This window comes from Haliotis rufescens, unplaced genomic scaffold (assembly GCF_023055435.1).
Source record: "Haliotis rufescens isolate VD_foot unplaced genomic scaffold, xgHalRufe1.0.p SCAF_2, whole genome shotgun sequence".
Classification (NCBI taxonomy): domain Eukaryota; kingdom Metazoa; phylum Mollusca; class Gastropoda; order Lepetellida; family Haliotidae; genus Haliotis; species Haliotis rufescens.
In genome coordinates, this window is record NW_025963890.1 from 72,963,998 (window position 1) to 73,223,420 (window position 259,423).

General features: G+C 42.4%; 9 protein-coding genes across 11 annotated transcripts; 7 read left to right on the forward strand and 2 right to left on the reverse strand.

Annotated features, from left to right (window-relative positions):
* Positions 1-2,500: 2,500 nt before the first annotated feature.
* On the forward strand, positions 2,501-16,852 carry LOC124133214 (PHD finger protein 24-like). Its single transcript, XM_046497514.2, has 7 exons — positions 2,501-2,911; positions 9,420-9,602; positions 11,424-11,502; positions 12,491-12,690; positions 13,196-13,350; positions 14,853-14,942; positions 15,780-16,852. The coding sequence occupies exons 1-7, from the start codon at positions 2,612-2,614 to the stop codon at positions 15,859-15,861; spliced, it is 1,089 nt and encodes a 362-aa protein (XP_046353470.1). The 5' UTR covers positions 2,501-2,611; the 3' UTR covers positions 15,862-16,852.
* A 4,891-nt stretch (positions 16,853-21,743) lies between these two features.
* LOC125382138 lies at positions 21,744-24,145 on the reverse strand. Its single transcript, XM_048400520.1, has 2 exons — positions 23,716-24,145; positions 21,744-23,655 (listed from the first exon to the last, which is right to left on the reverse strand). Exons 1-2 carry the CDS (start codon positions 24,031-24,033, stop codon positions 22,225-22,227), a joined length of 1,749 nt encoding a protein of 582 aa, XP_048256477.1. The 5' UTR covers positions 24,034-24,145; the 3' UTR covers positions 21,744-22,224.
* A 1,399-nt stretch (positions 24,146-25,544) lies between these two features.
* LOC125371558 lies at positions 25,545-30,533 on the forward strand. Its single transcript, XM_046497516.2, has 2 exons — positions 25,545-25,700; positions 28,827-30,533. The coding sequence occupies exon 2, from the start codon at positions 29,090-29,092 to the stop codon at positions 30,170-30,172; it is 1,083 nt and encodes a 360-aa protein (XP_046353472.2). The 5' UTR covers positions 25,545-25,700; positions 28,827-29,089; the 3' UTR covers positions 30,173-30,533.
* Positions 30,534-34,827: 4,294 nt separating this feature from the next.
* On the forward strand, positions 34,828-38,872 carry LOC124133215. The gene is made up of 2 exons (XM_046497515.2): positions 34,828-34,981; positions 35,950-38,872. The coding sequence occupies exon 2, from the start codon at positions 36,384-36,386 to the stop codon at positions 37,257-37,259; it is 876 nt and encodes a 291-aa protein (XP_046353471.2). The 5' UTR covers positions 34,828-34,981; positions 35,950-36,383; the 3' UTR covers positions 37,260-38,872.
* A 3,312-nt stretch (positions 38,873-42,184) lies between these two features.
* On the forward strand, positions 42,185-94,514 carry LOC124133217. The gene is made up of 31 exons (XM_046497518.2): positions 42,185-42,262; positions 45,425-45,536; positions 48,797-48,997; positions 49,233-49,363; positions 49,718-49,826; positions 50,491-50,654; positions 51,541-51,663; positions 53,515-53,626; positions 58,333-58,511; positions 60,413-60,520; positions 64,306-64,389; positions 65,453-65,588; positions 65,866-66,036; positions 68,143-68,370; positions 69,685-69,800; positions 74,025-74,064; positions 75,040-75,137; positions 76,155-76,266; positions 76,787-76,971; positions 78,175-78,285; positions 79,724-79,804; positions 81,649-81,772; positions 82,250-82,423; positions 83,115-83,351; positions 84,675-84,784; positions 85,279-85,348; positions 86,068-86,304; positions 88,674-88,916; positions 90,291-90,527; positions 91,301-91,384; positions 92,618-94,514. The coding sequence occupies exons 1-31, from the start codon at positions 42,227-42,229 to the stop codon at positions 92,755-92,757; spliced, it is 4,293 nt and encodes a 1,430-aa protein (XP_046353474.2). The 5' UTR covers positions 42,185-42,226; the 3' UTR covers positions 92,758-94,514.
* Positions 94,515-94,788: 274 nt separating this feature from the next.
* Positions 94,789-130,262, reverse strand: LOC124133218 (receptor-type tyrosine-protein phosphatase alpha-like). Of its 2 annotated transcripts, none has more exons than XM_048400522.1 (28): positions 130,158-130,262; positions 126,043-126,201; positions 123,160-123,342; positions 122,655-122,846; positions 118,595-118,822; positions 118,021-118,224; positions 117,480-117,617; positions 116,104-116,235; positions 115,614-115,748; positions 115,047-115,187; positions 114,435-114,528; positions 111,283-111,452; positions 110,808-110,956; positions 109,836-109,929; positions 109,113-109,189; positions 108,219-108,255; positions 107,884-107,981; positions 106,643-106,762; positions 105,201-105,355; positions 104,572-104,707; positions 103,897-104,019; positions 102,998-103,088; positions 102,050-102,126; positions 100,992-101,108; positions 100,455-100,577; positions 98,711-98,856; positions 97,942-98,077; positions 94,789-97,315 (listed from the first exon to the last, which is right to left on the reverse strand). In XM_048400522.1, the coding sequence occupies exons 1-28, from the start codon at positions 130,204-130,206 to the stop codon at positions 97,232-97,234; spliced, it is 3,588 nt and encodes a 1,195-aa protein (XP_048256479.1). In that variant the 5' UTR covers positions 130,207-130,262; the 3' UTR covers positions 94,789-97,231. The 2 variants fall into 2 exon arrangements, with proteins under 2 accessions (XP_048256479.1, XP_048256478.1); XM_048400521.1 differs by having other exon boundaries at positions 110,808-111,019.
* A 5,036-nt stretch (positions 130,263-135,298) lies between these two features.
* Positions 135,299-152,690, forward strand: LOC124133220. Of its 2 annotated transcripts, XM_048400523.1 has the most exons (12): positions 135,299-135,376; positions 139,104-139,262; positions 142,382-142,552; positions 142,863-143,054; positions 145,091-145,297; positions 146,198-146,401; positions 147,001-147,138; positions 147,523-147,654; positions 148,030-148,167; positions 148,589-148,720; positions 150,316-150,442; positions 151,802-152,690. In XM_048400523.1, exons 1-12 carry the CDS (start codon positions 135,319-135,321, stop codon positions 152,139-152,141), a joined length of 1,998 nt encoding a protein of 665 aa, XP_048256480.1. In that variant the 5' UTR covers positions 135,299-135,318; the 3' UTR covers positions 152,142-152,690. The 2 variants fall into 2 exon arrangements, with proteins under 2 accessions (XP_048256480.1, XP_048256481.1); XM_048400524.1 differs by lacking the exons at positions 147,523-147,654; positions 148,030-148,167.
* Positions 152,691-156,856: 4,166 nt separating this feature from the next.
* On the forward strand, positions 156,857-167,600 carry LOC124133221. The gene is made up of 6 exons (XM_046497524.2): positions 156,857-156,973; positions 158,641-158,823; positions 159,140-159,331; positions 164,946-165,107; positions 165,441-165,558; positions 166,380-167,600. The coding sequence occupies exons 1-6, from the start codon at positions 156,916-156,918 to the stop codon at positions 167,008-167,010; spliced, it is 1,344 nt and encodes a 447-aa protein (XP_046353480.2). The 5' UTR covers positions 156,857-156,915; the 3' UTR covers positions 167,011-167,600.
* A 2,006-nt stretch (positions 167,601-169,606) lies between these two features.
* Positions 169,607-205,568, forward strand: LOC124133223 (very low-density lipoprotein receptor-like). Its single transcript, XM_048399421.1, has 18 exons — positions 169,607-169,769; positions 174,205-174,297; positions 178,157-178,288; positions 180,662-180,784; positions 184,543-184,665; positions 186,290-186,403; positions 186,671-186,793; positions 193,541-193,654; positions 195,820-195,942; positions 199,260-199,517; positions 200,453-200,630; positions 200,878-201,096; positions 201,225-201,415; positions 202,219-202,358; positions 202,515-202,677; positions 202,837-202,977; positions 203,920-204,100; positions 205,400-205,568. The coding sequence occupies exons 1-17, from the start codon at positions 169,622-169,624 to the stop codon at positions 203,943-203,945; spliced, it is 2,409 nt and encodes an 802-aa protein (XP_048255378.1). The 5' UTR covers positions 169,607-169,621; the 3' UTR covers positions 203,946-204,100; positions 205,400-205,568.
* Positions 205,569-259,423: the final 53,855 nt, after the last annotated feature.

Below are 259,423 nucleotides of genomic sequence, written 5' to 3' on the forward strand. Positions count from 1 at the left end.
TGAAGCCATGTTCCTGTTTAAAATGATATTTTCCTGTCTTGAACCCATATGTTCCGGTCTTGAAGCCATATGTTCCTGACTTGGAGCAATATGTTCCTGACTTGAAGCAACACGTTCCAGGCTTGTTAGCCACATGGTCCTGACTCGGAGAACATGTTCCTGTCTTGAAGCCATATGTTCCGGTCTTGAAGCAACACGTTCCAGGCTTGTTAGCCACATGGTCCTGACTCGGAGAACATGTTCCTGTCTTGAAGCCATATGTTCCTGGCTTGAAGCCACATGTTCCTGTCTTGAAGCCATATGTTCCTGATTTGGAGACGTATGGTCTTGGCTTGAAGCCACATGTTTCTGTCTGGAAGCCATATGTTCCTGATTTTGAGACGTATGTTCCTGACTTGAAACAAGATGTTTTTGGCTTGAAGTCATATGTTTCTGTCTTGAAGACATATGTTCCGGTCTTGAAGCCGTATGTTCCTGACTTGGAGACGTATGTTTCTGGCTTTGAGAACATGTTCCTGTCCTTAAGCCATATGTTCCTAGCTTATTAGCCACACGTTCCTGACTTGTAGATATATGTTCCTGTCTTGAAGCCACATGTTCCTGATTTGGAGACGTTAGCCATATGTTCCTGGTTTGATAGCCATATGTTCCTGCCTTGGAGAACATGTCCCTGTTTTGAAGCCATGTGTTTCTGACTTGGAGAGATATGCATCTATTAAGAAGCCGCATGATGACCTATATATAATATCTTGAACTGTCTTTTGAACTTGTAAAGACAACGTTATCTTATCTATTTTGCAACACCCATCTGTTTATTGTTTTATGTACTTATCATCAAGTTGATTTAATTATCTACAGTGTAACTTGCAAGATGATCTCTGCCGAATGTCAGCACGGGCCTACGCTGACGGTGCCAATAGCACATCAATCACATTATTCAGTTTCAACCTCCGTCGCTGATTGGTTGGATTCATCTCTAACAGGTGTTCATCGCGTGTTAATTTCTGGAATCGTTCACCTTGCATAGTATCAACACCGAGTTACCTATCAAATATTGAAATGCAATTTGCTTGTCTATCGTCAAGCCGTGTTTGCACTGGTCCGTGTGTTCACTGAATACGGAATGGTGTTCCTTCTAACAGATATATACCCAGTGTGAATAGGGCACACTCCGAATAGAACCGTGCGTAGAAAGCTGGTCATTGACTTTTAATTGCCCAGAATAGTATAATGCGAACTGTATACGCGTACCTGAATAGTTTTGGAGTTCGAGAATAATGCCGCACGAACATTCTTGACCTCAGTGGGGGAACAGGTGTCGACGTCGTCAAAGGTGCCACACTTTGCGTGACGGAAACCTTAGATCGTGGGTTCGAATCCCAGATTAGCCCTGATTATGTTTCTAGGTTTGTCAGCACCATGCCCGTGCTCTTGGGTTTTACCAAAGTGATAAACGACCAACATCACTTCGGGCTTTCCGCCCACATCAAGCTGGAACGCAGTGATGAATCTAAAATACTGTTCTAAGCGGGATAAATGAGTGTGTGGTATTTATAGTGTTACGCGCTATCTGTAGAGCAGAGGCAAACCAGAGGTTGAGAGTGTGAGCATCTTCGTCTTCGTCGATACGATGACACGCTTTGAACCAGGTCGAGGTGAAGGTGGGCGATTATGTGGTCATCCAAGGGCACTGGTTATCCATACAGGTATTACGGGGAAAGAGTGGTATCCACGAAAGGACATTATCGCGTTGTCGCATTGTCGCCATTTTGGTAACAACCAAAAATATTATGTAATGCGCGACAATATCACAACGTCTCGTCTGGGATTACGTAATTCCCCGACGGTAGTCACAGCAGGTGTACAGTTTTTCCATTAACGTGAAATTATTGAATAAAATCTAATGACATTCAAACCAAAGTATCTACATTATATCTAATCATGTTTATTACCAATGTTTGTGTGTGTTATGTTACTGTTTACTACATGTCACATACGACATTGATGTGCCCTTATGTGTCAGTATAGATTAAGTTCACCTGTTAACGCCAAGTTAGACACACAAACAGTGTGACCTTAGTTAGCTTGGCGAGACGCAGTCAACAACTGCAGATTATGAGGTCAGGGCTTTAAGACTCTAAGACATTGTGTCTCTAAATATGGACAGTTGTAAGCTGTAATAAAGTAATTTTGCATTAACAGCTTTCAGCTTACGTTAATGGGATAATACAATAATCGACACAATGTCTTGCAGTAAGAGTGATTGGCCTGTGTTGGAGTAGATTATCAAGGTGAATATATTGCGGGTATTTTCAGGTGAGGAGATCAGAGACTTTCTACCTACCTGAGCGACGATTGACAGCGGGTCAGACTATACGCTGCAGGTGTATAGAAATTGCTGTCATTATTTCCCTGACACGGAAATAACGGTTAGAGGACCGATGACATCTTTTGTACCTTCTGATTGTCAAATCTGCCGAGGTTGAATAGTAAGAACATAAATATTCGGGGTAAGAAATCCTTTATGAACATCATCAGGAGGTACATAACCTGAGGATCTGAACGCCCTGGGAAGAGTCTTCGCGTTAACAAAGAACCGAAGAGTGTCGGAATGGGCAGCGGGGCATCGACGGAGGGCAAGGGCCCGGAAGCGAAGAAGAGACGCTACAAGAACGCCGTGATGGTGATCGGCACATTCTCCAAGCACACGAACCAGGCGCGGAAGCAGCAGAAGCGCCTGGAGCTGATAATGCACATCGAGAGGATCAAGATGGAGAATAACGCGGACTATGAGGAGGTTGTCAGGGGGAACGCAGACCCCCACAGGTTCCGGCAGAGTTCCGCTACTTCGCGGAAAGACATTGATGGAGACGACATCGTACCGGATACGGACAAGCCCACGTGGGCAGCGGTGAGTAGACTCGCCAGTGTGAGGCAAGTTGTCCGATAATGTATTGTTTGAGATTTCATATTTTTTCATATGTACGTTTGAAGGTGCTGTTTGGGTAGTCTGGTTGTTAATGCGTTGGTTTCTAACGACGAAGGTCCGGGTTTCATTAACACGGTTGCAAAGTGTGAAAACCAATTTCTGGTTTTCCCCCGTAGTGATATGGCAAGACTATTGCCAGGAAGCACGATAGTTGAAAAAAGACATTTGAAAGGTCGACATTGCTGTCGTATTCCATCATTTTATCGTTGGTTTTGAAAGATATCGGTCCAGTACAGTTATCCAGTTCAATGATCTAATACAGTGATCCGGTACAGTGGTCTAGTACAGTGATCCGGTACAGTGATCAAGTGCAGTGGTCCAGTACAGTGGTCTAGTACAGTGATCCAGTACAGTGATCCGGTACAGTGAACCGGTACAGTGATCCGGTACAGTGATCCGGTACAGTGAACCGGTACAGTGATCCAGTACAGTGATCCGGTACAGTGATCAAGTGCAGTGGTCTAGTACAGTGATCAAGTACAGTGATCCGGTACAGTGAACCGGTACAGTGATCCAGTGCAGTGATCCAGTACAGTGATCCGGTACAGTGATCCAGTGCAGTGATCCGGTGCAGTGAACCGGTACAATGATCCAGTACAGTGATCCTGTACATTGATCAAGTACAGTGATCCGGTACAGTGGTCAAGTACAGTGATCCGGTACAGTCATACGGTACAGTGATCTAGTACAGGGATCCAGTACAGTGGTCTAGTACAGTGATCTGGTACAGTGATCTAATACAGTGATCCGGCACAGTGATCTAATACAGTGATCCAGTACAGTGATCCAGTTCAGTGATCTAGTACAGTGGTCCCGTACAGTGATCTAGTACAGTGATCCGGTACTGTGATCAAATACAGTGATCCAGTACAGTGGTCTACGACAGTGATCCAGTACAGTGATCCAATACAGTGATCTAGTACAGTGATCCGGTACAGTGATCCAGTACAGTGATCCAGTACAGTGATCCGGTACAGTGGTCCCGTACAGTGATCTAGTACAGTGATCCGGTACTGTGATCAAATACAGTGATCCAGTACAGTGGTCTACGACAGTGATCCAGTACAGTGATCCAATACAGTGATATAATACAGTGATCCGGTACAGTGATCTAATACAGTGATCCAGTTCAGTGATCAAGTACAGTGATCTAGTACAGAGTCCCGTACAGTGATCTAGTACAGTGATCCGGTACAGTGATCTAATACAGTGATCCAGTACAGTGATCCAATACAGTGATCTAGTACAGTGATCCGGTACAGTGATCTAGTACAGTGATCCAGTACAGAGGTCCCGTACTGTGATCTAATACAGTGATCCAGTACAGTGGTCTACGACAGTGATCCAGTACAGTGATCTAATACAGTGATCCGGTACAGTGATCCAGTACAGTGATCCGATACAGTGGTCCGGTACAGTGGTCCGGTACAGTGATATAATACAGTGATCCGGTACAGTGATCTAATACAGTGATCCAGTTCAGTGATCAAGTACAGTGATCTAGTACAGAGTCCGGTACAGTGATCTAGTACAGTGATCCGGTACAGTGATCTAACACAGTGATCCAGTACAGTGATCCAATACAGTGATCTAGTACAGTGATCCGGTACAGTGATCCAGTACAGTGATCCAGTACAGAGGTCCCGTACAGTGATTTAGTAAAGAGAATCCGGTACAGTAATCTAATACACTGATCCAGTACAGTGATCCGGTACAGTGATCATGTACAGAGGTCTACGACAGTGATCCAGTGCAGTGATCCGGTAGAGTGATCAAGTACAGTGATCCGGTACAGTGATCTAGTACAGTGATCCGGTACAGTGGTCTACGACAGTGATCCAGTACAGTGGTATAGTACAGTGATCCGGTACAGTAATCCAGTACAGTAATCCAGTACAGTGATCCAGTCCAGTGATCCGTCACAGTGATCCAGTACAGTGGTCTAGTACAGTGATCCGGTACAGTGATCCAGTACAGTGGTCCCGTAGAGATCCGGTACAGTGGTCCAGTACAGAAGTCCCGTACAGTGATCCAGTACAGTGATCTTGTACAGTAATCTAGTACAGTAATCCAGTGCGGTGATCCAGTACAGTGGTTCGTCACAGTGATCCAGTACAGTGATCCAGTACAGTGGTCAAGTACAGTGATCCAGTACAGTGATCCAGTACAGTGGTCTAGTACAGTGGTCCGTCACAGTGATCCAGTACAGTAATCCAGTGCGGTGATCCAGTACACTGATCCAGTACAGTGGTCTAGTACAGTGATCCAGTACAGTGGTCTAGTACAGTGGTCCGTCACAGTGATCCAGTACAGTGGTCTAGTACAGTGATCCGGTACAGTGATCCAGTACAGTGGTCTAGTACAGTGATCCGGTACAGTGATCCAGTACAGATGTCCCGTACAGTGATCCGGTACAGGGATCCAGTACAGTGGTCCAGTACAATGATCTAGTACAGTAATCCAGTGCGGTGATCCAGTACAGTGGTCTAGTACAGTGATCCAGTACAGTGGTCTAGTACAGTGATCAAGTACAGTGGTCTAGTACAGTGGTCTACGACAGTGATCCAGTACAGTGGTCTAGTACAGTGATCCGGTACAGTGGTCCAGTACAGTGATCCAGTACAGTGGTCTAGTACAGTGATCCAGTACAGTGGTCTAGTACAGTGGTCCGTCACATTGATCCAGTACAGTCCTTTACAGTTGACAATTTATAAACTGATATCGATGTGACCCACAGCTGTGAATATACACATAACCACTACGTCTCGATGCAATTTTGATATATTCTAAGTACGTCGCTGCCGATCAAAACTGACTTACAGTAGTAAATGCTACATTTATCAGCTGTTGCGCAGTTGGCGTGCAATAACCTCATCTAAATGCTTTTCATCGATGTTATTATATTGGCAGCCACTTATAGTTTACGTCCATAATTTGGCTATTGATTCAGCTTAGCGGGTCGGTCTGGGGTAAACTGGCAATTGAAAACTCACATCACGTTATCCGGATGGTCATTGATTCTATATATGGCAATCATATCTCAATTTGTGGCATTAATATCTCTCTTTGTCCCTCTTATCGATCCGTTGCGGGGGTTGAGGGTAGTGCCTCTGACGTGTATCAAAGAACTTATACTGTTGATCAAAAGTTAAGCAACACCGCTGCATGAATCAGTTTGGATACTTATTGTCGTGACATGGATATATGAGCACTGACATGAATAGTTGATCTGTAACGCAAAGACGTACAACACTGACATGAATAGTTGATCTGTAACGCAAAGGCGTACAACACTGACATGAATAGTTGATCTGTAACGCAAAGACGTACAACACTGACATAAATAGTTGATCTGTAACGCAAAGACGTACAACACTGACATGAATAGTTGATCTGTAACGCAAAGACGTACAACACTGACATGAATAGTTGATCTGTAACACAAAGACGTACAACACTGACATGAATAGTTGATCTGTAACGCAAAGACGTACAACACTGACATGAATAGTTGATCTGTAACGCAAAGACGTACAACACCGACATGAATAGTTGATCTGTAACGCAAAGACGTATAACACTGACACGAATAGTTGATCTGTAACGCAAAGACGTACAACACTGACATGAATAGTTGATCTGTAACGCAAAGACGTACAACACTGACATGAATAGTTGATCTGTAACGCACTGACATGAATAGTTGATCTGTAACGCAAAGACGTACAACACTGACATGAATAGTTGATCTGTAACGCAAAGACGTACAACACTGACATGAATAGTTGATCTGTAACGCAAAGACGAACAGCACTGAAATGAAAAGTTGATCTGTAACACAAAGACGTACAACACTGACATGATATGTAAAGCAGTGACGTAAAGCGTTCATATGAATGTAACGCACTGACATAAATAGTTGATCTGTAAAGCACTGACATGAATAGTTGATCTGTAACGCAAAGACGTACAACAATAACATGAATAATTGATATGTAAAACAATGACGTAAAGCGTTCATATGAATAGTTGATCTGTAACACACTGACATGAATAGTTGATCTGTAACGCACTGACATAAATAGTTGATCTGTAAAGCACTGACATGAATAGTTGATCTGTAACGCACTGACATGAATAGTTGATCTGTAACGCACTGACATGAATAGTTGATCTGTAATGCACTGACATGAATAGTTGATCTGTAACGCACTGACATGAATAGTTGATCTGTAACGCACTGACATGAATAGTTGATCTGTAACGCACTGACATGAATAGTTGATCTGTAACGCACTGACATGACTAGTTGATCTGTAACGCACTGACATGTATGGTTGATCTGTAAAGCACTGACATGAATAGTTGATCTGTAACGCACTGACATGAATAGTTGATCTGTAACGCACTGACATGAATAGTTGATCTGTAACGCACTGACATGACTAGTTGATCTGTAACGCACTGACATGAATAGTTGATCTGTAACGCACCGACGTGTACAGCAGGTGCGTAAAGAGCTGATTTCAACAGCGGATAAATAAACACCTGAACTTCCCACTTTGCGAAATGGTTCCCATCTGTTTTTCTTCCTCCCATGAAGTCATGACTGAATGCAAGGGATTAATGTGCGACCTCCTGCGAGAGTGTCCATCCCACTCCCCACCCCAAATCATTTACTGTATTTTTTATATGATCCATTCATAAACTTTCACCGCTATCTTGTATATTGTGCCCCATAGAATAAGTTTCGCAGATAATCTAGAATGATTATTATCTGGCGCTGACCTTGTATATTTATTCACAACTTCAGATTCCCGTGTTTTCATTTGTTTTGGCTTAGCTTGCCAGTCATTCATGCGTATATTGTTGGTCACCTGTTAACAATCATCACATTGAAGGTGCAGGCATCTTCAACCAAATCCATTTAAATAGCTTTGATAACATTCGATATCGCTTATGGGCAATCAATGACGTTTTGGCTTGAGAACGGATTAGTTCTTGAGCTATACATGGAGCGCACCAGTTGTACCTGCACTGGGATTGCTTTCGTCACGGAAGCCCACGCCGAATAGTACGACCGAGGCCACGCATAATGAGACCATGCCTCCAGATCTGTTGCCACTGAGTGCCGCTTGAAAATACCGATGTCGATCAATGGTCAGAAAACGTCCCTCTGCATAATGCTGGGACGACTTGCTTAATTCCTCTATACAACCTGAACAGAACGTGATGAGCATCGGTGATGCCACCGGAAGTATGTTTCCTAGCCTTTCATACTGCAGAGTGTATAGTTTCCAAAACTCACGACGAGACGTGGGAAGGGGTAAGGTGAGGTGAGGTGAAATGGGGTTTAACGTCGCGTCCAAGATTATTGCACTTATATAGCGACGTGCATGTACGTGTGTGTGTTTGTGTGGCTGCTTGTACTAGTCCGGACTGATGCCGATTTATAGTGCTAGCTCACTGAGATACCATGCCGCAGTTTAACATGAATACCCCACTCAGACACAGTATACTGACTCCGAGCCGACCAGTCCTTGTTTTAGCCCCTTAATGCCGAGCGCCAGACAGGGTAACAACAAGTACCATCTTTCAACATCTTTTGGTATGACGCGGCCAGGGATCGAACCCCGGACCTTCCGCTCTCCGGGCGGACGCTCTACCACTAGACCACGGAGGCGGTCAGGAACGGGTGAAGAAATGACACAGTTCTATTTAAAAAAATAATTAATAATGTATTATTCATTTGATTTGTTTGTTGGTTAACGCCACACTCAGCAACATTCCAGCTATATGACGGCGGTCTGTAAATAATCGAGTCTGGACCAGACAATCCAGTGATTGCCATCATGAGCATCGATCCACGTAGTTGGGATACGATGACATGCATTAAACAAGTCAACAAGTCTAACCACCCGATCCCGTTGGTCGCCTTTTACGACAAGCATAGACAAGCATAGAAGACCTATTCTCTACCAGGATCTTCACGGGTTTTATTCACTTAAACATTTTTTTACGGATTATAAATTTATCGTAGGGAATGAGAACGAAGAAGGTGTTACAGGTATTGTGTGGGTGTGTGTGTGAAAAAACCGACTGAAATGGGGGCTGGGGGGTGGAGGGAAGGGTGGTGTCTGCAGGGTATGTTACAGTCATAAGACAAACCCCAACGGCCCACCTTCCACATTACTAGTTAAGTTTTCCAAGGCAGTATCTGTGTGTCCTATACTGTTTTCAGAACCTCTAATGATTCGGGTAAGAATAGGCCTTCAGCTACCCATGCTTGTCGTAAGAGGCGTCTAACAGGATCGGATTGTCAGGCTCGCTGATGTATGTCACCATTATTTTGGCCCAATTTCGGCTATACACTCAGTCTGTATTTCAATATGATTCAAGCACTTTTTCAGTCTGATTCACTGCCCTTCAGTACCATTCTGACCCCAAGTGTTGGCTGTGCCGGAAAGCTGCCGATGACGACGCCCACCCGTGCCGAGTATGTACGCGGATCTTCCACCAGGAGTGTCTGGAACAGTGTGGGGAGTGCCGCAAGGTGGACGCCCTCCTCAGCGCGAGGTCAAGGACAAATATAGGCTGGAGCTGCTACATCTGCGTGAGTCTCTTTTTGTTTTGTTCTTTGTTTAACGCTGCACTCAGCAATGTTCCAGCTATATGACAGCGGTCTGTAAATAATCGAGCCTTGACCAGACAATCAAGTGATTGACATCATGAGCATCGATCTACGCAATTGAGATATAATGACATGCATTAACCAAGTCAGCGAGCCTGACCACCCGATCCCGTTAGTCGCCTATTACGAAAAGCATGGGTTGCTGAAGATCAATTCTAATCCGGAATCTTCACGGAACGCGATGGGATGGGCTAGTAGTTCAAGCGCTCGCCGTCACGATAAAACCCGGTTTGATTCCACAAATGATCATTCTTGGTGTCTGGGTGTGATACACACTCACTCACTCCGGGAATTACTATTTGGGACAAATTAACTTGTTTTAATACTACTGTGACTGTTAAAAACACCATTGTGATACTATTACTAAAACAGTATCACTGTAATTAAGTTGCTTTTGTGATAACATGATGTGTCTTTAACCTCCAACAAGCAGATTTCGTGCTTCAAGGTAATCGTGTCAAAGCCTAAGGTAATAGGGTTTGCGTAGATTCTCTGGTTTGCTGGGGATGTTGTTAGACATGAGCGTCCAGTGGATGTCAGGAGATGCAAGGGTGTTGTCTACCGCTCTTTGTCCACCTTCAAGACCATCCACTTCAAAAGAGCATGTGGGGCGGTCGGGTAGCCTAGTGGTTAAAGCGTTCGCTCGTCACGCCGAAGACCCGGGTTCGAATCCCGACATGGGTACAATGTGTGAAGCCCTTTTCTGGTGTCCCCCGCCGTGATATTGCTGGAATATTGCTAAAAGCGGCGTAAAACCAAACTCACTCACTCACTCAAAAGAGCCCGTGACTGAGCGCCCTTGAGCAGGGACTATGTGGATAAGACGCGCTCTCTATTATTTATCATATTCGCTGCTGCAAAAATATTCTCATAGTTTTGAAAACCCATTGCGATACAGGTTGAGTTTGATGCGTTTCTGAGTGATGTTGAGTTCTGTGCTGACAGGTTGACATCAAAACGTCCTGGCATCAGTTGTTTGGGAGTAAGGGAGGTACCTCGAGGAATTACAAACACGTTCTGAACGGATACCCATATCTCTTCAAGCGAGGTGTATTTTGGATAAAAACGAATTGAAAATGTAACGGTTATGGTACGTTTTGTATATATAGATTATGTATCGTGGAATCGATGCTATAGCTAGCCATCGTGAGATTAACAATTGCGATGCATCGATAGCCCAACTAATCGATACACTCCTATAAAGAAACGTAGAAATCGAGCTTTACCTGCGGTTATAAATTTAAAGGGACACAATTGGAACAGTCGCATATTCACTGGTTATAGTCGTAGAGGGGTGAGGTGAAATGGGGTTTGACGTCGCGTTCAAAATCATTGCAGTTATAAAGCAACGGGCATGCACGAGTGTGTATGTGTGTGACTGCTTGTACCAGTCTAGACTAATAACGGTTTAATAGTGCTAGCCCACTGAGATACTACCCTGCACTTTTAACATGAATACCCGACTGACACAGTAGACTCCGAGCCACCCGACCAGCTCTTGTTGTATACCATAAATGCCGAGCGCCAGGCAGGGTAACAACAAATACATTCTTATAACGTCTTTTTGGGATCGAACCACCGACCTTCTGCTCTCCAGGCAGACGTTCTATCCACTTGACCTCGGAGGCGGTTAGTCGTAGAGAAAGTGTTATTGCGCTTATAGTGTATTTAGAAGCAATGTTAATTGACGTAAGGCTTCAAATACAGACGCCGGTGGTGCAATATTGATCGTTTTTGTTTCAGAGTAACCTCAGTTTGTTGCTGAATGATGTCGAACTGGAGGAGTTGATAGAATCTTTTGAGAACTACGACAAAGACAAAGGTAAGTCGACAAGTTTCAATTCTATGGATTTTGCTATGTTTCGAAAGACCCCTCTTCAACGGACATGGTGCTCGATCTGTACAACAAATTGCTAAGGACGGCGGAAAGAGCTCCGTTCCACAAAGCGACCATAGCACAAAGACGACGGTTTTTAACGGACATTCACCAGAAACCATGTGCCGAATGTGGCCTCTGCACAGACTTACGACGGCCGAAGCGTTAAGGATAGCCACGTGTAAGGGTAAGGGTAATAACTGGCTGATGTAGCAGGTTTCTACAGGCAACCCATGACCAGGGCCTCGTCTCTCAGCTCTATATACCTGTTCTAAGTGAAGGGACATGACTGCTGTAGGCCAAACTCCTTTAAAAGTGGGACGGTGGAGAAATAGCTTTCTGTCGTTCTATCCACCCAGTGGCACCCACCCACGCACCCCCAGTGACGGCGTGTCAGCTCGATGTTGGAGGAAAGCATAAAATTATCCACATCTCACATGTGTATCACTTTGGTGAAACCCACGAGCACGGGTGTCTTGTTTTATGTGACACACTCATTCACACGCACGCGCGCACACACACACACACACACACGCACGCACGCACGAACTCACGCACATACGCGCGCACACACACACAATCTCAGTTCCTCTCTATCTCTCCCTCTCTCCCTCCAACAATCGTCTGAGGGGCCGCCCTTAATCATGGATCAGCTCATCTTAGGATTGTTCGGCCTGATCCTACGTTTATCAGTATTTATTTATCCTCGCTGCTTAAACCAAAGAAGTAAATGTCTACGACCTGTGACTTATAATTTAAATGCTTTCCTCCAAAATTAAACAGTCACGCCGTGATATGAACATAACGCACTGCCTCCGTAGTATAGCGGTAAGAGCGTCTGCCCGGAGAGCGAAGGTCGGTGGTTCGATCCCTTCATCTCACCAATCGCAGATACAATCCAACTCTCTCATTGCGTGTCTCACTTCTCCGACAGATGGCTCTGTGTCGTGGGATGAGTTCAGCGAAGGTAAAGGTCACCTGCTGGAGCTGCGTGAAGAACGTCAGGTGACGGAGTTCGACAAACGGCTGATGAAGGTGGACTTCCAAGTGGCTGACGTGGACAGTGACGGCAAGCTGGACTGGTGGGAATTCCTCAACCACGAGGCCAAGAAACTGCTGGCTAAGAGAGATAGGGTACGTCACTGGCGTGAGTGTCGCTGACCCGTATGACGCAATGCACTGCAATGACGTACACGGTGTCTTGGCATTTCGTACACGTGCGATGGCCATCATAAATGATATCCATCAGATAACACACATGAGGGTTTGATTCACGCATATATTTATTTTGAAGGGCTTAGCCAAATTTGAGGTTTTCTTGGGGGACAGATCTCTGTTTAAAAGTAGTCATCGAGCATTCAGCCCAGTTGCTGCCTAATACTCAAACGCCGCTTACGGTATCGTACTATTTTAGGTCATTGTTTTTTACACATAAGTCCTAAGTGGAACCTATAATTGTGCATATCATTATTTAAAAATGTAATCCGTCAGTAGCCGAGAAAGAAGTACTTTTCTATAGATATTAGCTTCCGTGGCTATGCGGTCGTCAAAACAGCTGCTTCATGAAATATGTAACCTTTGATTCACCAATCAAAATCGAGTAATTTCAAATTGATGGTGCATCAAAACTGGTTTACAGAGGGAGTTGGTGGAGTTGCTGACAGAGAAGGAGCTGCTGGTGGCCAAGGCGCTGTTCCGGACGCTGGACAAGAACGGAGATGGAACCGTCACAGAGTTGGAGGCGCGAGAAGCCTTCAGACACTGGTACAGACACTTCGAGGATGAGGAGATGGAGTGAGGATTTACTGCTATACTGCCGTAGAAGTTGATAATGTCCATGCCTCGCGTTAAAAATGCCAGTCAGAAATATGTTGATATGGTTATGACAGAACAGGCCATGATGAGAGTGAGTAAGTGAGTGAGTGAGTGGTTGTAACCGTTTCAGCAATATCCCCGCACTATCACAGCGAGGGACACCATAAACGGGGTTTTATTGGCTTCGTACATTGTACCCATGAAGGGATTCGAACCTTGTACTTTGTGTTAACGACCCGTGAATAAATCCGGGGTAGAATAGGCCTTCAGTAACCCATGCTTGTCGTAAATGACGACTTTTCTTGTCGTAAGAGGCGACTAACGGGATCGGCAGGTCAGGCTCCCTGAATTGGTTGATGCATGTCATCGTATCCCAATTGCTCGGATCGATGCTCATGATGCCAATCACAGAATTGTCTGGTCCAGACTCTATTATTTACAGACCGCCGTCACATAGCTGGAATATTGCTGAGTGCGGCGTTAAACAACAATCGAACGAACGAACGTTTAACGTTGTGGTTAGGGCAATACCATCTATTCTCACAAAATGAGTAAGAGGCGACTGACGGGATCGGGTGGTCAGGCTCCCTGACTTGGTTAATACATGTAATCGTATCCCAGTTGCGAAGATCGATGGTCATGATGTCAATCACTGGATTGCCTGGTCCGGACTTAATTATTTTCAGACCGTCGTCATATAGCTTGAATATTGCTGAACAACAGACAAACAAGACTTTTGACGAGAGAACGCTTAAACGGTTGGACTACACCACCGCACCAAACGATTTGGCGCTGATGAAGCGATTATAAAAAATATGAATAAAACATATACAGAAAAAGTGTCATCATGTACTACCACAAATCCTGTTAAGCCCTAAATGTGTTTATGAGTGTGTTTATACCCGAAACGGAACAAACGCTATGCGTGTTTCATCTGAAGATGTTTAGGATCAAACCAAACGAAAGGGTACAGGATCTCACTTCATACCAACAGCAGCCCCAAAATCTAGTCGTTTAGGTTATGAAAAAAGACGTGTTTAGCTTTGTGTTTCGGATGGTTTACAGCGTATTGAAGCCCGACGAAAGTGCCGAACAAAAGAGGTATACACCCATGTTTGATGGTGGCTTCAAATGAAACAAACAAGAAATGTTTTTTTCGATGGTGATGTATTTGATACGTGTATGATAACTATATTTTGGACCTTTAAATTTCCAGTGTTTTCAGCCTAGTAACGTTTTGATAAAGTTTGTAATTTTTTTATCAAATCGATTTTTCAAGTGTGTATTTTCTTATCACAAGCAGTTTATGATAGCGATGTTGTTCCAGTTCACAGGGACTCTTTCTCTAGCAATGTAGTAACGTTTGTAATTTTCTTGTTAAATCTTTTTTAGTGTTTAGTTTATTTTGTCCGGCAGTTTAATACAACATGTTTTCTCTGTGGTCAAGGTCAGGGTTATACCGGGAACTTCCGTTGTTTCAGACGCCGTCTTGGACGTGAGAGTTCGAGTCTGGAGTTGCACGTCAACCTCAACACGAAGATTATCATGCATGTGGACAGCTGCGACCGAGAGTGAGTCGCGTTATTGTGGTGACGTTACCCTGGCAACCGAACTGACCCCAGTGACGGCTAATCCTCAAAGCTCAGACTATACATTGTACGGCATGCTGGTACAATAACTTCAGCAGAGAACGACTGAGGTTTGACGATTACAACGCCTGGTTGTTGCTAGTTGTAAGGGTAACGTTACCGTCGTGGGTCACGGTCGCTCCGTCCGAAGGTGTTCAGGGCATTATTATTTATTTTATTTACCAGTGATCTATTTAGTAATATCGTTTATTGTTCTTTCCCCATGTAGGTTCTACCTTGTCGCGATGGTTTCCGTTGTCTCTGCTTGTCGTAGAAGGCGATGTAGTTTTGTGGATCGTTTGGGCAAAATGGCAATGGTGTGTGGACAGTGCGTGTGTGATGTGAGCTGAAATGGGTTTATGAATATTATTGTACTTATGTAGCGACGCATGTGCATGTGTGTGTTTATGCGTGGGGCTGCTTGTACTAGAACTGACTACCGCCGATTTTATTGTGCTAGCCCACTGAGATACCAAGCCGACCAGTCCTTGTCACATCCCTGAAAGCCGAGAGCCAGGCAGGGTAACAACAAGTACCATCTGTTAACGTCTTTTGGTATGACGCAGGTGGTGATCAAACTACCGACCTTCCGCTCTGCGGTCAGACGCTCTTCTACTAGACCACGGAAGTGGTCAGTGCTGTGTGCACACTCTCTTTGGCGTGGGGGAGAATTAAACAGTCAGTTTTCCATGGGTACGGTGTCGCTTACCTTTTACCCATTGCAAATAAATGCTTGTGCAGATATGTCTCCATAGTAACAGATTTTAAAACTGTTTTCAGGGTTCTAACATGGGCTTCGTTTCTGATGGAACAAGGCCTCTATCTGCTGTGCAACAGACCCAACATAACTTTCAGCAAGTGACGCGTTCACACCTGCTTACCGAACACCCTGTCACGAGCGTGACTGCCACCATCACAGACACCTAGCATCACAGACGTGGTTGCCCACCGACCATTGACGTGATACCCAAAGTCACGGATGCGACTACCCACTTGCCATGGACGTGACACCCACCCTCATAGACATGACTACCCTCAATCACAAACATGACATCCACCCTCACATGCACCAGTGTATAGGTATATAACTGTCTCATCGACTGGTTTCCGGGAACGGCCTATAAGACTACCAGGAAGGGTCATAGCTTCAATGATCGACACGTGTAATTGTGGACAGGAATTGAATGACGGCATTGTCAGCTGCATATATTCAGTGGCATAGGCACCGCACACTAAACTTAAGGTTCTGAATGTGATGGACATAGCATTTACACTGTGTCAATACAATGGCATGAAACATGATGTGTTCATTATCGACATGGTGACGACAATCTGTATTTCATATCGTCATCACGAAGACTTGTGACAGTCTGTATTTCATATCGTCATCATGAAGACTTGTGACGATCCGTGTTTCTTATGGTCATCATGAAGACTTGTGACGATTTGTATTTCTTATGCTTATCATGAAGACTTCTCTGTATTCACCATCGTCGTGCATCGCGATGACTACCATACACTGTGTGTAGCAGCCAGATGCAATACTGTAAAGTGCATCGTTTGCATCCATCATCATCAACAACTATACAGTTTCCTTGATTCGACAACGGCACCACAACTTGAACAGACATTTATTTTCGACTAGGTCACCGTGATTGTAGCCAGTGTGTTCCAACTATAATCGTTGTAAGTCTTGTGTTTATTCAGTTCAAGCGCCAGTATGTTTAACGTTACATTTAAAAATAACATTTGTTCATTCTGCCATCGAAAAGTTTCCAGAGTTTGAAATTATTTTTCTGGAATATTTACTCTTTAACCTTTTCATTTTTATAATAAAATTATAATTCATTTTCTATTAGCCCATTTTGTCTTGTATATTACCAAGCGGCTTGAGGCCTTATAATACCGCCGTACTGCTTTAACTATATTACTCGGTACCAGAGTTATACAATACCTCCAACTTATAATACCGCCATACAGATTTTACTATATTACTTGGTACCGGAGTTATACACTACCTCCAACTTATAATACCGCCATACAGCTTTTACTATATTACTCGGTACCGGAGTTATACACTACTTCCAACTTATAATACCGCCATACAGCTTTTACTACATTACTCGGTACCGGAGTTATACAATACCTCCAACTTATAATACCGCCATACAGCTTTTACTACATTACTCGGTACCGGAGTTATACACTACCTCCAACTTATAATACTGCCATACAGCTTTTACTACATTACTCGGTACCGGAGTTATACACTACCTCCAACTTATAATACCACCGTACAGCTTTTACTATATTACTCGGTACCGGAGTTTTACACTACCTCCAACTTATAATACCACCGTACAGCTTTTACTATATTACTCGGTACACTACCTCCAACTGATAATACAACTGATAATACCTCCGTACAGCTTACACCGTGTTACCAGGTATTTGTGGTTCATGTTGAAAGTTTGAGCATAGACCTGGATATACAGCTGATGTCCAGACTTCCGGCAAGTGTATACGATATCTTGAATGCAGATAGCATATTTGATGAACACACAATGCCTTAAGAAAGTGGTCAAATGTAACACATGTTATTTTGGGGATAACACTTTCTGAGTTAGGTACAGATTCCCGTACTTGTTTGGGTTGAGTCCCGTCCGGGATTCGAACCCACACTGCCAGAGTGAGGCACCTAATCGCCAGCACACAAAGTCAGCAATCTAACCCACTCAGCCACCGAGGCTTCCACAAAATGAAAGTCCGACAACTGGTAGTCTAGATCACGTACTTTGTGTAACCCTTGGTACTTTACCTAGAAAGTGTTATCCCAAATATAACATGTGTTCGCATATTTGATGTTTTGAAAAACGAATATTATATTAATGACTTGAAATACTGTATATCTGTTATCTCTAAAATCGTGAAATTGTGTCTTAAAACAACATCTGTGACAGACGTACGGATCAATCCTCGGATGCCTAGAGATACAGCTAAATTGCATCTTCATGGGATGAAATACGGATAATGCATCGCAAGTCAATTGTCAAAGTCCGTGTCACGTCGGCATACACGGGTCAATTATTCTGGAATGACTATTATAGAAGAGAAAGGAATTATATCTCCACACAGCTGTTTAGGCTGAAGCGAGTCGCGCACAGCTGCGGCAGGATGGCATCGACTGATGCTGACAATTTCCCATTTGCTATTCAAACACTTGCAGCATACGTCAAGGATAATGTTTTGGTAACATAACCCGACTTGGGCGAATACTATGGAGATATAAAAGGAAATCGACAAAATATCGAACATTATATCCTTCTCTGGTTATATAGGCGGGCCGTACAACGTACCTGCTGGGCAAAATAAAGTATACACTTGACAATACCTGTTTCACTCTGCTCAACATCGTGTACTGTGAAATTGCGACCCCATGTTCCTTGAGACGTCATGTGCACGTCACCAGTTGTGAGATACTCATTGATGAGATGATGATGATCATGATTATTATTAATGAAAAGATGCTTGTCATGTCGCCTATGACACCTCGTCAAATACATCACCATCGAATAACCATTTCTCCCTTGCTCCTTGTTTAGCCACCATCAAACATGGGTGCCTACTTTCTCTGGCCAGGCAGTCTGTGATGGCGATGTTGCATCAATTCGTAGCGAAAGTTTCCTGGCAATGTATGCAAGAGCTTCCGTATACAGAAAAGAAAGAGGATTGTTTGTGTGTTTAAATCTAATATTGTCTTTGAATCAATATACAAGAAATATTCCTACATTTCTTCTTAAAAACACTACAGCATACCCTCGGAAGTGGTGGATGCTGTCCTTTGTTCCGTGATCCATGGTGTTAACAGAAGGTTGACAATGAAGCACTGACTTCAGGTTTAGTAATTCAGTTTTGTTCGTTTGTTGTTTAACGCCACAGACAGCAATATCAATATCAATATCAACACAGTCAGCGAACCTGACTACCCGATCCCGTCAGTCGCCATTTAAGACAAGCACAGGCGCTTTTTTTCGGTAAGCATGGGTTGATGAAGACCTTTTATAACCCGGGTCTCCACTGGTACGTAATACAGTAAGCGAGTGAGATGATACGCCACGGAAACGCTTTATTAGTCAGTTAATAAAATATGTAAGTACTTCCATATAGGAAGTACATATTGTATTTACTGACCAATGTTCATGTGTGATAAGCGAATGGTTTTTACAAAGAATTACACAAACTTCTGTAAACAAACCTCATTACGTCATCGTCATGAGATGTATTATAATATTTACTCATGCTGTACCATGAACGGATGGCTTGGACTATCCCAGGAGATACTTGATGATGTACGAATATACCGCGATATTTGTTCTGACGATGGCCCAGAGTTGCGTCATTTGGACGTGTCACGATTCGATGATCCTATGATGAAGGGTTCGAATCCTAGATGCGTCCTCACCAAAATTTTAACATTCTTTTGTCTTACTTTAGATCAGGAGTCTTTACAAATACTCTCATTAAACAATTTATAAGAATAAATATTACAATTGTATGACAGTCGATAGATGGTGTATAAAGCATACTAAAGTACTAGTATACGTATAAAGGGAGAAGTAAATCAAGAAGATATGGATATATACCACTATAAAACAGCTGATGATGATGGATGAACAGATGAGGGGGTGTGGTCCTGCCCACTTTCGTCTCAGCGAAGAATCTATCACAGTTTCACGGCGAGTACTCTGCAAGGAGCACATACTATAGAACACCAATATGTATGAAAGCCCAATGGAAAGACTAATTGATAGCAACATACTTCATTTCTCGTTATTTCGAATGTTTAAAAAAAATATTCCATCGAAATTTCGATTTTCACCGTAATTTCAATTATTTTCTCGTCTTTTATTACATTCTAGTAATTTCAGCTGTACTTATTTAGACAAATTATTTAGTTCGATTAATGTTCTTAATTCGGTTTATTTTTCGAAATTTCGAATTCGTAAGTAATAGAAGTGACGAGAAAATAATCGAAGTTCTGATAAAACCCTCCAGGAATTTTGTTGTTTGAAAATAATTGAAGTAACAAGATAAATACTCAAAATTTCAATTAAAAAAACAAACTTACAAATGCTACTAAAGTGCCACCATTACGCTTTCGTAGTTAAATAATCCTTTTAACAACAAAAAGAAAATACAGAGCACCTCCTCCCCCAATACGCGAATCTAGTTTGCAAATGATATGGTTATTGCAATAATGGGAGAAAATCATTGTCAGGTCAAGTGAAGGATAAGAGGTGGATGAGAAAAACATCCTTGTCTTGACGCGTCAGACCAAATGAGGTTAAAAGGTGGTACTTGTTGTTACCCTGCCTGGCGTTCTCATAAAGGGGCTACAAGGAAAGGGGCTATTAAATCAGTATACTGTGTCTGAGTGGGGGTATTCATGTTAAACTGCGGCATGGTATCTCAGTGTGCTAGCACTATAAATCGGCATCAGTCCGGACTAGTACAAGCAGCCACACACACATACACACACACACACACACATACACGTGCATGCACGTCGCTATATAAGTGCAATAATCTTGGACGCGACGTTAAACCCAATTTCACCTCAACTACTATATTCCTCGGTACCGGAGTTATACAATACCTCCAACTGATATTACCGCCGTAAAGCTTTTACTATAGTACTCGGTACCGGAGTTATACAATACCTCCAACTGATAATACCACCGTACAGCTTTTACTATATTACTCGGTACCGGAGTTATACAATACCTCCAACTTATAATTCCTACATACAGCTTTTACTATATTACTCGGTACCAGAGTTATACAAACCTCCAACTTATAATACCGCCATACAGCTTTTACTATATTACTCGGTACCGGAGTTATACACTACCTCCAACTTATAATGCCACCGTACAGCTTTTACTATTTTACTCGGTACCCGAGTTATACAATATCTCCAACTTATAATACCGCCATACGGCTTGGCGTTCTCATAAAGGGGCTACAAGGAAAGGGGCTACAAAATCAGTATACTGTGTCTGAGTGGGGTTTTCATGTTAAACAGCGGCATGGTATGTCAGTGGGCTAGCACTATAAATCGGCATCAGACCGGATAAGTACAAGCAGCCACACAAACACGTGCACACACGTCGCTATATAAGTGCAGTAATCTTGGACGCAACATTAAACCCCATTTCACCTCACTTCACCTTGTCTTGACAGACCTAACCCCGATAATCACTAAAGGTGGAATTGTTTTGGTGAGGATTAGCTTAAGACTAAGAAACGTATTCTACAAGCGGTGGTGGGCTGGCCTTGTGGTCAGCGTTCGCTCACCTAGCCGATTTCCTCGGTATGATTCCTTCCAGGAGTACAAGCATGCGAAAACAATGTCTTGTGTCCCTCCGTGACATTGAATATCGCTAAAAGTGGCAAAAAAACCATACTCACTCACTCACTTATTCCAAAGTTGTTTCAGTTTAGTTAATGCCGAATGGTGACTCGATATCCTCTCGCGGCCATTTTGTCAACTTGGTTCTGTCTTCGCGCAAACGAGTGAGAGAGTGAGTGAGTGAGTATGGTTTTACGCCGCTTTTAGCAATATTCCAGCAATATCACGGCGGGGGACACCAGAAATGGGATTCACACAATGTACCCATGTCGGGAATCGCACCCTGGTCTTCGGCGTGACGAGCGAACGCTTTAACCACTGGGCTACCCGACCGCCCCTAGCGCAAACGAACATAGCGAAAACAATAGTCAAATTGTTGTGCCACATGAACCTATAGATAAGTTACGTGAGTATTCTTTAAATAGAACACAATTTCCATTTACCACTCTGTATGTAAAGTGGTGAAACCCTTGTGACTGTCACTTTGCTATAAAGATACAATCTGCGTTTATAAACACAAAATATTAAGGAGTGGGTAATTGTCCAAAGGACTTTTATCGATACGCTAAATGACATTAGATAGCCGTTTTTTCGCAAAATCATAACAATCATAACATTGATCGATGTTCCCTGCAGTTACTGAAAGGGCCGAGTGGTGACGAATTCTTCTGCAAAATACACCATTCCGTGAACTGTCTGTCAATATCCCTCCAGCTTGGGATCCTTCATGCCATGAATTGACGAATTCTTGCAACAGGAACACATTTATTCAACATTTCACACAGTGACACATCCATTGAACGAGAGGGCTGGTCAGAATTTGATCCATACAACGATTGATTGGTCTTCCTTCATGGCCTCCTCACTGATGACCCTCCCGTGTGGGGAGTAGTTAGGCAAATAGTTTCTGTCTTTCAGAAATCCGTAAATATAGTTATATCCAACTGGATCGTCCATGTAAAACCAATGCATTAGTACGTAACGCACGTGAATATTTTTGAAGAACATCTGCGCACCACGGAACATCCGGACTTCGTCACCTTGGACATCGACCTTGACAATTGCTCTCTTGAAGGTCATGGCCGGAATAAGGTCATCCAGTTCGACGGTCCGCACGACATCCTCAGCGGAAACGATATCATTCTTCAGCATCGATTCTACAACCTCGACAGTTTTCGTATCACCAAGGTTACCCATCTTGTTGTAGACTAGCTGCACGAGTTTGTATCGGTCGGACAGACAGTTTGTGACGAGCGTCACCAGCCTTTGGAACCCGTTCATTTTGACTGATTTGTGGAAAGGGCGAATATTTTGTACGTTTGGTTCTACTGCCAACACGGGTCTGGCGATGGCGGCCGCTGCTAAACTATACAACCCAATGTTGGCTCCTAAGTCTACTGCTTGTAACGTAATATCCGAGTGAAGAATCTCAAGGAAGAACCCAACCATTTTAGCTTCATATTGTCCAGTTTCGGCCAGGGAACTGGACATCGGTTTATCAAACTCGGGATCATTGATGCAAATCATTGGCTCATGCTTCATTGGCACCTTGAGGAACACACACCGGAAGTCCCATTCGTATTGTTTGGCAAGGTCATACTTGTCGAGCTTATGCGGTGTCGTCCTCAGTGTCTTCATCATGTCTTTAACACGGGGGTTCTTGAAGGTGGGGGTCGTAAATTCCTTCCAGCCTGGGGGTAGTGTGGGAAGGGTCTGTCCCTCCGCCGCAAGATCCGCAGCAAGCTCCTTCTGCTCAATGACCTGGATAGCTCGCTGAAGGAACTGCAGTGTCGCCTGCAAAGACCTTCTATCGCCAATGTCGTTCCTGATGTCAGACAAGACCATGTTGAGTCGAGCGTGGAGTTGTTGTTTAGTTATCTCTGGATGCGGATCTGCTGGCAATGAAACATTCTTAGGCATGTGATAACTAGTCGTAGAAGGACGTGTAGGTCTCGGTTTCGGTGAGGTTACTTCCGCTTGTTTGCCCTTAGCCTTCATTTGATGTTTAAGTTTGAGTAAATCTTCTCTAATTTCTTTAATATACTGTTCCCGTGTCTTATTCTGATCGGCCTGAGCGTTAGCAGCTGTCAGATTCTGAGACTTGTTAGGAGTGGCAGTTTGGGCATTGGTATTTTTCCGCGAGGAATCATGCTCATGCCATTCATTTGACCCGTTTGAATCTGAAGGAACGAGTTGGGGTTCGTGTAGCTCTCCGGGTTCCTCGACATCCTTCTGTAGCCCATCCTTCTGTTGTGCATCCTTCTGTAGCCCATCCTTCTGTTGTACATCCTTCTGTAGCCCATCCTTCTGTTGTACATCCTTCTGTAGCCCTTCCTTCTGTTGTACATTCTTCTGTAGCCCATCCTTCTGTTGATCATCCTTTTCTATGCTCTCTCCCGCTTGTTGTACCACTCCAACTGCCCCAACGTTCTGGCCAGACTGTTCTGTCTGTTCCACGTCCGGGGAACTCTTTATTCCAACCGAATACGCGACGAAACACAGCAACGCTACACACGCTATCACCAGTATCACCACCACCCTTTTCAAGCGACGCATATCGGTGTTGTCTTTGCCTTTTCCTTCTTCTAGCCGTTTATAAGACACATCTTTAAACTTCTCCATGGTTAACTGATCGCGCCATCAGGTAATATGATAAGTACGATCTCGCTAAATATCCAGAGAAAAAAATATCCTTTGACTTTACGAACGACTCGTGCACCACAGTCCATTAATGTTGAAATATTACTGTGTGTCACGAGCTAGTGAATGTCTTGTGTTAATAAAAGTAACTGGAAAAGCCACAGATGGCGGGGATGAATAGAGTCAATACAAAAGCCGAGACTCTCTGACAGATGACACCGCTACTTAAGAATATCGTCCTTGAAATCAATGATGGCAAAGGGACATGCTTTATTGCAATATTTTAGCATCCGTTGTTCATATAAGCTGCTTGACTGCAGCGGTCTCCAATTTATTATAAAATAATGACATCTCACATTACCTTTATACAAGCAAAACAACTAAATTTAACGACAAACTTGTTATTTGAAATGAGCTCCAAAAATAGGTTTTAATGCATTCAGAATGCACCAGAGACTGGGAAAACATACATCTGGGATTTTTTCAATTTGCATTTTTCAATTTTATATTGTAAACGGGGACTGTTTCCATTTAAATAATTGGCAAGTACTGTTGAGAGTGCTATTATTATCATTTCCCCACCTGAACTGCCAGGCAAAGGTACCCCCCCCCCCCCCCCCCCCCCCCAAGGCCGAGTGAAGAGGGTAAAGGGTCTCTAATAACATTGTGCATTCTTCGTATTTAATGCACCCTTTTATAAATAGTCGAATAACCAAAAATGGTAATAACTTTCACATGATAAAAATGTTACTCTTTTGTTGGATAACGAAACCTCGTTAACCCGGACGGTAGCAGTGCAATTGAAATCTTACGGATTAACAACTGGATTATCGAATTATGGGTACGGATTAGTTCAACTTATAGACGTGCGGGTGTTCCTAGCAGTAATCCCCGGTACACGGGTTTCAGGATTAGCGGAGTCTGGTCTACCGAGGTTTCAAGGTTCTTATTTACCAATCTTACTAATTTATCATAAAAAAACTCGACAAGAAGGAAAACAATAAAAGCTAAATTCAACAAGATATTCTGATATATATTGATATTCTGAGTTTATGACTGAATAACACTTCAGGTGAGGTGAGGTGAAATCGGGTTTAACGTCGCGTCCAGGATTATTGCACTTTTATAGCGACGTGTAGTACTTGTACTAGTCCGGACTAATGCCGGTTTTATATTGCTAGCCAACTGAGATACCATGTTGCAGTTTAACATGAATACCCAACTTTCCGCTCTCCGGACGCTTTACTAGACCAGAAAGATTATCAGTTTCATCCAGTCCCCTAAAACAATAAATATACCCCCCCCCCCCCCAACCCTCGTCTTCATTTTAATTACATTATTTTTAATTGATGTGTTTCAGAAATCATTTTTCAACATGAATAAAGTAGAGCAAATGTCAACAGTTCCTAAAACAATATGTCAGTTTTAAATAGCACACAGACAGGTGCATAATAGCTATCTGTGTGAGCTGTCGCTATCAGGTGACGCACCTGGGCTGGGGACGCTAATCGGACTGAATGCCATATGTCAAGGTCACTCGGCTACCGTATGTACTGTTATATGCAGGAGACACAATGGGGGGCAAGCTTCGTCCCAGGGGATCAGGAGGGGGTCTAGCAGGGGGTGGGGCCTCCACGTCAACCGCCAAGGTATGTACAGAGATCATGATAGATTTGCATTCATTTGTATCCGCAGTAGAGTGTTGCACACGTTACAATCTTGCAAACTACTACATTATAATAATAATGCATGTGTATTTCAGATATTGCATTATGGTAAGAAATATGTAAAATATATAACCATGCTTCAAATGATCGCTACATGTTGGATAAAAGTCGTGTATCGAACGTATCGGGGCTAAATGTGTCTCCCTGCCTGATTCCATCATACAATGCGGAAGTAAAATGTGTTGCGACCATTAAAAATGATATTTCGCCCCAGGCCGATAAACACAGGTGACGTATTACAGTAGAAGGCCCGGGTATATTGTAGACAAAGCCAGCATTCAGGTAACTCAGGATTAAGAAGTAGATTACGTTAAAACCGATCAATTTCCTTCCAGTTTACAATTTTGCCGTAGGCAGACAAAGCCAGCGGCTGTACAAAGGGAAGCAACTCTGAAGGCGCTTCAATTAGTTTCACAAAACGGCTCGAGGCCTAAAATAATGTTGTCGGATTCTTTTGCTCTCAAATGTTTGCAGGTGGCAGTATTTTATATCCGACTAGACTATATGAAGTGGGACCGGTATTGTTGAGATACTCGAGTACCGTATTAGAAAGTGAATAAAGTGGACATGCTTTTAAAACACGGAAACATAGTTTAGTAAACAACGGTGTTGTGCTGACATTTGTTCATTACCTCCGTCCTTCGTTATTCGCGAAACCGTGTCCGCCATATTGGATGTTCCCATTTGTCAGAGGATAGTCTGAGGGATTGAATACATGCACCATGTATAGATGAGTATGTTCTGTAGTCTCCGCCACCAGAATCACGAAATATCGCGATGATTAATTAACGAAGATAGAAACATGTGGGCTAATACTTATAAAGTTAAAACAAGAAATTCCTGCGATAAGGAATATTACATACAGTAATGAGAAAAATTGCAAAGTGCGCTTTTCAAGAAATGTCCATTTTCTTAGGGAGAAACCTCATCATTGAAAATTGATCAAGTGGCTAATATCCGGATTGGAATCGACAGTCGGGTGACTGCGAGGGACTATATTTAACTGTGCCCTTGGTCAATAGCGCTTTAAATATTACATCTACACGTATTTTTCATCCAGTTCTGGTAATGTACGTACACTGCACACGCTGGTAAATATAGTCGCTCGAATGTATTACATTTGGTACTTAAAATTCATATCTACCTTTCGTTGGTTTACTAAATACAGAAGTTACACCTCTAACATTCAGCAGTAATTGGTCAATCAGGCATATGTCATATATCAGGGAAACTTGTGACGTCAACCTCTGGCCATCTCATCACTGCCTCTTGGAACAGACCGCCTCCGTGGTCAAGTGGATAGAGCTAATAGGGCCTTTACTAAGGTTGGCGACGTTTGTGCCTCCCGTGTGCGACCATAAAATTTGCCAGATCGACTTTGGTCTCCAACGACGACCTGGCAAATTTTATGGTCGCACACGGGAGGCACAAAGGTCGCCATCCTGTGTAAAGGCTCAAAAGGGGATAAAACAGGAACTTGTCTTCTCGGAGTCAGTATTAATGTGTCTGAGTGGGGTATTCATGTTAAACTGCGGCATGGTATCTCATTGGGCTATAAAACGGGCTTGAGTCCGGACTACAAGCAGCTCCCCCCCCCCCCCCCCCCCCCCCCCCCCACACACACACACACACACATACATCCACACCTGCACGCACGTCACTACATAGTGTACCTCATTTCACACCACCAGTCCTTTTTGATACAATGACTGTCGGCCAAAAAATCGGGACAATAAAACCGCCCTATATTTTCCTTGTTACTATAAGGGTAACGCTATTTTTCAGGGCATTATCATTTGCAGAAGCCCGAGGTCTTCCATTAACTGCCTGACGAAGGGGGGCAGTTGAAAAGACCGAGGGCTTCTGCAAATGATAATGCCCTGAAAAAGAGCGTTACCGCTATTATAGCTAAAGTGGATTAAATTTGTTATCAAATAAATAGAAACAACAATATCGGTTTTGAAACATTTACTGCAATCGACACGAATGTCACTGACCCACTTTTATAAATATGAAAACATCATAGAACAAACCATATGACGTCACTACCACTACCCTATGACGTCACCTAACAACGGGCGTGATAATGACCCGTCGTCAAGCAATATGAGGGCATTATCAAGTTACAGTGGCCCGCCGATTTTTTGATAACACGCGGGCGGTTTAATGATAATTCTATCCATTTTAGCTATAAAACACATTATCATCACTCGTTAAATAATCTAGCTACCGGATACCCATAGACGGATTGCATGACGTCATAATGTATGATGTAACGTCATTGGCTTGTTACGTCACAACTGACCCTGTGGGCACCGGGAGTTATCGTACTACTGAGAGCGGTCACATGAGAGATCGAGCTGTGACACATTAAATATTTCATCGAAAATAACTATGTGAACTCGTAATGATAAATTCGTTATATATGTCTCACGAGCGGGGCTATTTAAAACCGAATACCAGAACAAGGGGTGTACACAGATAAGTTCATCTCGTAAAATCCCGTAACGCGGCAAGACCTTCCGTATCTGGGATTTTTATGAGAGACGGAATAATTTGTGTCGTCATTATTATGACATTAGAAACTGAAACTGTTTTTAGTGTGGGTTGAGGGGGTATCCGGAATACCACATGAGAGTGCACTTTTGGGACGCGTGATGCCGAGCTCTGTATCCGACAATCTCATGTTTCTTCATGACACGCACATGATTTGCAGAATCTTTTATAACGAAGACAGACCCATGTGGTAAAACTGACCGGACATTTATTATAGGGGTGGGTGGGTCAGAGGGAATTAGCGGAGGGCCACGAAAACATATAACAGGCTCTAGGGGAGGGTAATAAAAATACAATACAGTAAAGTACGGTTATAACGAACTCAAAGGGACTACTAATTTTAGTTCGTTATAACCGTAGTTCGTTATAAGCATATATACAGCATAACTACAGCAACTAGTCGGGACCAAAAAGTAAGTTCGTTATATCCGTAAGTTCGTTATAAGCGTGTTCGTTATAATCGTAGTTTACTGTATATTCTTTATGTTTCAGCTTCTATACTGATCTAAACAAGGACATTTCCTGTGATAACAAACACTGTCAATTCCGGAGACATGTCATGACGTACATGACGTACATACAACTGAGGAATCAAAGAACTGATATTTTCACGAACAGTGCAAGACACAAACATTCACCTCACGTTATCAAGGATCGCCCGTTCTGAGAACTGTTGGACGAGGAAGTGGGTGATCAATGGCACTGTGATACTTGTCCAACTCCATGTTCCTGTGTTTGTGGCAAGGGTGAAGATCATGATACGGCGGTCCATGACGAAGTCGTCTTGTGCGGCGATACTGATCGTGGCGCTACTAGCGTTCCTGCTGGCGTGGTACACATATTTATCTATTGGGGGAGGGTCTGGGGGAGCGAGATACTGGGAGCATCGTCTAAAGCAGGAACAGGATTACGTAGACTACGTCCAGGACTCACGACTTCATCATCCCACGGAATCATTTGAAGACTATATCAACCCTGTGCATTTCAATTATCATAACTTTATAAAAAGGAGGGATAAAATTTACTCTGAGAAGATATCAAAGAGGAACAAAAAGGGTAAACTATATGTATATAATCCACACAGACTCGTTGGCAGGAGCAGTTGTGTTCCATTCAAGACTATGAAGAATGGAACTCGTCTTTGTGTATACAGCAGACGCCGAGATCAGTTCATTTCATCTCACATCCGGGACACTGGATCCTGGGAACCGGATCTTCTCGCTGCCATGGCAACGGCTCTGTCATCCGTTCCCAGAATGCACGTAGTTGATATCGGGTGTAATGTCGGCATGTACACGATGTACGCTGCTCTAATGGGGAGGAAGGTTGTTGCCGTGGATCCAATCAGTTCAAACTTGTTCTTGCTCCATTCCTCTCTCACGTACGCCGGACTCCGGAACAACGTCCAGCTCCTTCTCAACGCTGTCTCCGACCACGTGGAGCCTGTCAAAGTCCTCGTCAACAAAGACAACGTGGGCGGGTCCAGGATAGAACCCGTATCTGAGTCAACACGTAACGACAACGACACCATTGTTGATTCGATAGTGTTGGATGATCTGGTGCGTGTTGTGGACTTCAAGAAGGTGTTTATCAAGATGGACATTGAAGGTCACGAGGTGAACGCGTTTCGTCGGGCCTCCCAGTTCTTCCAAACGTTTGACGTCCGTTACATCATGATGGAGTGGATGTTTCAGCGTCACTCCCCTCACGGGCGCGAGATCGCCAACTTCCTCACCAGGAACGGCTTTCTGCCCTACACAGACGTCTCTGCTCACGACCTCCTCGAGGTTGAAGAATATTTCGCTTGGCCAGATAATATGATCTGGATCAAGAGATGACTATTGTGAAGTGGGATCAGCCATTGGGCTTGTATGTATTAGTCGTTAATAGACAGAGTATTCTCAGTGACATGTTGGGTGTTAACTGTACGAATGTTGTAATCTCAATAGTATTCGTCGGTGTCCTTAATAACAGGTTTTTTAACTGTCCATGGCAATGGTCTGTTCTCAATGGGTGTTAACCGTGTAAACATTGTGATCTAAAGTGTGAGAAAGTGAGTATTATTTAACACCGATTTCAACAGTATTTCAGTTATATCACGGCGTGTCAGCTTAATGTGGGAGGAAAGCCCGAAGTTATGCAGATCTCAGAGTTTACCACTTTAGTGAAACGCACGAGCACGGGTATAGTGCTGACAAACCTGGAAACATAATCGTTACGAACCGCGATTCGAACCCACGTTCATTTGTTACTGGCGTGTCCAAGGGGCGCAACTCTGCACAGCGAATTGCGGCGCTTAGACGACTGGGCCACCCGTGACTCCGATCTAAACTGTGTGTGATGTTAAAACAAAAGTAGACTTTCAACAAAGACTTTTAAATATTTCTCCATGACAATATATTAGGAGCGAGTCATTGTGTTATTCCGTAAAACATTTCAGGCCCTTCATTATTTATAAATATTCTTTTTAAGATTTTTCCTTATTTTTATGATTTAGTTGCGTATACACGAGACGTGTTGGTATTGCGTCAACACAAGGTGATTGTGTGTTGATCTTTGTGTATATATATTTGAAATAATACAAAGAGTTGACATGTCTAAGCGATAATACGTTTGACCTCGTGTTATCGCCTTTATATCTTGTTGTTACACGCATTTTCGATATTTATGTTTCTCTATATATTATACATTTACATGATGATTTTTATACTCTTATATTTTGAATAATGCACAAAATACACGTTATCGCTTCCTAAATATTTATTATAAATAATATAATGTGAAAATACATGTCTATTTGTTCAGCGTTGTATTAAAACTATACTATGTTGGGTTTTTACAAAATGAAATAAAATAATCAGTTATAAGTTGTGATCTCTCCTTCATATTTCATAAGACCACAGACCCACACAGCAATACGCACACGCTCAGAGAAATAAATACCTTGTTGACATCAATTTCCCCGTCCCGAGAAGATCCAGGTTAGAATTAGTCTTCAGCAACCAATGCTTGTCGTAGAGGCGACTAACGGGATCGGGTGGTCCGACTCACTGACCTTATGGATATCATCGTATCCAAACTGCGTAGATCAATGCTCATGACGTCAACCACTGGATTGCCCGGTCTAGACTAGTTTGCTCACAGACCATCGTCATATAGCTAAAATATTGCCGAGTGCGGCTTTAAACAACAAATAAACAAACATGAAATCACTTCGTGACTTCCTGTAATCCATTTAAGGAAACGTGGGAATATACTGAGAAATGTTTACAGCAGATCTACAGTTGTATCAATGGGTATATGACGTTGGTGAGCCTTGTGTGTACGTGTGCGTTTGTCGGGTTTAAGGCCCATTTGAACAGTATTTCATTTAAGAGGAGCCTCGGAAAAGTTTTATCAAAAGGTCGCTTAGATCATGCAGAAGTCAGAAAAAAAAATCTTGGTCGTTGTGCGAGGCTGAAGTCTGAAGCTAATACCGTCTTGAAAAGATCTCTCACTGCATCATATTATAATAATATCTTCCAAACAGATTAACATATTTAGCTTTAAACACAATCCTAAACATGTTTAGTCGCGTTTAAGTTATCGGACAAGGAACGAGTTGATGTTTGTATTTAGGAGCTAAAACATTTAAACATCGGTTTTCAGCATAGATATGTTATTACGTACGCTTGGCGCTTAAAAACTGGCGTTCTTCTTTGTAGGTGTGGAGAAAATGAATCTTTATTGATCATTTTACTTGTGATATTGACCTTTTCGTCACATGTTGCTGGATCTACTGACTATTCGCAATTCTCTTACAATCTTGACGTTTTTTCTGAAAAGTTCTTTAAACGTTTAAAATCTTGATTTCTTATCAATCTATTTTCTTAAAATTGTGAATTAATGACTTGGATGACTTTATTACAATGTTGTGGTCATCTGATCAAATAACTACTTCTGTTTCATTGATGTACCCTCCAGAACTATAAATATAAGAGACCAGTGGAATCTGTCTCCTATCAGATCTATGCATTAAGATTAAGACTGACAATATAAACTGACGTCCAAAAGAAACTTTACCAGAGTTTGAAATCACTCTTGCTCAAAAACAACAAAACATACATGCATGAAGTAAAATGTATTGTGAAGATCAATATATCAACATAATCAACACTGAAAATGACAATCATACCGCGACCGAGAATGACGTCAGAGCCGCCCAAAGTTGGTTGTGGTACAAAACTCGAGCTTTCAGAATCATGGACAATATGCAGAGTACATAAACAATCGCTCACGTTCCATAACAAGTCATTAGTAGCGTGTGTGACCACCAAATGCCTCAACACACGCAAAAACTCTTCGACGCACAGAAAAAGTCAGTTGTCTGATGAGGTCACGTGGGATTTGACGCCATTCTTCTTGGAGGGCCAAGATCAGTTCTTGCCGGTTGGCTGGAGAGTGTGGTCGTTGTCGAACGCGACGATCCATCAAGTCCCAGAGGTGTTCTACGGGGGACATGTCGGGTGAGCGTGCAGGCCACGGCAGGACGTTGACGTTGTTGGCTGCGAGGAAGTTAGTGACAATTCTGGCTGTATGGGCTCTAGCGTTGTCATGCTGATAAATGACGCCACGTGGCTGCTGTTGGAGAAATGGTAGGACAACTGGACGAAGAATGTTATCCATGTAACGCTGAGCTGTCAAGTTTCTGTCAACGATGACCAGCGGTGTCCTCTCCTGCCCTCAGATCCCTCCCCACAACATGGCACTACCTACACCATATGGTACGACCTCCTGCACGCAACACGCCGCCGTTCGTTCACCTCTTCGGCGGTAAACACGTTGTCTTCCACCAGCCCTAAACATACAGAATCGACTTTCGTCAGTGAAGACAACCCTCTGCCAGTCACGTCGTTGCCAACGTCGTACAGTCCGGGCCCATCTCAATCGCAGACGACGATGTTGCGGTGTCAATAGCTGTCCTCTGTATGGTCTAAAAGCCCTGATTCCATGAGCCCTGAGTCTCCTGGCCACTGTCTGTCGACTAACCCTGTGTCCTAAGGCATTTGTCGCCGATGACGTCACTGTCAGGAAGCGATTTCGGAGGTGCAAGGTACGCAAGTACCGGTCATCATGGGGCGTGGTCACCCTGGGTCTGCCTGTTCTTGGCCTGTCAGCGGTCCCCCCTGCTAATTGTAACGTTGCATCAAGTTGGTAACGGCAACACGGGAGCAACCGAAGGTTCGTGCAATATGGGCGTGGGTGGCTCCCATCTGTACCATACCCAAGGCTCGTTCACGTTGTTCGACTGTGAGTCGTGGCTTTTCTTTGGTGTTTTTTTATCACTGTGGATGTCTAACTTGCCTTTGCAATCGTTTTATACCCTTACCCGCACGTGCATTTGCAGTTGTCCGTTGTGCACGTGTTTTTCACTTTTTCGCGTGTTATCTCGCAAACATGTAACAGACGATTAACATTTTCTGCATACATTATTTTTGATTTAGGTTATGTGTTTTAGATAGACTTCATCGGAAAAAAAATTATACTTTGTCTGAAATTTATATTTTCTGTTGGAAAAGTTTCTTTTGGACGTCAGTTTATCATCCACAAAATTTTATGCCAAGAGCTAAGACTTCACCGACTTCAACGACTTCCCCTTCGTGTGGAACAGTATTCCAGCAGCTGCCGCCATTGGTGTGTACATCTCACAACTTTTGAGGTACAATTAAGCATGACCTTTCAATGACATGTACGACCTTAGTAAAGATTACACTTTTTGTAGTAGACAAGCAGCTTCAGGGTAGAAGAAGACGTTAAAGAATATGATCAAAATACAAAGGTAAAATCAAGATCAGCATTTACAATAACTCAAAAGTAAGAGTGAGTGAATGAGTTTGGTTTTACGCCGCTTTTAGCAATATTGCACCAGAAATGGGCTTCACACATTGTACCCATGTCGGGAATCGAACCCGGGTCTTCGGCGTGACGAGCGAACGCTTTAACCACGAGGCTACCCGACCGCCCCCTCAAAAGTAAGAACACACAAATTAACCCCAACTACAAACTCCCCACGTATCAAATTTAAATACAGTAAACTACGTTTATAACGAACGCGCTTACAACGAACTGGCGGATAAAACGAACTCTTTTTGGTCCCGTCCGTTTGCTATACATATGCTGTATATATGCCTATAACGAACTACGGATATAACGAACTAAAATTAGTGGCCCCTTTGAGTTCGTTGTATTAAACCGTAGTTTACTGTACATATAAAACAATAACTGGACGAATAATGGCCACAATTGGGTTTTGAATATGGCTGTTGTGTCAGATTCGAACCTTCTGGCCAAATTCAGGCATCATCATTGATGGGAACATTTTCGAGTGTCAGCATTCATTCCCATCCTTCCTATAGAAACTCCAGTAAATAGTAACAATCCCTCAATTGTATATAGCCAGGGACTGCATAATAGCCACCTGTGTTATCTGTCGCTATCAGGTGACGCGCCTGGGCTGTGGACGGTAATCTGACTGAATGCCATATGTCAAGGTCACTCGGCTACCGTATGTACTGTCATATGCAGGAGACAGGATGAGGGACAAGCCCCGTCCCTGGGTATCAGGAGGGGGTCTAGCAGGGGGTGGGGCTTCAACGTTAAGCCCAAAGGTAGGACTAGAGATTACATTCATTTGTATCCGCAGTGTAGTATTGCACACATAGCAGTTGAACAGCTGTCGGCAGTAGTATGTTTATTCAATTGTTTACATTATGACACGTGTATTTCGGATTTTTCACTGTTGAAAGAAATGAGGAAAATAATTATAACCATGCTTTAAACTATTGCTGCAGGGTATATAATAGTCCATTTATCGAAGTTACCGGGGCTAAATGTGCCTCCCTGCCTGATTCCCTCTCACAATGCGGAAGTGTTGTGTCCACTGGCCATAATTTGCCCCAGACCTATAAAAACAGATGCAATTTTGGGGTAGAAGCCTCGGAATATAGTAGACAAAGCTAGCATTCATTAAACTCAGGGTTAAAAACAAAACACAGCGATAAAACACATCAATTCCGTCCCAGCTAGTTGACAGATTTCCTCAAGGCACGCGAAGCGCGCAGCTATGCGAAGGGAAGTAACTCTGAAGGCGCTTCATTCAGTTTGAATAAACAAAACATCTAGAGGCCCAAAATATATGTTGTCGCCCTGATTCTATACCGATCAAAATTTTACAGGGAGGAGGTATATTTAATATCCGACTAGACATTAAAGGAGACCCGTATTGATCATGTACTTCAGCGTTGATAAGGCATCCTAGAATACACTGGACTTGAAACCATGCTTGATCTGGTCGCTGACTTGGTTGATGAATGTCATCGTATCTCAATTGCGTGGATCGATGCTCATGATTTCAATCACTGTCTTGACTGGTGCAGACTCAATTATTTACAGTCCGCCGTCATGTAGCTGGAATATTGCTGAGTTCGGCGTTAAGCAACAAACACATAAAGCAAAACACAGAAAATGTATGTGTTAGGCTTAAGTATTAGACTTGTAAAATGTTTCTTGTTGTTCCACAAGTTAATTCACCCCCTAGTTTTCCGTCATGTCTAAACAATCTGTTCAAACGTTTCAGCTTCTACGATGTTCTAAACAAGGATGTATTCAGTGTGAACACCATCGTTCCCAAGTCAAAACTACAATGAACGGAAAATACCACGAACAAGGAGCGGACTTTACATTACTACTTTATCAAGGATCGCCCGTTCTGAGAACTGTTGGACGAGGAAGTGGGTGATCAATGGCACCGTGATACTTGTCCAACTCCACTCCGTGTTCCTGTGTTTGTGGCAAGGGTGAAGGGCATGATACGGCGGTCCATGACGAAGTCGTCTTGTGCGGCGATACTGATCGTGGCGCTACTAGCGTTCCTGCTGGCGTGGTACACATATTCATCTATTGGGGGAGGGTCTGGGGGAGCGAGATACTGGGAGCATCGCCTGAAGGAGGAACAGGATTACGTAGACTTCAACCACGACTCACGACTTCGCCAACCCACAGAACCATTTGATGACTACATCAACCCTGTGCATTTCAACAAACACGTCTTTAAAGAAGGGAAAGATAAAAAAATACGCTGAGAAGATAGGAAAGAGAAATAAGAAGGGTAAACTATATGTATATTATCCACACAGACTCGTTGGCAGGAGCAGTTGTGTTCCTTTCAAGACTATGAAGAATGGAACTCGTCTTTGTGTATACAGCAAACGAGATCAGTTCATTTCATCTCAAATCCGGGACAATGGATCCTGGGAACCGGATCTTCTCGCTGCCATGGCAACGGCTCTGTCATCCGTTCCCAGAATGCACGTAGTTGATATCGGGTGTAATGTCGGCATGTACACGATGTACGCTGCTCTAATGGGGAGGAAGGTTGTTGCCGTGGATCCAATCAGTTCAAACTTGTTCTTGCTCCATTCCTCTCTCACGTACGCCGGACTCCGGAACAACGTCCAGCTCCTTCTCAACGCTGTCTCCGACCACGTGGCGCCTGTCAAAGTCCTCGTCAACCGGTACAACGTCGGCGGGTCCAGGATAGAACCCGTATCTGAGTCAACACGTAACGACAACGACACCATTGTTGATTCGATAGTGTTGGATGATCTGGTGCGTGTTGTGGACTTCAAGAAGGTGTTTATCAAGATGGACATTGAAGGTCACGAGGTGAACGCGTTTCGTCGGGCCTCCCAGTTCTTCCAAACGTTTGACGTCCGTTACATCATGATGGAGTGGATGTTTCAGCGTCACTCCCCTCACGGGCGCGAGATCGCCAACTTCCTCACCAGGAACGGCTTTCTGCCCTACACAGACGTCTCTGCTCACAACCTCCTCGAGGTGGAAGAATATTCCGCCTGGCCAGATAATATGATCTGGATCAAGAAATGATTGTTAACAAGTGATTGAATTTACAAGCTTATGATTCCTTACTAACGAGAGTGTCCTCAGTCGGGTATACGAACCCAGCAGTCTATTACTATTAGTCTAATATACTTTACCTCAAAGTTGATCTTATATGTATATTTTTGAGTTAATAATTACTTAAGTTAGGGATACCATACCCGAAAAATGAACTGTACTAGCACTTAATCAGCACTCAAAAGATATTTGTACAAGCTTTTTTTTTAAAGATATAATTTGATTTAGAAGCTTTGCTTTTTTTCCGGCTCAAATTTACATTTCAAACATGGTTGGGGTTATGTGGTTGCAAATTCATTTCTTACCCAAGTCTTCATTGTACTAATTTATCTTTACACAAAATTACCCAGAACAGATTACTTTTTACTGTTGCAGGAATGAGTGATGGTTAAATAGACAAAATTCATAATCAATTACATAAAAGCAAACTCGGTATACTTTTGTTTTTAATATAAGCTATTTCACTTAATACACATTTTGGAGCTTGTTAAAATCTTGTAACACGCATTTTACGTATTTACCAGAAATATTATAAATATGATTATCAAACATGCGTGTTTTTATCATTTCTTCGCATTTTATTGGCCGTTATAACGTCTTTCTCAACAATATTTCAGCTATATTTTGAACATGTTAATAATGGAATCTGGACCAGGCAATACAGGCGTCGGGGTACAATGCCACGCAATCAACCAAGTCACCGTGCCAGACCACCCAATCCGTAAAATCTCCTCTTAAAACCGTCATGGGATACTGGGAACATATTGTAACCCCATGGTGATTTTGTTGGCTATGTAGAAACTGAAATACAATAATCAGTGATATATATATATATATATGGCTTCTTTTATTTTCCACATGTCTAAAAAACCTGCAGAAACTACACACGGAACACCCTAAAACACACTGAGATGACACCAGGTGTTGGTGAAACGGGTGTCCGGCCCTGTCGATATCAGCCATAGTGAGAGAAGGTTTTTGAAAACCATGACCGTTCATACTATGGTAAAATAATCGTGACGATATGTTACATTGTGATCAGGTAACATTGATAAGGGTTTCCTTTGGCCGTCGATGAGAGAAAGTAATTCAAAAGAACGAGTAATCTGTTAGCATGAGCGAATGTGGATTTTCACCGCTTTTAGATAGCCTCTATACCTCAAAGGACATACCGCTTCAATGAAACTGCATCATAATGCTTTGCAGATGATTGTGACTTCATCGCTTACCATGACGTCATAATCAAATGATCTCACTACTCACTCTGACAGTGAAGCTGGTTACTGTATATATTCTGGGCCCCGTTCCCCAAAGCGATCTTAGCGCTAAGTCAATCGTAACTCCCATTCTTTACCACTGACTTACGACAATCATAGCGCTAAGATCGCTTTGTGGAATTGGGGCCTGTACTCCAAAGACTCTGAAGGCCTATTCACGAAGCTGCTTTAGCGCTAAGATTGGCGTAAGGGTGTCGTAGCGAAAACATCTTAGCAAAGTATATTCTCGAAGCTGCTTCAGCGCTCATTTATCTTAAGTTTACGACTAAATCAATCTTTGGATCTTACTACAGGTACAATGGCGGCCAAAAGACGGCACACTGAACAAAACGAATCGCCAGTATTGGTCTATTCTGGGTCCCGTCCACAAAGCGATCGTAACTACAATCAATCTTAGAGACTTACGTCGATTATAAAATCGTCTTAGCTAAAGTTTACGCCCGTTCCACAAAGCGATCTTAGGGCGATTGTAACTTTACAAGTTCTTAAGCAGCCGATCTTAACAAAGATAGGAATCATCAGCCATGAAGTTACGAAAGTTTCTTAAGCAGCCGATCTTAACAAAGATCGGAATCTTCAGCCATGAAGATACGAAAGTTTCCCTAAGAGTGGCCTCCCTTGGTCGTGTATAGCAGACGACAAATTGTCGAAATATGGCCAAATCGCAGACCTCTGTCGGCGTCAAACGCGGTCGTCGCAGCAATTTTACAACAAGCGAGATCGCTGTATTTGTTGATGAGGTGGCTGTTCACCACACGACACTGAATTCTTCATTCGGCTCTACTGTCACCAATAAGCTGAAAGGCAGCATATGGGAGGACATCGCTAACAAGTAAGTGAGCTGTGGACTGTCAGAATGTTATCTGATATGATAGTAAGTCAACATACGTACCCAAACATGCACCATACTTTTGAAATAATGAATATATCTAAAAAAAACTTTCTTTGTGTAAGACACGGTCCATTTCCTTGCACATCATAATAAAAGTCGCCATCTTTGTTGTTATGGTACAATATTTAAGATCGATTTTAGCGATCCTAAGTTGGTACAGGGCCCCGTTCCACAAAGCGATCTAAGGGCTAAGTTGATTGTAACTCACTAAGTACGCGATCTTAAATTTTTGTTACGATCAGCCGCCCATTCCACAATGCAATCTTAGGTGAGGTGAGGTGAAATTGGGTTTAACGTCGCGTTAAGATTATTGCACTTATATAGCGACGTGCATGCACGTGTGTGTCTGTGGCTGCTTGTACTAGTCCGGACTGATGCCGATTTATAGTGCTAGCTCACTGAGATACCATGCCGCAGTTTAACATGAATACCCCACTCAGACACAGTATACTGACTCCGAGCCGACCAGTCCTTGTTTGAGCCCCTTAATGTCGAGCGCCAGACAGGGTAACAACAAGTACCATCTTTTAACGTCTTTTGGTATGACGCGGCCAGGGATCGAACCCCGGATCTTCCGCTCTCCGGGCGGACGCTCTACCACAAGACCACGGAGGCGGCCCAGCAATCTTAACTAAGAGAGTTGTAAGTTAAGATATAAAATGTTTCAGCGTCGTAAATTCTGTGTTAACATCAATATTTAATAAGAGGTTTGAAATGTTAAATATTTTATCAATTATTTACCTACATGCACTTTGTTGATTTTTATTGTTATCTTAGTTGCACGAGCGTCCCATGGGTCTCTTTGGCCGGATGTTGTGTTTTTTAATATGAATAAAATGTAATTTATCTGCTTATGTACAACATGTGACACTTTAATAAAATATCATTCTTCTTGTTCTTCTTCTTGTTCTGTTTAAAACAGGTAAACAGTAGCTATTTGACAACCCAGGTATAGTCAGGGATGAGTGACTTTGCTAGTTAGATAAAGTACGCGCGTGGATCAATTCATTTTACTGTGAACAGGGATGCACAAATTATAACAAGAAGACACATTTTCTTGCAAAATTGATTTATCTCTCTTATCACTTTAACAAAAGACACAAGCATAATGTTGTCAACAATTATTCCACACAGACACTACACCGTTCACGACAAGCATAACATTCAACAATTATTTGCCCGTTAAAACCAGATCAAATGTTTCACAGACAATTGCTATTGAAATTTTAAGTATAACTACCGATCTACCTACCTGTGGTTTGAAGTATTTCAGTTACAATCAGTTCTAACGACATTGTTTCTATTATCTGCTATGAATCTGTGTTATTTTACTTACATTTCTTGAATGAAAAACACCCTTTAATTAATCTTATTCCATTACTAAGAATTTGAATAAATACACTGCTTTATTAATCTCCATCTCAAGCTGTCCCCCCCAAACACCTCTATGCCCATTTAAAGTTTTCCCCTAACAGATTATACGGGACTGTGACTACACGGATAACACTGAGCCACAGAGAAACCACCCATGCACGGTTAGACAGCTAGGTGATTAAACTGCAGCTTCCGGTATTGGGCTTTGAGGTGAGGTGAGGTGAAATTGGGTTTACTAGTCCGGACTGATGCCGATTTATAGTGCTAGCTCACTGAGATACCATGCCGCAGTTTAACATGAATACCCCACTCAGACACAGTATACTGACTCCGAGCCGACCAGTCCTTGTTTTATCCCCTTAATGCCGAGCGCCAGACAGGGTAACAACAAGTACCATCGTTTAACGTCATTTGGTATGACGCGGCTAGGGATCGAACCCCGGACCTTCCGCTCTCCGGGCGGACGCTCTACCACAAGACCACGGAAGCGGTCTATTGGGCTTTGAAGGACTGGATTATACCGGCTTCTAGAGGCTGAAAACGACTGGCTGTTGTCGGGGAATGGACCTTGACATTTGACAACTCCTCAAGTTAACTCCTCGTCAAATTCCACAGTTTTAAATTTTTATCGACTAATATTGATATATTGGATATAAAAAACACGCGAGAGTGAGATTGTCCATATATTAATGAAGACAAAATATTGTTACCAATAGGCTACCCCACCGCCCCTTCTGGTTGAAGAGGAGATGCGTGATAAAAATCACCTCTCATGAAGAAATTTCTCTCGGAAGTGCTTTGGTATACATTTATAAGACAATACATCTTTATTCTGTTGCCACAACAAAGACGTTCGTTCCCAAAGTCGACAATAACATGGCGTCCGCCATAATGCTTTTCAAAGAACTGTCATCTTTTGAATTTGGACATGTGTAGCCCAGTCGTCTGAGGCGCCACAATTCACTGTGCATCTGATCGTTGGTTCGAATCCCGGTTCGGCTTGATTATGTTTCTAGGTTTGTTAGCACCATACCTGTGTTCGTGGGTTTTACCTAAGTGGTAAACGTCTAAGACCTGCATCATTTCTTACTTTCCAGCCTCACGAAGCTGACACCCCGTGCTTAGACCTAGAATAATGTTCAACCAAACTCTCTCTACGCGGTTATTAATACAATGGTAGTAACCCACTAATAACTTTACAGCAAAAAAATAAATAATAACATTTGATAATGAGTTAAAAGCGAACGTGGCGCCACCAGGTACGGTCAGTAACAGTGGTCCTACCTGTGCTGATAGGTGACATGATAACACAGTATTCTCTAGGAGATAACACCGCCATTCTTCCCCAGATAACATCGCACTTTACACCGTGTATCAAGAGCAAGGACGCGACAATGGTGGATACCAGTCGGTGGCCTAGCAGAATGACAGTGAGTAACTGTGTACATCACTCAAAACAACAATGTTCTTATGTTGTTTACTATTATATACATTGATAAATAAGTCCACATGATACACGGATGTCAAGATGTATTGAAAACAAACTATCCAAACAATTTGAGAATGACACGTAATTAGTGTTACATAAAACATATTATGATCTTATAATCCTTTTATTTAAAAAAACGACTAATGAAACAAAATGTGTAGCTTTGTCTCATTTTAATTTAACAAACTCAAAGGATCAATCTCGTTGATGCTTCTTGTCTGTTGTGTTCAAAGAGAATAATTTACGAGTGACGAAGAATGACGAATTATCTGTCCCGAGTGAAATTAATGTAGTAAGTCCCGAGCCTTGGCGAGTAACTTTCAAACATTATTTCACGAGCATTAACCATGAGCATAGGTGCAAGAGTTCATACTCAGTCCGGAGATTTGTCGACGATGCGGAGACGTTTAGGGCAGTCAATCCAACGTTCGAATCAACTGGCTCCAATGTTCAATCCACATATACGTTTAACTTTCTTGAAAATGCTGCATAGACTCTCTGGCCTTGATCTTACCGTTTAAGGCCAAGGCCAAGCCACATTCCAATGTTCGATTTGGAAACATTGACTGTTGTCTTAAAAAGTAAGATAAATGTTCACCTGACAGAGGCTGTTAAATAAACTTTACTTGTTGTAGACTCAATTTACATAGTTTGTTGTTGAGAATGTGCAGACAGACAAAAGTTTTGGTTTTCCTTTCGTAGTCATGGCAGCTAGTGACTTTGAGGCGGCTGGCGCCAATGCCACCCAAAGAAAATGGCGAACAGTTTGAACTACATGTGTTTGAATTTTGTATTTACAATAATGCCAAGTCATTACTGAACCATTGTTGTACTATTATACATGAATCAATGTATTATTATCCCCCAACTTCATTATATTGCTTAAATTGTTGAAGAAATAATGCCACTCAAACGAACTATTTCACTGGGTGTGATCAAATAACATTCCACGAATTCGTTTCACACGTGTATGAATATTATGAAATGCGGCTTCGCCTCTGTTATAAGAGTCAACGGTTTCTTATCTTATTAGCTTTTGTTCAAAATTTGACGATGGGTTATAAAAACAATAAACCTTTCGTGACGAGGAATGACGGATTATCTGTCCCTCGTAAAATTAATGTTTGAAAGTTCCTCGTGAAGGCTCGGGACTTTCCACCTTCAACTATCAAACATTAATTCCACTCGGGCAGATAATCCGTCATTCCTCGTCACTCGTAGATAATTGTTTCTGTATCATATACATGTACATGTATTTCTTCTGTGCCAGAAATAGGTACTGTCGTTGTTCCTCACGTACTCCAAGCTTATGTCAAGGGAGCAGTCATTTACTGTTAGGGTGAATAGCCCAGGAAGACATAATTGCTATTAGCATTGACCTTTTAATATAACGCTACACCCCATCAAAAAGCAGTGTTTGGTTTGTATATATGTAATGGATAAAGAAAGACCGAAAAAAGATCTTTAATCTGACAGTCTTATTACCTTTTATGAAGAAAACCCCAAAGTTTACATAACCGTTTTTTCAAAGTTCAAAAGTGTCTAATCAGTATTAGCCCTATCATTTGTTTTTGCTGAATATTATATGATATTAAATCCAAAACCTGATACACGTTTGGAGTGTGCTATCTACACAAGTTTAGGGCCTCAACACGAAACCTGATACACGTTTTGTGTGTGCTATCTACACACGTTTAGGGCCTCAACACGAAACCTGATACACGTTTTGTGTGTGCTATCTACACAACTTTAGGGCCACAACACGAAACCTGATACACGTTTGGTGTGTGCTATCTACACAAGTTTAGGGCCACAACACGAAACCTGATACACGTTTGGTGTGTGCTCTCTACACACGTTTAGGGCCTCAACACGAAACCTGATACACGTTTGGTGTGTGCTATCTACACAAGTTTAGGGCGTCAACACAAAACCTGATACACGTTTTGTGTGTGCTATCTACACACGTTTAGGGCCTCAACACGAAACCTGATACACGTTTGGTGTGTGATATCTACACAAGTTTAGGGCGTCAACACAAAACCTGATACACGTTTTGTGTGTGCTATCTACACAAGTCTAGGGCCTCAACACGAAACCTGATACACGTTTGGTGTGTGCTATCGACACAAGTTTAGGGCCTCAACACCAAACCTGATACACATTGGTGTGTGCTATCGACACAAGTTTAGGGCCTCAACACCAAACCTGATACACATTGGTGTGTGCTATCGACACAAGTTTAGGGCCTCAACACCAAACCTGATACACGTTTGGTGTGTGCTATCGACACAAGTTTAGGGCCTCAACACCAAACCTGATACACATTGGTGTGTGCTATCTACACAAGTTTAGGGCCTCAACACGAAACGCTGTCTCACAGTTGTTTGTACCCCCATACCCTAAACATGTTTATTAATCATTGTGTAATATCCTAATAATCTAAACATGTATATCATTTTGCGTTTCAATATATTAAATTAGATGTGCAACCAGTTTCACGGGCACTTTCATTACCACATGACCACAAGGACTTACAACGTTATTAACATAATAATGTATAAATAGACCAAGCTAGGACAATGGTGGCTTGAAAATATGACAGTTGCAGGTTGCATGAAAGACTGCAATTCAAAAGAATATACAGGTTGGCATCCGCCGAGGTTATACAAGTGTTGTTCTCATAAATGTCTTGTTGCTGTATGACACACATGCTGACAATGAAAGTATGTATGAGTAATACGATAGAACTGTAGAACTAAAAAGTTACTCTTAAATTTCTATACCCCCGTTAAACGCTAAAAACAAAAATCTAGAAACCCCTCTTTTCAAAATTTTCTTACAATGCATTTCAAGTGTCAAGAGGGTAGGAATGCTCGTGTTTCCCACATTTAGACCCTAAAAACGATTGGCTTGTAAACGCAATCCTAAATGATGTAAAAAAAATAATTCATTTAAAACTGTTCGTTGGCCAAGCAAAAACTGTCCGCATCAAACTTCACACTCCGTGTTGACATGTGACCTTTGCTCTTCAAGCAAAGTCTTAAACACTGTTGTCTAAACATAAACAACTTTGTCGTTTCACAAAACTATTTGTGTACAGATGTCACGGCGAGTGTCAGTGCTGGTGACCTGGGTGTGGCTGTGTGGCAGCGGGGTGTCTTCCCTCACGCCCTTCTGTACTGGGGGTCCAGGTACCATGCCAAGCCCGTCAGGTGAGACATCCGTATACTACATACCATATCGGGCCCGTCAGGTGAGACATCCGTATACTACATACCATATCGGGCCCGTCAGGTGAGATATTCGTATACTGCATACCATGTCGGGTCCGTCAGGTGAGACATTCGTATACTACATACCATATCGGGTCCGTCAGGTGAGACATCCGTATACTACATACCATATCGGGTCCGTCAGGTGAGATATTCGTATACTGCATACCATGTCGGGTCCGTCAGGTGAGACATTCGTATACTACATACCATATCGGGTCCGTCAGGTGAGACATTTGTATACTACATACTATATCGGGTCCGTCAGGTGAGACATTTGTATACTGCATGCCATATAGGGTCCGTCAGGTGAGACATTTGTATACTGCATACTATATCGGGTCCGTCAGGTGAGACATTTGTATACTGCATGCCATATAGGGTCCGTCAGGTGAGACATTCGTATACTACATACCATATCGGGTCCGTCAGGTGAGACATCCATATACTACATACCATATCGGGTCCGTCAGGTGAGACATTTGTATACTGCATGCCATATCGGGTCCGTCAGGTCAGACATTCGTATACTACATACCATATCGGGTCCGTCAGGTGAGACATTCGTACACTACATACCATATCGGGTCCGTCAGGTGAGACATTCGTACACTACATACCATATCGGGTCCGTCAGGTGAGACATTCGTACACTACATACCATATCGGGTCCGTCAGGTGAGACATTCGTACACTACATACCATATCGGGTACGTCAGCCGAGATGCTCACAAACTTTATAACTTGCTGGGCCAAACCCGAGAGAGAGTCTCACATGGTACAAGACACTCACTAATCTACGTTATAACTTGTTGGACCCATGGTACGAGACACTCACTAATCTACGTTATAACTTGTTTGACCCATGGTACGAGACACTCACTAATCTACTTTATAACTTGTTGGACCCATGGTACGAGACACTCACTAATCTACGTTATAACTTGACGGACCCGTGGTACAAGACACTCACTAATCTACGTTATAACTTGTTGGACCTTTGGCACGAGACACTCACTAATCTACTTTATAACTTGTTGGACCCAAGGTACGAGACACTCACTAATCTACGTTATAACTTGTTGGATCCATGGTACGAGACACTCACTAATCTACGTTATAACTTGTTGGACCCATGGCACGAGACACTCACTAATCTACGTTATAACTTGTTGGACCCATGGTACGAGACACTCACTAATCTACGTTATAACTTGTTGGATCCATGGCACGAGACACTCACTAATCTACGTTATAACTTGTTGGACCCATGGTACGAGACACTCACTAATCTACGTTATAACTTGTTGGATCCATGGTACGAGACACTCACTAATCTACGTTATAACTTGTTTGACCCATTGTACGAGACACTCACTAATCTACGTTATAACTTGTTGGACCTTTGGTACGAGACACTCACGAATCTACATTACAACGTGTTGGATCCATGGCACGAGACACTCACTAATCTACGTTATAACTTGACGGACCCGTGGTACGAGATACTCACTAATCTATGTTAGAACTTGTTGGACACGTGGCACGAGACACTCACTAATCTACGTTATAACTTGTTGGACCCATGGTACGAGACACTCACTAATCTACGTTATAACTTGTTGGATCCATGGCACGAGACACTCACTAATCTACGTTATAACTTGTTGGACCCATGGTACGAGACACTCACTAATCTACGTTATAACTTGTTGGATCCATGGCACGAGACACTCACTAATCTACGTTATAACTTGTTGGACCCATGGTACGAGACACTCACTAATCTATGTTATAACTTGTTGGATCCATGGCACGAGACACTCACTAATCTACGTTATAACTTGACGGACCCGTGGTACGAGATACTCACTAATCTATGTTAGAACTTGTTGGACACGTGGCACGAGACACTCACTAATCTACGTTATAACTTGTTGGACCCAAGGTACGAGACACTCACTAATCTACGTTATAACTTGTTGGATCCATGGCACGAGACACTCACTAATCTACGTTATAACTTGTTTGACCCATGGTACGAGACACTCACTAATCTACGTTATAACTTGTTGGAGCCATGGTACGAGACACTCACTAATCTACGTTATAACTTGTTGGACCCATGGTACGAGACACTCACTAATCTACGTTATAACTTGTTGGACCTTTGGTACGAGACACTCACGAATCTACATTACAACGTGTTGGATCCATGGCACGAGACACTCACTAATCTACGTTATAACTTGACGGACCCGTGGTACGAGATACTCACTAATCTATGTTAGAACTTGTTGGACACGTGGCACGAGACACTCACTAATCTACGTTATAACTTGTTGGACCCAAGGTACGAGACACTCACTAATCTACGTTATAACTTGTTGGATCCATGGCACGAGACACTCACTAATCTACGTTATAACTTGTTGGACCAATGGTACGAGACACTCACTAATCTACGTTATAACTTGTTGGATCCATGGTACGAGACACTCACTAATCTACGTTATAACTTGTTGGACCCATGGTACGAGACACTCACTAATCTACGTTATAACTTGTTGGACCTTTGGTACGAGACACTCACGAATCTACATTACAACGTGTTGGATCCATGGCACGAGACACTCACTAATCTACGTTATAACTTGACGGACCCGTGGTACGAGATACTCACTAATCTATGTTAGAACTTGTTGGACACGTGGCACGAGACACTCACTAATCTACGTTATAACTTGTTGGATCCATGGTACGAGACACTCACTAATCTACGTTATAACTTGTTGGACCCATGGTACGAGACGCTCACTAATCTACGTTATAACTTGTTGGACCTTTGGTACGAGACACTCACGAATCTACATTACAACGTGTTGGATCCATGGCACGAGACACTCACTAATCTACGTTATAACTTGTTGGACACGTGGCACGAGACACTCATTAATCTATGTTAGAACTTGTTGGACACGTGGCACGAGACACTCACTAATCTATGTTATAACTTGTTGGACACGTGGCACGAGACACTCACTAATCTATGTTAGAACTTGACGGACACGTGGCACGAGACACTCACTAACTGCGTTATAACTTGTTGGACACGTGGCACGAGACACTCACTAACTGCGTTAGGGTTTACGATCCTTCCGTGTATCACATGTTATTTTTGCCCATTGTCCACCGTGCAGACCCTCCTCTGCCGGACATGTCGTTCCAGTCGTTCCAGGCACACGTGGAGGTCAACTTGATGGACAAAGGCTACACAATGGACGCCGAACAATATCTCGACTTCGACGGCAACAACGGCTTAATAAAATTTTTTGCAAACGGCATGGAGTCCCGTTCCATCTACAGCTATAATACCGGCGAGATTTTTAAAATTGACTCAGGTGCGTGTGTAAATAATTATTACACTGAAATAGTCAGTGAATAAAGGATGTTTACTTCTTCAAGTTGTACAATAGTTGGTCTATTACTCTATATTTTAACACTCAGTTAGCAATCAACTCAGAGAGTGTCTTCTTTAATTGACCAATTTAATTTATAACCATAATTGTATAACATTTGATGGATACATGATCATAAATGGAAGCATCAGTTTCAAATCAACTTATGATGTTGCAGAGTCACATTGTCAGGTCGTGAATCTCACAACGTCATATGAAATGAATCTGTTTGGTGATGACTTCGCGGATGGGCGGAGCCATATACCACCAGCTGCAGAAGCTCTTCGATTCGGGTCTCAAAGAGGACCGGTAATGCATTTGTGTCATCATCATGTAACAAGAACATGCCAAAGATACGATAAAAATGTTTAAGACCGTACATGCTTGAAGATAATTGTGTATCCTATTGTTCCCTGTGTTTCCTAATGATGCAATTCCCTATTTTACTTATAATTTACTTGTCTTCGCATGTGTTTGTGAAGGGTGCCAATGATGGAACAGCAAACGCTCGCCTTTTCGTGAACACGTTGTATCATCACGATTTGATAGTGATTCATAAACAGCTGCCCATGATATAGTCGGAATCAGAGCAGAGATTTCTTATGAATATGGAAACGGTTTTGCTGTTATTTATTGGGATATTTAAACATTGTCATGTTGCAGGTGTTCAAAGGCTACAGCACCACCCGTGGTCTCCCCACCCTACACTGGCAGACGTGTATGTTCTGGGCCACAACCAACACCAACTTCACCCTTGACCACTACTTCACAGGTGAAGCAACTTTGTCACATAACATGTTCACATGTGTTACTACTCACGTGCAGATAACTGTTAATTAAGTTACTACACATGCGCAGATAACTGTTAATTTGTGTTACTACACATGTGCAGATAACTGTTAATTTGTGTTACTACACATGTGCAGAGAACTGTTAATTTGTGTTACTACACATGTGCAGATAACTGTTAATTTGTGTTACTACACATGTGCAGATAACTGTTAATTTGTGTTACTACACTTGTGCCGATAACTATTACTTTGTGTTACTGCACACGCGCATATAACTGTTAATTTCTGTAACTATACACATGCGTAGATAACTGTTGTCTTGCCTTATTAAAGGTGTTCAGAACGCATAACCTTGCAGTTATTGGTTTATTCTGCCTATTTTGTGACACAACTCACATCTTAGTTTACCAGGAATTCTAAATAAGAGCATTGTGTATATTGCAAGCGAAACAATAGCTAGAAAAATAGAAATGAAAACCAACTTAAGCAAAGCTATTTTTCTCCCTCCACCCTATCCTCGTCGAGTAATAGCTGCTTCTTATGGCTATTTAAAATGCGGGTAACGTTATTATAACTGTTTCTAAATAACTAGTCAAAATAACCATTCTTGGTGACTTCATGTACTTACCTTTGACGTTTCACCAGCCTCTAACTGGTCCACGTCATCAACTCACGTGATGGTTCCGGTTAGGATCGAAATGCAAGGGGAACAGACCTTCACTAACGGCTCCACCCCGAGGACGTTCCACCACGTCTACGACTACTTTGACTTCAGGGCCGACTCCGACGTTGATTCGTCTGTATTTCAGGTACGACATTGACATCGAATCTGTTTCTCGAAAACTTTACAACTTTAGACATTGTCAGGGTATGAAAGTAGATACATTTTACCTTTTAAGTATTGATACAACGTATTTTGAAAAAAATGGCCTGAACGTTCACGGAGCCCCTGAAAAAAAGGACAGCCATTAAGAAGATTACAGGATTAACACCCCAACCCATCCTCCCCTAATCCACAATGCAGCTCCAATCAACCACCAACCCTTATCCACAACCCCACCTTTATCCACACGAATACCACACAATAATATATGAAGAACTGCTCGCATTCAAGAGATATTAGATTTCGACGCACAAACGAACATACTGGTATCTTGTGTGGACCGACGCTAATGAACGCATATGACGTCATAGGTCCATGACTCGAGATGCATCTTTTGTCTAGTGCAGGATTAGCGTGTAAAGTTTGGAAATCACGGGCAGCTTTTCGTGATAAGATTAAGGATACCATGGTAACACTTGACTGATTATTAGTTTTGTCATTAATTGGAACACATTGGAAACACCTCTTCTTAACGCATATACTTCTCCCTATGTTTCTATGGTCGCGTTTCTATTGGCGGTGAGTTAGTCTGTCTTACGGACCCTGATACAAATATATATCAAATACAGCCCATGCAAGTCTATAATGTTTGGCAAGTCTAGATCACTGCAGTATCTGAAAATGAAGAGAGCCACTGGGCTCCTTTTTATTATATTTTTTATTAAGATAACTAAACAACTGTTTTTTTATGTACGATATGTTCATTTCAGAGACTAGATTTTAGTCTAGCGGTGAGTATATGTTCCGCATATTTAAGTCTAAAGGATTTACCTTTTCTCCAGCTAATATGTCATTGTATCGGATTCTTTCAGACGCCCAACAATGTGGAGTGCCCGGGAAGAGTGAACACAGTGGACTTACCCATAATGCCCACAACCTACTATTACCGCCAGGAAATCATTGACGTTGCGGACGATCTAATAATGCAGGCTGATGTAGGTTCAGGGTTAGAGAGTAAGATGAGGGGTGGGGGTATCGTGAGATGCGGCAAATTATTATGTAGGCCGTTGTAGGTTCAGGGTTAGAGAGTAAGATGAGGGGTGGGGGTATTGTGAGGTGCGGACGATATGATAATACAGGCTGATGTACGTTCAGTGTTAGAGAGTAATATGTTAGGGTGGAGGTATCGTGAGGTGCGGACGAAACTATAGTGCAGGCTGATGTACGTTCAGGGTTAGAGAGTAATATGTTAGGGTGGAGGTATCGTGAGGTGCGGAAGAAATTATAGTGCAGGCTTATGTACGTTCAGGATTAGAGAGTAATATGTTAGGGTGGAGGTATCGTTAGGCGCGGACGAAATTATAGTGCAGGCTGATGTACGTTCAGGGTTAGAGAGTAATATGTTAGGGTGGAGGTATCGTTAGGTGCGGACGAAACTATAGTGCAGGCTGATGTACGTTCAGGGTTAGAGAGTAATATGTTAGGGTGGAGGTATCGTGAGGTGCGGACGAAACTATAGTGCAGGCTGATGTACGTTCAGGGTTAGAGAGTAATATGTTAGGGTGGAGGTATCATGAGGTGCGGACGAAACTATAGTGCAGGGTGATGTACGTTCAGGGTTAGAGAGTAATATGTTAGGGTGGAGGTATCGTGAGGTGCGGACGAAATTATAATGCAGGCTGATGTACATTCAGGGTTAGAGAGTAATATGTTAGGGTGGAGGTATCGTGGATGCGGACGAAACTATAGTGCAGGCTGATGTACGTTCAGGGTTAGAGAGTAATATTTTAGGGTGGAGGTATCGTGAGGTGCGGACGAAATTATAGTGCAGGCTGATGTACGTTCAGGGTTAGAGAGTAATATGTTAGGGTGGAGGTATCGTGAGGTGCGGACGAAACTATAGTGCAGGCTGATGTACGTTCAGGGTTAGAGAGTAATATGTTAGGATGGAGGTATCGTGAGGTGCGGACGAAATTATAGTGCAGGGTGATGTACGTTCAGGGTTAGAGAGTAATATGTTAGGATGGAGGTATTGTGAGGTGCGGACGAAACTATAGTGCAGGGTGATGTACGTTCAGGGTTAGAGAGTAATATGTTAGGATGGAGGTATCGTGAGGTGCGGACGAAATTATAGTGCAGGCTGATGTACGTTCAGGGTTAGAGAGTAATATGTTAGGGTGGAGGTATCGTGTGGTGCGGCAAATTATAATGCAGGCTGATGCAGGTTCAAGGTCAGAGAGTAAGATGAGGGGTGGGGGTAGCGTCGGGTACGGATGACGTAATAATGAAGGCCGTTGTAGTTTCAGGGTTAAAGAGAAAGATAAAGGGTGGGGGTATCGCTTGCTCGAGACCTGATGATAATGCAGGCTGATGTAGGTTCAGTGAGCGAGTGAGTGAGTTTGGTGTGACGCCGCTTTTAGCAGTATTCCAGTTTTATCACGACGTGTCAGCTTAATGTGGGAGGAAAGCCTGAAGTGATGCAGGTCTCAGACGTTTAGCACTTCGATGAAACCCACGAGCAGGGGTATGGTGCTGACAAACCTAGAAACATAATCGGGGCGAACCGGGATTCGAACCCACAATCATAGGTTTCTGGCGTTTACAAGGGACGCAACTCTGCACAGCGAATCGCGGCGCCTTAGACGACTGTGCCACCTGTGCCCTCGATGTAGGTTCAGGGTTAAAAAGTAGGTGGGTACCGCAGGTTGCGGACAAAATCATAATGCATGCTGATGTAGGTTCATGAGGGTCTGGGTCTTATGTTTTACGGGGGCAGTTAAACATAATTGAGTGAGTGAGTGAGTTAGTTCGACACCATATTAAAACTCTACTTCCTGATTTTATAGATTTGGTACAATTCTGACAGCAAGTACCTTAGAGTCGACCACAGGCCCACGTCAATGTCAGATTCCATCAACACTCTCAACCCTATAACTGAGATACACGACTTCAACTACGGTAAGCATGTCCTAACAATTTCTGGTGTATTAATCTATCTTGATCACACATAATGTCATTTAAACAACCGAGGACGCATCAGTTGTGTGGGGAACCTGAGCACTGGGATAATCGACATTAGGCTTATGTCATTTTTTCTGACTAATCGAGGTTCACTCTCGACTTTCAAGGAATCGGAATTGGAGACGTCCTAATGAGCGTTTTATGCACTTTAACGTTGTACAGCATGCTCGTTTTGAGGGTGGGTCCATAATGGTATGGGGTGGTATGACACTGACTGGCCGAACTGCGCCCCACATTGTCCGTGACAGAGTCACAGGTCATTACCATCGGGACAACATCATTGCATCACTCGTGGGCCATTGGCATAACTTTGGCCAACGTTTCAGCTTTCAAGATGATAGTGCACGTGCCTATCGTGCTAGGATTGCGATTCCTCCAACAGCAAAACTTCCATGTCATGCCATGGCCAGCACTCAGTCCTGACCTTTCCCACGCGACACCACTCTCAATAAACTGTGGGTTGCTCTCACTGATGAGTGGAACAACATGAGTCAAGCCGACATTGGTCGACTCATCAGAAGCACACATCGGAGAATTCGTGCATCTGTGTCAACAGAGCTAGTTTTACCCGATATCAGTGACGTTGGCTACAAAATGCATATTTCGAATTTGACCACAGACTTCTTTAAGGCCTAGTGTACCACAAACTCCAACCATTAGAACCCATTAGATCTGATCGCCTGCTCCCCAGCAATATCATATAGATCTGAAGATCCCCACTGTCCCCTACTGTTTGCAATATTCCAGGTGTCCGCTATGTCTATATATGTGTGTATGTCCAGGTGCCCGCTAAGCCTATATGTGTGTATGGCCAGGTGTCCACTATGTCTATATGTGTGTATTTCCAGGTGTCCACTATGTCTATATGTGTGTATGTCCAGGAGTCCACTATGTCTATATGTGTGTATGTCCAGGTGTCCGCTATGTCTATATGTGTGTATGTCCAGGTGTCCACTATGTCTATATGTGTGTATGTCCAGGTGTCCGCTATGTCTATATGTGTGTATGTCTATGTGTGTATGTCCAGGTGTCCACTATGTCTATATGTGTGTATGTCCAGGTGTCCACTATGTATATATGTGTGTGTGTCCAGGTGTCCGCTATGTCTATATGTGTGTATGTCCAGGTGTCCACTATGTCTGTATGTGTGTATGTCCAGGTGTCCACTATGTCTGTATGTGTGTATGTCCAGGTGTCCGTTATGCCTATATGTGTATATGACCAGGTGTCAACTATGTCTATATGTCTGTACGTCCTCGTGTCCACTATGTATATATGTGTATATGACCAGGTGTCCACTATGTCTATATGTGTGTATGTCCAGGTGTCCACTATGTATATATGTGTATATGACCAGGTGTTCACTATGTCTATATGTGTGTATGTCCAGGTGTCCACTATGTCTATATGTGTGTATGTCCAGGTGTCCGCTATGTCTGTATGTGTGTATGTCCAGGTGTCCACTATATCTATATGTATGTGTGTCCAGGTGTCCGCTATGTCTGTATGTGTGTATGTCCAGGTGTCCACTATATCTATTTGTATGTATTTCCAGGTGTCCACTATGTCGATATGTATGTAAGTCTAGGTGTCCACTTTGTATATATGTGTGTATGTCCAGATGTCCACTATATCTATATGTGTGTATGTCCAGGTGTCCACTATATCTATATGTATGTGTGTCCAGGTGTCCACTATGTCTATATGTGTGTCCAGGTGTCCGCTATGTCTATATGTGTGTCCAGGTGTCCGCTATGTCTATATGTATGTGTGTCCAGGTGTCCACTTTGTAAATATGTATGTGTGTCCAGGTGTCCACTTTGTCTTTATGTGTGTGTCCAGGTGTCCACTATGTCTATATGTGTGTAAGTCCAGGTGTCCACTATGTCTTTATGTGTGTGTCCAGGTGTCCACTATGTCTATATGTGTGTAAGTCCAGGTGTCCACTATGTCTATATGTATGTGTGTCCAGGTGTCAGCTATGTCTATATTTGTGTAAGTCCAGGTGTCCACTATGTCTTTATGTGTGTGTCCAGGTGTCCACTATGTCTATATGTGTGTATGTCCAGGTGTCCACTATGTCTATATGTGTGTATGTCCAGGTGTCCGCTATGTCTATATGTGTGTATGTCCAGGTGTCCACTATGTCTATATGTGTGTATGTCCAGGTGTCCGCTATGTCTATATGTGTGTATGTCCAGGTGTCCACTATGTCTATATGTGTGTATGTCTAGGTGTCCGCTATGTCTATATGTGTGTATGTCCAGGTGTCCGCTATGTCTATATGTGTGTATGTCCAGGTGTCAACTATGTCTATATGTGTGTATGTCCAGGTGTCCACTATGTCTATATGTGTGTATGTCCAGGTGTCCACTATGTCTATATGTGTGTATGTCCAGGTGTCCACTATGTCTATATGTATGTGTGTCCAGGTGTCCGCTATGTCTATATGTGTGTATGTCCAGGTGTCCACTATATCTATATGTATGTGTGTCCAGGTGCCCGTTATGTCTATATATGTGTGTATGTCCAGGTGTCCACTATGTCTATATGTGTGTATATCCAGGTGTCCACTATGTCTGTATGTGTGTATGTCCAGGTGTCCGCTATGTCTGTATGTGTGTTCAGGTGTCCGCTATGTCTATATGTGTGTATGTCCAGTTGTCCACTATATCTATATGTGTGTATGTCCAGATGTCCACTATGTCTATATGTGTGTATGTCCAGGTGTCCGCTATGTCTATATGTGTGTATGTCCAGGTGTCCACTATGTCTATATGTGTGTATGTCCAGGTGTCCGCTATGTCTATATGTGTGTATGTCTATGTGTGTATGTCCAGGTGTCCACTATGTCTATATGTGTGTATGTCCAGGTGTCCACTATGTATATATGTGTGTGTGTCCAGGTGTCCGCTATGTCTATATGTGTGTATGTCCAGGTGTCCACTATGTCTGTATGTATGTATGTCCAGGTGTCCACTATGTCTGTATGTGTGTATGTCCAGGTGTCCGTTATGCCTATATGTGTATATGACCAGGTGTCAACTATGTCTATATATCTGTATGTCCTCGTGTCCACTATGTATATATGTGTATATGACCAGGTGTCCACTATGTCTATATGTGTGTATGTCCAGGTGTCCACTATGTATATATGTGTATATGACCAGGTGTCCACTATGTCTATATGTGTGTATGTCCAGGTGTCCACTATGTCTATATGTGTGTATGTCCAGGTGTCCGCTATGTCTGTATGTGTGTATGTCCAGGTGTCCACTATATCTATATGTATGTGTGTCCAGGTGTCCGCTATGTCTGTATGTGTGTATGTCCAGGTGTCCACTATATCTATTTGTATGTATTTCCAGGTGTCCACTATGTCGATATGTATGTAAGTCCAGGTGTCCACTTTGTATATATGTGTGTATGTCCAGGTGTCCACTATATCTATATGTGTGTATGTCCAGGTGTCCACTATATCTATATGTATGTGTGTCCAGGTGTCCACTATGTCTATATGTGTGTCCAGGTGTCCGCTATGTCTATATGTGTGTCCAGGTGTCCGCTATGTCTATATGTATGTGTGTCCAGGTGTCCACTTTGTAAATATGTATGTGTGTCCAGGTGTCCACTTTGTCTTTATGTGTGTGTCCAGGTGTCCACTATGTCTATATGTGTGTAAGTCCAGGTGTCCACTATGTCTTTATGTGTGTGTCCAGGTGTCCACTATGTCTATATGTGTGTAAGTCCAGGTGTCCACTATGTCTATATGTATGTGTGTCCAGGTGTCAGCTATGTCTATATTTGTGTAAGTCCAGGTGTCCACTATGTCTTTATGTGTGTGTCCAGGTGTCCACTATGTCTATATGTGTGTATGTCCAGGTGTCCACTATGTCTATATGTGTGTATGTCCAGGTGTCCGCTATGTCTATATGTGTGTATGTCCAGGTGTCCACTATGTCTATATGTGTGTATGTCCAGGTGTCCGCTATGTCTATATGTGTGTATGTCCAGGTGTCCACTATGTCTATATGTGTGTATGTCCAGGTGTCCGCTATGTCTATATGTGTGTATGTCCAGGTGTCCGCTATGTCTATATGTGTGTATGTCCAGGTGTCAACTATGTCTATATGTGTGTATGTCCAGGTGTCCACTATGTCTATATGTGTGTATGTCCAGGTGTCCACTATGTCTATATGTGTGTATGTCCAGATGTCCACTATGTCTATATGTGTGTATGTCCAGGTGTCCGCTATGTCTATATGTGTGTATGTCCAGGTGTCCACTATATCTATATGTGTGTATGTCCAGGTGTCCGCTATGTCTATATGTGTGTATGTCCAGGCGTCCACTATGTCTATATGTGTGTATGTCCAGGTGTCCACTATGTCTATATGTGTGTATGTCCAGGTGTCCACTATGTCTATATGTATGTGTGTCCAGGTGTCAGCTATGTCTATGTGTGTGCATGTCCAGGTGCCCGTTATGTCTATATATGTTTGTATGTCCAGGTGTCCAGAATGTCTATATGTGTGTATGTCCAGGTGTCCACTATGTCTATATGTGTGTATGTCCAGGAGTCCACTATGTCTATATGTGTGTATGTTCAGGTGTCCGTTATGCCTATATGTGTGTATGTCCAGGTGTCCGTTATGTCCGGGATCAGGTGACAGGTAACTGCTCAGTGCTTCCATTGGTCAACGGTTCTTTTGACGACATGATGAATACCCCGGCTTACAAACAGAATGGCTCCTTCACTCTACAAATGAAGAACCCTCTGCAGTTCTTCTCTCTCAACAGCAACTACACCTTCTCAGGACAGGTCAGTAGACGTTGTCGCTCCAGGTGAATACTCCACTAGCCCTCATCAATCGTCAACCAGCCCTGATCAGTCGTCCACTAGCCCTGACCAGTCGTCCACTAGCCCTGATCAGTCGTCCACTAGTCCTGATCAGTCGTCCACTAGCCCTGATCAGTCGTCCACTAGCCCTGATGAGTCGTCCACTAGCCCTGATCAGTCGTCCACTAGCCCTGATCAGTCGTCCAGTAGCCCTGATCAGTCGTCCACTAGCCCTGATCAGTCGTCCACTAGCCCTGATCAGTCGTCCACTAGCCCTGATCAATCGTCCACTAGCCCTGATCAGTCGTCCACTAGCCCTGAACAGTCGTCCACTAGTCCTGATCAGTCGTCCACTAGCCCTGATCAGTCGTCCACTAGCCCTGACCAGTCGTCCACTAGCCCTGACCAGTCGTCCACTAGCCCTGATCAGTCGTCCACTAGCCCTGACCAGTCGTCCACTAGCCCTGACCAGTCGTCCACTAGTCCTGATCAGTCGTCCACTAGCCCTGATCAGTCGTCCACTAGCTCTGATCAGTCGTCCACTAGCCCTGACCAGTCGTCCACTAGCCCTGACCAGTCGTCCACTAGCCCTGATCAGTCGTCCACTAGCCCTGATCAGTCGTCCACTAGCCCTGATCAGTCGTCCACTAGCCCTCATCAATCGTCCACTAGCCCTGACCAGTCGTCCACTAGCCCTGATCAGTCGTCCACTAGCCCTGACCAGTCGTCCACTAGCCCTGACCAGTCGTCCACTAGTCCTGATCAGTCGTCCACTAGCCCTGATCAGTCGTCCACTAGCCCTGATCAGTCGTCCACTAGTCCTGATCAGTCGTCCACTAGCCCTCATCAATCGTCAACCAGCCCTGATCAGTCGTCCACTAGCCCTGATCAGTCGTCCACTAGCCCTGATCAGTCGTCAACAAACCCTGATCAGTCGTCCACTAGCCTTGATCAGTCGTCCACTAGCCCTGATCAGTCGTCCACTAGCCTTGATCAGTCGTCCACTAGCCCTGATCAGTCGTCCACTAGCCCTGATCAGTCGTCCACTAGCCCTGACCAGTCGTCCACTAGCCCTGATCACTCGTCCACTAGCCCTGATCAGTAGTTCAATAGTCCCGGGTCCCGATCCACGAAGCGTTCATAATGCTACGAGGTTCGTAAGATTATGCTAAACTATAGCGTTACGATAGGTCGTAAGGGTACGAACACTTTATGGATAGGACACCTATCAGTAATCAACTAGTCCAGGTGTGCTGCCCACTAGCTCCGTTGAGTAATCCGCTTGCTCTGGTGATCTGACCACTAGTCCTGATCAGTAGTCCACGAGCCAAGGTGCGTAGTTCACTAGTCCTCTTCGCTAGTGTACTAGTCCTGGTCAGAAGTACTCCACAACGTCTGTATGCACACCTTCTATGTGTGGACGCCTCACAAGAAGCTTCCCGTCTGTTTTAGATCACTATATCTGATAATTTTGTGTCAAACGTGTTGGCCATTCATCGTATCTAGTCTGGCATGTAAAATAATTTGATGATGCAATAGCGACTTTACTCACTGTCCATTGATGAGAGGCGCACATTTCCATCTCTGTAAATTAGTCAAGGGTGGCAACAAGATTTTGGGCATTAAAAGTCATCAAGGCTAATCTCAGTCTCTAATTATAATCCCAAGCAAGGTTTACACCATTGTGCTATTTGTAGCTTCACATGACATAACACTGGTGTCCTGTTAAGACAGGTCACATGTTACATTAGGTCCTCCAGCTTTTGGGTATCGCTTGATGACTCCCTTTAATACGCGTAATGCTGTTATATGAACTTTGACCTTCCTCAGTGCTGCGACCTCTTATCTGACATACATTTTTAATGTTGAATTCATATTTTCAGCGGTATGCACGTGATGCCCTCTGTGACGTGTACACTTCTGTGAGGTCAGATTTCAGAGTGCCCAACAGTCCCGGTGTCAATGCGACCTTCGAATACTACTTCCTGTCTGTACGTTGAGTTTTGACTGCAACATTTCCTTCGGCGGATGATGTTCATGAACGTAACTAAGTCAATACTAAAATGAAATATTTTTAGTCTTTTTTTTAATAAAAATGCCCTATCACGTAATTATCTACTTAATCTACTTTTTGAACTTTGTAAACGTAGATGTAGAAGCCTCTGTTTCTCCACGCAGTAATCGTTCTCGTTGTGAGATAACTGCCTAAATACATGCATCTTCTCTAACTGATTCATTTCCTAACTATATATCTACCTTTCTACGTACATCTACCTCTATTAATCCGTCTCGATGGTATATATCTACCTTTCTACTTACATCTACGTCTGTTAATCCGTCGCGATGGTATATATCTACCTATCTACTTTATCTACCTCTTTTAATCCGTCTCGGTGTTGTTATATATCTACCTATCTACAAACATCTACCTCTATTATTTCGTCTCGATGCTCTATATCTACCCATCTACAAACATCTACCTCTATTATTTCGTCTCGATGCTCTATATCTACCTATCTACAAACATCTACCTCTATTAATCCGTCTCGATATATCTACCTATCAACTTACATCTACCTCTATTAATCCGTCTCGGCGTTGTTATATATCTACCTATCTACAAACATCTACCTCTATTAATCCGTCTCGATATATCTACCTATCAACTTACATCTACCTCTATTAATCCGTCTCGGTGTTGTTATATATCTACCTATCTACTTACATCTACCTCTATTAATCCGTCTCGATGGTATATATCTACCTTTCTACTTACATCTACGTCTGTTAATCCGTCGCGATGGTATATATCTACCTTTCTACTTACATCTACGTCTGTTAATCCGTCGCGATGGTATATATCTACCTTTCTACTTACATCTACGTCTGTTAATCCGTCGCGATGGTATATATCTACCTATCTACTTTATCTACCTCTTTTAATCCGTCTCGGTGTTGTTATATATCTACCTATCTACAAACATCTACCTCTATTATTTCGTCTCGATGCTCTATATCTACCTATCTACAAACATCTACCTCTATTATTTCGTCTCGATGCTCTATATCTACCTATCTACAAACATCTACCTCTATTAATCCGTCTCGATATATCTACCTATCAACTTACATCTACCTCTATTAATCCGTCTCGGCGTTGTTATATATCTACCTATCTACAAACATCTACCTCTATTAATCCGTCTCGATATATCTACCTATCAACTTACATCTACCTCTATTAATCCGTCTCGGTGTTGTTATATATCTACCTATCTACTTACATCTACCTCTATTATTTCGTCTCGATGCTCTATATCTACCTATCTACAAACATCTACCTCTATTATTTCGTCTCGATGCTCTATATCTACCTATCTACAAACATCTACCTCTATTAATCCGTCTCGATATATCTACCTATCAACTTACATCTACCTCTATTAATCCGTCTCGGCGTTGTTATATATCTACCTATCTACAAACATCTACCTCTATTAATCCGTCTCGATATATCTACCTATCAACTTACATCTACCTCTATTAATCCGTCTCGGTGTTGTTATATATCTACCTATCTACTTACATCTACCTCTATTAATCCGTCTCGATGGTATATATCTACCTTTCTACTTACATCTACGTCTGTTAATCCGTCGCGATGGTATATATCTACCTTTCTACTTACATCTACGTCTGTTAATCCGTCGCGATGGTATATATCTACCTATCTACTTTATCTACCTCTTTTAATCCGTCTCGGTGTTGTTATATATCTACCTATCTACATACATCTACCTCTATTAATCCAGTCAAAATATGATTTGACCCAAAACAAATTGCAACAGAATTACCTGCATATAACTTGGATTAACTCACAAAACAACATATGAAAAGTTTACCCAAATCGGAGTAGTGGAACAGTGTCTAATTTGCATAATTTCAAAATGCCCGCATTCAAACTAATTTTGCAAGGGTTTGCCTGTATCTCGGGATCTAAGACTGGTAGAGACTTAATTCTGGTGTCTATACCCATTTCATTTATAACAGTATTTTAATGGCTGGGTAATGTCTAAGTGCCTAATTTGCATAAATTCAAAATGGCGGCTTTTTTGAAACCATCATTTTTTAGTATATCTTCGTATGTGGTGATGGCAGAGATGTAATTCTGGTGTCTACAACCATGTTTTCAATTATAAATAATATTGTAATAGCTGGATCATTTCTTTATGCCTAATTTGCATAAATTCAAAATGGTGGCCATTTTGACCCCATTAACTATATATTAGGATCTGATACTGGCAGAGACCTAATTCTGGTGTCTCTACACGTTTTTTTTGTCAAAGATTCCAAGTTTAACAGTACTTATATCATTGGTTCCTTTCGGAGCTTGCGACGACGTTCATACAATGTTTGGCCCTCACACAAAGTGAAAGTCAATTCTTATAATTTTTTTATCACAATTTCTTACCTCAAATGATGAAGGCCAAAATCTAAACACAATTTTATTTTAAACACAATTTGATTTCTGGAGACGGTCAATGTCAGCCTAGGCACGGGCTGAGTCGATACCACGATAGTTTAGATGTGTATTTCTTCGTTTGTTCATTAGGATACGCCGCAGCGAGGATATTCGTGAACAATCATGCAGTCCAGCTCTCTGACATTTCTCAACGTATACTGAAACGCTGAGACCAAGAATAAAGGTTCTAAATGATCAGAAAGAACGCTTATGTATGTTTTCGTGCTAGGGAATTCCCAGGGCTTTCCCCAGGAATGTGGAAGTAGTCCGTCAGTTTTTACGCCTTTTCAAGAACACGATATCGTGAAAAACGTATGAACGTCAAATTGTGTCGTTCATACACTTATGAGAGGCAGAGGAGAGGCAAAGCTATACTCCACAAGAGAGCAACATTTCCACATGCACCTCAGCAAGAAGATCTTGTAACTTTCCATGTCATAGTGACTCCAGACCATCACATTCAGGCACAAATCGCAATCACAAATTGATTGCGACTGTGGCCGCCATTTTGAATTTATGCAAATTTGACATGAAGAAATGATTCAATAATGGAAATACTTAATTAATTACATTCCTTGGCCAAATAACCTTGGTATAGACACCGGAACTAGGCCTCTACCAGACTCAGATCCTGAGATATAGTAAAAAAGGGCCGCCATTTTGAATTTATGCTAATGAGGCACTATGAAATGAGTCAATATTGTAAATACTGTTATAATCAAATTCATTGACCCCCCAAACATTGGTGTAGACACCAGAATTAAGTCTCGACCTATCCTAGGTCCCGAGATATAGCCCAAACCCGGCACAATAAGTTTGAATGGCGGCCATTTTGAATATATGCAAATTAGGCACTGTTCCACTCCTCCGATTTTGGTAAACTTTTAATATGTTAAGTGAGCAATTCCAAGTCGTATGCAGGTAAAATGCTTTCTGTTGCAATTTGTTTAGGGTTGACCCCCTTTTTGTCATATTTTAACTTGACTACACCCACAACCAAAAAATATATAAATGCAGTAACAAAATTATTATTTGAAACAAAGTTATGAAGAAAAAGTGTGTTTGAGCATTCACCCCAGAAATCATATACCAGTATCAGTGAAACGGATTTCGGATTTTGTATTTTATTTACAATTTCATATTGAAAATAGAGACTGCGTCCAGTCTAGTCCCGCTACCATCTCTCTATTGTTGTCTGTCTGTCTGTTTGTTGGTGTACCAGTCTCAATGTCTCTTTTCTCGTATTTCCGTCAGGAAGGATGGTCGGACGATCCCAACGTCGGATACAGCACATACCAGACCGGCTTTCCCTTTCGTCTGGAAATAACGGCTTTGGATGTATGTGACCTATGTAACTGTTGAATGAAATTTATTTTCTTGAAGGAAACAACCCAAATGTAGGATAATTTGAATTACGTTTTATTAATGTCGTCGTGTGTTAACGCCATTTCAACTTAGCGACCCCCATTCTCTCGTCAAAGGTGAGGTAAGGTGAAATGGGGTTTAACGTCGCGTCCAGGTTAATTGCACTTATATAGCGACGTGCATGCATGTGTGTGTGGATGCTTGAACTTGTCCAGATCAATGCCGATTTGATAGTGCTAGCATGCCGCAGTTTAAAATAAATACCCCACCAAGACACAGTATACTGACTCCGAGCCGACCAGTCCTTGTTTTAGCCCCTTTATGCCGAGCAGGGTAACAACAAATACCATCTTTAACGTCTTTTGGTATGACGCGGCAGGGGATCGAACCCCCGACCTTCTGCTTTCCGGGCGGACGCTCTACCACTAGACCACGGAGGCGGTCCCTCCCATCAGAGCGGGAAGGAGGGGCATCGGTTGCTCTGTCGTCTAAGGCACCGCAATTCGTTGTGCAGAATTGCGTCTCTTATTGTGGGTTTGAATTTATTCGCCCCGATTATTTCTCCAGGTTTGTCGGCATCGGTTTCACCAAAATGGTAAACGTCTAAGGCCTGCTTTTCGCCACATGACGTTGACACGCCGTGGAACTGAAAAACTGCGCCGTATAACTATATTCACTCACTCCTCCGTCTAAGAATACAGAGATGAAACGATTTGAATGCTCCATTCGTGTCGTTACATGTTTGACCTCTATTGTGCTAGTGTCTTCGCGTTTTAAGTTGTTGACTTTCTCCATACAGTGAAACCTCGTTATTACGGACCCCGTTAGCCTAAAACCTCAATGCCTTGGTGACAATATGCAACGAAATTTAGTACCCACAATCCGTTAATCAGGAAAGTTGTTAATCTGTACTCTTTCTATGGAACGGAATCGTCCCGATTAACAAGGTTTCATTTCTTCATCCTGACTCAGTTCTTCGGCCGTATCATCCGGATAAATAAGGTTTCATTGAATTGAGTTTGCACGTTGTTTACAGGTGGGCTTTCACGTGGTTTACAACTTCTTGGATTTTGTGGCAGACAGTCCATCTCTAAGCGTGTTCGATATTTCCGACTGTTTTCCTGACACGAAAAAACTAGGTTTCACAGTTCAGTTCCAACTCCTGGGCGAAGGTTAGACTAACACTTAGTAGTTTATTCAAAAATATCTTTAAAATAATTGTCGTTTATCTTTTTCAAAATAACCTCCTCTGCTGTTTTCATAGAAGTGGAAGTGTCTAAACTTAACCATCATTAACACTGGTTAACTGGTTAATCTAGTCAGCCCTGCTCGTCAGAAACGTGGTAACCTCAATTTCGTATAATCGAACGAACGTAGGGATGTACTAGATATGTGTGATGATCACGTGTTCCAGCGGTTGCCATTATATTCTAGATGTTTCCTTCTCAGCACCCAAACAGTTCAACCGGGACAAGGAGGACTTTCTGATCCTGAAGTCACACCTGACTTTCATGGGGGCCATGGACGTCAACCCCATCCGAATAGGGCGCTTGAGAGTCGAGTACGACAACACCAACGTGTACGTCAGCGCGACGTTGGTGGACCGAACACCCCCAGCTGGTAGGTCAAGGTTGATTTGGTTGATTTGGTGGCGAGGAAGACGTATCGGGGAGGGCTGGGATTGAGGGTGATGACGTGGAGAGAGGGGTGAGACACAACAGCGAGACACAGGGGTAAAGGGTGGGGGGTGGGGTGGGGTGGAATGGGGTGAAAGGCGGTGGGGAGTGAATGTGACGGGGTTGAGAGGGGTGAGACACAACAGCGAGACACAGGGGTAAAGGGGTGGTGGAAGTGGGGTGAAAGGCGGCGGGGAGAGAATGTGACGGGGTTGAGAGGGGTTTTAGACACAACAGCGGGACACGGGTAAAGGGGTGGTGGAAGTGGGGTGAAAGGCGGTGGGGAGTGAATGTGACGGGGTTGAGAGGGGTTTTAGACACAACAGCGGGACACAGGGGTAAAGAGGTGGTGGAAGTGGGGTGAAAGGCGGCGGGGAGAGAATGTGACGGGGTTGAGAGGGGTTTTAGACACAACAGCGATACACAGGGGTAAAGGGGGGGTGGAAGTGGGGTGAAAGGCGGTGGGGAGTGAATGTGACGGGGTTGAGAGGGGTGAGACACAACAGCGAGACACAGGGGTAAAGGGGTGGTGGAAGTGGGTTGAAAGGCGGCGGGGAGAGAATGTGACGGAGTTGAGAGGGGTGAGACACAACAGCGAGACACAGGGGTAAAGGGGTGGTGGAAGTGGGGTGAAAGGCGGTGGGGAGTGAATGTGACGGGGTTGAGAGGGGTGAGACACAACAGCGGGACACAGGGGTAAAGAGGAGGTGGAAGTGGGGTGAAAGTCGGCGGGGTGTGAATGTGACGGGGTTGAGAGGGGTTTTAGACACAACAGCGGGACACAGGGGTAAAGAGGTGGTGGAAGTGGGGTGAAAGGCGGCGGGGAGAGAATGTGACGGGGTTGAGAGGGGTTTTAGACACAACAGCGATACACAGGAGTAAAGGGGTGGTGGAAGTGGGGTGAAAGGCGGTGGGGAGTGAATGTGACGGGGTTGAGAGGGGTGAGACACAACAGCGATACACAGGGGTAAAGGGGTGGTGGAAGTGGGTTGAAAGGCGGTGGGGAGTGAATGTGACGGGGTTGAGAGGGGTGAGACACAACAGCGAGACACAGGGGTAAAGAGGTGGTGGAAGTGGGGTGAAAGGCGGTGGGGAGTGAATGTGACGGGGTTGAGAGGGGTGAGACACAACAGCGAGACACAGGGGTAAAGGGGTGGTGGAAGTGGGTTGAAAGGCGGTGGGGAGTGAATGTGACGGGGTTGAGAGGGGTGAGACACAACAGCGAGACACAGGGGTAAAGAGGTGGTGGAAGTGGGGTGAAAGGCGGTGGGGAGTGAATGTGACGCGGTTGAGAGGGGTGAGACACAACAGCGATACACAGGGGTAAAGGGGTGGTGGAAGTGGGGTGAAAGGCGGTGGGGAGTGAATGTGAAGGGATTGAGAGGGGTGAGACACTGGAGTACGGGTGTTGGTTATATTGTGAGTGTGTGTGTTGTTGGGGGGGGGGGGGGGGGGGGGGGGGTGGGGGTGGGGGGGGGGGGGGGGGGTGTGAGAGTGAAATGGTGGAGGAAGAAGGTGAAGGGAGGTGGTGAAGACAGAACGTGACGGGGTAAAAGGGACACTGTATTCTAATACCCGAATTTATTCCATGTCAATAATCAAGTGACTACTTGAGGGCAGGTAGCAAGTGTATCTTAATATTGAAAAAAAGATAGATTTTAGAGTAGGCACTCGTCGTATCTTTGTAAGCTCAGTATCTAAATAGACAAGCTTTGGGTTTATCAGTCCCTCAATTGTTCCTATCTAAAATTTATGTGTTCTACGTGTAGGTACATCTAACTACATGAATAGGCAACTGCTCCAATTATTGTTGAAGCTTTTGCAGGGTTGCGTCCTTTAGGCGATCCAGAAGTCACGTGTTCGAATCCCAGATCCACTCTGAATATGTATCTCATTTTGCCAATTCGTACACATGCTCGTTGTTTTCATCAAAGTGTTAAATGTCTAGGATCTGTATCACTCCGGGATGTGACGGAAATACTGCTAAAACATAGTTAAACCCGAGTTTTCAATCGCTGAGAATTTTCTAATTTCAATTTGTACTTTTTAGCACAATTCACGTACGTTCCAAAGTCGGAGATCGAAAGGACAGACGACATGGTGTGGAACAACATCTCGGATCCCATAACATGTGCCGGCCTGTGTGTTTCTAACGAAGCTATCGTGTGCCGCAGTTTCGACTTCTGCCCACTAGACGGGTACAAGTGTAAACTAAGCAAGGCTCATATTGGAGACGGGGCCTCTGTTCTCAAGCAGAGTGCATGTGACCATTTCTCACGTAAGTGTTGGAAATAAGCGAAATAAATCCCTTTCCATATACAATAGGAATCTCTGTAGTCCATACTAAGATTCCGACTGTATCATGATCATGTGTTTATTGATCATTATCAAATAGTGATGATACCAGGGCCCACTTGCACAAAGCGATCTTAGCGCTAAGATCGTAACTCCCATACTTTAACATAGGCTTACAATAGTTGTAGCGCTAAGATCGCTTTGTGCAAGTGGGCCCAGGTGTTCGCGAAAAGGTGAGATTCTCCTGCCTCACAGGTGGCACCCGTCACAAACACAAGCAAAGGCAAGGTAATTGTTCACCTGAAAAAAAACAAGGGAACATATGATACAAGTTAAAATAGGGAATTGCATCGGACATCATTTTTGTCACTGATGCATAACATTTAGAAAAGCCCTCCACATGTCTGCCATAAAATCATTTGAGAGCTTTACTGAGGCCTTGACTGTTGATCACACAACTACTGAGCAATAGTTGTGTGTCGCTCTTTGAAATCGTGGTAGAAAGAGCATGCTCGATTGTAATCTCAAAAGTTGTGAAATGTCAACACCAAAGGCTGGAGCTGCTGGAGTACTGCTCTACAGGAAGGGGAAGTTGTAGTCATCTTTGCAGTCCTTGAACGCCTCGTTCCAGTACTCCTTCCTTATGCAGGCTATCTGTTCACCGAGGGCGCGGGGCTCGTAAGGCCCGGTCGCCAAAGGCGCCGCAATACGCTGAGCAGAGTTGCGTCCCTTAGTTATGCCAGTAACAACTGATCCCCGATTCGTCCTGATTTTGTTTCTAGGTTTCAGCACCAATCCCGTGCTCTTGCCCGTGGTAAACGTCTGAGAACTCCATCATTCTTCCACCATCCCTCGCAGATCCGGGTCAGACTTGTTCTCCAGCGACCCATGCTTGTCGTAAGAGGCGACTAATGGGAGCGGGTAGTCGGGCTCGCTGACCTGGTTGATGCCAATGGAATCCCAATTGCGTGGATCGATGCTCTTGATGTCAATTACTGGTCTGTCTTGTCCAGACTCGATTAAATTACAGACCGCTGTCATATAGCTGGATACGTGACTCATAATACGTGACTTTTTAACTCATCCCCTGGGGCAACACGCGGGTTGCTAATCGCTGTAAAGAGTTGCCTCCCTAGTTCTTGCCAGGATCCGCTGATCGTTTTTTCAAATCCTAGCCTAGTGCCGATTAATATAGTTTGCTTGTCAACACCATATCCGTCTTTCTGTATCCAACTGTAATATGACTAAGCCTTCTCCTGCCTTTCCTCTATATCCCTTGTTCCGTGTGCTATCACAGGCACCGTTAACCCTGAGACTGCACACGAGAAGACGATCTCAGAAGCCTACGGCGATATGGCAGATCTGGTGTACCAAAACCAGGTTCAGATCGATATACCCGAAGACGATGGATCGGTACGTAGCTCATTTCATATTGCCACTCCGGCCCAGTATTCCGAAATCTACATAACACGGTACATCAGTCAGCAATGGGAGTAGTGATATTGCCTGAATTCACCTTAACCGCGTAACGCCACATCCCGCCGCATGTAGTTCGTTGCAGAAAGGTTATCTGTTAAAATAATGCATACCGTGATAACATGTTGATTTGGTTAAAGAAAAAAAGAATGGTTACATGTAGAGTTTGTTATTTTTGGGTAGCCCCCTCAGTGAAGTTACTAATTATCCAATATGACAATGTATTGTAGGTAGTGTTACACATGTGACAATGTATTGTAGGTAGTGTTACACATGTGACAATGTATTGTAGGTAGTGTTACACATGTGACATTGTATTGTAGGTAGTGTTACACATGTGACATTGTATTGTAGGTAGTGTTACACATATGACAATGTATTGTAGGTAGTGTTACACATGTGACAATGTATTGTAGGTAGTGTTACACATGTGACAATGTATTGTAGGTAGTGTTACACATGTGACAATGTATTGTAGGTAGTGTTACACATGTGACAATGTATTGTAGGTAGTGTTACACATATGACAATGTATTGTAGGTAGTGTTACACATGTGACAATCTATTGTAGGTAGTGTTACACATGTGACGATGTATTGTAGGTAGTGTTACACATATGACAATGTATTGTAGGTAGTGTTACACATGTGACAATGTATTGTAGGTAGTGTAACACATGTGACAATGTATTGTAGGTAGTGTTACACATGTGACAATGTATTGTAGGTAGTGTTACACATGTGACAATGTATTGTAGGTAGTGTTACACATGTGACAATGTATTGTAGGTAGTGTTACACATGTGACGATGTATTGTAGGTAGTGTTACACATATGACAATGTATTGTAGGTAGTGTTACAGATATGACAATGTATTGTAGGTAGTGTAACACATGTGACAATGTATTGTAGGTAGTGTTACACATATGACAATGTATTGTAGGTAGTGTTACACACATGACAATGTTTTGTAGGTAGTGTTAAACATATGACAATGTATTGTAGGTAGTGTTACACACATGACAATGTTTTGTAGGTAGTGTTACACATATGACAATGTATTGTAGGTAGTGTTTCACACATGAACATGTTTTGTACTCCTTGTCACAAATGTTACATTTTATTCAACGTATTATTACGCACGGGAGAACATACTGTACGTGTTGTCACGCATGTTACAATGTATTGTACGTTTTGTTACGCATGTTACAATGTATTGTACGTATTGTCACGCATGTTACAATGTATTGTGCGTGTTGTTATGCATGTTACAATGTATTGTACGTATTGTCACGCATGTGACAATGTATTGTGCGTGTTGTTACGCATGTGACAATGTATTGTGCGTGTTGTCACGCATGTTACAATGTATTGTGCGTGTTGTTATGCATGTGACAATGTATTGTGCGTGTTGTCACGCATGTTACAATGTATTGTGCGTGTTGTTACGCATGTGACAATGTATTGTGCGTGTTGTCACGCATGTTACAATGTATTGTGCGTGTTGTTACGCATGTGACAATGTATTGTACGTATTGTCACGCATGTGACAATGTATTGTGCGTTTTCTTACGCATGTGACTATGTATTGTGCGTGTTGTCACGCATGTTACAATGTATTGTGCGCGTTGTTACGCATGTGACAATGGGGCCACACAATGAAGTAGAACACACACTGACCGCCGCCGGGGCCACACAATGAAGTAGAACACACACTGACCACCGCCAGGGCCCCACGATGAAGTAGAACACACACTGACCACCGCCAGGGCCACACAATGAAGTAGAACACACACTGACCACCGCCAGGGCCACACAATGAAGTAGAACACACACTGACCACCGCCGGGGCACACAATGAAGTAGAACACACTGACCACCGCCAGGGCCACACAATAAAGTAGAACACACACTGACCACCGCCAGGGCGACACAATGAAGTAGAACACACACTGACCACCGCCAGGGCCACACAATGAAGTAGAATACACACTGACCACCGCAAGGCCACATAATGAAGTAGAACACACACTGACCACCGCCAGGGCCACACCATGAAGTAGAACACACACTGACCACCGCCAGGGCCACACAATGAAGTAGAACACACACTGACCACCGCCAGGGCGACACAATGAAGTAGAACACACACTGACCACCGCCAGGGCGACACAATGAAGTAGAACACACACTGACCACCGCAAGGCCACACAATGAAGTAGAACACACACTGACCACCGCAAGGCCACACAATGAAGTAGAACACACACTGACCACCGCCAGGGCCACACAATGAAGTAGAACACACACTGACCACCGCCGGGGCCACACAATGAAGTAGAACACACACTGACCACCGCCGGAGCGACACAATGAAGTAGAACACACACTGACCACCGCCAGGGCCACACAATGAAGTAGAACACACAGTGACCACCGCAAGGCCACACAATGAAGTAGAACACACAGTGACCACCGCAAGGCCACACAATGAAGTAGAACACACACTGACCACCGCCGGGGCCACACAATGAAGTAGAACACACACTGACCACCGCCAGGGCGACACAATGAAGTAGAACACACACTGACCACCGCAAGGCCACACAATGAAGTAGAACACACACTGACCACCGCCGGGGCCACACAATGAAGTAGAACACACACTGACCACCGCCGGGGCCACACAATGAAGTAGAACACACACTGACCACCGCCGGGGCGACACAATGAAGTAGAACACACACTGACCACCGCCAGAGCCACACAATGAAGTAGAACACACACTGACCACCGCAAGGCCACACAATGAAGTAGAACACACTCTGACCACCGCCAGGGCCACGCAATGAAGTAGAACACACACTGACCACCACCGGGGCCACACAATGAAGTAGAACACACACTGACCGCCGCCGGGGCGACACAATGAAGTAGAACACACACTGACCACCGCCAGGGCCACACAATGAAGTAGAACACACAGTGACCACCGCCGGGGCCACACAATGAAGTAGAACACACACTGACCGCCGCCGGGGCGACACAATGAAGTAGAACACACAGTGACGACCGCAAGGCCACACAATGAAGTAGAACACACACTGACGACCGCAAGGCCACACAATGAAGTAGAACACACACTGACCACCGCAAGGCCACGCAATGAAGTAGAACACACACTGACAACAGCAAGGCCACGCAATGAAGTAGAACACACACTGACCACCGCCAGGGCCACACAATGAAGTAGAACACACACTGACCACCGCCAGGGCCACACAATGAAGTAGAAAACACACTGACCACCGCCGGGGCCACACAATCATCAAATCACAAAAATACGCGGTCTCCTTTGTGTCGTCTGCAACTAAAGTTTAGCCAGGTCGAATTTAGGGGTGCAGAGAAAGTCATTCGTAACATGTATTACTGTTGAGGAACTATTTCAAACCAGCTGCTGCATAAGTACAACTTTTAAATATCGGTTATAAAGTTCGGTTATTTAATAATGTTTGTTGGAGACATATATTCGTTCAGAATGTTTTCCCCCATATTTTCTACAACCTGCCACCCCTACAATGGGGCATGTGACGTCGATTTACAGGAAAAGACCTGATTGAGTGGTAACATGCAGCAGGTTGCGATGAAATAAAAGACCTATATTTTTGGACATTGGACAACTTTTTAAAAGGCTATGTGTTTTGAACCGTTCTTTTGAACATGTCAAGACAATGATTATTTTAATCTTGAACTGTAGTAATATTTGTTACATTTAGAACAACCTGTGACGAATTTTCTAAGATAACGTACCTTGACCCATGTGTGATTACGCATTCCATGAGAGCGCCATTTTCAAAGCGTTCTTGCGGTCATTGTAAAATGGAGATAAACCTTCTGTGTTTTGAAATCTGATGTAGTCCCACTGTGGATTAATACCTCTTATTTATACATTTGAAACTTTTGGCTAAAAGCTCGGCTCAAAATAGAAATAACAGGTATAACAATCTACATCAGATTTCAAAATGCAGAAGGTTAATCTTCTGAATGTATTTTGTGACACATGTGGGTATGTACACACGTGGCAATATTAATGTATCATTATATTTCTTTTTCGACCGGTATATATCACAATTTAAATGATTAAATGGTTTCTCTGCCCAGACCCGGACATACGGCGCCATATATACATCCATTGACTTCGGTGAGTTACACACCATGATGCTTCATCTGCTATGATTACATGTGGGTAGACCCGTGTAAATCCGGGGTAGAATAGGTCTTCAGCAACCCATACTTGCCGTCAAAGGCGACTATGTTTGTCGTAAGAGGTGACTAGCGGGTCGGATGGTCAGGCTCGCTGTCTTGGCTGATGCATGTCATCGTATCCCTATTGCGTTGATCGATGCTCATGATATCAGTCACTGGATTGCCTTGTCCATACCGCCGTCATATAGCTGGAATATTGCTGAGTGGCTAAAAATGAAACAAACGAGAAATGGTTATTCGAAGGTATTGTATTTGATACGAGTATCTGAGGCGACATATATTAATGTGTATCTCACAACAGGCGACTGTTTTCTGCCAAGTTTGTAATTGTTTGGTCAACTCCTGTTTACAAATGTATACTTTTGCCCGGCAGTTTATGATAATCCTGTAGTGCATCGTTCGTTAGTATGCCTTCAGCTGTAAGCGAGAATATTACATACATTTGTCATAGATTCGATATTCACGCTTATAACACACTTGGTGTTTTTACCAATTCTGTCTCTGCTGATCGTTCAATATGGACATGTTGACATAATTATCATAGAATATTATTTATTAATTATATGAGCTAGACCTGATATGATATACGTGTATGTACTTTTGGAGACTGAATTTCGCTATGCAGGTTTACGGCGCTTAGGCGTGCCAGAAAACTGTACGTGGTTTCGAACCCAAGATTTCCAGTGATAGTGGCTTTTTAATTATTACCAGCTCGTAACCGTCTCATTATACACACTCACCCACTCACTCACTCACTCACTCACCCATTCACTCACTCACTCATTTGTTCACTCACTCATCCACACACTCACTCATCCACACACTCACTTGATCACCCAAATCCCACAAAACAACCTGCTCACCCACCCTGCCACTCACTCACTCACTCACTCACTCACTCACTGTGCAGGCTACACGGATTCAAAGCCGTTGCCCTCGATGCCTGAGCAGTTTTCCTACAGAATGGAGATCGTCATACCAAATAAGAAGACCACCACCACTGTAGATGTAAGTAGTGAGGCCGGATGATAATGTTCATATAAAACATATCTAAGTGTTGAGTCCATGATATTTAAGTATACTCTACTACCACAATGGCGATAGTTGCTAAAGCAATCACTCCGCTTATATACGAGGTGTTGTGAATGCAAATTGTGGCCATCTGGTGACTTGCAAATACGGTTAAAAATACCTGCATTTGTATCTCGCTGAATGCATGTATGACGTACGTTGTGCACAAGCTCTCAAACGAACTCAGGGTCAATACATATAATTCCTTTGGCTTGTTCTGCGACGTGGGTGCACGGGTGGCCGATTCGACTGAGGCGCCGCAATTCACGAGTTGCGTCCCTTGGGCATGCCAGAAACCTATGACTGTGGATTCAAATTCCGGTTATTTCCCGGGTTTGTCAGCACCATACCTCTGCTCATGGGTTTAACCAAAGTGGCAAACGTCTGAGACCGGCCCAATTCGGGATTTTCTCCCCATTAAGCTGACACGCCGTGATATAACTGGAATACTGTTAAAAGCAGCGTTAAACCCAACTGACTCACCCACTTACATTATGTGACGTCGTTGTCCATTAGAGGTATTAAGTCACTCACGTCAACGACTTATCCGTTATGCATGAGGCACGTTTGAGCAGGAGTAGTGTGTGAGTACGCCGCTTTTAGCAATATTCCAGCAATATCACGGTTGGGGGCACCAGAAATGGGCTACACACATTGTACCCATGTAGGGAATCGAACCCGGGTCTTCGGCGTGTTGAGCGAACGTTTTAACCACTGGGCTACCCATCGCCCCCCGTTTAAACTTGAAACGCTCGCCTATAAATTGATTATCCACTCCAAGAATATTTATTACTCCGTCCTTAGTAACTAATCTGGAAATTAGTTAATACGGAGAGGTTTAATACGCACAGTATCGTTCTAATTAACGAGGTTAAACTTTGGCTGACTTTTGCAGTGCCAATATGTTATCTTCGGCCAGAATTAATATCAATGTTTTCTTGATCTCGGCGTTAGGTTTGGTATGACTCCAAGTACAAACTGGCTCGGTACGACACCCGCGACGTCACCAGTCCTCCTCCCTTCTACTCACCGTACACGATGACGTATGTACACGACTTCAACACGGGTATGTGGATTAACGCTAAATCAAACAAGTAATATTATGTCCGTAACCTAGCAATGCTGGGGTCTTCTTGAATCAAATAATAGTCAAGTTGTCTTGGGTCTTAAACATGCGAAAGTGCTGTTGATTTCAAGCATTAATTTGAAAAAAAACATGCCTTTGAACAATCCGAGAGAGCAAATTGTTTCGTCGTTCCGGCGCAGTGATGACCCAGCATTACACCACTGCCAAGGGTTAATCAGCATATCACGTAACCGGACATTTCTATTTAAGTGTGTAGGTTTATCAAAAGTGAATCGGATGAAAAACATGTGTTATTTGTTGAATGGACTGTGTAAGATTTGACGAATCATCTTATCTCGCTGGCCATGGCCCGTGGCAGAGGTACTAGGCCTGCCAAAAGGAACTTCCCTGGGTAGGAGTACAGCGTGGTATGTCATATATTGGAAAATGTCTCGGCTTATCATAGAAGACTGATGCAGTGTTCGGATCAGGATTAAGGAATTACGTCACTTCCGTTCAGGTATCGCCTACAACATAGACCAGGTACAGGGAAACTGCACAATCACCCCGATCAGCGCGGCGACAATGCAGCCTGATTTTAAGAAGGACAAGGCTGCGTTCGCCAACAACGGAGCGTTTGTGGTTCAGATGAAGGGACCCCTGGAGGTGTTTGGACTGAACTACCAATATAAGTATGCCGGGGAGGTAAGATATGGGTTATCACTATGGCAACCGTCACGGTACATAATCAGGGGAGGTAAGATATACGTTATCACTATGACAACCGTTATGATAAATATACAGGGCAGGAAAGATAATTTATGCGTTATCACTATGGCAATCGTCATGATGAATATTCAGGGGAGGTAAGATATACATTATCACTATGGCAACCGTCATGACACACTTTTTGGGAGGTAAGATTCACGTTATCACTATGGCAACTGCCATGACAAATGCGTGAACGTTAAGTGTGCGTTATCTCCATGGCAACTATAAATGTACATATGCAAGGAGGGAAAGATATACTTTAATCCTTACAACCGCAATGCCACACATTCAGTAGAGAGGTGATATACATTATCCCCATGATAACCCTCACACACGCAAAGAATTTAAGATTTATGTGTGAGCTTTATGGCACCCATCAGTATTTGTTGTGCTTTGTTTGTTTGCTTTATTTAACCCCGCACTCAGCAATATCCCAACAATATGAAGGCGGTCAGTAAATATTTACCCTCCGGACCAGACAATCCAGTGATTGACATGCGTATCAATCCACGCAATTTGGATTCGTGGACATGTAAACACCCAAGTTATACTACTCAACACCTGAGGGTGATACTGGGCTATTCCGTAACAAGAGTAACAACTGGTGACCTTGAATTGTGTACGTTTCCAAATTTGACGCATCAGTGACAAAAATGATGTCCGATTCAATTCCCTAGTTTGACTTGAACCACATGTTCCCGTTTTTTTTAGGTGAACAATTGACATGCCTTTGCATGTGTTTGTGATGGGTGCCACCGGTGGGGCAGGATACGCTCACCCTTTCGCAAACACCTGGTATCATTAGTATTTGATAGTGATACATAAACACATGCTCATGATACAGTCGGAATCGTACAATAGAGTCTGCTTTATGCAGAAATTTCTATTGGATATGGAAAGGGTTTTGTCTTAGTGTTTACTTCATCAACTATAAATGAATCTGAACACTCTCCAGTTGCATGGCTATGATGAATACTTTTCGTAGGGTGCCATTTCCAAGTCACAGCCACACACATACAGGTCCACACTCAGAATATCCCTATCAAATGTTGAGTAGAATACAAAGGATAGCATCGACCATCGTCTACAAACCTACAAGTAATAGCATGATAGTCCACTGTCAGGTGTTGGTTTCAGAAAACAGCAAGGGGTATTCTGTGTGACGTGTTTGAGACAGCGGTACCTGACTTTAAGTTGCCAACCATGAACAAGACGACGAAGGCTATCTACCAGTACTACTTCCAGTCGGTGAGTGTAGCGGCGCACAGAACATATACACATCCTCGGCAGTAATGTTTTGTTTGTTTGTTTGTTGTTTAACGCCGCACTCAACAATATTCCAGATGTATGACGGCGGTCTGTAAATAATTGCGTCTGGACAAGAATATTGCTTTTAGCACTATTCCAGCAATATCACGACGGGGGACACCAGAAATGGGCTTCACACATTGTACCCATGTCGAGAATCGAACCCAGGGCTTCGGCGTGACGAGCGAACACATAAAACCACTAGGCTACCCCACCGCCCGGTTTTGTTGAAGACGTTGATGGTTAGAGACAGTTTTGTTGAAGACGTTGATGGTTAGAGACAGTTTTGTTGAAGACGTTTATTGAGGTTCTGAGGTTGACGTTTATTGAGGTTCTGAGGTTGACTTTATTGAGGTGTTGTTGATGACGTTGACGATGTTTAACGTTTTGTTAAAGACATTGACTTTTGTTGACGATTTTGTTAACGGTCATGACGAAACAAATGGATGTCTGGATGACGTTCGTGTTGGTCCTGTTGTTGTTGACGATGAGGATGTTGATTAGGGATGATAATGAACTGCTTTGTATTTGATAAGGCAAGTTATTGAATGCACAGATGACAAAGTAACATGTTAATTGTGCTGATATTACAAAGCCTATTATGGCGATAAAGTTTGTTTTATTTGTTTGTTGTTTAATGCCGCACTCAAAAATATCCCAGCTCTATGACGGCGGTCTGTAAATAATCGAATCTGGACCAGACAATCCAGTGAATGATATCATAAGCATCAATCTAAACATTTGAGACACGATGATATGCATCAACCAAGCCAGCAAGCCTGACCAACCGATCCTGTTAGTCGCCTCTTACGACAGGCATAGTCGCCTTTTACAGCAAGTATGGGTTGCTGGAGACATATTCTCACCACGTCGATGAAGTCTTCATTGGAAGACGTTCTTTATGTTCAGAGAAGAATACTTCTTGTTGATGACCTTGTTTTTTCTGGAATGTTTAGAGTAGAATACTTCTTGTTGATGACCTTGTGTTTTCTGGAATGTTCTGAGTAGAATACTTCTTGTTGATGACCTTGTGTTTTCTGGAATGTTCAGAGTAGAATACTTCTTGTTGATGACCTTGTGTTTTCTGGAATGTTCAGAGTAGAATACTTCTTGTTGATGACCTTGTGTTTTCTGGATTGTTCAGAGTAGAATACTTCTTGTTGATGACCTTGTGTTTCTGGAATGTTCAGAGTAGAATACTTCTTGTTGATGACCTTGTGTTTTCTGGAATGTTCTGAGTAGAATACTTCTTGTTGATAACCTTGTGTTTTCTGGAATGTTCAGAGTAGAATACTTCTTGTTGATGACCTTGTGTTTTCTGGAATGTTTAGAGTAGTATACTTCTTGTTGATGATCTTGTGTTTTCTGGAATGTTCAGAGTGCGTGGAACATGGTGGCGGACGGAAGCAATGACGTCACGAGGGAACAACCCATCATGGCACACGTCATGGCACCTGAGGTAAGTACGTCACTATTAACGTGATACATCCACACAACGAAAGAGATAAAGATAGGCCAAAAGTCATACGATGGCGCAAATCGCTGCGTAGAGTTTTGCCCCTTAGCTTGCAGGATGTGCTACTCGTGAACATATTTCTCCTAGCCCATGTGTAATAAAAGGTGAAACAAACATATTCTATGTCCAAAATATGTTTCCTACTATACTTGACTCATCCCCAAAAGAAATGCCTATGTGGTTCTCAAGATATCCATTCTGTGACTTGTACGTTTGGGAGATTATAAAGCTAAACATATTTCATCAAGCGTTAAGAAATGAGTCTTGAAGTGAAGGTTCCGTCATTATCCCAAGCACGGCAGTCGTAAAGCCTAGTACCATAGGCCTGAATGAAAGCAGGACACCTCCTGCAAAGACCCACATGGCCACTATATCATGTTGAATGACAGTCTGTTTCTCTTGAAGAGCTTGGCGTAATTTGCCGACATTCTATTGGCCATGGTTGACGATGACGTAAACGTCTGTATAGCTAATCTCACAAATGCTCAACTGGGTTGACCTTGACGGCCACGGCAGTACGTTTATGACACGAAATCAGTACAGAGTCGTGCTGTGTGGTGACGAACATTGTGATGCTGAAAAAAGGCGCCTGGACATCAGGTCTCGTCATGATAACGCACACCTGTTAATTTGCCCTGGATATGAACTAAATCCGTCCTTTGCCCATAAGAGATGGCTCCCACTTCCTCTTTGAAGAGTGAAACGTGTTTCGTCACTAAACCACACGCTACGGCAAGGTTGGGGAAGTCACTAATGATGTAATCGTGCCCAAAGTCGGGAAAATGTGCTCTGGGCAACGCTAAAATACATTGTCACTGAAGCTTGTGATTCACCAGTCCACCAATAGCGCTATGTCTCACATTATTTTTGAGTCTCGGCGTGACGAACTCCAAACTTCATATCATTCACTGACAGATCGTGAAAACAAGTGTCATAAATGTGCCCGAAAACCCCATGACAGATAACTTGCACGTAAAATCTGCTTTTCAGTTTCCAAAGACAACGAATCATGCAAATGTAAAAGGTTACCCGACACCTGTCGTTGACAAAATCATTTCATGACATTTATATCAGTATAAAGGAGCAATAGTCTTCACTGCACTTGTGCAGAATGGGTCAATTTCAATCCACAAAAATTTACTTTTGAAAATATTGTGAACATCTTTGCGTTTTTTTTGTGTGTGAAGTGTGGGGTACAAGAGAATTTGTGGATGTCAACTTCTTAATTATGAGAAACACTGTGTCGTTCTACAAATTCTCTTCCTTGTGTGTGTCAATTCTAAATGCCTGACTTGACATATACAATGTACATTCGGTAAAAAATATCGATAACCTCATACTTCTTCCGACATAATTGTGACACACATCTGATGCATGCTACACATTTTTTAGATGATGTTGCAACATTGTTTTATTAAATGATGCTAATTCTTGGTTTATCATCACCATGTTCTTTGAGGTAAAGATAAAACATCTACGATACTTTCGGCTTTCACCCCAGGAGAAGCTGACATACAGCTGAATGCTTATCGGCGTTAAAACCACGTCACTTATAACAAGCGACTGATGAGTGAGTGAGTGAGTGAGTGAGTGGCTTTAACACCGCCTTGGATAGTATTTCAGTTCAAGGCGTGTCAGCTTAATGTGGGAGGAAAGCTCGAAGTGGATCAGGCGTCTTAGACGCTTACCAGTTTTTGTCGTGCTAGTGGGACACGCATGGTGCTGACAAACATAGAAACATGAACATGACGAACCGCAATTCGAGGAACTAATGAATGTGTCCACAGATTAACCTGTTCATGGTGTATAACATCTACGACTTCGACGACGAGGACCCTGGTATGTCCGTCTTTGACATCAAGAACTGCTTCGGCGCCGACCAGCGACACCGTTTCATGGTCACCTTTAACAGTTAGTAGATTTTCGCTTGAACCATTTTGTAGTTAGGCGACATTTTGTAGTTAGGCGACATTTGAAGCTGTAGGTGTGTACAATGGCAAGGTGATGGTAAAGCATGGGTGATCTCTGTCGGTGGTATCTGAGAGTCCGCTCTCAGTGTCGCCCTTGCATTGAACTGTTAACGATCACCTCGTGGTTTTGTCTACTGGCAATCCTCACTAGGACTCATGGGTGAACATGCAGTTCGTCTGAGGCGCCACAACTGCTCGGCTGGGTTCTATTCTTGGAGTAGACCTGATAATGAACCCTGGCCTGTCAACACGTCACCGTTCCCGAGAATTCCCCCCAAATCGTGAATAGGTTGCTTTGTGCTATTCAAAATTAAGTATCTTTCAAACTCTATTACTGCTGTTATACTAAAACATAGATTATGATGATGATGATTATTATTATTATTATCATTATTATTATTGATAATTCCTATTCCAGAACCCTTTCATCCCTACCTGGACACTGTACAGACCCTGTTCGAGCGGGAGACTCTCGCCATGATGTCCGACGATACCTTCGCCTCCCCCATCCGCTTCCAGGAGCCCCAACTCAACTACAACCTGGACAGCGTCTCCATCACCGTCACACTGCTGGGACAGGCCGATTACATACGTCAGTCACACATCTTGTAACTAGCTAGGAACAAGCCCTGTAGGGATTCTGGGTCGGAATAGGTCCCCTGTACCGCATTAGTGTTGTGAGAGAGAGTGTGTTGTGCAGTAGGAACTGATGAGATGGTTGGCCTACTAAGGTGACTTGCCTGATTGTTGATCGGAGCCGACGGCTTTGAACATGTTGTTTCTCTTCAACAAATAAACTAGGAACAACTATTCAGGTGTAGAGTTGAGGTGAGGTGAGGTGAAATGGGGTTTAACATCACGTTTAAGTCTTTATACAGAGCTGGTCCCCAATATTCCAGGATTTCATCCTGAAGAGATATGAATTACGATACTCAAGACTCGACTATTACTGGTCGTCGTGATATTACTATTGCTCATTGTGACCTTAAACAACATTCGCTCATCACCTATTTATAATAACTAAATTCCATTTTGATGATCCGACTGATGTTATTAGCCTAAATACATTAATGTCTCTCCTGGTGTCAATTCCCAGTTCATCCCGATGATGTTCTAGATCTGTTAACATCTGATCAATGGTCGTGGGTTTCACCAAAGTGATGACGTCTGAGACCTGCATCACTTCAGGTTTTCCTCCCGCATCACGCTTACTATAACTGGAATACATTGCATAGCGGCGTAAAACCCAACACACTCACTAGCTTTCTGTTGTATGTGGACAGTTCACTTCACGAAGCTACAAGGCCCCCACCCAGCCCACTCTACATCCAAGACCATCACCAACATCAGCTCCCCCGACGACTGCGCTCAAGCCTGCATGATGGAGGGCCACTTCATCTGCAACAGCTTCGACATCTGCCCCTCCTCCCGAACTTGCCGACTCAGCAGAGAGCACGTGGACGACAGCATGCAACCGGCTGAAATTGGAAATGACAACCAGATCTGCACACACTATTCACGTGAGTTGCTGGTGGTAAAGATAAGTGTGGTTGCTACATGTGCATCTACTACTACTACTACTACTACTGCTTCTGCTACTACTACTACTACTACTACTTCTGCTACTACTGCTGCTGCTACTACTACTACTACTACTGCTTCTGCTACTACTACTACTACTGCTACTACTACTACTACTACTACTTCTGCTACTACTGCTGCTGCTACTATTACTTTTTCTGCTACTGTTACTACTTTGACTACCGCTACTTCTATTCCTGCAACTACAACAACTTCTACTACTACTACTAGTACTGCTGCTAATAATGCTTATACCAATACGACTTTGACTACTACTCTACCACAAAAAAATACACCATCCTCTGCATCTATTATGCTACTACTATTGGCCTTACTATTATTACTGCGACTGCGACTGCTACTACTATTGGCCTTACTATTATTACTGCGACTGCGACTGCTACTACTATTGGCCTTACTATTATTACTGCGACTGCGACTGCTACTACTATTGGCCTTACTATTATTACTGCGACTGCGACTGCTACTACTATTGGCCTTACTATTATTACTGCGACTGCGACTGCTACTACTATTGGCCTTACTATTATTACTGCGACTGCGACTGCTACTACTACTACTACTACTACTACTACCGCGACTGCTATTACTTTTACTCCTACTACTTCTACTACTACTACTACTACTAATACTACTACTACTACTACAGCTTATTCTATTGCTACCACGACGACCTCTACTACTACTCCTACTACTACCTCTGCTACTGCTACTACTACTTCCGCTGCTACTACTACTACTACTACTACTACTGCTGCAACTACTTCTATTGCTACCACGACGACTTCTCCCACTACTACCGCTACTTATATTACTTTCACTCCTACTACTACTTCAACTACTGCTACTTAATGCTACTGCTACTTCTACTACTACTTCCACTCCAACTACTACTACTGCTACAGCTACTTCTATTGCTACAACGACGACTTCTCCTACTACTACCGCTTCTACTTTGACTTTTACTCCTACTACTTCTACTTAATGCTACTACTACTACTACTACTACTACTACTACTACTACTACTACTACTACTACTACAGCTACTTCTATTGCTTCAACTACCACAACTTCTACTATTACTACTATTGCTACTCCTACTGCTACTACTTCCACGATGACTACTACTACTAATACTACTACCACTACTGATGGTACACTCACTACCACTACATATGACGTTGCATTCAAGTAGTACAGCTGCAAATACTCTGACCTACTTGTGTGATGTCTCCCCCAGGGTCTGTGAACGGTTCCATGGTGGAGCCCGCCATGCTGCACGTGTACGACACTATCAAGGATCTGGTGTACAAGCAGCTGCTGCAGATCCCAATCACATACGGTAGTCAGGTGAGTACTTGTGCCACCGGTGAGGCAGGACACACCTTTTCGCGAACACCTAGTGTCATCACTGTTTCTTCGTAATTCAGAGACACTTGCTCATCACATGGTCGTGACTGTACACTCGGCACTGCTTCAGACAGAGATGTTTTTATGAATATGGAAAAAAAGTAAAATATTTTGTTTTAGGTCCACGCCCGCGTCATAATCAACCCCCTCCCGTTGGGATTTTATATTTTCCATATTTTAACCAAGGGCAGGTAACTCTATAACCCGCTGTTCCGATTACCAACTGCACAAACTGTATCCATTTCAAACCAATATAAACTATCTTTTTAGACCTAGAATTGACTTTCAGCTAAAGTGACATGTCAGCGTTTATTGTGACGAGTTTTCTTAGGTGCCGCATTTGACTATAAAGGGTCACGTTCTTCAGGAGCGCCAGAGTCCTAAGATTGCGCGTTTATACTTTAAAAAATATTGTCCGTGTTGTCTCACCGCAGACGATCACGTATATCGCCACTGGAGTCCGGGATGACATCATGAGGACGAACCCCCCGGGTGTGACTGAAGGTAAGTCCATGACATATGAGCTACACGACTCACACCTGTGTATTTGAGTCTGGAGTAGGCAACCAGTAGGCGACTCACACCTTTGTATTTGAGTCTGGAGTAGGCAACCAGTAGGCGACTCACACCTGTGTATTTGAGTCTGGAGTAGGCAACCAGTAGGGGACTCACACCTGTGTATTTGAGTCTGGAGTAGGCAACCAATAGGCGACTCACACCTGTGTATTTGAGTCTGGAGCAGGCAACCAATAGGCGACTCACACCTGTGTTTTTGAGTCTGGAGTAGGCAACCAGTAGGCGACTCACACCTGTGTATTTGAGTCTGGAGTAGGCAAACCAATAGGCGGGAGAACGAGAATCGACCTTCAGGTACGATGGGATGCGTTTGGTTACAGAGACAAAGTGTTCCTTCAATTACTAAAGTGAGTATCTCCCTACCATTGGCGTAAAACCCTAACTTGACGTGTGGTGCTCACTACTAAACATTATAATAGTCACGAATCATAGGATCAAGGGACGCAACTCTGCACAGCGAATTGCGGGGCCTTAGGCGACTGGGTCCCTCTCGCTAATCAGAGGCTCAGTAATTAATGATGTGTGAGTGATTATGCTTTCAGTGCTTGAGTAATATTCCAGCAATATCTGTACGAAGGACACCAGGCCTTGTACCCCTATATGAAACTAAATGGCAATCAATTGAAGACGTAACATCTTTCATGAAGGAGAGTACTTGAAGAACTTCAAGATTTACCGAAACAACGTCATCTACGCCCATAACGACTTCGTCCTTCACCAGATGGCCGTTGACGACTGCGCGACGGCGTGTTCCGGAGAAAGCCGCTTCGACTGCGAGTCGTTTGAGTACTGTTACACAACGGGGGACTGCATGATGAGTAGGCTCCACCCTGACAACAACCAGAACCTCATCTCTAACCATTCCTTCTGCGACCTGTATGCAAGTAAGTTGGTCACCTTACCCACCCTGACAACAACCACAACCTCATCTCTAACGATTCCTTCTGCGACCTGTATGCAAGTAAGTTGGTCATCTTCCCCACCCTGACAACAACGACAAATTCATCTCTAACCATTTCTTCTGCGACCTGTATGCAAGTAAGTTGGTCATCTTCCCCACCCTGACAACAACCACAACCTCATCTCTAACGATTCCTTCTGCGACCTGTATGCAAGTAAGTTGGTCACCTTACCCACCCTGACAACAACCACAACCTCATCTCCAACCATTCCTTCTGCGACCTGTATGCAAGTAAGTTGGTCACCTTCTCCACCCTGATATCAACCACAACCTCATCTCTAACCATTCCTTCTGCGACCTGTATGCAAGTAAGTTGGTCACCTTCCCCACCCTGACAACAACCACAACCTCATCTCTAACCATTCCTTCTGCGACCTGTATGCAAGTAAGTTGGTCACCTTACCCACCCTGACAACAACCACAACCTCATCTCTAACGATTCCTTCTGCGACCTGTATGCAAGTAAGTTGGTCACCTTCTCCACCCTGATATCAACCAGAACCTCATCTCTAACCATTCCTTCTGCGACCTGTATGCAAGTAAGTTGGTCACCTTCCCCACCCTGACAACAACCACAACCTCATCTCTAACCATTCCTTCTGCGACCTGTATGCAAGTAAGTTGGTCACCTTACCCACCCTGACAACAACCACAACCTCATCTCTAACGATTCCTTCTGCGACCTGTATGCAAGTAAGTTGGTCACCTTCTCCACCCTGATATCAACCAGAACCTCATCTCTAACCATTCCTTCTGCGACCTGTATGCAAGTAAGTTGGTCACCTTCCCCACCCTGACAACAACCACAACCTCATCTCTAACCATTCCTTCTGCGACCTGTATGCAAGTAAGTTGGTCACCTTACCCACCCTGACAACAACCACAACCTCATCTCTAACGATTCCTTCTGCGACCTGTATGCAAGTAAGTTGGTCACCTTCTCCACCCTGATATCAACCAGAACCTCATCTCTAACCATTCCTTCTGCGACCTGTATGCAAGTAAGTTGGTCACCTTCCCCACCCTGACAACAACCACAACCTCATCTCTAACCATTCCTTCTGCGACCTGTATGCAAGTAAGTTGGTCACCTTACCCACCCTGACAACAACCACAACCTCATCTCTAACGATTCCTTCTGCGACCTGTATGCAAGTAAGTTGGTCACCTTCTCCACCCTGATATCAACCAGAACCTCATCTCTAACCATTCCTTCTGCGACCTGTATGCAAGTAAGTTGGTCACCTTCCCCACCCTGACAACAACCACAACCTCATCTCTAACCATTCCTTCTGCGACCTGTATGCAAGTAAGTTGGTCACCTTACCCACCCTGACAACAACCACAACCTCATCTCTAACGATTCCTTCTGCGACCTGTATGCAAGTAAGTTGGTCACCTTCTCCACCCTGATATCAACCAGAACCTCATCTCTAACCATTCCTTCTGCGACCTGTATGCAAGTAAGTTGGTCACCTTCCCCACCCTGACAACAACCACAACCTCATCTCTAACCATTCCTTCTGCGACCTGTATGCAAGTAAGTTGGTCACCTTACCCACCCTGACAACAACCACAACCTCATCTCTAACGATTCCTTCTGCGACCTGTATGCAAGTAAGTTGGTCACCTTCTCCACCCTGATATCAACCAGAACCTCATCTCTAACCATTCCTTCTGCGACCTGTATGCAAGTAAGTTGGTCACCTTCCCCACCCTGACAACAACCAGAACCTCATCTCTGACCATTCCTTCTGCGACCTGTATGCCAGGAAGCCGAATACCTTGGAGCATGTAGTATGGAAACCCGTTTTTACGTAATATCAATGATTTATGTATCTTTCATTCTATCCTGACATTATGTATACAATTAATGATATCAGTAAATGTTTATGTTTATTAAATGCATCGGTATTTGGATACACTATGAAATGTCCTTATGAAAAGGACGAGAAAGCTCGGAGATTCGTCTGTGTTGTACTCAGCAGCTTGCATCCAAAGTGAAACAGGTTGATTTTCACTCTAGCGAAAGACACGAGCAGTATTTCCGTAAATGTATTTTCTTAGTTCCAATGTTTAAGAATAAAATTTAATTGTTTGTTGAAATGTCACTGATGATATTAACGCACGACATTATGGAGCTTCCTCTTTCGACTACTTTATAGACGCTGATGACTGTTTATTTCGAGCATTAACGCTGTCACATGCGGCTATTTTAGTAGCATAAACAAACATGGCGGATAGGTGTCCTGTAAAATACATGTGTATCAAACAAAGACATATCTTCTCCAGAGAGCTATTTGTTCGACTTCAACAAGTACCCAGGGCAGGTGCTGCTGACCCCTGCCGACAAGACTCTGGATTCAGTCAACTCCCCCGACATGTGCGCCAACAACTGCTCTACCACCACCGACTTTGACTGCAAGAGCTTCGACTACTGCCCCAACCTCAAGTCCTGTCGTCTTCGGAAACAACACATACTGGAGGTGCCTGACACATCCGTCGTTGCTTCCCCCATGTGTGACCACTATTCCAGTGAGTTGGCGTATTAAAGAAACACACGCCTCGTGGCCGTTGTTTATTTCTTATATGCGATATATAGAGGATATTTAATGTGTTTTCTCAAATACCACTTTTATCTCATCGAGTGAAGCGGGGAGAGTCTTATATTTCCACGAGTGGCGCAATTACTAAGTTCTCCCTGACGCCCCTTTACCGCCGTATAAAGGGTTTTGCGAAAAGAATATAGTTCGTGAATAAAACTAGCCCTCTTAATATGTGTTATGCGAAATATATTATTTCATATCGAGTATTAAGTTCCGTGGACATTTGTGTTTGTCATTATTAAACATTCCTGTTTAAAATGGATAACTCTGTAATGTTTTGATTCAGGAGAAAGTAGTTCCGGCACTTTGTTTATATCAGTCACTAGTGACTTTCTTTATATCAGTCACTAGTGACTTTCTTTATATCAGTCACTAGTGACTGATAACTTGATCTATCGGCACTGATAAATTCCAGTATTTCATTCATATGTATATAATAAAAACATTTTGCACAGACTTTTAAAGGATGTCAATAAAATGTACAAGCTTTAAAAACTTTTACATGTATGTAAATAATGATAACTTCCTGAATACAATCCGACCTCGGCAATGTCCATTATATGTACAGGGGGTTAAATTTGATATTCTCAGAATTTTCACGTCTGCAACCTTTCTCCCCAAACCGATTGTCATATCTCGCCCACTTTTGGATCGGTCGGCCATAGCGTATATCTGCGTTGCCCAGCTACATCTTTTGGAAACAACTCACTAGACACTCCCCTCTCAAAATTAACGTCGTCCAATATACGACGTCATCAAGTTGCGAGCACTTGTTCGAATCTCCAGAAATGACGTCAGAATAGGACAATGTTTTATCGTGAAATAAGCCACACTTCGTTCTTCTTTGTTCTTTGCGAGTTATCGCGAAGCTATCATATATACAGTGATAACTCCGTTGTCAAAGCCTCACGGGTTTTATGTCGTATTATGTCGATGAAGTTTGTTTGTTTGTTTTTTATAGCTGCACTCAGAAATACTTCAGCTATATGACGGTTATTACAGACGGAAAGCAAAACAGATTAGAACCTGTGTCACCTGTGTGAACGCTTTCACGAGGTCACTTCGGATATATTGTATTAACACGATTCGTTTGTAGGATGTTATGAAACATCTTCAGTCATTTTGACAGTTGGTTAGGTGGACTAGTGGTTAAAACGTTCACGCCGAAATCCCGGATTCGAGTCCTGTCATGGGTATATGTCTAAATCACATTTAAGTTGTTCCTAAACCGTGATATTGCTGGAATTTTGCTGAAGGCGGCGTAAAACAATCTCATTCACTCCTCCTCGTTCCCCTGTTGTAGGAAACTACGTATACGACTTCAGCAAATCTAGCAACAGCGTCATCAGCAGCCATGACGACCTCGTGGTGGCCGACGTCACAAGAGACGACTGTGCAAAGTTGTGTGTGGAGCAGAGTGGCTTCGAGTGCCAGAGTTTTGAGTTCTGTGGCAACACCACAGACTGTAGATTGTCCTCCGTCCAACCCAGGAGTAAACCCGTCTCGGTTGTCCAGGACAGGTTCTGTGACTTGTTCACTCGTGAGTGGAATCACAATGAGCTCCAAAACCATGACATTACATAACCATTGTATCACCAGGTCGACAACCAGTGGTACTGTCCGCTACATTATATAACAATCACAGTTACCAGTATAATTACCTCCAATACTGTATCACCATGACGACCACCAGTGGTACTGTCCGCTACATTATATAACAATCAAGGTTACCAGTATTGTTACCTCCAATACTGTATCACCATGACGACCACCAGTGGTACTGTCCGCTACATTATATAACAATCAAAATTACCAGTATTGTTACCTCCAATACTGTATCACCATGACGACAACCAGTGGTACTGTCCGCTACATATATAACAATCAAAGTTACCAGTATTGTTACCTCCAATACTGTATCACCATGACGACCACCAGTGGTACTGTCCCCTATATTATATAACAATCAAAGTTACCAGTATTGTTACCTCCAATACTGCATCACCATGACGACCACCAGTGGTACTGTCCGCTACATTATATAACAATCAAAGTTACCAGTATTGTTACCTCCAGTACTGTATCACCATGACGACCAGCAATGGTACTCACCCTAACATTGTTTAACAATCAAAGTCACCAGTATTATTACCTCCAATACTGTATCACCATGACGACCACCTGTGGTCCTCTCCCCAATTATGTCTCCATGACGACCACCAGTACTGCGGCCTGTCACGAGGATTTCTATCAATAACTCCGGCTCCAACGCCAACATATATACAGCGGTTCAACCTGTTTTTCGTTTTTCAGGTACGCTTATAAAGGGCACTACTCCATACGACCCAAACGCTGCAACCCACTACAAGTACCTCTCCAAGCCACAGGATGATTCAGGTGAACGCTCAGGATAGATGGACCCTAGAACAATCTGTCTTGTAGGCGATGAACTATTTTAAATTTGTTTGCATTTTATATCACTACATCCGAACGACAATGCACAATTTGGCCAAATCATAATCCGAAGGTTTTCGCGCATTTCGTAATTTCGTGCATCGTGGGGAAATACGTGCATACGAACTTGCGTTCTTTAGAAGTTGGAACTGTTATCACCCAAAACTGGCTTCCACGGGAGATATCGCTTGGGTGATATCAGGCTTTACTCCATGCAGGTGTTGCTACTTAAGCTACTTAATATTCCGTCAATATGCTTTGCAGACAATTTTGACTTGTTTGGTTACCATGACATCACAATTCAATGACATCCCTAATCTCTCTGCCACTGCAGACTATACCATCAAGGCCCTGGTCATTACGGTTTCAAACCTTTTCAAAAAGATGGAACACACATAGACAGCAAATACATTAGGAAAAGGTTTAATATAGCGACGCATGCCAAGGAGTTGAAACCTCTAACGACATGTGTTGATATATTTGAATAATAAAAGACTCAAGGGTGAGATTCTATTTATCAACCAAAATCATTGATATGTACGGGCAGATTTGTTCTTTATTGAGAAGGCCAAAAGAAGTTCCTAAAATTGAAATTCGTGGTAACCTTTCTATGCAATTGTGTGAGGCTGTGCAGGTAACCCCGATACTGAAGATTCCTTGAGCATACATTCTGGAATATTGATCACACAATGTCATAAACATATCCCTAAAATATGCATGATCCCTAAATTTTTGTTTACTATAATAAACACTGACAGTAAACATGTTTAAGTTGAAATGTCGTAAGCAGCGCCAGATGCAGTCACTCTCATTAATATGAATATATACTACTCAAAAGAGGTTAACTAAAACACTATTCTTTCATATTACTGTATACACGCCGAAGACCCGGGTTCGATTCCCGACATGGGTACAATTTTGTGAAGCCCATTTCTGGTGTACCCCGCCGTGATATTGCTGGAATATTGCTAAAAGCGGCGTGAAACCAAACTCACTCACTCACTCATTCATATTACTAAATGACAAAAAATACTTGAGTGAAACGGCCCGATCAACCACTACTTAACCTTGCTAATTTTCGACGCAGCAACGTTAACTAATTTTCCGTCACCCACTTCTTGTAAAGGTAATTAATTCACTGTAGCTTTTTCCAATTTGTGGCGTTGTCTATTCCAGGGGCCAAGGCGGGTCTCGCAGTTGGGATGCTGATTCTCGGGGTGCTACTAGGGGTCGCTGCCCTCTTTTTCGTCCTGCGACTCCGGGGAAAGAAGGTGGATGACATGAGTGTCCATTTTGTGAACAAAGAGAATGAATAGAGCGTGACACATAGTGATCTGTGACTCACTAGTTAAATGTGTTCAAGTTACCTGTGGCACGACTGTGTTCAGAATAGTCTGTTGCACACCTGTCACCTGTGTTCAGATTAATGTGTTACACACCTGTCACTTGTGTTCAGATTAATGTGTTACACACCTGTCACCTGTGTTCAGATTAATGTGTTACACACCTGTCACCTGTGTTCAGATTAATGTGTTACACACCTGTCACCTGTGTTCAGATTAATGTGTTACACACCTGTCACCTGTGTTCAGATTAATGTGTTACACACCTGTCACCTGTGTTCAGATTAATGTGTTACACACCTGTCACCTGTGTTCAGATTAATGTGTTACACACCTGTCACCTGTGTTCAGATTAATGTGTTACACACCTGTCACCTGTGTTCAGATTAATGTGTTACACACCTGTCACTTGTGTTCAGATTAATGTGTTACACACCTGTCACTTGTGTTCAGATTAATGTGTTACACACCTGTCACTTGTGTTCAGATTAATGTGTTACACACCTGTCACCTGTGTTCAGATTAATGTGTTACACACCTGTCACCTGTGTTCAGATTAATGTGTTACACACCTGTCACCTGTGTTCAGATTAATGTGTTACACACCTGTCACCTGTGTTCAGATTAATGTGTTACACACCTGTCACCTGTGTTCAGATTAATGTGTTACACACCTGTCACCTGTGTTCAGATTAATGTGTTACACACCTGTCACCTGTGTTCAGATTAATGTGTTGCACACCTGTCACTTGTGTTCATATTAATGTGTAACACACATGTCACCTGTGTTCATTTTAATGTGTTACACACCTGTCACCTGTGTTCAGATTAATGTGTTACACACCTGTCACTTGTGTTCAGATTAATGTGTTACACACCTGTCACCTGTGTTCAGATTAATGTGTTACACACCTGTCACCTGTGTTCAGATTAATGTGTTACACACCTGTCACCTGTGTTCAGATTAATGTGTTACACACCTGTCACTTGTGTTCAGATTAATGTGTTACACACCTGTCACCTGTGTTCAGATTAATGTGTTACACACCTGTCACTTGTGTTCAGACGAGTCTGTTCAACACCTGTTACCTGTGTTCAGATTATTGTTACACGCTTGTGTTCAGACGAGTCTGTTACACACATGTGACCCGTGGTCAGAGTAATCTGCTACATACCTGTGACCTGTGTTTAGGTTAATCTGTATCCACAGACTTTCACCGTTAAGGGATCACAAACACATCACAAAAGCTCATTGAATTATAAAAACAATCCATCCTTGTCTCATAATATTATTTAAACAATCCCGTAATATGTTTAAACACGTGACTCATACATAATATAATCAAAGGCAGTCGATTCATAATCACCATTTTATGATTTTACGTTTGTGTCGATATAATATTTATGTTTTTTATGTCAAATCAGAAAACATGTTGGTATACATTTTTATGCAACTCAAAATGACCTTCTCGTTATGGCTTCCAAGGGGATATCGTTCCATCTCATCACAAACATACATCGATATACCGTCTTTGCTTTTGTTTGGAAAAGGGAACAAAATCCGTAAAGAATCACAGGTGTTAGGGTAAGCGGCGATTTAGTCCCGTGGTTAAAGTGAGTGAGTGAGTGAATATGGTTTTACGCCGCTTAAGCAATATTCCAGCAATATCACGGCGGGGGACACCGGATACGGGCTTCACACATTGTATCCATGTCGGGAATCGAACCCGGGTCTTCGGCGTGACGAGCGAACGCTTTAACCACTAGGCTACCCGACCGCCCAGTCCCGTGGTTAAAGTGTTCGCTAGTCACACTGAAGGCCCGGGTTCGATCCGCCTCGTGATTACAATGTGTGAAGCCCTTTTGTAGTGTCCCCCGTCTCGATGTTGCTGGAATATGGCTAAAAGTGGCGTAAACCCTATTCACTCACTCACTCGCTCAATGAATCATGGCCCCTGTATTAACGTATCTGTTGTATGTGGTCATTTAAAGACGAATGTGGCAGACAATAGAACACGTAATTTATTGATTGTATATATTTGACATGTGTAAAATCTGTAAATAAACCCTCTTCACACAACTTTTTTTTTACATTTGTTGAAGGTCGGTAACGTATAGTAACTATATCAATTCAATGAAACCTGGTTCGACGTTCAAACATTGCATTAGATGACTCTTGTAATATGGACAAAAGTGATAAATGAAAGCGAAGACAAGTACTACAGCTCGCGTTCTTTGTCATGGACAAGTGCGTGGATGCGGCAAGTGTGACAAGAACTCCGTATGTCTGTCGAAGATGTCTCTCGTGTGTACTGTGGTTGTTCACAACTGCCAGATGGTTCATCTACGGGCGTGCCGACGTCCAGAGATGAAACCGGAACATGGCGAGGGGCTGTTGGACATTCGTGGGAGTTGTTACTTGTTTGACCAGCATCTGTCACCGCCCCCAAATTTAGCATGTCACTACCCCCTAATTCAACGTTTCACTACCCCCTAATTCAGCATGTGTCTACCCCCTAATTTCAGGATGTCTCTACCCCCTAATTCAGCATGTCACTATCCCCTAATTCAGCACGTCACCACCCCCTAATTCAGCATGTCACTACCCACTAATTCAGCATGTCACTACCCACTAATTCAGCGTTTCACCACGACCTAATTCAGCATGTCACTACCCCCTAATTCAGCATGTCTCTACCCCTCATTCAGCATCTGACACTACCCCCTAATTCAGCATGTCATTGACCCCTAATTCAGCATGTCACTTCCCCCTATTTCAGAATGACACTTCCCCCTAATTCAGCATGTCTCTACCCCCTAACTCAACATATCACCACCCCCTAATTCAGCATGTCATTGACCCCTAATTCAGCATGTCACTTCCCCCTATTTCAGAATGACCCTTCCCCCTAATTCAGCATGTCTCTACCCCCTAACTCAACATATCACCACCCCCTAATTCAGCATGTCATTGACCCCTAATTCAGCATGTCACTTCCCCCTATTTCAGAATGACACTTCCCCCTAATTCAGCATGTCTCTACCCCCTAACTCAACATATCACCACCCCCTAATTCAGCATGTCATTGCCCCCTAATTCAGCATGTCACTTCCCCCTATTTCAGAATGACACTTCCCCCTAATTCAGCATGTCACCAACCCCTCATTCAGCATCTGACACTACCCCATAATTCAGCATGTCATTGCCCCTTAATTCAGCATGTCACTCCCCCCTCCCCCAATCAGAATGACACTTCCCCCTAATTCAGCATGTCACTACCCCCTAATTCAGCATGTCACTACTCCCTAATTCAGAATGTCACCAACCCCTTATTCAGCATGCCACTATCCCCTAATTCAGCATGTCACTACCACCTAATTCAGCATGTCTCTACACCGCAATTAACTATGTCACCACCTCCTAGTTGAGCATGGTTATTCAGCATGTCACTACCCCCTAATTCAACATGTCACTACCCCTAAATTCAGCATGTCACTACCCCTAAATTCAACATGTCACTACCCCCTAATTCAGCATGTCACTGCCTCCTAATTCAGCAGATCACTACTCCCTAATTCAACATGTCACTACCCTCTAATTCAGCATGTCACTACCCCCTAATTCAGCATGTCACTACCCCTAAATTCAGCATGTCACTACCCCTAAATTCAACATGTCACTACCCCCTAATTCAGCATGTCACTGCCTCCTAATTCAGCAGATCACTACTCCCTAATTCAACATGTCACTACCCCCTACTTCAGCATGTCACTGCCTCCTAATTCAGCAGATCACTACTCCCTAATTCAGCAGGTCACTACCCCCTAATTCAGCAGGTCACTACCCCCTAATTCAGCATGTCACTGCCTCCTAATTCAGCAGATCACTACTCCCTAATTCAGCAGGTCACTGCCTACTAATTCAGCAGATCACTACCCCCTTATTCAGCAGGTCACTACCCCCTAATTCAGCATGTCACTACCCCCTAATTCAGCAGGTAACTGCCTCCTAATTCAGCTGATCACTACTCCCTAATTCAGCATGTCACCACCCCCTAATTCAGCATGCCTCTAACCCTTAATTCAGCATGCCTCTACCCCCTAATTCAGCATGCCTCTACCCCCCTAATGCAGCATGTCTCTACCCCCTAATTCAGCATGCCTCTACCCCCTAATTCAGCATGCCTCTACCCCCTAATTCAGCATGTCACTACCCCCTAATACAGCATGTCACTACCCCCTTATTCAGCATGTCACTACCCCCCAATTCAGCAAGTCACTACCCCCTAATTCAGCATTTCTCTACCCCTACTTCAGCATGTCTCTACCGCCTAATACGGCATGTCACTTCAACCTAACCCTTCCCCCTCATTTAGAATAGTACCAGTCCCTAATTCAGCACGTCACTACCCCCTAATTCAGCAGGTCACCAGCCCAGGACCAGCACCTAGGGGTTGGGGTTGTAGTTGGAGTAAACGTGGGTATCGTTCAGGTGGTTCCTCACACAGTCATAGCACAGACTGTATTCCGCCTGAGGAAATAACACATAACATTACTGATAACCAAATGTTACACAGAGTATCTATCACTGATTTCAGGAAACGATTGCCAGTGTCTCGTAAAGTTACTATTTGATACACACATGAATCATACATGGATATTGGGAGAGGCCGTTTCGTCTGTGAAGAGAAACCACTTGAAGAAACTAACAATATCGACTTGACGACAATGATAAAATTTGACGTCACCATCTTATGACGTCGCAGAATATCACGCCAACAATGACAAGTGCACTACCACAACAATGGTGTCAAATGTACCATTGAAATCTTTTTATGGATCTTTCACGTGGACTTATATAGTTAAGAAATGTAAAGTGGAGCATCTTCGGGTCATGCTTTGTGACTCTCATGAGATTTACGTACATTGTCAAACGCAACCCACTCCCACATTGTTTGTTATTTTGATCCAAGGGCGGTCGGGTAGCCTTGTGGTTGAAGCCTTCGCTCGTCACGCCGAAGACCCGAGTTCGATTCCCGACATGGGTACAATGTGTGAAGCCCATTTCTGGTGTCCCCCGCCGTGATATTGCTGGAATATTGCTAAAAGCGGCGTAAAACCATACTCACTCCCTCACTATTTTGATCCTGAACCTACCATACTCCGGATGACCTCGGGTCTGTAGGCTCTGACTTGACTGATGACGTGTGGGATGGCGACTGTCTGGTCCACCTCCGCCTGATCCATCATAGTCGACACACAACAGAGGATACCCCCGTTACCGTATGACGGGCTGGAAAACAACGTTACGGTAATGTGCGCAGAAGAACAGGGGTGCTAATCAGGCTTGAACTATAACGTAACGTACGTCGTCAGGGATGTTACCGTAACAGTGACAGGATCCGACACACGCCGTTACTGTTACGTGAACCTAAGATGAACTATGGTTAGGTTAGCGGTAACGCTAAAAATGGCGTTACGGCATTAGGATAAAACGTTAGTTACATTTACTGGAAATGATGTTACGGTTAGGTTAACGAGAGCTGAAACAAGGTGTTACAGTAACGTTAACGGTGAAATATAGTGTTACGGAATCGTAATGGTAGTTGAAACATAGCACAACCCCGTGTTAACATAAACTGAAACATCATGGTTGTGAATATATAAACTGAAAACGTAGAGCAGCGATCCAGTTTATTAAGAATGAGTCGAGCCGTTACTGTGAGCTACACGATGTGGAACATTTCATGGAGTTAATGTCATAAAACGCTGCCGGAAATCTATACATTGATATTATCTTGAGGTAACTTGTCCACATCCAATGTTACCCGATATTGACACATATTTTGAAACAACGTCGCCGGCTCCCTCAAGGTTAAGGTCACGTAACGTTACTCTGAAAGCCGTTACTACAACGCGGAGTTACCTGCTCTGAACTACGACAGGCCTGTCGGAAGTGACGCTTTGCTTCACCGTCTTGATGAAGTCGAGCACGATGTAGGGAGAGTCAGACAGGTTAGTGGAGTCCGCCCACCCCGGGCACGTCAGGTGGGTCAAATTAGCCTCGAGGTCCTGCAGGGCATAGGGGAGAATGATACAGGAGATATGACATAGCGGGACATGATGCAGGGGATATGACATAGCGGGACATGATGCAGGAGATATGACATAGCGGGGCATTATGTATTGGAGAAAACACGCTTACGAGGTTTTGGTAGACGAAGCCCCCGCGGTTTTTCCCGACCCCCCGGGCATGCTCTGTCTACCAAAACCGAAGGAAAGTGCTTTTCCAAACCTATAAACCGAAAAAAGAAACTTTAAACAACATTTACTAACATTTTTATGTTTCGAACATACTTTCCATGAACCTTAGGAAACGCGCGTAAAATATCTGTTGCTGGCGTACGGATCTTGAAAAGGACATTCTAAAAACCAGTGAGGCTTATCAACACCTCTGTAGCCTCGTGGTACACTCACTGGGCTACAGATGTGAAGTTTGCGACGCAGTTCGGACCTCGGGAATATAATGAAAACATTTGTCATTTGATTTTACATTTCATTACTTGTTACAATCTGAGCGGAAGTTACATTTATAAAATACCCAGTACATTATATAAAATCCCTGGGATATTATAGCAAATATGACTTGAATAATCTCTAACATCCCGGGGATATTATATAAAACCCCAGGGACATTACAACGTCCCTGTTTATGAGATTTAACCCGACTGGAAAGTAAAACCTCACAATAGGTTTAAATGCCTATAAAAAGAAGTCTCTGACTCTATAGCGACCCCAATGAATAGGTTTATAATCAGGAGATATGACATAGCGGGACATTATACAGGAGATATGACATAGCAGGGCATTATACAGGAGATATGACATAGCGGAGCATTATACAGGAGATATGACATAGCAGGGCATTATACAGGAGATATGACATAGCGGAGCATTATACAGGAGATATGACATAGCAGGGCATAATACAGGAGATATGACATAGCGGGGCATTATACAGGAGATATGACATAGCGGGACATTATACAGGAGATATGACATAGCGGAGCATTATACAGGAGATATGACATAGCAGGGCATTATACAGGAGATATGACATAGCGGAGCATTATACAGGAGATATGACATAGCAGGGCATAATACAGGAGATATGACATAGCGGAGCATTATGCAGGAGATATGACATAGCGGGACATTATACAGGATATATGACATAGCGGAGCATAATACAGGAGATATGACATAGCGGGACATTATGCAGGAGATATGACATAGCGGGGCATTATACAGGAGATATGACATAGCGGGACATTATACAGGAGATATGACATAGCGGAGCATTATACAGGAGATATGACAAAGCGGGGCATTATGCAGGAGATATGACATAGCGGGACATTATACAGGAGATATGACATAGCGGGACAGTATACAGGAGATATGACATAGCGGGGCATTATGCAGGTGATATGACATAGCGGAGCATAATACAGGAGATATGACATAGCGGGGCATTATACAGGAAATATGACAAAGCACGCACGCACGCACGCACGCACACACACACGAAAGCGACACAAGCCTACAGTACGTTGACCTATCATATCATCTCTTAACTATAAAAGGGGATGTTTAAAGTACTTCCTCACCTCCTCCTGGTAGACAAGTGTTTTGATGATAGCATGGCCCTGTGTCTCCATGCTAGTGCACGTCACCCGACAGCTGTTGAATTCAGCAACTTCATTGAGTCCTGGCCACAATTTTGGATTATCCTGGGTAAAGACAAACACAGGATACTACCCTACAAATAGTTACGACCACTACTCCTTAATCTGCCGGGGGCCTGTAAAGCTGCTACTGCAATCCCTCCATCTCTCACTGACATGTATGGCTGCTATGGCGACATTTTAATACATTATGTCTTTCAACAAACAAACAAACGCATCTTCTAATCAACCAACAATTTAATAACCAACTATTTCCTAATACTCTCTGATATTATAAGAACCCGAAAGAGACATTTTGTACCAATGAGCCAATCCCACACTAATAGTAATACCACACTATTTCCTATCATATAATTGTCTAAAGAAGTGCATGCGCAGGAGCTTCTTTGATACATGTAGGATTGTACTGTACTCTAAATTTCGCTTCTTTCATAAAGCATAGATGAACTCTAAACTCACGTGATCCAAGGTAACAATAGTTTGAATGTCAAGGTCATACATCCATCTGAAGAACTCCTCCGCAGAGGTCAGATCAGGTGTGTCCATCAGGAGGTACTGCTTGCGATGCCAGAACCCCTTGAGAAAGAGACACAGCTTGTTGATGGCATGTACATATAGGGTTACTCCTTTCACCATGCTTCCTGCTTCCAAATAACGTCATGAGTTTCCAGGGACTAGGTGAGGCGGGATAGGTTAAACGTCGCATCCAAGGCAGGGTAACAACAATTACCATTTTAACGTATTTTGGTATCTCGTTGGCCACGCTCTGTCCAATAGATCAATAGACAGTTGTCCAGGGTCTAGAACCGCCTCAGAAATCTCAGCATCGATAAATGGCCACGACTGTACGTTATTCCATTAGAAATTCAATTTTATGTTCTTAGGTCGGCAAAATTGGTCTGATCAACGAATGTCACAAAATGTCAGATGAGAGCGTACTGTGCACCTGGTGAAATGTTACGCAACAATTACTATATATTTCATATAAAATAGCAAGTTTGGAAGTTGTAGCCTGTATTGAGCTTCTGACAAAACACATTTGTTTTTGTGACAAACTGAGACTGAAAGAAAAAGACTCGATTATCTCATGGCGTGTGTATAACCGTTTCAAGGCAATAGGTGGGTTAGTCTAGTGACCGCTCGTCACAGGTTCGATTCCCAAAATGGGTACAATGTGGGAAGCCCGTTTCTGGAATCACCGCTGTGGTGTTCCTGGGATATTGCTAAAAGCGGCGTCAATACCCACCACCTCCATTGCTGCACCCGCGTTACATCATCATTTGTTTGGGCGGTCGGGTAGCCTAGTGGTAAAAGCGTTCGCTCGTCACGCCGAAGACCCGGGTTCGATTCCCGACATGGGTACAATGTGTGAAGCCCATTTAACGGTCATTGGTTAAGGGACGCAGCTCTTAACAACGAATTGCGGTACCCCAGACAACAGGGCGACTCTCTTGCCCCTAAACAAATAGAGCAATAGAACAGACCATAATAGCCTTTGCGTGATTCTTACTACTGACCGGCACAAAGACGACACCAGCATAATCCATGCCGTCATTGTCATCTCCGTTAGAACCTTGGGACCCAGTTTCATCAGCTGCTGAAGAGAGCTTTCATATACAAACTGCCAAGCAAAAAACAATATACACCCATGTTTGGTGGTGGTTAAAAATTAAACAAACAAGAAATTCGATGGTGATGTATTTGATACGGTTATCATATTTGTGCTTTCGACCTAAAGATTGCAGTGTTCCGGCGAATGTTTCAGCATTGTAACATTTGATAAACTTTGGTCAAATCCAATTTTTGAAGTGTATAAAAGTATATATATTACTGAGTGAAGGTGAACCGCATGCGTCACTGACATCAATATCACACACTACCATGGCTGTAATATGCCGCATATTTTTTTCGGAATGCAATTTCTGGACTGTGCCTTGCTTGCACCCATATGCTAGAAGTGCTGAATAATGCTGCGTCTAATCCTCAGGTTGCGTGTTAAAAACCCAACGCATATTTTGTCGCCTGCTACTGATGTAGCGAAATGAGTCATTGACATGTGATAAATTGCAAGTGATTCCATGACATTTGATTGGCTAAGCAAGCAATACATTTCCCGTTACTGTTTCCAAAAAACCCGTAAAAATGAACTAGCGGACTACTGTTTTCTGATTGGCTAATGATAGTGGTAGGGGTTTGCGACGCATTATTGCGCTGAAAGATGTCACAATGTCGTGTCATTGTCTAGAATCTTGTGTGTATTATTGGTTATGAAACAATCTGCGAAGTTCTTATTGTGGACAAAGTGTTATTTTGCTTTTATGGAAGAATTAACTTAAAACAGGTTTGCGCACTGCGCAACTCCACACGCTGATTTACATGTACACTGGTGTTACCTGTATCGCTCCACAAGCGCAAACGATTCTTATCATAGTGTAATCCCAAAAGCGTAGACCGACGTTACGTACCAAGACTCGTCATGCTCTCACTGGACTTCAGGGTAAACCCGCCGGTATCGGTGTTCCTCACGGAGTCGAGTCCAATGAAAGAATTCAGCTTCTGAAAGACACATATACTGTTACATATCCATTGCTAATCACCTATCAGCGCCAATTAACTATTGGCTTCCCGTGACAAGTTTCCACCTTTGTTATCTTATTACTTTTGTTGTTCTTACACACACACACACACACACACACACACACACACACACACACACACACACACACACACACACACACACACACACACACACACACACACACACATATATATATATGTTCTCTGCCTCATAGCATATATCCACCGGATGAAGGAGTAAGTATACTCCGAATCCTTATGTACCTCATGATAAAGAAGTTGACATCCATAAACTCTGTTCCTTACACATAAAGTATGTTAACGTTAGCCAGTGACGACGGCCTACTTGAACACAGGGCAAGATGTGTTATGGTTGATGTATGATTTCTCTATTATTTGCGAGTTGCAAAGTCAGCACTTGTATAAAATGCTCGTTCAGAATGGCTAGTGAATTTTCGGGTCAGAATCAACGACAAGAACAATACTGTGACGTCATCAAGGTTTAATCACCGGAATTGTGTAGTTCTAGAAACAGTTAGACGAGAGATCAAAAGCGGATCCAGCATTTTTAAAAGGGAGGGGTCCAAAGTATCAAAATAGTCTCGGATAATTGTCCTGCCTTCATTTACTAGATGGGGTGCGGACCCCTTGGATCCCTCCCATCTGGATCCGCCTATGGCAATTACTTACTTACTTACTTACTTTGGAGATTTAACGTGCGCTTTCCGACTGATGCGTATTTCGCACACGGGGTAATTACTGCGACTGGGCATGTCTTTATACTGACCATGAACTCTGACATCATAGCTGCGTCGTCTATGGTTGGCTGATTGAGGAACGCGTCACATGACTGTGGAGGAGGTAGCAGCGCGGACATGGCGAGCGCCTCGTGCAGGAAGATGTACTGATCCTACCAGAGAGAAGGTTGAAGGGTGTTAGTTGGTATCACGAAGATCTTATTCATTTAAAGCACCAAAGTTGGATAGTTTTCGTTGGTATCACCAGGCCTTATTCATTTAAAACATCAAAGTTGAATAGTGTTCGTTGGTATCGAGCAGATCTTATTCATTTAAAGCACTAAAGTTGGATAGTGTTCGTTGGTATCGAGCAGGTCTTATTCATTTATAACACCAAAGTTGGATAGTGTTCGTTGGTATCGAGCAGGTTTTATTCATATGAAGCACCAAAGTTGGATGGTATTCGTTGGTATCGAGCAGGTCTTATTCATATGAAGCACCAAAGTCGGATAGTGTTCGTTGGTATCGAGCAGATCTTATTCATATAAAGCATGATCGATGATGGATAGTATACGTTCATGAACGAATGCTTAGCCAGTAGGCTTTAAATATAACGTCGCGTTCAAGAATATTTCACTCATAAAGCGAAGTGCTTGTACGTGTTTTAACCACTAGGCTACCACACGTCCATATGCGTAGTCTAAAAGGTGTGTGAACTTTATTACCAAAGTTTGGACCATGTTGACTCTGTCTTCCCTCATGCGTTCCACGCAGTCGTAGATGTCGACGTGACCAACCTCTTCAGCCATTCGCATCAGCCAGTCCAAACCGATGAAGGTTCCCGTTCTGCCCACTCCAGCGCTGACAACGACAGTCATACAAACCGTTAACCGGATATGACATCACACGATGGCTCTTACAACCCCCCACTACTTCCGGATTATAAAGACCAATAAGAAAGTTCCGCCGAGAAACCACTCACACATACAACATAAGCACCGCCGAGCTTTACTGCAGTGAGACTGCACGAAATGTCTACTTTACCGTAAATACTCTATCCTATACAGCCAATATCCTATACACCGAAACCCTGTTAAACCGGACGATACCGTACTTAATGAATAACAGTCCAGATTAAAAATTGTCCGGATTAACGATCGTTGTCGAAGAGTCATGTCCTTTTTAATACATGTACACGTTCATTCCAGTAATAATCCAAATAACGGTGTTTCTGGATTAACATGGTTTAATAGCAAGTAACAACACGATCACGAAAAACCTAAATTACTAAACACAGCCTTGTACACGAACACGAGGATAAGTAAGCCAGTATCAGCAAATGTTAGATGAGTACCTGCAGTGCACGACGATTGGTCCCTTTTCTCTGTCAGAGGTCATGACCTTGTTCCGGAAGTGAATGAGCGACCATGGTGAAGTGGGGACACTCTTGTCCGGCCACGATGTGAAGTGGTACTGTGTCACGGACCTGGGGGGGTCGGGGCTGCTTGTCTGCAGGGTGGTAACATGTATACATAAAATACGAATTAACGAAACATTATGTAAAGGAAACTATGGAGTAATACACACAAAGGCTGGAAGACATAAAGACATGCGACCAAAGCCATGCCACAATGGATTTCCCTTTATCTACACGAGACCAGAGGCCTAAGACTTAATGTGTCTTCTATGATGAACCGTACCTCGAATAACGTAAAAATCTACTATGAAGAAGTAATTTTCTACCAATAGACATCGTCAATACTTCGTAGACGTTGCCCTTTCAACCGTGAGTACATATGACTGCGGTATATTTACCCAACGAATCAAGCAAATGCCTGGTTCCAACCAGGGGGAAACAGTCAAGTGAGTGTTCAGACCTGTGAGTGTTCAGACCTGTGAGTGTTCAGACCTGTGAGTGATCAGACCTGTGAGTGATCAGACCTGTGAGTGATCAGACCTGTGAGTGATCAGACCTGTGAGTGTTCAGACCTGTGAGTGATAAGACCTGTGAGTGATCAGACCTGTGAGTGATCAGACCTGTGAGTGATCAGACCTGTGAGTGATCAGACAGGTGAGTCTTCAGACCAGTGTGTTTTCAGACCTGTGAGTGTTCAGACCTGTGAGTGATCAGACCTGTGAGTGATCAGACCTGTGAGTGATCAGACCTTTGAGTGATCAGACAGGTGAGTCTTCAGACCAGTGTGTGATCAGACCTGTGAGTGATCAGACCTGTGAGTGATCAGACAGGTGAGTGATCAGACCTGTGAGTGATCAGACCTGTGAGTGATCAGACATGTGAGTCTTCAGACCAGTGTGTTTTCAGACCTGTGATTTTTCAGACCTGTGAGTGATCAGACAAGTGAGTCTTCGACCAGGATACGCTCAGCTTTCATCGCAAGTACTGTTATGTTTCTCGCTTGACAACGTGTGCTCTACGCCTTGTCTCAGTGGTAGGGTTCGCACATCTACGGAATAGGACGGATTTGTCGCCCATGAGTTATACGCGGTCTTCGTGATGTCAATAACTGGTCAAGACTAGATTATTTACAGAACGCCGCCAAATAGTTGGAATATTGCCGAGTTCGGCGTTAAATATACGGTCTCATTTCAACACCTGCCCCTACTTCACCAAATGATGGCCGTATGTATTTACGGGTGATGGAGAAACGTCGTGCTGAAAGCCCACGAAGTATTAACGAGGAGTGAAAGTGATGTTTCCAATATTATATAGTATAATTGGATAACTATTACTAAAGCGACACTGACGTTTGTGATGAGGGACTGGTTGACTCCCACCTTCGTTATATGAAGAGTTCTGACTGTGTACTGGGCGTACGATGTAGTGTCTACAACGGCGACCTTGAAGTCCTGCACCTTAAAGTCATCTTCAGGGTCCCAGTACTGTTCACACTTGCGCTGAAATACATTGACGTCGGAAACGTTGGAAACAGCTAGAAACGCTCATGTGTGAGACTCGCGAGACTGTAAAGGTTATATATATTTTTTCTAATTGAATAGATACCTGGGTTCGATCTTTGACCAGGTCCGTGATTATCTGGTTCACCAGAGTGGTAAACGTCTAAGATTCGCCATTAAACACTTGTGTAGCACCATTTGAAGTTATGCTTTGGATATGGTCAGATCAAGAAGTTAAAACAACAAAAGCATCATCATCTCCAAACCCCTAGTTGAATCTACATCTTTATTATAATTCCTATCTAACGTCTTCTATTTCTGTCGTGTTTGAAGATCTCTCGCCTCAAATGTCTGAGAATCCTCGTCACCGTCTCCTTAAACCATCACGCCCTCCCACTCCTCACCCCTCAATTCCACCAACCCTCCCCCGATCGGATTCCCCCTGCCAACCTTGCTGTCAGGCCACCACTCAGAACCCCATCCTCCTTCTCCTCCTCCCACATTAAGATGACGTGTCGTAATTTAACTGTAAAAGTCCAGTTTCCACCCTTGCCAATTAGGCTGGAATTTCAGTGCCTGTTACGAGTTATGTCCCTTCTATGTTACTCGTATTGACGAATCCATCTCTCATATCGATTGCATTTGCTTCAAACAAAATGTTGGCTTCTAGTCAAGACGATCTGATTGATAATCAAGATCTCTATTGTGATAAAACTGGTGTTACTTCGTGGAGTGCATCAAAACACGTGAGCACCTTGATAAAGAACATGAACATATTTGTTACAAAATATCTGTGGACGCCGGTGGTATACATGCTTTAATCGACAGAAATCTGAACGGCAGTTGTCGAATCGGATGTCGTTTGGTTACGCGATTTGAATTAAACTATGCATAGACTCTTTAGTCCAGCCAAAATATAACTCCATAATTCCAGCGTAGTTCGGCAAGGGTGGATACTGGACTTTTACAGTCAGTTAACTCCCTTAGGTGGGGAAGATGAGTTGCACCTAACACTTCTCAACATGTAATGACATGCATTCACTGAGCTCTATCGCCATTAGAGTGTCTCCACAGCACGGTCAGCTGTCTGACAATGACAAACAAACTACTCTGACGCAAACCTTGCCCTCTTCCATGACATTCGTCAGCATAGCGATTATTGGCACTTTAAGCTCCAACAGCATACGGAGGAAGTCCGCCATAGTCTTCTTTGTTGGACCTGGAACGAATAGCTTTCATTATAATGGTGGGATCAGCTCGCTCGCTCGCTCACTCACTCACTCACTCACTCACTCACTCCATCGCTCGCTCGCTCGCTCGCCAGACCGCCCGCTCACCCACACAACATACTCGTTCACATATATAGTCACTCACTCAAATTGTTAGTTTCTTGTGGTACCTTATGTTCAGGTACGACTTAATACAGCATGGGGCTATTATAAAAAGTCATACTTACCCTGTGATGCAATAAAGTTTTCATCTTTGGAATAACCCTGTTAAAAGAGGATGAAAGAACACGTTTGTTATCTTATATCACACATCAAATAATAATAATAATAATGATAATAATAATAATATCAACAACAACAACAATAACAACAACAACAACGATAACAACAATAATAAGTTGATCTACTAAAGTAATGTATTGATTAGTAGATTTCTGATACAAGGTAATAGTCAACTGTTTCCCCGTTGAACATGTTAAGAGTCGAACATGCTGAGAGTCGAAATGTCTACTTTAGGGCGCATCATGAAGATTCACAAAAGTTGTATAGATCTAACACCTGCTTCACTTTGGGCTTCTCCCACCTCAAGCTGACAGGCCATAATATAAATGAAATACCATTGAACGAGTTTGACTCAAGTATGCTCAATTATTAACGCAGAAATTTCAGAAAATTACATAAAGTCGTCAAATGCCTATAAAGGATCAATTTTTGTCCATAAAGTTAACAATTACCATTATGAGATAACCCAATGTTCAACGTAACAAACAACATGCACTCACTTGCCAACCGAAACTGAAACAATACAACGCAGCGATGGCCATGGACTAAAATATAAAGTTAAAGTTAAAGATAATAAATCTATACGTGAATCCCTCAGTATTATGTAACCATCAAGTCTATATATTTCTAGACCTGACCATGAACTGAGTTTAAGCTGATAGAGCTGAGAAGGGTTCATCATGAGAATGGAATGTGGTAACTGTTTCAGGAGGCTTTGGTCATGGGTGCCGTTGTACAAAGCAACCTGAGCGCTACGACTGTCCTAAGTCTATGTACATGTCCTACGTCTATGTACAACGGCACCCAGGGTATTTAGGACAGCGTAAGATTGTGTTTACCTGGACATAGCAAGCATTGATGTAATCGCTGTCAGGGTCCCCGCCAATCAACGGTAGCTCTACCCGACTGTGGTCGTCTGAAAGGGAGAATGTTGCAGTTAGGTATAAATCTCCTACACAGTCTTCACATTAAGTTGACACGACGGGATACCACTGAAATACCTTTCAAAGTCGCCAACTTACAAACCAAGAATTTTGGATCTGGATTCGAACACACAATCATAGGTTTCTCGCCCGCCCAAAAGACGAATATATACACAGCGACGGATGTACCTTTGACGACTGGGTTATTCGTGTCCCCCGTCAAATGTGGTTACAAGACTGCGAAGTACGGGAATATTTGGTGCGACGTAACCTTACGTCATTGAAATTGTCATTCCTAAACTGTTTTCAGGTTTTCTTTATATTACCCGTCTTTAAAAAAATATATAATCAAATTTCAGTTTTATTAGTACTTTGACCACGTGCACCGACTCTACGGCTTTGAAACAAAATTGTATTAAAAACAAGTTTATTTGTCTTCTACCGTTAATACACACACTAAATATCGCTGAATATTAAATTTAGTGTGATCTGAGTGCTAGTGTCAACTGTTATACAGAAGGGCCTACATCGCAACAGTTTGCTGGACGATAACATGCCATTAAGTGGTGTTTTATGAAACAGGAATATATTGTCGGACAGCATATCCCTGTTTCATTAGAATATTTGACAGTTACTGACATGCGCAGATGTTCTTGTATCTGTTCTTCTTCCGGTTTTCTTCCTTCATGCCTACAGCGTGGGGAATGTCGGTCCGAAGGTCGCGAGGCAGAGACTGGAACACATTCAGATAGAATTCAGTTACACCACAGATCAACAAATCGTAATTGTGGTAAGTTCTATCGGGATATGTAATATAATATGTTAGTGATATCCCATCAACATTACGCCACGTCCGGTACAACATGTAGCAATAAGCTAAACCTTCTGATATGGAGGTGAGGTGAGGTGAGGTGAAATTGGGTTTTCACGTCGCGTCCAAGATTATTGCACTTGTGTGCGTGTGTGTGTGTGTGTGTGTGTGGCTGCTTCTACTAGTCCGGACTGATGCCGATTTAAAGTGCTAGCTCACTGAGATAACATGCCGCAGTTTAACATGAATACCCCACTCAGACACAGTATTCTGACTCCGAGCCGACCCGTTCCTGTTTTAGTCCCTTTATGCCGAGCGCGAGACAGGGTAACAACAAGTACCTTCTTTTAACGTCATTTGGTATGACGCGGCTAGGGATCGAACGCCGGATCTTCCGCTCTCCGGGCGGACGCTCTACCACTAGACCACGGAGGCGGTCTCTGATATGGAGGCGTATTTGATTTGATTATACACAACGCCGTGGGTTCCGGGTAGGAATAAAGGTCCTCAGCAACCAGCGCTGGTCGTACAAGACGACTACTTGGATCGAGTTTTCACTGAGTTGGTTGATCGTTTCCCAATTGCGTGGATGCATGCTCATGATATCAATCACTGGATTGTCAATCACTCGATTATTTACAGACCGCCGTCATATAGCTGGAATATTGCTGAGTAAGGCGTTAAACAACAAACAAGCAAAAATCTTCATAAAACATTGTTCTCGTTTGGAGAATAAAATCTGATCGTCTGCTTGTAACCGACAATCAGCGTATCCCGGCGCAGATACTCAGCTCATATACCTTGTATTCTTCCAGGAAGAAATTGCTGTCTCCTCGCCAAGCGGTCATGTGATCAGGGAGATCTGTGACGTCAAGCACGTGACTGGCGTCAGTGACGCTCTTATTTGAGTACACCAGGCTGTCGTCTGCCTCCTCAGTCACGTGATCTTCTGCACGCGGAGTGACGTCAATGATCAGTTTTGCTTTGTCTATGATGACGTGGGTCTCCACATCTAGAAGTTGGATATTTCGCCGAAAGAGTAAATATAACGTATTGCAATTTGAGGATTATCATTATATAAGAAGGGCTGCCCAGTTGAACCCACACAGAACGTATCGAAGAATGTGAAGACTCCCCATCACTGCAGCCTTCTGCATTCCCCAATTGCAAATTGTTAGAAGGGCTGTATTCCTGAGTACTCTTCCAATACATACATACATTATTATTATTATTATTATTATTATTATTATTATTCCAGCAATAACACTTAATTACCAGTTTCCATGGTGACGTTGTTATCTTCATGAGTTTCTTCCGAGGTGTCCAAATCTTTGTCAACGTTGACCGGTGATATCACAGCATTCTCGTAAACGATCTTCTCTTTTTGAGGAAGAAACAACATCGTATCGTTTGAAGGCACTACATCAGGAGGCTTCTGGCGTCGCCTGCAGCGTATAAACAACATCACTTCAATGGCTACCATGACATTGGCAATGGGTATCATGACTTGGGACAGTGATTAAAAGGTCTGCATATACATATTTTCAAAAATTGGAATTTAATATGTATATAAAAGCAAGAACAAATTGGGCTTTTGCAGTGGAAATATGTTGAAAAGGGGGATATATTCAAGGATTGTGCCCAAATCCAGGTTCAGTCCATATTTTCGAGACGATCTCAGCACTACGACCATCTTCAGGGTTAATGTACGGAAGATACTGTAACAGCAGCCCTAAGATCGTTCCCAAATGTTGACCCTGAATGTTTACTTGATGCCTTGTGTTAACGTGTACACTGTCTATGTGTACTTAGGTAACTTTCTAAATGCTAGATTGATAATATATTACTCAAAAGAAGTTAAAGAACACCCGATTCTTTCATGTGGCTATGGTTAATCTGTCAAGGCAGATTAACTGTAGTGCATGACAGATGACCTTTTGTAATATGAAATAATCGGGTGCTCTTTAACTTCTTTTGAGTAGTATATATCATGAATATAAGTTGGCAGACAAAAAAGAGGAATAGGAGTGACTTGAACCAAATTTACTTAGATACGGAGTTATTCCGTGCTATTAATTTATATACAGTCAAGTCTCGTTAATCCGACAATCGTATCGTAACCTATCGTGTAGTTGTCCGATTTTCGATCACGAACGTTGATACTACTAAATTTCGTTTATCCGACATACTCGTTAATCCGACATAATCATATGCAACCAACGATGTCGGATTAACGGGACTTGACTGTACTGAAATTTACTGTAGTAGTCGCCTGATTTTCAGTGTTTGCTAATGTTGTGCTTTCTTGACTATGAATTGTTATGCATCCCTTATTATGCAATAGCTTAGTTTAATGGAACACCCGTTAACAAAGCAACTGTAATATTTTTGTCAACTGTTAAGTTTGTGTTATTCATGTATGTCCTAGCCGGATCTTCTCTCACCTCATATATGTCTGAGCCGGATCTCCTCTCACCTCATGTATGTCTGAGCCGGATCTCCTCTCACCTCATGTATGTCCTAGCCGGATCTTCTCTCACCTCATGTATGTCTGAGCCGGATCTCCTCTCACCTCATGTATGTCTGAGTCGGATCGCCTCTCTCCTCATGTATGTCTGAGCTGAATCTCCTCTCACCTCATGTGTGTCTGAGCTGGATAATCCTCTCACCTCATGTATGTCTGAGCCGGATCTTCTCTCACCTCATGTATGTCTGAGCCGGATCTCCTCTCACCTCATGTATGCCTGGGCCGGATCTCCTCTCACCTCATGTGTGTCTGAGCTGGATCTCCTCTCACCTCATGTATGTCTGAGCCGGATCTCCTCTCACCTCATGTATGTCTGAGCTGGATCTCCTCTCACCTCATGTATGTCTGAGCCGGATCTCCTCTCACCTCATGTATGTCTGAGCCGGGTCTCCTCTCACCTCATGTATGTCTGAGCCGGATCTCCTCTTACCTCATGTATGTCTGAGCCGGATCACCTCTCACCTCATGTATGTCTGAGCCGGATCTCCTCTCACCTCATGTATGTCTGAGCCGGGTCTCCTCTCACCTCATGTATGTCTGAGCCGGATCTCCTCTCACCTCATGTATGTCTGAGTCGGATATCCTCTCACCTCATGTATGTCTGAGCCGGATCTCCTCTCACCTCATGTATGTCTGAGCCGGATCTCCTCTCACCTCATGTATGTCTGAGCCGGATCTCCTCTCACCTCATGTATGTCTGAGTCGGATCGCCTCTCTCCTCATGTATGTCTGAGCTGAATCTCCTCTCACCTCATGTGTGTCTGAGCTGGATAATCCTCTCACCTCATGTATGTCCTAGCCGGATCTTCTCTCACCTCATGTATGTCTGAGCCGGATCTCCTCTCACCTCATGTATGCCTGGGCCGGATCTCCTCTCACCTCATGTGTGTCTGAGCTGGATCTCCTCTCACCTCATGTATGTCTGAGCCGGATCTCCTCTCACCTCATGTATGTCTGAGCTGGATCTCCTCTCACCTCATGTATGTCTGAGCCGGATCTCCTCTCACCTCATGTATGTCTGAGCCGGGTCTCCTCTCACCTCATGTATGTCTGAGCCGGATCTCCTCTTACCTCATGTATGTCTGAGCCGGATCACCTCTCACCTCATGTATGTCTGAGCCGGATCTCCTCTCACCTCATGTATGTCTGAGCCGGGTCTCCTCTCACCTCATGTATGTCTGAGCCGGATCTGCTCTCACCTCATGTATGTCTGAGTCGGATATCCTCTCACCTCATGTATGTCTGAGCCGGATCTCCTCTCACCTCATGTATGTCTGAGCCGGATCTCCTCTCACCTCATGTATGTCTGAGCCGGATCTCCTCTCACCTCATGTATGTCTGAGTCGGATATCCTCTCACCTCATGTATGTCTGAGCCGGATCTCCTCTCACCTCATGTATGTCTGAGCCGGGTCTCCTCTCACCTCATGTATGTCTGAGCCGGATCTCCTCTCACCTCATGTATGTCTGAGCCGGGTCTCCTCTCACCTCATGTATGTCTGAGCTGGATCTCCTCTCACCTCATGTATGCCTGGGCCGGATCTCCTCTCACCTCATGTATGTCTGAGCCGGATCTCCTCTCACCTCATGTATGTCTGATCTGGAACACCGCTCACCTCATGTATGTCCTAGCCGGATCTCCTCTCACCTCATGTATGTCGGAGCCGGATCTCCTCTCACCATGTTTCTAGGATTGTCAGCACCATACCTGTGCTCGTGGGGTTTCAACAAAGGTAAACGTCTCAGACCTGCATCACTTCAGGCTTTCCTCCCACATTAAGTTAACACGCCGTTATATAACTGGAATGCTGTTTAAGGCAGCGTTATACCCAACTCACTCACTCACTCATGATGGTAACAAGATACTCGTTATAAAGGACGCCCATCTACGCTACACTCACTTCCTTCGATACACAACAACGGCGACGACGGTAACAGCAATCAACAGCAGCAGAACGATGACAACAGCTACGGCCACTGTCGTCATATTTGTCTCTGAAATAGATAGGGGTTCACGATGGCTACTGTGTTACTTCGAGAACTAGACTTTTAATACCAATTAGACCAACTCTCAATGACCAGCACGCTCAGACTTGAACTGTTATGAGTATGACATTATAACTACTACTACTACTACTACTACGAATGACGACGACGATGATTAAGACGATGACGACGACACTGATAATGACGACGACGACGACGACGACGACGATGATGATGATGATGATGATGATGATGATGATGATGGTGGTGGTGATGATGGTGGTGGTGGTGGTGGTGATGATGGTGGTGGTGGTGGTGGTGATGGTGTCTCCGTCCCTATCGACATGCCTCTTCTACATCAGCACCATTATTGAGATGCTACTACTACTCTATGACCACTACACTATAACTACTACCAATATCAACTGCATTTAACATTTACGTTTCGTAGTAGTACAGACTATTAATAAGTGACTTAGTACAGATAACATTACAAATAACTATATATCAATACAAACTCATATTACGTTTGACTTTGTCGCACATCGTTCCCTCCCATCCGTCAATACAGCTGGCACAATCGCCCGTGTCTCCATGGCAACGTTGATCGGCACAATTCACTGCGCATGTCTCGTTACAACCCCAGCCAAAAGTACCGGTGTCACATTCTAGATAACATTCATTGTTGAAATTGTTGACATGCATATTCATGCTACTTATATTATCGATTTTGTAAATCCCTATATTACTTAAGGCCCGATAAAGGCTAATAAGATAATAAGATAATGATGTACTACCAGCTTAGACTTCATATCTTGAAAGAACACCACATAACATTTTGTCCTATATTTACATCATATATAATGTAATTATTATCATAGCTAAAGTATGTGTTTTGCTCATTAATTCAATTTTAGCAGAATATACATTAACTTAGTAAATCCAACCAAAATCTTATCGATAGATTGTCTAAACAATATAATAAATAATATTAATGTTTCTTGGCTTAACAAAGAGGCTCCGGATGACGATGTAAACTTGTTATATGATAGTGTTTCAATTCTAGGTCTATTAACGACAGATGAAATTTCAACCTTTTGTACACTGAGTTCCAGTCCATCCCCGCTGACATCCCATAATGCACGTGCCGTTGCCAGGGTGACACATGATGTCTCTGCACGTGGAGCATCTGTTGCTGCATTCATGTCCATATGTCCCAAGCTCACAGCCTGACAGAAGTGGACACAGAAAGAGACATTATTTCGCCATTTAATAGACTATTAAGTTCATTTATGTTACCCCTGAACCAACCCAGTGGAAACATTTAATTTGGGAGGGAAGCCCGTCGACAAGCATGTTTTAAAGGGAGGGGTCCAAAATATCAATATACTATCTCAGATATATTTGCTTGCTCCTCATCCCGTCTCAGACCTACCTTTCCAAGTCACACCGTCAATCAGAAGTTCAAGTAACTCTGTACGTTAATATGGTACTAGATCCAAATGTTTTTACATCGAAAGCCTTATCCGGTCGTTTCTTAGAAGGGTATACTTCTTGTAAAAATATAGTGGTGTTAAAACTCACCGATTGTGCATCTATCTCCCATCCATCCGGGCACACACTTGCACGTGCCATCCACGTGAAGACAGTGACCATCGACACAGTTGCTGCTGCAGTTGTTGCTGCAGTTCAAGCCGTACCTTCCTCCAGGGCATTCTACAACACAGAGGAGTGAAGGCTTATCATACCGCACAAACCATCAGCAGCATTAGGATGAGGGACTACTTATTTTATCAGCTGTGATATAATTATGTGAGAAACAATGATAATAATAATAATGATAATAATAACGTGCATATTTATAATATGCCCAATCCACACCCTAAAGCTTGCTCCAAGCGTTACATATTACCCCTGTCAATTAATCTGCGTGCACGAAATTCCTATTTATCTGTAGGGTATACAACCTAGGGTGTCTTATGGGGCGCTAAAAGGTTAACAGTCACATTACCATCTCACCCAACAGGGTACCCATTCACTGCTGGCATATTTTGAAGAGTGAGACACATATTGTAACATGTGTTTCAGCATGGGGCAGGACCGAAGCCCCAGAAACTCTCAGGAGTCAAGACCAATCCATTTACTCTCCGCCACCAACTTTGGCCTGTGTACACACATATTCTACGATACTATGTTGTATCCCTTCGTCAAGTCCGTTATAGTAATTTTCTTATTATTTCATTATTATTTCCTATTATCTTATTTGAATAGTCATACAAGTGTTGTGATGCCATCGAATGGCGTCATCTGATCATGTTTAGTCAAACAAAACCCATCTGTAATGAATGAAAGTTTGTTGGGTTGGTTTGTTGTTTTAACCCCGCACTCAGCAATAGCCCAGCTATATGATGGCGGTCTGTAAATAATCGAGTCTGGACCAGACAATCCAGTGATTAATATCATGAGCATCGACCCACGCAATTGGGATCGATGACAGGACATCAAACAAGTCAAAGAGCCTGACCATCCGATCCCGTTAGTCGCCTTTTACGGCAAGCATGGGTTGCTGAAGACCTATTCTACCCCACATCCTCACTGGTGAATTTGAGTCGGTACACATAATAATCCTGCGCCAAACTCACACCTTAGCATGGCCACAGCGCAACATTATTACCCCGGTCAACAGATCAGTGTGCAGTGGAATATAATTCTCAGCTCCCTGGGGAATAGACAACTCAAGTTGCATTATGAGGAGAGACACATTAGCATTAAATCCTACCGGGTACCCATTCACTGCTGAGTGAACAGAGGCATATTTCGAAAAGAATCCCTTCGTCAAGTTTGTTTTCCTGCTATGTCATTTAAATAGTCTTACAAGAGTTCAGTTGTCATCATATTCACTTTCTGATAGTGTTTAGTTTCACAAAACCCATCTGTCATGAACTGAAGCTAGTACAGACCTTGTTTACAGTCAACTCCAGTAAAACCATCTGCGCAGCCTGACAAGCAACTTCCGTCGACCTTGTTGCACACTTCCGCCCGATCACGACAACTGCAGGTGAAGTTGCATGCTAAGCCATATATGTAGTCTAGGCAATCTGAAATAGACCATTTCATTAATTGATCGCCGCTGAGATTAGCGGGATATTCTGGGCCCAATCTATTCTGGCCAAATACTACGCTTTTTTCATATCGCGACCTACGGCATAATTGGAAGCCAATATGTAGTTATGTATCATGAATTAGTCTTTTTCTACTTCTCCAATACGGCAACCTGGAAGATGTTTTTCATCTTCTTAACTTCATTCGAACCTGAACCTCGACGTCACGTATTCCTAAAGTGGGGCGATTCTAATAAGTCTATGTCATTAGAAATACCCTGTATCCCAGCCCGGGAGTTAAACGTGGTAAAATATAGGAAAATCAATGCCCTTTTCTACTTTCATCTGATGGACTGATTGTGTTCTAAATTGAGATCTGGGAAAATGATCAAACTCTCACCCCCGAACACCTGCACCTCGCATAGCGTCAATATCTTGCATTCTCCTCTCAAGGTCACCTCAAGTCTGTTGGCCGTTCGACTGGCTGGCATCTGCACTGACGTCACTTCCGCCGCTGTGCCTGCCGTGTCTTGGTACACCCGTTTTAATCCACTTATGCCAGCTTTCCCCAAACGGATGCGAAAGTCATTGAGGCGCTCTCCAACTTCAGAAACGCATAATTTACATACATATTCATGTGTGAATCAGGAGAAAAACATGATGCGTTTTCAGTTTATCAGATAAATGATCAGAAATATTGAAATGCTAACAAGTAGTCTTTTTCCTTTGTGACACTTGCAAGGTTTGGCTTCTGGCATGTGCAAGTACATGTATAAGAATGACTAAACTTGACAAGAAAATCTAACCATAAGCAAGTCAGTGACCCAAGAAGGTTTTTACACTGTCTGAAGTGTACTGTGTCTTCGTCTTCTAAAGAAATAAATTTGGATCTAAGGCTTTTCAAGTACCTAAAATAATTACTTCCTAAAAATCTCCAAACCTTCAGTCCACTCACTTCAGTCCAAGTCACTTACCTGTTCCCCTATTGTACACGTCTACTCTGTATATCTGGTAGTCCTGTCCAAGCCGCACCAGCCAGTTAGGGTTTGTTGTCCCAGCCTCTGGACACGATGTAGTGGCCGTGTGGGTACACGATCTATCTTCGAATCTGGTAGACTTGCCTGCGTCCACCGCAAGAGACGAATTATAAATACCATATACTGAGGATTGTGACGTGTCTCCCCGTAGTGCGATGTTTCTGCCTGAAAAGATTATATAGCAAGTGTTTTATTGACAACAACAAACGTAGGCTTCGCCCTGATTATGATTCATGTTTTAAATACCGCTACTACTACTACTACTACGACTACTACTACTACTACTACGACTACTACTACTACTACTACTACTACTACTACTACTACTACTACTACTACTACTACTGCAACTACTACTACTTCTACTACTACTACTGCAACTACTACTACTTCTACTACTACTGCTACTGCAACTGCTGCTACTGCCTCTACTACCACTACCATCAGCACTAATACTACTAGTATTGGGGGTTGGAATACTAGTACATGTACTGCTACTGCTGCTACCACTTACACAACCACTACCACCACCAACAATACTACTTCTACCACTCCCAGCTCCTCCTCCTCCTGCTGCTGCTACTACTACTGCTACTGCTACTGCTGCTACTGCTACTGCTACTGACCGGTGAAGATCCGGGTTAGAATAGGTCTTCAGCAACCCATGCTTGCCGTAAAAGACGCCTATGCGTGTCGTAATAGGCGCCTAACGGGATTAGGGGCTACTACTACTACTACTACTACTATTACTACTACTACTACTACTACTACTACTACTACTTCTACTACTACTACTACTACTACTACTACTAAGGAAGTTCAAAGGAAATTAAATCATGTGTTTAACAAAACGACATGTATTCAGATTCTTTTATCTGGTGTGCGCAAAGGATGTGTATTAAGCCCTTTTTTGTTCTGTTTTTTTTAATGAATGAGCTTGCAGCCCAAATCAAAAGAAATTATGATTATGGTATATAAATACATCATGAACTTATAAAGATATTGATGTTACTATTTGCAAATGATATCATCACGTTCTCAAGTACTTTAAAATGTTTACAAACTTTGATAAATACGCTTTCAAAAAAATCAAAAGTGGTACTTTTAGGGAATTACTTCCAAATATAAACCTCATATAAATATCTTGCAGAGGCTAAAGCAATTGAATCCGTACATTTATATGCTTGTTAAAGATGTCTTGGTGTTAAACGTAATACTTCTATCGCAATGGTTTATGGTGAGTCGTCGCATGCCCTTGTATATATATCACTATATAAAAATCATAACATATCTTTTAAAAGTATTAAAAATGAATGAAAGAAAATTAACTAAAAAATGTTATATGATGTTATTGTATGAAAAAAGTGGAGATACAAATTCGGCATACAGTGTTAAATGTCTACTCCATAAATGTGGGTATGGTTACATTTGGGACAACCAATGTTTTTAGAGAATCATTCTATATTCATATCGAAAAGAAGACATGCTTTTTGACATGTACTTTCAAACATGGAGATCTACTGTAGATGTTTCTAGCAAAAGCCAATATAATAGATATATTAAATGGCAAATATCCGCAGAAAATTATTCAACTGATGTAACTATACTCTTTAAAACAAGAAACGCAATACGGATATTTTTGGATATAAAAGCAAAATTATCGTACCAAGAGGTGCGAAATGAAGAGTTTAATGTAGTGTCAGTGACAAATTTCCCGGATCAAAATGATCACAACAAGGACATTCAAACCATTAGTCAGGAAACACGTTCGATCCGGAAAAACGCACCCAGTATATTAACAAAAGGGCCATGGAGCTGCACGCACTGCACGTGCAACAAGCACTATGAACGGTATTAATGTGGAGGGTGTTTGATTGCCTGGCATCTGCGTCAATCGAACAGTGACAGTTCAACAACATGCCAAGATTAACAGAAGTGCAAAGAAACAACGTCATAGGCCGCTTGCAGGCAGGGTAATCCCGATCAGCTTTAGCCAGGGTTTTCAATGTAGCGCCCAGCACCATCACAAGGCTATGAGATCGGTTTCAACAGCATGGGTCAACACGTGATCGGCCAGGGTCGGGACGACCAAGTGTAACCACCCCCGCCAAAGATCGCGTCATCCGACTGCGCCACCTACGTGAAAGGACGACCACGGTCACCCCAACCGCATCCCAAATACCCGGACTGCGCAGAATCTCTGACCAGACCTACGAAACCGTTTAAGAGCAGCAGGTCTAAGAGTATGAAGTCCTGTTCGACGCGTCATATTGAGTCGACAACATCATCAACAACGATTGAACATGGTATGGCCACAACTTCGATGGAGAGTTGTCTGGTTCAGCGATGAATCAAGATTTCTCCTCCGCCGAGGGGATGGAAGAGCTCGGGTCAACAGATGTCGGGGAGAACGTTACTTCGGAAACTGCGTACAGGAAGTGGACAGGTTTGGTGGTGGTAGCGTTATGATGTGGGCGCCTTTCTCTCATCATGGCAGGACATGTTTGGTCCATATCCAGGGCAATCTTACGGCTCAACGATACATCAATGAAATTCTCCTACCACACGCCCTCTCAATTGCAGCCAACAGCTGTGTATTCCAACAGGACAACGCTCGACCGCATACAGCACGGATCACAAGAGCCTATTTACACAACAACAGATATTCCCGGATTTAAAACCCGATACAACACCTGTTGGATGAATTGGATAGACGGCTACGCAGGCGTCAACCACAACCCCAGGCGTCGTCACCAGTTGGCTTTTGCGTTGCAGGCCGATTGGGCTACCATTCCCCAGGATGTGATTCTCATACTCGTCTCTTTCATGGGCAAGAGATGTCAGGCCGCTATCGATTCCAACGGTGGACATACGCGTTATTGATGGTAGCTGACCTTAACCTTGGACTTTTCCTATGTACCGATTACTGAGATGACTACAATCACCAAGTGTTTTTTCAACAACATTTTTGCCTAATACCCTGTACGGTTGCTCGTATAAATGTATTTCCCTACCTCACACAAATCTGGCTTTGCGTTTCTTTTTTGAAGAGTATAAAAGAAGGTTTACCACAATGTAGATGCAGCTCACACAGGTTAACGGTTGGGGTTGGCAGGCACACAAAAAAATAATATCAAAATCTTTATGTTGACAATGTTCCTTAAATGACGTCGAAGATGATTTTCACTTTTTACTTGTATGTGGAAGTATGATAATTTTTATGGAAAAAATGTCTTGAACAAAAATACTTTGTACATCCAAATAAATACAAGTTCATCTCTTTAATATCTATCTCTATTTATGTATCATGTCATGTTGTAACTACTACTACTAATGTTTCTGTATGACTACTAAAATATGTGTTTAGAAAGCCATCCGAGCAGGATAGTAAACAACTCAGCCCACGAAGGCCACTGGTAAGAAAGCAAACTATACCATCTAAGGTTTTCTTAGATAAAAAGGTTGCACATATATTGACTTAGGGATGAGAAATATTAGGTGGACATCCTCCATCTATTATTTTACATACAATAAGTATGAAGTATTGGTCGCATGTCACTTCATTACTAACATGCAGATATCCACATCCGTGTTATTACGTTGAAAGAAACGTGTGAAAGATAATACCCCAACTGGGATTTGGAGTAGTATAGTTTTCGCATGAGGTGAGGGTGTACAGTTATTTCTGAAGGCATAACAGAGGTTGAAGGATTACTCTATAACATATGCATTGATTTTATTGTGTATTCTTATTAAATAGCACCAAATATAAGAATTAGAACAGACAAGACTAGGTAAACGCATGACGGCATCTCCTCAATATCTTTGTCCCATATTACTTAGTTCAACAGGTTTAACAAACATACATAATCAATAAACTTTTAGATTTCATCCTGTGGACCAATAAACTTTGAGAGCTCATTTTGAAGTTATATCTCTTATAGTCAAACGTCGTTATTTTCTAAATGTATCGAAGTTAAAAATCCCATGACCTTACCTCCGTAAACGTACACTTCTGTCAACGCCAGTTTGGACTCCGTCGTGTTTGTGCCGACAAGTGTGATGACGGTGGCGTTGACGACGTTCCTGCACGTGACCCTCAACGTCGTAGATGTGATCCAAGCGTTCGTAGCGTCACACGGCATGTCCGTGTCTTTGTTTGTTGTTTTCATTGATATTGCCCGCGTTCCTGTAACCACGGAGATGTGCTCTCTTATTACAGGAATGGCGGACAAAAACATGGTCGCTGACTTTACTGTTAAAGGTAATAGTTTTGGTATTATCATGATAAGAAAACACTTTGACGAGTAAAAAACATACATATAGGTTTATTTTAGATACTAAGCGGAATATGGGCCACGTCATCTAATGATAAGATACTGTAAGCTTACTCCGCAAATGAGTGTACCTGAACAAGTTCTTAACATTATCAGGGTTACATCATATTTGGTTTTCTCTTTGCGGTATTCACGGTATATTGACATAGAAATGTGATACACTACCGTGATTCGCTGGCACAAGGACATCAACCCAGACTATCCAGGCAGGGTGTTGGAACTCAACGCTCCATGTGGGGTTCAGGGTAGATCCTGTCAAAGAGTAGGTCGACATATAACCGTCGACAGCAGAAGGCGAACTCCTCGAACTACCGGAATGTGTTGTTTGTTGTTGGTAGGCAATGGAGACTGCAACACGTGAATCAAATCTGAAGGGTTGTTGAGGATATTGAACCATAAATGTGTACATATACACTATAGCTTCATTAGAACCAGCATCACACAATCCTCAATACGGACACAATGCGTTGAATGCGTCTGAATCAGTGATTTGTAAGGCCTTCCGAACATATAATGCCGCATCGGTTATTGTTAAGACCTTCTGTACATGACGCAGTGCCTAAATGGCTCTTAGTAAGGTTTAACAAACATGACAAAGCACTGAATCAGTTATTTGCCAGGCCTTCTGACTGTGGTAAAATATTGAATCAGTTATTTGCCAGGCCTTATTTGTTAGGTCTTCTGAACATGGCAAAGCATTGAATCAGTTGTTTGTAAGGCCTTCTGACTATGGTAAAATGCTGAATCAGTTAATTGTCAGGCCTATTTGATCAAATCTATATTGTTTCATCAGTCTATGTATCACCAAACAAGCCACAATTTATGTTTGACCATAACACCTTTTTCCTGTTTGCGAATCCGCCGACGTTAAAAATCGAAAGTTGGCAACAAAGTAATATCAACATTACTTGATCATTTTCTGACAGTAAAAATAATTCTGATAAAAAAAACAAATCCCCCATACATGTCATCGACTGAGGAAAAAGCGCTGTCTAGAGTGCATTTTGAACTCTTGAAAAACGAAACAATACTGAAATTTAACACTGGTGTCAATTAGCATTTACGTGAGACCGCACGTTTTCTTATATCCACCTACCGACGCCATTAAATCTCAAAAGCCCCTGAAAAATCTCGTTAGAGGGAACTTTTATGGTTATGTCATTGTACACCCCAAAACAATCTGGCCTTAGTTTCTCGTGAAAAATGCATAATGTAGATAGAGGATCAAATAAGTGGCGTGAAACATCATCATTTAGTTTGGATCACGTGATTGCTATCCGGGTAGGCTTCGGCAGTCAGGTGACTTTATTCAGCAGCGTTTGCAGCGTACGTTCTTTACCAGAGCGAACTGAAAGAAACGTGCAGTTGTATATAAAGCGCTGGTGACCAGGTGCACTAGTAAATATAACTGCTCGCAGTCACTGCCGATTCTTACCCAAATTGTAACCACGTGAGCGAAACTCAATGATGATGTTTATCGCATGCAAAATGGATATTTCTTGAAAAGCCCACTTTTCAACATTTGTCATTACTGTTAATATTCCTTATCGGCGGAATGGCTTGTTTTCCCTTGAGCTGCCTTTGTTAATTAAAACATTTCAAGTGGCAAGGATAACAAATCGTGCTCAAATAAACAAAGTGGTATAAATGTATTATATTTGCGATTCTTATGAAGTTCAGTATGCATCATAAATTGCTATCACACTCAAATGATGTAAAGTGTCATTTCCTTTGCAATTTCGTTACAACTATATATCTATAATGATAGCAAATCTGAGGTAATTAAGAAACATTAAATTCCTAACAAATGAAGACCCCGGATCGTTTCTGGGCGAGGACACCACTGGTACATATCTCAAAGACCTATCTATGAGATCAGCATGTTTGGTAAACTGTCAAAATAAACTAGGTAAACTTTCAGTAAATGTTAATGGTAGAGGTATTTTATGTTTACGGCGAGCAGACAACGTTTCTAAGCGCATTGATATGTTCTAAATTCAATTTAGGTGGTTTGCCCGGCTGTATTTTCAAAAGTTAACTTCCACATATTTGATAAATTCAACAATGGCCGCCACCTAAACATGAAAAATCCAGTTTTGTCACATCTTTGGTTCTAACCATAGTGGGACCAGAAATAAAACATTTCTCTGTATGTTTTCAGGTACACGGAATCTATTGAAACCATACATTACCATTAATATGTCAAGAAATCAAGATGGCCACCGTTTTGGGTAACCAGATCACCAACTGCGTCCAATGCAAAGGGAGACTTATTTACATGCCTGACAAAACTTTATCATACTATTATGGTTGTAATGTACTATGAAATGCCTCTATCACTTTTAATATGTTCACTTTTCCAGATTCTGCCCAGTCTAAAATATGAAACACACGAAATAAACTAAGCGCCACCGGGTTTCGTAGCTCAGATGAGCTATTCTGTAATATTAGCAGCCAGAATCCTATAGAGTATACATGGTTTTTTACCTTTTCAGATCGTAATGTGATCAAGGTGATTAAATATACCGTACGTTGCTACATTAATATTCTACTGTTTAATTGACTGTCAACATGCTCAATATGGCCTGAAAGGGGAACGTGACTGCTGCAGGTCAAATGTCAACAGTTGGATTAACATAAAATAGTCATAAAGTTACACACTACCTTATAGCGCTTCAACTTTCTTTCCAGATCTTCAATTTCGGAATGGTACATACCACAATGGGCGTTGGCAGGGGAGATGTAAGGAAATGTGTCACGAATATATGGAAATTTGGTGCATAGTGGCGTTTGAAACGCAAAGCTTAAGAGTTATATTTTATAATTGCTCTTACTACTTACTGCATACACACTGTCGAATTTATACAGGCTGTGCTAAGTGAGTAGTCGGCCATGGTTGAGGTAAGGAACTGTAACCGTACATAACGTACGGACGACGGACAACGCGCCATGGCAAATACTTCTCATTCCGAGTGCCAAGTCACTTCATTGTGGAGCGCTTTTCAAATTGGCGTCATGAAAAGAGAACAACTCCAGTAATCAACTTACAGTACTGGCAGCCGGGACCAAAGTAGCCCATGTCACATCCGGACGAAGAACATCTTCCTGTTGTGAAGTCACACTGTCTTCTGTCAAAGCAGTGACACTGGAATCTACAGGACGGTCCGAACCAGTAGTTGCCCAGTCTGTCCCTGGCACACGAGGTGTCTGCAATACCATCAGAAGAACATATATACAGTTGCCCAGTCTGGCTGGGTCACAGATGATGTCGATATTACCATCAGAAGAACGTATAAACAGTTGCAGTCTGGCTGGGGCACAGGGGATGTCTAGTCTACAATACCACCAGAAGAACATAATTATATACAGTTGCCTAGTCTGGCTGGGTCACAGATGATGTCGATATTACCATCAGAAGAACGTATAAACAGTTGCAGTCTGGCTGGGGCACAGGGGATGTCTACAATACCATCAGAAGAACATATATACAGTTGCCCAGTCTGGCTGGGTCACAGATGATGTCGATATTACCATCAGAAGAACATATATACAGTTGCAGTCTGGCTGGGGCACAGGGGATGTCTACAATACCACCAGAAGAACATATATACAGTTGCCCAGTCTGGCTGGGTCACAGATGATGTCGATATTACCATCAGAAGAACATATATACAGTTGCCCAGTCTGGCTGGGTCACAGATGATGTCGATATTACCATCAGAAGAACATATATACAGTTGCAGTCTGGCTGGGGCACAGGGGATGTCTACAATACCACCAGAAGAACATACATACAGTTGCCCAGTCTGGCTGGGTCACAGATGATGTCGATATTACCATCAGAAGAACATATATACAGTTGCAGTCTGGCTGGGTCACAGATGATGTCGATATTACCATCAGAAGAACATATATACAGTTGCCTAGTCTGGCTGGGGCACAGGGGATGTCTACTCTACAATACCACCAGAAGAACATATATACAGTTGCCTAGTCTGGCTGGGTCACAGATGATGTCGATATTACCATCAGAAGAACATATAAACAGTTGCAGTCTGGCTGGGGCACACGGGATGTCTAGTCTACAATACCACCAGAAGAACATATATACAGTTGCCCAGTCTGGCTGGGTTACAGATGATGTCGATATTACCATCAGAAGAACATATATACAGTTGCAGTCTGGCTGGGGCACAGGGGATGTCTACAATACCACCAGAAGAACATATATACAGTTGCCCAGTCTGGCTGAGTCACAGATGATGTCGATATTACCATCAGAAGAACATATATACAGTTGCAGTCTGGCTGGGTCACAGGGGATGTCTACAATACCACCAGATGAACACACATACAGTTGCCCAGTCTGGCTGGGTCACAGGGGATGTCTACAATACAATCATTAGAACAAATATACTGTTGCATAGTCTGTCTGGGGCACACGGGATGTCAATACTACCACGAGAAAACATGAATACAGTTGCTATAAGCAGGCCTCCATTACCAGTGTCTGCATAAAAAGTTTACTTTCCAGACAAACAAATTACTTTCCTTGTGAAATAAGTTTAGATAGGAATGCACGTACCCTTTTCCGGTTTCACATGACCATAAATATAGCGGTCTGTCGGAACCAAACGAAAGTGTCTCCTTTTCCGTTTTGTAAGTTATCTGTTCCTACTTAACAGCTGATCCGATAATCAGGCGCGTTGCCGTTCAATCGGACTATCCTTAACACAATAGAGGGGCTGGACGGGTGTGGTTAACATCACACTCACCAATGCCCAAGTCATATCACGACAACTGGTAAATACTGGAAACTGGACAAGACAACCAGTGGCTGATATTATGAACAACGTCCCTCGCCGTCGGGGTACGATGACGAGCAACCAAGTCACCAAGCCTGTACATCCTAGTCACTTTAGCCACTGACCTGTAATGTGGGGGACGTATTCTAACCCGAGTAGCCCACTTCTGAATATCGTTTCAACGAGATATACCCTATTTCCCGGGAGTCACTTCGTCATCTTCGTGTAAATTGTCTCAAGCCAGATATCTCCGTCAGATACTTTAACGGTACTACAATACTGATGAAATGAATAAGGAACACAATACGCATGATAAATACTAGTGTTATGTTCAAAACATATACTTCGTTTCTAATAAGACTGTCACTCATTGTCTGCTGCTCTTTAAGTACAACCGCCTGCGTGATCTGGTGGTAGAGCGTCCGCCCCAAGAGCGGAAGGCCCGGAGTTCCATCCCCGGCCGCGTCATACCAAAAGACGTTTAAAGATGGTACTTGTTGTTACCCTGTCTGGCGCTCGGCATTAAGGGGCTGAAACAAGGACTGGTCGGCTCGGAGTCAGTATACTGTGTCTGAGTGGGGTATTCATGTTTAACTGCGGCATGGTTTCTCAGTGGGCTAGTACTATAAAATCGGCATCAGTCCGGACTAGTACAAGCAGCCACACACACACACACACACACACACACACACACACACACACACACACACACACACACACACACACGTACGTACATGCACCACGCTATATAGTGCAATAATCTTGGACGCACCGTTGAACTTCATTTCACTGTAGGGGCGGTCGGGTAGCCTGGTGGTTAAAGCGTTTGCTAGTCATGCCGAAAACCCGGGTTCGAATCCCGATATGGGTACAATGTGTGAAGCCCATTTCTGGTGTCCACCGCCGTGATTTTGCTGGAATATTGCTAGAAAACCATACTCACTCACTCACTCATTTCACTGTAAGTACATCGGGTGAATGTTCATGACAATGCCTCAACCATCATAGTCTGTTAACCAGTGATTGATACTATGAGCAACGTCACCGAGTCTGACCACTCTATTTAGTCGCCTTCAAAGATAGGCATAAGTTGCTGGGAACCTGGTCCAACCCGGAATCCCCATGAGGTTATGTGATAATACAAGGATGTAATGCTGTGGATGTGTGTTTATGTCTTTAAAAAAAATCTCGCCACGTCATCTGGGGATATACATTGTGACTAATCAAGCACATACCACATTATAGTGGCGTTCTCTCATATCATTCCTTCTGTTTATTATATATACGACATAGGAATAGGATAGCGAGTGAAAAGTGTCCTGGCCAATTGGTTTTATGCAAGTAGGTTTCGCATCAACAGGGTTAAGTGTTAAACAATAGTATTCTATGGGGGGATATTTTCCCATCCTCGCGCTCTTGGGCTTTCGTAGTTTTGTCTTTCACATGAGTGGAAGTTTTTATTTTTAATGACTGCAATGTAGCAATCTTGGTTTGATGTGTCACTTTTTTATTTCATTTTAATTCTAAAGTGGAGAATCGGAAAACATGAGAAGAGAAACCTTTATTTTACGGTCGCATTACATCATAGTATACCCTGTTGTGTCAGTGAGTGGTGAAATATTGTGTTGAGAGTGATTATTGTATCTGGGTCATCTTAGGAACCTTTTGTGTTAGTGTCCCCGAATAAAGTCCTGTGTTTGATTAATCTTTGCTCAGGTCGTGTTAGGTCTCTTTGTAAAGTAAGTCGTAAAGTAATACAAAAGTATATTTTTTCTCACAAAACCATTATATACAATATCTTCAACCTCATCCCCAACTCACACCCCCAACCTTCACCCCCAACGTCACCCCAACCCTCACCCCAAACCCTCACCTCCAACCTACATCCCCCAACCTCACCCCCAACCCTCACCCCCAACCCTCACCCCAAACCCTCACCCCAAACCCTCACCCCTAAAGCTCACCCTAATACGACTCATGATCAGCACATCACCCCTATCTCTCTCTCTCTCCCCCCCCCCCCCCCCCCCCCCCTACCCACACACACATCCATCCCTTGTCCGCTTTCAGATCCATGCTGCATGACACATTAAACTTCCTCTCTGTCAATAACTTAACACCCTTCGCTACATGCACTCGTGCCACCATTCCAAAAGTTACTGATGGAACTCTTTCATTCCGAGTAAGTCATGCACCATGAATAAAAGACTTGGACGAAAAAAGTCGTTACACATACACTTATGGATCTATCCCGAGCCTCCTTTGGGAAACAAACAATGGGAAAGCAACGAGAATCTGGAGAAGCGTGCATATCACTTACATTCATATATAGAGAAACAAAGCATTTAAAGTAATCACCTGCCACTGCCTCGGAGACAATCCCAAGTAGCACGATAATAAACAGCATGGCCACCACTACACATCTATATGATGTCCTGATGGAGGATTGAGGCAGACCTACAGCCTCGATATGGAACGGAAATTGACTTCCGTCGACTATCATCACTTCCGTCCAAGATCATGACATAGTTGATATGACAGTGTGTCCCAGTAGTGATAAACTCCATTGAACTAACGTGCTGGCAAGTTATAACCAAATCTAAGACACAAAGCATGGAAGCGAACCTTCAATTACAGTCAAATAACGAAGAATACAATGTAAAGATACGACAGCAATTGATGCAACATTTTAGCAGAACCTCTCTTACGAAACAAGACATGGTTTAAAATCAATGGTTTGCTTGATACACTTTAATGAGGAAGTACAATGTTAATTGTATGTCCCAAATAAGCCAACTCTACCGTCAGAGTGAGTGAGTGAGTGAGTTTGGTTTTACGCCAGCAATATCACAGCGGGGTTCACCAGAAATGGGCTTCACACATTGTACCCATGTCGGGATTCGTACCCGGGACGATCGAACGCTTTAACCACTAGGCTACCCGACCGCCCCCTACCGTCAGAAACCCACGGTAATACAAGTTCTTCTAACTGTAGACAACGAGTCATCTTCGTGTGGGGAAATGACGCCGCGTTTTGTGCACATCCTGTATACTAGTAATGGACTTTAAAGGATTATAGTCCTTCTTGTTAACTTCAACAGATCTTAACGTCAAAGTGATTCATTAAAGCCATGCATTACTTTTAACAATAACTGTACACGGGATTGCCACGTATTTGTAACGGTACCCTGCATGACAACATCAGTGACCTTCCTTCCTTGTCCATAAATAGGAAAGTAGACTATGAATTCTTGTCTGACTGAATGACGTTTTCATACAGCTGAAAAATATATAACAACGCAACAGTATCGTGTAATGAATATTAACACTGACTTTAGATGCAGAGAGTCTATATATAAACAATGTGTTCCCCGGAGTTCAACCTCCATGTTGCCAAACAAACGCTTCGCATCCATTTGTTTGTGAAAATGATCAACATGTCCGTTAGATAATTCTTTGTAGGCTATCCTTCGGGGAATAGGGTTCCATGTACCTCTGTGTGATTGTGTACCACTCGCCTGTCGGCTCCAAACCGTATTACACTCATAATAAACATACTCTTACAGCCTACAAAAGGCTACGCTACATGGCATATTTATAATTGTTTGTTTGTTTTATTGTTTGTTGTTGAACGCCGCACTCAGCATTATTCCAGCTATATGACGGCGGTCTGTCAATAATCGAGTCTGGACCAGACAATCCAGTGGTTAATATCATGAGCATCGACCCACACAATTGGGATCGATTTCATGCATCAACCAAATCAGCCAGCCTGACCACCCTTTCCCGTTAGTCGCCTCTTACAATTAGCATAGTCGCTTTTTTAGGCAAGCATGGGTTGCTGAAGACCTATTTTACCCCGTATCGTCACGGGTTCACACAAGAGGGACAGGGCTATTATACCACCCCTACGCAAGAGGGACAGGGCTTGTTTCGGGGTGGTATATTAGTATGCTTCTCCGATACACTTTGTACAAGATGTAGACCTGACCTTGAAGTTATTAATTTGGAAAACATGCAGTTTCAAATAAATCTCCAATGAGATATTTCCTTTTAGGTGTCACCTACCGCCAACCTTACCGCCACTGTATAGTGGACTGTTCATGAACACATGCTAGAAAGGGCACTTGATGTTTCTCGTGATATCGTTCTTGTTGGTGACCTTAATTAGGACTCGTTGAGTAACACCGTCCACCACTTGCGTGATATCATCACCAGCAAACATTTACGAATTATGATCACGGACCCTATACGGATTACAGCCAACACGATCCTGTCTTAATTACCAGTGATTGTAATTGTACACTTACAGGTGTTATTAATTTTTCAAAACACAAAACATTAATATAAAAGATATGATTTTAATAAAATTAACTATCTTTTTAAAATCAACTAGCCTATCCGCAATTAATATACACCACAGCCGGGGTACCCCGGGGTTCTGTACTGGGTCCCTTTCTATTCCTTGTATACTTAAACGATTTAGCTGATAATCTTAACAATTTAACTCGTTTATTTGCTGTTGATTCGTCAATTGGTGCATCGTCTGTTAGAATTAACCATTTGGGAAACAACTTGAACCACGATCTGTCTTACGTTTACAAATGGGCGTATAAAAGGCTTTAAAATTTAATCCCGACAAAACAACATACATATTATTCAGTGACACAGACAATATTACCAAAATTAATTTGGTGCATAATAATATATCACTTCCTCAATCGAATACTCCCAAACGCATCGGTGTTATTTTATGCCAAGATGTGAAATGGTCTGCCCATACTGACAGTAAACGCCACTCTGCATAAAACATAAATCATCTTTTCTTTACGAAAACTTAAATATGTACTCGATAGAACCAAATTATGTAAACTCTACATTGTTATTATACGGCCTATTCTCGAATGCGTATCTGAAGTCGGAGATAAGTTTAACGATGTCAACTCTGATAAACATGAAAAGATGAAACTGGAAGCAGCTAGAACTGTTACTGGCCCTCGTAAATACGCATCTCGGATTAGTTCTTATAATGAAACAGGGTGGGAGACACTATCAAGCAGACGTCAAACTAAAAACAAATATATGCTGTATACAAGATTGTTAAAAACTTATTCCCACGTTACTATAATGACCTTTTTCCACCAAGAGGCCACCATAAGTCATCAAAATAAAAACAGTATTAGTATTCCACACGCCCGGATTGTTACTTTCCAGCACCCTTTTATACCAGACACTTAAATTCTCAGGAATTTAGACCTTCGGCTACACTTTCATGTTTTAAAAGCAGTGTTAAACCAGAAACTATTTTACCCTCTTGTTACTTCTTATCTGGGGATAGAAGAGAAAATATACTTCTCACTCGTTTAAGTCATTCCTGTTGTCCCGCTAGTGCAGATTTATTTAAAGTCAATTTGTCAGGAATCTTAACATGCCTGTGAAGAAATTCACGTGAAAACGTCTTTCACATTAGATGTTCTAATGTTCTAATCATGATGCCATTAGAACTTCATTATAAAACACTATTTTATCAGTTGGAGGTCATTTTCTCGATCCTGACAGTTCTCTATGTTCATATTTCATGCTCATTTTTACATAACATATGTATATTCAAAAATGTACAAAACATATTAAATTAACATTTTTACTTACTACAACTTATACCGTATACCTTCTCTTATTTTACGTTTGTTGTTTTACCATAAAATCCTCTCAACCAGATGACTGGTATACATCGTTCTTCACAGCAATAGTTTTTACTACTAGTGTTACTATTTCCATCGGCGTATCACGCTTTGTATGAACGATGTTTATTTTAATTATTAATATGTGCGATGTGTGTCACTGACACATTTTGGCCGTTAAATGTAAAAGAAATATGTTTTAAAAACATATGAAGCAAACCATTCGTAGATCACTGTCAAATAACAGCCATGTCATGTGTGAAGTCACATGTGTCAATTCTTGAGAAATGTTTGTTACAGAAGCTCTGAAATGCAAATCTGCTCTTGGTAATTAGTATATTAATTGTGTCGTCTAGCGCCAAATTGCCAATATGACACAGAGACAGACACACACAGAGACACAGGCACACAGACACACACACATACACACACACGCGCGTGAGCACGCGCGTGAGCACACACACATACTTGACATGCATTAATAGTACATTCATTAATTATACCATACATGATATGCATTATTATACCTTAAACGGTATAAATTTATTATAATATACATGATATGCATTATTATACCTTAACGCTATTCATTAATTATACAATACATGATATGCATTATTATACCTGAAACAGTATTCCTTAATTATACCATACAAGATATGCATTATTATACCTTAAACTGTATACATTAATTATACCATACATGATATGCATTGGGGGCACGGATGGCCCAGTCGTCTAAGGAGCCGCGATTCGATGTGCAAAGTTGCGTCCCTTGGCCACGGCAGAGACCTATGATCGTGGGTTCGAATCCCGGTTCGACCCGATTATGTTTCTATGTTTGTCAACACCATGCCCGTGCTCGTGGGTTTCACCGAAGTGGTAAAAGTCTGAGAACTGCATCACTTCAGGCTTTCCTCCCACATTAAGCTGACACGCCGTGATATAACTGGAATACTGTTAAAAGCGGCGTTAAACCCAACTCACTCACTCATTCACTCACTGATATGCATTATTATACCGTAAACGGTATTCATTAATCATACCATACATGATATGCATTATTATACCGTAAATAGTATTCATTAATTATACCATACATGATATGCATTATTATACCGTAACGGTATTTATTAATTGTACCATAAATGATATGCATTAATTATACCTTAAACGATATACATTAATTATACCATACACGATATGCATTATTATACCGTAAACGGTATTCATTTATTATACCATACATGATATGCATTATTATACCGTAAACGGTATTCATTAATTATACCATACATGCTATGCATTATTATACCGTAAACGGTATTCATTACCTATACCATACATGATATGCATTAGTATACCTTAAACGGTATACGTTGATTATACCATACATGATATGCATTATTATACCGTAAACGGTATTCATTAACTATACCATACCTGATATGCATTATTATACCGTAAACGGTATTCATTAATTATACTATACATGATATGCACTATTATACCTTAAACGGCATACATTAATTATACCATACATGATATGCATTAGTATACCTTAAACGGTATTCATTAATTGTACCATACATGATATGCACTATTATACCTTAAACGGTATTCATTAACTATACCATACATGATATGCATTATTATACCGTAAACGGTATTCATTAACTATACCATACATGATATGCATTATTATATACTCCGGAAAGGATGATGTACGAACAGCCCACGAAATTATTTCCTCCCTTGTCTCTGAACAGGAAAAACACACTCATGTGTGCATGTGCTTCATTGTCCTTCTTGGAGGTCGGCACGGTGAGGTTGACACAATGGCCGGTATAATTTTCATCTCTGTAACGGCAGGGATATTGGCTTGGAGTTCTGCAGGTAATTCCTTTGTTGTTACCGTTCTATATGTTTGATTGGTGAATATATGTACATACATGCATGGTCTGTTTCGTTCCGCTACAAGCTGTGGCCAAGAAAATTACATATTTAAGTTTTAGCATACAGAAGTAATGGGTACGAGCTGATCAATTTCAAGTCTTAGTTACTGATCATAAAATACGAAGGCTGAACTAGTGAGAGTACAGAAAGCTTCATTGAATATATTATCAAGATGTACCGGTAGACGGTCCCCCGGATTAGATGATCAGACTTTCAGGAAAGTGTGGTAACCTTCAATAGTAAGATATCCTAATAATTTAACTGGATATGATAGAAAGACAAAGCAGATTTATGTCATTGAACTCTTATACACTCATGATGTGACACGGAAGTATTTCGCATATATGGTCCTGATTGAATTACCGTCCCAATAATAACTAAGAGCTTCATTCAACGACTTGTAACACGCACGAGGGGGGTTCATCTTGATTGTCACAATGAGACCTGATATCTCCCATCAATACGTTACTAAGAATAACCTGATATCTCCCACCAATACGTTACTAAGAATAACCTGATATCTCCCAACAATTCGTTACTAAGTATAACCTGATAACTCCCAACAATACATCATTAAGTGTAACCTGACATCTCCCACCAATTCGTACTAAGTATAACCTGATATCTCCCAACAACACATTACTAAGTATAACCTGATATCTCCCACCAATTCGTTATTAAGTATAACCTGATATCTCCCAACAATTCGTTACTAAGCATAACCTGATATCTCCCACCAATTCGTTATTAAGTATAACCTGATATCTCCCACCAATTCGTTACTAAGTACAACCTGATATCTCCCAACAATACGTTACTAAGTATAACCTGATATCTCTCACCAATTCGTTACTAAGTACAACCTGATATCTCTGGGCTGCGCTGTAATACCAATTTTATGAAACAAGTGAATAGTTGTGGTATCTATCCAGAGCTACTCACGAGTGTCAGCAAATTGGTATTGTACAGAAGCGAGTATTTTTTATATTACTTGCCGTTTATTTAAGAATATAAGAATTGATTGTCGTACAATAAAACACTTCAGGGAGAATAAACCATGAGGGGGGCGCGGCCCCAAGTTGTTTATTCTCCTTGGAGTGTTTTATTGTACGATGTATGAGATATCAACATTTATTGTACGATATATGATATATCAACATTTTGTACAGGACCTTTAAGGTTGTTAATAAAATGTACAAGCTTTAAATATATTTACCCATAATTCAATAATGATGACTCGCTGAATAGAATCCGACCTCGCCTATGCCGGACAAATCCACAATAAATTTGGTATTCCCCACATATTCTCACAATCCTCACGTCGACTACCTATACCTTTTCTCCCAATACCGATTGTCATATCTCACCCACTCTTGGATGCGATCGTTCGGCACGTATCTATTTAATACCATACAACAACCTACCTTTAGAATTCAGAGGTCCTTTCCTAAAAGCTATCGAAGCGCTGAGGTGATCGAACTCCCATACTTTACATCGACTTACGACTGTCGTTGCGCTACGATCGATTTGTAGAAGTGTAAAATGTACAAACACGCCACAATACCCTATAACGTAATTTGTGAAATTTTGTTGCAAGATACACTGGCGAATTAGTGCCATGTGACGTCAGTCTAGTAACAGGGTTGCTTGTAGACTAACGGTTAGTCTCTGAACATATGTAACAAATTACTCCATTAAAATTGAAAAGGAACCCGAGTGAGATGGGAGGTTCTAAGGAAAATGTAGTCTTGCTTCATTTTGGGCTGTTGTATGCAGAAAGTGTCTTAGGGGGAAGGAAAAATAATATAGTTCAGGGACTGTGAGACAGGCTAGGTTGCCGGGGGTCATCATGTGTTCCTAAGCTCTTCTCAATGATCTATTGCAAAGTCATGGAATTAGCCAAAATAAGTTTCAATATTTGTTAGTGACACTAGTTCCCGCCGTATAAAAATACGCGATGTCGTATTAAACACTGTGTCATACCAACTGATTGTTATTAAACAGTGCGAGTAATAAAATGGATTGTCTTTGTTTACTCTTGGATAAGACTCCATGCTCATATGATTCATGGCATCATTCTGAGATAAGGCTGTGGGGTAGCCTAGTGGCTAAAGTGTTCTCTCGTCAAGCCGAAGACCCGTGTTCGATTCCCGACATGGGTACATATGTGTGAAGCCCATTTCTGGTGTCCCCGCCGTAATATTGCTGGAATATAGCTAAAAGCGGTGTAAAACCACACCCATTCACTAATTCCGAGGTTATACAACTACCAGACCAGGAAGGGTATTCCTAAACAAGATTTCAGTGACGTTAAAGTGACACGACAAGTCAAATAGGCGTCGCGAAATACCATAAATTCAGATATAAACAACATAACCATCCTCTTGCAACTAAGACTCGTATCATCTCTACCCCCACTAAACGAGACATCAACCTTTCTTCTGCTCAACCAAAAACCGAGATCGAACACCTCAACCAAGTCTTAACTAATCATGTTCCTGTCTTATTGGCTTCCTCATCACGTGTGGGGCCTAGTGGTTAAAGCGATCGCTCGTCACGCCGAAGACCCGGGTTCGATTCCCGACATGGGTACAATGTGTGAAGCCCATTTCTGGTGTCCCCCGCCGTGATATTGCTGGAATATTGCAAAAAGCGGCGTTAAACAATACTCACTCACTCACTCACTCATCACGTGTTCTGTGTCTGTTGTCATTATTTAACGTGTAACATGTATGAAAGTGTTGTTCCTGATAATCCTCCTACTACTATATATATTCTCTACCATGTTAAATATTCAGTCTTGCTTGATAACGGTATACGGATCTCCAACGACACGCCGCCTTTACAGTAAATAAAGATGTTGTAATTATTAAATTGTGTCTACTTTGTCAACCGTATATATATGTTCTCATGATGGTATTGTAGACACCCCTTGTGCCCGAGACAGACTAGGCAACTGTGTATATGTCCTTTTGATGGTATTGCAGGCACCTCGTGTGCCCCAGCCAGACTGGGCAACTGTATATATGTTCTTCTGGTGGTATTGTGGACATCCCTTGTGCCCCAGCCAGACTGGGCAACTGTATATATGTTCTTCTGGTGGTATTGTGGACATCCCTTGTGCCCCAGCCAGACTGGGCAACTGTATATATGTTCTTCTGGTGGTATTGTGGACATCCCTTGTGCCCCAGCCAGACTGGGCAACTGTATATATGTTCTTCTGGTGGTATTGTGGACATCCCTTGTGCCCCAGCCAGACTGGCCAACTGTATATATGTTCTTCTGGTGGTATTGTAGACATCCCTTGTGCCCCAGCCAGACTGGGCAACTGTATATATGTTCTTCTTGTGGTATTGTAGACATCCCTTGTGCCCCAGCCAGACTGGCCAACTGTATATATGTTCTTCTGGTGGTATTGTAGACATCCCTTGTGCCCCAGCCAGACTGGCCAACTGTATATATGTTCTTCTGGTGGTATTGTAGACATCCCTTGTGCCCCAGCCAGACTGGGCAACTGTATATATGTTCTTCTGGTGGTATTGTAGACATCCCTTGTGCCCCAGCCAGACTGGGCAACTGTATATATGTTCTTCTGGTGGTATTGTAGACATCCCGTGTGCCCCAGCCAGACTGCAACTGTCTGTACGTTCTTCTGATGTTATTGTAGACACCTCGTGTGCCCGAGACAGACTGGGCAACTACTGGTTCGGACCGTCCTGTAGATTCCAGTGTCACTGCTTCGACAGAAGACAGTGTGACATCACAACAGGGAGATGTTTTTCGTTCGGATGTGACGAGGGTTACTTTGGTCCCGGCTGCCAGTACTGTAAGTTGATTACTGGAGTTGGTCTTGTTTTTCATGACTAATTTGAATAACACTCGACAGTGAAGTGACTTGGCACTCGGAATGAGAAGTATTTGCCATGGCGCGTCGTCCGTCGTCCGTACATCATGTACGGTTACAGTTCCTCACTTCAACCATGGCCGACTACCCATTTACTACAGCCTGTATAAATTAGACAGTGTGTATGCAGTAAGTTTATAGAGCAATTATAATATATAACTGTTAAGCTTTACGTTTCAAACCCCACTATGCCATCTGACTCTCACAAAGTTTCCATAAATTCATAACATATTTCCTTACATCTCTGCTGCCAACGCTCATTGTGGGATGTACCATTCCGAAATTTAATATAAATTTATAAAAATAAATTTGAAGCCAAACATTGACCTTTTACCTGAAACATTTGTGATCCGCTTTGACGGCCATTTAAAGGCATGTTGATAGTGTATTTGTGATCAACTAAACATCAGAGTTTAAATGAAATAATGTACCCTTAAATATATTAAATTTGTCTCAGTAACATTTAATATTTAATCAACTTATCACATTACGGTCTGAAAAGCTGAAAATTCTCAAGTGTTACAGTAAATGTGTAAAATGACTGAAATTTTCACTTTGGCAATTTACAAAACGCTAAAATATTTTTCCAATAACTTATGCGTCAGAATGACTAAAGATTTTTTAGAAGTTCAAAGGGACTTAAAAACATCACGTAAGACTTATTATGCTAGGAGTGGAAGCCAATTTATTGTTCCTTCATTGTAACCACATGATAAAAGCTCAATGATGATGTTTATCGCAAGCAAAATGGATATTTCTTGAAAAGTACGAGAATCTGTACTTTACTAAGAAATTGTTATCCCAAATATAACACTTGATACACACTTTGTCAATACTGTAAGTAATATATCTTATCGGCGGAATGGCTTTATAAGTATTAACACGCATGCAGCAGCCTTCGTTAATTAATCATCGCTAAGAAACATTCAATTCCTACCTTGATACCTAATGAAGGCCCCGGATAGTTTATTTATAATAATTATTATAATAATCCATTTGTATGGCACTTTTTCCATGCTTATTATCATGCTCAAATCACAGTATAACCCCGGTCCTGCTCATCTCCTTGGGGAGTATATGTACGACCTGAGCTGTAATGTGCAGGAAGGTTAACAGCCACGTCATATTATCTCACCGGGTACCCATTCACTGCTGGGTGAACAGTGGCATATTTCGAACAAAGTTTCTTGTCCAAAGAGACACCACATGCGTTACGTGTGCTTGAGTGTGGGAACAGGACCGAGGCCTTTGAAACTCTCAGGAGCCAAGCAGTCGAACGCGGTCACCGATCCAAGTACCCCCCGTGACTAACGTGACCTGTGGTTTAACACCGCTTTGAATAAAAATTCAGGTATTTCTCAGCGTGTCAGCTTGCTGAGGGAGGAAATCCCTAAATGATGTATGTGTATGGTGCTGGGATTCGAACACTCGATCCTAGTTTTCTGGTACGTCAAGGAGACGCGCAGCCAACTGCGCCATCTAACCGTGTGAAGGGCCAACCGTGTGTCATTTGAAAAAAAGATGTCGGAGACCTGAATTAAATATAATAGAATTCAAAGTGTTTGTTTCTTCCTGTGAAAAAACGTTTAGTTTATGAAAACCGACACGGACAATAACGATATATGAACTAGTTTCTAAAGCAACGATGAAAGATTTGTTTTCATTTTGAGAAAAGCAAACCACATTGCCACTGCTACTTTGGTTTTAGAACCATTGGAACAAACAAAAAACACTGAAATTTGATAAGAAGTATAACCATTTCGGCGCATGCGTAGATTAATTCACTTAGTACGCATGCGCACCATTAATCGAAGGGCGACAACGCGTCAATGTTACATTATCGAATGTCGTACTTTAACGCCTTTTTTTACACATTTTTGATAGGGCGACATTGCGACGATGCGACATATTTTGACCTTGAAAAGAGTCGTTGTCGCATTGTGGCTCTTTGGTAAAAAAAAGGATGATTCAAAGCGCGACAATGCCACAAATGGCAAAAATGTCGCGTTGTAGCATTGTTGCAAAGCCCGACAACGCGTCCCTTCTAGTATTTCATACATATACCAACGTGTATATCCATTTCATGATTTTAATTCAAGTGGCACTGACTGAAGCATATTTTGATATCTGACATTCCGATCTGAATGCCGCGGTAACAAAGAAACTACTTTAAATGAAAGTGATTTGATTTTTGATTTTTTTTTAATGCAAAAAAGTGCAGCCTCACGTAAATGCTAATCAGTATTGTTTCGTTTTTCAAGTTTTCAAAATGGCATCAAGAGAGCGTTTTTCCTAAGTCACTGGCAGGTATGGTAGATTATTTTTATTTGCAGAGATATTTTTACTGTCATGGGCATAAAATAACGTGGTAATGATGATATTACTTTGTTCCCAACTTTCCAGTTTTAAGGTCGGTGGATTCGCAAACCAAGAAAAGGGTCTCAGTAAATATATAAAGGTTAAACATAAGCTGTGGCGTCTTTGGTGATAAATAGATTGATGAAACAATATCGATTTGTTGAATGTTTCCTACGTTCGTCGGAGTTTTGTTCGTCGCAAGTTTATGCCAATGTAGAGTTCACAGATCTTATAACGCTGACATGTTCCGTCAAACAAATGAGACACCGGTGTAGTCAGTGAAAGTTGTATTGGCAGAAGAAAAAGCGCCAGTTAAAGTGTTTAGAGGGTTGTAGCTGATTCATCACTTTACCATGTTCAGAAGGCCTTACAAATAATCAGTTAGTTGCCATGTTCAGAAGGCCTTACAAATAATCAGTTAGTTGCCATGTTCAGAAGACCTGATGAATAACCGATTAAGCACTTTATCATTTTCAGAAGGCCAAACTCATCCCGTGTTCAATTTGCTATGCCAGGGAAGTCTCATGTTACACTAATTCAAGACAACTCTTGGGTTCGAGGCTACGTCATGGTCAGAAGACAGGGAGTGTGTGATGTTTGTTCCAATGAAGCTTTTATGTAATTGTACACATGTATATGCTCACGTCCTTAACATACCTTCAAATGCGGTTCGTATGTTACAGTCTCAATTGCCTACAAGCAACAAACACAGTCCAGTACTTCGTCTACAGCTGTCGACGGTTATACGTCGACCTACTCGTTTACACAATCTACCCTGAACCCCACATGGAGCGTGGAGTTCCAACACCCTGCCTGGATAGTCTGGGTTGATGTCCTTGTGCCTGCGAAATTTGGTATTTTATCGTATTTTATATCAATATACCGTGAATACCTCCAATAGAAAACCAAATATGATGTAACCATGATAATGTTGAGAACTTATTCAGGTACTTACTTGCGGAGGAAGTTGCCGATACCGTAGCATTAGAGAACATGACCCATGTGACGTATATTGAACACACCACGCCACGTGTTTCGTTGTATTGCGCAGTATCCCAAATAAATCGTTATTATTACAATGCCAACATTATTCCCCTTAACAGTGAAGTCAGCGACCATGTATTTGTCCGTCATTCCTGTAAGTGAATATCTCCATGCTTACAGGAACGCGGGCAATAGCAATGACAACAACAAACATAAACACGACCATGCCGTGTGACGCTACGAACGCTTGGATCACGACTACGACGTTGAGGATGACGTGTAGGAACGTCGTTAACGCCACGTCCATCACACTTGTCGGCACAAACACGACGGAGTCCAGACTGGGGTTGACTGAAGTGTACGTTTACGGGGGTAAGGCTTGGGTTGGGATCGATCCATTTGAATAATAACAATCTTTGACTAACTGAAACATTTTAGAGATATTATTACTTCACTTTATAAAATGTTTATGGTCCACAGAAATCTAAAATGTATTGATCATGCTTCTTAAACCTGCTGATCAAAGTAACTTGGGTCAAAGATATTAAAGCGATGTCGTGATGTGTTTACCATATCTTGTCTGTTCTAATTCTTATATTGGCTTCTATTTAATTGATATGTGTATACATGTCTAAGTTTTGAGAGTTGGAGACATTATTTTAGACCCAAATTCACATACAACTGACATTTAAGCTGTTCCATGTGTGTGTATACGCAGTAACAGCAGCAGCAGTAGTAGTAGTAGTAGTAGTAGTAGGTGTGGTAGTAGTAGTAGTAGGTGTGGTAGTAGTAGTAGTAGTAGTAGCAGTAGTAGTAGTAGTAGTAGTAGTAGTAGCAGTAGCAATAGCAGTAGCAGTAGTAGTAGTAGGTGTAGTAGTAGTAGTAGTAGTAGGTGTGGTAGTAGTACTCAGCAATATTCACACTATATGACGGCGGTCTGTAAATAATCGAATCTGGACCAGACAATCCATTGATTGATATCATGAGCACCGATCCACGCAGTTTATCTCACATTCCAACAAGGAATTAAAGCTGAAAAATAACTGAACACCTCCAACTCTTGTGAAAACTATACTATTCCAAACACCAAACGAAAACAAAATCAATATGTGTTGCCCAGTTGAGCTGACATCTTCCACGCGTTTCCTTCACCGTAATAACACGGATGTGGACATGTTGGTACTGAAGTGACACGTGACCAGTACTTCATACTTATCCACATTCATATCCCTAAGTCAATATAGGTACAACCTTTTTATCTAAGGCAACCTTAGACTGTATAGTTTGCTTTCTTATCAGTGACCTTCGTATCATGTTTTTTTGTTTTATTAGTAGTAGTAGGAGGAGGATGAAGTCGTAGTATACGTAGAAGAAGTATAAGTAGTAGAAGGAGTAGTCGGAGTAGTCGTAGTTGTCGTAGTAGAAGGAAAAGTAGAAGTAGAAGTGAAATGAGGTGAAATTGGGTTTAACGTCGCGTCCAATATTATTGCACTTATATAGCGACGTGCATGCACGCGCGCGCGCGCGCGTGTGTGTGTGTGACTGCTTGTTTTGTCTTTGAAGAAGTATTATTATTATTAGTATGAGTAGTAATGAGTGAGTGAGTTGGGTTTAACGCCGCTTTTAACAGTATTCCAGTCATAACACGGCGTGACAGCTTAAGGTGGGAGGAAAGCCCGAAGTGATGCAGGTCCCAGACGTTTACCACTTCGGTGAAACCCACGAGCACAGGTATGGTGCTTACAAACCTAGAAACATAATCGGGGCGAACCGGGTTTCGAACCCACAGTCATAGGTTTCTCGCGTGCCTAAGGGACGCAACTCTGCACAGCGGATCGCGGCGCCTTAGACGACTGGGCCTCCCGTGCCCCAAGTAGTAGAAGTAGTAGTAGTAGAAGTAGTAGTAGTAGAAGTAGTAGTAGAAGATGTAGTAGTGAAGTAGTAGTAGAAGTAGAAGTAGAAGTAGAAGTAGTAGTAGTAGTAGAAGAAGTAGTAGCAGAAGTAGTAGCAGTAGAAGTAGCTGGGATTCGAACCCACAATCATAGGTTTCTCGCGTGCCTAAGGGATGCAACTCTGCACAGCGAATCGCGGCGCATTAGACGACTGGGCCTCCCGTGCCCCCATAAGAAGAAGTAGTAGTAGAAGTAGTAGTAGTAGAAGTTGTAGTAGAAGTAGTAGTAGAAGAAGTAGTAGCAGAAGTAGGAGCAGTAGAAATAGCAGTAGCAGTAGCAGCAGAAGTACCAGTAGTAGCAGCAGCAGCAATAGTAGCAGTAGTAGTAGTAGTAGTAGTAGTAGTAGTAGTAGTAGTAGTAGTAGTAGTAGTAGTAGTAATTCAAACATGAATCATAATCAGGGCGAATCCCAAGTTGGTTGTTATCACTAAAACACTTGCTATATAATCTTTTCAGGCAGAAACATCGCACTACGGGGAGACACGTCACAATCTTCAGTATATGATATTTATAATTCGTCTCTTGCGGTGGACGCCGGCATGTCTACCAGATTCCAAGATAGATCGTGTACCCACACGGCCATTACAACAGACCCTAACTGGCTGGTGCGGCTTGGACAGGACTACCAGATATACAGAGTAGACGTGTACAATAGGGGAACAGGTAAGTGGCACATAGATATGTGTATGTATTACTGTAGACTATCGGCTAAATACAGCAGTAAATAGGGATGGGCAAATCAAGTGGGATATACATATATGTACGGAGTACTGGAGGTTACCAGCTATACATTACTAGTGTGTGTGATAGGGGAAGGAGCAAGTGGGATATAAATCGAGATATGCGTTCTACTGATAACCACCAAAAAGACGGGATAAACGTGTATAATAGGGAACGAGTATGTGGGATATGGATACAGTTATATGTATTACTGTAGGGTACCAACACGACTGGATAGATATGGAATATAAGTAGTACTTTAGGTTACCAGCTGCATAGAGTAGGTTTGTACAATGGGGAACAAGTAAGTGGTTATGGACTCGACACCAAGAATAGGGTTCGCACATTGTAACCATCTAAGGGTTTTTCAGAGCGACTAGCCAACATATTAACCATCGGCCTAGCCCATCGCCCGTTGTCAGTAGCTCAACACACAAGATGATTACTTTCTTTCGGTTATTCATGAATTATCTTATGCATACTTATGATCAGAGATATGTTTTAGGTCGGTAGAAACCCGAAAAGCCAATGTATGTTATTGTTGGGTTTTGTTCCAGGGCACAATATGAACAGTAACAGCTTGAACATTAACCACGATTTTATCGAAAAAAATAAATTGTTCAAGAAAAGCTCGAAAAAATAATTATCCTTCAGACACTTGATAAAGAATTGAGGACATTGACTCTGCCACAGAAGTGTTCGAGACGGACCATTGGTTATTTGGGGTTGGGGCGAGTGGGGGTGTGGGGATTTTGTATCGGGATTAGATAATAGACTGAAAGCGCACCATGTTTTTCTCCTGATTCACACATAAATATATATGTAATTTATGTGTTTCTAAAGGTGGAGAGCGCCTCAATAACTTTCGCATCCGTTTGGGGAAAGCTGGCATAAGTGGATTAAAACAGGTGTACCAAGACACGGCAGGCACAGCGGCGGAAGTGACGTCAGTGCAGATGCCAGCCAGTCGAACGGCCGACAGACTTGAGGTGACCTTGAGAGGAGACTCCAAGATATTGACGCTATGCGAGGTGCAGGTGTTCGGGGGTGAGAGTTTGATCTGCTGCCAAAACGTTTTTCATTCGTCGAAAAAAATGTCAGTCGACCTGATGAAGGAGAAAGGGGTTTTTTAATGTTACTTCTTTCCAGTCTGGGGTTGGGGTACAGGCTGTTCTTGTGTATAAAATAGTCGAAGTTCGCTGTTCCAACGTGCTTTATTTACGCCTGCCTTTATTTGGAGGTTGAATTATATCAATTCATGGTATGCCTTCACAGATTTGCCTTAAATTTTAATTGCGAGAATTGATGTTTAATGCCGCACTCAGCAATATTCCAGTTGTGTGACGGCGGTCTGTAAGTAATCAGGTCTGGACCAGACTATCCAGAGAGGAACATAATAAACATGGATCTACGACATGCAATCCAACGAGCCTGACCACCCGATCCCGTTAGTCGCCTCTTACGACAAGCATGGGCTGTTGAAGGCCAATTCTAACCCGGATCGTCACGGGTCGTGATTGCAAGAATGTGTCAGTGTCCGTTAATGCAACCATGTATCATTTTGAAGAAGTAACACTTGGTCAAGAGAAATGCAAATGTCTGCTTGTACCGGTAGAGTTCTCATTAGTGCTGTCTGTCTACTTTAGACTGCCTCGACTACAAATATGGCTTAGCATGCAACTTCACCTGTAGTTGTCGTGATCGGGCGGAAGTGTGCAACAAGGTCGACGGAAGTTGCTTGTCAGGCTGCGCAGATGGTTTTACTGGAGTGGACTGTAAACAAGGTTTGTACCAACTTCAATTCTGCCCCACACTGATACACATGTTACAATATGTGTCTCGCTCTTCGAAATATGCCAGCAGTGAATGAATATCCTGTAGGATGAGACTGTTAACCTTTGTGCGCCCCATAAGACATCCTAGGTTGTATACTCCACAGATAAATAGAAATTTCGTGCACGCAGATTAATTGACGGGGGCAAAATGTAAAGCTTGGAGCATGCTTTAGGGTGTGGATTTGGCATATTATAAATATGCACGTTATTATTATTATTATTATTATTGTTTCTCACATAATTATATCACAGCTGATAAAATAAGTAGTCCCTCATCCTAATGCTGCTGATGGTGTGTACGGTATGATAAGCCTTCACTCCTCTGTGTTGCAGAATGCCCAGGAGGAAGGTACGGCTTGAACTGCAGCAACAACTGCAGCAGCAACTGTGTCGATGGTCACTGTCTCCACGTGGATGGCACGTGCAAGTGTGTGCCCGGATGGATGGGAGATAGATGCACAATGGGTAAGTTTTATCACTCCTTTACCACAAGAATCAAACATTTCTAAGAAACGTTAAAACGATCGGATTTGGTTTCCAATGTTAAAACATTTGGATGAAAGCGTATCATGTGTGTAGGGATCAAGTGACGTCGAGGTTCAGGTTTGAAGGAAGTTAAGAAGATGAAACATTCTTCCAGGTTGCCGTATTGGAGAAGTAGGCATAGAGTCATTCATGATACATAACTACATATTGGCGTCCAATTATGATGTCGGACGCGTTGATGCCAATGTCTGCTCACATGAAAAGAACCTCATAAAAAACGTAGTATTTGACCCAGATTATTTCTGTTTATCTCATTTGAGGTCCAATCAATGAAATGGTCTCTGCCTATTTCAGATTGCCCCGACTACAAATATGGCTCAGCATGCAACTTTACCTGCAGTTGTCGTGATAGGGCGGAAGTATGCAACAAGGTCGACGGAAGTTGCTTGTCAGGCTGCGCAGATGGTTTTACTGGAGTGGACTGTAAACAAGGTTTGTACTAACTTCAGTTCATGACAGATGGGTTTTGTTAAACTAAACACTATCAGAAGGTGAATACGATTGCACTATAGCTCTAGAGTAAACAAAAGAAAGTATACACCTGTGTTTGATTGTTGCTAAAAAAATGAAACAAGCAAGCAATGGTTATTCGATGGTAATATATTTTCATAGGGGGTCACAGCTGTGTTTTGAACCTTCAGCTTGCAGTGTTTCGGCGACTGTTCTCAGCCCAGTAACGTTTTAATAACATGTATATATTTTGACCCAATCCAATGTTCAAGTGTATTATACATTATGTTCATTGTGGACTATCGTAGACCATTTGTTACATATGTCACAGCTGATATTACAGGTGGTCCCTGTTCCTGTTCGTATATATGGTAAGACCAGACTTGAGTCCTCCGTGTTGTAGAATGTCCAGTAGGAAGCTACGGCATGAACTGCAGCAATAGCTGCAGCAGCAACTGTGTCAACGGTAGATGCTTTCACGTTGACGGCACGTGTACGTGTTTACCCGGATGGATGGGAGATAAATGTACTAAAGGTGAGTTTCATCATTTTGGTACGATTTGTAGAATTCAGTGGTATAGTGTCAATATATTTTCCAAACTATGTAATGTTTGCCTGATTGATCATGTAATAATCATAAACAACAGTATCAACATCCTTATCGCGAGTGCTATAAGCTTGGAAAGGCCTCGTCTTTCCCTTGTTCAACGAAGTGATCGCAACACTAGCACTGTCATTGGTCTGTAAATATAGGGTAAGGATAAGCTAGAGCTATGAACGGGGTCCTGAAGCCTAATCTGTGAGAACTAATATTTGTTCGAGCACAAGCCAAATTATCAGCCATGATTTAGTGGTACCGGAACTGACGTCACGGACGTTAATGACACCTGACATCCGTCATGATGAATCAACAACTTAATTCCCTAATGATGTAACCAATCTCCTCTCTTCTTCACCGGGGCGGTGGGGTAGCTTCGTTGTTAAAGCGTTCGCTCGTGACGCCAAAGCCCCGGTTCGATTCCCCACATGGGTACAATGTGTAAAGCCCATTTCTAAACGTATCAACAATGGGCACATGTATGACGATTACAACAAAATGATACTATTGATATTGTTGTTGAAGTGCACAAAGTAGAATCGGTTGCTATATTTAGAAAGTTACCGATGTGTATGCAATCTGTTACAAATGCCTGACTGTGGTGCAATAGCATTAAAATGTTATCTTTTATTCTGATATCAAACATCCCCACGTAAATGTCTGACGACATATTGCGAGCCTCGACGGGCGAATCTAAATAAAGGATTCCGGGGTCTTGAGCAAATCAGATGTCAGCTTCTAAAACGATTCGGCTGTATTTCCTTACCACCTGGACACGTTCTATACTAACGTCCATAAGAAACGATGCCAATTGTTTGAAAGCTTATGGAAGAATGTCAAAACAGTAGAGAAAATGCATATTGGTATACTAGTATTTCATTAGAACAATCTTTTAACATCATGTGTACATAAATGCTGCTCCCTCTCTATCGCAGTTAAACGTGCCATTTCTTTGGTGTGTGTTTTTGTGTTGTGTTCCTAACTTGTCGGGTCAGTAGATCTGCACGTGCATTTCGTGCTACGGCACATTACATCGTTTTTGCAAAGTACACGCATGGTGCTCAGAAACGGCAGTATGTGTAAAGGGCCCCAAACCATATGTTTTTGCATTCGGAACATCCCGATCATATTATTTTTCGAATTACAGATACATGTACGAGTGTCTGAATGTTTTGCACACTCCGTATGGATGTGTCCTTAGATCTTCACCCAGAGAGGTGTCGTATTGGAGTAGGAGATATTAAAGTCTGGGTATTGGAGATGCCTCATAATTACAAACAAATCTCTTAGTATAATTTAAAAGTCATTTGTCACTATAAACCATTCATAAATATTTTTTTTCTATTTGTAAAGTTAAAAAGTCTGAAATATTAAAAATGGTACTTAAGTGATGAACGTCTAAGTCCCACGCTACTTTCCTGATGATGTCCAGCGGTGATATTAAAGTAACAGTATGCATTGGGACGTTAAAACCCAACTGACAAGCTCACCCAGTAATACCTAAGGTTATTGTTTTTTATACATTGTTTTAGACGACAGCAATGCAGACGCGTTACAGCCCAGTATAAACCCCGTCTTGGCTGGACTTGTTGGATCGGGAATAACCGCTGTGATAGCAGTGCTTGTTGTAGTAGCGGTCTTTCTCGCCCAGAGACATCGGTAAGCCGATAGATGTGTTGCTCTAAACTGTTACTGGATTCCCGTGTCCATTTCTTGTTTAAATATGTAATTGCATTCGTTTGTTTATAGTGAGTGAGTATGGTTTTACGCCGCTTTTAGCAATATTCAAGCAACATCACGGCGGGGGACACCAGAAATGGGCTTCACACATTGTACCCATGTCGGGAATCGAACCCGGGTCTTCGGCGTGACGAGCGAACGCTTTAACCTCTAGGCTACCCGACCGCCCCTTGTTTGTTTATAGGGGCGGTGGGGTAGCCTGGTGGTTAAAGCGTTTGCTCGTCACGCCGAAGACCCTGTTTCGATTCCCCACATGGGTACAATGTGTGAAGCTCATTTCTGGTGTACCCCGCCGTGACCCGGGTTCAATTCCCCACATGGGTACAATGTGTGAAGCTCATTTCTGGTGTCCCCCGCCCTGATATTGCGTTAAACCATACTCACTCACTCGTTTGTTTAATATATGTTTTTTTAAAGTCGCACTCAGCAATATGCAGCTACATTAGCCGGTCTGTAAATAATCGAGTCGGGACCTGACAAACCAATGATGGATATCATGAGCATCATGACTTTATCTACGCAATTGGGATACTATGACATGCATCAACCAAGTCAACGAGCCTGACCACCCGATCCCGTTAGTCGCCTCTTACGACAAACATAGTCGCCTTGTACGACAAGCATGGGTTTCAGAATTCTACCCCGGATCTTCATTCCCATGTAAATGATGGGACACGAGTCGCACAAATTGCATCTCTCTCGAATAAAATTACAAGTATGTACCTTACAACAGCTTTAAATTAAGGAAAGGAAAACGAAATAGGGACACGTACTTACATTAATAAGTCAAACGTCTATGTCTTCTTCATGCTGTTTGCCTCGCCTTTGTAATGTGTGTACACACATTGTATCACTGGCATGGTTACCGAAAGCCTCTTTAACAATGCGCATCAAGTTAATATTAAAATATTATTATCTGTTAAATTAACGAGAGAGTTTACATCAACGTCTTTCAGACTAATTTTGAAGAATGACTTTCAAAGTAAAACTGATACGAATTTTCTCGACACATTTGACTACGACACGCGTCGTAACATAACAACACCTGCGCATAGGCTATGCTTGTCTTACAGCAAATATTATATGGTCTTTAAACTAAATTTATTTTCAGACAACAAACCCAAAGAACACAGGAGCGGGTTTTATATGATGACATCTTTAATGATATTAATTCGGGTGTGAATGCACAAAACACCGGAAGTCAAGAGAATCAGGGCGAGTCTTTTTCCTTTATTATGCCAATAATCGTATCAATGTTTAGTCTATTTATATTTTCAGACGGAAAACACAAAGAACCCCGGAGCAGGTTATATATCATGATATCGTTGATGATGCGAATGCGCAAAACACCGGAAGACTAGAGAGTCAGAGCGAGCCACGTGGAGTGTATGACGTTCTTGACGTCACATCACGTGACCCAGACGAAGGACTTGACAAACCCTACACGGAACTAACTGCCACACGGCCACCACGTGAAGGCGAGTCACGTGGGCATTATGACATTCTTGACGTCACAACACGTGATCAAGACGAGAGTCTTGATAAGCCCTACACGGAACTAACTACCAAAATGTTATATCAAAACATTCCGAGAACTGGAAGAGAAGACCCACTTTAATATAATATGGTAAAATATCTCAAAACAGGACATGAATCATGTTATTTCAAAGTTCAGTTGCGTGTATTTTGATAATAGTCCGCTAGTGTACATGTTCTGGAAAATATTATCAAACTATGGAAAACTGTAAGGACCAACGTCGCGACCTCTTCTACCAACTTCCTTACTTCTTGGGCTACACACGTGCCTCAGGCAGTATTTGGTTGGTCCATTTCGAGTATAAGCGCTCCATGGATGAGTACCAGCCCGTTTTTGTTGAAGTTGGGGAAGAAATATGGCAAAGAAAATGTTAAAGTTAATCAACACGCTATGTATAAAATGTAATTCAATGACCTCCGAGAGACCATCTAAGTATACTTACGTATTCATGCGTACGAAGCACAGTATATACCACGGTCATGTGATGTTTGCCAAACGTACGGATTACTAATGTTGTTGTTACCCTGCCTGGCGCTCGGCATTAAAGGGTTAAAACAAGAATTGGTCGGCTCGGAGTCAGTGTACTGAGTGGGGTATCAATGTTAAACTGTGGCATGGCATCTCAGTGGGCTAACACTATAAATCGTCATCAGTACGGACTGGTACAAGCAGCCACACATACACACTCTCTCTGTGTGTGTATCTCTCTCTCTGTCTCTCGCTCTCTGTCTCTGTCTCTGTCTCTCTCTCTCTCTCTCTCTCTCTCTCTGTCTCTCGCTCTCTCTCTCTCTCTCTCTCTCTCTCTCGGATGTGCATTAAATCGTCATCAGTACGGACTGGTACAAGCAGCCACACACACACTCTCTCTCTCTCTCTCTCTCTCTCTCTCTCTCTCTCTCTCTCTCTCTCTCTCTCTCTATGTGTGTCTCTCTCTGTCTCTCTCTCTGTCCCTCTCTCTCTCTCTCTCTCTCTCTTTCTCTCTCTCTCTCTTTCGGATGTGCATTGTATACGTGCAATGATCTTGAACACGATATTAAACAACCCCATTGGGTTATATTTTTTATTCTATGGTCAACAATAAATTCTTTTTCCCGTCCTCTGAACACTTGCATTGAATATTTCTCGTCTAAAAACGTCAGTGTTGAGTGAGTTATAAACTTATGTATACTAAACTTCATAGCAACATATTGGAAATCATGTATAATAAGTTTTGTCGTCCGAAGTATTCCAATAGTCTTGTATATAGTGTAATTGTGGTTTTAGTCTTTGCTTTACTAGACACACAGTTATCCCCCTTGTTATGCTAAGCTGTTAGCTTTGATCTGATACATCGGACAGTTAACAAAATAACCAACTCACATTTTCAATGGTGTACTTTGATATGGGTAACGTGTTATGCATGTCATATAAGTTGAAATAAGCAATGAATTTGTATACATTTCATTTATGTTTTGTAATTGTACATGTATGGGACGAAATTCCGGATTGAAATTGATTCTTTTGTATGCAAATGACAATGATGTTGCCATGTATATGTGTCAGTATATTGCTTTGATTTCCTAAAAGTCCTTTGTCTGGAAAGAATGTGTGACGTTAATGTATTTTACGTTGTCTTGGAGTTTCTGTAACATGTGAGAAAAAAATCCTTTCAAACTGTTTTTTCTGGAATCTCAAGGTTCAAATCCAAGTGGATCCGTATAAGTAAGTGAGTGTGTTGGGTTTTAACGCCGCTTTTAACAATATTCCAGTTATATCGCGGCGAGTCCGCTTAATGTGGTAGGAAAGCCCGAAGTGATGCAGGTCCCAGACGTTTATCACTTCGGTGAAACCCACGAGTACGGGTATGGTGCTGACAAACCTAGAAACATAATTTGGGCGTACCGTGATTCGAACCCACAATCATAGGTTTCTGGCGTGCCCAAGGGACGCAATATAAGACAAATATATTTCAGGGACCAGCAAATGTAGCAAAGGAAATGATTAAAACACTACGTCGCTTGTCAACATGATACGCTATGCTATAATATGCTATGACCCTCACGACCGCCTCCGTGACGTAGTGGTAGAGCATCCGCCATGAAAGGTCCGGTGGTCGATCCCAACAAAGATAGCAAAAGATGTTAAGATGGTTCTTGTTCTTACCAAACCTGGCGCTCGGCATTAAAGGGCTAAAGCAAGAATTGGTCTGTATTCAATCGTTCATCCCCATTTCACCTCACCTCTTCTATGACCTTTACACGGCGTTTTCACACATCCTTACACGCTGTCATTTACGTTTTGATTAAAAATCGAGTGAACTGCGGGTACTGCCGCTGAAGCAGGACATGCTTACGCTTGTCGTTAATACCTGGTGTCATCCCATAATCCATCCAGGTAGTCTTCATCCCTGTTTGCCAATGGAATATGTTTCGGCAGGTAATCGAGATGGCTTATTCGCTGGCATTGGACGTCTTGATTAATCGTACATTGCAATATTTTTTGTTTCTTTCTTGTTTAACGCCGCACTCAGCAATATCCCAGCTCTATGACGGCGGTCTGTAAATAATCGAGTCTGGACCAGACAATCCTGTGATTGACATCATGAGCATCGACTTTCGCAATTGGGATACGATGACATGCATCAACCAGTTCAGTGTGGTCAGTTCAGCCTGACCACACGATCCCGCTAGTCGCCTGTTACGACAAACAAAGTCGCCTTTTACGGCAAGCATGGGTTGCTGAAGACCTATTCCACCCCGGATCTTCACGGCTCTATTGCAACATATATATTATGTCATCTTCTTACTTGACGGTTGGGTAGCCTTGTGGTGAAAGCCTCCGCTCGTCACCCCGAAGACCTGTGTTCGATTCCCCACATAGGTACAATGTGTGAATCCTTTTCCTGCTGCCCCTCCCCGTGATATTGTTGGATATTGCTAAAGCGGCGTAAAACCATACTCACTCACTTCTTTCTTGAATACATTTCATTTCTAACGTAAGGATTTTGAAGTTTTTAATGTATACAGTGTTATATTATTGGTTGTTTGGGGAAGAAATAGTGCCACGAAAAACTCACCTGTTAAACTGGGGATTCCAGTTTAGAGCATAAGGACACGAGAACATATGTTGATCCAAAAACGCGACTAAATTGATTGGGTCGTCAGTCTCGGTGATTGATATTGTGCGCAACTTTCCACGCTGTCGGTGTACGATGATATACTTAAGGTCACCAAGCCTTATACTCGATCCATGTTGTCGTCTAATCAGCAAAGGTTGCTTGGGATCAATTCTAACTCGGAATCTCAAGGAGTCGGTGTGTTAAGAGCCCAAAACGCGACAGACAAACCTGTTCAAACCGACTGGTTACGCGTTTTCTGAAAATGCATAACTCAGCAGAGCAATATACAAATAATTTGAAACACACGAACAAGAGAAGGAATAAGCCCTAAATAGGGTATACGATTGTAATAATTGCTTAACCAGTATTCGTTAGGATATTTCTGAATAGGGTTTAGGTTAAAACCTTTTAAATCCTGTCTAGTTCAAAAGTCGTACAACTAAGAATCATGCAAGTGTACGCACTCCTGAAAACCACTTGCATTACTTTTCACAGTTAAAATCTTTATACAGATCAAGTTCAGCAGAAATCCAAAACAAAATGACTTGTCAAGAAATAACAGACAAATACTATACAAAGTGTTCCTATTCGAACGTTTTGAGAAAGATAATTTTATTCAATAAATATACCATCGGTCCCATAATACATTAAAAATTACATAATGCTCGCTTGAGTTAGATATTTATGATTTATGAAAACGTATTGCTCAGTTTATTGATATGAATACATCAGTGATATGAAAGATAAACCTGTTTTCAGATTTCTTTTACTGTACATTTTCTTTCACAGAGGGAACATTAGTATTTAACAAATGAAGGCGTGCTTCCTGGTTCATCCTCCTGTTTATTAGATTTGCCAGGGATGTCTCACAGGACCCAGTCTGACAACGCCAGTGACCGTCCTTTCTTATCAATATATAGGAGAAATTAGTAATTCTTATCTGGACTTAAATGTGAAATACATGAACGAAATGGTGAATCATGTTTTGATACAGCGCTGTGCAACTGAAAAAAGTCCACCGCCGTCTTCAACCTCATTTTATTGAAACGGCGTCTCTTAATGCATATTAACATTGACTTTAGATGTACGTGGTGCACAGAGTCCCTACATAATCAAATTGTCTTCCGGAGCTCACCCTGCAATATGTTGACAAACAAGTTCTTAGTATCGATTATTTGTTTACAAAATTGTGATAATGATAAACATGGCGGTAAGAAAGTAATTTGCTGACATCTCGGGAAGAGGGGTTGAGGATACATGAAATACTATTCCCCTCGTCATAAACGGTTATAATATAGTATAATATAATAAAATATGCTTTACATGGTATTTCTATGAATCCTAAAGAGAATAAAGAATTCTTTCTCAGACCAATGAACCGAGAAATAACACCTTCCACAGGTCATTGTCCAAATAACAGTGATGTTTGAACTCCGAAGTCACTATACAGTTGGCTCTTGAAAAGAGTTATAGCCATAGAGCGTCAGAACTGTGTGTTAGAAATAATCAAGAATATGAGTGCATTGTCATCACTTGTACATAATACCATGTTGTTTCCGTGTTATGGGTCGCCTGGAACATGAACTGTTTCCCCTCCACCTACCCCCCCCCCCCCCCCCCCCCCCCATACTTATGTCCACCCCCATTGCCGACCAATGTACAAGCCTCATGGTGAGTCAAAGTAACATCCGACCTCTTCAATGTGACATATACGCCTATCCATCTCGAGAGGGCTTCTTTCACTTACGGGGAGGCACAATGGTCGGTGTAATATTTATCACTGTGACAGCAGGAATACTGGCAGGGAGTTCTACAGGTAAACCCTTTAATGTTACCGTTTCATCTGTTTGTCTGGTGAATATAGGTACATACTTAATGGAGTCGGGCTGACAAGCTTTGAGGCTTAGTTGATATAATAAAATGCGAAGTTAATGTTCACGCTAAATTAGTGATAATACAGTAGAAAACGTCATAAATACAATAATACAATGCAAATAACTATGTAGAATGTAAGTCTCCCGGGTTGCATGTACACATATCCAAACCACTAATCAGACTTGTAGGAAGCCATTGGTATCTTCAGTCTTGAGATATTCAGGGCTTGTGTTTCATGTTTTGTGCGTTAAGGAAAATAACGGTCACAAATTGTATAAAATAGGGTTGCACAAATAGTTTTACTGAGCTTCCAAAACACTTAAAACAAACGAGAAGCACAGTTACTCAATGAAGGTATTACAAGAAAAGCTTAAACAGGTCAGACTGTTTAGTCGAGGCCGGTCAGTTAAGGATAAACAAATTACATTGTGTCATGTCATAAAATAGAAATTTAACTCTTTGTCATTTTCAGAAGGTCAAACAAATCCCCACTTCGATACTTTCCAGTGTCAATATCACATATTTACAGCGTTGGCATTAGTGGTAGGCCTAATACGGCACTAAAATATGTCTAGTGAATTCTACTAACTTGATTAGTGCCAGCGGCCACAATGCTGGTGAGCATCGTATTGACTACCTTCAACGGTATGTCCATTTGGTGTGTTCTATCTCAACACGCTTAGGGTCTTAAAACATGAAATGAGATATCGCATCTTGGCCTCAAGACCACCTAAACGCAACATCCCCATAATCCAAACACGTTTAGAATTTAAACACCTTTAAACATGTTTAGAATTTAAACACCTTTAAACATGTTAAGAATTTAAACACCTTTAAACATGTCTAGAATTCAAACACCTTTAAACATGTTTAGAATTTAGACACCTTTAAACGTGTCTAGAATTTAAACACCTTTAAACATGTTTAGAATTTAAACACCTTTTAACATTTTTAGAATTTAAATATCTTTCAAATTGTTTAGAATTTAAACATGTTTAATGAAGTGCATGATATAAGTCAAATATGGATGTATATTATATATTGAAATAAGATTGTCAAATCAAATTCACAGGCACTTGCATATACCACCAAGACTAACAACGAACTTGGTACAATACTAACACTAAACTTAGCTAATGGTGGCTAGGAAAATTGACATTTGTGACGACAGTCTCGGTAGCACTGGTGGTGACGGACTACAAATCGATAGGTTGCAAGTTCGATTCCCACCTAAACATCTTTTTGTTCTTAAATGTGTTGTTACTGTATGCCTAATATTATTCCTCTCATACAGGAATCTGACAATGAAAGTATATCTGATCAATACTCAACCCTTTTTAGTTAGTGACAATAGGCCACCTGGTAAAAACATACCAACTGATTAGTAATGTCTACTAATGTGTTAGTGTCTGAATGGACCGTGACATTCACTAACTTAGTAAACTTTACTAACTGTTTCCGTCAGTGTGTGTGGTTCAAAGCTTTGTCATGGACAGAAGACGCGATGTGTCCCGTTTTCCGAAACGTGCGATGTTTGTTTTTATAAAGAAATAATTAAAATATATTAAATCCTCAACTAAACCTTGCACTTTGATTCACACGACACAGACAACATTGCCTACGACGAATCAACAACAAAATCAAGTAGTTTCTTGGGTTCGTCTTCTGCTGTAGACGGTTCTCAGTCGACCGTCTCATCAACAGGATCTTCCCTGAACTCCACATGGAGAGTGGAATTACAACACCCTGCCTGGATAGTCTGGGTTGATGTCAACGTGCCAGGGAATTACGGTAGTGTAACGCATTACTGATATCAATTTGCAATGCTTAGCGCAAAACGAAAACCAAATATGATTTCCACGTGATGACATCAAGAAGTTGTTCAGGCACATTCTTACGAAGTAAGCACCTAATACCTAAATATTGAAGCACGTGACCCATGTGATATACATTGTACACAAACCAGTGAATCTTTGTAATGAACAATCAATGTGTTTTCAACGCCAAATGTATTTTTCATCATGACAGTAACACAACTGTTACCTTTAGTAGTAAAATCAGCGACCATGTATTCCTGTAACAAGCGTGCACATCTCCATGGTTACAGGAACGCTGGCAATATCAATGACAACGACAAACAGAGACACGGACATGCCGTGTGACGCTACGAACACTTGGATCACATCTACGACGCTGAGGATCACGTGCAGGAACGTCGTCAACTCCACCTCCATCACACTTATCAGCACAGATTCGACGGAGGCCGAACTGGGGTTGGTTGAAGTGTACGTTTACGGAGGTAAGGCCAACGTTTTTATTTCTTTGTATAACATTTGTTTTCAAAACCGTTTGACGAAACAACAAAAAGACAAGTTTAGTACTCATGTTTCATGTAGTAACATAGGTGAAAATACTGAAACGTCGGTGTCATGTGTTGACTTTCAAATATGCTATAAATATATTGGTCCTAATGCTGATCGTATTGTTAAAACTGGACGTACATGCTACTTTTCTGGTAAAATGGTATATGTGTATCTGAGAGCCAAATCACGAGACATTAATGTTAGACCCAAATTCAGCTAATACTGACATAGGAGTGATGATAGTGAAGAAGGCTGACGGAGTAATGGTAGGAGTGAAGGTTGACGGAGTGATGGTCGGAGTGAAGGGTGACGGAGTGATGGTCGGAGTGAAGGGTGACGGAGTGATGGTCGGAGTGAAGGTTGACGGAGTGATAGTAGGAGTGAAGGGTGACGGAGTGATGGTCGGAGTGAAGGTTGACGGAGTGAAGGTAGGAGTGAAGGTTGACGGAGTGAAGGTAGGAGTGAAGGTTGACGGAGTGATGGTCGGAGTGAAGGGTGACGGAGTGATGGTCGGAGTGAAGGTTGACGGAGTGATAGTAGGAGTGAAGGGTGACGGGGTGATAGTAGGAGTGAAGGGTGACGGAGTGATGGTCGGAGTGAAGGGTGACGGAGTGAAGGTAGGAGTGAAGGTTGACGGAGTGAAGGTAGGAGTGAAGGTTGACGGAGTGATGGTCGGAGTGAAGGGTGACGGAGTGATGGTCGGAGTGAAGGTTGACGGAGTGAAGGTAGGAGTGAAGGTTGACGGAGTGAAGGTAGGAGTGAAGGTTGACGGAGTGAAGGTAGGAGTGAAGGTTGACGGAGTGATGGTCGGAGTGAAGGGTGACGTAGTGATGGTCGGAGTGAAGGTTGACGGAGTGATAGTAGGAGTGAAGGGTGACGGGGTGATAGTAGGAGTGAAGGGTGACGGAGTGATGGTCGGAGTGAAGGGTGACGGAGTGATGGTCGGAGTGAAGGGTGACGGAGTGATGGTCGGAGTGAAGGTTGACGGAGTGATAGTAGGAGTGAAGGTTGACGGAGTGAAGGTAGGAGTGAAGGTTGACGGAGTGAAGGTAGGAGTGAAGGTTGACGGAGTGATGGTCGGAGTGAAGGGTGACGGAGTGATGGTCGGAGTGAAGGTTGACGGAGTGATAGTAGGAGTGAAGGGTGACGGGGTGATAGTAGGAGTGAAGGGTGACGGAGTGATGGTCGGAGTGAAGGGTGACGGAGTGAAGGTAGGAGTGAAGGTTGACGGCTTGATGGTAGGAGTGAAGGGTGACGGAGTGATGATAGGAGTGAAGGGTGACGGAGTGAAGGTAGGAGTAAAGGGTGACGGAGTGATGGTCGGAGTGAAGGGTGACGGGGTGAAGGTAGGAGTGAAGGGTGACGGCTTGATGGTAGGAGTGAAGGGTGACGGGGTGAAGGTAGGAGTGAAGGGTGACGGATTGATGGTAGGAGTGAAGGTTGACGGAGTGAAGGTAGGAGTGAAGGGTGACGGAATGAAGGGTGACGGAGTGATGCTAGTAGTGAAGGTTTACGGAGTGATGGTAGAAGTGAATGGTGACGCAGTGATTCTAGGAGTGAATGGTGACGGAGTGATGGTAGGAGTGAAGGGTGACAGAGTGATGGTAGGAGTGTAGAGTGACGTAGTGATGGTAGGAGTGAAGGGTGACGGAGTGATGGTAGGAGTGAAAGGTGACGGAATGATGGTAGGAGTGAAGGGTGAAGGTTGACGGAGTGATGGTAGGAGTGAAGGGTGACGGAGTGATGGTAGGAGTGAAGGGTGACGGAGTGATGGTCGGACCGAAGGATGACGGAGTGAAGGTTGACGGAGTGATGGTAGGAGTGAAGGGTGACGGAGTGATGGTAGGAGTGAAGGGTGACAGAGTGATGGTCGGACTGAAGGGTGACGGAGTGAAGGTTGGCGGAGTGATGGTAAGAGTGAAGGTTGTTGGAGTGAAGGTTGACTGAGTGATGGTAGGAGTGAAGGTTGGCGGAGTGAAGGTTGACGGAGTGATGGTCGGACTGAAGGGTGACGGAGTGAAGGTTGACGGAGTGATAGTAGGAGTGAAGGTTGACTGAGTGATGGTAGGAGTGAAGGTTGGCGGAGTGAAGTTTGACGGAGTGATGGTAGGAGTGAAGGGTGACGGAGTGAAGGTTGACGGAGTGATGGTAGGAGTGAAGGTTGACGGAGTGATGGTAGGAGTGAAGGGTGACGGATTGATGGTAGGAGTGAAGGGTGACGGAGTGATGATAGGAGTGAAGGGTGACGGAGTGATGGTAGGAGTGAAGGGTGACGGAGTGAAGGTTGACGGAGTGATGGGAGGAGTGAAGGTTGACGGAGTGATGGTAGGAGTGAAGGGTGACGGAGTGATGGTAGGAGTGAAGGGTGACGGAGTGATGGTAGGAGTGTAGAGTGACGTAGTGATGGTAGGAGTGAAGGGTGACGGAGTGATGGTAGGAGTGAAAGGTGACGGAATGATGGTAGGAGTGAAGGGTGAAGGTTGACGGAGTGATGGTAGGAGTGAAGGGTGACGGAGTGATGGTAGGAGTGAAGGGTGACGGAGTGATGGTCGGACCGAAGGGTGACGGAGTGAAGGTTGACGGAGTGATGGTAGGAGTGAAGGGTGACGGAGTGATGGTAGGAGTGAAGGGTGACAGAGTGATGGTCGGACTGAAGGGTGACGGAGTGAAGGTTGGCGGAGTGATGGTAAGAGTGAAGGTTGGCGGAGTGAAGGTTGACGGAGTGATGGTCGGACTGAAGGGTGACGGAGTGAAGGTTGACGGAGTGATGGTAGGAGTGAAGGTTGACTGAGTGATGGTAGGAGTGAAGGTTGGCGGAGTGAAGTTTGACAGAGTGATGGTCGGACTGAAGGGTGACGGAGTGAAGGTTGGCGGAGTGATGGTAAGAGTGAAGGTTGGCGGAGTGAAGGTTGACGGAGTGATGGTCGGACTGAAGGGTGACGGAGTGAAGGTTGACGGAGTGATGGTAGGAGTGAAGGTTGACTGAGTGATGGTAGGAGTGAAGGTTGGCGGAGTGAAGTTTGACGGAGTGATGGTAGGAGTGAAGGGTGACGGAGTGAAGGTTGACGGAGTGATGGTAGGAGTGAAGGTTGACGGAGTGATGGTAGCTGTGAAGGTTGAAGGAGTGAAGGTAGGAGTGAAGGGTGACGGAGTGATGGTCGGAGTGAAGGGTGGCGGAGTGATGGTAGCTGTGAAGGTTGAAGGAGTGAAGGTAGGAGTGAAGGGTGACGGAGTGATGGTAGGAGTGAAGTTGATGAGTGATGGTAGGAGTGAAGGGTGACGGAGTGATGGTCGTAGTGAAGGGTGGCGGAGTGATGGTAGGAGTGAAGGGTGACGGAGTGAAGGTAGGAGTAAAGGGTGACGGAGTGATGGTAGGAGTGAAGTGTGACGGAGTGATGGTAGGAGTGATGGTAGGAGTGAAGAGTGACAGAGTGATGGTCGGGGTGAAGGGTGACGGAGTGATGGTAGGAGTGAAGGTTTACGGAGTGATGGTAGGTGAAGGGTGACGGAGTGATGATAGGAGTGAAGGTTGACGATTGATGGTAGGAGTGAAGGGTGACGGAGTAAAGGGTGACGGAGTGATGCTAGTAGTGAAGGTTTACGGAGTGATGGTAGAAGTGAATGGTGACGCAGTGATTCTAGGAGTGAATGGTGACGGAGTGATGGTAGGAGTGAAGGGTGACAGAGTGATGGTAGGAGTGTAGAGTGACGTAGTGATGGTAGGAGTGAAGGGTGACGGAGTGATGGTAGGAGTGAAAGGTGACGGAATGATGGTAGGAGTGAAGGGTGAAGGTTGACGGAGTGATGGTAGGAGTGAAGGGTGACGGAGTGATGGTAGGAGTGAAGGGTGACGGAGTGATGGTCGGACCGAAGGATGACGGAGTGAAGGTTGACGGAGTGATGGTAGGAGTGAAGGGTGACGGAGTGATGGTAGGAGTGAAGGGTGACAGAGTGATGGTCGGACTGAAGGGTGACGGAGTGAAGGTTGGCGGAGTGATGGTAAGAGTGAAGGTTGTTGGAGTGAAGGTTGACTGAGTGATGGTAGGAGTGAAGGTTGGCGGAGTGAAGGTTGACGGAGTGATGGTCGGACTGAAGGGTGACGGAGTGAAGGTTGACGGAGTGATAGTAGGAGTGAAGGTTGACTGAGTGATGGTAGGAGTGAAGGTTGGCGGAGTGAAGTTTGACGGAGTGATGGTAGGAGTGAAGGGTGACGGAGTGAAGGTTGACGGAGTGATGGTAGGAGTGAAGGTTGACGGAGTGATGGTAGGAGTGAAGGGTGACGGATTGATGGTAGGAGTGAAGGGTGACGGAGTGATGATAGGAGTGAAGGGTGACGGAGTGATGGTAGGAGTGAAGGTTGACGGGGTGATGGTAGGAGTGAAGGCTGAAGAGATGGGTTTTACGCTGTTTTTAGTTATTATCCAGTTATGTAACTGCGTGTCAGCTTGATATGGGTGGAAGGCCCGAATTGACGCGGTTTTCAGACGTTTATCACCTAGGAAAACCCGCGAGCGGGGGTATTGTGCTAACTAACCTCGGGGCGAACACAATCGGGGCGAACTGGGATTCGAACCCATCACATGAATTGCGGCGGCTTAGATGACTGGGCCACCCGTGCCCCCGATAGGGATAAAGGTTGACCATGGAGAGGCATTATTTTAGCGTTCAAATAATGTATAAGTCATTTATGAATTATCAAACCTTCCTATGTTAAAATATAATTTTATAATTGTATGGTAAAATAAACCGTGCTCTATCACGTCCTCTGAACAATTGTATTGTAGCTTTTCTTTGATTGATCTCGTAAGTACAATGTTAATGATGGCATACCAAGCTATGAGTGGTTAAGAAACGACACTGTGTATACAATTCCACAACCATATAATAGCACGCCATATAATATGCATTCGGAGTTACAGAAGTCAGATATGATTGTCTGAATGTTTTGCTCAATCCTACCTGTGAAGGTATCCAGGCGGCACGGGGGGCCCAGTCGTCTAAGGCGCCGAGATTCGCTGTGCAGAGTTGCGTCCCTTGGGCATGCGAGAAACGTATGGTTCTGGGTTCGAATCTCGGTTCTCCCCGATTACGTTTCTAGGTTTGTCAGCACCATACCCGTGATCTTGGGTTTCACCGAAGGGGTAAACGTCTGAGACCTGCATTACTTCGGGCTTTCCTCCCACATTAAGCTGACACACCGCGATATAACTGGAATACTGTTAAAAGCGGCGTTAAACCCAACTCACTCACTAACTATGAAGGTATCCTTAGATCTTAAGGCAGAGCTGTGTCATATCGGATTAAAAGATATCAAGGATTTTGGTGAGGCTTCACTATTTTTTATACACCTAAATGTCACATTTTGAAAGTGCGTACTCCATTAAACTGACATAAATTAGAAGTCAATTCTTGTTTGAAAGTCATTGATCACTAATCAAATCAGTCAAAACTAATATTTTGTATTTTTCCATATATCTGTTGCAATTTTGATGCATATTCGTACACTTAAAAAGTCTGAAATACTAAGAATGACTTTTATTTCCCCGGTAGAATGTCCACTTGGCAAATATGGAGGGGACTGTCGGAATCTCTGCAGCAACTCCTGTGATGAGGGCGCTTGTGATCACGTGAACGACATGTGCACGTGCGTGCTGGGATGGAAGGGAGATAACTGCGATGGATATATGTACAACAGAAACAACACAACCCACGGTAGATATTCAGATATTCAGTGTCATTAGTTCAGTTCCTTTATTTGTTGCAATTACACATTTCCATCACATCAACCTTTACGGTAAGAAGAAAATTGTAAAATTTTGTAAAATTTTGTAAAATTACATATAATAACCAATTAATTATTATGTTTTTCTCTGAAGATGATTCAAACCTGTGCTCGTGGGTTTGACCATAGTGATAAAAGTTAGAGCTCTGAGCCACTTTCAGGCTTTCCTCCAACATAAAGCAGTCAAACTCCTAATTTTTGTTTCAGAATTTGTTTTTACTTGGAAAAATGAGAGACGACAAATATACATTTTGTGTCTCCAGTTGATGCCGCGTTACAGCCCAGCATAAACCCCTTGTTGGCTGGACTTGTTGGAACGGGAATAACTGCGGTGGTAGCAGTGCTTGTCGCAATAGGTGTCCTTCTCGCCCGGAGACATCGGTAAGTGGGTGATTTCGGGTTCAAAACTGTTACTGGGTTCTCATGTCCACCACGTTCCTTGTCCAAACAGATTGTATTTGTGTGTCTATTTGGAGTTTAACGCCGCACTCAGCAATATTCCAGCTCTGTGACGGCGGTTTGTAAATTATCAGGTCTGGGCCAGACAATCCAGTGATTCACATTATGAGCATCAATATACGTAATTGGGATACGAGGATTTGCATCCACCAGTTCAGTGATTCTGACCACCCGATCCCGTTAGTCGTATCGTCCGACAAGCATGGGTTGCTGAAAACCAATTCTAACCCGGATCTTCACGTATTGTATTCACATGCAGAGCATTAGACAAAAGCAGCACAAATAACATGACCCTGTCCCATAAAATTCCAAGTTTGAGCAAAATTACATTTAATACGGTAAATTAAGGAGAAGGAAAAAAATGAAAAATAGACACGTATTTACATTGATTATCCAAACGTGTGTGTACATGTCTTCTTTATATATGTCTGTACACTCAGTGTATCACTGACATGGTTAGGGAATGCTGCATTACTAACTTGCATCAAGTCTATATTAGCATAGCTGTTTCTTTAAAACTCTCAGATACAGTTTGAAGCAATTCCTTTCATTTAAAAAGGAGGACTTTTAAAATAAAACTGATATTAATTTTCACATCGGCAGTTTGAGTCCTCGTTTTAACATGTTCTTAATAAATCTACGGCATGCGTCGTAAAACATTACACAACACCTGCGCAAAGGCTATACTAAGTCTTGCCTTCAATGCAAATATAATATGGTCTTTAATCAAAATTTATTTTCAGACAACAAACACAAAGAACACGGGAACGGGTTTTATATGATGACATCTTTAATGATATAAATCCGGACGTGAATGCGCAAAACACCGAAAGTAAAGAGAATCAGAGCGAGTCACGTGGAGATTATGACGTTATTGACGAGCCGCCCCATATACTGGACACGTACCTAACGGCCACATCAACATCAGGTGACGGAGAGTCACGTGGTGATTATCAGGGTGTGAATGCGCAAAACACCGGAAGTCGACTAAATCAGAGCGAGTCAAGTGGGGATTATGACGTTACTGACGTCACATCACGTGACGTAGAAGAACCGCCCGATAAACCTGACACGGAACATACTGCCGCACCGACATCAACTGAAGGCGAGTCACGTGTAGGTAATCAAGGTGTGAATACGCAAAACACCGGAAGTCAAGAAAATCAGAGCACGTCACGTGGGGTGTATGACGTCCTTGACGTCACATCACGCGACCCAGACGAGCCACCCGATAAACCGTATACGGCCCTAACTGCCACACCGCCACCACCTGAAGGCGAGTCACGTTGTGATTATGACGTTCTTGACGTTGCATCACGCGACCCAGACGAGAAGCTTGACAAACCCTACACGGATCTAACTGCCAAATCATAAGACCCAAAACACATTTCCCTTAAAACAGACAGGGATCATTTTATGTAAATAGTTCAATTCCCTATGTTTAGACACGTATTTCGGATAAAATAATCGAGCTATGGAAAACTGTTAGGAACAATGTCGTGACGAAAGTATCGTAACGGAAAGCGTTGAATGAGGAATGTTTGGTTGAAGCCGGTGAAAAAAACAAAACGTCAACCGTATTTGTACAGTTCATTGTTACCCAATGGCCTTCGACTGACCAACAGATTATGCGTATGGAACCGAACGAATAGTATGTCAACCTCCCGGCCTCGTCAAACCAAAGACGTTAAACGATGGTACTTGTTGTTACACTGCGTGAGGCTCTATAAGTACCATACTCTTGAACGAGATTTTAATCCCCATTTCACCTCAGCACATTCACTCTAAAGACCATGACAACAATGCTCACCTTTTTCGAGAACAGTGTTTTCACTGATTTTTAGTAAGCCATTCCTATACCTTGGATCAATATTGTGTGTTTTACTCCCTGTGTTCTTTTTTGGCATATATTTGAGACTGATTTATCTCTTGCGTTGATGTTTGAAATTTACCCTACATGTAATTGTCACGTATTAAACATATCAATCCTGCAACATATATGTGATGTCATTGTCTTACCCTTAATTTTTCTGTCATTTTAAGTTTCTGTTTGACGCAATGTTGGATTGTTTGTAAAAGAAATGGTGCCACTAACAATGTATCTCACGGGATGAACTGGTGAGTGAATGAGTGAGTGAGTGAGTTAAAATATTACATCGCATCGGCAATATTGCAGCCATATCGCGATCCAGATGAACTGGTTAGGGTGTCGGTACCCAAAAAACATATGCGAGTCCTCAGAAATGACCAACTGGATTGGGTTGTCAGGCTCAGAAATTGATATTATTCGCAATCTTCCCATCACTCAGGGTACAAGTGTGTGAGTGACTTAAAATTTAACGTCGCATTGGCATTATTCCCCCCATAGAGTCACCAGAACTGAGTGTTAATACCAAAAATGAACTGGTCATTTCTGCATGTATTGGGATGAGATTGATTTGTGTGGAAAGAATAAGGTACTGCAGAAACTAGTGATAAAAATGGAAAAATCGCAAAAACACAAGCATGTGAGAGCCTGGCGCCGAAACACACCAACATGACATGCACGTGCAACATTACCTGTTGGGCTATAATAATGTTGTGTTTTCATTTCATGCCATCTCAATCTTGCAGCAAGTGAACAGGGAAAAGATGTTACGACTGACGGGAGCCCAACGCAACAACGCCATCGGTCGACTGTAAACAAAAGAACAATCTTCAGCTGCAGCCAGGTTTTCCCAATCCACACCAGGCACCTTTGCAAAACTGTGAAGCCCTTATCAGACACACGGGACAACACGTGACCTTCCCAGATCATGCCGACCACGAAAAACTACCAGAGCACAGGACAGATTTAGAACCACCACGGTCACCTCTACAACTACGGCAATACCAGCATTGCGTAGGATTTCAGCCCAGACATTGAAGAACCGTTTACACGCTGAAGATATTCGTACTTGACGACCGGGGTCATGGTGTGAAGATCACAGAGTATGGTCACTACTGCGATGGTGACAAGTATTGTTCAGAGACGAGTCACGTTTTATGTTTTGCCGGTCAATGACCATGATGTGTGCCAATTTTGAACAATCGATTACCATCTGTTGATTATCTTTAGATATATAAGATATACATCTAAAATCACTTTTGGGTTTTTATTGCAGAGTATACATGGAAAGTCGTATTTAAAAGCAAATTTGTAAAACATTACAAAACAAATCACAAACCAGTGACAACAATTTATGTCGCATTAATAACACACAAGATTATACGTTCCCATCACTAATCGCCAGGAATACAGGATCTCCGGTTTAACGGGGTTTCACAGTTTACAAGTTTAAAAGGTACCCCTTTTAGCACAACAACAAGGATGACACGCAATAAAGATCGCGTCCTTGACAACCCGATCCATTTTGTCGCCTCGTTCACTGAGCATAGGTTGCTGGGGACAAATTCTAAACCAGAATCTCCGGTGGTCAGTGTGATAAGAACCAGTTCAATCGACTGGTTACACGTTTTCTGACAAAGCGATACACAAGTTAAAACAAATAAACAAGAGAAAGACCGGAGACAGTTGACTTTGCGGATGAGATGGCCGTTGCTGTATACCACTATTTGCTAGTTGCTTGTTCAAGTCAAACCCGGGCGGTCGGGTAGCCTAGAGGTTAAATCGTTTGCTCGTCACGCCGAAGACCCGGGTTCGATTCCCGACATGGGTACAATGTGTGAAGCCCCTTTCTGGTGTCCCCCGCCGTGATATTGCTGAAATATGCTACAAGCGGCGTAAAACCAAACTCACTCATTCAAACCACAGCCCCACTACACGTCACCGAACACTACAACAGGCGGAATGAGGCACGGAACGTAATTCCAGCGTGTGCAAGATATCGAAACGTGTCATACCACTCAATCATAATATCCGCATTCCTGAAAGCAGCTACACTTCGTGAAACAGGGAGACGATAATTCCGGACTTTGAGAACATTTCACTGAATCCATCAACCACATGGCTGTTAAAGGAGCCAATGGCCGAAAACCAAGTCACGTGATCACATCTTGGATATACACTTACATGTACGCGGCTTTCTCTCTGTCGCTCGCTCAGCGTTCAGTGCATAACCCTACTGATGGACTTGTAATCGTTCTTCTTGAAGGTAATACATTTTGTGTGAAGCATTGTATATCCTAGTCTGTATGCATAAACCTTTCGCAATGCAACTCTGGATAACCTTAGTATTGAAAGTGACCATGCTGTATGCATTTATCAAGAGATGGAGTTAAATAGGGTTTAACGCCGTCTTGAAGATTACTGTACTTAATATATAGCAATGTGCATGAACGTGACAAAGAATACCTTGTCGACCATAGAATAGAATATATAACCCAATGGGGTTGTTTAATATCGTGTTTAAGATTTTTGCACTTATACAATGCAGATCCGCGAATATGTGTGTGTGTGTGTTTACGTGCGTGCGTGCGTGCGTGCGTGCGTGCGTGTGTGTTAGTCCGGACCTACGCTGTTTTTATGGTGCTAGCTAGAGAATTATCTGTTGCGATTATCTGCCGAAACATATTCCATAGGGAGTAAAAGGAAAAATAATAATAATAATTATATGAAAGGATCACTGATAATCAATTAATAACAATGTTCATTATCAAATCATTACAAAAGAAGGCACATAATCCTCATGCTTCCTCTTATCTTGCATCTGTATCTGTGCATAGATGTTCCTTGTTCACCCATGGCACTTAAAGACTCAGGTTCTATACTGCGTCAGAGAGCTAGCGGACACTGTCCTCAGGGCCCCATTTCCCATCATGCACCAAGAATGTTCACCGACTGTTTGGATACACATCTATTTTGCACGAATTAACACATTTTAAACATTGTCATTGAGATCTGTTTCCTCCTAGCTGTTCAAAGCTGTAATAATTTCAGAAATAGACCAAAACTTCAAATGAATTGCTGCAAATCAGCCTTCAAATGACCTTTTTGAGATGACTTGAAGGTACGCCGACCCCACAACTTGAAAAACACACAGCAGATATCGTACATTGCACATGCCGGGGTGTTTTATATCCGAGTTACACTGGAAAAGCAGTTTTTTTCTAATCTATTATTAATTTCATAAAACCAAACAATGACATTGTAACAGTAAATACAGTAACAAAAGTGGTGGCCAATATAAGTTATCAGATAAAATTGCATGTTTACATTCAGTGACAAACTCGAGACATAACGCTTGGATATTCACATCCGTGTTCCGGTTGATTTGACCTTTGTCGTTTCCTGCTCTTCACGAGATCACACTTGACAAGCAGGAGAAGTAGGTTTTCGAGACTAGTTAACCAGTTGATCATTCAAACAAAATATGACTTCTGAGTTTTCTAAATTTGAAGTCTTTGAGGCTGGTTGAAAGGGCTTTGATTTTGTTCACTGGATGCTGTGGGTGAGATTGTCATGGATATGGTCTGGTAGAGCTGATTTGGACTCAACTTTTGAAACCGAGCTTTGATGTTTTCTAATTCGGGTTTTGAGGGTCCATGATCTTTCGTCAATTTAAGCTTGTCCAGAATTACACCGAAGGTGGTACACTGGTTCTGGTGGTTCCTGCTGCTCTACCCGTGGCTTTAATGGTGTTCTGAATGCTGTTACTTCTCTTGAAAACTACACCAATTTGAGTGATCATGTGGGGATCATGAATTACCAGCTAATACCGTTGACAAAATGCTGTTAGAATAGTTTATAAAGAAAACAAATCGGTCTTTACTCTATACAACACTGCAAAATCTTGAAATCCTCGAAAAATGACCCCATCATATGTTTTTAGGGACAGCAATATTTATTCTTTCCACTAGAAAATGTCAACGCCAGGGAAAAAAACCTATTCTCGACAATCCATTAAACGAGCCCATTGGGTGTGAAAGGCAAAATAGCAGTACAACTTCTATTATATGAATGGATAACTGAAAATTAGTGACGACACCAGGAGTTAGCGATAGGGTATGCTTGTCTTGTCCTTACCAGTAGCACCCGTCACTAAACACTGTGAAACCTGAATTGTTCTTGATCTTCTTGTCCAATTGATCTGTAAGTAGTTTCATCATCCTTGCAACTGCAAGGGAGGTTGATGAAGAAGATTCATGAGGCAGTGATCATATCCCAGTTTCCACAGAAATGCAGCTATTCCATGTTGATCGGGTTGGTTAGACAAGGGCTGATTGTTACTCGATTCCCCTTTATTCTTATCAAAGCTGGTGAATTAAAGCAGGCAACATCAGTAACAATGACACCTCTCCTTGGGGGAGTGTGTGTGTGTGTGTGTGGGGGGGGGGGGGGGGGGGGGTGACTTTTGCTACAAGTTCTTTTGCATGTGTTTATGACGGGTGCCTCCGGTGTGGCAGGAAACGCTCACCTTTCTTCAAACACTTCTGATTACTCGTGATTCGTTCTTTGATACCGGGGGGTTTCTGTCACTGAACGTGGTGACCATAGACAGAGCTACATCTCTTTAGAGGATCAGGTAAATTTTTCCAAAAGGAAAGCGAATGTCATCTGAATTTTCTAAGAAAACAATATGTGAAATACTTCATTGGTACAGTCTATGTGCGATTTGGGGGGATAAGACAATTAGGCAAGAAGTAGGCATCCAAATGGGCACCAACTGTGCCCCCCTTCTTGCTGACTTCTTTGTTAATGCACATGATTCGGAATTTCTGCACGGATTGGAAACAAATGGCCAAGACGTTTAACTTATACTTCATGTTTACAGAAGATCTGATGTCGTTCATTTTATGATACCTCACTAAAAAATCAAAGGCACCGACTGTACCTTATCTTGCCATCTTTCATATTTAGACATATGCATCAAGATTCAGAATGACAAAATAACTACAAGTATATGACAAGAGGGACTATCACAACTTTTCCACCAAGATTTCAAAGATTATCTTTCGAATGATGCTAAAGGTTGCTTGATCGTGTCCAAAGCCTTCAAGGCCTCAGCAAAGCTTTCCAAAGGCTCTATGGTAGACATGTGAAGGACACTTCCAAATTGACATATCCAAATACGAAATTGCATCGGACATACTTTTTTATGTCCGATACAATTTCGTATTTTGAATTGTTCCATATGTTCCGGTGTGCTTTCAGGTGATAAGTGACTTGCCTTTGCATGTGTTTGTGAAGAGTGCTACAACTGGGGCAGGATAAGCTCCCTTTTTCGGGAACACCAGATGTCATCACTTTTTTATAGGGAGTCATAAACATATGCTTGTGGTATATTTGGAAGCGTACAATGGACTCACCTTTTTGCAGAGATTTCTTATGATTATGGAAACGTCCCCAAACCAGGCAAAGGTTTCTCTCCACCTGCTTACTCTGTGAGTCATGTGAAGAACAGTAACACGACTAAACTTGGATCTTGCATACACCGTGATAGTCTCAAGAATACAGTCAGGTTTTAGAAACGGTCGATCCTGTAGTGATGAACATATGTTAAAACGTGACGTACTCAAAGAAAATGGTTATAAGGAATTAATGTTATGTATATATTTTTTACAGTGAAAGTGCATATGATCTAAGGACGAGCATAACGTTTGAAACTACAGCATCTTTGTCTGAAAGGTTAGTAAAGACAAGTACATGTCTTTCCATTACATGTCAGCTATGCAGATATTAGAAAATGGCACCCATAAGGAAGTGTTATTAACTGTATATTGTCATAAGTTGATGATAACGGATCATAACTGCTAAATGTAACAAATGTATCATGCCGTGTATATCTAAGATAATAAGGGTGGGGGTGTGGGAGGGGGTATGTGTGTGGGGTGGGGTGGGTTGGGGTGGGTTGGGGTGATGTTATCCAAGTCGAATGGTGATTTGAACCACAAAGAAAATGATAATTTTGGTAATGTGTGTTACTGCTTACACTAATGCCGATATTATAGTGCTAGGCCATTGATATACCATGCTGCAGTTTAACACGAATACCCCACGCAGACACAGTATACTGCCGCCGAGAGGGCCAGTCTTTGTTTTAGCCCCTTAATGCCGAGCGCCAGGCAGGGTAACAACAAGTACGTCTTTTGGTATGACGTGGGCGGGGATCGAACCCCCGACCTTCCGTTCCCTGAGCAGACACTCTACCACAAGGCCACGGCGGCGGCGTTTGTTTCGAGTACTTAGTTTGAGAACTAAACATGCGCAAAATATAATGTTTGTTTTCTCTACTTATTGAATGCATAGAATTAGCCCCTCCATATGAACATTAAATTTTAACAACGTATCTGTGAACAACAATTATATATTTTCTATGCATTTTATTAACTGACAGATCAGCTTTTAAAGTATTAAAATGCACATTTCAAAACAATATTGATTTTTCAAACTTGATCTTTCCGCTCATTGATTTTTTCTATGGATTTTTATCTCCATCTAGACATCAAACGAGATTGCTTCCTCGACACTACATTGCGATACTTGGTAGAACATGTTTTATTTTTTTAATATATTTCTCTCTTCTTGTTGGTATCGGCAAACAAAATGCTGCCAGCACACGCCTCAAATGTACCCCTTCTTTCCTCTAGGTTGCCCGTACAAACCACTGATCTACCTCTGCAGGATGGGTGCTGGCACACTTACCATTGTCAGAGTAGGAATACTTGCAATGCTTGCACATGGTTAGTGCCATTTTGATCATTGATGCCTTCAATACATTTCAATTTAAAAACAGTAATATTATATATAATGATATTGACATTGCCACTGTAGAAGTGATATCAATTTTCATATATCCTATTCAGTAAGGCTAATATAGGTAAAAAGTAACCACCCACCCACCCTACTTATATGAACTCTTCCTAAGATGGAGCCGGTGATATCAATTTGTATTCAACAGTAGAAAAGAGTCGATGATCGCAGCTTGTACAGACTGTTTGTACAACAGTTTCTATTTAAACTGTGGACATGAGTCGATATCAACAATAACTTTAACTTGTAACTCAAAAGAGCAGGTGATATCAATTTGTAAAACGGTCAATAATGTCAGCTTCTACAAACAGTTGGAGGGTCGATGAGTTTGCAATAAAAACAGCAAAGTATGGGCCGATGATAAGAGCTTGTATTGTAGTACAAACAGCAAAGTATGGGCTGCTGATAAGAGCTTGTATTGTAGTACAAACAGCAAAGTATGGGCCGATGATAAGAGCTTGTATTACAAACAGCAAAGTATGGACCGCTGATAAGAGCTTGTAGTACAAACAGCAAAGTATGGACCGATGATAAGAGCTTGTATTACAAACAGCAAAGTATGGACCGATGATAAGAGCTTGTATTACAAACAGCAAAGAATGGACCGCTGATAAGAGCTTGTATTGTAGTACAAACAGCAAAGTATGGGCCGATGATAAGAGCTTGTATTACAAACAGCAAAGTATGGGCCGCTGATAAGAGCTTGTATTACAAACAGCAAAGTATGGGCCGCTGATAAGAGCTTGTAGTACAAACAAAGTACGGGCCGCTGATTAGAGCTTGTATTACAAACAGCAAAGTATGGACCGCTGAAAAGAGCTTGTATTACAAACGAAGTATGGGCCGCTGATAAGAGCTTGTATTACAAACAATGTATGGGCCGATGATAAGAGCTTGTATTACAAACAAAGTATGGGCCGATGATAAGAGCTTGTATTACAAACAGCAAAGTATGGGCCGCTGAAAAGAGCTTGTATTGTAGTACAAACAGCAAAGTATGGGCCGCTGATAAGAGCTTGTATTACAAACAGCAAAGTATGAGCCGCTGGAAAGAGCTTGTATTGTAGCACAGACAGCAAAGTATGGACCGCTGATAAGAGCTTGTATTGTAGTACTAACAGCAAAGTATGGGCCGATGATAAGAGCTTGTATTACAAACAGCAAAGTATGGACCGCTGATAAGAGCTTGTAGTACAAACAGCAAAGTATGGACCGATGATAAGAGCTTGTATTACAAACAGCAAAGTATGGACCGATGATAAGAGCTTGTATTACAAACAGCAAAGAATGGACCGCTGATAAGAGCTTGTATTGTAGTACAAACAGCAAAGTATGGGCCGATGATAAGAGCTTGTATTACAAACAGCAAAGTATGGGCCGCTGATAAGAGCTTGTATTACAAACAGCAAAGTATGGGCCGCTGATAAGAGCTTGTAGTACAAACAAAGTACGGGCCGTTGATTAGAGCTTGTATTACAAACAGCAAAGTATGGACCGCTGAAAAGAGCTTGTATTACAAACGAAGTATAGGCCGCTGATAAGAGCTTGTATTACAAACAATGTATGGGCCGATGATAAGAGCTTGTATTACAAACAAAGTATGGGCCGATGATAAGAGCTTGTATTACAAACAGCAAAGTATGGGCCGCTGAAAAGAGCTTGTATTGTAGCACAGACAGCAAAGTATGGACCGCTGATAAGAGCTTGTATTGTAGTACAAACAGCAAAGTATGGGCCGCTAATAAGAGCTGCAGTGACCTAAACGCTGATAAGTTTAGACGACATGTATCAGACATATCAGACTGCACTTGTGGGTATCACTGTGAAGACGCAATTCACTTTTTCTATACATGTCAAAAATACCATTATATCAGAAACACTATGTATTTCTACACACATGGGTATGATTTAAAAACGATATTACATGGCAGTAGTTTAGTTAGCAGTTCTACAAACATGACTATTCTTAAATAAGTTCACGATTTCATTGTCAAAAGCAAAAGATTCGAGTAGCTTAATTTTATGCATGTAGTAATGGAAAACTGCTATATCTTATTTCACAGACACCACTTGTATTGACTTGATATATTTCATTTGTGCATTTAGTATGTTTATGTTTAGCACTATCTTACATATAATCTGATATATAACCAGCTGATGTTAAGTTATTACCTGGAGAGGTATTTACATAAGCAAGTTTTGCTTGTTTACCGATCCAGATTTCTTTTGAAATAAAAATATGTTTAAACCAAGAGCTTGTGTTACAAACAGCAAAGTATGGGCCGCTGATAAGAGCTTGTATTACAAACAGCAAAGTATGGGCCGCTGATAAGAGCTTGTATTACAAACAGCAAAGTATGGGCCGATGAAAAGAGCTTGTATTACAAACAAAGTATGGACTGCAGATAAGAGCTTGCATTAAAGACAGCAAAGTATGGGCCGCTGATAAGAGCTTGTATTACAAACAAAGTATGGGCCGCTGATAAGAGCTTGCATTAAAGACAGCAAAGTATGGACCGCTGACAACAAGATAGAAAGTTTGCAAGAGGTTGATGTAATCATTGCAAAGTGAAACTGAAATGTGATGGATGTAACTGGGACATCAGTTGGTCATCGGTTTTCAGGATTTAGGAATATCTGTTTGTTCTGGGACATTATGATGTTGGGATATCAGTTTTGTCAGTTTTAATTTCAGTTAACTCCCTTGCCACGGGAAGAAGGGAACAGTGTGACTTTGGGATATCGGTTTATCATCCAAAACTGGCTCCCACAGGAGATATCGCTTGGATGAGATCAAGCGATATCTACACTGTAGATATCGCTGCAATGAAATTACATCACAATGCTTTGCAGACCATTGTGACATCACTGGTTACCATGACGTCACAATCAAATGACATCACTAATGGCTATGCTACTGAAGCTGTTTGCAGAACTTTTTACACTGAAGACACTGCTAATTACTGTCTACAAATTGAAAAAGTTGAAAGAATGATGTTGGATGATAAATAAAATCTCACCCTCGTGTCTTTTGATATCAAATATATCAACACTCGTTGATAAAAGTGGCAAAAATCCTCGGCAAGCCTCGGATTTTTCCACTTTTATCAACTCGTGTTGATATATTTGATATCAAAAGACACTCGGGTGAGATTCTCTATATATTCAGAGACCACTGGTAGAGTGATATCAGTTTGACGTCGGGATTTTGGATTTAAGGATATTCATTTGGCCTGAATCATTACGATTTACCGATATCAGTTTGTTCTGTGACATTTTGATGTAGGGATATCAGTTGGTCCTAGGGAATTGGGAATATAGATTTTCCCTGAGATATAAGGATTTAGTTTAGGGATAGTTTGACCTAAGACATTACGATTTAGGGATATCGGTTTGATGTGAGACGTTGAGATTTTGAGATATCTGTTTGTTCTGGGACTATTGATAAAAGGATATCAGTTTGTCCTGGCACTCTACTATTTAGGGATATCAGTTTCAGTTTGATCTGAGAGAGCATTAGGATCTATGGATAATACTGTCAACAGATATGAAGATATGTGATATTAATTTGTCCTGGGACCACAGGTATATTTGATAGCAGTTTGCCTTGGGACATCGGATATTTCTTGTAGTCTTCTGCATTTTATAATAATAACACCACGTGCTAACAGTTTGTCCTGAGCCATTACGATGGTGGGATAACAGTTTGTTCTGAGGTATCAGAATGGATGTAGAAAAGAGTTGTATGACAGACAGTTCTCTCCTCCAACCAACGGTTGTTATATCAAGGTGAAGTCACTCCAACCAACACCCCTCTCCCAGCCACCAAGTTTCAATGTACAAGCGGTAGAATCATCTCTAGCAGCTGGAGATGCGATCGGGAAGACGATTGTGGAGACAACTCTGACGAGGAAGATTGTGGTAAGTACCAGTTATTTACCAAAACATATTTGAAAAAGGGTTATGTCATTATTCATGTAACTCAACTGAAAGTCGACAAAATATTTTTTTTCAATTATAATAAATGTTTATACAAATCGACATAATCAGTTTTTCGTTGATTATGCATGCCAGCAACTGGAAATTATACATGGGGACACAAGAAATAGGCTTCACATATTATAGCTACATTGGAAATGGAAACTCAGCCATCGCCGTGACGGGCGAATTCTATTTCACATCTTCATTGCCTCTTTCATTCACATAAAGATAAACATTTTACTTTTTGAGGTTAACTCGTTTCTCGAATTCTTTCTTGGCTGGATTCATATGTATTCCAGCATTCCAGGTGTCGTTGTAAGAATAAGGTTGTCAGATTCCAAGGTTCAAAGACATTGAACTTGCACACGCCTCACGATGACTACAAGTGGTGGCTGCAATCTTCTGAGCCGAACTACGAAGGATGTGCAGCCGTAACCGGTTGTGTGTAACACTTTCCGTGCTTACAGGCTACACTGGAAACAACAAGGAAGCCTTTTTTCTGCATCGAAGTGACTAGGCATCCACCGTTGAAAGGGTTAACTCCAATAGCTATCAGTGTGGATATGGTTTTATTTTAGGGTGGTTTATGCTCTTCTCTTTGCCACTAGTAAGAGGTGGGCAGCGGAATTCAAAAGGGGGGAGAGAGTCCCAAAGATGATCGTAGATGAAAGAGACCTTCAAATTCATCTTATTTTTCTCTGTCGTTGACGTTTTATATTTGCAACAGAAACTTGATATTGTAGAACAACCATACCAGGGAGTCACATCATATGGCATCTGTCACTGCTTCAAGACACTCAATGTTGTTTACTGAAAGCAGGAGATAAAATAAATGTCGACCCTTTCAACGTTTCTTTTCAGGACGTTAAGTGGACATTACTTGAAGAAATGCCTACCTTCACTAACTTAGATATGCTTGTACAGTAAATCTTTGCAAGGCTTATCCCTTGTTGCAAATATGGCATTAACAATAAATAAAAGTGTCAAATACATACATAGATCGATAACGTTGACTTTAAGATCCTAAGCTGGTGTTTATGAATCACTATCAAGTAGTGATAAAACCAGGTGTTCGAGGAAAGGCGACCGTATCCTGCCCTACCGTCACAAACACCTGCAAAGGCACGTTTGTGATAACCTGCAAAAACACGTAAAAAACACATAGAACCAGTCAAATTAGTGAATTCCATCAGACATCAACTTTGGAGATGCTGTCCCTTTGTCTACAGTAAAACGTTTTGAAAGTTTTATTGAGGCTTTGAATGTTGTAACCCTGACCAACAACTCTTGAGCAAGAGTCGTATGACGCTCTTCGTAGAAGGAGTATGCTCGGTTGCTCCTCAAACGTTGTGAAATGTAGACACCAAAGACTGGAATATTGTTCAGCATAAAGGAAAAGTTGACTATTGGAATGTTGAAGTCATAGCTTTAAGCCCAAACATAGAACAAATGAAGTGGCTTCACAGGTCTCGTTATTTGCCATTGCAACAGGTGGATAAATGCGTTGAAGGGAACGGGCCATTTGACGATTATTGAACGATAACAGAAGTTAAACTTCTTGGCCAAACACGTCCTTAAATTTTACTTTTGAGCTCGCCGGGAAGATTTACACCTACTTCTTATGATTATGGAAATGGATGTCGCTCTTATTTAAGTTAAATGTCTAGTCCAAATTAACATACAATTAATTTAAGTATGAACGACCATACAGTTACGTATGTTTACGTCTAAATCACAATTATTGGCATAAAGATGAACCTACATTTCAAGCAATGTAAACAGCGTGCAGGTGATGTTTTCTTCCAGTGTAAATCCTGCTGGTGTATCGTACAGGTGATGTTTTCTTCCAGTGTAAATCCTGCCGGTATATCGTGCAGGTGATGTTTTCTTCCAGTGTAAATCCTGCTGGTGTATCGTACAGGTGATGTTTTCTTCCAGTGTAAATCCTGCCGGTATATCGTGCAGGTGATGTTTTCTTCCAGTGTGAATCCTGCCGGTATATCGTACAGGTGATGTTTTCTTCCAGTGTGAATCCTGCCGGTATATCGTACAGGTGATGTTTTCTTCCAGTGTAAATCCTGCTGGTGTATCGTACAGGTGATGTTTTCTTCCAGTGCAAATCCTGCTGGTATATCGTGCAGGTGATGTTTTCTTCCAGTGTAATCCTGCCGGTATATCGTACAGGTGATGTTTTCTTCCAGTGTAATTCCTGCTGGTGTATCGTACAGGTGGTAGGAATACTAGAAGTCGCCATGGTCCCCAGTAGGATTATCTCACCTTTGTCGAGTACAATGATATTTTGTATTCTTTCAGTAAGAGCAACTTGCAGTGGATCTGAGTTTCACTGTGTAGGCGGTAAATGCATCCCAAAGAGATGGACCTGTGACAAGGACAATGATTGTAAAGACGGTTCAGACGAAGCCCAGGACCTTTGTAGTGCGTATACTAAACATGGGTCAGCGCTGCCCCGCCAAACCGTAAGTTGGTACGAATCAACTACCAATTTCTTGCTAGACAGTACAAAAATTGATTTCACCCGAGCACATGAGGCAATATTTTATGCCTTTGAATTGATATTATGAACTAAATCGAACTTATATATCATGCACCGAAGGGCTTCCAGTCCAAAGTCGTTATGGTATTTATATAGGACACTCAATAATAAGTTTTCATGTCATCTGGCGTGATAGCCAAAACTAGGTGCCTTTCAGCGTGAAAACGACAATATCAATTCATACTAGCGTACTTTTGGGTGCCAATTCTAGCAGTATTAGGCTGTTTTACGATGTGCATCAATGTGTAACCTTTGCGTGATGAATATAATCTGAAATATTTTACAAAACAAAAACTGTACGAGTGGATGGTAGATGGTTTCACACTGTCCAGGTTGTTAGTGTTTTATATAAGCTGACAGTCGTGGTTGCTGGGCAACATGTGATTTTTATCTTGTTCCTGACTTCAAATTGCCTACAAGCTAAAAATGTGGCCATGTTGAGGATATTTATGCTTCTACCTTAGGTATGATGGAAGCCATTTTTATTGTAATTAGGGATTACAGTAAAACAATTGACATACAGTGATACGCCATAATCAGACTTGTACGTCTTCAGACATCAATTCACACATTAAATCATTTTTCCCTTTTACGTTGGTGCTTTAGGTTGAGGAATCGGTATTAAATGACGACACACATGACTAACTAATTGCCTCGATGTCCATGGTTCTGAAAGAAAAAGAATAAGGTCAAATCGATGCGAAAGATGAAATAACACCACATACTAGTATAAGGCCAGTATGTTATTGAGGAAAAATATGCTCATGGCACACACCAGTATTAGTAACCTTTGAAGACATGAAACCTGAAGACATGTCCATCCCTCTTTTGTAATGGATTTCAAAACTCCATATACATCCGTGCAGAGAGAAATATTGCTGGGCCCAGCAAATGTACCACCAAATCCCTGTCTCAAAGATTAACCACAATCATGGAATGACTTCTGTCTTTATATTCACAAAAAGTATTTGAGACAAGAGGAATTAATATCATGTGGCTTCCAAAAATTCCCAAGGGATTTGCTTATAAACTCAGAAAAGAAAATAAGTTCTATCATTTAAAAAAAATTGATTTTTCAAATTTGTACACCCTATCACACAGATGACAGACAAGAAAAAACTGCATTCCTTGATCCCTGGTACAACTGTTACTGAACCTGGTCACCATAGTTACATCTCTACATTTTTCCCCAGAGGTTCAGGATAAATTGTCCAAAATGAAACAAATATCGTCTGAAGTTACTGAGAAAGAAATATGGGAAATGCTGGGCTTCCTAATTGATAACCTCAATGTGAAATATCAGGATAAGGCATTAGGAAAGAATAATGCACCCCCATGAGCACCACTTCATCTCCTCCTCTGGCTGAACTGTTTCTTTTAAACATTTGAAATGGAATTTCAGCTTGGATTAGTAAAACATTTAAACAAGGTAAGAAGTTTAACTTTTAGCTTGAGATATAACGTTGGTCTGATATCGTTCATTAATAGTTAAACAGCCACTGATTTATCCACCTGAACTAGAAATGAAGGCGACCATAAAACTGACTTTCTGTTTCACATTTGGATCTGGGTATAAACTTTCAGAGTGACAAAAACTATCAACATGACGGTATGACAAGGGGGACGACTTTGCCTTTCCAATAGTCAACTCTCCCTTTGCGCCATGTAATACTCCGGCAGCTCCAGCCTTTATACAACATTCGAGGAACAACTCTCCCTTTACGTCATGTAATGCAGCTCCAGCCTTTATACAACATTCGAGGAACAACTCTCCCTTAACGTCATGTTATACTCCAGCAGCTCCAGCCTTTATACAACATTCGAGGAACAACTCTCCCTTAACGTCATTCAATACTCCAGCAGCTCCAGCCTTTATACAACATTCGAGGAACAATCGAGAAAGCTCTTTTGACGAAGATTTAGAAGAGCTTCATGCAACTCTTGCTCAAAAGTTGTTTGATCAAGGTTAAGGTGAGGTGAGGTGAGTTGAAATGGGGTTGAACGTCGCGTCCAAGATTATTGCACTTATATAGCGACGTGCATGTACGTGTGTGTGTTTGTGTGGCTGCTTGTACTAGTCCGGACTGATGCCGATTTATAGTGCTAGCTCACTGAGATACCATGCCGCAGTTTAACATGAATATCCCACTCAGACACAGTAAACTGACTCCGAGCCGACCAGTCCATGTTTTAGCCCCTTAATGCCGAGCGCCAGACAGGGTAACAACAAGTACCATCTTTTAACTTCTTTGGGTATGACGCGGCCGGGGATCGAGCCCCGGACCTTCCGCTCTCCGGGCGGACGCTCTACCACAAGACCACGGAGGCGGTACGATCAAGGTTAAGACATGGAGGACATTTGAAAATGTGTGGCTGCTTGTACTAATGCCGATTTTATAGTGCTTCTCCACTGAGATACCATGCCGCAGTTTAACATGAATACCACACTCAGACACAGTATTCTGATTCCGAGCCCCCTTCTCACATTCCGCTCTCTGGTCAGACGCTCTACCACTAGACCACGGAGCCGGTCGTCTTTTTTGTTGTTCTAATATTTTCAGATTTGCCTTTCAGATGTTTGTGACGGGTGCCACCGGTGGGGCCGGATATGCTCACCCTTTCGCGAACACCTGGTGTCATCACTCTGTGATAGTGATTCATCTATAATAGTCGGAATCGTACAATGGACCTTGCTTTACGTATTTCGAAATTGACCTATCGTTTTTGTTAGTTACAAAAAAATCAGAAAATGCACTGTCCTGTAACTGGATTTTATCATCCAAAACTGGCTCCCATGGGAGATATCGCTTGGATGAGATTAAGCAATACCTACACTGTAGATATCGCTGCAATGAAATTGCATCACAATGCGTTGCAGAACAATGTGACGTCATTGGTTACCAGGACGTCACAATCAAATGACATCACTAATGGATCTGCTGCTTAAGCTGTCAGCAGTATTTTTCACACTTAGACACTGGTTATTACTGTCTACAAACTGAAAAAGTTGGAAGAATGATGTTGGATGCTAAATAAAATCTCACCCTCGTGTCTTTTGATATCAAATATATCAACACTCGTTGACAAAAGTGGAAACAATCCTCGGCAAACCTCGGAGCTTTCCCACTTTTATCAACTCGTGTTGATATATTTGATATCAAAAGACACTCGGTTGAGATTCTCTATTTGGATCACCGATCACTTGATTATCGGTGCACAAGTTAGATTTATTTCAAAACATTAATTAAATGAGAGAAAAACTTGCCGAAATCATGCTTCATGCTCGGATGAAATCCCGTTTTTTATTGTCCAGCGAGAAATAGGAAGTTGCTACGTACCATTTTCCAGGCTGGCATGGACAACACATACCCCTTGTTTATTTTGTAATTATTTTCATCTTGAAAGCAGCCAAGAAAACCTTTTAAACAGTATGTTTTGTAGATGAGTTATCATTTGACATACCTAACGTTTATGATGGTTATATTCAGAAAAATAGTTGTTTATAACCTTTTCAAAGAGATATCTTACACATTTCTTTTGTTTACAGATAAACTGCGACAACTGTGAAATTTGGATACTGCAGTCTGTGATATTGTATTGCATTGAAAAGTATAACATTATTATTTGTTTTTATTTTAAGACATTAAAACGTGCGGTCCAGATAAGTTTGGCTGCAATTCAGGTCAATGTATCCCTTCAAACTGGGTATGTGATGGACAGCAAGATTGCGGGGGAATCGTCGGGGAAGATGAAACGAATTGCAGTGAGTAATCAGTCAGTTAAAGTAACGACTTTGAACGTGTTTAATGTAAATTATACTTTTGCTGAGTAATGGCTTTTATCCCTTGATATTCAGACAATATAACTGTTTCGTATCTTTCTGTTATATACTGAACCACAAAATAAACGTCACCATGGATAGATATATGAGAAACCTTATTTATCCAAACACTGTAAACATACTTTGAGACATATTAAAAAGATGAAACTTGGCAAAACTGATCATCAAGGTTGAACTTAAACCGACAAATGTTCTTAAACACTAGTCTCTGAGAAAATGGCATCACAAGTCAGTATCCGCCATGTGCATTGATGACTGCCGTGCAACGTCGATAGATGGAATGGATGAGGCGGTTGATGAAGGCCATACTCTGAGGAACGCCTGATGCAGTTCAGCTGCAGTTGTCAGCCTTGGTCGGACGTCATTCAACCGTATTTGAATCTCGTCCCAAAGGTGCTCAGTGGAATTTAAATCGGGACTGAGGGCAGGCCACTGCATGGTTCTGATGCCATTCTGAGGAAGTCACTTGTTGCTCTCGCTGTGTGGGCACGGGCGTTATCATGCTGAAACTCGCGCTTGCGGCGACGTGCGAAATGAGGTATGACCTGTGGTCTCAAGACTTGATCAATGTACCGAGCTGCTATGACACCATTGCCTCTCCCTCGACCGATGTTACGGAAGACTACAGGGCCGACCCTCTGTGCAAGACCAGTTCCACCCCACACCATGATGCTCGGACCACCCCACGAGTCTCTCTCAACAACACAAGCATCTGAAAAACGTTCCCCACTGCGTCGCCAGACTCTCTCTGTGTGTCATCTGCTGTTGAGATACAGTAACGGCTCTCGTCGGAGAAGAGGACTCTTCTCTAGTGCTGTTGGCGCCAATGCTGGTGCTGTGTTGCCCACTGAAGACGGTCCCGGCGATGACGTGGTGTCAGAATGGGTCCTCGGTGTGGCCTGTGACAGTGAAGGTGTCTGCCCGTCAATCGTCGACGCAAGGTGTCCGCACTAGTGTGTCCCCATGGCCGTCCAGCAGTTTCCGCAGCAATAACAAAGCGATCTTGAAGATGCTGTCGCACAATCTGACGATCCTGACGTCGGGCGGTGACCCTTGGTCTTCCACTACGTGGTCGGTCATCTGTAGTGTTGTTGGTCTGGTACCATTGATGGAACCTGTATATGGTCCTTACGTGGACTTGAAATGCATTGGCTACTTGCCGGGCGGTTTGTCCAGCTTGAAATCGTCCAAGGGCTTGGTGTCGCTGATTTCTTTTCAATCTTGTCATGTGGTAGCAATTCAATAACGAATGAATGTTATCCGATCTGGGTGGATTTTTATAGGGCAAGCAATAGGGGAACGCTTGTGCATTTCAATTTGCACGGAACTCACCTGCATCGGGTTACCATGGCCGTTGCGTGATGCGTTTGGGCGATCGGTTTTATTGTCATCTGCTTTGTTTTTTTTTTATCAAATTTCATTTTTCCGCACAAGGTAATGTTAAATTTTAGAAACTTTGTTTTCATGCAATGTTACTTGGGGTGACGTTTCTTTTGCGGTTCATTTTATATTGGGAGGATATTAAATAACTGAAATTACTTTTTAGCTGTCACCTGCGAGGGAGGCACATTCCGCTGTGGTGATGGAATGTGTATATCACAGCGATGGAAGTGTGATGGAGACAGGGACTGTAAAGATGGCTCTGATGAGGACAAGTGTGGTACGTTGCTAAACATTCGCATACCTTCTTCAGCACTTTGACTACTGTATTTTGTTCGTTCCTAAAGATTGGAAATGACCCATGAAAGCACTTCTTGTATCGTGGAATAAATACTTGTTGTTGTGAATCCTTTTTTTGTTATTTAAAATGTTTTTTTGTGAGTTACTCCAGATTATTGAAATTTTAGATTTTTGGAAATGAATTAAGGAGGATTTTTTTATGTTTTAATAATGCCAAATATGAAATTGAACAGCCTTTACTTTCCAGAGTCCCCACATTCGTGTGCGCCAGATAAATTTCTCTGTGATAAAGGCACGTGTATCAATAGAGCCTGGTACTGCGATGGAGACGTTGACTGCCATGACGGGAGTGATGAAACCAATTGCATTGGTAAGACTACTAAATGTTCCAATTCAGAATTTAAATGTAAAACGTCTTGCGAATGCATCCACAGCTCCTGGGTCTGTGACAATGATCCTGACTGCAAGTTATCTGCAAGATAGTGACATTCATATCGTGTTTCCTTCTCTTCAAAAGACAGGTTTGATTTATATGCATCCAAGAAAATTAAACTCTTAATTTCTATTGCATACAGACATGTGTCTTTCCATCTCCACCTCGAACTCTCTGCTAGAGGAAATTGTCATATCATATAGCTGCGCCCCTAGTTCTTTATTCTCCCAGCAGAAGACCAGCACTGTCTAGAACTCTCTGCTAGTGGAAATTGTCATATCATATAGCTGCGCCCCTAGTTCTTTATTCTCCCAGCAGAGGACCAGCACTGTCTAGAGCTCTCTGCTAGAGGAAATTGTCATATTATATAGCTGCGCCCCTAGTTGTTTATTCTCCCAGCAGAAGACCAGCACTGTCTAGAGCTCTCTGCCAGAGGAAATTGTCATATTATAAAGCTGCGCCCCTGGTTGTTATTCTCCCAGCAGTAGACCAGCACTGTCTAGAGCTCTCTGCTAGAGGAAATTGTCATATCATATAGCTGCGCCCCTAGTTGTTTATTCTCCCAGCAGAAGACCAGCACTGTCCAGAACTCTCTGCTAGTGGAAATTGTCATATTATATAGCTGCTCCCCTAGTTCTTTATTCTCCCAGCAGAAGACCAGCACTGTCTAGAACTCTCTGCTAGAGGAAATTGTCATATTATATAGCTGCGGCCCTAGTTGTTTATTCTCCTAGCAGACCAGCACTGTCTAGAACTCTCTGCTAGAGGAAATTGTCATATCATATAGCTGCTCCCCTAGTTCTTTATTCTCCCAGCAGAAGACCAGCACTGTCTAGAACTCTCTGCTAGAGGAAATTGTCATATCATATAGCTGCGCCCCTAGTTCCTTATTCTCCCAGCAGAAGACCAGCACTGTCTAGAACTCTCTGCTAGTGGAAATTGTTATATTATATAGCTGCGCCCCTAGTTGTTTATTCTCCCAGCAGAAGACCAGCGCTGTCTAGAGCTCTCTGCTAGAGGAAATTGTCATATCATATAGCTGAGCCCCTAGTTGTTTATTCTCTCAGTAGAAGACCAGCACTGTCTAGAACTCTCTGCTAGTGGAAACTGTCATATCATATAGCTGCTCCCCTAGTTCTTTATTCTCCCAGCAGAAGACCAGCACTGTCTAGAGCTCACTGCTAGAGAAAATTGTCATATTATATAGCTGCGCCCCTAGTTCTTTATTCTCTCAGCAGTAGGCCATTACTGTCTAGAACTCTCTGCTAGAGGAAATTGTCATATCATATAGCTGCTCCCCTAGTTCTTTATTCTCCCAGCAGAAGACCAGCACTGTCTAGAGCTCACTGCTAGAGAAAATTGTCATATTATATAGCTGCGCCCCTAGTTCTTTATTCTCTCAGCAGTAGGCCATTACTGTCTAGAACTCTCTGCTAGAGGAAATTGTCATATCATATAGCTGCGCCCCTAGTTCTTTATTCTCCCAGCAGAAGAGCATCACTGTCTAGAACTCTCTGATAGAGGAAATTGTCATATTATATAGCTGCGCCCCTGGTTGTTATTCTCCCAGCAGTAGACCAGCATTGTCCAGATCTCTCTGCTAGAGGAAATTGACATATTATATAGCTGCGCCCCTAGTTCTTTATTCTCTCAGCAGTAGGCCATTACTGTCTAGAGCTCTCTGCTAGAGGAAATTGACATATTATATAGCTGCGCCCCTGGTTGTTATTCTCCCAGCAGCAGACCAGTACTGTCTAGAACTCTCTGCTTGAGAAAATTGTCATATTATATAGCTGCGCCCCTAGTTGTTTATTCTCCCAGCAGAAGACCAGCACTGTCTAGAGCTCTCTGCTAGAGGAAATTGTCATATCATATAGCTGCGCCCCTAGTTGTTTATTCTCCCAGCAGAAGACCAGCACTGTCTAGAGCTCTCTGCTAGAGGAAATTGACATATTATATAGCTGCGCCCCTGGTTGTTATTCTCCCAGCAGTAGGCCAGCACTGTCTAGAACTCTCTGCTTGAGAAAATTGTCATATTATATAGCTGCGCCCCTAGTTCTTTATTCTCCCAGCAGAAGACCAGCACTGTCTAGAGCTCTCTGCTAGAGAAAATTGTCATATTATATAGCTGCGCCCCTAGTTCTTTATTCTCCCAGCAGTAGGCCAGCACTGTCTAGAACTCTCTGCTTGAGAAAATTGTCATATTATATAGCTGCGCCCCTAGTTCTTTATTCTCCCAGCAGTAGGCCAGCACTGTCTAGAACTCTCTGCTTGAGAAAATTGTCATATTATATACCTGCGCCCCTAGTTCTTTATTCTCCCAGCAGAAAACCAGCATTGTCTAGAGCTCACTGCTAGAGAAAATTGTCATATTATATAGCTGCGCCCCTAGTTCTTTATTCTCCCAGCAGTAGGCCAGCACTGTCTAGAACTCCCTGCTTGAGAAAATTGTCATATTATATAGCTGCGCCCCTAGTTCTTTATTCTCCCAGCAGAAGACCAGCATTGTCTAGAGCTCTCTGCTAGAGGAAATTGTCATATTATATAGCTGCGCCCCTAGTTCTTTATTCTCCCAGCAGAAGACCAGCATTGTCTAGAGCTCTCTGCTAGATGGTGTTGTCATTCATGTCGTGTGGCATCATCTTACAAAAACAGATTTGATTTATATGCATCCACAAAATAGACTCCTTATTACTCATGCATACAGGCATGTTAAAGATGAGACCATAACACTTGTATTTAGCTTTGGTATTTTTTCTTCTGCCGTAACTGCAGCTCAATTCTGTGGTGTAATTTTCTTCCCATTTTTCTATTTGACCATGTCTGTCAGTGACTTTGTAGATTTGTGTATGACTTATGAGGTTTCCTTTCGAAAATCGGTAGTAGACTGTAATTCAGAAGTCCCAGATCCTGCATACATTTTTCATTAGGAAAATTGTTACATGATGTAGCTGCGCCCCAAGTTGTTTATTCTCAAGCAGTGTTTTATTGTATGATAAACAACGACCACGAGTCATTCATTTCTTTTTATACATGTACTTTACTCCAGCATGCGTGATTTCTCATGCTGTATAAATGCATTATGGGCCGATGGCGTGTTACTGAAATAAGTTGTCTCTCTGCTAGTCTGAATCTTTTTCACGTTTGCCGTTTATAAAGTTAGTTTCTTGTCTCAGGAAGATATTACTTGCGAGAGAGAGAGAGAGATTCTTTATTTCCTCCAGATGCGATTCCGAAGATTACAATGAATATATATTCAATTACACGCAGTTAACACAATAAAAAAAGGCACAACATATTTACAATTACACACAGTTTATCAAATTCAGATACCTAAATGATGACAGATTTTCACTAGAAGATATATATCAAAAGATGCCTTAGTTTGTACAGATACGAGGAGAACTGAAGTATAATAGTTTCCCAGGTGTGTTGATCCAGATTGTGAGGAAATTTTGTTTCAGCCCCAAATAAGACTGATAACATATCTGTTTCATCTTGCATTTCAAAATCAACATATTTTTGAACGTCAAGTACGTCAATGAGAGAAGAGAAAAACGCATTTCTTTCTGATATCAGCGCTTCACAATGTAAAATAACGTGGCTGTCATAGTCAAAAGCATGCCTATTACAGAGCATGCACTCTTTCGAAAGTTTACTACGTGATGAGACTTTCACACAGAGTTGTAAAGCAGGTCGATATTCCGGGTACAGAAAAGCTAATTGCCAAAGTACATGGTATGTTAATTTCGTATGAATTCTCTTATAACGGGACATGCTTGCGTTATTTGATACATTTGTGAGCCATGATTGTTCATCGTATTTGCATATAGTTTCGTTAACACGATTTCTCCATTTCAATTTTGGAGGGAAAGTACCGTACTGAGTATATGCACGAAGGTAGGGACTCAGATTGTATTTATCAAGTGTTGATTTAAGATCTCCACAGATTGTCTTTGAATTGACAGGGCTTGCAATGGACGCGCAAAAATATCTTTTGCAAAGTTATTACAGCTCAGATTGCATAAACGACCAAGAAATAAAAGTTTGCATTTATCAATATATGCAGTAATTGTCCAAAGTCCAAGGTTCGAAATAGTAGATTCTGAGGGAGATCTTTTATCAAGACCCTGTACAATGCGTGCAAAATATCTTTGCGTGCCTTCCAACAGAGCGGCATGTTGACCCTTGATGTCATAGAGTAATTCACATCCATAAAGGCTGGTTGTGAGTATCATTCTGAGCCATATTTTCACGCTTGAAATTGGATGAAGATCATAACTATTTAATCCTAAAGATCTTTGGGAGTTAATATTTTGTCTTGCTTTCTGACAGTACTTTTCAATTCTTGTTTTACAGGACAGATTGTATGTTAGAAGTATTCCACCATACACCGTAGAGTCAGTTGTAGTAGTGTGTGTATTACCAAGTTTACAATGACAGTTATATCCCTTGCGTTTTGCTTTGGTGAACACAATTATTGCACTTTTTGATGGATTATATGTTAGGCGCCACCTTGAGGCATATGTATGTACAATATCAAGGGATGTTTGTAAGCCTCTCGGTGATGCGCTAATAAGTGTAGTATCGTCGGCAAGCAAGACTGCAGGAATATCCATACCATATGCACGGATGCCACATTGTGCTTGTCTAAGGGCTGTAATGAGGTCATTTATAAAAACAAGAAAAAACCAAGCAGAGATTACTCTGCCTTGGCCAACACCTTGTTGAACCATATATCTGTCTGATTGTTCACCTTGGTAGGAAATATAAGCATAACTATTTGTATAACAATGATGTAGTAATTTCCATGTATTACCTCTAATGCCCAGTTTATGTAGTTTGTAAAATAATCCATCGTGCCATATCCTATCGAATGCTTTTTCATTATCTAAGAAAGCTGCATAGACTGCAGAGTCCCTTTGTATGTAATACTGAATGCCTTCGATCAAAGTAAATACTGACATAATAGCTCCATGTTCTTTTCTAAAACCAAACTGTAGCATATCAGGAAAGTCTGGGTTAAGTCTACATAGTTTGTCTTCTATACGTTTGAGCAGTATTTTTTCAAAGAGTTTACAGAGACATGATGTGAGAGTAATACCTCTATAATTTCGAGGGTCAGATTTTTCATTCTTCCCCTTATATATTGGTATGACCATACCAAGTCTATAATCATAAGGTACATATTGTAGTTTCATCATATGATTAAAAAGTATACGTAAGGAATAAATAAAATGTTCTCCTGCATAGAATATCTGTACCTTACTAGTTATATCTTCTTTAAATACATCATCAAATCCTTCGGAATGGTAGGGTTTGGCTAAATCTGAAAAATATTTACCCCATAATCTGCAAATAGCTGAGGGTGTAGAACCACATTCATCCTTATAGTTAAGTATAGGTATCTCGGCCACCCTCCCTCGTTGTTTTCTAACAGTTTTATAAAAAGAATTTATATCAAGTTCAGCTGACCTCTCAATTTCCCTTAGGGTATTCTTTTTGTTGGACCTTTTCGATTTTCGATAGAGGCGCCTGAAGTGTCTCTTTTCAGTTTTATAAGAGATGCGCGAATCCGAGTTTTCGTCCCTGCGTTTACCGTTATTTAGCCATGCACGTCGAGCAGCCCTCATACGGTAATGTGCATCATTTAGTCCATCAGGTTTCCAGAATGGTTTAAGATAAGGTTTATATTCACATTTAGGGATATATTTGGAACTTGCAAGTAAAAGGCATTTACTTATATGGTCGCTATATGTGTCAACATTTTCAGCCTGACAAGACAGATTACAGTCGTGAAAGGAGTTAAGATATGTACCAAATTCACACTGGTACATGAGTATATCATCTTGACTTGCTTTGTTCCATTTTGGAACAGGGGGGTTAATATTGAGATTATTTCGACCAAAGGCTCTCAATGACATAGATAATAAACATGGGAGATGATCTGACACCGTATAAGGGCATGTATCTATAACATGGAGATCGGTAACATGGTCTTTTATCCACGAGGGTACCAGGATATAGTCAATCATACTCTTTAAGGTGTTATCCTTGGATCTACATGTATAACGTGGGGAATGGGTTGCGAACTCACTAATGGTGTGTAGGAGGTGTCTATCAGAGATAGCAGTGCTAACTAGCTTATCCCGGGCAGAGAGATTGTGCTTACAAATATCTGCATTAAGATCACCAAGGATAAAAGTAACACCCTGTTCACAGAGATCATCATACATATCTATGAGTTATATGTATGTATATGGTCCTTACGTGGACTTGAAATGCATTGGCTACTTGCCGGGCGGTTTGTCCAGCTTGAAATCGTCCAAGGGCTTGGTGTCGCTGATTTCTTTTCAATCTTGTCTTGTGGTAGCAATTCAATAACGAATGAATGTTATCCGATCTGGGTGGATTTTTATAGGGCAAGCAATAGGGGAACGCTTGTGCATTTCAATTTGCACGGAACTCACGTGCATCGGGTTACCATGGCCGTTGCGTGATGCGTTTGGGCGATCGGTTTTATTGTCATCTGCTTTGGTTTTTTTTCATCAAATTTCATTTTTCCGCACAAGGTAATGTTAAATTTTAGAAACTTTGTTTTCATGCAATGTTACTTGGGGTGACGTTTCTTTTGCGGTTCATTTTATATTGGGAGGATATTAAATAACTGAAATTACTTTTTAGCTGTCACCTGCGAGGGAGGCACATTCCGCTGTGGTGATGGAATGTGTATATCACAGCGATGGAAGTGTGATGGAGACAGGGACTGTAAAGATGGCTCTGATGAGGACAAGTGTGGTACGTTGCTAAACATTCGCATACCTTCTTCAGCACTTTGACTACTGTATTTTGTTCGTTCCTAAAGATTGGAAATGACCCATGAAAGCACTTCTTGTATCGTGGAATAAATACTTGTTGTTGTGAATCCTTTTTTTGTTATTTAAAATGTTTTTTGTGAGTTACTCCAGATTATTGAAATTTTAGATTTTTGGAAATGAATTAAGGAAGATTTTTTTATGTTTTAATAATGCCAAATATGAAATTGAACAGCCTTTACTTTCCAGAGTCCCCACATTCGTGTGCGCCAGATAAATTTCTCTGTGATAAAGGCACGTGTATCAATAGAGCCTGGTACTGCGATGGAGACGTTGACTGCCATGACGGGAGTGATGAAACCAATTGCATTGGTAAGACTACTAAATGTTCCAATTCAGAATTTAAATGTAAAACGTCTTGCGAATGCATCCACAGCTCCTGGGTCTGTGACAATGATCCTGACTGCAAGTTATCTGCAAGATAGTGACATTCATATCGTGTTTCCTTCTCTTCAAAAGACAGGTTTGATTTATATGCATCCAAGAAAATTAAACTCTTAATTTCTATTGCATACAGACATGTGTCTTTCCATCTCCATCTCGAACTCTCTGCTAGAGGAAATTGTCATATCATATAGCTGCGCCCCTAGTTGTTTATTCTCCCAGCAGAAGACCAGCACTGTCTAGAGCTCTCTGCTAGAGGAAATTGTCATATCATATAGCTGCGCCCCTAGTTGTTTATTCTCCCAGCAGAAGACCAGCACTGTCTAGAACTCTCTGCTAGTGGAAATTGTCATATTATATAGCTGCGCCCCTAGTTGTTTATTCTCCCAGCAGAAGACCAGCACTGTCTAGAGCTCTCTGCTAGAAGAAATTGTCATATCATATAGCTGCGCCCCTAGTTGTTTATTCTCCCAGCAGACCAGCACTGTCTAGAACTCTCTGCTAGTGGAAATTGTCATATCATATAGCTGCGCCCCTAGTTCTTTATTCTCCCAGCAGAAGACCAGCACTGTCTAGAGCTCTCTGCTAGAGGAAATTGACATATTATATAGCTGCGCCCCTAGTTCTTTATTCTCCCAGCAGTAGGCCAGCACTGTCTAGAACTCTCTGCTTGAGAAAATTGTCATATTATATAGCTGCGCCCCTAGTTCTTTATTCTCCCAGCAGAAGACCAGCATTGTCTAGAGCTCTCTGCTAGAGGAAATTGTCATATTATATAGCTGCGCCCCTAGTTCTTTATTCTCCCAGCAGAAGACCAGCATTGTCTAGAGCTCTCTGCTAGAGGAAATTGTCATATTATATAGCTGCGCCCCTAGTTCTTTATTCTCTCAGCAGAAGACCAGCATTGTCTAGAGCTCTCTGCTAGAGGAAATTGTCATATTATATAGCTGCGCCCCTAGTTCTTTATTCTCCCAGCAGAAGACCAGCATTGTCTAGAGCTCTCTGCTAGATGGTGTCATTCATATCGTGTGGCATCATCTTACAAAAACAGATTTGATTTATATGCATCCACAAAATAGACTCCTTATTACTCATGCATACAGGCATGTTAAAGATGAGACCATAACACTTGTATTTAGCTTTGGTATTTTTTCTTCTGCCGTAACTGCAGCTCAATTCTGTGGTGTGATTTTCTTCCCATTTTTCTATTTGACCATGTCTGTCAGTGACTTTGTAGATTTGTGTATGACTTATGAGGTTTCCTTTCGAAAATCGGTAGTAGACTGTAATTCAGAAGTCCCAGATCCTGCATACATTTTTCATTAGGAAAATTGTTACATGATGTAGCTGCGCCCCAAGTTGTTTATTCTCAAGCAGTGTTTTATTGTATGATAAACAACGACCACGAGTCATTCATTTCTTTTTATACATGTACTTTACTCCAGCATGCGTGATTTCTCATGCTGTATAAATGTATTACGGGCCGATGGCGTGTTACTGAAATAAGTTGTCTCTCTGCTAGTCTGAATCTTTTTCACGTTTGCCGTTTATAAAGTTAGTTTCTTGTCTCAGGAAGATATTACTTGCTGTTTGGTTGGTTTTACAAACTTGCTTCTTCTTTATTATAAAAATTTATCAAACTGAAATTGTGTATTATAAAGTTCACATTAGCTTTTACTTGTAATATGTAGTAATATATTTCAGGCAATACTACATGTGTCAGAGATCAGATCATGTGTTTAGAGGAACGTGTCTGTTTGTCGAACTCTGTGCAGTGTGACGGTTCCAAGGATTGTAAAGATGGTTCCGATGAACTTAACTGTAGCGGTAGGTGCATATAGTATATATATACCTGCAGCATAGATTACATGGATTGGTATGAACTGTTTTCTATCACTAATAAATATCAGTGATGGACTCCTGGGCTATCTATTTTCACTTCTATAGATGTAAGGTCTTTCTAATTAAGCATTTTCTGTAAATATATTAACACTACATAGAGTTTCATATTAGTCCTTATAGATTATTTACGTCCTTTGGAAGAATAGCAAAAATTATACAATTTCTGTTTCAATTTCTATGAAAATTTCAAAGAGCATCTGAAGACTCAGCATTAAGAGTGGGGGTCTTTTGACGGAAGATCAACGTCTAAGGGAATACTTGCTGTAAGAATTCAATTGTTCTGCATATTTTACTTTTTTTAATTCAGCCTCATATCGATGTAATGGAACTGATTTTCACTGTGGAGATGGAGTTTGTATTGACAAGTCACTTGTGTGTGATGGAACCTCGAACTGCAAGGGCATGGAAGATGAAAACAATGTTGGAGCATTTTACCGATTTGTTTGTAACTTTAAGATTTTTCAGTCATGCAGTTACAGATTTTAAGAAGTTTATCATAACACATATATAAGGCTGTTGTGTCTTTTCATATCCGTCTCGAACTCTCTGCAAGATAGTGTCATTCATATCGTGTTTCATAATCTTACAAAGGTTTGATTTATATGCATACAAAAAAATAAACTAATATTTTCTCAAGCATATATATATATATAGCATTATTTGTTAGGCTTTTTAAAGATGAGACCAAAATACTTGTATTTTTTTGTATTTTCTTCTGTCGTTACTGCAGTTCAATGCTGTGATATGAGTTTCTTCCTATTTTACTGTTTGACAATGTCTTTGTAGATTTGTGTATGACTTATGAGGTTTTCTTTCATAACGCAGTAGTAGAAGTGTTCGTTCCCTCCTTAAAATGCCAAATACATAATGTTCAAAGAGTTTAAACTTGAATATATTTCTCTAGATTCACATATCAAACCTGCCTTTGTAAGACTAACGGGTCGAAACACAGGATGATTTCTTTGGAGATATTATCGACAGCAGAGCAATACGTATGACTTGCCAGGGGCAGGACATCCACGTGTTACTTCATGTAAACAAGACATCCATATTTGGTTGTTGCATCTACGGAATTGATACCAAGTGCCACATTAAGAGCTCGCCTAATTTCTGTGTTGAGACCAATTAGTAGCAGAACCGTACGCAACTGGTTGAGGGAGCACAACATCCGGCCCCCACGCCCATCTCTACGCCCAGTTCTGCTGACACCTCACCGTCAGGCACGTCTAGCTTGATGCAGACTGGGGCGGTACACAGTTCACAGTTGAGCCCAGGTTTTATCTGGTAAGCTCTGATGGTCGTGCAAGGCGCTACAGACATCTAGGAGAACGTTTTAGCCATGCTTGCGTTGGTTAACGTCCTCTGTTTGGGGATGGAAGTGTAAGGTATGGGCGGCATAATTTTGATGTATTGCCATAGCTGTTTTGCCAGATATTTCCACCATAGAATATGTCTGGGATGAGTTAAACAATATTTGGTTGACATTTGAAAAAACAAAAACAAGGCTACTTTCAATCATCTGCCTCGCCTTTACAAACGCAAATGGTGGTCACACCCGATATTGACATTGCTTATTGAGTTGTTACACCTCCCTCTTCAAGGTATGGGTGTTATCAATGAATGTGTTATGACGAACATTGATCAGACAACTGAACGCATATTATCTTGATAAATATCATCTAAATAAAAACTACCATAACTTACAGATTTTTAAACATTGCGAGGCAGATGATTGAAAGTAGCCTTGTTTTTGTTTTTTCAAATGTCAGCCAAATATTGTTTAACTCATCCCAGACATATTCTATGGTGGAAATATCTGGCGAATTTTATGTATTTGGCATTTTAAGGAGGGAACGAACACACTTGTATTTAAAGCTAAAATATAGGTATTTTTTCTTTGGCATTTTCTGCACCTTTAAAATACTTGTTTTTTTTCTCCATTTCCACTTGTAGATGAGTGGTTATATGTGTCGTTTGTTTTATACTTTAAATCATCATTCAATTCTTACTTCACTTTACCATGGCTAATAACAACAACTGCAACATCATCAAACAAAACATCCTTAACCATTGTATTTGAAATTCCATTTGTGAATAATTTGTGCTTTGACCTCTACTAGATATTCTTATATTCAGACAAAATCAAACAATATTTATCTGAGCATTATTCTGCAGTTATTTGTAGTTTGTTTTGTCTGGTGTTATTTCTGTGGATGTTTAATACGAAAACTGGAGAATCATCATAAATAAGACTGTTTCAGTTGTGTTCAAGTAGACAGAATCCCAGTATACAATCTGCGTCTTGTTAACACTCTGTTCGGTTCAGTAAGCTCCGGTAATAATTGCCCTTATAGTAATGCAAAAACATTCTGAAAATTATGCTAAACGCAAAGTTTGGTCTTGTACAGTCACCTTTGGAACATACTACATGTCATTTCGTTTTAAACCTCAGCACCAGCGAATAATCAGTCTCAATTAGGGCCTTAAGGCAAAGTGCGATGAAAATCATATGAATGGATCACTCAAAATATGTGCTGATACCAGGTGATCGCGGAAAAAGTAAACATGCCCTGCTCTACCGGAAGCACGCGTCAAAGTACAAAGTCTTCATTACCTGAAGATTCAAGATCAAATGCCCAAGTGCCCTGTTATTGTTTACCTGAAGATTCAAGATCAAATGCCCAAGCGCCCTGTTATTGTTTACCTGAAGATTCAAGATCACATGCCCAAGTGCCCTGTTATTGTTTACCTGAAGATTCAAGATCAGATGCCCACGTGCCCTGTTATTGTTTACCCGAAGATTCAAGATCACATGCCCACGTGCCCTGTTATTGTTTACCTGAAGATTCAAGATCAGATGCCAACGTGCCCTATTATCGTTTACCTGAAGATTCAAGATCACATGCCCACGTGCCCTATTATTGTTTACATGAAGATTCAAGATCACATGCCCACGTGCCCTATTATTGTTTACCTGAAGATTCAAGATCAAATGCCCACGTGCCCTGTTATCGTTTACCTGAAGATTCAAGATCACATGCCCACGTGCCCTATTATTGTTTACCTGAAGATTCAAGATCAGATGCCCACGTGCCCTGTTGTTGTTTACCTGAAGATTCAAGATCAAATGCCCACGTGTCCTGTTATTGTTTACCTGAAGATTCAAGATCAAATGCCCACGTGTCCTGTTATTGTTTGGTTTGGTGCACCAGCATTTAAGTATGTCCTTGTTGCTCTTGCAGATAATCAATGCAGCTTCAATAATGGTGGATGTGACCACATCTGTGTCAGTCTGTCCGGAAACAAGCGCAAGTGTGACTGTAATCCAGGCTACATACTGATGAATGATTCCCAGACTGTGTGTACTGACATCGATGAGTGCAAGGACAATCTCATTCATGGCACTTGCTCACAGATCTGTAAGAACACCAAGGGAGGCTACAAGTGTGAATGTGTTAATAATTACTCCCTGGTCAACAAGAGATACTGCAAGGCTGGAGGTAAATGCTTGATGCAAGTCATTTAGGAATATATAACCTGGAAAAAGGGTTATGAGAACCCTGCTATTTTGTCCATAAGGTGTTAAAACCTGTGCGCTGGCATAGAAACACAGGATTCTTTCTCGATATATAAGAACAACAAAATTGACATTTTAGAAAGTGGTATTCATCATATTCAGAGACGCAGCACACTGTGTATTGTTGCGATACGATTACCAATTTGAACTTGTTCGTACAAACAAAATTGTGAAATCAATAAATGATCAAACAAGATCAATGAATTATCAAGTTATATACAAACACACAGTTTTAGATTAAGCTTAAAACAAGGCATCAAATAAGTGGCAGTAGCAATTAGTAACAGTCCCTGGAATAAATTAACGTATGTTCACGAATGAAAAAGACCTCTCTGGCGGGCGGGCAGTTGGTGTTTACAATGAGATAATTAAGTTGCCCGCTCGTCGCTCTACTGTTGGTACAGCCATCCTACTTGAAACTGTCCAATCCCGAAGTTTGTCATATTTGTAAACAACCGGGGGCTGATGACACTAAATACCATTTACTGCCGCCGACATCACTTGACATAACTTATTTCCAAATGTACACGTGAAAAAATAATCAAAGCAATTAATCATTGAAGCAGTTATTTTAGTACATTTGAATTGATTTAAGTAGATATGAAAAGCAACAACTGAAAATATATTGTATTTGTGTTTGACGAGCAAGTTTTGTAATCCTCTTGCACTGTCTGTTCAGACATTTACTTTTGTTAGAAAGACAAATTATGGATAACAACATCAAAATCAAAACTTACCGATAATATAACATTTCGTTTTTTGGGACGTCAGCTGATCTGATTGTTCTTCGTTCATATGACTTTTAGGACACAAACACACTTCAAGCCTAATAACTGTCTTCATCTGATCTTTCTACAGGAGGCAACGTGCAGCTACTGCTCTCGCAAAAAAGAGATCTAAGGAGAATCAACCTTGAAACCTTTGCGTATAACCTCCTCCTTGGTGATGGTTATATATCATCTGCTGTTGCTATGGACTTTGATTTTCTTGGAAATAGATTTTACTGGACAGATGTAGTAAAAGAAGGTATATTTAGGTGAGTTTGTAATAATAACTCATTCATAGTGTGTGAAGTGCTTGTCTTAAAAACACAGGATCTGTGCGGTGAATACGTAGAGGGAGATAACTCTATTTAATATGGTAACGATTTTATCAAATACTACTCAGGATAACACATGCAGTGTAAAATGACATAGAAATCAGGTATATGGATATGCTACATAATAAGCAAAGTTAAATTAACATTTGTAGAATGCTTTACTATGAAATTAAATTGTGTCCAGGGCTGACTTCGGTAACAAGTCATCAGTTGAAGAGGTAGCATCCACAGATGTCAGCACCCCAGATGGCCTTGCTGTAGACTGGATCAACAAGCACCTCTACTGGACTGACACTGGCTTTGACAGGATTGAAGTGTCCTCCTTGGATGGCAAAATGAGGAAAACCCTCATTAACACTGGATTAGATGAGCCAAGAGCCATAGTACTGGATCCCAATTATGGGTAAGTAACCAGTTGTTTCCTCCTTAAATCAGGCAAATAATGACTTCTAGATTTAATTAAAATAAATTCAACGAGTCTTGCAACAAGGAATCTGACAAACCCATTAGACAAGTTCCATTTTATTGCAGTGAGAGGATGTCATTGTCACATTACCTGAACATTTCGGGAGAAATTTTCAGTTTGTTTGTGTTTCCTTGCGGACTTATGTATTGGACTGACTGGGGTAAACAGCCTAAGATTGAGCGATGTGGAATGGATGGCAATGACAGGAAGGTTATTATCAACACAACCATCGCCTGGCCCAATGGACTCACAATAGGTAGATACCAAGCCCAAGTTAGGAACGTCCGTCCGTTCATCCACTTCTCAATGGGGACACATTTTCTCAAAATCTATTTTAGTTTAGAAATGACATTTTACACACTGATGTTACTGGTCATGATCTTTAATGAATTCGAAAATTGGTGTCGTAATTTCATTTCATTTGTTACAGAGTCCTTGCCCTTGCTCCGTTCTTACTTCGTGCACACTGCATGAAATGGGGACACATTTGCACAGAAACTACTCAATGAATGAAAGTTTGCATGCTTATCTAAGACTCACTTGTTATCCCCTGTCTAGAAGTGGGGCGGGGGATATAAGAAACGAGTTCATCCGTCCGCTCGTCTGTCCGTCCGTTTTTTGCATGCTTATCTAAGACTGAGTTCGAAAATTTGTGCCATAAATGTTTTCCCAAAGTTACATGTTTTTCGATGTTGTGCTTACACGAGTATGACCACTGAGCCATATTAATTTTTTTTATTTAGTGCACAGTATCTGCAATGGGGACGGTTACATCTGAGAGCTCGAGAATCAGATTTCTCATGACATAAAGCCACGCTTGTGCCTCTCTCTCCACAAGGACAGATAGGGTTCTTTTTTCATAGTTAACATCAACTTCCTTGGTTTTTACCTCTATATGAACAAACAAAATACCGATGTGCCCCATGGCGGGGGTAGTGAAAACGCTGTTTCTTGTTGATATTATGAGGATGAATTTCTCTATTAATAAAAGAAATACATGAGCAGTTCCATTAATCGTATGATTGATGCAGGTTTCTGACTGGTTTGCTGGCCTTTCAGATTATGTTGCTGACAGACTGTATTGGGTTGATTCCAAGCTGCACAGCATCGAGAGTTCCAACACGTTGGGATTGGAGCGTGTGTCTGTTCTTCAGAGTCAGCTGCATCTCAGACACCCTTTCGCCATCACTGTATTCCAGGTTAGTCTCGCACAACATCTTTTATCATGATAAATATATATCATACAAATAATCATATGAACAACCTTTTTTTGACAAGGAAAACTTTGCCCATGTGTGTTGTTGCGTTTAAATCTTTGGCCTCACATCTACTCCTATTATATGTTTCTATTTGAGGATTACCTTTACTGGACTGACTGGACCACTAGCTCGGTCAGCAAATACAGCAAGTTCGGTAGACGTGATGCAAAAGTAATGAAAGTTGAGACAGTTGTCGTGAATCTGGATACACCCATGGATGTGCGTGTATTCCATCCCTGCAGACAACAAATACTGAGAAGTAAGAAGTTCACAGCTGTTATGGCTATTTGTAACAATCGACATGCACCATCAAGGTCGTCACTCAAAAAATATAACTGAAAAGCATAAGAAGAATATTAAGTTCTTTGTGTGTAAACTTTCTTTGTTGTCAAACAAGTTAATTTTGTTTTCTTGATAGGGTTGTGTGGCAGTAACAATGGCGGCTGTTCCCACTTCTGCCTGCCTAAAGCTTATGATGCAAGGAACACTGAATTCTATGTATGTGACTGTCCCAAGGGATTCATCTTGTCCTCAGATAGGAAGAACTGTGTTGAAGGCGGTACGTTCATAGCAACACACATGTGTGTATTAGTTAGCTAGTTTGGTTTCACTTTCTGAATGTTAGTGTGACACTCGGGTTTCAGGAAACATGTACATATCATTTTTGAATGTTACTTTGTTCGTATTTGAATGTAACGCTTCACATGTATCCTTTCAATTTAGGCATCACTGATATAGTTTATCTGGCACTTTAATCAATGCATATTTTGTCCCATCATTGTATGCTGCAAATGCAAAAACGTCAATATGTCTCAGATGATGTCAATTGTAGTGGTTGGGGTTTCACTGTTATCACTGATCGATCGATACATTTTGCTTTTCCTCATTCTATAACGACACAAACAAGATGACATAGTGTGACGTAGTGTGTTGGACAACGACAAACGACAGCTCTTGTGGATATACATCATTGAATAACTTTGTTTCGGATTCTTTGATAGGCATTTAGAGCCTGGAAGAACAGGAATACATGACACTTTTGTGGATATCACCTTCTTTTATTCCTTGTCACGATGTTTCAGAACTACTTCTTGCTCCTTCATCAGGTGGTAGCTCTGAAACGTCGTGACAAAGAACATAAGAAGTTGCTATCCATTCAAAGTTTCATGATTCAACTTTGTTTCGTGGAGACATTGTGTGGATTTGAACTTTGATTTTGAATATATTTTATTTTCATCACTTATTTTATATATGTGAATCTTAATATATAATCATGCCACTTGTCTTTGATTTTTCTCTTTTCAAATATATCCAGGTTCATTTTAAGTTTCATATTGGCATTTGCCCATCAGAATTCCATCACCCCATCATGCATGCCCTATGATATATCACTGTCTGTTTCACTGGCTGTGCATAGGCCATTGTTTATATGTGTGTTTATGTATATGTGGAAATCTCATATTCCATATTATATATCACATTCAGATAAAACATTTTCTAGTTCCAGGAAGCAGAGCGTTGCCATGATATGTTACACTCGCAGCCAACAACGTCGTTGTGCAAAACGAACAGTTCGGGGAGCGGAGGAGAATATACGCGATGTTTCACAACTTTGATGGGAACAGCCTTTGTCATTCCAAACCAATGATAGAGATGTGTGGAGACTTCATCCACAAAATATAGTGAGGGCACAAAGACACAGTAGCCACATTCATATTACTAGGCGTCCCTTATATAACTGACAGGCAACATCATGCATCTTTATTTGAGACTGTAAACTATTTTGTGAAGGACGGTCGTATGTATTACATATTAAATTGGTCTCACTTAGTAAAACGTGGTCCTGTCTACAGTACATAGGTCACCAATCAGCCGAAGTTAAGCATCGTAGGTTGCGGAGAGCAGGCGCATGGGTGACCGGGTGCATGTGAGTTTTAAGACTTTGGTCCCGCCCCACACTGAAATAGATGTTACACGTGGGGTCTCCTCAGTCAGGTGACTCTGCCTCTGTTCACCATGCAGCGAATGGGTACCCGGTAGGAAGAGATGATATTGTGGCAGCTTTGGTTATATACCAGTCAGAGGGTTGAAATTGACATTCGAGAGCACACTGATGCATGGACAGGGCTAATAATGGTGTACTGCTTGAACATTGTAGCACATTATTAAACTAAATTGACAGTGGGGAAATATGTAACTAGGGCTTTACAACCTCCGTAAAAAAACATTTAATGCAGAATTATTAAAGTTTGAAAACATTCAAACTGCTAAATACCACTTTAGGAGTTCCCGCCTTAATGAATATGACCAAACAGATCAAAGACAAAACAGATACAGAACTCGACTTGCCAGTGCCTAGGAGTATCAATGGCGTTCTGAAACCATTGTTATTCTGAGTTTTCGAATATCATATTTTGAAAACAAGGCCGCCTCAAACACATCCATATTTCAATTATACCCAAACCACAACTGAAACATATGGTTTACAGAATATATAGCATCTACAACATGTAGCAAAGTATAATTCTGGATTAAATGTCATTAGAATAAGGATAACAGTTTATGTGTTGGATTTTAAGAGCTACTGAGACTTGAAACCCGTGTAATAATTTGCATATTAATGCACAAGAATGTCCAGGAATGTACGAGAGTTTATAAGAGCGAACAAGAATGTTCAAAAATAGACGAGAGTGTACAAATATCTAAGCACAGTAAACTACGGTTATAACGAACTCAAAGGGACTACTATTTTTAGTTCGTTATAACCGTAGTTCGTTATAAGCATATATACAGCAGAACTACAGCAAATAGTCGGGACTAAAAAGTAAGTGCGTTATATCCGTCAGTTTGTTATAAACGTGTTCGGTATAACCGTAGTTTACTGTATACAGAATGTACAGGCATGTTACGCCCAATTTGATCTTTTTCGGTAGATGATAATCATTCTCAGGGGTTAACGTTTTGAATTTGCTGTCTTTCAGGGACTTGAAGCTGCTACAGAAGGTGTTACAAGAGAACAACGGAGGGGCTCCCTTCACGGTCCAGGAACCAAGTCCAGTGCCAGTGTCGAAAGGCATTGTCCTGAGAACACCTTATTGTGGATATTAATTTATTGTGTATATAATTACGGATTAAATTACATTATTATGCTAGGTTGTTCTTGGTTATCTGTACATAAGCGAAATAACTGTGCGGCAATAGAAGTCTTAAATTATTTTCACGTGAAATTAATTCAAACTTATTTCAACCCGACCACCATAACTATCATATTAAAATAACGCCTTCTGTTCAATGTTCATATAATTTTCTTATGTCCAATACATGTTAATGTACATGGGTATGTGTAGCACCTAAAGCTGTACACCCCGTTGAGATTCAGGGTAAGAAAAGGTCTACGGCAACATATTCGTGTCGCAAGAGGGTACCAAGCCGACCTGGCGGTGTCATCGTAATCCGATGGCGTGGATCTTTTTTTATGTTATCAATTAGTGGATTCTCTGGTCCTGACCGTCGTCATAAGCTGGAATATTGCTTGCTGCGGCGTTAAACAGCAAACACACAAAACACATAGGGCATTATGTTACAAACAGCACCATAATAAAAACACAAAGATGATTCCTCAGATCAACTATCACAGAATGCCTTTGGATTTTGTAGAGGCTTTCAGCATAATACTCCGGTAATTACTGTGGAACTAATGGTTTTTTTCATACCGCAACTATTGTATTGTTTCACCGCATGGTATCCCGATGTTTTCGTTTGTTTTCTTTCTGGTATTTGTTGCTTTTAGACGGTTTTATTTGTTAGTTGGAACACTTCTCGGCTATGGTTGAAAGTGTAAAACCTCTAGCTCTAGCATTTCCTGGGCTCGCGTTTTTACATTTTCCACCAAAACCTGGGAGTCGTGTTAAAACCTACACTTCTCAGTACTAGACTAACATCTAGTCTCTGAAATGAACATATCGTATAGAAAAAAAACAGTTGTTCAGTTATCTTAATAAAAATATAGGAAAAGGGAGCCCAGTGACTCTCTTCATTTTCAGATACTGCAGTAATCTAGACTTGCCAAACATTATAGACTTGCATGGGCTGTGTTTGATATATATTTGTATCTGGGTCAGTAAGACAGACTAGTCTCAGTACCTGCGGCTACTGATCCTTGGGCGCAACGTGTCGGACATGGCATGGACACTGTACTGGACAGTGCAATTCCAATAAACCTCGGTTGTATTCCTCTCGGGCGATCAAGTGCTGTACACAGGTTGTTTCTAAACTGCAAAGGCGCTTCAACATCTGCATCAAGTTTCACTGCACAATGTCGTGTCTAAATATCCACAGAGTTTGTCCAACAACGAGTAATGACGTTGGTGTGTCAAAGAAAACACTTGTCCACGCTAACGTCAAGAGTCAATATTTTAGGGACGCTTCATTTGCTATACCCGCGTGCCTTCAGAATCTGAACGTATGAGCTAGCAGTACTGGTGAGAGTTACTTGTTACAGGCAGAGAAGACATACTTTAGTACTTGTTGAAAAACATTGTTTTATAAGTTAAAAAACATAAAACATTAAATACGTTCTCAGAATGACTGGATAGTGACTATGTAAAAACAAGCACACGCATTTGCAGGGAGATAACTCGTGTGGTCTTAAATTCGTTCATCACACGTTTCTCATATCGTAGTTATATTTGTTTGTAGTTTAACGCCGCGCTAAGTTGGAATATTGCTGAGTGTTGCGTTAAACAACAAACAAACAAACAAACAAACAAAACCGATGACATGCATCAACCAAGTCTCAAGGTCGCCTCTTACAACCAGCACATCTTTCTGTGGAACCTACATTCTTACCCGGAGTCCTAACCGGTTTATCGTCGGAATAATAAATAATGTAAAAAATGCTACGTAAATAGCAAACAAAAATTAAGTATTCATAATTCGTAATTCGGGTACATTAAAAGGGGTCACTAAAACTATGGATCCATGCTGGTTAATCAATACCATCCACCTTCTTATTAAATTTAATCAGTAACCCCTTCTTCCACCCACCCCTGGGTAGCTTGAACGGGAGTGTTTGTGGGTCAGACTACCTGTCCCCGCCTCCACCCGTATCACATTTCACCTCACCCCACCCGATTGTCTCCACCCATCCACACTCACTCCCAGGCGCCTCTAGGGCGGGTGAGTGCAGTCGGGGGTAATGGCTGACGGGCGACCGCCTGGGGCGCCGGTGTGTGACGTCCTCGGTCGCTGCTCATTCATACCCTGTCGCTGTCAACAAGCTGAGCAGGTCAACAGACAGTGAATCAAGTTTTGTCTGCATACTTGTAACATGACTCGACGTGCCTCTGGTTGAACGAGTTTGTCACAAATAGTTTGCAGGCAGGGCACATGCAGTAGAGCTTGACCCCATCAAGCATATTGCACTCACGTTAGACCGGGCACCTGCATGAGGGCTCCTTGGCATTCGCATATTGCCACATGTTAGATCGGGTTGACATTCGCATGTTGCCACATGTTAGATCGGGTTGACATTCGCATGTTGCCACATTTTAGGTCGTGTTGAAATTCGCATGTTGCCACATTTTAGATCGTGTTGACATTCGCATGTTGCCACATGTTAGATCGGGTTGACATTCGCATGATGCCAAATGTTAGATCGGGTTGACATTCGCATGTTGCCACATTTTAGATCGGGTTGACATTCGCATGTTGCCACATGTTAGATCGTGTTGACATTCGCATGTTGCCACATTTTAGATCGGGTTGACATTCGCATATTGCCACATGTAAGTTCGGGCAACTGTTTTAAGCTTGCCGACATCAGGCATATTACCACATGTTAAATCGGGCACCTGTATGAGGCTCGTTGACATGAAACTATTAGATCTGGCAATTGTTTTAAGCTTGCCGAAATCGGGCATATTGCCACATGTTGGATCGGGCACCTGTGTGAGGCTTAAATGACATTCGCATGTTGCCACCTGTTAGATCGGGTTGACGTTCGCATATTGCCAAATGTAAGTTCGGGCAACTGTTTTAAGCTTGCCGACATCAGGCATATTACCACATGTTGGATTGGGCAACTGTTTTAAGCTTGCCGACATCAGGCATTTTGACACATGTTAGATCGGGCACCTGTATGAGGCTCGTTGTCATGCAACTATTAGATCAGGCAATTGTTTTAAGCTTTAAGCTATAACCATATGTTAGATCGGCACCTGTATGAGGCTCACTCACTCACTCACTCACTCACTCACTCACTCACTCACTCACTCACTCACTCACTCTGATCCTTGGTGCGTATGGCTAGTAGGGTTGAGAATGGTATGAGAGTAGCAAGAGGGACTATGCCACCGCTACATCCGGCTTCACTGACGTAATAGTCACTACGGCTGTTTCTATGTTTGTTTGTATGTTTACGCCCCTGTCTCGCTTTACAACAACACGACACCTGCCCTTGAAGCCAGGCTTGACTGGTTCTGCGCCAGTGTGTCGGGGATGTCATGTTGCCACAGCAGATCTTAGGCTATCGAAAACACTAGACGGGTAACTAGTCACAATAACACGTGACTCTACCAGCGAAGGCTTTAAATGTTGTTTGCAACTAATCCCATATTGATGAAACAACCCAGGCTTCAGATTTGATTGTTTGTAAATTGCCCATGTGGAAAAAGAATCATCGATTGAATTGGTCGCGTGAATGGCATGACGTCACAGCTGACGTAAGCGTTGTAAAACCGAGTCTTTGGTTATGAAGCTCCATGCGTTGGTACATAATATACGCCTTAAACAATAAGCAAATGTAAACTTTTTATTTCAACATAAGTTGCAATTCTCAAATGACACCATTTTTTACTGTCATTCAGGTTCTTCTATTTTGTTCTTACATTCCCGTGGTTTTCTTGCATACGATAAACACCAAGTATTGTTTTCGCTTTTAACAAGATATCTGTTGTTAACTTTGAACCTACAAATATTGAATCCTTGATTCGTTCGTTCCTCATTCAGTAAACCTATGTAAATATAAATCGTTCATCATTCATTCGTCTTTTCGTTCCCTCTTTTTTCCTCTATTTGAAGCCTTTATTGCCTCTCCTTTTATTCAATTCAATTCATCTCTCCGTCATTTTCAGAGCTCCTAGGAAGAGATGTGACCGCCCAAATAATATTTTCTTACATTATCAAGCTGGCTCTCTGTTCTCTCAAACTTTGTGCCTGTTAACGAGGCAAACGTTTGCACACACACTCAAATGTTGTGGAACATGGAATGCGTTTCATTTGTCGGTAACTGCCACGGCATGACGTGGCATTGATAAACCCATATGTTTATTCTCATTCGACATTCTAGACCATACCAGTAGAAGTTATTTTGACAGGATATAATTTTTATTGCGACGTATATTTTATAGAAAGTGTGAACCATCTCGTTCTGTTGTTTATTGTGGTAGACCGGTGACTCGTTCAACGTTGGCAATTGGGACAGATATGACAGGTCTCTGACACCGTCACAATAATTGATACATTGAATATTCTGACACCCTCTTAATAAAAGCTGGCATCCCCTAAATAAAGAATGGCACCTATATGTGTAGACGTGAACGTTTTGATTGTGGTCAAATTGCAATCATTGTTTGGTCAGGGGTATCGCAAAGGTTTAGAACTAATTTTAATCCTGTTATTTGCTACGTGTGTGTCCATCTTTTCAATGAGTTTTGTCTACAAATATAGTCAAACCCCGTTTGGGGCGGCCGGGTAGCCTAGTGGTTAAAGCATTGGCTCGTCACGCCGAAGACCCGGGTTCGATTCCCGACATGGGTACAATGTGTGAAGCCCATTTCTGGTGTCCCCCGCCGTGATATTGCTGGAATATTGCTAAAAGCGGCGTAAAACCATATTCACTCACTCACACCCCGTTTAACCGACGGTACCGAGTAACAAATCAGAGCTATTGAATAACATGCCTTTGCATATATAAAGACGTTACCGGCAGTATTCGTCCATAAGGCGAGGTATCCGGATTATCAAGGTCCGGGCTAAAAAGGGTTTCATCATGTAAAGAATATAGAGAAGAACGTTTAAACGTTTTTAAATTCTAGACATTTTAGATTATGGGGATGTTGTGTTTAGGTGGTGTTTAGGCTGTGAGACGATAGCTCGTTTCATGTGTTTAGACCTGTTTAGATTGAACACAGCAAATGTGTATTCCATTTAGGATTGAAACACATTCCTGAACATGTTTAGATCTAAACATGTCTTGCATGTGCTTTAAGTCTAAACACATTTTTTTACAGAGAAGGGAAGGCCAACGTCTTGCCTAAATGTCCTTTCCCCAAATTTCACATAGATGTTTTAACAGAGACATTGAAGGATGTTTGGATGTTGTGACTTTAGCGAGATGAAGATTGTTCCAAAGCTTCAGGGCAACTGATGTTTTTTTGCACTTGGCCTTCTATGACGAACTTAATATGCACAAGTGAAACGCATCTTGAAACAGTGGCCCGGGCACTCTCGAAAATATATCGAGAGACCCGTACTTCGAGACAATCAGTGGAAAAAAGTAATTAGATCGTAATTCGAGACAAACATGGTCCCGATATCAGACCATATCAGGACCATAAATGACATTGTCTTAAGCCACATGTTGTCTGAATGGCCTTGACACAGGAAACAATGTATTTAGGCTGGGGTTCACACAGTTGTCTCCCTTGTCAATGGTAGGCTTGTACCTGACCTCAGATTACCTCAATACGTCATAGCCGGTAATCCAGGTTAGGTTAGTGTAACCCGGGCTTATCCGTTATTAACCCAGCATATTAGAGGTTGGTGTAACCCATGTGCGCCATCGGTAATCCCTGACCATTTCAAGAGAGCAACGTATTGACATCACGTAAGTCCCTTTGGAATGTGGCATAAACAAATATGGCCTCTAGAAAACTGTGTTCGAAATAGGACATAAACAACTGAGGGTTTAAATAACTTTACAATATTTGAGGTATTCACTGAACTCGGACAATGTATCATGTGCAATCGTTTCTTGTTTCATATCAGTTTAATCTTGATTATATCGAATCATCGGATCATCGTTGTGTTTTTCTCCTCTTGGTAGCGCCTCCAGTCTGCTATAGCAGTGAGGTGTTGAACAAAATTGGCATAATTGTCATTTTTTACCATGAATTTAGAAAATGCTCGATTCTGGTTGGTCAGTCAGGGGTGTCAAATAACAATTACCAACATGAAAATATTCAGTTATGTGAATATCTTTGAATGGTCGAGTCACGATTAAGTGTGAACCAAAGCTGTTTCATGTTCCGAAAGCAATATCTACTAAGTACTTTCACTCATGCAATAACTACTAGGGACTTTCACTAATGCAATAACTACAAGGTACTTTCACTCATGCAATAACTACAAGGTACTTTCACTCATGCAATAACTATAAGGGACTTTCACTAATGCAATAACTACAAGGTAATTTCACAAATCAAATAACTACAAGGTAATTTCACAAATGCAATAACTACAAGGTAATTTCACTCATGCAATAACTACAAGGGACTTTCACTAATGCAATAACTACAAGGGACTTTCACTAATGCAATAACTACAAGGGACTTTCACAAATGCAATAAATACAAGGTAATTTCACAAATGCAATAACTACAAGGTAATTTCACAAATGCAATAACTACAAGGTAATTTCACAAATGCAATAACTACAAGGTAATTTCACTAATGCAATAACTACAAGGTAATTTCACAAATGCAATAACTACTAGGTAACGTCACTAATGCAATAACTACAAGGTACTTTCACTAATGCCTTACTTTCACTAATTTCTTTTAGCACTTGCGTGCTTTTAACTGCATACATATACACATTAGGTCTCGTGTGCAGTGCACATGAGTGTTTTAACTCGTGGTTGGTCGTGTACTGTACAACGTGTGACACTATAATTTAAAAAACATATGTTTCTTCTTCTTCTCCTTTCCTTTTTCTTCTTCTCCTTTCCTTTTTCTTCTTCTCCTTTCCTTTTTCTTCTTCTCCTTTCCTTTTTCTTCTTCTTCTTAGATTTAGTCTTGTAAAGTACAACGGAGATACTTTAAACCCTGTTTGTCATGTCATTGATTTGGAACTTGTGTTAAAATAGTTTTGTTTGCTGGTAAATTTATAAATATTAATTAAACTCCGTGCTGTCTGTGTAAGATGTCTTGAAAATTGGAAACAAGCGTAGGCATCCCATTATATAAAATCATCTCAGTTCTGCTTCCCAGGATAATAATACATGACGCATTCTTGCTCTCTTAACGTCATGTCGTGCACATGTTGTCAAGTAATTATTCCTCACTACAACATATTCAAATAAATTACTAACGATAGTTGTAAAGCTGTGATGGTGGAAACTTATTCCAGCTCTACAACGGCGGCCTGAAATCAGGTCTGGAACAGACAAACAAGTGATTAAAATGATGAACAACGGCCTACACAGTTGGGGTATTATGATGGATCAACCAAGCTCTCCGAGCCATGTCACCCGATCCTATTCAGTAGCCTCGTACGGTCAGCACAGGGACTGGGGTCATTGCTGGGATATATTTATGCATTCTGTAGCGACCACTTGTGTGAAGAAAGGGCGACATACGCTTTTAGTTGGACCCACAATAAATATTTTCAGAAGATCCAGAACGTCTCGTCCTTTTCTTTTGTAAACTACCCGTGAAGATCCGTGTTTGAATTTGTCTTCAGAAACCCATGCTTGTAAGAGAGTACTAGTTGGACCTAGTGGTCAGGCTGGCAGACTTGGTCAATGCATGTCATCGTATCTCAATTGCGTAGATCGATGTGCATGATTTCAATCACTGGATTGTCTGGTCCAGAATCGATTATTTACAGACCGCCGTCATATAGCTGGAATATTGAGTCCGGCGTCAAACAACAAACGAGCCTAAATCTTTATAAAACCTAAGGGCAAATTATTTTCATAGTATTTGTTCAGGGAACAGATTATTTTTTAATACTGAAATTTGCGGCACCTCCCGCTACTGTCTGGAAGATAAATGGTCAGTCCTTTAAGGTTCCGCTCGTGTCATAGCGGCGTTATTAATGTATACACAATGTGTCAGTATGGTAACACCTTTGACCTCCATCTGTCGTCTTTTCATCAACACTGCGTGTGGCTATGGGAACATATGATATGAAATACAATATACAATACGTGTGTACAATCCCTCAAATCTAGCTAGCTGTGCGCACCTAAACAAACAGACTATCTGAACAACGGCGTCCAGGGGCAAACGCTGAAAACTGATATTCTCTGCCGATCGTATCAGGGATTAAGTAGGTCAAGGGATTAACAGATTAATCTGGGTCGAAGCATGGAGAGGTGACCTGTTATAGGTTAATCGATGCATGCTTTGTTGTGACTGAAACAAGGGCAATAACAATCAAAGTACAACTACGTCATTACGAACAGCCTTGGAATTAGGACAAATCCTTGCCTAAAACTTGGTCAGCCCGCTATAAGTACTGCCCTTGAGTAGTCAGCTCGTTATTAGTACTGCCCTTGAGTAGTCAGCCCGCTATAAGTACTGCCCTTGAGTAGTCAGCTCGTTATTAGTACTGCCCTTGAGTAGTCAGCTCGTTATTAGTACTGCCCTTGAATAGTCAGCTCGTTATTAGTACTGCCCTTGAGTAGTCAGCTCGTTATTAGTACTGCCCACATGAGTACACTGCAATCTCCGCGGCCGGGATATTGCTCGAATATTTATAATTGAGGCATGAAACAATATTCCCTCCATCATATCATCAACCCCGTCATCATCGTTTCAATACTGGTGATAAATGTAGAGTTATTTTCCAGATTGCTCAATCTCCACTTTCCTTTAATAAATACCATTGAGACATTCGCCATCATTGCATCTCGATAGAAGTTACGCAAGGCCCCCGGCGCTCATATCTATAACTGAGCCAAGAATTTCATGAACCTATAAAAATTAGTACCCCTAAACAATTCATCCCCACCCCGATGTTTCTGTCACGTTGCACGTGGGTAGTGATACTACCCAAATATCACCACCACCCCCACCCTCACCCGACATCACCACCACCCTCACCCGACATCACCACCACCCTCACCCGACATCACCACCACCCGCACCCGACATTACCACCACCCTCACCCGACATTACCACCACCCTCACCCGACATTACCACCACCCTCACCCGACATCACAACCACCCCAACCCGACATTACCATACCCTCACTCCGACATCACCACCACCCTCACCCGACATCACCACCACCCTCACCCGACATCACCACCACCCTCACCCGACATCACAACCACCCCAACCCGACATTACCATACCCTCACTCCGACATCACCACCACCCTCACCCGACATCACCACCACCCTCACCCGACATCACCACCACCCTCACCCGACATCACCACCACCCTCACCCGACATTACCACCACCCTCACTCTGACATTACCACCACCCTCACCCGACATCACAACCACCCCAACCCGACATTACCATACCCTCACTCCGACAGCACCACCACCCTCACCCGACATTACCACCACCCTCACCCAACATTACCACCACCCTCACTCCGACATCACCACCACCCTCACCCGACATTACCACCACCCTCATCCGACATTACCACCACCCTCACCCGACATTACCACCACCCTCACTCCGACATCACCACCACCCTCACCCGACATTACCACCACCCTCACTCCGACATCACCACCACCCTCACCCGACATTACCACCACCCTCACCCGACATTACCACCACCCTCACCCAACATTACCACCACCCTCACCCGACATTACCACCACCCTCACCCGACATTACCACCACCCTCACCCGACATTACCACCACCCTCACTCCGACATCACCACCACCCTCACCCAACAATACCACCACCCTCACCCGACATCACCACCACCCTCACCCAACATTACCACCATCCTCACTCCGACATCACCACCACCCTCACCCAACATTACCACCACCCTCACTCCGACATCACCACCAACCTCACCCGACATCACCACCACCCTCACCACCACCCTCACCCAACATTACCACCATCCTCACTCCGACATCACCACCACCCTCACCCGACATTACCACCACCCTCACTCCGACATCACCACCAACCTCACCCGACATCACCACCACCCTCACCATCACCCTCACCCGACATTATCACCACCCTCACCCGACATTACCACCACCCTCACCCGACATTACCACCACCCTCACTCCGACATCACCACCAACCTCACCACCACCCTCACCCGACATTACCACCACCCTCACCCCACATTACCACCACCCTCACTCCGACATCACCACCGACCTCACCCGACATCACCACCACCCTCACCACCACCCTCACCCGACATTACCACCACCCTCACCCGGCATTACCACCACCCTCACCCGACATTACCACCACCCTCACCCGACATTACCACCACCCTCACCCGACATTACCACCACCCTCACTCCGACATCACCACCACCCTCACCCAACATTACCATAACACCCTCACCCGACATCACCACCACCCTCACCCGACATTACCACCATCCTCACTCCGACATCACCACCACCCTCACTCCGACATCACCACCAACCTCACCCGACATCACCACCACCATCACCCGACATTACCACCACCCTCACTCCGACATCACCACCACCCTCACCCGACATTACCACCATCCTCACTCCGACATCACCACCACCCTCACTCCAACATCACCACCAACCTCAACCGACATCACCACCACCATCACCCGACATTACCACCACCCTCACCCGACATTACCACCACCATCACCCGACATCACCACCACCCTCACCCAACATTACCACCATCCTCACTCGACATCACCACCACCCTCACCCAACATTACCACCATCCTCACCCGACATCACCACCACCCTCACCACCACCCTCACTCCGACATCACCACCACCCTCACTCCGACATCACCACCAACCTCACCCGACATCACCACCACCCTCACTCTGACATCACCACCACCCTCACTCCGACACCCTCACCACCACCCTCACCACCACCCTCAGACCGACATCACCACCACCCTCACTCCGACATCACCACCACCCTCACTCCGACATCACCACCACCCTCACCAGACATTACCACCACCCTCACCAGACATCACCACCACCCTCACCACCACCCTCACCCAACATTACCACCACCCTCACCACCACCCTCAGACCGACATCACCACCACCCTCACTCCGACACCATCACCACCATCCTCACTCCGAGATCACCACCACCCTCACCCGACATTACCACCACCCTCACCCGACATCACCACCATCCTCACTCCGACATCACCACCACCCTCACCCGACATCACCACCACCCTCACCCGACATCACCACCACCCTCACTCCGACATCACCACCACCCTCACCCGACATCACCACCACCCTCACCCCGACATCACCACCACCCTCACTCCGACATCACCACCACCCTCACCACCACCCTAACTCCGATATCACCACCACCCTCACCACCACCCTCACCACCACCCTCTCTACGACATCACCACCACCCTCACCACCACCCTCACCCGACATCACCACCACCCTCACTCCGACATCACCACCACCCTCACTCCGACATTACCACCACCCTCACTCCGACATCACCACCACCCTCACCACCACCCTCACCCGACATCACCACCACCCTCACCACCACCCTCACCCGACATTACCACCACCCTCTCTGCGACATCACCACCACCCTCACCACCACCCTCACCACCACCCTCTCTGCGACATCACCACCACCCTCACCACCACCCTCACCCGACATTACCACCACCCTCACTCCGACATCACCACCACCCTCTCTGCGACATCACCACCCCCCTCACCACCACCCTCATGCGACATCACCACCACCCTCACCACCACTCACCATGACTATCCCAGGTCCCATGGAAGATCCTGGATCCAACTCTATACGTGACGACATACTTTGTAAGGTAGTAACCTAAGAATGCATTCTGTGTACACACACACAAAAAAAAGATAAAAAAGGCGGCGCCATCGAACTAATTATGTCAGTGATGGTGTGAGTAAGTCAGTTAAATTTTAAGATGCAAAAGTTTGCACATCAAAAAACAATACAACGAGAAACAAGTGTGTTCTTCTTGGCCTTCTGGCATTTCCATATACGAATGAAGGGTAAGTGCAGGGTCAAACTGGAAAAATGGAAACGGTAATGGAAAACTGGTGCAAATGAACAATTGTTGTTGAAACCACTGCTGGTGACGAGGTGGAGACAGCAGGGATCACGTGACCCGCGTGAAATGCTGATGACGTCCTGTGGTCACTGATGTCAGATGGTTAGGTTGTTCGTTGTAGACAGTGTTGACGATGTCAACATCAGGCATTTGTGATTGATTGACGTAGCACAGTCGCGGACGTGTCACGTCATCTGCCGGCGGTATTGACCCTATGAGGTTCCTCGCTTTGTGTACGATGGTTGTCACCTGGCCTGCTAAAACACACAGTCACAGGTGGTCACACGCACGGCTGTTTCTGAGTAAACTTTGCGAAATAGTTTCACTTTACACAGAAGAGGTTCGAATCTTGCATCTAGTAACCAATAGCAACGACACGAAGGCCTCAACTGACCAGGACTGACCAGAACTTTGATTTCATTCGGACGATGCGAACTCACATACTGACCAGGACTTTGATTTCATTCGGACGATGCGAACTCACATACTGACCAGGACTTTGATTTCGTTACGACGATGCGAACTCACATACTGACCAGGACTTTGATTTCGTTTCGACAATGCGAACTCACATCCCGACGAAGACGTCGCGTGATGTTGAACGGTGACGAACTCACAATCTGACCAAGACACGATTTCATTCGGACGGTGTCGAGCTCACATACTGACCAAGACACTGATTTCATTCGGACGATTTCGAACTCACATACCGACGAAGACGTCGCGTGATGTTGAACGGTGACGAACTCACATTCTGACCAAGACACGATTTCATTCGAACGGTGTCGAACTCACATAGTGAAAAAAGCGACGAATTCATATGATGACAACAATGTTTGCTATTGCAGTTTGAATAAATTATCATGGTAAAAGTTTATATTGTAACCTTAGGTGGTGTGTGTATGTCTGAATGTGTGTGTGGGTGGGTGTGTGTGTGGGTGGGTGTGGGGGGGGGGGGGGGGGGGAATTGCCCATATGCTCTGACCTGCTTCAGTGGCCCAGCGTTCCTGAAGCCTGCTTTGGCCTACTTCCAACAAACAAATACTGTCCTGAAGGTCAGGAAAATGAGTTCAATGTGACCCACATGTGCGGACAGGGCAGTCCCGTCCATTTGTAATAAATCTGGGACAACGGAACATTCAGAGGACACTGACCAGTACACTGACCAGTACACTGACCGAGTGGTGTCTGCAACGCTCTGTCGTCAATTCCTGTCTTGAATTCACTTTTATTTACAATATTTTATTTGTTTATTTGTTTATGTTTTATCACATGACCCCGTGGATCTCCAGCGACACAAATAATTTTGAAATGACTAATTTGTCCCAGAAAAAAACAGCGAAAAATCATTTACCCTGACTTTTTACTGCCCAAACAAATTGTTCGATGGATGTCCTGAGGAGCTTCGTTTCACAGAAGAATATGAATCTTTTTGAAGCCGAAACTGAACAGTTAAAAAAAAATTCTTGTTTCCAAGGCACAAAAAGAGCCCACTGGGGCGAAAACCCGATAACCTGAACATTATTGGAAATATTTTTGAATGCTGTTCTGATTCCTATTGACACGATAGACGCCACTCCACAAACTGACGTCAAAGTTTTGATCCCTGCTATTTTGCAGTTTCTTAACAAGTCTCATGTTTAAAAAATCCGTTTGCTAAGATATCATCATGGTGGAATTGAACGCAAGCCTTTCTTATCGTCACGGGTTTTTTTCAAAATGCTTTCAAACTCAAAATTCAAATGTGATTTTTCAACAGAAAAGCCAAAGTTCACATCCGCTTGAGAAGAGGAATTATTTGCGTGGCCTTCATCGTCTCACATCAGTGAATACACCCCAACACAGTCTTGACCTGTCACACGCCCACGTCACCACCCTCATACCACCAGCCGGCACAACACGAGCCTAGTTGGAAACTACCTCACGTCACAAACCTGACACTTCATTCCCTCCATTCAAGCACCTCTTCGCTTACCACGAATAGGATAAATCCAATTCGACTCATACCCTCCACCCACCACCCCAACAACCTGAAATACTAAACGGTCGGTCCCTCATATCTCCAGCAAAACCCATGCTTATTTCTGTACCAACAAGACCACATCTACACCCATGGATAAGCACCACCTAGACCACCACTACACCCATGTATATACACAACCTAGACCACTACACCCGTGTATACACACCACCTAGACCACCACTACACCCATGTATATACACCACCTAGACCACCACTACACCCATGTATATACACCACCTAGACCACCACTACACCCATGTATATACACAACCTAGACCACTACACCCATGTATATACACCACCTAGACCACTACACCCATGTATACACACCACCTGAGCACCACTACACCCATGTATATGCACCACCTAGACCACTACACCCATGTATATACACCACCTAGACCACCACTACACCCATGTATATACACAACCTAGACCACTACACCCATGTATATACACAACCTAGACCACTACACCCATGTATATACACCACCTAGACCACCACTACACCCATGTATACACACCACCTAGACCACCACTACACCCATGTATATACACCACCTAGACCACTTCACCCATGTATATACACCACCTAGACCACCACTACACCCATGTATATACACCACCTAGACCACTTCACCCATGTATATACACCACCTAGACCACCACTACACCCATGTATATACACAACCTAGACCACTACACCCATGTATACACACCACCTAGACCACCACTACACCCATGTATATACGCCACCTAGACCACTACACCCATGTATATACACCACCTAGACCACCACTACACCCATGTATATACACAACCTAGACCACTACACCCATGTATACACACCACCTAGACCACCACTACACCCATGTATATACACCACCTAGACCACCACTACACCCATGTATATACACAACCTAGACCACCACTACACCCATGTATATACACCACCAAGACCACCACTACACCCATGTATACACACCACCTAGACCACCACTACACCCCTGTATATACACCACCTAGACCACCACTACACCCATGTATATACACCACCTAGACCACCACTACATCCATGTATATACACAACCTAGACCACTACACCCATGTATACACACCACCTAGACCACCACTACACCCATGTATATACGCCACCTAGACCACTACACCCATGTATATACACCACCTAGACCACCACTACACCCATGTATATACACAACCTAGACCACTACACCCATGTATACACACAACCTAGACCACCACTACACCCATGTATATACACCACCTAGACCACCACTACACCCATGTATATACACCACCTAGACCACCACTACACCCATGTATATACACAACCTAGACCACTACACCCATGTATATACACAACCTAGACCACTACACCCATGTATACACACCACCTAGACCACCACTACACCCATGTATATGCACCACCTAGACCACTACACCCATGTATATACACCACCTAGACCACCACTACACCCATGTATATACACAACCTAGACCACTACACCCATGTATATACACCACCTAGACCACCACTACACCCATGTATATACACCACCTAGACCACCACTACACCCATGTATATACACCACCTAGACCACCACTACACCCATGTATATACACAACCTAGACCACTACACCCATGTATATACACAACCTAGACCACTACACCCATGTATATACACCACCTAGACCACCACTACACCCATGTATATACACCACCTAGACCACTACACCCATGTATATACACCACCTAGACCACCACTACACCCATGTATATACACAACCTAGACCACTACACCCATGTATACACACCACCTAGACCACCACTACACCCATGTATATACACAACCTAGACCACCACTACACCCATGTATATACACCACCTAGACCACCACTACACCCATGTATATACACAACCTAGACCACCACTACACCCATGTATATACACCACCTAGACCACCACTACACCCATGTATACACACCACCTAGACCACCGCTACACCCCTGTATATACACCACCTAGACCACTTCACCCATGTATATACACCACCTAGACCACCACTACACCCATGTATATACACAACCTAGACCACTACACCCATGTATACACACCACCTAGACCACCACTACACCCATGTATATACGCCACCTAGACCACTACACCCATGTATATACACCACCTAGACCACCACTACACCCATGTATATACACAACCTAGACCACTACACCCATGTATACACACCACCTAGACCACCACTACACCCATGTATATACACCACCTAGACCACCACTACACCCATGTATATACACAACCTAGACCACCACTACACCCATGTATATACACCACCTAGACCACCACTACACCCATGTATACACACCTACTAGACCACCACTACACCCATGTATATACACCACCTAGACCACTACACCCATGTATACACACCACCTAGACCACCACTACACCCATGTATATACACCACCTAGACCACCACTACACCCATGTATATACACCACCTAAACCACCACTACACCCATGTATATACACAACCTAGACCACTACACCCATGTATATACACAACCTAGACCACCACTACACCCATGTATATACACCACCTAGACCACCACTACACCCATGTATATACACAACCTAGACCACTACACCCATGTATATACACCACCTAGACCACCACTACACCCATGTATATACACCACCTAGACCACCACTACACCCATGTATATACACAACCTAGACCACCACTACACCCATGTATACACACAACCTAGACCACCACTACACCCATGTATATACACCACCTAGACCACCACTACACCCATGTATATACACACCCTAGACCACTACACCCATGTATATACACCACCTAGACCACCACTACACCCATGTATATACACCACCTAGACCACTACACCCATGTATATACACCACCTAGACCACCACTACACCCATGTACATATACCACCTAGACCACCACTACACCCATGTATATACACAACCTAGACCACTACACCCATGTATACACACAACCTAGACCACCACTACACCCATGTATATACACCACCTAGACCACCACTACACCCATGTATATACACCACCTAGACCACCACTACACCCATGTATATACACAACCTAGACCACTACACCCATGTCTATACACAACCTAGACCACTACTACCCATGTATACACACCACCTAGACCACCACTACACCCATGTATATACACCACCTAGACCACTACACCGATGTATATACACCACCTAGACCACCACTACACCCATGTATATACACAACCTAGACCACTACACCCATGTATACACACCACCTGAGCACCACTACAACAATGTATATACACCACCTAGACAACTACACCCATGTATATACACAACCTAGACCACTACACCCATGTATATACACAACCTAGACCACCACTACACCCATGTATATACACCACCTAGACCACTACACCCATGTATATACACAACCTAGACCACTACACCCATGTATATACACAACCTAGACCACCACTACACCCATGTATATACACCACCTATACCACCACTACACCCATGTATATACACAACCTAGACCACTACACCCATGTATACACACCACCTAGACCACCACTACACCCATGTATATACACAACCTAGACCACCACTACACCCATGTATATACACAACCTAGACCACTACACCCATGTATACACACCACCTAGACCACCACTACACCCATGTATATACACCACCTAGACCACTATACCCATGTATATACACCACCTAGACCACTACACGCATGTCTATACACCACCTAGACCACTACACCCATGTATATACACCACCTAGACCACTACACCCATGTATATACACCACCAAGACCACTACACCCATGTATATACACCACCTAGACCACCACTACACCCATGTATATACACCACCTAGACCACTACACCCATGTATATACACCACCTAGACCACCACTACACCCATGTACATACACCACCTAGACCACCACTACACCCATGTATATACACAACCTAGACCACCACTACACCCATGTATACACACAACCTCGACCACCACTACACCCATGTATATACACCACCTAGACCACCACTACACCCATGTATATACACACCCTAGACCACTACACCCATGTATATACACCACCTAGACCACCACTACACCCATGTATATACACCACCTAGACCACTACACCCATGTATATACACCACCTAGACCACCACTACACCCATGTACATATACCACCTAGACCACCACTACACCCATGTATATACACAACCTAGACCACTACACCCATGTATACACACAACCTAGACCACCACTACACCCATGTATATACACCACCTAGACCACCACTACACCCATGTATATACACCACCTAGACCACCACTACACCCATGTATATACACAACCTAGACCACTACACCCATGTCTATACACAACCTAGACCACTACTACCCATGTATACACACCACCTAGACCACCACTACACCCATGTATATACACCACCTAGACCACTACACCGATGTATATACACCACCTAGACCACCACTACACCCATGTATATACACAACCTAGACCACTACACCCATGTATACACACCACCTGAGCACCACTACAACAATGTATATACACCACCTAGACAACTACACCCATGTATATACACAACCTAGACCACTACACCCATGTATATACACAACCTAGACCACCACTACACCCATGTATATACACCACCTAGACCACTACACCCATGTATATACACAACCTAGACCACTACACACATGTATATACACAACCTAGACCACCACTACACCCATGTATATACACCACCTATACCACCACTACACCCATGTATATACACAACCTAGACCACTACACCCATGTATACACACCACCTAGACCACCACTACACCCATGTATATACACAACCTAGACCACCACTACACCCATGTATATACACAACCTAGACCACTACACCCATGTATACACACCACCTAGACCACCACTACACCCATGTATATACACCACCTAGACCACTATACCCATGTATATACACCACCTAGACCACTACACGCATGTCTATACACCACCTAGACCACTACACCCATGTATATACACCACCTAGACCACTACACCCATGTATATACACCACCAAGACCACTACACCCATGTATATACACCACCTAGACCACCACTACACCCATGTATATACACCACCTAGACCACTACACCCATGTATATACACCACCTAGACCACCACTACACCCATGTACATACACCACCTAGACCACCACTACACCCATGTATATACACAACCTAGACCACTACACCCATGTATACACACAACCTAGACCACCACTACACCCATGTATATACACCACCTAGACCACCACTACACCCATGTATATACACCACCTAGACCACCACTACACCCATGTATATACACAACCTAGACCACTACACCCATGTCTATACACAACCTAGACCACTACTACCCATGTATACACACCACCTAGACCACCACTACACCCATGTATATACACCACCTAGACCACTACACCCATGTATATACACCACCTAGACCACCACTACACCCATGTATATACACAACCTAGACCACTACACCCATGTATACACACCACCTGAGCACCACTACACCCATGTATATACACCACCTAGACAACTACACCCATGTATATACACAACCTAGACCACTACACCCATGTATATACACAACCTAGACCACCACTACACCCATGTATATACACCACCTAGACCACTACACCCATGTATATACACAACCTAGACCACTACACCCATGTATATACACAACCTAGACCACCACTACACCCATGTATATACACCACCTATACCACCACTACACCCATGTATATACACAACCTAGACCACTACACCTATGTATACACACCACCTAGACCACCACTACACCCATGTATATACACAACCTAGACCACCACTACACCCATGTATATACACAACCTAGACCACTACACCCATGTATACACACCACCTAGACCACCACTACACCCATGTATATACACCACCTAGACCACTACACCCATGTATATACACCACCTAGACCACTACACCCATGTATATACACAACCTAGACCACTACACCCATGTCTATACACCACCTAGACCACTACACGCATGTCTATACACCACCTAGACCACTACACCCATGTATATACACCACCTAGACCACTACACCCATGTATATACACCACCAAGACCACTACACCCATGTCTATACACCACCTAGACCACCACTACACCCATGTCTATACACCACCTAGACCACTACACGCATGTACATACACCACCTAGACCACCACTACACCCATGTATATACACCACCTAGACCAGTACACCCATGTCTATACACCACCTAGGCCACCACTACACCCATGTATATACACAACCTAGACCACTACACCCATGTCTATACACCACCTAGACCACCACTACACCCATGTATATACACCACCTAGACCACCACTACACCCATGTATTTACACCACCTAAACCACCACTACACCCATGTATATACACCACCTAAACCACCACTACACCCATGTATATATACCACCTAGACCACCACACACCCATGTATATACACCACCTAGACCACTACACGCATGTATATACACCACCTAGACCACCACACACCCATGTATATACACCACCTAGACCACCACTACACCCATGTATATACACCACCTAGACAACCACTACACCAATGTATATACACCACCTAGACCACCACTACACCAATGTATATACACCACCTAGACCGCCATTACACCCATGTATATACACCAACCAGACCACCACTACACCCATGTATATACACCGCCTAGACAACCACTACACCCATGTATATACACCACCTAGACCACCACTACACCCATGTATATACACCGCCTAGACAACCACTACACCCATGTACATACACCACCTAGACCACCACCACACCCATGTATATTCCGAATGAGACTACCTCTCCATCCATGTATATACACTACCTAGACCACGACTACACCAATGTATATACACCACCTAGACAACCACTACACCCATGTATATACACCACCTAGACCACCACTACACCCATGTATATACACCACCTAGACAACCAGTACACCCATGTATATACACCACCTAGACCACCACTACACCCATGTATATACACCACCTAGACAACCACTACACCCATGTATATACACCACCTAGACAACCACTACACCAATGTATATACACCACCTAGACCACCACTACACCAATGTATATACACCACCTAGACCGCCATTACACCCATGTATATACACCAACCAGACCACCACTACACCCATGTATATACACCGCCTAGACAACCACTACACCCATGTATATACACCACCTAGACCACCACTACACCCATGTATATACACCGCCTAGACAGCCACTACACCCATGTACATACACCACCTAGACCACCACCACACCCATGTATATTCCGAATGAGACTACCTCTCCATCCATGTATATACACTACCTAGACCACGACTACACCAATGTATATACACCACCTAGACAACCACTACACCCATGTATATACACCACCTAGACCACCACTACACCCATGTATATACACCACCTAGACAACCAGTACACCCATGTATATACACCACCTAGACCACCACTACACCCATGTATATACACCACCTAGACCACCACTACACCAATGTATATACACCACCTAGACAACCACTACACCAATGTACATACACCACCTAGACCGCCATTACACCCATGTATATACACCATCTAGACCACCACTACACCCATGTATATACACCACTTAGACCACCACTACACCCATGTATATCCACCGCCTAGACCACCACTACACCCATGTCTATCCACCACCTAGACCACCACTACACCCATGTCTATACACCACCTAGACAACCACTACACCCATGTATATACACCACCTAGACCACCACTACACCCTTTTTTATACACCACCTAAACCACAACTACACCCATGTATATACACCACCTAGACAACCACTACACCCATGTCTATACACCATCTTGACCACCACTACACCCATGAATATACACCACATAGACCACCACTTCTCCCATGTACATACACCACCTAGACAACCACTACACCCATGTATATACACCACCTAGACCACCACTACACCCATGTATATACACCACCTAAACCACAACTACACCCATGTATATACACCACCTAGACAAACACTAGACCCATGTCTATACACCACCTAGACCACCACACACCTTGATCACATATAAGTACACCAGTTATCAGTATGCCAAGTGTGTCACTATACACGAGTGGTTCATTCTGTCACATATGATAAGTCAAACGAGGTCAAACGTCGTCTCAGGTAGATGGTGACATACGGCTATCTACACTCTAGTTTAGATGACATTGCTCTCGGTGATAAATTGATATATACATAGCTTTGGCCTCTAAGCTGTAGGTCACAACCCTAAGGTTACCCTGATAGTAATGTTTACGGATGTTTTGTTGACCAACTAGCTTAGGCAAGTCGAAATTTAAAAAATCATCTCATTTAATATTTATTTTTTATTTGGCGTGTTTTTCAGTGGTTTGTTTATTATGCCCAATGGAATATATGTTCGGGAGACAATCGAGACTGATTTTTCTTGACGTATTATATGTAGAAGGTGGGTGTGGTGGGGAAACGACTTGCTAACTATATTTAGACCGCATAGTGTTTAGTATGTTTACAGTAACATGTTTGTGTATAATGCCTGAGTGTTCGTTCTATTTGCATGACAGTAGACTTGAACATTTTTTGTAAATAAACTTAGAAGAAAAGAAAAATATACCGCTCAGTTGATTTTATCAATCATGTTTTTCACTTGAAAAGTTCTTAAGTTATAAATGTTATCTTTGAAACTCAAAAAATTTGCATTTATCGACAGTTTTACATTTCAAACATTGTAAAGGTCGTGCGGTTGCAAATTCATTTCTAACTTCAGCCTTCATTACTTTTATACAAAATTACCCAGCCACAGATTACTTTTAACAAACTGTTGCAGGAATGAGTGATGGTTAAATAGACATTATCAAATTTAACAACAGTTGTCTCAGTTTTCAACTACATAAAAACATACTCGGTATACTATCTTTTACCTCTCAGTTTAGCTTAGGCCGGTCGAAATAAAACAATTAAAATGAAATATCTGTTTTATTTGGCATGTTTTTGTAGGTGGGTTTAGTGGGGAAGCAATTTGGTGATTTTGTTTAGACTGCTTCGTATTTTTACAGTTCTTTCAACTTTGATTTCTTTTGGTTGTTTTATATATATATTGTTTTAAATAATAAATAATTATGAAAATACATTTTCAGGATTAATGTATTTCAATGAGAAAACCGAAAAATAACAATGTGTGGTCTGAGCTAGTGTGGCTGCACCGTGACATTGGGTGTTTTATGTTATTACTGCCTGTGACAGCGAATACAACTATTTAGTAATGTCACGTACTTCTAGAGTAGAGTTTATGGACAATTCATCTAAATATATAATCCATAGTGTTATGTAGAATTTCGCTGGGTTCTTTTTCCGGGACAGATTACTATTATTTGCAAAGATTTATTAGGGTAGTTTTAGGACCATGAGTCACTTTCTGAGCAAGCATTTTAGTATGGAATTCCATTTGGGCCACAATATTAATGTTTTAATTGTGACAATTCAAATTCTTATCTTGAAAATTCAAAATATTATCTAGAAAATTCAAGTTTGTATCTTGAAAATCAAGTTTTTATCGGGAAATAACGTCAGCTCAAAGCAGAAAGTGAAGCCTTAGAAAGTTCATATGCTGAATTCGGTTTATCTTGAATTTTCAAGAGAATAAAAAAATGCATTGTCATATTGGGCTGCGAAATTTACCGGCTTAAATTCGTAATAAACTTAAAGGGGATTTCCGATTGAATATACGAAACAAGTACTTGCAAATAACAAACAGCTAAATTGACAACGAAAGGGTAGATATAAATATTGACTTGTGGCCGTAAGATACATTTTCGAGAGCAGTATAGAAACAAGATAAATTAACACTGAAGTTTAACGGTACTCGACGAGCTCCTTTAAGAGATCCACATTCACTCACTTACTCGAGTGACCTCACTGCTTCCCATACCTTCACAAGCCTTCACTAGGATATAAACATCCCAGATTAGAAATAGGTCACGTGTCAACGCCACGGGACGGCAATATATCCTATCAGTCGCAACTTAAGAACTCAAGCGCCTCTCTCGCGGTATGCTGTATTTTTACAAAAAAGATTACGAGAAGGAAGGTTGGACGAAAGAAGATTTATAAGTTGAAGTGAATTCCGAGAGCCAAATTGCAATTGTGTCCCTCAATGCTCTTGCAGGTGTGTACAGGTGTGCAGGTGTTGTCATGATTAAAAAGTCTGGGCCGCATGTTGTATGAATTGATGGAGCACATGGTTTTGGGGTGGCTCTCGAGAGTGGGCGGAGTGTGTGGGATGGGGATAGGGGTGAGGGTGTTGGGGTAGGGGGGTATTCGGGTTTTAATGTATACATGCACTATGATCTGCCGTGTGTAACTTGATACACACACGTTTCAAGACTTCTCAATTGTTAAAAATAGTTGATTTAAGTAAACTGCTTTCAATCCATTACGTTTTAGCCAGTACCAGTAAAACAACGGACCATCCTGCCTTTTGATACATTGACTGATGTTACACATTGACTGATGTTACACACTGACTGATGTTACACATTGACTGATGTTACACATTGACTGATGTTAATTACACATTGACTGATGTTACACACTGACTGATGTTACACAATGACTGATGTTACACATTGACTGATGTTACACATTGACTGATGTTACACACTGACTGATGTTACACATTGACTGATGTTACACACTGACTGATGTTAATTACACATTGACTGATGTTACACACTGACTGATGTTACACACTGACTGATGTTACACACTGACTGATGTTACACATTGACTGATGTTACACACTGACTGATGTTACACATTGACTGATGTTACATACTGACTAATGTTACACACTGACTGATGTTACACATTGACTGATGTTACACACTGACTGTAACTGTAATCCCCAGATTTATCAATTTGCTGACGGGGTTCAACATCAGTGACCACGTTGTGTTGGTGTGATGACACACAAGGGTGACGTTTTACTTTGAGGCTGGAGCTCGTTTTGTCTCGCCCAGAACGAACACAGGCAGAAATATGTGTCACATAAAAAAATGCATGTTATCGACAACCGTTTCCTGCAACTTGACCTTTACTTTATGTATCTTTTTTAACTTCCCGAATCCAGGCGGTTGGGTCAATTTCCATAATCCGGATTAACGAGTCAGGTTTGTGTATACAGTGCACATGCATGCAGCACTATCACCGACTCTATCAGGTTTGTGTATATAGTGCACGTGCATGCAGCACTATCACCGACTCTATCAGGTTTGTGTGTATAGTACACGTGCATGCAGCACTATCACCGACTCTATCAGGTTTGTGTATATAGTGCACGTGCATGCAGCTCTATCACCGACTCTATCAGGTTTGTCTATATAGTGCACATGCATGCAGTACTATCACCGACTCCATCAGGTTTATGTATATAGTGCATGTGCTTGCAGTACTAACACCCAACATATCAGGTTTGTGTTTATAGTACACGTGCGTACAATAATCACCGACTCTATCAGGTTTGTGTATACATTGCACGTGCATGCAGCACTATCACCGACTCTATCAGGTTTGTGTATATAGTGCACGTGCATGCAGCACTATCACCGACTCTATCAGGTTTGTGTGTATAGTACACGTGCATGCAGCACTATCACCGACTCTATCAGGTTTGTGTATATAGTGCACGTGCATGCAGCTCTATCACCGACTCTATCAGGTTTGTCTATATAGTGCACATGCATGCAGTACTATCACCGACTCCATCAGGTTTTTTGTATATAGTGCATGTGCTTGCAGTACTAACACCCAACATATCAGGTTTGTGTTTATAGTACACGTGCGTACAGTAATCACCGACTCTATCAGGTTTGTGTATACATTGCACGTGCATGCAGCACTATCACCGACTCTATCAGGTTTGTGTATATAGTGCACGTGCATGCAGCACTATCACCGACTCTATCAGGTTTGTGTGTATAGTACACGTGCATGCAGCACTATCACCGACTCTATCAGGTTTGTGTATATAGTGCACGTGCATGCAGCTCTATCACCGACTCTATCAGGTTTGTCTATATAGTGCACATGCATGCAGTACTATCACCGACTCCATCAGGTTTATGTATATAGTGCATGTGCTTGCAGTACTAACACCCAACATATCAGGTTTGTGTTTATAGTACACGTGCGTACAGTAATCACCGACTCTATCAGGTTTGTGTATACATTGCACGTGCATGCAGCACTATCACCGACTCTATCAGGTTTGTGTATATAGTGCACGTGCATGCAGCACTATCACCGACTCTATCAGGTTTGTGTATACATTGCACGTGCATGCAGCACTATCACCGACTCTATCAGGTTTGTGTATATAGTGCACGTGCATGCAGCACTATCACCGACTCTATCAGGTTTGTGTATACATTGCACGTGCATGCAGCACTATCACCGACTCTATCAGGTTTGTGTATATAGTGCACGTGCATGCAGCTCTATCACCGACTCTATCAGGTTTGTGTATATAGTGCACGTGCATGCAGCACTATCACCGACTCTATCAGGTTTGTGTATACAGTGCACGTGCATGCAGCTCTATCACCGACTCTATCAGGTTTGTGTATATAGTGCACGTGCATGCAGTACTATCACCGACTCTATCAGGTTTGTTTATGCAGTGCGCGTGCATGCAGCACTATCACCGACTCTATCAGGTTTGTGTATATAGTGCACGTGCATGCAGTACTATCACCGACTCTATCAGGTTTGTGTATACATTGCACGTGCATGCAGCACTATCACCGACTCTATCAGGTTTGTTTATGCAGTGCGCGTGCATGCAGCACTATCACCGACTCTATCAGGTTTGTGTATACATTGCACGTACATGCAGCACTATCACCGACTCTATCAGGTTTGTGTATATAGTGCACGTGCATGCAGCACTATCACCGACTCTATCAGGTTTGTGTATGTAGTGCACGTGCATGCAGCACTATCACCGACTCTATCAGGTTTGTGTATATAGTGCACGTGCATGCAGCACTATCACCGACTCTATCAGGTTTGTGTATACATTGCACGTGCATGCAGCACTATCACCGACTCTATCAGGTTTGTGTATATAGTGCACATGCATGCAGCACTATCACCGACTCTATCAGGTTTGTGTATACATTGCACATGCATGCAGCACTATCACCGACTCTATCAGCTCTGTGTATACATTGCACGTGCATGCAGTACTATCACCGACTCTATCAGGTTTGTGTATACATTGCACGTGCATGCAGTACTATCACCGACTCTATCGGCTCTGTGTATACATTGCACGGGCATGCAGTACTATCACCGGGTAGCAGGTCTGTGTTGACAGTACACTTGAATGCAATATGACGTCCTTGATTTATGTGCGGACAGTGATACTATTTCCGTCTCGACGAATATTAAGTAAATATGTCAACAATGGCGTCTTGACTTCCACTGCCAAGTAAAACATCTAAATACATGACAATACAAATGATAGTTTATTGGTCGTACATTGACGGTTTCGTTCTTCACGTTTTCAATTCATGATATTACTTATTTGGTAAACTCTGCGCTTTTGTTGTACAATAATAATGAATAGATCGTCGAAAGATTGATAAATAATAGTTTTAAAAAGGTGGAGTATAAGCTATAAATGAATGAGCTGAATGATCATTCATTTATTGTTTATAATCCACACAATACTACAGAATGAAATGAATCAATTCAATAGTGATTAAATAATGAATGAACTGTTGCACCGATGGCCTGTGACGTCAACGGCACTGTCACGCCATCGCTATCCGTTTATGATGTCGCCTGAGACATTCGGCAGTAGCATCTGCCGACTCCGCCAGATGGCGCACCACTGCAAGTGACCTCTCAGATGACATGACATGGCAAGTCCCATAATTTCATTTCATAAAATATTACAGACCTCACGCGTTGGGTCAGCTGACGGTGGTTGGCCAATCACACTGCAGCATTTGTATGACGATGCTACACGTGGTGTGTCGGTGTCTAGGTGTGGGAGGATTGTACAGATCGATTTTCATACGCGCGAACCGACGTCCACAGGTGCTGATGGTGCGAGTGGCTGTGTACTGGTGTGTTCGATCGAACAGTTTCGCGGACCTGTATTCTGTCGTCAAATTGATTTTAGCGCTTCTTGTTTTCAGAGAAAATAAGGTTTTCAATTTGTCAATACAAGTAAACAACGCCATGGTTCCATAATACCTGCCCATAACTTTTGATAACCATTTACAAATTTAGGAGAGTTGTGGACATTTTGTTTTGTTTTCTGTTTAAAATTCAGAGGTTTGAATGAAGGATTGAGTTGGGTTTAACGCCGCTTTGAACAGTATTTAAGTTATATGACTGCACGTCATGGGGTGGCGGGGTAGCCAAGTCATCGCTTGTCACTCATTCGTTTCACATTCAATATTTCTCACATTGTATGTAAAAGAATGAATTGTTCAAGAAGCGTGTACTCTTGTTTGAGTTTCCTATTATTCCTGAAATCCTCAACCCAGCAAAGTTCATTTACCCCGCTGACTTATTAGACTTGGGCGAGCAAATGGCCGGAGTTCGCTGTGCAGAGTTGCGCCGCTTTGCCGTACCAAGATAAGCAAAAAACAGGTTCGAATGCTAGATAGGGACTGATTATGCTTCTCAGGTTGTCAGTGTCGTGGTTTCATCAAAAACGCTCCCGAGATGCGATTTTGTTCCTACGTGAAGCTGACACACCGTTACTCCCTCATACAGACACTGAAAGAAATATATCCGTAAAATCGCAAGCAAGTCTACAATACTTTAGCAAGTCTAGATTTCTTCGGATACAAGCAGACAATGATGAAATTATCTGTGCTCCTTTCTATTATATTTTGCAAAACAGTTCAACGAAACAAATCTCACAATATTTCGTTTCAGACACTGTCATTCTAACAAGTCCAAACGTAACTTAAATAATGTTCAAAGGCCTTAACCTCATAAGACATTGTCTGTCCCGTTTGTTCTCTACACCAGATGTACATATACTTTATTCAGGGCATTGACATATTAAGATGGTTAAATTTTTAAACTAAGTTTCAATTCTAACTTCCATAAGATGATAGTCACCAAACGATAGACATATTCTTAGACCCATGTACAAACGTTCTTCTTTTTGGTTCAGTAACCATTTTTAACCATTCACCTCTACTGCGGCGCCGAAACGCAACAATTTGTAGCTCTGCTTATATTTTATCTAAGTCTATCATGCCGCATATTTTTTCATAATAGGTTAGACTGTTCTAGACGCATACGTCACCTAGTATTTTCCGTTGTAATTCACGAAACAAAGAGCAAACGGTTTCAATCATCGCCTTGACATGACCAAATACCAATAAATGTACAGATAGATCGATATTTGTTGAAAAGATGAATTCCTGTCCAGGACTGTGGACATAATATTGTCAACGAGATGTAATAGACTGAGGTGCGGGGGCGGGACTACACAGCTGCTATCACAATCTGGTGTAGCTATACCTATATCTCATCAATATGCAGTAATATAGCAACGCTACACAATGAACTACATCGTCTCATACAAATTTAATGTACACGATGTTATTCAGCCGATTATATACATACCCAGTGATCGTCATTAAAACCTCGTTAATCTCAACGAAATTGTCCGGAATAACAAATGTGTCTATTGGGGAAGGAAATATTCTTCAGAATAACCAAAGACTTTCGGAACAGGGTCGTCTAAAAGAAAGGTTTCCGGACAAGCAGGGTCCGCAGTAGAGAGTTTCATTGTTTCTACATGCACCTTCCAGGGATTGTAGGGCTGGTTGTAGCCGAGCGGTTTAATCTTCGCTCGTCGCGCCGAGGACCCAGGGAGTCAGGTCTCATTTCGGGTGTCCCCCGCTGTGATATTGGTCGAGTATTGCTAAAACGGCGTAAAACCACACCCACTCAGTTCAACGACTTCAGCAAGTTGATCGATGAATTTGGTCCGCACAGTATGTGACAATTTGGCATGTATGTATGGTCGTATATAGACAGATTGGCGGTTATGTGGATGTGTCCGGTGTATTCCAGACATACCTGGACGGAGGTTTAGACAGACGCTAGGGTGAAGCACATGTCCCCCTGGCGGTATTGAGATGTACAAATACCTGAAACCGTTGCTTGTCCCCTATGGTGACATGTTTAGGTTTTGTTTGACAGAGAAACATGTTTCGAGTCCAATTGTGGGTAAAACCCGTATACCCCCTTGAAATTAATTGTAGGTAATGTGAATGCACGCTTTCTATATTTTTTAGCGCTGAATGGGGATATAGAAGTAGGGGGGCTACTTAAAAGTTGAGGGTCTTACGTAGTAATCAGAATACTTCTATTGTCAGCTTCCGGTTTCTGTATGACAAGTCACACAGAAACAACAAATCTATTAATACAACAATTTATAAGCCTCGGCGGTATACGAACCCGCAACCTCTTGATTTGAACCTGAAACATCTTGATTTGTCGTACTTCACGCTGCCACTTGTGCTACGGAGACTGTTGCCGTCACTTTAGTTTCAAATGTCAATTTTCCTAGTCACATTTAACTTAGTTTGATTTATATTTGCATTTTTGTTTTAAAATTGTATTAAGTTCGTTGGAAGCCCTGGTGGTATATGTGTTTTTGAAGTGACTACTATTCTGATCTGCACATCTAATTTCAATATAATTATATTACACATCTTATCCATATTTGACTTAACGCCTAGTGAAATGCACTTATCTAAACATGTTTAAATTCTAAACGTCAGATTATTAGAATTATACACTTTGATTTTCTCTTTGGTGTAAACATAGGGTTAAAACACGTATGGAATGTAAAATGTTTTAATTCTAAACACGTTTATATTTTGGGATGTTGTGTTTATGTTATGGGATGTTTTGTGTATATTATGGGATGTTGTGTTTATATTATGGGATGTTGTGTTTATATTATGGGATGTTGTGTATATATTACGGGATGTTGTGTTTATATTATGGGATGTTGTTTATATTATGGGATGTTGTGTATATATTATGGGATGTTGTGTTTATATTACGGGATGTTGTGTTTATGTTATGGGATGTTGTGTTTATATTATGGGATGTTGTGAATATACTATGGGATGTTGTGTTTATATTACGGGATGTTGTGTTTATGTTAGGGGATGTTGTGTTTATATTATGGGATGTTGTGTATATATAATGGGATGTTGTGTTTATATTATTGGATGTTGTGTATATATTATGGGATGTTGTGTATATATTATGGGATGTTGTGTTTATATTATGGGATGTTGTGTTTATGTTACGGGATGTTGTGTTTATGTTATGGGATGTTGTGTTTATATTATGGGATGTTGTTTAGGAGGTGTTGAGGCTGTGAGCGACAGCTCATGACATGTGTTTAAACCCTAAACATCTTTAGATAGAAGACACCAAATATGTATACCATATATGATTTAAGCACATTCCTAAACATGTTTATATTTAAATACATGTTTTACAGTACATATCAATATCAACAGGACAATGATACTTCGGCTAACTTCATGGCTCTGTTTTTTAACAAGGTTTTACCATAGATACATTCTAATATAGGTTTTGTGTGGATTGATTCAAATGGTAAAACATTTTGAAAAAAATGTGTCACACCTTTGAAGTCCTTATCAAGTTCATGGTACATATGTATCTGCCAAACGGAAATCAGTTCTGTCACGTCATTTCAAGACCGTCCTTTGGTGACACCATCTGGTCGCTGCTTCTGGTTTTGTGTTTATATCTGCTTGTTTGTTTGTTTGTTTGTTTGGGTTGAAATGCAGTTGAAACAACCACTACCCCGCACGACGTCAAAGGTCGGTCGATGACAGTACACTCCGCCAACCTCACTGTCGTTGTCTATTATACTGTGGGAATAATCGTTTAATTAACTAGCCGTAAAACACATGGGTCATTGCCATCGGATGTATTGATCGTACAGGTGCAACTGCGTGCAGGTAGCGGTAAAGCGTGCATCTTATAGTGTGATTATACCTATCTACACCTACACCGGATAACAACGTCCCCACTCGTGCAATTTCGCCTTATCTACTTACCCATCATACCCGTGAAGATCCGGGTTAGAAGGGGGCACGGGTGGCCCAGTCGTCTAAGGCGCCGCGATTCGCTGTGCAGAGTTGCGTCCCTTGGACACGCCAGAAACCTATTGATTGTGGGTTCGAATCCCGGTTCGCCCCGATTATGTTTCTAGGTTTGTCAGCACCATACCCGTGCTCGTGGGTTTCACCGAAGTGGTAAACGTCTTAGACCTGCATCACTTCGGGCTTTCCTCTCACATTAAGCTGACACGCCGTGATATAACTGGAATACTGTTAAAAGCGGCGTTAAACCTAACTCACTCACTCACTCACTCAGGGATAGAATTGTGAATCAGAAACCCATGCTTGTCGTAAGAGGCGACTACCGGGATCGGGTGGTCGGGCTTGCTGACTTGGTTCATGCATATGATCGTATCCAAATGCGTAGATCGATGCTCATGATGTCAATCACTGGATTGTCTGGTCCAGACTCGATTATTTACAGATCGCCGTCATAATATAGCTGTAATATTGCTGAGCTCATATCTTTCTCCGAGTACCTGAATATGTATCTTCTGTAGCCACACACACACACACACACACACACACACACACACACACACACACACACACACACACACACACACACACACACACACACACACACTTATGGTCAAATATGTATCAATCAGGCGATGTACCATTTACTTATAAATAATAGTATCTCAGCACAACCAGTTGGCTGTCGCGATTCGCTGTGCAGAGTTGCGTCCCTTGGGCACGCCAGAAACCTATGATTGTGGGTTCGAATCCCGGTTCGCCCCGATTATGTTTCTAGGTTTGTCAGCACCATACCCGTGCTCGTGGGTTTCACCGAAGTGGTAAACGTCTGAGACCTGCATCACTTCGGGCCTTCCTCCCACATGAAGCTGACACGCCGTGATATAACTGGAATAATTTCAACAGCGGCGTTAAACCAAACTCCCTCACTCGAGATATTACAATTAGTGCAATACTGACTGTATGATTGGGATAATCATGAACAGAAACCTAACTCACTCACAAGTTGGCTGCTTGAACCTTATATAATTTGTATTTTCCTCCTGTTTTTTGTCTCAAATCAAAGTGTACACGGCATTTTTATTAAGCACAGAACAACCTCCAACAACGGACATCATTTAACACGAGCTACACGGCGTTACGCAGTGAACCACAACCCGACGTTTTGTTTTGGTAGCGGGAAAAGCCGAGTGGACCCGAGTGAACCCAATCAGTCACGTGATCAAACCTACCATCGGGCAGCCCAGGGATATATAATTCATGTGTAATGGTAAATGTGACTGTGTGTCCCAATTACTAACTATATATGGATACATTATGTACTCGATATTAATATATAGAAATTGTGTCCATCGCTTTGTACAATTTCCATACTCAACAGATACAACAATAATGACCCTCCATGTTCAATAATATATTTAACGTGTGAAGCCCTATTCTGGTGTTCCTCACTGGCCGGAATATTTCTCAAATTGTAACACTCACTAATAAATGAAAATAGGTGGAATCGCAAAAGTTACTGCTTGAATTGAGTTTTAAAAGATAGAGTGAGTTAACATTCTTTTTTTTCCCGCAATGAAACGCTGTGCTGAGGTCTCCCATCGCTATATGATCATAACATGCTGTACATTATATAGGCGGAACATGCATCATTGACATTCGGAATGTTAGCAGATACTACAGGTTGAAATAACTGTCATATACACTGGCCATGGATTCCATTGCATATGAATGGATTTATAACTACTACACGAGTAACTTGTGCAATCACTAATATCGAACCACCTGTGTGTGAACATAAAAGAGTTTCCTTGAAACTACATCCTTCTATTTTGTATTTCAATACAGAATCCGGGCCGGAGGTGAAATCAGTTCAGCCCAAGAACGGTTTATCTAACACATGATCCAATCTTCCTGGTAGCTCCGTCCAACCTTATCAACATGATATTAAATGTCGGTTTTATTATTATTATTATCTATAACGGTACCTTGTTTCCTGTGTTATATGTAAAATAGATTGCTGAACAGGAACGACCATTCAACGTAAACGCTAATCATCCTGTTTCAGTCAAGGATGGTTAATTAATCCTGCTTTTATATATCTATATATATATACAAACAAGGACCGGAAAAGAGAAAGGGTGTGTGTGCGTGTGTGTGTGTGTGTGTGTGTGTGGGGGGGGGGGGGGGGGGGGGGTATAATCTCGTCCAAATACATGGCAGTTCTTTCTACAACGACCCAAGCATTCCCTATGCGATCCTTCATATATCTCAGCAGAGACCATGTACCGATCTAAGACGGCGAATCCTGGGCACACCATCATTAAAACCGCATATCGTTAAAGATTGCATCATCGTTCGAGCTCCGCGCGTGTCTCACGCCATCATGTTAACAGCTCCCTCTGTCGTCAGCATCCCCAACAAGTGATAACCTGCAGAAAACGTGAGATCGATATTTGCCTCTACATCTGCAGCATGTTCCGCCATGTCAACATGGAACGTGTGTCAGACGCACTGTCTACAGACAGGTGCGCGGGACGCATGCGCAGATACAGCGCGTGAGGCGAATTGAACGTCTGTGATTGGCCAGTTATCTCGGATGATTGTAACAATATGCGGTGTTCCACTGGGATTCCTGGGTGCTCTGAAATGACGATGCATGGGGGAAGACAATATAATATGTAGGTGATTGATTATCATTACACGGCAAATGCCTTGTTACCGGCATGCTCCAGCAAACAGATTTAACACATGCTAATTCCTATATGTCACCATATTTAACGAAGTATATATTCATACAGCGTGTTCTCTGTTGATATCACGTGACATGACGGTGCTACTAATACGACATAAATGTGAAATAAAAAGGGTTCATAATTCCGTTGCAAAACACATCCTTATACATCAAACATGACAGTATACTGACTCCGTGCCGATGAGTCCATATTTTTAGCTCCTTAGTGCCGAGAGCCAGGCAGGGTAACATCAAGTACCATCTTTAAATGTCTTTTGATATGACGCGGCCGGGGATCGTACCCCCAACCTTCCGCTCTCCAACTAGACCACGGAGGCGGTCGAGTTTTAATACGGAACACCCATGCTCATATTTTAGCATCGATATGTACTGACATAGATCTGTATTTATAGATGTGTATTGATGTCTTGATCTAGATAGATATTTCTTGATTATTTGCTGATGGGGAATGATTGAGGAGTCATCGTCGTGGAGATGTAGATGCTGACATGAAGGCCGTCGTTGTAGGGTCATTGTAGAATAACGCTTAGTCTCTGAAAATATGTAAGTTTGAAAAAATATATTTAAAAAATTGAAAAGGAGCCCCAGTGAGATTTGAGATTCATATTGTCATGTGGATAATCTAGACTTGCTTCATTTAGATCTATTGAATTATAGTAAAGGCTAGGCGGAAGGGAAACTAATATGACTTAGGGACTGTGAGACAGACTGGGGTCATTGACATGGTGCATGGATCTATACACACACTGAAGAGCTAAGTACAAACGGGGTAGGAAGAAGTTCGTTACGCTGAAATGCCTCAGCAATGCGGTCAAGACAAAACTGATCAGTGCGGGCTGAAGATGATAACCGCTTGTTTAGCTACCTAGACTCGTACTTGAACATGTCTTAATACCATAGGAGTTGACTCTCTCCAGTAATATTTATTTTTATTAATATACTTATTTAAAGAAATGCGTTGGTTTACAACAGCTGTCTTACTCTGCTATATGAAGGTGGTCTGTAAATAATCGAATCTGGTCCAGACAATCCAGCGATTCACGTAATTGATTTACTCGACTGTGATACGATGCACAAACGATGCACAAACAAGTAAGTGAGCCTAACTTTCCGATTCCGTTAGTCGCCTCTTGCAGTCATACTGACAATGAAACAAATATATCAAATACAGCCCATGCAAGACTAAAATATTTGTCAAGTCTAGATTACTGTAGTTTCAGGAATGGAGAAAGGTTCCCTTTTATTATGTTTTATATATAATGAAACAACTAGGTTTCTTTTTTTCAATATGTTCATTACAGACATTAGATGTTACTCGACGTCTCTTACAACGTAGTTTTGAGAAGTATTTCGGTTACACCACTGGGAATCAGCTAAATGTGGGAGGAGTGAGTGAGTTAGGATGGGTTAACGCTGGTTTTGAAAACATTCCAGCAACAAAACGACGGGGACATCACTAGATACTGAAATAGTGAGCAGCGTCTGTACACGTGCACATCGAGATGCGACTTCTTTAGTCACTGGGCCACTCTATGACTACGTATATATGCAGCACACTATTGACACGTGAGGGTCATTAGTTAGACTTGCACAAGTCTCTGAAGGCAATAATTATGAGTTTCAATCATATTTTCTAGATTATGTAAATAATAAGAAATTGTCCCTATCCGAATAATGTTCACATATCTAGACTTGCCTATTAGGAGGCCAGAATTACTACACATCCACGGACTTTTCTTTCAGTGCAGCCTTGGAGCAAGGCTAGGTCATCAGTGTATGGGATGTGAAAGGTATCACTCAGCTGTTGCATCGAGATTAGATATTTTTTTCATCTACAGCTACAAAACCAGATAATTTATTATTTGAAATTATGAGCCTGGATTTGTGGTTGAGAAAAACACCTTGCATCAATGTAACTTCTGGCAAGGTTTCTTTTTCAAAAGTCTGAAACATAATTATTTTTTTCAAGAATTTTCAAATGGACGGTTCCTAAGACATGTTTAAATTCCTGAAGTTGCAAGGATTTCTGACATGATCAAAAACATATGTAGGGTTATGATGATTGAAGAAACCGAGTTTTGGAACTTCTAATGGAAGTCTAATTAAATGCAGGTCCGTTCCCAAAGACGATGTTTCACCGTAGGTCTGTAGTGGTTTTACCTTCATCGCCTATGAAAAACAGCTTCCGTCAAAGACTTGCTTATGTTCAAATATTAGAATGTTCGTTTCACGAAAACCTCCAAAATCAGGTATTTGACACATTTATCATTACTTATGCTTATAGTGTTGTAATATGTCCAAACATTCATTTGTTGAAATTAACAAAGTCAAGTTCTCATTTAAATGAATACGTCTGATAATCTTTCATTACAATTTGTAAACGTTTTGTCCTATTCTTAAAATATTCAGATCATCTGGGCCAAAAGGGTCTCAATTCCTCAATTACCTCGATCGCACACACTAACGCTGAGAGAGTGGCAAAGGATTCGATAATTTGCCTATATACTCAATGCCGTTATACAAACCAAACAAGGGCAAACATAGGCAACAAAACTCTATGAAACATACATATATTATACACACAGCCAGGCCCACGGGAGGCCGAGTACTTCAAGGCGTCTCTTAGGCGTGCCAGAAACCTATGATCCTGAGTTCGAATCCCAGATTTTTGCATGATTTGTCAGCACCATACCCACACATTATCGTGGGTTTAACAAAGTGGTTAACGTCTAAGACCTGCATCAGTTCGTGCTGTCCGCCCACGTCAAGCTGACACGCCGTGATATAACTGAAACTAGTCTTCAAAGCGGCGTTAAACCCACGTGTAGACTTATACGGCAGCTGTAGTCACGTGGTGTCAGCTGTCCGTCTTTACGCAACGTATTGCTTGCCGAGCGTAGTATAGAAAAACGGGAAAATTCCATAAACAACATGCTTTGTTTACATACGATGGATTCTGTGCAGAATACATAACATAGAACGCATTGACGCAGAAACTTGAACAGGCCCCAGCACGTATGGTGTCTTCCTAAACATTTGATGGCTTGACTTCATATGTATATGTACATTAACGTGTGCTGGTTGCATGTGGGTTATCAAATATTGCGGAGCTCATGGGTCGGTTCACTGATGGGTCTTGATCGCGCTATAGCGGGGTAAATGTGGCGCGCTGATGCAATGCATGTAACCCAAGCTGAGGCGCTCTCATAATAGATACATGCACTCTGTGGAATGTGGCCCTTTACATGCTCCATAGATTGCGAGAACCGTCACCAACTTGATTCTGCTTCTTGCATGCGTTCTATAGTTGGGTAGGCTAACGCTGGGCCAGGCTGGTTTATCATAGTGCTAATGTCATGTATGTATTCCACACAATGGCAGGACAAAAAAACACGGGCATATATTTAACATTTTGCGGTAGCGCGGCGGCGGAGCTGACCAGAGGCTATCCGATGTGTTTCGTAAGGTTATATAGGTCCGTGATGAAACATACTATTCAGATAGTTCCTGGTAGGTTGTCATTATATGCACAAAGGATTTTGGTGTAGTATTTGGGGATTTGAAACGATACGGTGTTTATATAACATTGATAGCTTGCCTAGCTGCGGGAGTAGCTAGGACAGTATCATCTGTTGCTGAACCCTGTATTTTAACATTGTAAACACATTTCACACATACACCCATAATAAATAATCAGTCTCTCAACTCTGGAGCTGTTTAATCTGGTATCGGATCGGTGTATAGGTGGTTCGTGTAAGATTCTACCTACTGTATAGGTGGTCCGTGTCGGATTCTACCTACTGTATCGTGGTCCATGTTGGATTCTACCTACTGTATCGTGGTCCATGTTGGATTCTACCTACTGTATAGGTGGTCCGTGTGTGATTCTATCTACTGTATAGGTGGTCCATGTGGGATTCTATCTACTGTAAAGGAGGTCCGTATGGGATTCTATCTACTGTATCGTGGTCCGTGTTGGATTCTACCTACTGTATAGGTGGTCCGTGTGGGATTCTACCTACTGTATAGGTGGTCCGTGTGGGATTCTATCTACTGTATCGTGGTCCGTGTGGGATTCTACCTACTGTATAGGTGGTCCGTGTAAGATTCTATCTGCTGTATAGGTGGTCCGTGTGGGATTCTACCTACTGTATAGGTGGTCCGTGTCGGATTCTACCTACTGTATAGTTGGTCCGTGTCGGATTCTACCAACTGTATAGGTGGTCCGTGTGTGATTCAACCTACTGTATCGTGGTCCGTGTCGGATTCTACCCACTGTATAGGTGGTCCGTGTGGGATTCTATCTACTGTAAAGGTGGTCCGTGTGGGATTCTACCTACTGTATCGTGGTCCGTGTGTGATTCTATCTACTGTAAAGGTGGTCCGTGTGTGATTCTATCTATTGTAAAGGTGGTCCGTGTGGGATTCTATCTACTGTATAGGTGGTCCGTGTGGGATTCTATCTACTGTATAGGTGGTCCGTGTGTGATTCTATCTACTGTAAAGGTGGTCGTGTGGGATTCTATCTACTGTATAAGTGGTCCGTGTGGGATTCAATCTACTGTATAGGTGGTCCGTGTGTGATTCTATCTACTGTATAGGTGGTCCGTGTGTGATTCTATCTACTGTATAGGTGGTCCGTGTGTGATTCTACCTACTGTATAGGTGGTCCGTGTGTGATTCTATCTACTGTATAGGTGGTCCGTGTGTGATTCTATCTACTGTAAAGGTGGTCCGTGTGTGATTCTATCTACTGTATAGGTGGTCCGTGTGGGATTCCACCTACTGTAAAGGTGGTCCGTGTGGGATTCTATCTACTGTATAGGTGGTCCGTGTGGGATTCCACCTACTGTATAGGTGGTCCGTGTTGGATTCTATCTACTGTCTAGGTGGTCCATGAAGGATTCTACCTACTGTATAGGTGGTCCGTGTCGGATTCTATCTACTGTATAGGTGGTCCGTGTGGGATTCTATCTACTGTATAGGTGGTCCGTGTGTGATTCTATCTACTGTATAGGTGGTCCGTGTATGATTCTATCTACTGTATAGGTGGTCCGTGTGGGATTCTACCTACTGTATAGGTGGTCCATGTAGGATTTTACCTACTGTATAGGTGGTCCGTGTGTAATTCTACTTACTGTATAGGTGGTCCGTGCGTGATTCTACCTACTGTATAGGTGGTCCATGAAGGATTCTACCTTCTGTATAGTGGTCCATGAAGGATTCTATCTACTGTATAGGTGGTCCGTGTGTGATTCTATCTACTGTAAAGGTGGTCCGTGTGTGATTCTATCTACTGTATAGGTGGTCCGTGCGGGATTCTATCTACTGTAAAGGTGGTCCGTGTGGGATTCTATCTACTGTATAGGTGGTCCGTGTGTGATTCTATCTACTGTAAAGGTGGTCGTGTGGGATTCTATCTACTGTATAGGTGGTCCGTGTGGGATTCAATCTACTGTAAAGGTGGTCCGTGTGTGATTCTATCTACTGTATAGGTGGTCCGTGTGGGATTCTATCTACTGTATAGGTGGTCCGTGTGTGATTCTATCTACTGTAAAGGTGGTCGTGTAGGATTCTATCTACTGTATAGGTGGTCCGTGTGGGATTCAATCTACTGTATAGGTGGTCCGTGTGTGATTCTATCTACTGTAAAGGTGGTCGTGTGGGATTCTATCTACTGTATAGGTGGTCCGTGTGTGATTCTACCTACTGTATCGTGGTCCGTGTGGGATTCTACCAACTGTATAGGTGGTCCGTGTGTGATTCTATCTACTGTATAGGTGGTCCGTGTGTGATTCTATATACTGTAAAGGTGGTCCGTGTGGAATTCTATCTACTGTATAGGTGGCCCGTGTTGGATTCTACCTACTGTATAGGTGGTCCGTGTCGGATTCTATCTACTGTATAGGTGGTCCGTGTGGGATTCTATCTACTGTATAGGTGGTCCGTGTGTGATTCTATCTACTGTATAGGTGGTCCGTGTGGGATTCCACCTACTGTAAAGGTGGTCCGTGTGGGATTCTATCTACTGTATAGGTGGTCCATGAAGGATTCTACCTACTGTATAGGTGGTCCGTGTCGGATTCTATCTACTGTATAGGTGGTCCGTGTGGGATTCTATCTACTGTATAGGTGGTCCGTGTGTGATTCTATCTACTGTAAAGGTGGTCCGTGTGGGATTCTATCTACTGTATAGGTGGTCCGTGTGGGATTCTACCTACTGTATAGGTGGTCCGTGTAGGATTTTACCTACTGTATAGGTGGTCCGTGTGTGATTCTACCTACTGTATAGGTGGTCCGTGTGTGATTCTACCTACTGTATAGGTGGTCCATGAAGAATTCTACCCACTGTATAGGTGGTCCGTGAAGGATTCTACCTTCTGTATAGGTGGTCCGTGTAGGATTTTACCTACTGTATAGGTGGTCCGTGTCGGATTCTACCTACTGTATAGGTGGTCCGTGTCGGATTCTACCTACTGTATCGTGGTCCATGAAGGATTCTACCTACTGTATAGTGGTCCATGTAAGATTCTACCTTCTGTATAGTGGTCCATGAAGGATTCTACCTACTGTCTAGGTGGTCCGTGTAGGATTCTACTTACTGTATAGGTGGTCCGTGTATTGTCCACTGGTTAACATTGTCGAGACTATCATTTACAGGTAGCAGTTGAGATACGAAGAGGTGACATAGTCTGCCCAACCCACCCTGCTACTCCCTTAACACCGACACTAAACAAACGCACATGACCTGATTTAAACCAAACATACCCCATGACACTTCATACACAATGAGATTTTAGTCGAAATCCTTTGACAGGCTTCGATAGTCGTTCTATGCTAAATCGTAAGTTAGGCAACACTGAATATTGCTCAGAAGCCCATGTGCATGATGCTGTATCAGGCCTCTCATGTTGAATCAGATGACGGGGACAACACACGTTCATCTGGGTATTTGTTTGGCCTATTTCTCGAGCGTGCGTCAGATCTGATTGCATAATATGCGTCGGGTGGCTCCTTTTGCTCATGTCACGTTTTCCTTGTGTGTCATGCCACATGTCACGTGATCAGTCTTGGTATACACCCTAGTATACTGAACCGGAAAAGAAACGTCACCATGGATAGGTGAGGTGAGGTGAAATGAGGTGAAATGGGGTTTAACGTCGCGTCCAAGATTATTGCACTTATATAGCGACGTGCATGCACGTGTATGTGTGTGTGTGGCTGCTTGTACTAGTCCGGACTGATGCCGATTTATAGTGCTAGCTAACTGAGATACCATGCCGCAGTTTAACATGAATACCCCACTCAGACACAGTATACTGACTCCGAGCCGACCAGTCCTTGTTTTAGCCCCTTAATGCCGAGCGCAACAAGTACCATCTTTTAACGTCTTTTGGTATGACGCGGCTGGGGATCGAACCCCGGACCTTCCGCTCTCCGGGCGGACGCTCTACCATTAGACCACGGAGGCGGTCCTCACCATGGATAGATATATGAGAAACCTTATTTGTCCAAACACTGTAAACATACAGTGAAATGAGACATATATAGTTGAAATTAAAGTGTCAAATGTTCTTAAAGTGGAACACAACACTAGTCTCGCCATGTGCATTGATGACATGGAATGGATAAGGCGGTTGATAAAGGCCATAGGCACTTCAGCCCACACTCTGAGGAACGCCTGACGCAGTTCAGCTGCAGTTGTCGGCCTTGGTCGGACGTCATTCAGCCGTCTTTGAATCTCGTTCCACAGGTGCTCAATAGGATTTAAATCGGGACTGAGGGCAGGCCACTGCATGGTTCTGATGCCATTCTGCTGGAGGAAGTCCCTTGTTGCTCTCGCAGTGTGTGCACGGGCGTTGTCATGCTGAAACCCGTGGTTGCGGCGACGTGCCAAATGAAGTATTGCGTGTGGTCAATGTACCGAACTGTTGTGACACCATTGCCTCTCCCTGGACCGATGTTCTGGAAGACCACGGGGCCGACCCTCCGTGCAAGACCAATCTCTCTCAACAACACAAGCATCCGAATAACGTTCTCTACGGCGTCGATAGACCCTCGCTCTCTCTCTCTCTCTCTCTCTCTCTGCCATCTGCTGTTGAAATACAGTAACGGCTCTCGTCTGAGAAGAGGACTCTTCACCTCTGCTGGTGGCGCCAATGCTGGTGCTGTGTTGCCTACTGAAGACGATCCCAGCGATGATGTCAGAATGGGTCCTCGGTGTGGCCTGTGACAGTGGAGGTGTCCGCTCGTCAATCGTCGACGCACGGTGTCCGCACTAATGTTGTCGCTGGTGTGTCCCCATGGTCTGTCGAGCAGTTTCCGCGGCAGTAACAAAGCGATCTTGAAGATGCTGTCGCACAATCTGACGATCCTGACGTCGGTTGGTGACGCTTGGTCTTCCACTACGTGGTCGGTCATCTGTAGTGTTGGTGGTCTTGTACCGTTGCTGGAGCCTGTATATGGTCCTTGCGTGGACTTGAAATGCATTGGCTACTTGCCGGGCATTGTCCAGCTTGCAATCGTCCAAGGGCTTGGTGTCGCTAATTTCTTGTCAATTTTGGGATGTGGTAGCAATTCAATAACGAATGAATGTTATCTGATCTGGGTGGATTTTTATAGGGCAAGAAATGGGGTAACGCATGTGCATTTCAATTTGCACGGAACTCACGTGCATCGGGTTACCATGGCCGTTGCCGTGATGCATTTGGGCGATCGGTTTTAATGTCATCTGCTTTGTTTTTTATCATCAAATTTCATTTTTCCAGACAAGATAATGTTAAATTTTAGAAACTTTGACAAATATTACCCAGATATTTGAAATGAAAACTTCTCATGCAATTTTACTTGGGGAGACGTTTCTTTTGCGGTTTAGTATATGTCCTAAGTGCATGCTATTACATAAACGCAACAGCCATGTGGACCCGGGTTTGAATAAGTCGCCATCACTCTTGTCGTAAGCAGCCACTTAATATTTGCTCGGGTGGTTGGTCTCGGTGACTTTGTTGATGGCGCGTCATCAAATCCGGGCGACGTTGCTGGTATCAATCACTGGTTTGTCTGGAACCAAATCGATTATTTCATGGCCATCGTTACATAGCTAGAATAGTGTTTTCTGTGGCATAAGATAACATTACTCAAACTCAAATTTTCAATTCATTCAGGGACAGAATATGATTCTACTTACACGAGACGTATTTTGTTTTGTTTGTTTGTTGTTTAACGCCGCAGTATTCCAGCTATATATGACGGCGGTCTGTAAATAATCGAGTTTGGACCAAATAATCCAGTGAGTGACATCATGAGTATTGATCCACACAATTGGGATACGATGCGTGCAACAACCAAGTCATCCGATCCCATAAGTCGACACTTACGACAAGCATAGTCGCCTTCTACAGCAAGCACGGATTGCTGAAGAGCAATTCCACCCCGGATCGTCACGGGTTTCACAACATACGTCTGAACGTATTGGAGGGCTGTCGGGCAGCCTAGTGGTTAAAGCGTTCGCTCGTCACGCCGAAGACCCGGGTTCGATTCCCGACATGGGTACAATGTGTGAAGCCCATTTCTGGTGTCCCCCGCCGTGATATTGCTGGAATATTGCTAAAAGCGGCGTAAAACCATACTCACTCACTCACTCACTCACTGAACGTATTGGAGCAAGTGGTAATAATGTGTAGGATCGGGTGGTTACAATGTGTGGCTGATCGGGTGTCGCACCCCGAAAATCATGGGCCCTTGATAACACTATCAACCACTAGTGTATCAAGACGGCGTTACACGTTTACTGACTTGGGAAGAAAGTCCCACTGATGTCATTGCAATGCCCATATGTGTGTATAGAAACAGATTTTCTTGTTAAACTTTTGAATGTAGTTTTATTTAGAAACGGATCTCTTTTTTTCTGTTGGTCCACGCCCATCCTCGTTTTGAGGTTTGGGTTCGTGAAGCACAGATAGCACGCCTAATTCGCCGTGCAGCTTCCTATGATTCCTTCCGATTATGATTCTTGGTTTGTCAGCACCATGTTGGGTTTCACCAAAGTAGATTTTAGATCTTATCATCTTAGATCTTAGATCTGTATCACTTCGGGCTTTCCTCCCACATTTAACAGACACGTGATATTAACTGAAATAATGTGTCGGCTCAAGCTGTGTCGGTGTGAATTAAATTAAAAATTCAATAAGAGAAATGTAATATGGAATTTTCGGAAATTTTCAGACGTTCGTTAATTACCAATAGAATCAGTTTTCAGTTCAGTGAACTCGTTTCATTAAACGACACGTGTTGTGTTCTAAAGTATTGTTCTAATATTGCTACAAATGCTCACATGTGTATTGAAAACCACAAAATGAATGGTGCCAAGAACATATTGGGGCGGGGGCTACTATAACGAATGCCAGGTGGGTCAATGGCCTCACTCCTAGCCCCAAGCCTAACTTCAGTCAACTGGAAACATAAAGCGCATATCATTTGGGTGGATCTGTTATGGGCTAGTAACGCGTCAGTAACGCTTGCTATTAAAGACTGGTCCGACATAGCCGAGACTGCCGACTTCTTACACTATTCTTTGGTGTCGATATTTTGGATATTCAAAAACATTTCACTCACTCTCTCGCTTTGGAGTTACGACTATTTACGTCTGCGTTAAACTGTGGTAGCTGTGACTATCGTAAGTGTATGTTAAAGTATGGGAGCTGTGACTATCGTAAGTGTATGTTAAAGTATGGGAGCTGTGACTATCGTAAGTGTATGTTAAAGTATGGGAGCTGTGACTATCGTAAGTGTATGATAAAGTATGGGAGCTGTGACTATCGTAAGTGTATGTTAAAGTATGGGAGCTGTGACTATCGTAAGTGTATGATAAAGTATGGGAGCTGTGACTTTCTCAAATATAAATTATGTTGAAGTATGTTATCTGTGACTATCGTAAGTGAATGTTAAAGTACGGGAGCTGTGACTTTCTCAAATATAAATTATGTTGAAGTATGTTATCTGTGACTATCGTAAGTGTATGGTAAGGCATGGGAGCTGTGACTATCGTAAGTGTATGGTAAGGCATGGGAGCTGTGACTATCGTAAGTGTATGGTAAGGCATAGGAGCTGTGACTATCGTAAGTGTATGTTAAAGTATGGGAGCTGTGACAATCGTAAGTGTATGTTAACGCATGGTCACTGAATCACGCCTTCCACAAACCATCCTATAGTTCCCAGTACCATACTTGTGTCGCCAGTCGGTCACCAGGTGTTGTGTCTGACTCAGCACTATCGGGATGATCTCTTCATGTTATACAGCGCGCATTGTCAAACTCTCGTGAGCGCTAATCACCAGCATCCCTGACGATTCGTCACATTATACATCTTTATCTCCCATTTTAGTAAACAGTCTACATATTTAAATAAATGCATTCCTTGAAATGAACTTTCACAAAGAAAAAACAACAACGTGAAAACCATTTCCATTGCGTATTTCTGATTTGTTTATAACGGTTGCAACATTCAACGTACAGACATCGAGTCAGTGAGTATGGTTTTGCACCGTTTTTGGCAATATTCCAGCAATATGACGGCGGGGGACACCAGACATATACCCATGGGGGCAGACATCGTGGCTCTTAGGATAGCCAGCGATACGTCACTTTAATGTGGAAAGCTTTATTGTAGTTTTAGTAGGATATCTTAATTATTAAGCAAAACAATCTTTCAATCGCACTTCATTATTAGCCCATTTGTTTTACAAGCAAGAGAATATGCAAATACGCAAATCGCACGTGGCAGTAACGTAATGGTTACGTCATCACTGCGCTGGAGTGTGAAATAAACACTGAGACATTCCAACGTCCCAAAGATTTGTTTATCTAGAAACCCGTTGATCCGAACGATTGCAGAAGAACACCGCCTGGATTAACGGGGTTTCATTGTATTCTGTGACGTCAGTGGAACGGTGGACATCACAATACAGTTGATATGAAGATTCAGGTGAACCTTCACGAGGGCCGCTCATCTCTCTTAGACGGCTTATTATAACAAGTATGTTGCTTACAAAGTAGCTGTAATACATATATATTGTACGCGTCTAACAAGTATATTGATGACATTCATTCATGGAGTAAATACAGTGACAGACTTTTCTCAAATGCGATTACTGATGATCCGTTAAGTCTAAATCCCAGCCTACGCAATAACTTAAACCCAACCCATGTTTTTACCACACATACACTCACGACCATATTTCGCAGCTAATTTGATCATGGTAAAATGGACCTTAACGCCCTCAGAAATTTGAAACCTATTAAATCCGAACGGTACCGTTATCACGGAGAGCAATCGGAATAAAACATTTCCGGATAAACTAGTAATAGTTCAGTAGTAATGTTGATTCATATTTATGTAGATGTTCCTAAGAGTAATACTGCGTCAGTTGAGGTTTCGGACAACTCAGTCCGTACTAAGAAAGTTTCATTGTATTTTAAAACTTTTATTTGATACCTGTGAATTATGCAGTTCAAACCTCTTTGACGCGAATGCATTCAAATCAATGATGATATATATCAAAATTATCAACACATTAGGTTTGTCTAATTTTTAAGAAACAGGTGTGTTTCACTGAAAATGTCAACTTTCATTTGATACCTCTAAATTATGATTTGTAATACCTAAGGCGAAGGATTTCAAACAATGATGACTTATATCACAATTATATTTTATAAGTCCTTCATTGACAAAACTCAGATATATTGATGGAAATCAATCATGTTATAATGTACCTTATTATTCCAAACTTCATTAAACCAGACTTCCTACCTTCTGGACGATTACTAGGGAAACCTTCCCTCCAGATCAACCCGGTTTCTGTGTATATATTTTGAATTATCGTTTTGATCCATATATACAGATGAGCATATAATACATACTGATACTCCGTTGAATAAACATTGCAACCTCGTTAATCCGGACCGTTCTTTTCCCGTGAAATCGTCCACATTAACACATATCCGGATAAACGAATCATTGCTACAGGGTAAGGTCCTTACATGCATGTAGATATTCCTAACGGTTATCGCCCGGTTAGCCGGGTTTCCGGACTAGGGGGTTCTCGACTCACGGGGTGGTACTGTAGAATAACGTTTATATTTGTGAGGCTGTTTTCAACCATAATTGTCTCACATGTTCTTGAGACCGGAGGGCTGGAAAACTGAATATAGTTTGTATCTTGATAAAGTGGATGACAGCTGACAGTTTTGTAACTTAACATTCTCATATATATGTATATCGTACCTGTTTCATGGCGCTAGAGAAGACGATTATTTGATACGCCTTCGAAAAACTAAGGATCGAGAAAATCTTTATTTTGATTTCATCATTGGTGATCCTGCTATATGAGTTCAGTGTTATTCGAAATTAAAAACAATTCGCTTCTTTAATATATACACGTGTGACGGACTGACATACATTTACGATGTCGAGTGTGTCACGTGATCTGTTTCACATGCAGGTCTGGGCTCGGATGATGTGCTTCTCGGAATACAGCACTGTCAGACCTACGTCGGAGCAACGGCCTCCATTCACTCATCTGACCCAAGTCCTCCCATTCATCACAACCCTTGCCTGTCAGACGGTTTATTCAGAATACTGAAAAAAATGGGGCGAGGGGAGGTGGGGAGGAGGAATTGGGCGGAGATAAGGGGGGAGGGGGTCATGAAAGAACACAGCGAAAGGATGGGGTGTTTTAAACATTATTTAGAGACTGGTCATCTGTTATAGGGAGGGTGCGTCGGGAGTTACATGAGAAAATGTAAATTAGAGGTGAGGGTGGGGTTTGGGTTGGTGTGTGCGGAGGTGGGGGTGGGTGTATGTGTGTGTGGGGGGTGGGGTGGGGGTGGGGGGGGGGAGGTTTCAGTATACCTAGGGAGACCTAGGGAGAGTATATACTTGAGTTATTTCTTGAACATTCCTCGTGTCCTGCTTACGTGGCATATGACAATACATCCTGGAGATGACAGTTTAATTCAACCTTACTTCCTCCTCCGAAAGTTAACGAGTACACTTTGAGAAAATATACGTGTGTTCCGCTACGCTTGCCACGGAGTGACTATCCAGGTTGCGAGTGGGTTCAGACCCTATCATACCTAAATATAAATGGGTTACAATAGGGTCCTACCAATCCATGCTGGCCTTGCAAGGCGACTGGTTGGATCGGGTGGTCAGGTTCGGTGACTTTTTTGGCTGCGTGTCATCGTATTCTCAAGTCGTTTGGAGCTGCTCATGATATCAACCACTGACTTTTCTGGACCTATTATTTACACCTCACCATCAGCTGTGTTTAAACATCACGAAGAAACTGCCCCAAATACCTATATGTGTAAGCATCCAGGAAAAACTGCCCCAAACACCTATTGATGTAAGCATCCAGAAGAAACTGCCCCAAATACCTATTTGTGTAAGCATCCAGGAGAAACTGCCCCAAACACCTACATGTGTAAGCATCAAGGAGAAACTGCCCCAAACACCTATATGTGTAAGCATCCAGGAGAAACTGCCCCAAACACCTATTTGTGTAAGCATCCAGGAGAAACTGCCCCAAACACCTATTTGTGTAAGCATCCAGGAGAAACTGCCCCAAACACCTATATGTGTAAGCATCCAGGAGAAACTGCCCCAAACACCTACATGTGTAAGCATCAAGGAGAAACTGCCCCAAACACCTATATGTGTAAGCATCAAGAAGAAACTGCCCCAAACACCTATATGTGTAAGCATCAAGGAGACACTGCCCCAAACACCTACATGTGTAAGCATCAAGGAGAAACTGCCCCAAACACCTATATGTGTAAGCATCCATTAGAAACTGCCCCAAACACCTATTTGTGTAAGCATCCAGGAGAAACTGCCCCAAACACCTATATGTGTAAGCATCAAGGAGAAACTGCCCCAAACACCTATATGTGTAAGCATCAAGGAGAAACTGCCCCAAACACCCATTTGTGTAAGCATCGTTTAGAAACTGCCCCAAACACCTATTTGTGTAAGCATCCAGGAGAAACTGCCCCAAACACCTACATGTGTTAGCATCCAGGAGAAACTGCCCCAAGCATCCATGGGAAAAAGCACAAAGCACGAGTGTGCTGCATCTTTAAATAAAATGACCTAAGCCCTATTTATTTATTTGTTTAGCTTTTAGAAGAGGCGTGTGAGCATATAAACGGAAACCAACCATGTCTGTGTAGAAGACAATTACCAAAACATATGTAAGAGTGGGCATCTAAGAGAACGTGACATACTATGTGTGTAAGCATCGAAGAGAACAAGGACCGCCTCCGCGGTCTAGTGGTAGATCGTCTGCCAAGAGAGCGGAAGGTCATACCAAAACACGTTAAAAGATTTTAATTGTTGTTGCCCTGCCTGGCGCTCGGCACTAAGAGGTTAAAACAAGGACTGGTGGGCTTGGAGTCTGAGTATACTGTGCCTGAGTATGGTATTCATGTTAAACTGCGGTATGGTATCTCAGTGGGCTAGCACTATAAACAGGAATTAGTCCGGACTAGTACACACACACACATACGTGCATGCACGTCGCGATATAAGTGTAATAATCTTAAACGCGACGTAAAACCCCATTTCACCTCACCTCACCTTAGAGAACATGATAAAACACGTGTGTGTAAGCATCTAAGAGACCATGACGTAAACATACCTGTGTTAGCACCTAGACCATGCTATAACATGCCTGTGTTAGCACCTTGAACATGACATAACATGCCTGTGTTAACCCCTTAAACATGACATTACATGCCTGTGTTAGCACCTAGGGGAACATGGCATAACAAGTCTGTGTTAGCACCTAGGAGAACGTGACATAACAAGTCTGTGTTAGCACCTAGGAGGACGTGACATAACAAGTCTGTGTTAGCACCTAGGAGAACATGACATAACAAGTCTGTGTTAGCACCTAGGAGAACGTGACATAACAAGTCTGTGTTAACCCCTTGAACATGACATAACAAGCCTGTGTTAGCACCTAGGAGAACGTGACATAAAAAGTCTGTGTTAGCCCCTTGAACATGACATGACATGCCTGTGTTAGAACCTAGGAGAACATGACATTACATGCCTGTGTTAGCACCTAGGGGAACATGACATTACATGCCTGTATTAGCACCTAGGAGAACATGGCATAACAAGTCTGTGTTAGAACCTAGGAGAACATGACATGACATGTCTGTTTACGCGTCTTAGAAATTACCTAAACATATATATGCACTAGCATCAAACCTGTCTGTGCAAGCATCTTAAAGAATATGTCTCCTCAATATATCAAGTCACATTTTCCTTCTCCTCAAAATGCAAAGAAACCATTTACTCCCAACGCTCTGTGTATGCTGAGCCAATGGAAATCGCTTATAATCATACGATAGGCAGTAACAATTTCCTTAATCAGAAATCGGAAACCGAACTGACGTCACGTGCCCGGAAGGTCGCGACCTCCTGAAGTGGCATGTTATGATCAGGCGATACTCTCACTGTTTGTTATTTGATGCAGTTGTAAACAGGTATTGCAATGAATGTTATATTCGCAACCCGTTCGTTTTAAGATAAGACCAGTGAACATTTGCGAACAGTCGTGTTAATATTTGTTTTCGGCTAAAACATAACAAATGATTGGTTCTTCTGAACTCTAGTGAGATCAGGTCCGACAGACACCAGGGTCAGTAATGTACAATTATTGACCTGTCTGACTGTGAATTATGATAAATCGACTGTGTGGGTCGCTGCTAGTGCTATCAACCGTTGGTTTGCCTGATCCAAGATTTATGTTATTCACAGACAACCCTGATATAGTTAGAATATTGTAGACTACAACGTTTAGGTAAATAAACTTTACTTTGAGGAGCATAAAAAACCAAACGCAGTCCCGTCACTGCCATTTCCTCATAGCCCTGAAAATCATAACATACACATGTGCACTTCCAGACCAGGACCTCAATCATCTTAATATGCAAAACTACAAGTAAATATGCAACAGTAACTTCAAAGATGATACCGACCTTTGAAATATAAAACGTAAACACCAGAGAATAAACAGTCTCAACACCAGAGAATAAACAGTCTCAACACCAGAGAATAAACAGTCTCAACACCAGAGAATAAACAGTCTCAACACCAGAGAATAAACAGTCTCGATGATCAGCCAACATGGATTCAGTCGGACGTGAAAGGCAAAATAGCGATTAAGATTATATGAATGGATCACTGCAAATCAGTGATCGCGAAAACAGCAAGCATGTCCTGCCCAGCGGTAACATGTAATCGATATCAGATGTGGTCAGATGTGGTGACCTACTTGCAAATATATATAGAGTATTAAGATCTGTTACCAAGGTAAGGTAACAAGCCTCGGAAACAGACAATAACATAACCATGATTTAACCTTAGTGCTGGCTTTGACCTTTGACTTATCTTGACCTTGGTCACATTTCAAGCAGGGGCCCATCCAAAAGAAGGTATAATACAAAGTTTATAGTAAAATCTGAAACACTTTTTAAGCAAAGTGTAACTTTTTCATGATAATTTTCGCTTGTGACCTTCAACTTTGACCTTCTCCTTGCCCGCTCCATTTCTAAGACGCCCATTGGAGGATATCCTCTAAAGCCCATGACCATCACTATCAGTGGTGGTCATTGTCTGACAAAATCTTAAACTAGTCCAGTTTCATAGAGCTGTTTGTTACATACTCACTCGGTTACTTGACACCCAAAACGATACGTATTGCGTCACACTTTGCAAGTAAATGAATGTAACTGGCACTGCACCAGCAGCTCATCATCAACGGATCCTCGGGGGACAACTGCTGATGAGTAAACCAAAAATTATTTTAGAATCCCATTTTGGTATAATGTCATTTTCAAACTTATTTACTCCCCCTGCCACATGCATATATGGAAGGGAATTCAATTCATTCTGTTCAAAAGATTTTACATAATGTCATTATGTTCAGTACCAGACCTTACATAATGTCATTCTGTTCAATGCCATCCGTTTTACATAATATCACTCTGTTCATTACCAGCCTTTACAGAAAGCTCATTCTGTTCAATACCAGACTTCATAAATGTCATTTTGGTCAATACCAGCTTTACATAAATATCATTTTGGTCAATACCAACCTTTACATGAATGGCATTCTGAATAATAAAAACCTTTTACATAAATGGCATTCTGTTCAATGCCAATCTTTAAATATATGTTTTTTTCTGTTTAATACCAACTTTTACATAAATGCAACTGTTCAGTACAACCTTTTCATCACCACATATTTTCTGTACAATATGAACCTTTTCATCACCACATATTTTCTGTA

What these genes read in the sequence shown, in the direction of transcription:
- LOC124133214 (XM_046497514.2), top strand. Translation starts at nt 2,612, where the DNA reads ATGGGCAGCGGGGCATCGACGGAGGGCAAGGGCCCGGAAGCGAAGAAG. An exon ending in GAACTACGACAAAGACAAAG is followed by an intron (nt 11,503 to 12,490) that starts GTAAGTCGACAA and finishes CTTCTCCGACAG; the next exon opens with ATGGCTCTGTGTCGTGGGAT. An exon ending in TTCGAGGATGAGGAGATGGA is followed by an intron (nt 13,351 to 14,852) that starts GTGAGGATTTAC and finishes CCGTTGTTTCAG; the next exon opens with ACGCCGTCTTGGACGTGAGA.
- LOC124133215 (XM_046497515.2), top strand. Translation starts at nt 36,384, where the DNA reads ATGACTACATCAACCCTGTGCATTTCAACAAACACGTCTTTAAAGAAG.
- LOC125382138 (XM_048400520.1), bottom strand. Translation starts at nt 24,033, where the DNA reads ATGGAGAAGTTTAAAGATGTGTCTTATAAACGGCTAGAAGAAGGAAAA. An exon ending in AGAAGGATGTACAACAGAAG is followed by an intron (nt 23,656 to 23,715) that starts GATGGGCTACAG and finishes GCACAACAGAAG; the next exon opens with GATGGGCTACAGAAGGATGT.
- LOC125371558 (XM_046497516.2), top strand. Translation starts at nt 29,090, where the DNA reads ATGATACGGCGGTCCATGACGAAGTCGTCTTGTGCGGCGATACTGATC.
- LOC124133223 (XM_048399421.1), top strand. Translation starts at nt 169,622, where the DNA reads ATGGCTGTTAAAGGAGCCAATGGCCGAAAACCAAGTCACGTGATCACA. An exon ending in GGAAGATGAAACGAATTGCA is followed by an intron (nt 184,666 to 186,289) that starts GTGAGTAATCAG and finishes ATTACTTTTTAG; the next exon opens with CTGTCACCTGCGAGGGAGGC. An exon ending in CTCTGATGAGGACAAGTGTG is followed by an intron (nt 186,404 to 186,670) that starts GTACGTTGCTAA and finishes TTTACTTTCCAG; the next exon opens with AGTCCCCACATTCGTGTGCG.
- LOC124133217 (XM_046497518.2), top strand. Translation starts at nt 42,227, where the DNA reads ATGGTGGATACCAGTCGGTGGCCTAGCAGAATGACA. An exon ending in GGACCGAACACCCCCAGCTG is followed by an intron (nt 66,037 to 68,142) that starts GTAGGTCAAGGT and finishes TGTACTTTTTAG; the next exon opens with CACAATTCACGTACGTTCCA. An exon ending in ACCAGTACTACTTCCAGTCG is followed by an intron (nt 78,286 to 79,723) that starts GTGAGTGTAGCG and finishes TGGAATGTTCAG; the next exon opens with AGTGCGTGGAACATGGTGGC.
- LOC124133220 (XM_048400523.1), top strand. Translation starts at nt 135,319, where the DNA reads ATGGCCGGTATAATTTTCATCTCTGTAACGGCAGGGATATTGGCTTGG. An exon ending in CGTGTACAATAGGGGAACAG is followed by an intron (nt 145,298 to 146,197) that starts GTAAGTGGCACA and finishes GTGTTTCTAAAG; the next exon opens with GTGGAGAGCGCCTCAATAAC. An exon ending in GGGAGATAAATGTACTAAAG is followed by an intron (nt 148,721 to 150,315) that starts GTGAGTTTCATC and finishes ACATTGTTTTAG; the next exon opens with ACGACAGCAATGCAGACGCG.
- LOC124133221 (XM_046497524.2), top strand. Translation starts at nt 156,916, where the DNA reads ATGGTCGGTGTAATATTTATCACTGTGACAGCAGGAATACTGGCAGGG. An exon ending in TGAAGTGTACGTTTACGGAG is followed by an intron (nt 159,332 to 164,945) that starts GTAAGGCCAACG and finishes TTTCCCCGGTAG; the next exon opens with AATGTCCACTTGGCAAATAT. An exon ending in CTTCTCGCCCGGAGACATCG is followed by an intron (nt 165,559 to 166,379) that starts GTAAGTGGGTGA and finishes ATTTATTTTCAG; the next exon opens with ACAACAAACACAAAGAACAC.
- LOC124133218 (XM_048400521.1), bottom strand. Translation starts at nt 130,206, where the DNA reads ATGCTGTTTATTATCGTGCTACTTGGGATTGTCTCCGAGGCAGTGGCA. An exon ending in GAACTCTTCATATAACGAAG is followed by an intron (nt 105,356 to 106,642) that starts GTGGGAGTCAAC and finishes ACCACCCTGCAG; the next exon opens with ACAAGCAGCCCCGACCCCCC. An exon ending in CCGAGGTCATCCGGAGTATG is followed by an intron (nt 97,316 to 97,941) that starts GTAGGTTCAGGA and finishes TTATTTCCTCAG; the next exon opens with GCGGAATACAGTCTGTGCTA.